At 44.9% G+C, this 288,358-nt stretch overlaps 3 protein-coding genes across 7 annotated transcripts in view; 2 read left to right on the top strand and 1 right to left on the bottom strand.

The window, feature by feature from the left end:
* Positions 1–14,636, top strand: part of ABRAXAS2 (abraxas 2, BRISC complex subunit) — a 17,549-nt gene extending 2,913 nt beyond the window's left edge. The window contains exons 3-9 of the mRNA XM_027705645.1: positions 1,646–1,682; positions 3,858–3,924; positions 5,274–5,464; positions 6,012–6,131; positions 6,791–6,875; positions 8,945–9,059; positions 12,416–14,636. Coding sequence (XP_027561446.1) covers positions 1,646–1,682; positions 3,858–3,924; positions 5,274–5,464; positions 6,012–6,131; positions 6,791–6,875; positions 8,945–9,059; positions 12,416–12,882 — 1,082 coding nt within the window. The 3' untranslated portion in view covers positions 12,883–14,636. The remainder of the gene's footprint in view (positions 1–1,645; positions 1,683–3,857; positions 3,925–5,273; positions 5,465–6,011; positions 6,132–6,790; positions 6,876–8,944; positions 9,060–12,415) is intronic.
* Positions 14,637–47,554: 32,918 nt separating this feature from the next.
* ZRANB1 (zinc finger RANBP2-type containing 1) lies at positions 47,555–89,589 on the top strand. 3 transcript variants are annotated; one of them, XM_027705730.1, is made up of 12 exons: positions 47,555–47,753; positions 48,842–48,959; positions 58,890–58,987; positions 59,697–60,547; positions 70,758–70,945; positions 72,469–72,622; positions 74,995–75,066; positions 75,900–76,098; positions 79,652–79,772; positions 80,626–80,755; positions 85,179–85,408; positions 86,709–89,589. In XM_027705730.1, exons 4-12 carry the CDS (start codon positions 59,734–59,736, stop codon positions 86,925–86,927), a joined length of 2,127 nt encoding a protein of 708 aa, XP_027561531.1. In that variant the 5' UTR covers positions 47,555–47,753; positions 48,842–48,959; positions 58,890–58,987; positions 59,697–59,733; the 3' UTR covers positions 86,928–89,589. The 3 variants fall into 3 exon arrangements, with proteins under 3 accessions (XP_027561531.1, XP_027561530.1, XP_027561532.1); XM_027705729.1 differs by lacking the exon at positions 48,842–48,959; XM_027705731.1 differs by lacking the exons at positions 47,555–47,753; positions 48,842–48,959 and adding an exon at positions 58,210–58,230.
* Positions 89,590–91,362: 1,773 nt separating this feature from the next.
* On the bottom strand, positions 91,363–230,184 carry CTBP2 (C-terminal binding protein 2). 3 transcript variants are annotated; one of them, XM_027705727.1, is made up of 10 exons: positions 230,070–230,184; positions 150,439–150,598; positions 103,575–103,729; positions 101,833–101,977; positions 98,154–98,360; positions 96,712–96,926; positions 96,183–96,313; positions 95,350–95,477; positions 94,481–94,598; positions 91,363–92,920 (listed from the first exon to the last, which is right to left on the bottom strand). In XM_027705727.1, the coding sequence occupies exons 2-10, from the start codon at positions 150,494–150,496 to the stop codon at positions 92,740–92,742; spliced, it is 1,338 nt and encodes a 445-aa protein (XP_027561528.1). In that variant the 5' UTR covers positions 150,497–150,598; positions 230,070–230,184; the 3' UTR covers positions 91,363–92,739. The 3 variants fall into 3 exon arrangements, with proteins under 3 accessions (XP_027561528.1, XP_027561529.1, XP_027561527.1); XM_027705728.1 differs by lacking the exon at positions 230,070–230,184 and adding an exon at positions 162,031–162,053; XM_027705726.1 differs by lacking the exons at positions 150,439–150,598; positions 230,070–230,184 and adding an exon at positions 133,703–135,722.
* Positions 230,185–288,358: the final 58,174 nt, after the last annotated feature.

The following is a 288,358-nucleotide window of genomic DNA, read 5'->3' as shown; positions in this document are numbered from 1 at the left end:
ATGAAAATGGAAATTCCCCACCCCTTAGGTCCTCCTGGATATTTTTTTTTGTGTACCAGACTTTTACTTCAATATTTATTCGTGAACATTAACTCTTGAACTCCCAGTTCAGCTCAGGAGACTGACAGTTTTGTGGCACTGTTGTCACAGATGAGTTTTAACTTCCTTTTATCTGTAAGATCAATGGTGATGTTTGAGTATATATATGTGTATATACAGTATGCATACTATATCTATAAATAAGCCAATGTGTAAGCCTTAAATTTAGAATGTTGGCTGCTTCATGTGGTCTGAGCAGGAGGCTTGTTGCTTCCTGTTTTTCAAAACACGAGGTCTGTGGGGCAATATCATAACCCAAGGATCAAGTATGTTGTTGCAGTCAATATATTTCCTGGAAAACACTGGTCTAAGCTGCAATAATTGCACTTACTGGCTTTGTTAGCAGATTGTTTCCTGCACGATGGTGCGAAAATACTGGAGCTGATACAATTCTATAAAATTCCTAAGCAAGCAGCTCTCACAGCAGCATCCTTAGGAGTTCTTGCTAGTGAGGATGTACAGTTTCTTGGGCAGTGGGCCTGGAATGGATGCTCTGGGCCTTGTTTTGATAGACACTAAATATGCTGGGATGTTAATGTGTGCAGTCTGCTGTTCCTGGGAATTGTGATCCCAGTGTGACTCTGCTGAGATGGCAGCCCTGAGCAGCAGGTGGTGTGTCACCCTCCAGGAAGGAAGAGGCTGAACAAAGTTGTTGCTAAACACTCCGGTGGGGTTCTGCTGTGGGAGCTGGAAATATTAGTGCTACATCATCATAGAATCACAGAATCATGGAATGGTTTGGTTTGGAAGGGACCTTAAAGCCCATCTCATTCCAACCCCCTGCCATGGGCAGGGACACCTTCCACTAGCCCAGGTTACTCCAAGCACCTGAAAAAATAAGTCATGTTTGGTGTTGGAGAGATAATGGGGATTGGATTTTTACTCTTTTCTTACTCATCTCTGAGATTACTGCCATATTACAAGTTTTGCTCCTTAAATAAGCACATTAGCATTTATTGCAACCTTTTCAGTGAAAAAATGCTGCTCTGAGTTTTTAATATCTCATAGAACAGAATTATAATTTGCAGCTAAGTGTTTTGAAATGGTATTGAACCCCTTTTCTCATTATAGACTGTTTGCCTTGCCTCTTGAAACACTCCTGTGTATAACATTACAGCGATTGCCTTCCCCACCCCTTTTTTTTCTTCATTGCTGCTGTAACAAAGTGTCTGTGAATGCAAGTAAACTGTTGTGGAAAGGGATATCCAAGAGAAAAAATGCTTTTGTGAGGAGGTTACAGCTATAGTATTAAAAATTTAATTGTGTGTATTCGAGGCTCCTATATCTCTGTGTATCTGAGCAAGTGTATGTCTTATTAAAATATTTCCCTCTGTAAAATGTCAAATTATAAAGAGAAGCCAGTTTTCTGGGTATGGTGCTGTGTCATCAAGTGTTGCTGAGACATTAAGGGCAGTGTGTGGTCTGACACAAATGTTTATTTGCTCAGTAGCTGTGATGTGGAAAGTTCATGCAAGATATGCCACTGTAATTTCCCTTTGCCTTGAGCAGTTGGACATATGTCTCTTTTTTTTCTTTGTTGTTGCAGAAATCCATAACCATGAGCCTTGTTCAAAACTCTTTAGGTAAGCTTTTTTTGTTGTCTTCCTGTGTTGGATGCAGAATATAAAAATAGGGAGCTCACTGCAATGTATTAGCATTTCAAATGTCCCAGTGTTTGCTCATCTGATGGTATTACAGAAATCCATGGAAATGGCACCAACCATGACAATGAAATCATGAGATCACAGTTTTAGTAGCACTTACCTTAGGTTGGACGGGGCTTATTTCTCTATCTCCTTGAATTTCCATCTTGGGTAGCTGCTGGAGGTAGAATAGGAGTCAGTTCAAATCCTACCACTCTGATAATGAGGATGGATGTCAAAATCAATTGAAATTATTGCAGCTTTAGGTTGGCTCTGCCTGGGCCTGGTGGGTCACAGCACACCCTGGTGCCCTAACCCTTGTACCTTTTGGGGTTACCAAGTTGTTTTGTGGTTAGTTGTACTGACCTGCACCAACTAATTATTGTGAATCTTTCAGCTTTCTGGTGATTTTTGCCTTCTGATCTTCTGAACTCCAGAATTTAAATTAAATATGGGGCTAATGTATTCTATTTAACAGCTTCCATCTATTTACATGTAGATTTTCTCTGTAGTCTTCACTTGTTAAGACAGTGATGGCTTCTAAAGCGCTGTCTAGAATTCCTTTTTAGCAGGAATTCCCAATTAATCTCCTCCTGTCTTTATTTGGAGATTTCCAGCCAATTAAGAAGACACAGTAGCTTAGATATTATGATTGACAGTGGTTGCATTAAGAGAAAAGCTGCAGTCAGTCACTTGCTGGTTGATAATTACAGAGAGGGTACTCTGAAGGCAGTGATTTAAATGCTGCAGACTCCACACAGGGAGATAATATCCCAGTGTCTGGGAGGCTCTTCCTGGATCCCAGGGATGCTTTGTGCATCTCATATCCAAACGGATCACGTTCCCTGCTTCCCCCCAGCCAAGGAATGGGTTGTTAGTGCCTGAGCTGATGGAGGGAGGGGAGAAGTATCCCCTGTGTGCTGCTGCACAGGAAAAGGGTGAATCCATTCACTGCAGAGCACGAGGGAAGCTCTCACAGCTCATGCACTTTTTATCAGTACCAGAGTGTGCTGTTGGTTGTTCTGCTCCACTGACTGTAGCAGATGCTGATTTGGGCTTTTTCTGCCTTGTCCTTTTGACTTAATTGTAGCCAACGTGAGGCCTGTTGCTCATCCACTGTGTTCTTGTAAGCTGGCACTGCTGATGTTGGGTATGACAGGCTTGGTTCCAGTGCTGTTTTCTGAATGAGAAGCAAGGATTTTCAAAAGACTGATTTCTCTGTCTGTGGAGTTTTCAGATGGATGTCTTTCATTACATACTAGTTGCTCATCCTATAAAAAAATTGCTCTTATAAAGCACAGAAAGAGAAAGAATTGGATAGCTGCTACTTACCAGAATGCATAAATAAATACTGTGAACATGAATTGAAAAGATTATGCAAATAATACGTATCTCAAATTAGTAATTAGTTGTAGTCTGAATTTTCACTACAACTTGCATCTTGAAGCAAATGGTATTTCCACCCTTATTTACCAGCCAAGTACAGAGCTCAGGATTTTCTCTTGTGTTTTTTACCCCCCACATAAGAGCTGAGATCACACACCTCTAAACCAGAGTGTTTTCCTGCACTGCTTGAGGTGTTAGTGATACCAGCTCTTGGAAGAGACCAAGGACTTGGCAGGTAAGGCAGGGAGCAATCTATTTTCAAATGTTTCTCCTTTTATGATGCAGTGTGATCTGCTTAAATTTCTAAACCTGTGTGTATAGGTAGGTGTATAAATGCTTAAATCCGTTGTGCCCTCAAAATAACGACATGTCAGGGTTTGGGCCTCGGTTCTGGAAGCAGAGCCATATGGAAAGACCACAATACTTTGGATTATTGTGGCCTCTTTTGACTTCAAGGGTCCAACCACGTGAGTCTAATTGTAGGACTGGAGCTCAAGAAACTGGTTTGAAGTTGCATGTAAAATAACCCTGCTTCCCTTTCTTTTAGGCAGGGTTTTAACAATTAAAACAGTGCATTTATGTCGATAAAGGTAAAACTCTGGAAATTGCTTCATATTGTATAGAATGCCACCTATTTGAAGAATGTTCAAAGTGTAAATGATTTACTTTATGTGTAATATATGTGTCTAAACTGTGTATCTGCCTTTCTCTCTTCCTGTTTGGTTCCAGCTTTTATGATTATGCAGGCAAGGTTAACGAGGAGAGTTTGGACAGGATCCTTAAAGACCGAAGAAAAGTAAGTTGTCTCTCTTTTCCTCCTGTTCTGGTCATTAGAAAGAGTGGGTTTGGAAAACAAATGAACAGAAAAAGGTAATTAACTAGGAGAAATATTTTCTTTCATAAATCTGATGGTTTGTTTTGATCCAGGGCTTATCCTGCACAGAAGTTGGTGGATTTGTGGTGCTTAGGTTAAACCGGGGGCAATGTCTAATTTCCCTGAAGAAATGTGAAGGATTTAAGAGTAGGTCTCCAAAAGTGAAAGGCTGTATTAACCCACTCAGATTTCTGAGCTAAAAATGTGGCATAATGATTGTGTACTTTGCTGCTGAACCCACCAAAAATGCAGTTGATCTGAAAATCTGTGTGAAAGAGTTCATTTGAAGGTATTGTAATGATTTAGCCTTGTAATTGCAATCTTTGCACTGTCAATTTTAAACTGCAAAAACTCTTTCATCAGTTATGTCACAGCTTATAGATGTTTAAAGATATTGTCACAGCTTTGCATCATGGTTGTTAGTAGCACAACCAGTATTAAGAAAATTAAATTTATTAGTCCTTTGGAGAAGACTCACTCAAACCTTTTCTAATTATCCAGGAGTTATTTCAGAGGTTCTCATGAACTGATACATCACAGAGCAGAGCTGAAGGTGTGGTCCCTTATGTAGTGAAGTGGTGGAGTGAGTTTCCAGTATTGAATCCTGAATTCTGTGACCCTATAACTCTTCTCTAAAACATTACAGAGGATACTAAGTTCCCCCTCAGGAAATGAGGCAAAAAACATAATTTAAAAATGTTTGTCTCCCACTAGTTTTCACTGGAATGTTCTTTTTTTAGGATCTGCCTTACAGGGAGACTGGCAAGGTGCATAATCTGTGGGGGAAAAGTAGGCAAAACCAGAGAAAATAAAACTTGAAGTGTCATGTGACTACAGCATCACAGATTTAATGACATTAATTGTCATAATGTCAAAAAAGAAAGAAATACTGCTGTCTGGGAATAAAGACAGTCTTTTATTCTCTTTTATTAGCAAACTAAGCAGGCTTTATTACATTCAGGCTAAATAATTTAATATTTAATATTAAAAAAATTAAAAACAAAGCTTCCTGTTCTTTTATTTAACATGGGAGTTATATTGTTTTGTAGTTGATAGTCGTGTTGTAACAGGATGCTACACTTTTTGTGGTGCAAAGGTGCAAATCTCTAGGAATTCTGTTCTTTTAATAGGTGCAAATCTCTAGGAATTCAGTTTGTTTTGTTGTAATAAAGCTTTTGGCTAATTGTGATACCACAATTTTAGCAACTTTATTCTCAGAAGGTAAACCTGTATCTCTGAGTTAACACTTTTCTGATGTACTTTGATTGCAGAACGTTATTGGATGGTACAGATTTAGGAGAAACACGCAGCAGCAAATGTCATATAGAGAGCACATCATTCATAAACAGCTGACACACATCCTTGGAGTGCCTGATCTTGTCTTCCTTCTCTTCAGCTTCATTTCCACTGCAAATAACTCAACACATGCTTTAGAATATGTGCTTTTTAGACCAAACAGAAGGTGAGCCATCTCTTTATATGAGCCAAGCCTCATTTTTTGCTTCTTACTGCTATTCTTCAAGCTATTTAAAAGTTTGTACAATTATATCTAAATTATATGTTTGTCTAATAATATCTTGGGGTACACTTGTTAGTGTAACAAGCCACCACTTGTTAGTGATGGCAGCTTTTTTCCCTGTGCAAATAATTTATGAGTTAAAGTTGGGGTGAGCAAAAATTCTTTTCAGACTTTAAATCATCAAACAAACAAAAAATATATTTTAAGAGATATCAGATGTCAGTACCATGTTTCTTATAGTGGACCTGAATGTGTCTGTGGTAGTTCAAGTGCACATTTCAAAGGTTCTAAGAGGTGTGGAGGTAGGAATTTTTGATCCTGCATTTACTTTGAACACAACCTGTAATATTTAGCAGCCTTTATAACAAACCTAATGCAGAAGCTTTAAAATGAGAAGAGTTGTGATCATCAGAGAGCTGGGATAATATAAGGCTATTGTAAGGGATCTTTTGCAAATGAATTAAGAAGTCTTTCTAAACTCTCTCTACAGGTATAATCAAAGGGTGTCGCTTACTATTCCTAATCTAGGCAACACTAGTCAACAGGAATACAAAGTTTCTTCAGTGCCAAATACTTCTCAGAATTATGCCAAAGTTATCAAGGAACACGGGTAAGGATTTTTCCTTTAAAATGAATTCGTCATCCAGCTCCACATCCTGTACCTCCCAAAGAATACTACAAGGAAAAAACTAGTTCAGGAGAAGAATGCTCAGTTCCTACTGTGCTTTTTTCCTGCTTAAAACTGAATCTTTCAGGGAACTCGGTGCCCTCCTCAGAAAAGCAGAATTGGTGTGGCCAGTCCATGCTCTGGGCCTTCTGGCTGGAAACTTCTGGTTTGATTTCCACCCACCATCCACCTCCCCAAGGAATTCTGTGTGCAAGCTGAATTTAAAACTTGAACTCTGACTCGGAAGTCTTGTTGTTTTTCTTAAGAATTTTTACTTACATGCTGTAAATGCCAAGTAGCTTTTCTGGCTGTTAACAGTGAAATTATACAAGCTTAAAGATTTCTGCATAAGTTTAATCTCATTCAATGAGACTTTGTTGTTTCAGAAGTAATTTTGTTATTGAATATGCTGCTGTCCAACTGATCTTGACAGTATTGTACGTTTTTAGCAATATACTATTGCTAAAATAGCATATTTAGCAATAAAATACATTTTAGAAATACAGTGAAAGGCTGCTTAACAGCAATTCAAAGACAGCATGAGCTAGGAACCTGTGTTGTCTTTTCTAACTAATGATTTCTGCTTTGCTTGCTTTTTTTAGTACTGATTTTTTTGACAAAGATGGAGTGATGAAGGACATCAGGGCTATCTATCAGGTTTATAATGCACTTCAGGAAAAAGTACAGGTAACATCCTTTACTTCATATTGGTCAATATGTCTGTGGCATCTTTTATTCATCCTTTGGTTAAACCAGGAGTGGAGGGGATGGAGATTTTTAGAGCTCATAAAGAATTATCATGAACTGTAGGAAAATCAGTCTGATTTTAATAATGAAATATGTCCATTTCTATTTAATGTGTGCACTTCCAGTCTGTAAAAGTGGTTGGTATGAATATCATCAATTCTTTCTCTTTTTCAAGTAAATGATTCAATACTTAGGGATTTCTGGAAGGTGTTAGTTATTTTTAAGAGTATGCATTGAAGAGAAGCCTTGCTGAATGCTGTAGGGATTTGCAGAGGTTTAAAAATGACTTCTGGGTATGAAACATCAGCAGAGCTCCATCTGTTAGTTAAAACTTGTGTGGAGCATGAGTGAATCCTGCTCCAAATGTGCCAAAGCATCTGAAAGTGCCTGGAGTGTCAGATCTACTCAATGTGTGCCTGTCAGTTCACAGCTTGTCCTGTGTGAAGAGCAGCGTGGCTGTGCTGCCCCAGGAGCTCACACAGCTGCTAATTGTGCTGCAGTCACAGCTTGTTCCCAGGCTTTCCCTCTGCATCTGCCCTGGGGGGATTTGTGTCTCTGCTCCAGCTCAGCTCTGCTGGTCTGCTCATGGAGCAGGGAACGAGGCAGCAATCCCTGCAACCATCCCCTGGCCCTGCCTGCACAGGGGAGCTGCTCTTTCTCAGTGGGAAGTTGCTGCTTCCCAGCCTGCCTTGTGAGGTGGGTAAGGCACACACAGGGAAACTTCAGAGGATAGAAAAATTTATCTTCAGAGCTCTATTTCATTAGCTCCTGGCATTATTTGTAACACTGCTTATGCCAAGAGCGCGTATATCCTTTATGCTCCTGCTGTTGTTTGAATTACTGGGTCTGGAAATGGAAATGGAAATGGGGTTGTTTAGCCTGGAGAAAAAGAGGCTCAGGGGGACCTTATTGCTCTCTACAACCACCTGAAAGGAGATTGGAGCCAGGTGGGGGTTGGGCTCTGCTCCCAGGGAACAAGGGACATGACAAGAGGAAAGTGCTTCGAGCTGCACCAGGAGATGTTCAGACAGGGTATTAGAAAGTGGTTTTTCACAGGAGTGTGTTGGCACAAGCTGTCCAGGGAAGTGGTGAAATCTCCATCCCTGGAAGTGTTCAAAAACACGTGGATGCCCTTGGTTTAGAGGTGAACATGGTGGTGGTGCTGGGTTGATGGTCTCAATGATCTTAAATGTCTTTTCCAACCATAACAATTTCACAATTCTCTGATCACCAGGGAGTTGTTTTCCTACCTTTTAGAATTTTAACTGTTGTATGTCACTGTGTAAATCATGTACAAGGTTTAGAGAGCTTAAAACTAATTTTGGCACTGGCTGACTTGAGGAACTTTTACCTTTGAAGTGACTGTCTCACAGAGAATGTTACAGGACTGGAAATCATTTTTCTGGTTAAGCAGCTTAGACATATATTTGCATTATTCCCCAATTAAACTTCTAAAAATTAGATACAGAATGGAAAGCATAGTTCATGTTTTTCAGTTCTGCAGGTAAGGCCACTAAGAGTCACCTTTTGAAGAAGAAACAGCTTTTAGGGTTGTGTACTCTTCAAAACTGATCGTGGTTAATGATAATGACCAATACATTGAATCACAGAATGGTTTGGGTTGGAAGAGACCTTCATGATCATCTTGTTCCACCCCCTGCCATGGTCAGGGACACCTTCCACTAGCCCAGGTTGCTCCAAGCCCCATCCAGCCTGGCCTTGAACACTTCCAGGATGGGACACTTACTAACTTTAGACCTTATTACAAATCCTCTGTAATGATGAATTATTTGGAAATGCTTTTCCTGTAATGCAGCAGTTGGGAATTGGCAACAGCCAGTAAAGAAAACGATCTTGAGCTTAAATATCACACTCTGATACAGTGAAGTCCTGCTTTTAGTTTTGTGCTTTTAGTGGCTTCCTGTCTAGTAGGAGCTTTATTAATGTTCTCATGAAAGTATTTCCTATATTTTTGCACAGTCGTAGCATATCTTATGTTTTTCTCCCAGGCAGTATGTATAGATGTAGAAAAAAGTGAACGAGTTGTTGAATCTTTTCAAGCTGATGTAAACAAGTTAAAAAGGCAAATCGCACAGAAGAAGAATGAAAAAGAACAAGAAATAAGTAAGTTGCCTTTAAATTACTTTTTTTTTTTCAGAAGCAGATGCTGTAAGTACAAAAGGTTTTGTAGAGTTAAAATATTTCTTTTTATTCCTGATAACTCATGGGAAAAAAGTCCCATTGGGAAGTGTATATGATGGCATTACGTTGCATGACACCTGAACTGTGAAAGTGAAATACTGCAGGTATTTCTGTGGAGTCATCCAGTGCTAGCAAGCTTAAAATATAGGAGAGAGACAACACCGTAGAGAAAGAATGAGAAAGTCATTTCTGGAAATAACACAGGAAAAGAACAGCTGTAGGAAAGGAAAAGTGGAAAAAACAAATCTAAACACTGGAGAGACTCCTGTTGCAGGAAAGAAACAGGGTAATGTGTTTACAGAACAGGAGCTATCCATGGTTTTACAAAATCTTCATTCCCTTTCCCACTCTTCATTCCCACTCCCATTTGCTGTCTTAGTGGTGAACATGTTTAGCATTGAAATACCACTTTTCAGTGTTGAACTAAATCTTTTTAGGTGTTTGTTCATCTCTTTCTGCTGCTCCATAATTTCCTGAATCAGTAAGACTTGTGTGAGCATATTTGCCTGGTTGCCACACTGTTCCTCCTGCCTAAAAATTGAGTGTCACCTCAGCAGACTTTTGTTTAGGAGTAGATAAGTTTTGTGGAGAGCTCGGACCTTTCCAAGGAGACATTGCTGATCCAACTTAATTTGTGAGTGCAAGGGAAGACCGAAGGTAGAGAGTAGAAGCAGAGAGAATAGCCAAATGGGAAGTAAGATTAAAACCCAAGTAATTAATAAGCAAATTACGTATTTCAGCTACCACTGCCTCTTTTTTCTTTTTGAAGAGATAAGCAAATAACCAAATTTCATCATTTTAGCTACAAGATGGCTTTTATTACTTGTGTGTCCTGTTACCTAAAGCTGTGTCTGACACTGAAAGATGGTTTAGGTGGGTGAACACCCTAAACTCTGCAGTGGCCCTGCTGCTGCCATGAGTGGATATTTTTTATTTTCTCCAAACAGCAAGGTACTGTTATCACATGAGCATTTCAGAGCATGGTTTGATCTGTCAGCCCAGGTTCTCCTTCCTCTGAACCCCAGAGATAAGGTAAAAGATCCAGAATTAGCTCCAGACCATTTAAAAGATGGAAGTGCATGAGTCACTGCTGTTTCCTGCTTGGCTGTAGATGAAGCAAGCAGGGAACTGCTACTATGGAGAAGTAGAGGTGGGTATTTAGTGTGCCTGGAGCTGATCCAGTTATGTGGAAAAGCTGGGGGAGGAGGAGGAGGAAGAGCAGTCTGTGCTTGCCTCTAGGTACTACCAGTGAGATGCAAATGCTGGACTGAGAATTCACCCAGAGCAGATAATCATGTGAGAGGGCTGAAACAAGAAAACATGGAGCTTGTAACTCTGCAATATTTTTGGATGTGAGTAGTTAAATGCTGAATCTGGCCTTGTGTTCTCTCCCTTGCTCAATATCGGGAGAATTTCCTTGGTTTCACTGAGTTAAATATTCCAGTTAATCATTCTCCGGGCTGGAGGAAGAGGGAGCATTTGATTCCAATTCCTGCAGTAGTGTTGTGTGAAAGCTTGTTATTCTTACAAACTTTTGTTTAACAGGCTGTGACTTTACACTCCAGCATAAAAGTCAGTTGAGACTTTATTTGCCAGATCAGTGAAGTAGTTCTGTACACGTGACGTGTTCCAGGGTATGGTGAGTGCTGTGCACTTCCCAGGTGCCAGGAAATCTCCCACTGCAGTTCTCACATTGTGGCCCAAAAATGGAATGCTGTTACACAGCCACTGGAGGGAATATGCACCTTTTATTCCTAAGGGACATCTCATTGACTTGATGAAAGGAACTCTTCACCCTTCATTTGTGTTCTTTCCAGAAATGTGGTGTTACAGTAAGTAGAGCTGATCCTATTTTGGCTGTCACTTTACCTATCCCAGTGTCAGTTCTGACAGGTGTCTGGAGGTTAATAACCACTTAGAAACCAGTCAAAAACTTCAGTCTCTCCCAGTGCTTAACAACACTTCCTGCCAGGAAGTTTTTCCTTGTGTCTAATGTACATAACTTACCTTTCCACAGCAGCCTCTTAGGCACGTTTGAAGAGTGAAACTGTTTCCTCAAGTCTTCCCTTCTGATCCCTGTGATTGCAGCCTTTCCTCTTAGGTCATGATTTTTAGATCTCTAATGAGTCCTTTCCTTGGAGTCTCCAGTTTTTCCCTATTTTTTAAACTGTGGTGTTCAAAATTAGGTATATTCCAGTTGTATTCTTGGCCACTGCAGTGAAATAATACATACCTGTATCTCAACAGCTGAACACACTTCATGCATGTTGATATTTATAGTTTACTTAGATCAAGTGTTTCTTTTCTGCAGAGGGATGCAACTGTTCCTCATTTTGTATGGTTTTGCAGTTCATTATTCCTGTGCACATCTTCCTTAAAATATTTGCCAAATGATCTCATTTAAGATGACCTTTACATTCCTGTTCTGATAACCCTGTCACACCTGCAGCTATAATTCCATCACTCAGGTTTTTAATGAGAGTACGGTTTTTAAAATAATAATTTGAGGGAAGAAAACAAGGTAATTTCTTTGCAGGTGTTCATGAGATTGTCCCCAAGCACAAGGGGCATTGGAAGAGAAAGTAGAAAGTGATATTTTTAAGATGGAACATCAGAAATCAGTTATCACAGATGAAAAGTGAGTCGAGCTTTGAGTACTGAGTAAGACACAGGTGGAGAGGAGCAGCCACGATGAGCCCTAACTGAGGTTACTGTGCTCTTGGATGTGAGAAGGAACAAAAATGCAGAGGAAAGATGAGGTGGAAACAGCAACAGGCTGTGGAAACATCCCGTAGCTGTGCTTTTTGGGAGCTTAAACTGGAGGAAATGAACTGTACAGGATGACTGTGCACATGAAAATGTAGCACGCCTGCACTTGGGTAGTTTATTTGCTTTCTGACACATTTTGTTTTTGAAATAGGATCACTGGGATAATTGGACTGTGCTGATACTGATGAGTTCCATGGCTGCACTGCTAAATTTAGGGCAGTTTGTCACGCTCCAAGAGTAGGATATAGCAATAAGCAGGATTTGATGTGATGGTCAGGGATAGTGTACTGATGACTATATAAGACAAAAATCAGAATTAGGAAAGATGAGTAATGGAGACTGAGAGGACAAAATCAAGTGCTGGAGTTGGAAAGCAATGCCAGGGATGAACATTTAATAGCAACCAGAAAGAAAGCAGAGAGGACAGTGCTGTGTGGTGATCACAACTCGGGTACCTGAAGCACATTGCCAAGAAAGCATTAAGTACCCCCGTGTTCTTTGTTTTGTAGGAATGCAGCAAGCAATTTTAAGCAGGCAAATGCCAACAGATAACTTGGAACCCATGTTTGTTCCCCGAATGTCCTACACTGGGTTTGCTGTGGAAGGCTGCACACTGGAAGATTCGGATGTCTCCGATCCTCCCCCTCCCTACTCCGATTTCAACGCAACCAGCCAGGACAGCGCTGCCGGCCCCGGGCTCCTGGACAGCAGTGTCTTCATGCCTCGGCCTCAAGCAGTAGGTTCTTCCAGTTATGTGTCCACAAATGCAGGATTGAAATATTCTGGTAATGGAGCATCCATGCCATCTTCCCAAAGAGCGGTCGGTGACAATGTTGACGAATCAGAAGACAGTGATTATGAGAATTTGCTTGAACCCACAGAGTCCTCTGACAGTGAATACTCACAGACAAGGGATTCACGGCCTCCAGCACATCCCGATGGTGATTCCAGGAACACTCAAACTTCTCAGATTTGATGGGGGGGAAAAACAAATGAATCCACCTGACACTGTTTTTTCATAATTGTTACCGAGAGACTTTGGGGATTTAACCTGGAGGAGATGAACTACACAGGATTACTGTGCACACAAAATGTAGAAGACTTGCACTAGATGGTTTATTCACCTTGTGATACATTTTGCAAGTTTTATAATGGAATCATTAGGATAATCAAGTTGTACTAATACTGATGAGGTTCATGGATGTACTGGTAAATTTAGGCAAAATGAAATTTATAGAGATCTTGTAGCTTTTGTTGCCATATTTTCTTTAAGACAATAAATTGGGATGTAGTAACTAAGCACAGTTAGTCTACAGATAATGTTCTCAAATCAAAACTTACCTCTTGCACTATCATGCCTTGAATTTTAATTTTTGAAAGGGAATAAATATATCAGCCGCCTTCAAAATAGCTTTCGATGGTAAGCCAAATTGGCCTTTGCAAGCAGAGAAATTTTGATAATTCTGAGAAGCCTGATTGGAAAAGATGTGGTCAACCTTCTTCTGTGGGCATGCTCTTATCAGAGGAGGGCTTTGGTTCGACCTTTTTTACAAGCAGAATGTGTCTCACTTCAACTGATGGTTGCCTTTTTTTCTGTAAAGGTTGTGGGGGGGGGGGAGTTGGGATGCCTGGTAAATCATCCAAATGAATGTCATAAATATAATTATTCTGGTCTCACTGGGTTTACAATGACTTTACGCCACACTGGCCTCATTTATTGTCTCATTGGTTATTTTAGTATAAATACAAAGTGCACATGCAGGAGTAAATGACCGACAGAAGTAGTAAATTCCATCATGATTGGACTTTGGAGTCTGCAAATTGCAAACATCAGAGACTGCTTCTTGCATTTTATTTGCATCTGAGTATTGGATTTACGCTTCTAGATGAGTTTTTTATGTATTAAATAGGGGGATAGGGTAGAAGATTGTTTGGAGAGTCCCCTGGGTTTATTACCTCTTTTCCTCTGGGTGAAACGTGTAAATGATTATTTTAAATTGAATTACAGCTCTTGTCAGAAAACTGCCGTTTGGGATAAATGAAGTGTGGTATATTTAGAGAATTTCATGTTTGGATGCACTTACTTTTATTTAAATACTGCTTGTATGCTAACGTTGCCCAAAATATGTGAAATTGTGCCACTAAGAAGTTTGTATTATTGGACTTTATCCCTGATGTGTAAATGAGAAAATACACATTTTAAGATGAGGTTATCTGCAGCATTTATCACTTGAGGTGTCAGTAACCACTTCCTTGGTTTACACCCAGAACAGCAAAGCAGTCGCTTAAAAATTTCAAATCTATCAGGTTTAGACACTGAAATTTTAGTCCTTTGGATCGTATCTGTAGGCAAAAGTCTGTTCATTGCCTTCTCCTGACCTGTACTAAATTAAGCAAAATAACTTTGGGGAAAAACGAGATGTTAAAATTGCCACTCTTCCACCGAGTGTTTCCACCTTTAAACATCCAGTGCTCTGGTTTTAACTATTTTACATTATTCTCATTAGCCTTAACTTGATGGATTTTGCTTTGGAGTGTTGCAGTCCATGGCACAGAGACCTTGCTCTGGAGTTTATACCTCTGGCTCAGGTATAAACGTGTCGCTGTTGGAATCAGAATTGACAGGTTGGCAGCCACCGTCTTTTACTTTTATTCCGTACAGAAACCTGCAAAATGTACATCTCTGACAAAGCAGTTAAATGTGACAATAAAATCTTATTTAATCCTGTAGCATAGATTTTAATACTTGTCCAGTTCCACTTTAGTGAAAGAACTCACTGGGCTACAGACATGCAGCTCAAAAGTGGGGGTTTGTTAAGGCTGCTCTGTCTGGGGGACTGAGGGGGAGAGGGCAGCACTATGCCATGTGTGTTCCATGTTTATGTTGATACCAGATCCTTGAATTCTGGGGGTTTTATACCAAAAACTGCCTTGGTTTTACATACAACATGTAGGTGATCTGTGGTGGAACATGTGTGTCATCCAGCCCTGTAGCCAGTGCCCATCTGCAGGTATTTTCATTTACTCATAAAAACAAAGGGTATGGGTTTATTTATATATATTTTTTTTTTAAATTCAGGTAATATCCTGGCAGAAGTACACGTGAGTGGACTTTGCAGTTTTCATTACAGTCCTGCTAAATATAACAGTGTGGGGTTGTGATCTGCCTGAAGGCAACAGGGAGCAGCTTTAGTCATAAAACTGGAGCTTCACACCCGTGAAAAACAGTTTTCCACATGTGACTCATGGACAGTCTCTCCTGGTGATTCCCAGGAGCACAAAGCCCAGCAGCAGGGCCTGCAGCCGTGTCCTCTCACTAACAGGGAGGCAGCACTGAGGAAAAGCTACTGAAAACTGGCATCTGGGCCCTTCAGTTCCTAGTCCTGGAGTTTTCCTGGTGCAGCGAAATATTTTTCGTTTTAGTGCTGTGAGAAACCTGGAATTGCTGTTTATTTCCAAATTTACTTTGATTCCCCCTCTGATTGTTTATAGTAGAAGAAGAGGAATGTACCATATGGAGAGACTCAGTGAGTTAGAGCTCTCACATATGCTTACAAAAGGAAGCATCACCAAATATTTCTGAAATTAGCTTGGATTGACACCACAGGAGCCTCCAAGTCCCCTCTTTGCTTAGGGAGTGGTGTGTGTTGGCAGAAAGACACGTGAGCATCGTTAATTTTGACATGTTCATGACTCTGCAGGTTTTGAGTTCGTGTCTCACATCTCCTGACAGCTCGGGATCATTTCAGTGCCTCTGACATGGCCTGAGTTAAAATTTAAAGGGAAGCTGTCACTGTTTAATGTAGCAGCAAAGTAAAATAAACAAACTGATAAGATTTCCTGTTAAGTGGGAAGATGCTTCAGACTATACTGAACTTAGCTAGAATCACACTGAAACTTGGCTTTTTTTGGTGCTGCAAGGTTTATTTTAAGCTTTTTGATAACAGACTTGCTTTGCTTGTTTCTGCCGTGGTTCTGCCTCTGAGCAGTCCGTGGATCAGCTTGAAAGGTGTTGGCTTTGAGGAGAATCTTCCCCCAGCTTTCTCTTGGTGTGTAAAATTACACCGGTTTCAGACACACATTTCTCTGTCAGATTTGTGTGGGGGTATTTGCATCTATGTGGAAAACCTTTATACTGCTCGCTTTTGCAGACCTGGGAAGAAAACAGAAGTTCCATTAGAGTTTCATTAGCAAATTGGTAAGAACTTGGACACCCTCCAGTGCCTAAAGGGGCTTCAGGAGAGCTGGAGAGGGGCTTTGGACAAGGGCCTGCAGGGACAGGACAAGGGGGAATGGCTTCCCACTGCCAGAGGGCAGGGTTGGATAGGATATTGGGAAGAAATTGTTCCCTGTGAGGGTGGTGAGGCCCTGGCACAGGTTGCCCAGAGAAACTGTGGCTGCCCCATCCCTGGAAGTGTCCAAGGCCAGGTTGGACGGGGCTTGGAGCAACCTGGGCTAGTGGAAGGTGTCCCTGCCCATGGCAGGGGGTGGAACAAGATGATTATGAAGGTCCCTTCCAACCCAAACCATTCCATGGTTCTATGACCTGTCCCAGGCTGTGGTCAGAACAATGACAGGAACATCACATGGCTCAGGTGTTCATTTGTCCCCCTCAGGGGGCTCCTGCAGAGCTCTCACGTGCTCTGTTTCACACCTTGTGTAGCCAAGTGTAAGGATGTTTCTTCAAGTTCTTGACTCTTGTGTTTTCTTTTTTTCTCTTTTAACAATAAATAACCTTTTATAGCGTTGCAGCATCTCAGCCGAAGTTCCTAAGAGGAGGAAAAAGGAGATTCCCTTGCTGTGAAGAAAAATACCTGTGGATTCCCCTCTGGCAGTATTATTCCCACTGGTGGAAGCAGAGAGGGCTGTCTCTTTTACTTACTAACTTCCATCAAAATTGGATGGGGAGATGATCATTGTTCACGAGGGACAGAAGGGCTGGAACAGGTGAAAAATCATGGTGTTACTTGGAAACCCTCCTCCAAAGGGAGCAAATCCTGCACTCCACAGGTTTGTAAGGCAGGGAGGGCAGAGGGTTGGGAAAGCTCAGTTTACACGAGCTCCAGGCTCAGTGAAGTGAGCAGTGGGAGATTGTTCTCCTTACTTTGAGAGAATTTCAGGTTCAGCTTCCCAGGGCAAGTCCTGCAAGTGAAGATGGATGTCAGAGCAGGTCAGCTGGATCCAGTAAAAGAGCTGCCCTCAGGAAAGAAGGGATCACCACAATCGCATTGGCTTCGGCGTGGGTGGGTCAGGATTAAATCCAGGAGTGGGCTGTGTGCCAGTGGAAATCTAGGAGGTTTTTCCACCTAGGAAAGGAGATTTTTTTCTTGTCTCTGACCTTTAAACAAGATACTAACTTGGAGCTCTTTGTCTTTTCTCTAGGCATCGTCCAGGGAAAACAAAACATTATTGCCTTTTCCAGGCTTATTAGGGAAAGGTGCCTGCTGAGCTCTGCAGAAGGAGCTTGGGGATACCAAGGCTGGGAAAGCTGCTGCTCTGCAGCACTCCAGGTCGCTGCAGGGTTTTGCATTAATTATTTCCATCTCTCCTGGGATCCTGTGGTGCCAAGCCATGCTGGGGGCTCTGCTGGCACCAGGAATCTTGGTACTCACCTGTACCAAAGAGAAGAGTTGGTTGTTTCCCTTATGTGGATTTGTGTACCTTGCATTTATTTCCTTTGGCTTTATTGGAGAAGGTGTTAGGAAGGGTAGACCTGAAAACCCCCAAGAGACAAGTCATTAGAATAAACTTACAGGTGTTTTGAAATTCTTCCATTATAAGCAATATGATTTATTTTTTTTTAAACACTTCCACCAGAGTTATTTTCCTGCTCAACATTTTGCTTTGGGCAAATGTGGCTTTTTTTTCCAAAGGAGGAAAACCAGTACTGCTAAGAGTTTTCCCTTCAGAAGGCCCATTTCCACCACGGGGATTGTTCCTACAAATTTTTTTTTGTGCCAGTTTGTGATTTCTGGCACATTTAAAAGAGCAAGAGGCTGCTGTAGGTGTCATCTTGGAGGTGTGAGCAGAGATCATGGGTGATCTGGAGCACTATAAAGGAATTACTAATTTTAGCCATAAATGGAGTAATCTTAAATAAAATGTTCCCAGGACTTATGGGAAAAGTTGATTAAACAGAGTGATGGCACTGAAATACTGTGGCTGCAACTTTCTGGTCTGAGCAGCTGGAGTTCCCAGCTGAAAGGCAGCATGGAAGGCACTGTTTGCTATTCCACAGGTTTTTATCTTTAAGCCTGTGGAGAGGTTTGAATCATGGAAGGGTTGGAGGGGACCTTAAAGATCGTTGTCAGTGCAATAATCCAAGGCTTTGGCTTGCAGGAAGATTAATGCTTTGCTGACTTTGGGTATATGAAATGAGCTGTCACCTGCTAATAATAACTCTTAACGAGCTGATGTTAAATTTAACACAGCCTGAACACTTGAAAGAACAGAAAGCTGAGCTTTCCAGGAGTGTGCATCAGCCATGCAGTGAAGTGGAAGTCTGGATTCCCACTGAAATGAAACCTTTGTTTCATTAAGTGCCATTGTGCAAGTCCCTCCTTTCCCTCTGATATCAGAAATGCTCAGTTGCACATTGAATCCATGATGGATCTTTTGCACTCTCAGAAAGCATGAGAAATGCAATATCCCTGCTCCCAAGGGCAGTTGGGTAATGCAAGGATCCCAGGGAAACCACAGGGAGTTATTTTAACAAGGAACACAGTATGGAATAGGAGACAACTGCACCAACACAGCATCACAGCTGCAAAACGGGAACTGCCGCCTCTGCCAGCAGGATTATCAGAATGTAGAGAGAGGATGGAGAACACTCCTACTCACTTCAGCAAGGAAGACCTCTGGCTCTTTTAATCCTAGATCCTGCCTTGAATTTTGAAGGGCCATACAAAAAAATCCCTGAATAGCAAATGAAAAGATAGTTTGAGCAGAGAGACCAAGGGACTGAGCTCCCATGGGGTCCCCACCTCCTGCACCTCCACAGCCCTCACATTCCTCATCCTCTTGGAGAAGTGATGGTAAAGTGGGGTGAGGGATGTGCCAGTTATCCTTATAAATGCTTATTCCAGGCATCTCTGTGGAATGAAGGTTGTTATTTTAGCTGCAGGTTTCTCACTGACTCCCACCCCTGGTCGATCCCTTGGCTGGGTGGAGGTGACTGGGGTGGGGTTGGCTCTTGCTCTGACGTTTATATGTGGCTGTGAATAGTCCAAATCCAGATGAGGTGTTGGCTTTGGCACGTTTAAGGGATCTTAACCCAGGGAGACCAACCACAGTGCCTTTCCCTAGGAAATAAAAATGGACATGTTATGATGGATGTATGAAACTCAGTGCTGCTCTTCTCATTTTTAGCTGCTCTCCCAGAGCTTGCTAAGCAGAGAAATGTTTGCTTGCCGAGCTGATGATTTCAGACTAAAACCCTTAAATCAAGCTTTTATTCCCAAGTTCAAACTCTGCCTGTTGAGCCCATCTCCAAAAACCTGCCTGTGCCTTGCTGCTGGGAGAGCAGGGAGCCTGCGAGGTAAAGGAGCAGGTTCCCCTGCGCGGCAGAGCAGGAAAAGGCGCTGAGGCTTTAGCAGGGATTCAGTGAGCACTGCCGAGAAAAATCACCCTGTGATTCCGGCACTTCACTCCGAGCCGCTCACCCGTGGAGTGGAGGAGCCGGGGAACTTCTCAGTTCATTTATCAAAGCACTTGCAATTCAAAGCAGGTGAAGCACTGAAAAAAATATCGAGCAGTGAGAGATCACTTCTGTGGCGCGTGTAGATGCTTTGTGTACGATCGATGGGGACAGGGGATGGGACTTATCCTGGGCATTACTCCTGTGCTGACCTTCCGGGGAAGGTGATTGATTTTTGCCAGGCTTAGAAAACAGCCTTGGCTTTCAGCGTTGTGGGAAGGGTCACTTCAGTAACAAAAGGTGTTAATGGTGTGGAATTAACCCCCAGGTTTTCCACGGGCTTGCCTCCTTCAAACAGTGGTTTCCAGACACCAGGAGCTCCCCGTGCCAGACCCAATCATGCAGTAAGTCCCTCTGTAACTGGAGTGACCACGGTGGATGAGGCAGAGCCGTAGGACTCCTTTGATCTTAGGCTTAAGCTGACACGGGTTCCAGCCTGTATCAGCGGAAATCCACCTTTGTAATACCCAGCATTGCATGGAAAGCTGAGTGATTCCCTTTATCTGGTTGTCCCAGAAACTCCACCATGGCTTATTTCATCCTTTGCTCTTGGGAATCACAGCTGAGAAGTCCCTCCTCAGCAAGGGAAATGGGTCAGAAATGGTCGCTTATAACTTTTCTACTTGGCTTGAATATTATTTTCCCTCTTTCATTGTTCATGTCTTTGTCATTAAGTACAACTCTTTTGGTTTTATTTTGCCATTTCATGGTTGGATTTGATCTGTGGTGGGCACTACAAAATTAGAAGGGATGGGATGCTGAATGCAGGACAAGGGCTCTTCCTCCCTCCACCCCTGCCCTGCTTTGTGTGTGAGACTTTGCTGTCCCTTCATCCCTATTTTGTTTGAGTGGTCCGTGCTTTGAAGAGCAAAAAATCTGTCTTTGTGAGACCTTGAATTGGGCAGGCCCTTCCTCTCTATTGTAATGCATATAATAAATGTCAGGCTTTCACTTTCAGTGTTAATGCAACTGTAATGGGATTGCAGCAGCAAGAATGGGGAGTTCTCTTGGTTGTAAAGTGAGGGAAGGTTTTATTCCCAGCAGAGTACAGTGGCTGTGAAGAAGCAGCTCTCTGAAGCTGTTTTAACAAAGTAAATGCAAATGAAGACAGAACAATTGTACTTGAGCAACCACTGAGTGCAACTTTCATCAAGATCACAGGATCACAGAATGGTTTGGGTCAGAAGGGACCTTCATGATCATCTCATTCCACCCCCTGCCATGGGCAGGGACACCTTCCACTAGCCCAGGTTGCTCCAAGCCCCATCCAACCTGGCCTTGGACACTTCCAGGGATGGGGCAGCCACAGCTTCTCTGGGCAACCTGGGCCAGGGGCTCCCCACTCTCACAGGGGAGAATTCCATCTCAATATTCCATCTAACCCTGCCCTCTGGCAGTGGGAAGCCATTCCCCCTTGTCCTATCTCTCCAGACCCTTGTCCAAAACCCCTCTCCAGGTCTCTTGGATCCCCTTTAGGCACTGGAAGGGGCTCTTAGGTCTCCCTGGAACCTTCTCTTTTCCAGGCTGAACACCCTCAGCTCTTCCCATGAGCCTCTGGCTCTTGCCCTGCCCGCAGCCACTGGACCAGGCTGTGGACACTGCACAGGGATCTGTTACCAGCTCTCTGTAGTTTGAAGCTAAAAAACAAGCTGCTGAATCAAACTAAATGTGTTTTTCAAGCTTAACCTAATCCTTTTTAAAGCTTTATTAGCACAAATTAAATTCAAGTCTATCTGTTCATTTTTATTTCCTCTTAGGCTTTATTTCTCATTTCTTTGAAAGAGCGAGTGAGTCTTTTAGGACTCCTGATACCTTGGTTCCCTTTTAGAAAGCAACAAATCTTAGAGTTTTCCAACCTATCTTTTTTCAAACCTGTGAGTTTTCATTCCTTTTTCATTTAAAATACTTTCACAATTTAATTTTAAATGGTCTGTAACAAACCCCAGTAGCATTTCCAGTTGGAAAGAAATATGTTATGTGTAACTCAGAAGGGGAATTCTGCTTGCAAAGTGATGGTTTTTCACCAAGGTGGATCAAGTAGGAGCTCAGCAGGATGCTGGTGCTGAAGCACTTTGCTCATTCTTTGAACTGTCAGACAACTGAAGGCAACAGCCTGAGCTTATAGTGGCAGGAAGAAGGGATTTCCTTCTAGTTTTCCTCTGAAAACTGTCACTCATGCAGTATTTTCCAGCCTCACATAGTCTGACTTGTATCTGCTCCAAAACTTGGTTGTCTCCTGCTTGTCTCCTGCTTTTAGCACAGTTGATAGAGGGGGAGCTGTCACCAAGGGCCTCACGGTGACAAAATCCACCGTGAGGGACCGGGAAAGCCAGAGGTTTTTCCCTTGCTCTGTGCAGTTGTGTTTCTAATTTTAATTCAGCTAATTGCTTCCTAATCCTGGGAGGTGCCAGGGGGAGGCCCAAGGGGGCACAAGGACAAACTTTATAGCAGGGCCTGTTGTGATAAGAAAAGGGGTGATGGTTTTAAACTGATGGAGGGTTGATTTAGATTAGATATAAGGAAGAAGTTTTTTACCATGAGGGTGGCAGAACATTGGCACAGGTTGCCCAGAGAAGCATCTTGCTGGGAACATTCAAGGCCAGGTTGGATGGGGCTTGAAGCAACCTGGGATAGTTGAAGATGTCCGTGCTCATTGCAGGGGAATTGGAACTAAATGGGCTTTAAAGTCCCTTCCAACCCAAACCATTCTGTGATTCTATGAGGCAGTGGGATGCCCTTCCTCACACCTGAGGCTTTTGGAGCCTTTTTCCCACTGTGGGGCTGTCTGAGGCCACCAACAGCTGCTCTCAAGCCAGTTTTCTGCACAGGAACCCCCCATCAACAGCCTTGTGTTCCCACATGATGAGGGAAGGAGGGAAGGCTGCTCCTCCCCAAGCAATGATCCTGGATGTGTGCCACGTGTCGGGGGGAGCAGGTGTGATATTTGGCACAAGAGGCTCAAAGTGTCCTCTTTTCCAGCATCAAGCACAGAGCAGTCCAGCCTCCCTCCTCCATCCCCATGGAGGACTAAGAGGGGACGTGCCAGGTCTGCTGAGAACTTGGCCATCATCCCTGACTGTGGCCATGGCACTGCTGGGCAGGAGCAGTGCCCGCTGTGCTGTGAGGGATTAGCTTTTCTGTGGGATTAGCATCTCCTGGACACATTGTCCTGCTGATCGTGTCCCAGCTCCTGCTTCCCAGCACAGCCACAGCGTCACAGAGCGGGGAAGGTTGGAAGGGACCACTGGAGGTCACCTCATCCAACCTCCCCGCTCCAGCAGGGAGCACCTTACTCAGGAATGTGTCCAGATGGATTTTGAACATCTTCAGGGAAGAGAAGACTCCACAGCCTGTTCTACCTTTACATACTAAAGGTGTTCTTCCTTGTGTTCAGGTGGAACTTCATCCCAATGGCACCGACACACAAAGTCAGCCTCAAACACTGAAACTCAGCTGTTTAAAAGAAAAAAAGAAGAAAAAAAAAGATCCTTTTCTTTAAAATTCTTCCTTCAGGATTTGTGGCAGCACCTGTGTGGAAGTGGAGCAGACCCTGATTTTCCAAGAAATCCACTCCTGCTGATGGGGGAACCTGTGTATTTGCTGGAATGTGATTTTTAAAAATCCTTGTTTTGAGTGCACACAACAGGAACAACCAAAACTGCCCCTGGAAGAGCTCCCAGGGGTGTTTGGGGGCCCCAGACACTTCTGCAAGGATGGCCCCAGGTTTTCCAGAGACATCCTGGCAGTGACTGAGACTCATTCTTGGGGAAACGCCCCCACCAGAGAAGGAGAAATGGTGGTTGGGGTGTGAAGTAAGAAATGTGTCAGTGTGCCTGTCTGGTAAACCAGTGTTCCCAGGGATCAGGGCTGCCACTGGGACAGAACCTGGCACCTCCCTTAAGCCTCTCAGCCATCACTCCCCCAAGCCAGGCTGGAAAAGGACCTGGGGGTGCTGGTTGACAGTGGCTGAACATGAGCCCAGGTGTGCCCAGGGGGGCAAGAAGGTATTCAGTGAGGGTGATCTTACTCTCTGCATATGCAGTTTTATTCCAATTGCTTCAGGTCCTTATCGTGCCTTTTTCTTTTTCCTTTAAAATGGGAAATTTCATTTTTCAAAGAAATCCTGTGCAAAAGATTGGACTAGACGATCATTGTAGGTCCCTTCCAACTCTAAGTATTTTATTCTTCAAAAAGGGGGATGTTTTCTCTGATGCACTGACCAGCAGCAGTCAGCACTGCGTTTTGGCAGAGTACTGCCAAGTGAAAAAAGGGATTTAGTTTCTGAAAGAGGAGACAAAAGACCAAGAACACTTGCACATCATCTGAAAAAGAACATATAAACGCTGTAAGTTGAATTCCCAGCAGTGGCAAACTCCAGCCACATTGGCAAGTTCATTAGATGTAGTGTTTCATTGACACAACACACTTACCTGTCAGAGGTGGGTAACTGGTGGCTCGGTCCCTGACCTGACAGAGGGTGCTGGTCTGCCTCACATTTTCCTTATTTCTACTTTTTTTGGCAATGATAATCTTTAATACCTTTGAATAATTCTTAGCTGCAACTGCACAGTCATTGTGGGGGGGAAATGATCATCAAAACGTCTCTGATTCGAACGCCCTGTGCTTTTTCCCTTTTCCAGAAATACTCGTGCAGACTGACACCTGCCATTGTGCTGATGCTCTTTTTGCTTCTTCAAATTTCTCTGGTGATATTTAATCTACTCTTCTTTTTTAGTTGCAGTTACAAAAGGCACTGACTCAAGTCTTTCACAGTTGTCACTTCAAAAATGGATTCAGGATAACAACGAAAAAATGTGGGGTTTTTTTTTGGGGGGGAAGGCGAGAGAACCCGAAAAGTACTAAATAGAATAAAGTTAAGCACAACTTCTTAGCAGGTGCTGGAAGAGCAGATCAGCACATTTATCACCACTTTGGAATCCACATTACAGGATGTTTTATGCAAGGGCGAGACACAGGCAGTGTTTGGGAAGAGCTGGTGTCGACAGAGTGCTGCGCTCCGGCCAAAACCGCGCTTCGGAATGGTCCCATCAATAATGGAATGGCAGTGAGGACGGAGAGCTGGGATAAGCAGGAGAGGTCCCAGAGGAGAAGCAGCGGGTCCTTGCCGGGTGCTGGCTCTGGAGGGTGCACAGAGCCGAGCGTGGCCGTGGCAGGACGTGCCGTGGCACCCTGCCCACCGCTGCCAGCCCATCCCAGCGCCTGCCAGCTCATCTCCCGGTGAAATGTAATGTGCTGTTTGCCATCTGCACAGCATTAAGTGACCTACCCCCTTTTAAATCAGACACTGGCTTGACAACTGCTGTCTGCAGCAAGGCTTTGGCTGGCTCCCCTCCAGGGGAGGCTGGAGCAGAGTGAAGCGTCTTCGTGAGGAAGGTCCACTGGTAAAAATGGATGAGGGTTTTTTAAAATATGTCCAGAACTGTTAACATCATTTATTTGCTAAAAATCCGAACTGCAGTTTTCGTTTTATTTTCTATGTTTTATTAAAAGCTTTGGAAAACACTTAGTGAAAGTGACTGTGAAGTATTTTGAACCCCAGGGAATGAGAAGTGTTTGAAGACACGAGGACTGAAGGTCAGCTGCTGGGACAAGGTAAGGTCCCTACGTCACTTGGCTTGTGTCTCATCAAAGATATGTGCACATTTGTTTTCAGAATGTGACCTGGCAGTCTCTGATTTCATAACTGGAAGGACAAGTGAGCTACTGAGTCCTTGGGCAACTTCATTCAATCTCTTTTTGGAGCTCCTTATTTTTAATAGACTGACCCAAACCATCCCATTGCAGTTGGACTAGATGATGGTTGTATCCTGACATCAGGGGTTTGGCTTTACTGGGGTGCCAAATAAGCACAGTACTTCTATTAAGACAGGCTGAGCACATTGGGGTTGTTCATCCTGGAGAAGAGAAGGCTCCAGGGAGACCTGAGAGCCCCTTCCAGTGCCTAAAGGGGCACCAAGAGAGCTGGAGAGGGACTTTGGACAAGGGCCTGGAGGGACAGGACAAGGGGAATGGCTTCCCACTGCCAGAGGGCAGGGTTAGATGGGACATTGGGAGGAATTGTTCCCTGTGAGTGTGGTGAGGCCCTGGCACAGGTTGCCCAGAACAGCTGTAGCTGCCCCATCCCTGGAAGTGTCCAAGGCCAGGTTGGACGGGGCTTGGAGCGACCTGGGCTAGTGGAAGGTGTCCCTGTCCATGGCAGGGGGTGGAACAAGATGGTCTTGAAGGTCCCTTCCAACCCAAACTGTTCTATGATTCTGTGACTCTATGAAATGCAGTGCCCAGGCATCTTGTACAGGTCCATACCAGCCCCTGTGGCTTCCAGGGAGCTCCAGCCACACACCTGGGGAAAAAAGAAGGACAGATTGTGAAGTCCAGAGCCTTTGCTGAGGTGCCACGTGCAGCGGGATTAGGGCCCAGGAAGCAGCTAAAGCAAAGGGGAGAGAGAGCTTCAAACAGGTGAAAGACTCATTGTTGCTACTGGCAACATCTCTGGATTGCAGAGTGTTTGATAAGACGTGGGAAGTCAGGGAGGAGGTTGCTTCATCCATCTAACGATACTGTAGGATGGGAATGCGTCTACCACCCATTTTAAGCTGAGCTCGTTATAGAATCTAAACTGGCTATTGATCACAAATTCCCTATTTAAACCATTTTGAAAGAAAAGCCTTTTCAGTCCACAGCGAATCTTTCCTGCCATATTTTCAGGTTAATCCACAGTTTTCATCCTTTATGAAAAATCATGAAGCACATTTTCGCTCTCTTAACACAGTTCTCTCTCACTTGGAAACCTTCCCCATCCCTTCTATTTTCCAAAGAAAAATAATTAAAATCAGAGGTTGTTTTGCATCCCAATGCAGCTATTTTTTAATGTTAACTGAAAAAAACGGCACAGATGATTTTACCATGAGAATATTTTAACACACATGCTATTTCTCCCCAACCAGGGTAGACATTACAGTAAAAGCTTTCCTTTCTTCTAATGGGTTTGCTGAGCTTCCCGTGCTCTGGGGTGGTACCATCCCTCTGGATTTTCCCTGGGAGCCAAGCACTGAGCTCAGTACTGCCCCAGCTCCTTGCTCATCATTTCTCCCATCCTGCTTTCCCCTCTCTCGCTGCAGCACCAGCAGCTCATCCCCTCTCCCTGCTGAGTGTTCCCCAGCCCTAGCAAGGGGATAATAATGCTGTGCCCTGCGTAAGGATTAATATTTTAAAGTGGGTTGAGGTTAAAGGGTGTTACGTGGATCTGATCTGTGCTGTTGGAGGTCAGCAGAAGCTTTAGGATAAGGATGGCGTAATAGTACTTTAAAAAATAATTATGGTTTATTCTTTTCAAATCCAATTATTTTCCAGAAGAACAGCGAGTAGTTTTAGTGTAATGGCTGTGGAAGTCAATCACAAGGCATGCAAGCCCTGGTGCCTCACAACACGTGGATGAGCTCTAATGCCTTCTCTCCTCAGCACTGAAATGTCTGCTTGCAGAGTAGTTTATAGTAAGCCCTGCGCTGCATAAATATTAAAACATATAATCAGATGATTTCCCCACACATTATATTTTCCTTTCCAGGGATGATTTTTACTGGCAGCAGTGGCACAGTGTGCCATGCAGCCAAACCCAGCCCACGCAGCCCTGGATTTGTCCCGTGTAACTCGTGTCATGTGCTCCTGTGGCTTGGACATCACCTCCTGCGTGGGCACCTGATTTTTGTTTGCAGATGTATTCCCAGGCACAGACCAAAGCAGCTGCCTCTTTGCTGCTCCCTAAGCCACACAGAGAGATTGCCCATCTGTTGGGTGTCCCCTAAGGTTGGGTGGCAGTAATTTAGTGCCCTTTCTCCTGCTCACTGCTGTCCAGCAGGGATCTGCAGCACTGCCTGTGCGAGGATCGACATCCAGGTCACGCCACACAGCTGCAGGTGGGCACCAGATGCTGCCTGGCTGGAGTTCCAGGTGCTGCACATGTGCACCCCAGAGCACCCTGGTGTGCAAATCCAACTCAGGTTAAGTGGATCCATTCCCGCTTTTATCCTCTGAATGAACAGGCAGCCCTGGCCCTGCTGGTGTTCGGTGTCATTTTGTTGGAACTATCACCTTATGGAATGTGCTGCATTATTCATCAGGGAGATTAAAAACTGGAGGAACCATTGTTGGTCCTGTTTAAACTCTCTGTTCCTGCGACATCGAAAGGAGTGGTCATTACCTGTCTCCTCTTTCAGGGTAGATCCAATTTGCTGGGATGCATATTTCCCAGGAAGCTCCGCAGGACTCCTCAGGGCCAGGATGATTTATTTATAGGAATGACCTCACTGCCACTTTGAAGACTGCCTGCTGACATCTGTGCACTGTAGAGTATTTGTGGCAAGAAATTCCCTGTATTTCGAGTTTCCTTTCCAATTTGAAAAAGTTTTTGCAGTGTGCTGGACTGTTTGTTAAACTTCAGAGTAAAGCACCGGCCGGTCACAGCTGAGATCTGTTCCTGGCCCACTCAGACCACTTGCTTGTTTTCCATGCCCATATTTTCCTGTTCCTTCTCCAGATCCAAAGCCCAGTGCTGCTGACCTGCTGCATGGAGCAGCACTGCTGTGTTTTCCTGTAGGCTGCTGTGGGATGCAGTTCCACAGAATCCCACAAACCCCCAAAACACACACCCCTTGTGCTGCTGCCCGGCTGCATTTGAAGTATTTTCACCAATTAGGCTGGAAATGTCCCCAGTGTCACCCAGCATTACTCAAACCTGCTCTGACTGAGGCACATCACTAAAGTGAAGGCGATCCATGGGCTTGGCCACGCAAACCTCCGGGCAGGAATCTTCTTGATGAGCAGGAATCCCTGTGCTTCCCTGGGCAATGTGACTGTCCCTTTTGTGTCCTGTTTGTAAACAGCCAGGCTGGGCTCGCCCAGAAGGGTTTTGTTTGTACCCGCGGTGCGCCGGGCTGTGAAGGGCTTTAAATAGCTACTGACAATTATTTTAGGATTTTGAACAGAGAAAGAGCTAGTAGATGTCTTTGGGAAAGGTCTGATTGATGCAGAGGGAGAGGAAGGAGGCGTGGATGCAGCGGGATGCACAGCTGCCCGAGAACGGGGGATGTGCAGTGAAATGACTTTTCTGACCGCTACTGTGTATTTGGGAAAGACAAACTTAACGCTGAAGCCGTTGAGCTGTTTCTCCAGTTTGGGATCTGTGTTAGTTATCACATTATGTGGGTAAGAGCAGAGAGAAAAATAAATTACCCTAAACCCCATCACTGAGGTTTTACCACGGCAGGGATTATAATTTGGCAGCCGATGCTCACCTTCCTTCTCGGGAATCTCAGCGGTACCAGAAGTCCCCAGGCATCTGACAGACACGGCACACCTCCCTGAGACCCTGCACTGACCCCTTCTGTCCAGGCTGAGTCTCCCAAATTCCACAGGCAGCCCCTGAACAGTCCTTGCATCAAGCCTGCCCCTCGCTGGGCAGAGCAGAAATCCAGCCCAGTGCTGCTTTAGCAGGGAACCACAACAAAATATTAAAATCCCTCATGGAAGGATGGGAGATCCAAGCAGATGCCATGTTTCAAGCTGCAGTTTGGTGTGGCTGCAGAGAAACACCGAGCACGAGGCAGGGGATGGTGGATCCCGTCGGTTCCATGTGGGAATAAATACACTCCTGCCTGGCACAGCCAACCTCTTAACAAGCTTCTGGCTTCACGCAGGGAAAATGGTGATCTCAGCAAAGCAAAAGCCTTAAAAATGTTCCAGGAAACAACTGTTTGTTATTCATAAGGGGAGAAAATGGGACAGCTGAGGGAGAGCAAAGCAGGAGGATGTTGGGTGGCAGGAAGGCTTTGGGGATGTGATGGCAGGTGGCACGGACACCACATGGAGCTGCAGGGAGGGCTGGAGTCTGACCTGGAAATCATGTGGCCTGTGCTGATGCTGGCAGTCACTTGGGCTGCCAGCCAGAGGAACATGGAGCTCCAGCCTTCGCTGGTTTATGGGGTGTTTATTTACAGCCCTCCTGTGAGCCAGGTTGTTTTCCAGCCTGATTTCCCAAGGAAATCCCGCTGCCTGCGGGTCACTGGGCTCGCTGCTCAGGCTGTTGGGTGTGTTACCCACCTCATGTGGCTGGTGGACAGGCAGATGCTCAAACCACATGCAGTTCCCAGAGGTTTTGTGAACACCAGTGGTGGGTGAAGTGACTGTCTGTCACTGCTCTCCCAGGGATGGATCCATCCCAAGCAGCAGGCTCTCCCAGCTCCAGAGCAGAGCACGTGGAAGAGCAACCAATGGCATCTGTGTGACCACCACCAGCACTGCCTGTAAGCCAAACCCCAGCTGTTGCCCATTTGTGTGAGCACCACTGATGCCTCGAGCACAGACCCCAAAAATCCAGGAGGAACATGGATCTCATCACTGCAGCTGCCTGGTTAGGGGTTAGCAGGTCTGGATCATGCTTACTTGGAAACTGGCTGCTGTCTTGAGGGACAAAATATCTTGCAGCCAGGCCCAAATCTTGTGAAGTGACAAGGACTTGTCCCGGTTTTGTCCCCCATCTCCCCACTCTGTTCCTGCAGGACTGTGTTGGTCACCTGAGCCATTTAATGCTGTTTAATTTGCTTTAGAAGATGGGCTCTGATGAATGCTTCATCCCATCCACAGGTTTCCAAATGATAAAGGATCTGTCTCAGAAAGGTCCCTTTGATTTATTTCCAGGTACTGCACATTCTGCAGCAGAAGCTGAGATGGTCCATGACCTCTAAGACATTTGAGTAAGAAATGACAGCAATGTTCCATTTAGATGAGGCAGATATTGGCAGCTGGGCTGGAAACTTTCTGAGAATGAGGTGAACTAAACAGTTAATAACTTTTAAAGTGTCATAATGATGAAAGGATTATTAAATCCTGAAGAGATGGGACTGGGTCTTGACCCTTATCTTGGGTTAATTGTCTTCTCTGGAGATAGTCCAGGACCTGATGTTTTTCACAGGGCTGTTCAAATGGTTTGTACTTGAGCAAAGAGAGAAAAACTACTGAGTTGCAGTTTGGACCAGGGGTAGGAGTTATCTGACAACCTATAATTTGGAATCTCTGAAGTCTAGGAGAGAGCAGTCCTTTTAAAGTATCAAACTGGTGGCAATTCCAAGCTGGGACATCATGTGCCGTTAGGGAATGGAAATTCAGTCATGCAAAACAGCTAAACATATCAACTGCTAAAAGAGAGCCTGTTTTGTGGAAGAAAATAGGGAGGCCGAGCCTAAAAATGTGTCCTCTCATGGTCTGCATGAAGTTTTGGGAAATTCCCGTTTACACAAAGCAAAGGTTAACCCCTGGTTGGAAGAATCCCTAAAATGCTACCCTGCTCCACGTCTTCCCAATGTGTCAGGGTTAAACCCTGAAACCCTTTGTCAAGTATCTCCTTTAAATCAGGTAAATTGGACTTGGAACCTGCCTTTAAGCTCTTCATCCAGCCTATTTCTGACAATTTATGCTAAAATATGTGACTTAGGAAAATTTTTATTACTAAAAATCTGAAAGCAGATTTTTTTCCCCCAGTTTGATTTACAGAAAATATCCAAGTGTTAAGTGTGGCCTTGACCACACATGTTATCTGATGGGGTAAACAAGGGAAGATTATCTGACTTACCAGGGGTTGTCATGACCTACCACAAGGTTTGTTTGAGCATTTTGCTTTTCACACTTTGTAATTTTGGGTTTTTCCTTGCAAAGCCATATCTGTACTTAAGAAAACAGAAGCACAAAGGCATCCAAACACAAATGTGAGTGTACCACAGAACCCCCCCTCACCAAACCACAGTTCCCAGTTTCACACAGCTTTATAAGCTCTGCTCATTTCAAGTCCTTTGTAGAGTTTCCATAGGGTTTCCCACCTATAGACAGAAGAGAGGGGAATTTTCATCCTTGTAACAAATATTCATTATTTTAGCTTCTAGTCATCACAAACACTTATCTAATATTTTTTAATAAATTGTGATTTTTATTTTTTTTGTGCCAGAATTCATGTTTCTCCCCCTGTGCTGATTTTTCATGCCTATGCATGATTCATTTAATCTTTCCCTAAAGAGTGTGGGGAATTAGATGAACGAGGCAAATTAATAAACTACTGTAGCCATGAGACCTCTTACACTTTACTTACCAAGTACAGCACATCATCCTTAACTCAGATTTTTGTCATTCTCGTTGCTGGGTGGCTACTGCCCACCAGGATGCTGCCAGCTGGAGCAGGGATGGCTGTGAAATGCCACGGGGATTTGGTGAATTTGGAGGCTGTGCCCAGGGTGCTGAGACAGTGGATGGCCACGGGGGTGCTCTGCTATGGCTCAGGCATCGAGGTGTGTCGGCTGCTCTGAATCCCTGCCAGGGAAATGCACTGTAGAGCTGGAGATTTTATCACAGACCATTGTAACTCGACAACAATGAAGCAATTAGAGCTTGGACCTGAGCCCGCAGCTCTTGGAAGTGTGGCTGTGACGGGCCTCACCTTTATGGGGACTAACAGCAAGGTTTGGTTCCTTCTGCTGTGGCTTTATCCATCAGTCTCGAAGTGACTTACCTCCCCACAGACTTGGTGTAAGGTTAGTTTGGGGCTGTGCACCCTTCTCTGAGGTTCTGAGGTCTTTCCCATCCCCAGGCAGATGGAGATCAGAGGATTACTCCACCCATTTCCACCTCGAGGTCAGTAAAAAGCACACCCAGACTTTGCAGAGGGTCAGTTTAGGAGCAGTATTTATGTGTTCTCTCAGCACTTCCAGCCCTTTGGCCGAGGTGAGGTGGAGAGTGACCACCTCAGGATGGTGGGATCTGCCTCCAGGAGATGAGTCCACACCCCTGTGACTGTGCCTGGGCTGTGGTGGGATGGATTCTGTGTGCTCTGGACAAGCTCACACTCCAAGGCAGGGCTGCAGACCACGATTCTGATATCGATCTTTGTTTAATATAATATATTAAAGCAATTTGAACAGCGAGCACCTGGCAGTGCTCTTTGGCAGGCAGCCCGTGCTCTGGGGAGCATCATTTGCTGACTTCTTCTGTGCCCAGCCCCTGCCTGCCCCCCCAGCAGCTTTGGGAGAGGGACAGAAACCAGGAGGGACTGGCAGGGCAGGCAGCAGGGACCCTCTGGCTGAGCCCACCCCCAGACAGGTTTTCTCTGAGCAGGTGGGGACTGGAGATGCCTGTTTTATCAGTACTATTGCCTTTTCTAGTTATCTTTTTCGTCTGTGATGGCCCACAGATGAGTGCAGAGGGAACACCAGGGAAAGCTGTGTTCTGGCAGGCAGCTGCTTTTGCTGTCCAAGGCAAGCAAAGCTAAGAGACAAGGGAGTGCACAAATCCAGATGAGATTTGTCTTTTACTAGTGGCCTCCTTTGTAAGTGCACCTGTGTCTGCCTGGGACAGCTTTAAGAGACACAGTTCTGGGAGCACAGGGAGGTGGGACAGAACAGGGGCTCCCCTCTGCCTCTTTCAGGGTGGTCTCAGAGAACTTGAAGGCTCCTGACCATGGCAGTGATGATGTCCTGACTCCCCCAGTTCTCTGCTGGCACAGGATGTAGAGGTAGGCCCCTCAGAAACCTGGAGATGGCAATGCCATGGAGCATCTGTTGGGAAGTGGTGACCTTGGCTGTGGTTTAGTCAGACCCTAAAGCTTCACCCATCCAGACTGGAGACAGAAGCATTTGTCTCACCAGGGAGAGTAATTTCTGTACATCCTTTAATCTGGGAACCCCACCTTTGTTAGGGAGAATGAATCCAAGCACCTATGAGCATCCTGAAAAGGGAGCAGACTGGATCACTGTCTGGAGCTCTGGCAGGTTTGGGAGTGAATGCCTTCCCAAGTTCCTTTATAAGCAGAATTTTCTAGTTGTTTATGTCAATTTTGCCATGTGTAATCTGTTTGGCTTGCCTGGAGGAGCAGCAGGACACTAATTAATTAATGATCACAGGAATGACTCACTTTCCTTGTGCCCTCCTGTGGCACCTTCTTTGTCACAGTAGGAAGCAGGAGCACAGATCCTGTTCCAGGCTGCTCTGGCCTGTCTCCTAGGGAAGGAGGTCAACAAAATAGGAATTTACAGAGGCCATGCAGCATCTGTCACTTGCCCAGTGTCACCACAGAAGAAGCAGCGTGGTGTGAGTGTGCTGAACACTCAGTGTTCCCGAGGAAAGCTGGGAATGTTGAGGTTTTCATAGCATTGGGACTAATGCTGCCTGTTTAAATGAAGAAGGCAATAGCTCTGTAATTAGTGTGACTTCCTGAAAAAAAGGGAAGCTGGTTGCCCTGGTCCCAGGGCAGGCTGGGCAGTGAGGCTCCTACACCAAGGAGGATCCTACATCACCACTGCTTCCCCCAAAAGTCCTCCAGAAGCTCCACTGCTTGTACAACTCTGCATGCAGGAATCCCTAAGGGTGGGAAATCCTGCCAGGGTTAAAATTCTCCCCCCACCCACAAGCTGTGGTGCAGTGAGAACACAGGACTCACATCTCGTTCAGGACAAAATAAAATTAATCCAGATTTGGCCACCTGGTCTGGAACAGGAGAGAGAAGTGATGCTGGAGAGGGGGGAGAAGCTGCAACATCACCATGCAGGGGTCAGTTTTATTTGCAGATTTGCAACAAGCTATTTGTCGTGGGCAGATCCCTTCCCTCTGAGATTATCCCAGCTGCCTGTCATCAGATGGGGCTGAATTCCCCATTCCCAGACAAGGCTTGGTCATATCCTCTTATGACAGCTTAGAGTCTGTCATTACTGTTCATTACCAGACTGACAGAGGATGGCAGGGCCCGTCCCTGCTGCCCTGCCTGCAGCTGACACAATGGATGATGGATGCAGGAGTCAGGAAACCCTGCTGCCATTAGAAACCATTAGAAATCCTATAGGAAAAAACCCTCTGAACCCCAAATCCACCACCATCACCAATGTCACTGTGCCAAAATAAAACATATATATATGTATATAAATATATTTTTTTTAACTGAAGGGGAAGATTTCCACATAATTTAGCATTCTATTATAAATCTTGCAGGAAAAAAGCCCTCTGAACCCCAAACCCACAACCCCCAATGTCATTGTGCCAAAATAAAGCATATACATATATATTATTTTTTCAAATGTTTTTAATTTTGGTTTGTTTTGGGTTTTTTTATTTAACTGAAGGGGGTGATTTCCATGTTTTAAAGAGAGTCTTACAGGAAAAAAGTCTCTGCGCCCCAAACCCACAACCCATAATGTCACTGTGCCAAAATAAAACATGTATACATACATGCACACATACATATATATATATATACACACACATACACATATATTTTTGACTGAAGGGGAAGATTTTTATTGCAAACAGATCAAGGAGGGGCTGACTGAGCCCCTTAGTGTTCCCCTGTATATTTTTTGTTCATGCTACACTACTCGAATGTAAGATAAAACATCACACAGCTTCCTTTGGCCCCTGGCCAGGCAAAGGTTGGAAAATAATCCCCTTTTTAATGGATGTCTTTACCCATCTAGCATATACAAGTTCAGCCAAGAAGGATGTGAGCACTTCAGGGAAATTGATGTCCAGTAAAAGAAAAGCCCCACTACATCCTCTCTTATTTTCCTAAGGATATTATGGAGAAACTTCAGCTGAACTGGAAGCAGGTAATGCAACACGGATCTCAGCAACACATCGAGGTGAAAGCTAAACTGGATGTTTACTTTCCTCCCACTTCCATCTGTGATCCATAGCTAGGAACAGAGACTCAGTTCCCTATTTATTTAATGGGAGATGATAGAATATCTCAGGATACAGCAGCCTATGTTCTGCCAATTCACAGTATAAACAGACAAAATATTTCCTGGGGCTGATTTGTAAGGAACAGCTGCTCTTTAGGACATTGTAGGTATCTTTCCCTCAAACTAATTCAATCAGGACTTAAAAAGCCCCCTCCACAATGTAAATACTTGAAGGTTCAAGCAGACACTGCAGCTGCTCGGTGAGGAAGGCTTGAGTTATGGAAATAGGGAAATTGCTGCTCCACAGGAAAATGGAGTGAAATATTTCCTCTGGCTTGGGAAGTGTTGTCATGATGGTGGAGGAAAACAGAGCACCCAAGGAAATGGGGACCACAAGGAAGGGCAATTAGTGACTGGCTCTAAGTGCTTGGTATAGAGGCTTAAGGACAATTACACAGGAGCAGGACTCACCTTTTAAAAATATTCTGTATAAGGAGACAGAGAGAATGTGCCTAAACAACAAAACACCTTCCTTTAACATTGCTTTCCCATTTTTTTCCCTTGTCTCCTCTTAGTCATCATTTTTGTGGCAGAATGCTTTAATTTGTCACCAAATGCAGGTTTCCATCCATACCAGGTAACCTCTGTTGTCTTTTCAGTCTTAAAACTACGCAATGTTTTTGTGACCACTTACTTAAAAAGAGCATTTTAAATGAAGGTGGTTCACTGCATGTAACCCCTGAGAGAGCTGTCAGGAGTGCAGCATAAATTACAGCCTCTTCTACTGACCATTTACTGCAAGGAAGATGGAAAAAACCAGCATGCAGATGACGATGAAAGCCAAGAGCATTTTTCAAAACTCAAGGTCTTCACGCTAATAATAAAAAATTCCTTGTCTCTGCTGGGGGTGACCTTGTAAAAACCAGCTTGCCTGTGTATCTCAAAACATCAGGACTAAATTAGGCCTTCATAATGTGAGCGTAGCCTGAAGTAGACTGTTTGTACTCCCTGGAGGGGTCAGTGTGCCTGGGATGTAGCTTGTTTAGCCTAGTTTAGATGCAGTGAAACGTGCTCGGATGTGTTCAAGTGTGGTGAGCTGCACAATGTTGCTTTCTCCTTGCCTTTAGAAGACAGGACAGCTCAGAGCAGCTTGTAGGCAAGTGGCTGAGGGAGAGATGGCTGCTGGATGATGAGGGAAACACTTCCTTTTAGATGGGAGCTGTTGCTCGCAGGGCAGTTTCCAAAAATGCAGATGTTGTGGTAAACAACAGCTGATTTGCACAAGCTCATGAGTTTCAGCATATTTTTGAGCTACACTAAAAGTGCTTCCAAGTTTTCCAGGATGATGAGGAGATGACCTGGACCTGATGGAATGTAAACCCTGTATTATGATGAGGCATCCTCAACTCTTCAAGGTCCATCTCCTGGGCTCCTGGGCTCCCTGGCTTGGACCCTGGTGACCTTAGGAGATCCCACAGAACTTTAGAAAGCAACTTCCAGAGCTTCTGGACGAATTACAAAACCCCCAAATTCTGTGATAATTTTAATTTTTGTCTTAAATAATAGTTTTCTTTTTCTGGCAAGTTTTCAATACTTCTTCTTTCATAGAATTAAGTATTTTAAACTTTGGCAATTGAAGCAGAAAAGAAATAGTGGCCCTTAATCAGCTCTAGTTATAAACTTGGATGAGAAATATCAATTAGATTTTTGTCAAGGCCCTTCCAGTTTTAGGCTGGAAGAAAAGGAAGCCAAAACTGTTCTAGGTTAATGGCTTGTGTTTCTAATCCATAATCTCTTTTATTTCACAAAGGCTCACCAGACTTGGGACTTCATGATCTCTACTCTATTATCTCTCAAGGAAAAACAACTAAATGAAGCTTTATTTGGGTTTACAACACTGAAAAGAGGCAGAGTGTACATGTTTTGGACACAACTAGTGCAAAATTAGACTACTTATTAGAAAAACAATAATCAGTGTCAGTCAGACCCTGGTGTCCATCCTTGGAGGGACTCAGGCTCAAAACTACAAGGCCCTGAGCAATATGATCTGAGCAGGGCTTGTCTAGAATGTGCTTTGGCCAAGAAAGGCTGGACCAGGTGATCCTTGAGGTCACTTCCAACCCGGTATTCTGTGATTCTGTGACATTATCTGATACACATCTAACACCAAGACTGTGTAAATCTGTAGAAAACACCTACAAGTACATAAAAATACTGTAGCCAGAGCTATGGCACAGTCACCTCTGGGATGGGCTGCTGCAGCCATGTATCCAACTGCAAGGCCTGATGGCAGGGAAAGAAAAGGAATATGTAGGTATTCTGCTAGAGGAGAAAATCACCTAAACAGAGCATAACTACCCAACATGTAATCCAGAACACAGATGCCAATATTCCTTATTTTTCCCAGCGTGTTTTAGGAAGACTGTGATTACTACTAGAGGTAAGGACGGTCTGAGTGACCTCCTAGTGAGAGCAAATCTACTCATTCCCCTGTACTAAGCTGGGATATTGATCCAGCACTGGCCCAGAAAGAAGTGCCTTCTGCATTGTGGAACTGGCAGTCAAAAACATCAGGAAAAAATTGTAACCAGTTTGTTTGTTTTTAAATGACAGCTTTTAGAAAACTATATTTGTGGTTAATTTTTTGTCTTTACTTCTAGTTTCCGAACCTTCAGCTTGCACTGAGGTTATATTTAGTCCATATTTTATGCTTTTCTGCGGTGTCTTGAGGATTAGAAATCTACTTTGAAAATAAAACCTCAGAGTCTAACTTAATCACTTGACTCTGGAGGCAGAAGGTCTAAGACTTGAAGCAAATATTCCAAGACAAACATTAAAATACTGACAGCTGACAGAACTGTGATGTAACAGTGTTTAACTGAGAAGATCTAGCAGGACCATATGCTGAGGCAGTCAACAGCTCTAAGGGGAAGTCAAAGTCCAAGGGACTTTTCTCAAGGGGCTCTCAAACTTAAAGAAGACGAAGCTATTTTGATTTTAAACAACACACCAGTGAGGCCTTATTTGCAATATTCTCTGAGGTGAGAGGAAGACGGCCAAGAAATGAACGTGGTTCAGCTTCAGAGCCGTGTGCTCCGAGGGAAGCCCAGCTCCACTTGACCCCTTCCCTGAGTGCCCAAGGACGACGTGAAACCTCTTGAACACCAAATGATCCAGGCGAGACATGCACTTGGAATAAGAAAGTGAAAATTCAAAGCCAGGATGGCAAGATAAGAGAAACAGCAGCAAAGTGAAAGGGCAGAACTTCTGTTTCTTCGGCAGAGTGGTCAGAAAGCGCTAATCCAAACAGACATTTTGCTCCATTTTAAAAATAGTCTTCCTAACATGATGCAAGTGATCAGCCTCATTCATCTGAACAGCCGCCTTCTGCTTCTGGCATGTGTGGCCTGGACTCTTAAATACTTCATATCTACTCATCATACTCTGCTTGAGGCCAGGTCTAATCTACATCATCCAGGCCAGTTTGGACAGAGCTTGGAGCAACCTGGTCTAGCGGAAGGTGTCCCTGCCCATGGAAGATGTTGGAAGGAGATGATTTTTAAGGTCCCTTCCAATCCGAACCTCTCTATGACTACATCATCTGTTGTGTAATAAATATCACTAATACAGTCAGTGTAATGTGATTTTTCTATTCTGATCAAATCTGGCTTGTGGTCAAGGGTCCAAATCTGGACTTTCTCCCTTTAAGGGGCCTTGGGTGTCTGCCCAGGCCCCTGGACTGTAGCAGTTGACTTGGCAAAGGCATGTACTGTGGGAAATCTTGGGGAACTGGGCTATGTGAAAGCCATATCCAGCAAGAAAAGCACATGAATCCTCCCGTGTCAAGGATTTCAAAGGTTCCAACCCCAGCAGGGGAACGTGACCTTTGTGAGACCGAGCAGCTTCACCAACTTCCAATTATTCCAGCAGGAGCTCAACATTTTGCATAATTTTGTAAAATTGGTTTTATTGATTAAGCTGAATTGCATTGGGCAAACATAAGTCAGCGGCTCGCCCTGTCTGCTGCTGTTGTGCTTGGCCAGTAATGAGATGTACAGACAAATGATTACACATGGATCTGGCTGGCTTATGACATCAATCGTTTACTCCTCAGTTAAATACACTTCTGAATTCTCTAATGCTCAGTCCTTACTCTGACCTCTGCAGAAGATCTAATTCCCCGTAACATTTAAGCAATCTCAGCTGTACAAAACCCAAACATACAGTCTAAACTGTCCTTTTATGTTCAAGCCCTGTAAATTCAAAGCTGTCCCTGGACATGGGCAGCTCCAGAGCTGCCTCCCCTATGGAAGTGGAGGCTTTTGAAGCTCGAGCATTTTTCAAAGAGCTTAGGCAAGATGCAGTTGAGACATGTGGTTGGAAAAATGAAGCAACACGTTTCTGTATTTCTCAGGGTGGCAAGGATTATTTGGGAGGCAACAAATGTATTTTTCATATAAAAGCAGAAATGTGAGTTACAAAAAGCCTGTTTATAAGGCTGTTTACCTACCAGGTAGCCACGTCAGAGCTGTCAACGGAGAGAGGACAGACAACAAATTAATGACCTCCTGCTGCTCAATGAATGTCTCAGCTTTGCTTCAGCATCTTTTTGTGCAGTGGGAGGGACACAGTGATCCCAGACAATGTTCTAGTGCAATTATTTTATTCTGCTTCTACCCATCACTTTAACATAACATACAAGAAAGGAGGCACAGCAGCTTTTGTGAGGCCTGACACAAATAAACAATAGTTGCTCAAGGTGCAGTTACTAAATTATTTTCTTTTAATGTTGGAATAAAAGCAATCAAAGAACTGTCCGTACAGAAAAGTAATCTAGTTTGAAAACGATTTATTTTTTCTATTCCCCTCATTGTATCTGTAAATAAGGCAAAGCATTATGAAGTATTCTGCTAGATAGATTTTCGCAAGATTAAAAGTAGATATACGATTGAAAGCTACTTTTTATGCAGTTGTTGAAGCTGCCTACTTATGAAGAGGAATGCTGGGAGAAGGTATAGACTTTTTACAGAACACATCTCTAAAATATATTAAATTATATTAACAATAAATTATTAAATTAAATGATATTAAAGTAAAAAGAATTAATGGCTCAGGCTAGGCCTGAATTAGAATAAAAATCTATTATCTTCCAAAATTCATTACTTCCGAGAAAAACATCCTTTCCACATTTTAATTCCAGACTTGTGTATTCCTTATCTTCTTGAGTTACCATCCGAGGTCTGCACTAATGGCTTTAAACTATCCCTAATATTCTTTCACCGCCCTGCTGAACCAGGACTGTGGCAATTGGCACCACTCCATGGAGTCTCACTCTCACCTGGTTTGTTTTCTGGTTTTTATTTGAGCCGTCTGTGTTTAATCCCAGATTTGCTCATAAAAGGGATAAGTCTCGATGAATAGGTGAAGGGAAAGGCTTCTGAGACACAGAATGAAAATATCCAGAATCCTTAAGCAGTCTGTCGGTGGATTACGTCAACTCGAAGATAGATTTTGCTCCCTCTGGCTCATCAAATAATCAGATTAGCTGGTACTGATTATGCTCTGCACGATGGGCTGTGTTCTGTAAACCAAACACAGAATGTCCCTTCTCTGTTGCCTCGTGTGCTCCTGGGGAGCCTTATTTATAACAAATCCCATTTTCACTTTCGCCTACCACGGATGGCTTTGGCTCAGAGTTGGGGCATATTAATGCCACCTGATAGTGCTGCCTTGCTGCCCCTGAAGCAGAAAAATGCCTGAGTTTTTGCCTCTCAGCTCCACAGCCACCGAGTTCAGCATCTGTGACTTTTATATGATGTTTAGGGAGGGGTGATGCCATCAGGGGGCTCACAAAAGCCAGTAGTCAGAGGAGGGGGCTACCCAACCTTGCATCAAAACCAGTGGCTGTTCAATGTGATATTTTCATCTCTTCCAGCCTCAGCTGGCAGTGTTGGAGCAGTCAGTGCTATGCTGACCCCACACTTTATTTCCCGCTGGCAGAAGCACTTCAGAGAGGTCCTGGGGCTTGGTAGCAGTTAAATCTGTCAGCGTTGAGGACAAGAGAGATGCTGGTCGTTGCATGGAGGAATCCAGCCTCTGCAGGCCTGACATTTCCATAGAGCAAAGAGTTAATGGATTTTACTCCATTTTTGTAATGGATTTTTGTCTCAAGTCCTCAAAAATGTCTCATATGCCCCTGAAGGGACTCAGGCTTCGGCATCCTTTTATAGTTGTGTTGTGACTGTCACTGTCGTCCCTCATGACTTTCTTTAAGAGTGTATTCAAAGACCTCTCTGCATTTTCCCATTTTATTTTTCTTTTCCCTTTGTTTTTAATACCCTGTCTCACATTCTCCTTAGTTCCTTCTCCCTTTTTCTCCTCTCTGTCCTCCCCCCTGCATTCTTTTGCTGTGACAAACCTGCTGATGCATGTTTAGAGCGGCGGCAGCAGCCACGCTGTGCTCACCATCTGGGACAGGCAGATCCTGCAGCCTCATGGAGCCTCCAGATCCATACTGAATGCACATGATGGATTACAGCCACCCCATCTTCTCCCAGTTTCCCGTTTTTCTCCATGTGTGCTGCCTTTCTGTTGGCCACAGACTCCTTCCCCTGCTCAGTGTCTGCTCAGCTGAGGCAAGTTTCTAAGATTCCCTGATCATATGGCTCAAACTCTTCAGCTGGAAAGTCCTACCCTGATGGATTTACTCTGTCATCCCCCTCCTCTGCTCCATGTGGAACCAGAGAGAAAGCAAGAAAAATATGGAGCATGTGGAAGCTTTCAATCCAAGTGCTCCCCACTTAGAACCTTTTTCTTTTTGCTGTTGATGTACATTTCAAAGTGAGGAGATAACAACTCAGAAGAGGCTTTTGGCATGTTTCTGGACAGTTTTTCAGAGCTGTGTTTATCTATTCTCTATCTCTTCTATCTATTTTGTCCCTAAACAATCACACACACAGTATGACTGTTTGGAGAGCTGTGAGGGGACTCTTGCTGGACCCATGCACAGACACAGCACTTTTGCTGTAGAACAACAGAATTGTTTAGGCTGGAAAAGCCCTCTAAAATCATGAAGTTCAACTTGTTCCCCCAGCACTGCCAAGGCCACCACTAACCCATGTCACCAATGCTACATCCACATGGCTTTTAAATCTGTTCAGGAATGTGACTCCACCACTGCCCTGGGCAGCTGTGCCAGGGCTTGACAACCCTTTCCATGTAGAAACTTTTCCTCATATCCAACCTAAACCTCCCCTGGAGCAACTTGAGGCCATTTCCTCTTTTCCTGTCACTTGTTATTTGGAAAAAGGCTGACGCCCATCTGGCTCCAACCTCTTTTCAGGGAGTTGTAGAGAGCGAGAAGGTCCCCCCAAGCCTCCTTTTCTCCAGGCTGAGTCCCCACAGCTGCCCATGTCAGGGGTTGGGAATAGATGGTCTTTCAGGTCCTTTCCAACCCAAATCATTCAGTGGTTCCATGATTATGCCTTCTCTGACCTCATCCTCGCCCAGAGAGAGGGGATAGTGATCTAGCTATAGCTGAATATTTTTTACGTTTCAAACTAAAATGGGAAAAGGAGCCACAAGTATGAGATTCACTGGGTGTGAAGGCTGAGGCTGACTCAGAGAGAGGATGGGAAAATCAGTCAGCCATTTAAAATATCCTGTTCTCAATATCTCCAAAACATGTGCTTCCTTTGGATTTTTGTGCATGTCTATTCCTCACCCTTCATCTCACTTCAGCTGCAAACCTTCCTTGCTCATGAAGAGCCTGAAAACACAGAATAAAGCAGGGTTTGAGGAGGGAGTTCTGCATATTCAAAGTTCAGCTGGTGAGAAATAACCATCTGGTGAGCACGTACATCCCTGCTCCTGGATAAGCTCCTAATGGGAGCCGGCCCTCTGTCTGAGAGCGAGGAGTTACCAGGGTAAAGAGAATTACATAAGAGCGAGATCTGCACTTAGACATCACTAACTAGATGTAATCTTTGCACTCAGGGGCTGAGGTAATTCTGCTGCAGCACAAAAAACACTCCATGCCAGCAGAAAATAATTTGCTGTTTGGCTTTTTTGCTTACCTGAAGCACAATTTCGTTTCACAGAGTCCCCCCAGCTATTGCTCACAAAACGCTCCCGCGAAATGTTTCGACGCCTGCTTTCTAATTATAGCTTTGGGTATCGTTTGCTCGGGTATAACCAGGGTGAATCAGAACAGAAACATCAGGGAGGGTTGAGGGAAAAAGCCTTTTACTAACAGTGAGCAGCAGGACAGAAGAAAACAGGGCGTCTCGTGAGGCAGCGCCGTGCAAAGGGCTCCTGTTTAATAGGAGGCGGTGGCAATTTGCGACCGGATTATTCCGAAAAAATCCTAAACTTATAAATTCTTTGCAGAAAAGGAAGGGAATTTCCCAGCCATCTGCCAGTGAGGCTCACACCTTGGAAGCACAAAGGGTTCCAGCGCTGGTGGGGCAGCTCCAGGCTGACAAGGAGCGGGAACAAGGGGGGTTTCTTAGCTGGGGTCCACGGATATTCCTGCAAAATCACATCGTGTGTGCACGTTGCTTGGTTTTCACCAAACCTGTGAGTTCTGACAGGGAAACTTACTATCAGTTCTTTCTTGTTCTAGAGGAACTAGGAGAAAGGAGATCAGACTCAGGGTGGCTGAGGAAGGTGGGCAGTCAGAGGAACAGGGATTCATGATGTTTGAGAAGCGGGGAAAAAAGAAAGCTGGAACACATGCATGTGCAAATGATATTTTTAGATGTGAGTGAAGGCTCATAGTTCTGCTGTGGGTTTATTCTGAGGTGCACAGGGCAGTTGCACAACTCTGTGTGAAGGCACACGGTCTCCAAGGCCTGAGTGAATCCAGCTCTGCAAAGGAAAAGTTCCCAAAATAACACATTTAGCTGTCAAATGAGTATGACTGTTCCAAATCCCTTACCAGGGAGTTAAAATTTCTCCTGAAACTGGTGGAATGAAAGGAAAATTTTGGGTGGAATATAGGAAATTAGTACTTGCCTACAACTTTTGCTACCTCTAATAAAAATAGAATTATCTTTCTGACATTTAAAAACCAAAAAGATGATCAAACCCCCAGTCTATGGAGAACTTAGTTATCAAGTCATGTAGATTTTGATTTGTCTCCAAATTAGAAGTCTGAAAGCTCTTACTGGACAAAATACAAGTGTAAATATCAATGTTCTAAACCACTGAAAGGTCATTCCTATTGTATTTTATTGTTTAAGTCTAGAACAAATGGCAAACTCCTGCAAGTTAAACCTGGAGGGAGATGCCAGCAGTAGACATAAAATCTTTGGCTTGAAGGAATAAAGTCACCAACATCAAAAAGGCCTGGTAATTTGGAGATGCAGCCCAGCCAGGATTCACTTTTAAAAGTGACAGTGGTAAATATTTTCAAATTCAATTTTACCACATGCTCACCTTTGAATACTATCCAGGGACCTGTTTCACTGCTCTGCTTCTGTTCTTCAGGACAACAATGCAGAGATTAAAATCACTTGGAATCATAGAATTCTCTGAAAATATTTTTTCAGTTGGTGATGTTTTTGTCTTACCTCTACAACAAAAGTCTCTGAAACAATATGAGCTAAGCTTCATTAAAGTTCTTTTCTGTGTTTTGAAGGTACATTACACACTCCTAATGTGCTGCAGTGCACTGTGTTTTGTCTAAAATATGTTTCCATGATCACCAAATGGTTTTCTAGCAGTTCCAGGAAATATTCTGGAAGAATTTGAAGAAATATTTTCCTTCAAATTACATATTCCTGTCCATCTATTTGGAACTAGATGATCTTTAAGGTCCCTTCCAACCCAACCCACTCTGTGAATCCACGATATTCCTTGTATTTTCCTATCTTGTCATGCAGTATAATCTATAACAATTATTTCTGGAAATTTCTCATTGTTGTACAGTTGTGGCAGCATTTAGGATTTATCCCAACAGCTCTTCCATCACCTTGCCTGGCTGCCAAGAGCAAGGGATACATTTTCTGAAAGATTTCTAAGCATAGAGATGGCACAATTCCTTCAGATAAGGAATAATTAATATTTATGGCTTATCCAACTCTATCCAAGAAAAAAAAATAAAGTTGTCTCCCTATTTTCCATAGCTGCATTTTGAGAAATGCTTCAACTTTTTTCAGTGTAGTTGGAAAGCGAATTTAGTAAATAACTAGTCTGGGAGAGACAAATCACATTACCCTCCTCCTGCAAGGGTTCTTGATGTTTATAGGGAACTAATTTAATTGCAAATGAAGACAAATTTCTATTTCAGTCTCCATAAGTAATTACATTTTACTTGTCCTGACTCCAGTTCTAGTTGTTTGTCTGCTGGACAAAGGGATTTTTTTCTAGCACTGCTCTTCTGGAACATCTCAGGTGCTTTTCTTTTATGCTGATTGAGCAAGAAGGCATGGATCCAGCTGGTCCAGGATGAGTTTCCTTGTGCAACACCAAGCCTGAGGCATTAGCTAACATAGTCCTCCCCATCACTACATCTGGGAATGGGGAATGAAAGCATGGAAATAAAAAAGTGCTAAAACATCTGAGAAAGCCTGAAATAAAATATGGGAACTGCAGTGGGGAAAAAAAAATTCAGGTACCACAAGGGAAAAGCAAGGATGTGGGTAAATACACTTTTCCTGTCAGTGAGCCTGCAAGAGCAGCTTGAGGAAGATGCAGACTTGCAGTTTTTTGAGTAGAAAGCAAAAAAAAACCCATAAAATTGCACAGCCATCACGAGGACTGAACCCAAGGGCTGGAGGAGCAGTTCCAGAAGAGGAATGGGCTTGCACTGTGTGGCTGCTGCTTGGATGAGTCCACCAGGCCAAGGTGGACATCCTGAATTTCAGACTCCACACACTCAACACTCAACATGCCAAGTCAGGAACTGACACATAGAGGAAATGTTGGCAGTTTATTTCAAAGAATCACAGAAACAATTCAGTTGGAAAAGACCTCTGAGGTCATTGAATACAACACTAATACATTGAATACAACATGGTCTTGTCAACAAGACCATGGCACTGAGTGTCACATCCAGTCTTTCCTTAAACAGCTCCAGGGATGGTGACTCTACCAGAGCAGCCCCTTCCAGCGTCTAATTACCCTCTCTGTACTCTCTCTGTACCCTACAATTACCCTCTCCTAATGCCCAACCTAAATTGTCCCTGGCACAGCTAAAGACTATGTCCTCTCTTTCTTATCAGTGCTCAGGGAAATATTTTGCTATGGAAGAACTGAAGGAATTAATGGGAATCCAGCAAGGGCTGGGAGATGCACACCCTGGGTGTGAGACCTTCTGTCACGATTTTGGCTTTATTTCTCTTTATTCTCTGTATTTATTGTATGCGGGAAAAGTTTCCCATCGGGACACTGGATCCCAGGCTACAAGATGGGAGGACATTGTCTTAAGCTGTGCCAGGGGAGGTTTAGGTTGGACGTGAGGAGGAATTTCTTCACAGAAAGGGTAATTAGACACTGGAAGGGGCTGTCCATGGAGGTGGTGGAGTCACCGTCCCTGGTGGTGTTTGAGGATTGAAGACTGGACGTGGCATTTGGTGCCATGGAGGTGTTGGGTCACAGGATGGACTCGATGATCTCAGAGGTCTTTTACAATCCAACTGATGCTGTTCTGTGACTAGCTGCCACAAAGCAGTGTTCTCCACGGCTGCCGCCTGGCCGCGTGCCATCACAAGGGGCTTTTTGAGGGATTATTCCCACAGGAAACGTTTATGTCCATATACCACCCACTGTGATGGACGCGGAGCCAAGGGGGAGGGATGCCCTCGTTTCCTCTACTAACACGTTCTGCGCGTTACCGCGCGTGGCCCGGGCACATGTTTGGCTCGGGGAGGGCCGTGTGGTGCCGGGTGGCGCCGAGGGAAGCAGCGGGATGTGCAGGAAGGGATCGGGAATGTCCGGGAACGATCGGACAGGGGCACCGCTGGATCGCCCCCTGAGGATCCCCGAGGGGACCCGCCCTGAGGGGCCGGGGCGGGCGGCGCCCCCTGGCGGCCGCGCCGCGCCCGGCGCCCCGCGGCAGCGATGACCTCACCGCTCTGCGCAAAGAGCCGCCCGCCGGTTGGCGGAGGGCGGGCGCGGCCCGGCCAATGGGCGTTGCGCAGGGCGGCAGGCGGCGCTGACGTGCGGCTCGGCCGTGCGGGGGTTTATTTTGCTTTGGGCCGCTCCGGCCGCCGCCATTAGAGCAGCGCGGGCACGGCCTCCCCCCCCCCCGCCGCGCCGAGTGGGAGCGCCCGCGGCCGCGGCAGCCGCGGCGCCTCGGGAGAGACCATGTCGTGAGCGGGGGGGAAGCGGGGGGAGGGGGGGGGGCGGCGCGGGGCGCAGGCGGCTCCCAGCGCTGCGAGCGTGTTCCTGAGGGACTGAGGAACGGATCCAGCCGGAGAGGTAAAGCCCCTGTGCACGCTCTGCCTTCCTCGGGGAGCGCTGCGGGGCGAGGGGGCGCGGGGGGGACGGGGGCGAGCGGAGCCGGCCCCGGCGGGGACCCCCAGGGGAGGCGGTGGGGAGGCGGCCCCGCATCCCGCTGGGATCCGTGTCCCGCCTGGAAGGGCTTGTGAGGGAGGGCTGCCCGCGGTACGAAGGCAGGAAACTCGGATTTTCTCCCCGTGGCCGGTGCTCCAGACCCCGGGCAGCGGAGCCTCGGGGTGCCCGGTGAGATCATGCCTGTGCTGCCGCTCTCCCGCTGCCTCCCGCCCCCCTCCTGGCTGGCTTTTATTCCTTTCGGGATGTGCCCGTGTGGATCTGCACGCGCCGTGGCGGAGTAAGTGGTGGGAGCGATGGGTTTGTGGATTTTGGCCGGCAGAACTTCCATGGTATTGCTTGTCCCTGGAAGTGTCCAAGGCCAGGTTGGAGCAACCTGGTCTAGTGGAAGGTGTCCCTGCCCATGGCAGGGGTGGGACTGGATGGGCTTTAAGGTCCCTTTCAACCCAAACCAATCCGTGATTCATTCTGTGGTTCTGCGATCGCGTATTGTCGAGGCTTTTATCGGGAGTAAAGAACGGTGCGGGAAGTATTTCAGAATTTAGCTTGTCTTTGTGAACCGAAGTTAAAACAAAAATCGGAAAAGTTGGATTAAGGAGCGAGGCAAAGCTCGGTAATCCGTGCTCCCAGCGCCTTTCCGTCTGCCCTCACAGCCCCAGCCCGCAGCAGCTTCCCGGCAGGAGGAGATAAACTTGTCTGCGGAGGTCAGGGAAGTGTCTGTGAGCCCTCTGGATGTGTCTGCGAATCCTTCCTCGGCAGTGACAGGGGTCATTCCTCCCAGCCCTCGGTCACCCGTCCCCACAGCAGACACCGCTCCCTCGGGAGCAGCGGGTGGCAGAAGGGATGGGATACGATCCATCCCGGTGTCCTGCATGGCCGGCTCAGCCCGGCTGCTGAGAACTTTCTGCTGCCACGGGACTTTCAGTCACGGCGATAATGACAACTTTTTCTGGAATTCTTGGAGGTTGGTGTAGTAAACAAACGTTGTTTTTTAGCCGGGCTTTGTGCTGTGCCTGAACAGTCTCTGCTCACCAGCTGCTGCTGTGTCACAAGTGGTGGGGCTGCCATGTGAGTCCAGGGCATTGATACCTTTGTTGATGCAAAAATTGAAAGGTGAGATGTCTTCTGTGTGGTAACTCCCTCCTTTCTCTTCTTAAAGCTCATTCTGATATAAGCAGAACCTTTTAGCAGTAGTTCAGGAGAGATCTGTTGTACTTAGTTTTGTTTTTCCTTCTGCTTGTCTGGTCTTTGGTGGCTGCAGAAGAGCTTTGTGAAGCTCATTTCTTCCCTCCCCCATCCCTTTTTTCAGTGGTTACTCAGAGAGGGTGAAACAGGTGAGAGCAGCAGGAGGTGTTCTGGAACTCTTTTATTGACCTCCTTCCAAAGGCCAGGCTGAGTTGGTGTCTCAGCATGTGGAGTCTGGCATGGCACATATAAAAGATCACCTCTGGTTTAAGTCTGTCACAGCATTAAAAGGCAATAGAGCTTTTAGATGCATTGTGTTTCATGGGATTTGTGAAACTCTAATTATGTGGTGTAATTCTCTTGAAGGAAAAAAAATGACTACCTTTACTTTTCCTTACGCTCCTTAAGCAAGGACAGGCAGGTGGAGGTGACCAGTGAGGCCATAATCTGATTTTGTGGAGTTGTGTCCATTTGCATTTTCTCAGAAGTATAATTACAAATATTAATTTAATTGGAATGCTGAGTGGCATAAAAGCATGAGCGGGATTCATCACAGAAGCATGACTTATATTGCAGACTAGTTAGAGTGCAGAATTGGTCAAGGGAATGTTTTCAGTCTTATTTAGCCTTGTGTATGACCACTAATTCGTGTTGTTGGACATATGAATTCCTCAGGGATGGGAATTCCCACCCATCTTTGGCGCCCTTTGGAAGAAGGACCTGTAAATAAGTAGGAAATACTTTACTGATTGAATGGTTGGTTATTTTTAATACAGTCAATCAAATAATCAAATGTTCTCTGAGGCATTTTAAAGTGAGATTTACTGGCTCCTTCATGTGGTATTAACTCGGTGTCAACGTTTCTCTTTCCAGCTTCTCTTTGCCTTATCAGTTCTGCAGTCAGACTGTGCACAACTCCAGATCAATACATTCTTTATAATAATGTGCTCTCTACTAATCACAGCAAAGCATTTAAACTGCTGCTGCCAGTTCTCTTAGTAATCTCATTCCCCTTCCTCCCCCCAAAATTTGAAGAGTGGATTATTTTGGGCTGTTCAAAATTGATGTCAACAAGTAATCCTCATTTTAACTGCATGAGTTATGATCCACAGTCTCCTGGTACTAAAATGGAACTAAACTTTAGTTTGGCAGCTGAAAATGGCTGGCTTAGCTGTAACAGAGTTCTTAATTTTTTGTTGGTTTTGTGTTTTTTTTTCAAGTAGTACTGCAAATGAAGGGGGAAACGGTGCAAAATTGGAAAGAGAATTTTCTTTCAACACACCTGACGAAGAGTTCGTCACTTGTCAAATGGCAGAACTTGGTAAAATCAGTGAAATAACAGAGATAATTATAACTTTGTAATGTCAATTGACTGGAAGTTGTTATACCTTAAAAAGGAAACGTCTGTCTTCAAATTAAGATCTCAAACATTCAGAATTCAGACACTTTTCTGGTACCTTTTTGTAGCATTTCTGTCATAGCTGCCATTTTTCATCTTGCACAGAGTTGTGACTGTGCTCATTTTTGCACCATCAGTGGCTGAGACGCAGCTTCTCACACCTCTGTAGTTATTTCTTTTGGGATTTTCTTGACATGCAAGATTAATAATTATCTCTGTAGGGTTTACCAGTTAATATACTTTAGAAGAAGAGCTGTAGCACTTCAGTAACAATTTTGAGAACACATTAATCTATAACAAGACGGATGATTTTGTATTTCCTTCTTCCCTGGGATGGGCAAGTGTTCAGAAGCTCTGTGGTCAAACTGAGGTTGTATCCACCTAGTGTTTTTAAAAACAACTTTTTTTCTGTGCCTCTGTACTATTTATGCAGAAACTCATTTTGCTGAAGAGTAGAGAAAGAAAGTGTGGAGGGAGTGGAGCAGGGAATGAGCAAAGTGATGTTTGAAGAGGAAACTGTCTTCAAGAGGAGGCTGACATGGAGACTTTGGTTCAATAAAGAAGAAAAAGTAGATTTTTAAAAGGAACATGTGAGGCAAATGTATTGGAAAGAGTGGTAGTGGCTGGTATGTGCAGAACATCTTGCCTATGAAGCAGCCAAATTTGCAACCCTTTTGCATTTTCCACTATACAGGAGATATAATTAAGTTGGCATTTTTCCCTTTGGTTATTTGAATTTGTCCTGATATAATCTGTTCTGCTTGTTCTTAAAACAAGGATACTACTGCATGGTTTGGGGTTTTTTTTGTTATTTCTAATAAGTGATGTTTTATTTGGGTTATGTTTGCCTTCTGTAATCAAATGTTAAGGTTTAAAAATCCTCCCTGTAATTCTTTGATTTGACTCAGCATCTAGTTCTGAGTAGTTGTTTTTGATAAAACAGAAAAAGTTGTGGGTTACTGAGGAGTTTACAGGCACTAAGAAACTTCTGTAAGTTATGATAATGTCTAGATATTGAGGAGTTGGTTTTCCTGAACTGAAGAAAACTCAGAACCATGATTTATGTGACCCTGGAAAGAAAAATAAATTTGAGTGGTCTGGTTTGGTGTGTTGTTTTTTTTTTTAGTGGATTAGAACTATTTTGGTCAAGTAATCTTTTAGTGGGTTTAAAGTTGCACGCACTCCTTTGAAAACTGTGTGACTCTTGGTGCAGAGGCAGGTGAATATCTGGGAAGAAAAACAACTGTCATAAATCTCTCAAATGTGTATAATTTCAGCAAAAAAGTAGGGAATTTGCTTTGTGATGGTGATTGTTGGTTTATGAGAGAATCCTGGTTCTTGTGGCAGTGAGGACTGTGAGTGCATTGTGTGAGCCCTGACTTGCACTTCTCTCAGGCTAATGGGCTTGAAAGTATTCCTTGTGTCCCCATTCATCTTCCCAGTATCTAAGCAGGGATTGAGTAGAGACAGCTGGCATATTTATTCCTTGCTTTATCTGAATAGTCCCCTGGAACAGCTTCACTCTACAGGTCTTAGCTTCAAGAAGTGTCGAGTATATACTCATGTTTTTTTAATAGTTCAACTGCCCTTGTAAGTCAGGAATACTTTGAATTGTCATTTACACCTTCTGTCAGATGGGCCTGTGGTTTAGCTTTTACCTGCAAAGGCTTCCCCTTACTGGGTGCCTGTTGAGAGGCTCATTTTTATCTTACTGAAGGGCTGGGATGGTCTGCTGGACTATTTGCTTTTATTTTTGACCTCTTCATTACTGTTTAGCTTGGCAGGGACAAAAATAATTGTCACCTCCTGGCTTTTAAAGGGTTTATTTAAAGAAGGTTGTTCAGTGTTGCCTCTAGTAGAAAGTTACTCCCACCCCCAGAAACTATTTTTACTGCTTTACTCTGAAACTTTCTAGCAGTGCAGAGTATCTTGCAGTGGTTAACTTAGGGTTGTTGAATATGTATTATGAACAAAATAGAAATTACTAATCATAAGGTTTAAAAAAAAGTGATTTAAAAAAAAAGGACTGATATCGCTCCGTCTCTAGAAGGAGTTTGAATTTGTTTTTCTTGTGGTATTTGACACTAGTTCTTTGCACTGTGTTAAGCAGCAATGTAGACAGTAGTGGATTTTCTGTGCTGTAATAATAGCATTTTTACTCCTCTTTTTAACTTTTCCCCTCTTTTTGGTATCTTATCTGGTAGCCAGCATCTTAGGAAGAGCTGGATAAAATGAGTGTGGCTTGTTCTGCTCACTGGAACTGGAATTAGTCTTTTAAGTGTATGCCAAATGCATGTACCAAAGACAGTCCTTCACTGTACCTGAACGTGGCTTGCCATTAATTAGGAGTAAACTCCCCAACAGTGGATGCTGAGTGTGTGTTTCCACGTTTCCTTTGGAGGCAGGTGGTTTTCCTCCACCAAATGGTGACTCTGTGTGTGTTGTAGCCATGCTCTAATTTATGGTCAGCCAGCACTGAGGAGGTCCAGGGGATAATTACTGGAAAATGGACAAGTCTCAGTGTAATGTTCCTGTTGTTGGACAGGTTTAAGTGTTTTAAAGTTTTGATGTCTGACTCCACAGTGTGGTTCCAGTCACAGTGTGACATCTGGTTTTCCTCCCCTCGTGTGTGAGGACGGCTGAGAGCTAAGCAAAAACGGGTCTCGTGTTTTAGGCATAGTCTAAACACAGATAAACTGTTTTTGTGTTTGACCTCACTTTTTATAAAGAAACATCTTGTTCACCTTCTATACTTTGTCCAAGGCTAATGTCTTTCTAAAAATGAAGTTTTAACAGTTCTGTTGTGTTTTATTATGTGTTTGTTACTGTAGATCTTGAGTCAGTATTCATCTGTTGCTGACTGTTCATGGTCAGATTCATTAAATGCTGCTGGCTGTAGTTATGCAAATGTTCTATCATAGCTCATTATTTTAAGTCACTTTGCCTGGTTTTTGATTAGTATTGTGTGGGAGATGTTGTGTATTATGTAACTGTTGATCTGCTTACCCGTGTTTGCCCAAATGGTATTGGTTTCTAAGCAGTCAGTCGTATTTAGTCTGTCCTAATGTGTAGTAACATATTATCTGGATAGTTATTCACTTCTAATTGAGTTTAAAACAAAAAAAACAACCCTGAAAAAGGGAGAAGACTGAACTGCAAACTGCTGCTGCTGAGTTTTTATAGGCTGTTTTCAGCAGTTAAGATTTTCGTAGGTTTTAGTCGCAAATTTTATAGAGCTGTATGGGGTTTGACCCATTGGAGATGAGTAACAGATAAAATGGAAACGTGTACTTTGCAGTTTACACAACAGGGTTAACTCTAGTGGGTAAGAGCACAAAAATGCTTCAAGGGGTAAACATTAAAATAAAAAAAGACAGCAGAAAGAGGGAATGTTTACTGCTCTCAAATATCTCTTAATTCTGGGTTGTGTTTTCAGCTTTTACCGAAGAGTCTGTTTACATTAAATTTCAGACTGAATTGTAAAATTCATTGTCAGTCTTGTATTTCAGATGTCTCCAAAGATCTGTAGCCTCCTGACTGTTTGGCTTCTTTCTGCATAGAACATTTACAAAATTGGGCATCCTCTTGCATTAAAACTGCAGATAAATTCTCTTGCTTATGAAAAGTCAGCAGTTGAATTGGAAGTGTGAGGAGAATATTGAAAAGAAAGCTGATGCCAAATCAGCGTAATTTTTCTGAATGCCCTAAATACCTAATAAAGTAGACTTAAGATGCTTTGAAATGAGATATGACTCCATAAATCAAAATGAAAGCAATCTGTTATTAATTGTATGTAAATGAAGCTTGTCGGAATTCACCCAATGAACAGACTTCTGAATGTTTTCAAAAGTTAATACTTACTGTGTTGTGATTTACATGGCAACGGTTTGGTCTTTAAGAGAATTGAGAACTGGATGATGCTTCTCTCAAGACAGCAGCATTCTTCCTGTTATCCCTGCTAGTAGGAGTGGAGGAACAGCTCTAGTGCTCAGAGGAGCAGAGGTGATCCCTGTGTGTTTGGAGCAGTGCAGTTGCTGGGATGAGGATGGGCAGGATAATGAAGTTTGACAGAAGCCTCCATCTCCCATCATAGCTCTTGTGTCTGTGTTTGGTAGCAAAGGGGTTTTCTGCATTTTGTGACTGCTGCAGTCTGAGAGCAGTTCCTCTGCCTGCTCTGCAAACAGCCAGCTGGTGTTCTGTGGAGAAAAGCAAAATTTCCCAAGCAAAAACCCCACCTCGTAGAGCAGCTTGCAGAAAATTACTTAAGTGCTCTTTTCCTGAGATAACAGAGTGTTTTCTCCTTTTTGCTGATCTGTTTGGGGCAGAATCCTTTCATTTTTGAAGAACTTCCCTAATAAGCAAAGCTAACTATGCTTGCTTGTTAAATTCCTTGCTTTGGTCTATTCAGGCTAATACAGGAAATGCTTCTACATTTATTACTTTGCAGTAATCTTTCCAGTCTTTGTTATAATATATAGATATTGCCCCTACTGCAAAGCTTCCAGACTCAGTGCTGATCTGATTTGGTTGTCCCATTGACAAGGTCAGTGTTCTTAATTTTATTAAAATTAATTTGCAGAGATGACAATGGAGCTTATTGTTAGTTCCCTTCAAATTATAGAAGCCCAGGCTCAAGTTTTCTGTTTTTAATATAGTGATCTGTTGAGGCTTATACTGAATTCTGGAGAAAGCCATCATCCAAGAAGAGGGAGTGGTTGAAGGAAGAGTAACTAAGTTTAGTGAGTTAAGAGAACAAAAGGTAAAATTCCACCTTGGAAAATTAGGCAGAGATGTGAGAAAGGTGTTACTCTCATGCTTATGAACTGATGAGTTAATTGATTCTGCATTTGGTTATAGAGATCTCTTACTCTCAGAACAAGATGCTTCTGCTTATTTTGTTCCTCTGAAAAGTTGCTTCACTGTTTTTAAAATAAATAAGCCAACCTGGCTTTCTTTTTGGAGCAGCCTAAGAGAGGCAGCTGCATGTGGGGAAGGAGGATGGATCTTCTTGTCTTTCAAGTGTTGCTGAAGGCTGAAGTTGGCACCTGAGCTTCCTTTTCCCTGTAAATACAGAAGCGTTAGCTTTGGTCCAGAATTTGTACACGTGAACAAAAGGAGTTTAAGGTGGGAACACTGATTTGATGGGTGTAATTACATAAGGTTTCAGCCAGCACAGATGCCAGCACCATCCCAGCAAAAAATCCGTAGTGTAGACCAGTCTAAATCAGCATCTGGCTTGTTTACAGGGAAGAGTTTGATCATTTAATGAAGTGGAGCTCCATATTGTTCCTTGTTGGAGCCAAAGGAAAACATTTTCTGGACACAGTGAATAATTAAATTCAGGGGAGTGTAAAATATCCTGTCATAAAAGTGATATTTGAGAACTTTGTTATTTCTTCCCGATTTCTGTGAGCCCTTTTGCATTTTCCCATGCACCTACAAAGAAGAATAGTCTTAAAAGTTGAAACAAAGCAAAAGACAAATTTCTACTCGTTCTAGGTGACCTTTGCTCACTTACTTTATTTAGTAAAAGGGTGGCCTGATAAGGTTTTGATTTTTTTTGTTTGTTTGTTCCTCATTTATCAGAACTTAACATATTTGTCTCTTCAGTGTAGTGAGTTATCATACTAGTCTGTCCAGAAGGTATTTAGTGCACTGTCTAAACTGATCAACTGGAACTTTTTTGAAGTTCTGTGGGTTTTAATTTCTTGTCAGCTCATGCTTTTTGGACTTTAAAACATGCACCTGCACTTCACAGTCACTGTGTTGCTATTTCTTTGTCAGAGAGGTTACTCCATGATTCAGCTTCTCCTCTGTGAAGAATCTAAAATAACAAGTTAACTTGAAAACAGAGTCAAAGAAGTAATTGGGAAAAAATGCAATAAGCTTCAAACTGCTCAGTGGCTGGGTGGTGGTGCTGTATCAGCTGGAAATCATAGGATTGTAAAATCACAGAATGTTTTGGGTTGGAAGGGACCTTAAAGCTCATCTTGTTCCACCCCCTGCCATGGGCAGGGACACCTTCCACTATCCCAGGTTGCTCCAAGCCCCGTCCAACCTGGCCTTGGACACTTCCAGGGTTGGGGCAGCCACAGCTTCTCTGGGCAACGTGTGCCAGGGCCTCACCACCCTCACAGGGAAGAATTCCTTCCTAACATCTAATCTACAAATGTGAAGCCATTTTGCCGTGTCCTGTCACTACAGTTCCTGATGAAAACAAATTTGGTTGGGTCTGTGGGATGCAGTTGGGGGATCAGACTGAGACCTAACAGTAAAAAAAAAACCCCAAAAAACCAATACAGGAAAGTGCTGAATTTCCTTGCCATAGTGGGTGTTGGCAGAGCTGTCAAGGAAGAGAAATTGCATTGCTCCATTGAGCCTTTTTATATTCTTTACTTCATAATAACCCGAGGCCTTCTGTTAGGAGGTGGTGAGCTCATATCTCAGAGGCTTTCAAAGCTGCAGAGACTCAGCCTCTCTAAGAATTACATCTGAAAGCATCTGCTCTTTAAGGGGCACAGAGGATAATTGCAGCTAAAAACCTAATCTTGTGATATATATGAAAGCTTTTCGGTAGCGCGGGATGTCCTGAGCTATTTAGTTTCCTAAGTGCTATCCCAGTACTTGTTTAGATTGTTTTTGTAGCCAGCTGCTTTCCAACTTGAGCTGCAGTCTCCTTTCTCAGTCTTAATATCACTTAAACAGATGATGCCTCGTTTTCTTACCCCATCCCAAATGTGTGTTGGGATTTGTCTGAAATGGGAGCTATTTAAGACTTCACAAACTAGGGCAGGTAAGAGGCTGCATTTACAGTTACAGGTACCCGTCACACGTTGCATACGGGTCTCTTTGGAAGCATCACCTGCTCAAACCATACCAGCTTCGGTAGGAATTATTCTCAAGCATTGGAATTTTGGGACAGCCACTTTCTGGTGGTCCTCAGTGGCATAATTTTTGCTGGCAGTGGGCAGGTGCACGGGCAGTGTGTTCTGCCTTGTCTTTAATGGAAAGCATGTTCAACTCCCTTACATTTCTAACTAGAAAACTTTTAATTCCTCAGAAAGCTCTACTCTTTCTAGAGAGAATAAGCTTATTTAGAAAGTAATTAAAAACCTTGAGAGTTGGGGGAAAAAACCTTCACCAAATTGAATAGATAAACCTAGTGTCTACTATACTCATATAGGAGGTGTTTTGGTAAAGCTTTAGTTTACCTATGGAGTAGAGAAACCTTTTTTCCTTGAAGTTCCTGAAAAGCCTTCTTTATGAAGTCACCTTTAGTAAAATCAAGTTGACTTTGTATTCTCCTGTATATATGTATGTATTTTTCCCTTACTTTATTAAAGATACAGGGATCCTTGTATGATCCTGCTCCTTTTTCTCATGCTACTTGGGCATGGACATCTCTGAGGCACGGTGGAGGGGAAGCAGTAGGAACTGTAATTGCCTTCTCAGCACATTCCTCAGCCTGGCACACTTTCATAACGTATAGGTGGGAGTGAAGTGCTCTGCAGGCTGTTCAAACAAGTGATGTTGGAACCCGAGCTTTATGGGAAAGCTTTCTGTGTTCCTGATTGCTCATCTTCATGGAGCATAAATATGGATCACTCAGAAAAGGATAGTCCTGCCCTGCCCCCTGGTCCGGCCATGCGATAGCCCCTCATTCATGCAGCCACCTGATCTGGTGAATAGATCAGCAGAGCTGCTGGAAAAATCCCGTGTGTGCCTGGAGTCCTCAGAAGGAGACAGTAGGAATAAGGGTGACAAATCAAGTGGACGTTTAGCTATGCCTTGTAGGGCAAGGTGTGTGTGAAGGTATTGCAGTGACGAATGTACTAACTCGTAAAACATTTAATAATCGGGGAACGGGGATAACTAATTTTTAGTTTGATGTGTCCAGTTTTGAACTGAATCCTGTTGTGTAACTCCTGAGTTTTTGTTTATTGGGCTCTCGGTGTTCTGTAGGCAACAGAGAGAGCTGCAATATGATGAATAAGAAATGACAGTCTGATGTGACAAATTAGTATTTTAATCAGTTTTGCATGCTTAAAACAGCACATTGTTGAGCCTTATATGTTGGGTAACTAATCTGTGGTAAGGGAGGAAATACTGTATGCATTTGCCTATTTGTCCATTATCTACCTGCCTCACCCTTTCCCTCTATTCTACTCTCTACACAAAGCTTTTTTTGGCTTCCTCATCCTAAGTTGCAGATTGCAGTTGTGAACTTGATGTTGCTTCGATGTACTTCTTTTACTTCAGCAGATTGGTCACTTGTGTGGCAACCGGTTCTTTATAAATACTGGTTTATTTTAACCAATCTCTCTTAGTCTCAGCAGGTCATGACTGGGTTTAACCAACTAAATTGGGATCAGAATAGGTGTGGCATTTAATAATTAACTTTCTGGTTGCTCAGGTCCAGTAGGAAACCTATAATGAGTCTGTTTTTATTTTGTTTACAGGAATACTTATCTGCTTAGTCTCATCCTTCGTATTTGGCAATCTAAGGAAAAGGTCTGAGCCAGCATGAAGACAGAATCCCCTCTTCAGTAGAGAAAAAGTGAGTTGGATTTGGATTGAAATCTGAATTTGTAGAATAAAAATACCATGTTAGCCTGCCAACACACACAGTTTGTGCTTGCTTTCAAGTGGTATTTTCACTTCCTCACACTACTGTTATAGGTGATGTCCAGTCAAGGCCTAATCTTGGTTAAGTACGTGTGAAATTTTCAAATACATGCATTTTATGTGAATTCCTACACTCTCCTTTTCCAAAAGAACTGATATGCCCATCTGATACTCTCCTTCCTTCCAGATCTAGTGAGGTCTATTACAAGACCTTACAGGATCTCTAAACTTTGTGTTCCTTTTCTTGTACCGCTGTATTCATACTGAGTTTGATTTTTAATAATTTAATATTTATGGCTTGTTTCTGTAGCTGTACTGGTCTCTTCTCCAGTGTTCTCAGTGCTTAATGCGTATCAGTTTTCTGAATTTGTTTGGAACCCTCTGTGCAAATTTGAAGAATCCCACAAATGCAAGAAAGGGTTTTTTCTCATTTCTGCACTAGGAAATCCTGAATTCTCCATGCAAAATGCTGTTAATTCAAGTTTTACCCTTTTCACAGTGGTTGTAATAGTATCAATAACAAAGATTGCCTGTTTACCCAGCCTGATTTTTGTATCAGCTGGGTTAAATCTCATTTATTTTTGGTTTGAAGCAGCTCCTGTGCAGGCACAGTGTACTAACGGTGTGTTGTGACTCCCCAGCTTTCTGCCCGACGCAGCTCATTTCAAGAAGTGCACGATGACAGAGCGTGGAATTAAATGGGCTTGTGAGTATTGTACATATGAAAACTGGCCCTCTGCAATCAAATGCACCATGTGTCGTGCTCAGAGGCCCAGTGGAACAATTATCACGGAAGATCCGTTCAAAAGTGGTTCCAGTGACATCGGCAGAGACTGGGATCCCACGAGCACCGAAGGAGGGAGCAGTCCTTTGATATGCCCGGATTCTAGTGCAAGACCAAGGGTTAAATCATCCTACAGCATGGAAAGCGCAAATAAATGGTCGTGCCACATGTGCACGTACTTGAACTGGCCCAGGGCCATCAGGTGCACTCAGTGCTTGTCTCAGCGTAGGACCAGGAGCCCCACAGAGTCCCCTCAGTCTTCGGGCTCTGGGTCCCGGCCGGTCCCCTTTGCCGTTGATCCGTGCGAGGAGTACAATGACAGAAATAAACTGAACACAAGGGCTCAGCACTGGACTTGTTCTGTTTGTACATACGAAAACTGGGCGAAGGCCAGGAAATGTGTTGTGTGTGACCACCCCAGGCCCAACAACATCGAAGCAATAGAACTGGCAGACACAGAAGAGGCTTCTTCCATCATAAACGAGCAGGACAGGGCTCGGTGGAGGGGGAGCTGTAGTAGTGGAAATAGCCAAAGAAGATCTCCACCCACAACCAAACGTGAATCCGATGTGAAAATGGACTTCCAAAGAATTGAGTTGGCTGGAGCTGTTGGCAGCAAGGAGGAACTTGAAGTCGACTTCAAAAAACTAAAGCAAATAAAAAATAGAATGAAAAAGACTGACTGGCTGTTCCTAAATGCGTGTGTCGGTAAGTTGTTTTCCTGCTGCCTTCTACTGTTATGCCTGTGGTTAAGTATTTTGGGAGAATGAAGAATTAAAACAGTAGCTTGGCATTTGATTTCAAACCAGGTTTTTTTTATCTCTGCATTTCCATTTTAAAAAGTAAGCCAAATGTAGAAGTTCCTGAAATAGCACCTGCTGAGAGAGGCTGTGGAGTTCATCCATAATCTGAACGGGGTTACACGTGTTTCCCAAGTGTGCTTGAACTTTTTTGACCTTTCATAGAAATGGATATCCTTGTAACCAAATGCTGGTTTTCCATGTAATCATTAAAAGGTGGAAAAATTACAAAGGCCAGTCTACAGAACACTGATGTATATAGTACTGTAAAAAATGCCATTACTGGGTAATTAAAATAGCTCTTCTTTTTGCTATGGCAAGCTATGCTTGTAGAGTCAGCAGCTGCAGCTTGGGAGTATTTGTAAACAGTGTAGAGCTCGCAACAGTACAAGATGCTCTGTCAGATGTTAAAAATAACACCAAAATATGTAGCTCCAAGAAACTGCATGTGTAATACTGACCTTGAAAGTAATAATGTTGTATTAATACAGCTACTGCGTTGTAAATGTTTACAGGCTTTCTGAAAGTATTTCAGCAGTCAACTGCTTCAAAAACATTCAAACACCAGTTTTGTTCTGTATTTTAGTGCTTTCCTAAGGAAATTCTGGGTTATTCTCCCAGTGCTGTTAGAGAACAGAGACCTTGTGAGTTAACTTTTGTGCTGTAGCTTCCCAGAAGCAGATATCCTGTGCCCCAGCACACGAGCAGGTTCAACACTTGAAATACTCAACTATTTTTAGAGTAAAACACTTCATATGAAACTATGGCTCCACTAGTATGTCTCATGCTGTTCCTTAATGTTTCACAAAGTCACTGCATGGTGGTTGTAATTGAAAAGCTAATTCGTGGAGCTGCTTTACTTAATATCTTAGATCAGGTCTAAATGTTTTTATGGGTATCTCGTGTTTGGTTTCTCTGAGATTATAAACCAGTTTATTTTTGTGTTGTGTGAATAGTTAGACAAGAACATTTCCTTTTGAAAATAGATGTCTCAGTATCTCCTGGTATCTTTAAATCCTTATATGCTTTTTTTTTTCTTCTGAAATAAAGCAGTTGAAATTCTCTGTGGTATTTTGTAAGTTATAAAATGCCAAGGATCAGTCGTTGTAGGTCATTCCTGTGCCTGACAATAGTCTATATCTTGCATTCTGATACCTATTGTAATAAATATTAGGGGATTTTTTCCTCTGATTTTTGAGAAGTGATTTCTTTTTTCACTATTGCAGTGTTACTTAAAATATTTCACGCTTCCAGGTTTAATCTGTGGGAAGGGTTGTGTTTATATTTAAGAACATGGTTTTGTGAGTATTTAACATTGCTTGTGACTGTGTAGTCACACGTGAAACTCAAAACTATGCTCATCAAGTTTTGTAAGGTAATAATGGTTTGGCTCTTGGAAAAGAGTTTAAAGGGATCTTGGTGAGAAAGCCAGAATGCAGGTGGAGTTGTGTGCTGATTGTTGCTGTTCTGCTGAAAGGTTTCATGGATTCCTTTCTCTATCTTAAACAGAGAGGGTAAAAAAAACAGCAGCTAAAGCTGTTAATTCTGAAATGAAAGGTGGGTAATTTCATTTGGTATATCCCAGATGTCATGTTTTTCCAAATACCCCTTGTAATAGGAATAACCTTAGGAAGATTGATGGAAGCTCCACAGACTCTTTTGTGGTTTTATCTGGTTGTTTTGCAGAATATATTGGAAAGGGATACCAATTTAAACAGTAACTTTTAAAGAAATAAGCCAAATTTATGTTGGTGGCCTTACTGTGACATACTTAAAACAATTTAACTGTCAGTTGGACAATTTTGCCCAAAGTATCTGTTCTTACCATTGAACTCAGCTGCATTATTGTGACTCAGTGAGTTCTGTTCTGTTTGTTTGCCAGCTGGAGCTCTTGGGAACTTTTAGCTTGAACACTTGTCAGTCCTTAGCCAAGCAAAACTATAAAATAGGACAAGTTCGTGTTAAATGTCAAGTCAGTTTGTGAACATTGATGACCAAGAGTTTGTGTGTTACCCTACTCCAGCTGACAGATTGTGCCTTGTTAGGATTTGGGAACTTCAGACCACTTCAGTTTGAGCTGAGTCAGTTGTGGAGGGTCTGTTTGCTTTGAGTCTGTCTCGTGTAGGAGAGATGTTAACTTTTTAACTTTTAAAGTTAACCCTGAAGTTAAAAATAAAGATTGGAGGAGCAGGAGTAGGAGGAATTCTTGGCAGAGTGGTTATTTTCTTTTCTCTTAGAAGATATTATCTGTCAGAAGATACAAGGAAAATGTCTGATACTTTAGGACAGCTGTTGGGTTGAACTCCTTTTTTTTTTTTTCACATCTTGACTGTAGTACAAATTCTTTTTACTAGATTTTATATTTAATGTCAGGTTTCATTAGAAACACATATCAGACTGCTCTTTTCCACATCTGTTCTTTTTAGCTGAAACATGGGGATAGATGTGTATCCTTTGTAGGTTTAAGAAGGTGCCTATGTGTGTGTTTGTATTTTATTTTTTGTTCTGTTGAAGACACCCATTATTGCTTTACCCACCTCAGTAAATAAACATGTCATCAAGGCTTCTATTTGTTGCAAATCCAGGCTGTACAAAATATGATGAGTGCAACTCAGCATGAATAGTTTCCTTGATGGTCAGTTTTCTTTCCAAATCAGAAGGATTAGTGGCATTCCCCCATTCAAACTCTGCCAGTAAATGTACTTGAACTTGGCTTTTTTTTGATTGACTTGTCTTTGGAGCAGTGGATGTATCTGTTGAGTGATTCTTTATCAAAAGAATGAGATTTTGAACTGATTCATTTGGTTAAAATTTATTAAAATCCATGCAGAACAAGTAGGTACTAAGTGGTGCTGCTGGATAACAGGGCCTCCTGCAAATGCCAGTTTGAATTACAGTGAGGAATTACAAGTGGTTTCTACAGGAACACCAATGTTTTCTACCAGAGTGGCCTAGAACAAGGTTAACATGAAGTCCAAGGTGACTGATTTCTTGGGGAAGGGGGTAACTAATGTATATTTAAAATTAAACTCTGTTGTCTTTTGACTGTCAGAGTCCTGGTGGCCTGTGGGGCTTAAGGGAATGTGATGTGCAAGAACCAAGTGTTGCTGTGGGCCTGGTGAAGCTGCTTCCAGCTGGCTGTGGATTTGAGGAGTACAAGTGGATGAGGATGATTGTCACTATGAAACCTGTCTAGCAGAGTTGGTTCACTTGGGGCTTACACTTCAGAACTTGCTGGAGCTTCCACTCTCCTGGCACTCAGGGCTGTGTTTTACAGTGGTGCTGGCAGAGTGTGTTTGCTGCAGGGCACTGCTGGGGATTCTTGGGTTCTGAGTTCAACTGCTGTGCTTGAACTGTAGCCCAGAGATGAAAAGTAAACAGCATTTCTTCTCCTTTTCCTTTTTCCTTCACCTGTTTATTGCCTGATACAAGAAGAGTGTGCTCTTCTCCTTCAGGTTAGCAAGGTGGGTTCTGCTGTCACAGGCCAGGCTTCCCTGTGGGGATGGTGCCTCCCAAATCAAGTAGGCACACATTCTTCTTAGCTCTGTGAAAGAAACAACTGTGTGTTTCTTAAACAAATCCAAAGTATTTAGAGCAATCTGTAATGAATCTTGTTCCACAGTACATCCTTAAAAGGACTGTTGGTTCATTCCTAGTATTCCTACATATGTCTGCTTAGTTTTTCCTTTGTCAACTACTTTATCTCTCTCACAGAGTTTCTTTTTTCCCCATCAGTTCTCTGAAATTGTGCCAGATGTGTTACCCACACCTTCAGAAACCCTGCCCTGTCCAGACATAGGTATGGAGTTGGCTGGGAAGTGTCTGGGAGAGGTGGAGACACCTCCTGCTCTGTCTCTTCACTGCCTGTGACTCCTCACTGAGTATTATTGATAAAGGCAGCCTGAAGGGAGTGACATAATCAAGGTGTTTTCAGCAGGCACTGCCACCTGAAGTTGTCCTAGATGCCCATTTCTGTCCTGCTGGGATGTTGGAAAGTGAAGCTTGATTAGGGGATGTTTTTGTGGGGGCCGAGGGGGTTTCGTTTGTTGGTTTTGCTGGTTTAGTCAGCCCAGACTGGCTTCCTCATCACATCTTCCTCATCAGGAGATAAAGCCTGATGGGGCTGTTTATGCTGTGATAACGGAGTGGGAAGTGTTAGGGGTGGGAACAAGGTGCTGGAGGAGGGGAAGGGTCATGCACATTTCCTTGCTGGTGTCAGTCTAGGCTTGAAGTGTTTGGGGAAGTACAGCATGAATTACTCACTGAGAGGTGATGAACTGCCAGGCTGGCCTTGGCTGGATATGGCAGACAGGACCTGTTGGGATGGTTTAGAGTGGAAGGGTCCCTGCTGTGAGCTGTACAGCCTGGTCTCCTTCCCCTATTCCTTTCACCTGGGTGAGAAATCTTGTTGTGTATGTCATCTGTGCCTTATAAATCTGTTCTGTCACAAATGCTCAACATCTGTGTGTGTATGTATCTTTCAGAGCAGGTAAAACTCTGCATGCCTTACTCCTTGGCAGAAAATCTTAATTCCTGAACCACACTTTATTTTGGTCTCTTGACTACTTTTTTTAAACACTCTGTGGTATTTTATGCTAAACATAATTGACTAAATGATAAAGTTAGAACCAGTTGTTTAAATTTGTCTTAGAAGCACTGATGGTTAACTTTAATAATGACATGATTTTCCCCTGTCCAGCCTTTCTTCAGGGTGTAACCCTGCAAGCAGCAAGGGGTGTGGGTACCTTTGACAGATTGGAGAGGAGATAAGGACATCTTTAAACAGTTGTTCTTACATATGGGCTGCTTTGTCTTGTAATGATACATTCAAAACATACTGCATGGACTGTATGTAAGAGCTGTTTGCATGGAAAAAATAATAGGCAGTAGTCATCCTCTGCATTGGATGGCTTCAGGTTTAAGGTGCATGTCTCCTTGTAAGTATTTGCTTCTTTTTTTAAGGGGATGCAAGTTGCTGAGCATGAAGAATTATCTTAATCTAGTACAGAGGAGGTTCTGTCTCACAGTGTCATTACCTGAAGAGTGATCTGCTGTTGATTGTGTGCTGGTACTGACAAGGGAGGCCCTGGAAATGAGGAAAGAGAAGGAACAGAAGGGTGTGGTTGGAGGCCCATAAAGGTTTTTCTGACAACCTCTCTCTTTTGACTTGATGTGTCATATTTTCTTGCAAAGCAGTTCCTCCTCCAGGAGGAGAAATTCTTTTCAGGCTGAAATTGTGGGGCACTTATTATCAGTAAAACTTTCTTTATGGCCACCTGATGTGCCCCTGGTGAAGAGCTGGAAGAGACTGAGGGCTGACTCAGCTCCAGAGAATGCTACAGCTGGTGTGCTCAAAGCACAGCTCCTCTCTATTCTGCATTTAAAGGAGCACTAAGATTCTCAGCAGGTGTCAGAATTGTGTTTTAGTGGGTCAGTTGATCAACCTCTCACTTTCTGGTGCTTAAACCAATCTCAGGATCAGTCTGTAGAGGAGTAAATCAGAGCGTATATAGGATACAGATCACTTGCAATTGTATCTGTAGCAGAAGAGAAGCAGCACAGGCCTCTGTTTCTGCACTGGTCTATGTGACAGAGGGATCTATCTGGATTTCTGACTTCTGAAATGCATCATTTGGTTGTTTGAGAGATTTGCCTTCTAGTACCAAGCAGCTCAAGGAATTGTCCCACATAGAGGCACAATGACCTCCTTAAGATGAAGTGTTTCCTTTTGCAGTCTACTCAGATGTGAGAACACGTGTTTTACTGTGGCAATGCTGCCTCCTCAAATCAGAGAAATCCCTGATCCAGGAGGTTGTTCTTCAGATAGGCAGAACTGCATCAGTCTGCTTGAAAGAATTTCCCTGCTTCATTTGCAGGTTGTGCCAGCCAGTGCTCCAGAACTATCAGAAAGATAGTGAAGTAAATAAAGGCTGCTGCTGTAGTATTTTCCTTGGAAACTTTTATATCTGACTGTTCTGAAGTCACTGGGGCTGTGTGATTAGGGCACATGGGAATTGGTTTTCTAGATATGCTTGTAAGCTGCATATTTTCCAAGTTTGTTTAACTGCATTAAACCCTCTAAATATTTACATGTTCTAAAGAATAAACTTAATAGCACCTTAAGCTGAATTCTGGGCTTATTTAATATGAGCAAAGGTAATATTGGTAAATAAAGAAGGTAGTTTAACAGATTTAGTAGGAATAAGATGGCACAAGTAGTTGTTCTTGGGTGATTTAATATTTTTAAAATTTAGTCTTTTTAAATTGTCTTCTTAATCTCTATCATCATCTAATCTATACTGAGATTGCAAGTTCCTGGTCTGTGCTATTTGTAAGTGTCAGGGCTTTACTAGAAGAAGAAAAAACCTCAGCTACTGGTGCTGTGGAAGTTTTCCAATAAGAGGAAATGCCTGGATTGCAAAATGGGAACACAGTTGAACCTGTAGATGCAGAATTCTGACTTGCAGTTGTATTTTCTCATGACTTGGGTGCAGCACTTGGCATTCTGTCCTCTCCCTTGGGATACCAGACTATAGTCATAGTTTTTGCATTAAGCCAGACAAAATTTCTGGGGGAGTGCAGGGGGGGCACACAAAGGCTGGTGCATCTTCAGATACAACACCAAAGGAACGTTTCTGGAGTCCACTTTAAAGGAAAGCTGTGGCTGCTGTGGATCGGGAGCAGGCACTGAGTCATCAGATGTGTTTGCATTTGTGTAACTCTTGTAGCTGCCCAGAGCTGTGCCCTCACAAGGCTTGAGCTGCTGGAAGCTCCTGGGTGCTCTGGGAACAATCTTGAGGCAAATGCCACTCTTCCTTTTGACATTTTAACAGTCTGGGGAATGCAGTGGGTGTCGGGGGGAATAATCCAGCTGGCACAGCACTGGATCAGAGGCTGCTTGTGAAAGTAATCAGGCACTTCTGCGTTGGGAAATGTAGTGAATTATAACATCAGTAAATGTTTCCGTAATATTTCTTGTAAATAGTGTTTTGTTAAGCCCTGTTTAAATAGACTTAATGAATTGGAGGCTCTCACTCATCCCACAGAAATCAAAGCCTTTGTAGGAATGTGCCTCCTGCTGTCAATAAATGCATATTCAGGTCTCATTTTGGAGTGGTGGTACTGAAGTTAGGAATTACAGGCAGTTCTTAGGAGTATTTTATGTATGCAAGTTTACTCCGTAGTTTTGGGGCAATATTTGTGTTTTCTAGTTCAGATTTCTGACAATCTGCCTGTTATTGGTGTATTTTGTGTTCAGTGCAGCCTTGGATTGTAGGGACTGGCACTCCAAGCAGGGTGGCACTGATCAGCTGTCAGGAATTTTCCCTGTTCTTTTGAAGTGGCTACAAATGAAATAGATATTTGGTGGAACACATGAAGAGAAATGTTGAATTTTTTTGCTGTGGCTCAGAGGGTCCAGAGAGGTTTGTAATGCCCACAGAATATCAGCCCTGCAGCAGTGATGCTCTGGGTGCTTGGGTCAGTGTTTCAGTGCAGGGAAGTACCAGACATCAGCACCATACATTTATTATCTCCTTTTTTTAAATAAGGCCTAGAAAACATACACAGTTTGGATGTAATAATTGATCTTTAGCTTAAACTTCATTGGCAGAGTTTAGAAATTTACTTTTAAACTCACAGCTTGTATAACAATTTTAGTAATTAATTCTAGGACAACATGAGGTTTTTAGGAATGTCAAATATTGCAAGACGTGGGAATAAACTTCGAGAACTGGCAGTGCTGCACAGAGCACACGGCTCTGATTTGGATCCTTGTTGCAGCTCATAGTAGTTGGTGCTTGACAGAGCCAAACCTCACATGACCACCTCTGCATCAGCCTTAGACCTCAGTTGTTGCTGAGATTTGATCAAGAGTGGGATGATAATAAGCAGCTGAGGGTGGAAGACTGGAAGAATAATTACAATTATGAATTTCTCAGGCACTGACTTAAGGCTGTAGTAGCAGGTCCTACAGTGTAGTGTGTACTTGGCCTGCTGGCTGGAACTGTTATGATTTGGGTCATTAAAAGATCATTTGGGGGATATTTGTTTGAATTTTTAAATCAGTTGGGGATATTTAGATTCTTAGAGTGGCCACCTACGAGTCTTGGGTGGTCTTTGGTGTGTTTTATTGAGTGGTGTGGTGGAAGATGCAGATGTGGTCACAGGAATCTCTCCTGTGTCAACAGAAGTGGTTAAAATACGAAAGGGTTTGAAGTGGCTATTAGTCTTTAACAAGATGTCTTTCCTAAATTAATACAATTAAAAAAGATTAAGAGTATCACAGGACAGCAGAGAATCTGTTCTTCTTTCAAGATTCTTCCTTCCCTGTGCATTCCTGGGTTTGCCAGAGCTGTAGTATAACTTGTTTTAAGAGGGCAGGTCCCTTTGTTGTCTGTGTACACATACATATCTGCACACACACAAAAAGCCAGTTTGCAGCATTTGGTTGGAATGAAACATTGCAACAGCCATGGAATTGCTTTATCGGTGGAAAAAATGCGATTGCATGGAAATAAAGTTCTAATAAAGTTCCACTTGGCACTTCTAACTCTTGGAGAACAAGAACTAAAATAGGACAGACATAACTCATCTGGGGGGAATACAGGGGCAGGCACTTACAGGATGACACAGTAGTGCTGGAGTGGGACAGGAATGTCTTCCTTACAGGAGACAGAAACATGCATAAGAAAACTAAGAAATTGTATTGTTTTCCTTCTGCCCTGGCCTGTTTGGACTTTGGGGTCCTTGGTGAATGGGCAGATCTTGTATGACTGAAATTTGCAGTTGAATTGTTATTCAGGAACTTCTCTGCTTTAGACCACTGTTGAATGAACAATCTACCTTTTTATCTGAGCCTTTCTGAGCACAGCTAATAACTTCATAGAGAAATGCCTTGCACTGAAAATCCATTTCCCTCCCCCCACGTTTCTTCTGAAAGCTTTATAATCTCAGCATTCAAAATGATAGACTTTTTTGGCTGAGCTAAGAATGATTTTCTAAATCCTGGATTAACCAGCAATCCAGCAGTTTGTGTGCTTCTCTGGTAGTAGGTACTTCAGTTTGTTGGTTTTGGGTTTTGCTGGTTTGGGGTTTTTGTGTTCTGTTTGTTTGTTTTGTGGGGTTTTTTGTTTGTTTTTTGATCTCTTTTTTAGTCCTGAGTTGAGAGTGAGTCCCCTGACTGAGACAACTCCTTCCCTTCTGATCAATTTTTGAGTCTTGGTGGGCAAATATGGTGAAGGAAGACTTGGGTCTCAATTTCCAGCCTTATGACCTGCACTCAGCTGCTAACTGTTTGGAGCTGGGAGGGAGGTTTAGCTGGAGGAAACGGGGGAGAGGGTTTTCTCCTTTGCCAACTGTGCTCTTACTATGCTGTTCTTGAGCTGCTCCAACATTCAGCATGAGTGGTCTTGATACCAAGCATGGTACGGAAGCCAGAGATTCCCAGGGACTCTAGAAGACATTAGGGTCATTCTTTGTGTGTGTGTGTGTCCCATCTTTATTTAGAAAGTACACACAGTGTGTTTAATATCTCTTTAATTCAGTTTTAGTAGACTACCCTGAGTGATAACTGTAAGTTCTATTAGTGGCAGAGATGATGAGCTGAAAAGCTTGTGCTCTGTACCCTCTTTCAGCACTGTTTTAAACCATATTTGGAAAAAAACAAGACTTTTATTCCAGAAAACTGTTAACAGGTCTGTTTATTAAATCCAGTAGTTTGTTTTTAAAATAAAATGGAAGATAAAGTAATCAAACTAATCTCTTGTGCTGTGAAGGAATGACTTTCCCTCAGTACTGCTGCTCAGAGTAAATGCTAGTGAGTATATTATTGCTTGTGTTTCATCCTGGGTTATCAGCACCACTTCTGGGCTGGCTTTTGATTTGCTATATCTTCCAGCTAGTAAGAATAATAGAAATAATCTAGGAGATGAGGTGAGTATAAATATTTTGTAGCTGTCTGCTTAAATTAAATAAAAAGTGGCAAGTTTCTTGGTACACAGTTGATGTTCGCCTGTAACAGAACAGGTAGAGGTAAAACGTGTTAAATGAGGTAGCTTGATGCAGATTGGCTCAGTCACCAGCTAAAACGAATTGTGTTTTGTTTTGTGTGCCCTCAGGAGTTGTGGAAGGTGATTTAGCTGCTGTGGAAGCCTACAAGTCCTCAGGGGGGGATATTGCCCGGCAGCTCTCGGCGGATGAGGTGCGGCTGCTGAACCGCCCGTCTGCCTTCGACGTGGGATACACGCTGGTCCACCTGGCCATCCGCTTCCAGAGGCAGGACATGCTGGCCATCCTCCTCACAGAGGTGAGTCCCTTCGGCCCCTGAACACCTGGAACAGGCACTTTGTAACTCCACCTTTGTGTGCAGCCAGTGACATGTAGCTTTTATTTGTGATACTGTTAAAATACACAAGTTACTGCTCTGGGGCTTGGATTTCTCCTTAAGAAACGAGTTTACTTGAAGGCTGTGTGTTGTGGTGGTGTTGAGGATGTTCACTGTGCTCATTAATGAGCAATCTTGGCACAGGTTCTGACCTTATTGGCAGTGGAAGTGAGCTATTGTGAGGCTTCCTGAGCTCTGGGTGGGGGAGAGGAAATGCTGGGAAAGCAAAACATTGACATCAATGACAGTGTAGTTTTTCTGAGTTTGTTAATGAGTAAGTCTACCTGGTCTCCCTTTCCTGGTTTTCATGGGACCTTCTCTTCCAGAGAAAGGCAAATTTCTTGCTTTGCAAAATTGCTGCATTTTTTTGCATTTTTTCCCATTCTTTGCCTGTTTCATAGGCAGTTTGGTTCCTCCCTGTGGTCTTGCTCTTTGTGAATTTTTGTACAATCCACCTCACAGTGATCTCTGCCCTCCTCCATCTTTGCCCTCTTAGTTGGCCTCTAAATAATTATCTTTTATGGTCTGTTTTCTTCAACTCAGACTTTTGGTTCCTCACCTGATCATAGCCAGATTTTTATTCTGCCTCTTTTCCTGATGCTTAATGCAGTTCTGAAAGCTGATGTTACTGAGAAAAGTAGCGTGCCCACTTAAAGATGATGGAATGCTCAGCACTGAGTAATTAAAAAGAGCAGATGAAGCAAGACAAATGTAGCTAAAGCCTTGAGTGTATATTTATATACAGCTAATATCAGTGGTTTTGTGCTGCTTACATAACTCTGTATGGATGGAGTTATATGTTTAAAACCAAATTAATTTGCTGAAACACTGTCTTACAGATTTTTCTGTTTGGTTTTGTTTCAGTGCCTAGACATACTGACTCAAAATACCGTTTGTGAGAACGCTTAGTAGACTTTGAGCCCCAGGGATACTTCCCTTTGCTAGGATATGAACGAGTGAAAATGGGGGTCTTAGAGGTGGTTTTTTAATATGCATCTGGTAGCATCTCTGTATCACTTGCCCTGTATCATTGAATGAGTTTCTGCTGCTAGTGGTAACTAGAATCTGGAGAAATGTAACTGTCTTAACTTGATAGTTTTTGGGAAGATTCTTTGTAGGAAACTCTCTTCTGCTGTGGTGGTGAAGTTCTTTGTTAAATGTAGACAGGGCTCATGCATGAGATTTGAGATTTATGTTATTATGAGCTCTGGAAGGTCACCTCTTAATTCACTTCTTTGATTTAAAGATGTTTTTAACCAGCTTTATGTTATCAGCTACATGACAAACGAGACATTTCATTAAGAACCACTAAACTTTTAATCCTTCAGGATACCAATGTTTATACTTCTCTTGCATTCCTTGCTGACCAAACACTGTCTGCTGGTGCAAAGTCTTCATATTTACCTGGAGATAATCCTGAGTGCAGTAACTGTGTTGCTTTACAGGTATCCCAACATGCAGCCAAGTGCATTCCTGCCATGGTGTGTCCAGAGGTGACGGAACAAATCCGCCGTGAAATTGCTGCATCTCTTCATCAGCGAAAGGGAGACTTTGCTTGCTATTTTCTGACTGACCTCGTGACGTTTACGTTACCTGCAGGTACTTACAAAATTCCTCTTCCTGGTGGGATGTTACTGCTTTGTCACCTGGTTGAGAATTGCTCGTTCTGGATGTATATTCTGACTTTTTGGTGGTGGGGAGTGTGTGTTTTATTCACTAAGTTTTAATAGCTTAGGTCAGATTTAGTGGTTGAATTTGCTTATTCGGTATTTGCACACTTCAATCCATACATTGTTCCTGTGAACTGAGCATCTGTTGTCCTATTTAGACATGAGGAAATGGAAAGAAAGCCGTGTATTCTGAGGAAAGGCTGTCTTTAAAGTGAAGATTGGAGCCCAGACATTTCTGGTCCCTAATACAACTTTTCCCATAGCTATTTTAGCTTTCAGTCCTTTCTCTTGAGGCCCAGAGCTATTCTTTGTATTTGTACTTGGTTGTAGCAGTACTACTTTTTGAATACTTTTGAGATATTCTACACTCAAGAGAATGTTTGTGTATTAACAAAAAGCTTTTAGAAAACTTTTAATCTTCAGTAGCTGTTTCCTTTAATAGAAATGCTACCAGCAGTAAGAAAACGTGCAGGTGGAAACTGCTAATCAGCAGATTTGTTTGTCTTTTTTATAAAGCATTTTAAGGATTGTATTTGGAACCTCCTAGGTTGAGTGTTACTTCATCTCCTCTTCAAAAAGTCTGGATAGTATTTACCACTTGTGTACCAACTACCTGTTTGAGGTGCTGTATTCAGCTATACTCTCTGAGTCACCTGTGAGAGGAAGATGGTGTGTGTATTAAGTGTCTGGAGACTAAACTTTCATTACAGTTTAGGAGAGAGAAGGAAAAGGGGCAACAGAATGATTTTGTAAAACATGAGAAATATTGTTCTTGCCAGAACTTAGGAATTTGCTCAGTATTTTCGAGAGACCCATCTTAAAGCTCTGTGCAGCTTTTTGACATGTGTAATAGCCATTAAATAATTAAGGAATAAGAATGTAAAAAATCTTTTGTACATCAGGACTGTCAGTGTATTTCCACCTTCATCACACTTTTTCAACTGAAGATCTTCTGTGGTCAGCAGTTGGGCTCAAGACAGCACTTCCAAGGGGGGAGGGATAAATCACACAAGTTTAGGAGCTGGTTTCCACTTGACCTTTCAGATAAACAGAGCAGATCCTCCCAAAAAGCCAGTGCATGGATGTTAAAGTGCAAAGCTTTTAAATGGATTGTTGTCCACTGTAAGGCAGTTTTAGTTTAAAAAGCCCCAATCAATCATACAAAAAAAAAAGACCACCCCAAATCACCCTGCCTGCACCAAACAATAATGTGCTTTGGTAGCAACTCATGTGCCTAAATGTGGACTTTCAGAAGCCCTGGGGTATTGGACATCTGAGCAGGACTGGCAAATACCACACTGCAATTGAGAGATCTTCATGCCCTTGACGTACCACTTAGGTCCCAGTCCTTATCCCCTAGAGTGCCTGAAGGGATGCTAGATGTTCCTGTTTGACTGTTTTATTTACTTTCTTAACTTTCATGTATTTCAGTTGCATGATTATGCTGAAGCCAGCAAAGTTTCTTTAGTTGCTGCTCTGCCTGCCACCCCTTTACTGCTTATCCTTACTCAGGCCAGGAGCAAATCTTTATGATGTAGCATATGTTTGAGTTTTAGAGTGTGTGACAGTGTTTGTTTTAAAGGATACAGAAGTCACAAGAGAGTTTTGCCTATTATACAATTTTTTACCCCTTTTTTCCCCCTGTTGTTTTTTAAGAAGTAGATCCATAGTTGCAGATTGTGCCTGTAAAGCTCTTGTAAGAGTTGTCAGTACTGGCATTTTCCATGTCATAGCTCAGTAGTTTTCCCACTTCTTGTTTTCTGGCTTGCAAACTGTGACCTGCAGACCATTGGGGTTCTCTGAACTATTTGATTGAAGTCTGCATGAAATGACTAAGGAGGTGGATGTTCTGGACAAGAACAAGTCTCTTGGCAAACTGTACCTGGGATAGACTGAAGCCATTCAGATGAGTGGAAAGCTATTGCTTAGGATTGAAGCTGTGCTAAATACAGTAAGGGTTGAAAATAGAAGTAACTCTTTTCTTTAATTTCTCACGTCAAAGTGATTGTAGTCTTCCTCTTCAGAGAAATCCATTCTTACCCTACGTGTGCTGGGATGATCCTTTCTGCATCAAAGGTATGACAGGGAGGCTGAGATGAAAACCTGCCTCAGCAGCTCTGGGAAACCTTCGGTCAGAAATGACAGATCTGAAAGGAGCAGCAGCTTCTCAGAGGAGATGTCAGGGCTGATAGGGGGAAAGCTGTTGTGTGAGTTGTGTAAGTTCTCCTGAGCAGCAGCCGGTGTTGTGTCTCTTTTACAGTAACATCAAGTGACTCTGCTGTTTGCTTTCTGTTTTTCCAGATATTGAAGACTTACCACCTACAGTCCAGGAGAAGTTATTTGATGAAGTACTTGACAGAGATGTTCAGAAAGGTAAACGCGCCAAGAATGACTGGAATCTCTCCTTGCTTTTCATTAGGGAATGTTTCTGTTATTAAAAATAAAGTACATCTGTGTGTATATGTGACTTTATCCATCAATGTGTTTTAAATATAGGTTAGATGCTTTCAAATTAATCTTCACCCTGGAATTCATAGAATCACAGAATGGTTTGTTGAAAGAGACCTTAAAGATCATCTCATCCATGGACAGGGAAACATTCCACTATCCCAGGTTGCTCCAAGCCCTATCCAACCTGGCCTTGGACACTTCAGGGATGGGGCAGCCACAGCTTCTCTGGGCAACCTGTGCCAGGGCCTCCCCACCCTCACAGGGAAGAATTTCTTCCCAGTATCCCATCTAACCCTGCCCTCTGCCAGTGGGAAGCCATTCCCCCTTTTCCTGTCACTGCATGCCCATGTGAAAGTAATTTAAATTTAACATTTCCAGTCTATTTATGAGGCAGAGGGAGAATGGAGTCTGTAGAAATCATGTTTGTAGTGTATCTTTGTAGAGCTTTAAAAAAATGTAAAATTCAGTGTTAAGTCACAAGCTTTTTAAAGAAAACTGAACAAATCTTTCCATTTCAATAACAATCCTCAGCCAGATGATGTGGTGATTTGTGTAAGGCTGTGGTCTGGTTTGGGTTTTTTTCTTGACACTATTTCTCTTCATCCAGCGTAGTTCACCTGTTTATTGTAGTGTGAAGGAAACCTGAGTTTTATTCATGCAAATGGATAAATTACTGAGTCTATGCCATTACTGTGCTGTTGGTATACTCCGGGACATCCAGTTAAAGGTTTTAAGAGCTGACTGTCGTGTTGCAGAGCTGGAAGAGGAGTCTCCCATCATTAACTGGTCCCTGGAGCTGGGCACGCGCTTGGACAGCCGGTTATACGCACTTTGGAATCGCACTGCCGGGGATTGCCTGCTCGACTCGGTGCTCCAGGCCACCTGGGGCATCTATGACAAGGACTCTGTGCTGCGCAAGGCTCTGCACGACAGTTTGCACGACTGCTCCCACTGGTGAGTTGGTTTGATGGCAGCTTTTTTTTTTTTCCATCTTTTTTCCCATTTTTTAAAAAGCAGCACAACCGCCGCTCCCCGATTCCGGTTCCCTTTTGTACCTCAAAGACGTCAAGTCACTGGGAGTCCAGTTCTACTCCAGATCTCGTATCTTAAATAAGAGCACTGGGAACTGGGACATTCTGAACTCGGTGATGGTATGTGATAGTCAGCAAGTGGCATTTAGAGCAATAAAATATTTTATACTGTCAGGAGTGCGCTGACCACAGTTATTACAGCTGGAATTTCTGTGTACTTGCAATGTAAATCATGCACATGCCATGCCTGGCTGCTTGGTGGGAGCTTTGCAGAAGATTGTTAGTAGAAGATAGCCTTTTATTCCTTGTAAACTTTGCAGTATTTTCATTCCATCTGCTTAGTTACAGCTTGATTTGGGATTGTTCTTTTTGTCCCTGTTCTGTCTGCTAAAATTGTGGCAGTAAAGCACACAGTGTTGAAAATTTAACTAGGGCTGTCACTTGGCCATAAAATTTCATTTATCATTCTGTAAAACAACTTTTGTTGGTTTATTTTACCCTGGCAGCCTTCTTTAGTCTGATGTAGTTTGCCTCTCCTAGAGGGAAAATCCTTCCACTTGGACACCCGGTGGTGTGTCATGGACTGAGGGAAGAGCTGATAGAGACTGATAGTCCCAGTCACAGGCAGTCATTTCTTTTATGTTCTTGTAGTCAAAGACAAGACAAACTGTCAGCACGTGCCAGAGAAAGAGCTTGGCCCTTCCTCTATGTGCTGTACAGGAAGTCAACAACAAAGGTTAATTTTAGTGGTACCTATAAGTAGCTTTTGTGATCACTGTCCCCAGCTGCTGTTTGGAGAAAACTCCCCAAATTAGCATCCAGAGCTGGATTCAGTAAAGTCGTGCTTCAGTAGCAATTCTCCCAAGAACCTGCCTCTGAAAGGATCTGTCACTGCTTTAGAGTTGTTTATAGTGGACTCTGCATCTCGACCATGCAGGAATGTCCCTGGCATCGCAAACAGTTCCCCTGAGGCCAGAACAGAAATTTATGATACATCAGGTTTTGTTCTTTATGGTAACAAAACCAGGCATGGTATCCAGAAACGTGCTGCAAACTACTGAGCTTCGAACCAGATCTCTCACAGTTGGTGCTAACTGTGGCTGACTTACTGCTGTATCTGACATAACACTCATTATTTAGGGGCTGCTAAATCTTGCTAAGCTTTTTAGTTTATGTTCTAGACAGAATTTGCATTTTACTCTGAATTTACTTAATCTTCATCCTTATTAGAAGCATATTTTTAAACTGATTCACGTGTTCCTTAATAGGAACAAGTCTTTTGACTTTAAGGAACAAATCTTTAAAGAACAGGTCGTGTTCCTTTATAGGAACAGGTCTTTAGAACAAGTGTCTCAGCCAAATTCTGTTGTAAATTGATTATCCTGTGCATCCTATACTTGCTGTATAGATTCTGTGTGTGGAGGTACAAATAGGAAGTAAAGTCATCACTGGCTTTAATGAGAGTTGCTGAAGGAATAGGCTCTTAAATGCAATCCCTGCTTAAACTTTTATCTAGTGGAATTATTCTTCAAAGCCTTCACAAAGACACTTTAAAATGGGTATTTTTATAGTCAGACACAGAACACTCATGTAACTCATTTGGCCTCGTTTTGTTATGTTTGTTTAGATGCTGAACAAAGAAGAATCTATTTACCAGAGACACTCTTGTGTCTGGTACTCAGAAGCAGCTCAGTAGTGAAGTTCCCAGAGGCTCTGGCCTGTGGAATCTTTTCCACTCACCTTTAAGTAACTACACTTTTAGTCAACACAAAAGTGTGTTCTGATGTGTCCCTTTTTGTACTCCACCATTAGCTTTTGTTGGAGAGTGGGCACATGCCCTAAGTTGGCTTTCAGATTTTTATTTTAATGGATGCATTTAGTTCTCTTCTGTTAACCTGAAAAGTTTGTTGAAATGAGTTCAAAGTGTTGTCTATGTCTGACTAGCTCAGGGAAGAAACTTCTTCAGGAAAACACTTTCACAGTCAATCTTTTAGGGAGTAATTTGTTTTTTTTCTTTTTTTCCCCCTTCTGTTTTTTTCTTTTTTCCCTTCTATTTTCTGGGGTTTCTCTCTCACTGTGGTGGGAGTGGGTTTTGTTTGGGATTTTTTTTGTATGTTTGTTTGTTGTTCATATGTGTGTTTTGGTTTTTTATTTGGTTTTTTGTTTTGTTTTCTTTCCCTCAAAATCAGATTTAATTTCTTTCAGGGACCCTGGCAATTAATTCATTCAGCACAAAGTGCTCTGTTAGAGATTTCTGGGAGGAAACACAGAATACCTTATCAGCTGCAGAGATGGAAGCAGTTGGTGCATTTGGATAGAAACGGGAATGTAGATCCAGAAGATTCCTTGTAGATATATTCCTGTGAATTAGCACAGACCTATCCAAATATCTTACTGATATCCAAATATCTTACAAATATATTACTGATAGGAATTTTAAGCCATGTAAAGGTTTTAGCTGGACTCAGGAAAGCCTGGCTGGTGACTGTTCTACACACCAAGGTTTTAGGATGGTCACAGCTTCACTGAAGGCATAGGGGAGGTTTGATCCACACACACTCACTGTCTGTTAATTTTCTCAGATTTTAATTAAATGAGTTCATTTCAATGACTTTTTTAATAAGCTGAACTTCAGAATGGTTTCTTTGTCTTCACAGTAAAGGCCATTGTTTAAAAGTTGGCTTAGCACTCTTCCCTAAACCTCTGTCCCTAATGTGAGGTTGTGGCTTTGCCATAGTACTGTGATGGGACTGAGTTTAAAGTTTGAGAAAGCCAACATCTGCTTTTTAATGTGTGGGTCATTTTTCACTGCAGATGATTAAGAAGGATAAAATATTGTGACTTAACTACCAAACAAAAAAATAGAAATACTGTGACTTAAAACTTTCAGTGTAAATCATATTAATCCCACTTTCTACGTTTGATTCTTATCCACACTGCTTTGTAACTCCATATAATGTGAAATTACCATAACCTTTGCTCCAAAAACTGGTAGAAAACAGATTCTGCATTTTAACCATGGTCTATTTGAAATTGATACAGGATTACTTTGTAGTTAATTGGCTTGTGGTATGGTTAAAAATAGAGAATACCTATATTTTCTGTGTGAGAAGAATGAGCAACTCCTCCTTTATGAAGTGGAATGTCTTAATTATGTCCCCTGTACATCAGCACCAATAAGACTTTAAGAACAAACTATTCCAAGAAGTATCAGACTATCCAGGAGCCTGGTAGGAACTTGGATCATGTTTGGCTGCAGGCATTGCAATGCCAAGTGATTTCCTAAATGAGGATTTCCAAATGGAGTCTCCCAAAGATTAAAAATAAAACCAGTTTTCTTGACCTATGCTCTCTTTCTTCCCCCTTCTCGGACTCGGGATAAAGGATTACAAGGGCTAAATATTGCTGTCAGGATTATGGTGGTTGAGTAAATAGTTTTGCCTTTACCACTCTTTCTCTCTGTCTTAACATTGTAGGTTCTACACACGCTGGAAAGAGTGGGAATCGTGGTATTCCCAAAGCTTTGGTTTACATTTCTCCTTGAGGGAGGAGCAGTGGCAGGAGGATTGGGCATTCATACTCTCCCTTGCCAGCCAGGTAAGAAAACTCCAGTAAAAGAGGACTGACAGAAGGGATATTTTAATTTCTGAAAAGCAATTTCATGAAATATAGGTGTTTTTCGGGAATTAAAAATATTAATATATGAAGGAAAACATTGCTCTTAAGGCAGCGATCTCCAAGTATTACTGGGTAAACTCTTCTGCCAATATGCAAAGATTCATTTCAAATTATAATTTTTGAGCTTGCTCTTAAGCAATACAAAAAAAAGTCTTGTGGTGTCAGAGTGAAGTCTGTGGAATAAACTAATACACAACCGTCTGCCTAATGTCCTCCTCCAGCTCCTGCAGCACTTTTACCTCCCAAAACACACCTACAAATCTGTCATCTTACACTTCTGAAACTTCAGCAAGCTGTTATTTTATAACTCCCCTCCAAAATGAGATTTACATTCCTATAAGCTTCCAGCTGTAGGAATATTTTTAGCTCCTCTTTTAAAGTATAAACATGATTTTGATGCTAATTTCTTGAGCTTTGTTTTGGATGTGCCCTTTTCCTATCATCAAAAGGTATTGGCCTTAACCTGCCCCCAGATGAGTGAATTATTTTTAGACTAAATATTATGTAGAGTTTCATTTCTGACTGGGGAATGAAGTAAGTTGGATTGCATCTGGGCAACAGGACAAAGAATTATTACTGACATACTAAGTTCTTGTGCAAGCTGAAGTGTTTTTGCTTATTTCCAAAAGTCTACCAGTCTTTGTTTTTCCTGTCCAAGCTGTATCACTCCTAAAAACACTTTCTATCTCAATTTGGAGACTGTTTTTCAAATTTCCAAGTATGGAATGATAAGTTTTGTTTCAAGTGATGTCTTTCTTTGTGTTTGGTTCAGCCTGGAGCAAGTTTGGAGCAGACACACATTTTTGTACTTGCACATATTCTTAGAAGACCAATTATAGTTTATGGAGTAAAATATTACAAGAGTTTTCGAGGAGAAACATTAGGATATACCCGCTTTCAAGGTAAGCCTTTAGTTTTTCAAATTCAGTTTTAAAAAAGGTTCAGCACTTAAAGGGAGAGTGACATTAAGTTACTATCTGGGAGAGGATGGAATTCTGTTCTGGGTGAATTTTCATTTGCTATTAAAAGGAAGAAAACAATCCCCTCGAAACTTGTGGTTTTTTATTTTATAGTGGGCGTGGTGCCTGTGACCACAGTAAAAATGTATTCTGAGCTCCACTCAACATACCTGTAGTCTGCAATTTATATGAAATATTCTGATTGTGAAAATTTATCAAAGGGTTTGTACTTCTGCAAGACACAAGAGGTTTAACAAATGGAATTTGAAATGTGGCTGTAAATATTCATTTTAGAAACTGCAGAATTTAGCATTTCCTGGAGGAGGCAGGAATGCCTGGGAGGGCATTTCTGGAGCAACCCTTAAGAGCAGTGACAAGTAGCCACCCCTAGAGCAAGGGGCAAGGGCATTCAGAGACAGGAAGAGAGATTAAAGTAGTGGGGAGATGATACAGCTGAGCTTTTCATTTTAGTTGATTTAAAATAAAACAAGTGGCAACTTGAATGTAGAGGCCAAAAGGGAGGAATTCTGTTCATAAATGCTCTACCAGCTGTTACTGTGTGAGGTATAAGGTTAGGTAACTTAGTTACACTTATAAAATATTGGTCAACCAATAATGTAAATCTCACTTTCTGCAAAAGTGAATTCCATGATGTGCTTTAAAGGAAGTTTTAAAAGTTTATCATTGCTTCAGTAATTCACACTTTACAGCAAGTGTGATGTAAATACTGACCTATTTCTCATTAGTACTACAATTTTCCATAGCTTGATCAGGTTCTTTCTGACTTTTTCCTCTTCCTAATCTGACTTTTTCTCCTCCTTGTCTTCTGGGCAAACAGCCTGACTGTCCTTAAGATAAATAAGATGTTCAGCTGACTCAGTCCAGCTTTGCTTAGACATACATCTGGAAATTTCTAAAGATGTGTTTTCTGTTTTGCAGCCAAATCTGTGTTAGGGCAACTTTCCTCTCTACTACATGCCTAAAAAATTTTATTATTCCAAGAATAAAACTTCAGAGGGGATTGGGAGCATCTGCACAGGCTCAACAGTAAACAAAACCCATGTGGAAAGAACTCTGTGTGTTACAGGGGGTTGGGCATTTGTTTTGCCCACGGTTCATCTTCCTGGGCTCGAGTATATCTGCTTGATGATGACCCACTATTTATTTATAACTTAGTGGAGGACTTCCCAAAGCATCTCTTTTTGTGATTAAAAAAAAATATGATAACTTTGGAAGGAGGCAAACCCATAATGTGTAGAAACCCCCAAGCTGTGGAGTTAGTGTTAATCTGTAACTCTTTAGAGTGTTTAGGAAACCTGAGGAGCTGTTTTGCTTCTGTTTGGGGCAGTAACACAACTTTATGTAGGGAAATGAAATACTTTTTTGAAGAGTCTAAAAGTTTGGAGGTCTTTGTAGTTACATGTTATCTTTTATTTGAGATGATGGAAGGCTGGGAAAGAACAGTTTTTCATGTCACATAGATCTGACATTTTGACTCCAAGGCTCTGTGGTTTGTAAATATTTTTATTTCCAAGATTGGGCATTGAGGCAGACAAGTGTTACACAGCCTAAATGTGCTGAAATTGTTTTCTTGCTCTGTGAACCAGAAAGTATCTGGGTGTCTGGGACTACCTTTTACTAGAGAGGGGTTTCCAGGAATTTAGGCAGCCAGATATTTGTGAGTTGATTTGTTTTCCATACATGGAAACACACAGGACTGTGAACAGGTGAACTTGGGAGTCCTGTGTCAGATTACCTGGAATTACTTCTACCCCTGTCCAGCCACATTTTTGTGGTTCATGTGTGCTAATTAAAAGTCAGCACAGCTGAGACCCAACAGCCGTCAGACTCAGAGCAGCATCGGCTGCCAAGAGGAATCTCCTGGAAATGGTACAGGACTGCTCTGGGTTTGTGGGGGAGTTGTGGGGATCACTGGGGTGTCCCTGCCTTGCTGGGTAGCTCCCTGCCTGTGTTTAACATCACATCCACCAAAAAAAGAAAGAGGAAAGAAAGATGGTGGTGCAGAAGTGATTGATGCGCCCTCCCTGGAAGGGTTCAAGTGTTGGACGGGGCTGGGAGCAACCTGGTCTAGTGGAAGGTTTCCCTGCCCATGGCAGGGGGTGGAACGAGATGGTCTTTAAGGTCCCTTCCAACCCAAACAATTCCATGATTGTAGGTTATAATAGAAATGGGGAATTGGATTTTTTTTAATACTTGCTTAACATCATGGTTCAGTTCGTAGCTCCTGGGAAGGTATTACAACCTTCTTACCATCCCCAAAATACTCTCCCTGATAGGAATTTTTTCTCCAAGGATTCCTTGTTTCAACTTGTCACTCTTGCTGTAACTGCTGTGAATCCCATAAGTGACAATCTCCTTGTTTCCCAGGTTGCAATTGACTGTTAATGCTTCTTTAAATATTAAGGCTTTGACAGTAAAAGATTCATTTACAGCTCAGCCCTAAGTGTGCTCCTGGTCTGGCTGCATGTATTTAGTGGCATGAATATACAGCTTTTAAAATTGATCAGGAAAAGAGGTGACTGAGTGATCATCAGATCAGGTTGGAGAAACTAAATCCTATGTGGGTGGCTCCCAGGATAGGTGTTAGCCCCTACTCTTTATTTTCCATGCCTTGTGCTCATGTCAACTGTTGTTACACAACCTTCTCACTTTATATCAGAGTGACTTTTATAACTCTTGAAAGCACTAGATATTCTCCCTGGTAATGCTTGAAATTCCTTTCTTGTGGAGCTCATCACATAATGTTGAGGAGGAATGGAAAGTGTAGCACAGCCTTCTGTCGTGGGGAAATGATTGGTGGGGTATTTTTAATAAGACAAAACAATGGTGAAAAAAAACATTCCAAAAAGTTGCTGAATTTTAGTGTAGGGGATTATGTTGAGGCAAACAGATGAATTTCGGTCCTGAAAGGTCACATAGCCGTGCTAGGTGTGCATGAGGAACTAATTCCCAGGAATTGAGGGACTGTTTCCCTTACTTTTGACTGTGAGTATGTTATTTTCAACGTAACTTTGAATTTTGACCACGTGTTTGGTTCCTTCCCTAAATGGAAAGGCTTGAAACTTTATGGGTAACGCTTATCCCTTGTTCTGCACCTTTAGCTGTTGCATTAGAGTGAGATTTAATAATGGGGACAGGAGGAAGAGAGTGCTAAGAAGGTATTAAAAGGATTTGTCCTTAAATCAAGGTGTAAAAACTTGTGTGAATCTTAATCTGAAAGAAATGGAAAGACATTCAGGTAGCTCTTGATTGCTAATTCAAAAACGGGGGGGAAAGGGACAATTATTTACTGGTAACCCCCACTAATTTTTACTGCAGCAAAAAAGGTGAGTTCTAAACTTAACTAAAACTTCCAAACCCACCCCCTGCCTCAGATTCCCGTTTTAGCATTCCCTCTCCATGGATGTTGGAGGAGAAGTGCCTTGTTTTGCTGCAGCAGCTGTACTAGGAGGGGTTGCTATGCTACATGTGCACTTGAGTTTATGTGGGGCTATTTTTAACCTGTCACAAGGTGAGCTGTGCTTTTGCTGAAGTTGTCTTGCAGCAGTGCACACCAGGAATTATTTATGTTCCTGGAAGAAAGGGGTTCCAGCTTTATTTTGAGACCTCGAGCAAATTGCTGTATTTACTGCTAAAAATGATTGGGGAGAAAAAGTGCAGTTCCTTCAAAATCTGTGACATCAGGAGTTTACTGTAGCTGAGCAAAATAGTATCAGCTTTTTGGTGGGTTTTTGGGGTTGTTTTCCTCTATTGAGGCTAGATATGAATAATTGATGTGGGTTAATTTAATCTCTGACTACTGTGTATGAGCAGTCCCATTCTCTCTGGGATGGGTTACATTGGTACTGAATAACATTCAGTGCAGTAAGTTCTCTTAATAATAACTTTGGTGAGCAGATGGTGGAGTTTTTGATCTGGTAAAAATAGACATCTGACTGTAGATTTTATTTCTGTGATCCAGAATCTGATTTTTTTTTTCCTCTTCACGTGTTTTTTTATTTTAAGAAGAGTTACCAAACATAAGACTGCTTTTTTAATCTTGGTTTTGTTCATCACTGCACTACAGACTGTAGATTTTAGGGGTAGAGTAGTGTGGTGTTGGTTGTGATTGTAATAGCTTTTATGTCTAAACTTGTAGAGTTGCAAAGATACCTGACTTATGTTAACTAATAATAATTAGCTGTACTGAAAACTGTGACCTGTGTCAGTGTAGACCAAACCGTATGTTTTAAATACTTGTGATGTGCTGCTGTTACTGTTTAGCCAAAGCCAAAAGGTTTGTATCAAAATCCTTCCTTGTGGAACACTAATTCCGAGTCTTACCCTCTGTTTCAATTTCCCACAGGTGTGTATTTGCCTTTGTTATGGGAACAGAGTTTTTGTTGGAAAAGTCCTATAGCTCTGGGCTACACGAGGGGCCATTTCTCCGCCCTGGTTGCCATGGAGAACGATGGCTATGGCAATCGAGGGGCTGGTGCTAACTTGAACACTGACGATGATGTTACTGTTACTTTTCTACCCTTGGTGGACAGCGAGAGGAAACTATTGCACATTCACTTCCTTTCTGCTCAAGAGGTAAGAAGGAACCTGTGTGTGGCTGGTCCCCTTTGTCACAGCTCCTTGTTGAAGCTCTGTAGCCTTGGCACTTACAGCTGTGTTTCTGCTGCTCAAAGAATTACAGGGAGTGTGCTGTTCTGTTTAATTACTACTGCTCCCTTCCCTGTCATTTGAGGTGATTCTGAAAGGTATTTTCCCACAAATTTCACACTGATTTGTAGCTCTGTAACTTCATTTGTCTGTTGTGAATCACAGGACATTAGAATAGAATCACAGAATATCCTGAGTTGGAAGGGACCCACAAGGATCCTTGAGTCCAACTCCTGCCTCTGTACATGACCCCTCCAAAATCCCACCATGTACCCGAGAGTGTCAAATATAAGCACATGTAGAACAGGACCCAGAAATAAGGATTCTGTCACTAATGCAAGACTGAAATCTGCCTTTTGTTGTTTTTTTTTTTCCCCCAAAGAATGCAGTACAAATATTGGCCCATAGTTACAGCACATTCTACCTTTTAATCTAATGAAACTCAACTTGATTTTTCTTTAATAACTGTGGTAAAGACAGAACCACTTAAGGCTGTTCGTGGGGGAAGGGAGGGTGGGAACACCTGAAGTAATTGCAAAAAGTGGGCATCCTGTATATACAGGAGAAAAAATGGACGTTAAGTCTAGAGAGAGGTGTTTCTTCAGCATGCCACAAAAGAGGAAATGTTTCATGTCAAGCAATTTTTAAGACTCCTAAAAATGTCTTTGTAAAGCCAGAAGACTCTTTTAGGAAACGAGGTTGTAACCAGGCGGGGGTTGGACATCAGGAAGAAGTTCTTCACAGAGACAGTGATTGGGCATTGGAAGGGGCTGCCCAGGGAGGTGGGGGAGTCACCATCCCTGGAGGTGTTTAAGAAGAGAATGAATGTGGCACTCAGTGCCATGGTCTGGGTGACAAGGTGGTGTTGGGTCATGGGTTGGACTCGATGATCTCAGAGGTCTTTTCCAACCTAGTTGATTCTGTGATTCTGTGCCTTACTCTCCTTATATATGGTGCCTACAATAACTAACCTGCTGCTCACAAATAACTGAAATATAGGAAGGCTGAATTGGAAATACAGATGTGAAAAATTGGGAAGGGAAGAACAGCTGGAGAGTACTTCCAGAGCCTTCAAACTTTGGCTGTGGGCATCAGTTTGGCTTTTGGAGAGGCGGGGGTGCAGCGGTGTCCTTTGAGCGGGATTTTGGAATATCACAGGGGGGCTTCCTGAAAGTGCTGGTGGTGTGTGAAGGCTCATCCTGGGTGTTTCCTCTCTCCCCCCCTCCAGATCGGCAATGAGGAGCAGCAGGAGAAGCTGCTCCGGGAGTGGCTGGACTGCTGCGTGACGGAAGGGGGGGTCCTGGTGGCCATGCAGAAAAGCTCCCGCCGGCGCAACCACCCGCTGGTCACACAGATGGTGGAGAAGTGGCTCGACCGCTACCGGCAGATCCGGCCCTGCACGTCCCTGTCCGACGGCGAGGAAGACGAGGATGACGACGACGAATGATGGTGATGAATAAAGTGAAAATGAGCCGCGCAGAGTGTCTGACCCGCAGTTGTGCTGTGGCAGTGGGGTGCGGAACCACCCGGGTCTGGGGGATACATGCTGGGGAAGGATTCTCTGACAGCACGGGGAGAGGATAGAAGCTCATCCTGCTGCCTGGAGAGAGCGAAATGGGCTGGACTCCAGTTTGTATAAAAACACGAAAAAGAAACAAAAAACAGCTAATTTTATTATCAAGACGGGAAAAAAACAAAACCAACCCCATTTTTCTTTCTGACTGACTGTAAATCTGTCTATAAATGTACCGCATGTGGTTGTGTAAGAGGTTGTGTAATAGGAAACGTATACCAGCATCTTAATTATTGCAGAGAAATTTTTCAACTAAGGGCACTTCTGAAAGCACACGTTAGCTGGATGTCTCCTCCCTCTGAGATTCTTTTACAGTAGGACTTGGTCTTCTCCATCACCTTTTAGATACTCTGACACATTTCCCTGAAAGGCCCTTTTCTGTGAAATCTCACTAGTGCCCAGGTCAGATTGTGAGAGGTTTTTTTTTCTTTGTTTTGTTTTTGTTTTTTTTTTTTTTTGTTTGCACAAAATACCCAGAGAAAGTCATAAACAAAAGTACCTTCATTATTTTACTAATATTTTAGTTATTGCTGTGCCCATATAATAAAATCTAAACTCTACGGAACAAACTGGAAGAGAAGCTAAATTTTTCATTGAGTGAAATGATTTGTTTCCTGAAAAAGCTTTTGGGTTTTTTTTTTCTTTTTTTTGCTTTTATTTTTTTTTCTTCTAATAGTTAGTAGATTCCTTTCAGTGTAGGTAAGAATATTTATTCAGAGAAGTGACCTAAAAGGTAGGGATTTTATTCCAGTGAGGATACACTAAACAAAACTGTGTGAAATCTGAGAACTCAAACACAGTTGAGAATTTCTTCGTCAGAACTCCCATCTTGCTGTGATACAAGTTATGTATACCATTTTATCATTTATTCTTTGATCACTCAAACATTGCTGCAAATGAAAAAACACCTTTTTAAAGGGTTCCTCCTTGGTCACTAAATCTAGTGAGAATCCACTTGGCAGTTCTAATTAAAAAGAAGAATCTATGCTCAAATTGTTTAAAATTACTGTTATATATTTCTCAGTATGTAAACCTGGGAATTTCTTGCATGTTGATTGATGTGGCCATACTTAAACTTATGTAAGTTCCTAAGATTGTAAGTTCAGAGTATATTCTCCAGTAGAAATTTTATTATATTTGATAACTTTAGCCATGTAACCTGTAATGGATAAAGTTTATCTAAAAATCTCACTGAAACACTAAAGGTTAATGCCAGTTTCTACATATACAGTGCAATTCAGGTTGTCTTGAAAAGCACTTTTGATGGTGTGGTGGTTGAATAAGAAATTTTGCAGTAGATGAAATTGTTTTAATTAGAATTTGGAAAGAAGCCCCATAGCACATATTTTTATGTATTTCAGAGCTATGGAAACCCTGAGGAACTTGCTGCTTTTTCTTCCAAATGCTGCTTAGATGGTGTTGAAACGTGCACAACTCCTACAGAAACTTGGTGACGACACCGAAAGTATAGAAATAATGAAGTACTGTATTAACTTAGCAATTATCCCGTCCCAGATTCCACTGAGGTTTATTATGTCTTCACCTTTTTTTGGCCATTAGATCTCTGGTTGGTGCATGCCCAAATTTCCAGGTGAAGGGATGCTTCTCTGCCATGACCGTGTGGGTGACCTGAACTCACGTGGCAAAATGATGATACGACAGAGGTTCTTCACGAGCATATGGTTCAAGTTTCCTTTCTAAATGGGGATTTTTTTTTGGGTCCTTTTTCTTACCTTGCAGTGAAATCCTTTTATACCTTGTCTAGCTGAGGCCATAAAGCTTTTGTGTCAGGGGAGCTGAATGCAGGGCAAGCTGGGATGAGGATTTCCGTGCCCTGAGCTGGTCTGCATCCTGTGGTGACATGGTTTGTGTTGTGGTGTGGCCATGGATGTCCTAATTCAGGACTGAGCATGCATGCCAGCTTTAGAAGACCAGCTCCTCTAAATTCAGATCCCAGCCTGCTCAGGACCAGCTGCCCTGTGCAGCCCACCATATAATGGACAAAAGGATAAGCTCCTGACTCTGTGGGCTGCTCTGAGGATGCTGTGCTGTTTTCACCTCCCCCTCCCTGCTTTTGGCAGTGCTGTTCCATTTAGGGAAGTGGAGCTTCCATGTCACAGGGGGAGAATAACCAATGTGAAAAATCTACCTTGAGCCAAACTGGCCGAGCACTCCTGCCCTCCTCTCCTGTTGCTGTCCATGGGCTGTGGCCTGATGATCCCTGTCCCCCAGCACTTCCCCACATCCAGTGGAATTCCCTGTTCAGTCAGTTCAGCTGTTCCTCAAACGCATGCACCGATATTTATCAAGTCCTGGCCTGAGAGGACGGTCCTGGTACTTTGAAGCCCTTGGCTTCCTTGATCATTATTGTTTGTTCTGATGTGCTGTACAATGCTATGTTCAGGTTCACGTGCTTCACAGGCCGTTTGGGAACTGGTGAAGTGTTTTTTTTTTTTTTTCCAGAATCAAAGTAATCCAAACCTCATGTACCTGTAGATTAAAAGAGCTGCAACCCCCTGCTTGTGCTCGCACCGCAGTCAGTGTGTCAGTGGCTCCTCCAATCACACACTTCAAAGTTTACAGACACTGAGGTCAATCTGCAAACGCTCCCCTGCAGCTTGTTGGCAAGTTCTGCTCTCTCAGCCAAGTACATACATAAAATATTGGGTTTCTCAGTGTTACTTTCCTCATACTAAGGCTCTCAGCAGCAGCACACGCTTTCCTAGCACAGAACTTGGCTTCTCCTTGCTACCTCCTTTACAGCTGGTTGGGGTTTTGGTTTTTTTTTTTTCTGGTTTTATTTATGAATTCCTCAGTGAAAATCCCTGTATTTCTTTTGTTTTTAATATATTAAAATTTAGTAATTCTGGATTCTTCCAAAGTTCTGCTGCATGGCTTATGGCAAATACTCCCAGTTGTTTATCCTCCATTAACCACGTCAGTTTGTGTGTGTTTGGAGACCCTTGTTTAATTTCTGCTTTCCCCTTCACCCCCTCCCCCCATACAGTAACTTCCTTTATCCCCCCATTTTTTTTTTTTTAGGTTTTAGTGTTTGACACCTTCAAGCTGCTTGTTTTACACTGCTCTGACATCCATAGAGTTCTCCCTGGAGAAGGAGGGGATTCTCCCAGGAGAGTCTCCCTTCCCTGTGAGCAGGTTAACAGCAAAGCAACAGCACAAATCTTCAGCAGTAACTGTTTATCTCCCTTTTCTCTGCCCAATAATTTTCCTTTGGAGAGTTGCAGTTTCCTGGTGCTTTGGCATATCCCAATTGTGACAATACTCTTCCCTTTCCAGTTCCATGGATCTGATTTCTGTGCATTTTCCCGGTGTTCTTGCTGCAGGCACTTGTAACCCTTGGGATCACTTAATCTCTGCTCCTCTTGAGCTCGTAGCACTTTCATCCTTGGTTTTGGTTGAGAGGGAAGTCTGGGTGTTGGATGAAAATTCCAGCATTTTCTGAGCTCAGCCTCTCGCTGTCCCTTTGCAGAGTCCACTCCTGGCACACGAATTCCTGTGGTGCAGGGAAGTACAGGCACCACCTGGGATGTGGCTCTTATTGAAAATAAAGTACCACAGCTCATTTATTTTTAAAACAACTCTAAACCTTAACATCAATTCATTGTTTTCCTCTTGGTTTTGATGGTCATTTCAGTGCTTCCCAAATACCTCCCTCTACCTGACCTGTTTTATCTTGGTTTCTCATGGAGGTCATGGATAATTCACTGCTGGGCCATGTTGAGCACTGACAGAGAGCAGTCACTCCTCTACAACAGGTGACCTCTTTTTTTAGACTGTTTGAAGATGGTAATTAGTTTTCAGTTTAATTTAAAGCAAACAGAATACAGAGTTTTTTAACTTAAGACACTCTTGATTTCAGCTTTTTTAGTCCCTTTCCAGACCAAACTCTTTGCCCCATTTAACTCCATGTGGGCAGAACTCAGACACAAGGGGAAAAAGAAGGGGTGGAAACAAGAACAGGCCTTTTGCCCAGTGAGGCTCAAAGCCACCAGCACCTCTCAAGCATGTTTTTGGAGTTTATTCTCTAGTGGTTTGTTAATGCTTCAGTTCTTGAATACGTACAAAAGATGTTTGAGGTGTAGCTGCCTTTGTAGTTGAGTGGAAACCACAGTGATACTTTTCTACGGAGGTTGCCTGTTACCATAAAGAGTCTGAGGTGGGAAGGACCTTCCCTTCCCATTGGTTTTAAATACTCACAAAGTGTGACCAGACTTACATTTCTGTACCTTTGGGCACTCTCAGTGTCTTCAAGCCCCAGGTTGCAGCGAGAGCTCTTGCCTTCCAGAAATTATAGAAATTTTATCACTTTTTATTGAAAACTGCACTGAACGCTAAATGTCCACCTTTACAATAAACAAATACAGTAACGGTAACACACTAAAACAAAACATACTGATAGCCATTGGTTTCTTTTTTGTCTGTTTGGGACAGCTCAAGATTTCTTTTTTTTCTTTTTTTTTTTTTGTCACAGAAACAGGAATGTACCCATACAAAGGCTCAAAACAGGCCATCTTTAAAAACAAAAAGGCGATGATTCACAAAAGACTATGAATATAACATGTAACTAGTTGATACAAATCTAATAGGATTTGTTAAAATCAGTCACATCTAATAACACATCTTGAAGTGTTCTTGTATAAAATATCACGTGAAGAAAAGAAGACTTTTATCAATGTCTAAAAAAGTGGATTTTGTTCATAGACAGTCTGACAAGTTACCATAAAAAGTGTTTCCTGAGACATAAGGAAATGCAACATTATTCTTGAACCCTTTCCAGCTCAAGACTTTTTCCACTTGATAAAATAGCTGCAGATTTAAAACTGAGAAAATATATTTGAGTACAAATAGTGTGTGAAACTTAATACTTTCTTCTTTTTTTTTTCTTTATTTTTTCTTTTTTTTTTCTTTTATTTTTCTTGCATCATTGCAGGGCGTAGGTGGATGCACAGCTACTTTATTCAGTGTATTGGGCAGAGAAGAGACTGGCAGTTTGGTTTTTCCTTAGCCTGGGAGGGCAGTGGCTGTTGCCAGGAGCCCTTTCTGCCCTCCCCATCCCACGGATCCCGGCTGGAATGGCTAGAACTTAAACCTGGCAGGAGAACTTCTGTTACACGGCACTGGCCCTGTGAGACTGCAAAAAAAAAGGAATAGTAGTAGTATTATTTTTCTTTTTTTTTCTTCCACTTCTAAGCCAGGACTGCTGCCTCCTGTTAGGAGAGGTACCAGACACAAGAGTAAGGAAAGGGCTGAAGCCACATAATGGTTTCCTCTTACATTAACTCTGTAAAGATGGCTTAATTCAATGGTCTGAGCACAGTGCAGGAGCCCTGTCCTTCCCAAGGAATTGAGGGGGGGAAAAAAAAATCTATTTTTATTCATGTGATTGATGCACAGATGAAGGAAACTCAACACACAATAACAGAAGTTGCTCATTAATGTATCACATCCTAGTTTTCAGCGCTGCAGTAAGAGGTGACTTCTCCAGGGCTTCTCCCCAGTCTTGGCTGCTGTCGCTTTGTCGGGAACACTGGAACACCAATGATGCGTCTGTCCAAAATCAACATTACAAATTTCGTATCAAATTCTTTTTTTTTTAGTTCATGTATAACTTCTTTTCCAATGTCTCTTGGTCCTAAGTTTTTTTGAATGGTTTTTAAATTATCTGCTATTGCTCGTTGGGATGTTCCCTGTTGTCCCCGTGTTTTGTGGGCTGGTTGGGGGATGGAGCTTGGGACGGATGTGCCACTGTGGGAAGGTTGTGAGTGACGGGGATGCCTCCGGGGATGATGCCCTCCATAGCTGCCGGTATTCCTCCCGGTGCGACGCTGACCATCCCGGGGGGGTACCTGGGACAAGGGACAGAGAGAGGCAGGAGTGTCACGGCAGAGCTCGGCACACGCGGATCACCCGACGCCCAGCGCGGAGACCACGGAGACAACGAGCGGCAAAGAGATCCCACTTCCCTTCTAGAACCACCTTGGGTTTTCCTTTAAGTTACAAGGGGGGGCTCAGGGTTACACTTAACCAGGGGTGCGGTGCCTTGGGTAAGTGTCCTCTGCTACGACAGCAGTGCTGTGGCTTGTTCTGTACCTTCCAACGGCTGCTGAACCACAGGGAGACCTTTCTCCCTTGAAAAATCGGGTAAGGAACCATCTGCAGTGCTCTTTGCTGACTCAGTTATCCCTGTGTGGGAATGCCCTTGAACACCTACACCTGTGTTGTGTGGAAGGTGAACTGCATCTTCTTCATGTAACAGGAAGCACAGCTGAAAGCTGGGGTCAGATCTAGTCCATCTTCCTTTCCAGGAGTAGGAGGAGTTACACGTATTCCAAGAAACAATACTGAGCTGGAGAACGGAGAACAACCATTTCTTGAGCTGCCCAAGATAAGACATGATATGGGGGCGAGGAGGCAAAAACCCTCTGGAGCTTTGTGGACACAGGGGGCCTGAGAGGCCCCCACCACAGCACTTCCCTGCTACTCGTGTTGCCTTAGGCAAAGGTGGAACAGGAAGCTAGGAGAGGAAGGGAGGTTTTACCTGCCGGTGAAGGTAAAGCTTACAGGGGAGCTGTGGATCCTGAGCAGCTTAGCCAGGATGAAGCTCCCTGCAGAGACTGAGGTTAAGCTGGGAAGCCAAGGCTTGTGCTCAGGTAATGGCACTGCCCTTGTGTTTCGGAGCAGGCAGCAGCAGGACCAGGGGGACACTCTATCCAGGTCTGGATGTTCTGCTGGTCGGAGTGAGCGCTCACTGCCTGTGGGCTGAATGGCACAGGAGTTGCTTGGGGCCTTGGGGCTCTGCTGCAGGATTAACTCCTGCCTGACTGCCTGTGACATGACCTGATGTGCCCCATGGGGGTTTTTTTGTATCTCAGAGTATTTTTGGCAATGGCTGCCCATGCTCCAGCTCAGTCCTTATGCCTGATGTCTCCTACCAGCACGCTTGGAGCCATCTGAAACAGAGCAGTAAGTAACCCTTAATCTCGGATTTAGGTGGAAATTAGGTCACCTGACTAGGGCCCTATATTTGGAGCTTTTTTCCTGGCTCATTAACCCATAAGTTGGGCCAGGCTCACAGCAGCTGGTGCATGGACAGGAGCACAGAGCACATCTGCAGTTGGCTCTGCAGTTCAGAAGCCACGTCCAGCTTGGGGAGGGGTCGGGGGGGGGTCCTCCCACTTCCAGAGAACTGTGCAATGACTCCTGGCCCACCGGGATGCAGGCTCTGGAACAGGGAGGCTTTATACACCCATGGTTGCATCAGGCAGCATCCCCAGCAGTGTGAGAGCTGGTTCTCAAGGGGGAGGTCACAGCAGCAGGTGTCACCCGGGATTCTTCCGTCGCTGTACAGCTGGGATCCCAAATTTGCTGCTGCCAGCGGCGCCGGGTGCTCCTGTTCTCCCACTCACCTGTACGTGGCACCATTGAGCTCGGGATGAATCGCCTGCTGGTCTATTACTGACCATGGAGCCGTTGTGACAAAGAATTCCTTATTCACACAGTTCCTTAGGCTTTCTGGGATGCGCCCTGGAGTTGGGGATAAAGGTAGGTCTGTGTCAGGCTTATCACTTTCTAATAAACTATAATTTTTATAATTTCTCTATATTTCTTAGCATAAGGATGGGTGGGAAAAAAATCTCATCTCCCTTGTTTCAGGAGGATGTTTTGGCTGTCCTGAGGTGCAAAGTTGGATACCAGTTTCCCATCCTTAATCCCAACTCTGTGCTTTCAGGAAAGCTGTTCCCTTGAGCCCACTGCTTTGGAAGCAGACAGGAAGCTGTGCCTTCCACCTTCACAAGGAGGCCAACTTTTAGGACAAGATAACCACCCATTTGCTGGAGTATTGTACCCACCACCTTGGAGCAAGCTCAGTTACAGCAAGAGTTGGGCACAGGTGCTTTCATTGCCTTGGAATTTGGTTTTGGAATGCAGTGGCTGTGGTCTGCACCACTCTGTGGGTTAGCACCAGAACTGAGCAGATTCCCTGCTTCCCAGTCCCTTTCTCTCCAGTCACAGATACCAGTCCTTGTCCCATTCACTAAAAATAAACAAACCTCAAAACCCCACCAAAAACCCTCACCCAACCACGAACATCCCCAAATGACAGGAAAGTAAAGTTTGCTTTCTCAGCTCTTTTGCAGCGAAGTAAATCGGGGTCAGATCCCTTTCCCAGTCCCCTGCTGGGACACAGGCAGGGTGAAGCCCTGTCTCTTCCCCTCCCAGCTCCCGTTCCAGGCACACACAGGAGCCAAGCCCAGCATCCCTCTGTGCCGGGTACCTGTGATCGCGCGCCGGATTTCGGTAGCAGCAGCTTCTCTCATCTCTAGTGACGCCTGCTCGCTGTACCAGGCCGTGTGGGGGGTACAGATGAGATTGGGAGCATCTTTCAACGGGCCTTGAGCAAAACTGGGAGCAGGGGGAAAGAGAGAAAAGAATAATCAATGTTTGAAGAGAGAATAAAAGATGTTATGAACAGCAAAAGGCTCGTGGCCTGCCCCCTGCAGATGCAACGCTCCTTCCAAGGCCAGGCTGGATGGGGCTTGGAGCAACCTGGTCTGATGGGAGGTGTCCCTGCCTGTGGCAAAAGGGTTGGAACTGGATTATCTTTAAGGTCCCTTCCATCCCAAATCATTCCATGATTCCCTGGCCCCTCACCTGCAGCACCCAGGCGAGAGGAGCCTGACAGGGTTGTGCCAGCCATGTGCCAAATGGCCATGGATGCACCAGGGAAGGACGACAGCTCCTGTTAAGGGCTCAAACTGAAAACGCACCAGAAGAAAGCCAACGGGGATCAAAAATCAACCCATGGGGAGGTTGGTTTTCATGCTCCAACACAGTAAATGCCTGGGGGTGTCTGCAGCAGTGTGGGGACACAGCCGTGGGTCACCCAGCCCAGGGTGGGAGGGGGCGGACAAGGGGTTCCCCCTGTGGAGGAGCACACTTTCTGTACTTAATGTTTTTCTGTGGTGGGAGAAGCTGCACTCCCAGTTACAACCAACCCCTGGGGCTGTGTGCAAAGGGGCTGTGACACACGGTGGGTGCTGGGTACCCCGTCCATGCCACGACAGTGACCCCATCCCAAGGGCAGGCACAGTAAAGCCAGAGCTTTACCTGAAGGGTTCGGACTCGTGCACGTCGAGCGCAGCCCCTCGTATCCGTCCCTCCTTCAGGGCTTGAGTTAAGGCCTTCTCGTCCACCAGCCCCCCGCGCGCCGTGTTCACCAGGAACGCTCCCTGCCTCATCTGCCGGGAGAGACGGAGTGAGCTGGGAGCAGTGACCCCATCCTAACCCCTGGGGTGCTGTCTCCAGCTAGGACAGCATCCTGTTTTTCGTGCCAAGTGACTGTGTTCCAGCCTCAGGGCAACCCCCATCCCAGTGCACATGGGTTTTCTATGGGAAGTCCATCTTGTGTTGGCAAACAAACCCCACTGTTGCCATCACCTCCACACCATGGGCATAGGGCTCACCCCTCCCAAACATCGTGTGGAGGCAGAGCTGGGTGCCAACAGCTATTTTGGAGGTGCCCACAGGCACTGAGGTGCTGGCTCACTCTGGGAGCAGAGGAATCCATGGCCAGCACGGGCACTCAGGCTGTGCCCACCACAGAGCTCCCTGTGGCCGTGCACACGGGGTGAGTTACCTGCTTGATCGTGAAGTCGTTGATAAGGTGGTGGTTGTGTTCATTAAGGTTACAGTGCAAGGAGACACAGTCGCTCTGGTAGAGCAGGTCCTGGAGGGTGTAGACCCGCTGGACCCCCAGGGACCGCTCGATCCCGTCCTGCAGGTACGGGTCGTAGAAGATCACGTTGAAGCCGAAGGCTTTGGCCCGGACCGCGACCGCCTGCGCAGTGCGACCTGTGGGCAGAGCAAAGACAGCGTGACTTACCTGAGTCCCAGCTTCCCTCCAGCCTCCAGCAGGACTGTCATCAGGGTCCCCTGGGACCACCTGGACTCCCCAGACAGCCCCTGGATGGATGTTGGCTGGAGGGCAAAGCCATGCCCTTTGCACAGGGAGGGCTGTGCTCGGCTCTAGCAAATGTGAGATGCTTCTATTAAAATTTTTAGGGCCATCAGAGCCCTGCCAGCTCATGGCCATTCCAACATTGGGCACCATCCATGGACATGGCAGGGCTGGTGGGGAAAACCCACTGTGCAGCTCTGGACATCCAGTCCTCTGCTGGGTTGTGTCTACCAAAAAAAGCCTGAAAAGGAAAGGAAAAAAGTGCATCCTTTTTTAGGCAACTTGTCTCTGGTAGGGCTGTCAGCCCCTTGTGAAGGGCTGGTTGATTGGGCATAACTGTCATGGCTTGCAAGTGAAGGACTACTATGCCTGCTGTGCTGAGGAGAGATGTCTGCAGCATTGCTGGAGACTTTCCTGCCTGCTCCCACCAGGAGCTCCGTGTGCCCAGTGTGCCAAGCCTCCATTATTTCTGTATCTGTTCGTTTTTCCAGGTAGGAGCAGTGTGGAACCCAGCCCATGCCCAGTCAGTGGTGCACAGCACCATCCCCCCATGTTTGCACACACCTGAATCCATCCCAGTGCCCTGGAGATCTGTGGTTGACCAGGGGACATCACCTGGATGTCTGGATGGACATCCAGCTGGGAGCACACAGCCCTGCCAGACAGACCTGTGCTAACCTGGATCTCCTGCTCTAACCTCACCCACCCTGCCTCAGCTTCCCCAGTTAAACATGCTCATATGAGCTTTTTGCATTAATTAGCTGATGCTGAAACTCTACAGCTATGGGTGAACTTAAGAAAACCTGTTTTACACAGCCCTGCCACCGTGCAGGGCAGAGTGGCTCGGGAAGGGCTGGGTTGGTGCAGCTGTGGCTCAGGGATGGGGTTTTTTGGGGAAGAGAACAGCAGCACTACCAGGTGTGGTCCCAGGGTTTCACCAGCGCTCCTCCAAAGATCCAAACACAGCTCACAAACAGCTCCCATGCCAAAAAACCAGTGTGGGATGTTCCCCCTACTTCACACCGATCCACTGTGGTGGTTCTGGTTTTGGAAATGCCCATCTTGAGTCCCTCCCAGGGCGGTGATCCACACCCCACTCACGCAGCCCCTCGCCCACCTACCGAAGCCGATGAGGCCGAGCGTCTCCCCCCGGATGCGGGCGGCGCCCGAGGCCACCTCCCGGATCTGCTCCACGCTCTGCACCCGCGTCCCCTCCCGCAGCGCCTGGTACAGCCACGTGTTCCGGCGGTACAGGTTGAGCACGTGGCACACGGTGGAGTCGGCCGTCTCCTCCACGGCCGCCGACGGGATGTTGCAGACGGCGATTCCTGGGGAAGCAGGAATTACAAATTACAACCGCGGCCCGGCGAGGCAGGGAGAGGGCTCCTGGCTTCACCCCCACACCGCCCAACCAGCCCATTCTTCTGAGCATTTGGAGTAATGTTTTCCAAGGACGTGTGTGGTTCAGGTGTAGCAGCCTGAAATCTCTGCAAAAACCACCAGTGATGCTCCCCCCCCCGTGTATGTCTAGAGTAAGGAGTCTCAGTTACTCAGGATTAACTCCAGCAGCAAAGGTTTGTGTTGCACCATAAAGTCTTATTCTTGTTAACTTCCATCTACCTTCAAGGTGACTTAAATCATGCTGGCATGATTTAGAGGGCAATAACTTGGTGCCCTGGAGCTGGATGGTGCCCAGCTTGGTGTGGCAGGACCAGCTTTCCCTTCCACCAACACCCACCAAACAGTGGCCTTGAAACACCTCCTGGCAAGACCTGAGGTGACACCACCACCATGGCACCACCAGCCTCTGCCCGACCCAAACACCCACCCATGCTCCTGCAGGAGGAACTGATTGCTCCTGCCACGAAATCTGGAGACTTTCCCAAAATTTGGGAAGCACAGGAAGCACAGTCACGCTGGAACAGCTCTCCCAACCCAGCACTGCCACTGCACACAGCCACTGCCTTGGCCTCAAGGACAGACCTATTCTTCCTTTGTCACAAAAGGTTTATGTTAAGCCACCATGTCCCACTCGGAGCTAAGAGGATGAAGTTCCCTGAAAATGCCTCCCTGGTCATTGCCCTGGCTCAGTAAGGGGTGCAAGGCTGTGCTTAATTTCACACCTATTTAGCAGAGCAGTTAAGCACATGCTTATACCTGGCCAGATTCCACATGATTTAAACACACCTTAAAGATGCATGTGTATTTAAGTGCTTTACTGGGGCCTTTGGGTAGAAACCATGAAAAAATAGGAGATAAAGACAGAGTAAGATATTCAGAAAATCCTCTTCCACTGTGAGGAGCACTAATTCAAAATCCAAAATCTGTTTCTCATCCCCATATCCCTGCTCCCAGGAGCTGCTTTTCTGTTTCTGAACCTGCTTTCCACCCTGTGGCTGTTTGGAAGACCTGTGGAAACTGGGAGAAAAACTGACTGACTCTACAGGGTGAAAAAACCCCAGTGATCAATCCCTGAAATCACTGTCTGCCTCCTCTGCCCTTCAGGTGACAGGACAGGATGCTCTGGACACCATGAGCTCGTAAAGCTGTCTCATTTTACATTCCCATGTCTTCCAAGAAGGGAACATTTGATTTGTGTCAGGGAGTGAGTGCAGCCCAGAAGCCACACTGCCCACCTGCCTGAGTCCCTAATGGAGGGGGAAGGAGGGTTTCCCAAGAAAATCACACATCTGAGTACCACCTGAACTGCTCCTGTCTGCAGGCAGAGGCTGTGGTTGCTCCCGGAGGGAGAGAAGAGAGAAGGTGGCTGGAGGGTGATGGGCAGTTTGGGCAGGGCTCCCTGTCAGCCACAGGTCCCTCCACCAGCCCTGCCAGCACTCAGAATCATAGAATCACAGAATGGTTTGGGTTGGAAGGGACCTCAAACACCATCTTATTCCACCCCCTGCCACGGTCATGAAGACTTTCCATGGGACCAGGTTGCCCCAAGTCCTGTCCAACTGGCCTGGAACACTTTCAGGGATGGGGCTTCCTGTGCAAGGGGCAACCTGTGCCATGGCCTCACCACTCTCACAGAGAAGATTTTTTCCTACTGTCTCATCTAAACCTACTGTCTTTCAGTTTGAAGCCCTTGCCCCTTGTCCTGTCACTCCACACCCTTGTAAATAGTCTCTCTCCATCTTTCCAGAAGGCTCCCTTCAGGTACTGGAAGGCCACAGTTAGGTCAGCCCAAAGCCTGCACTTCTCCAGGCTGAACAAACCCAATTCTCTCAGCCTTTCCTCATAGCAGAGGTGCTCCAGCCCTTTCAGCACCTTGGTGGCCTCCTCTGGACTCGTTCCAACAGCTCCAAATCCTTCCTGTGCTGGAGACCTCAGAGCTGGAGGCCAAGTCCAGCCCTGTCCCCTTGTGAGGGACCAGCACTCACAGAGCTGGAGGACATTGTGCTGCCTTTCCCACAAGCTCCTTACACTGGTATTTGCTCTTGTGCCCCATAAACACCCACAGAGGGTGGTTCAACCCCAGACTCTTGTTCTGGGGGTGTGTTTTAAGGGGTCCAGACCGACCCCCAGCCCCGGCAGTGCGGTGGCCGCTGGCACCGTGTTTAGACTCCGGTCATTTATTGACTGTGCAGCTTAAAATCCACCTTATGGAAAGCAATACCAATTAAACTTTACGCTACATTTGTGGGGAGTCATTACATTTTCTACTTGAAGCCACATCATTTGGCCACCCAATTTGCCAAGTATAAAAAGAAGGATTATGCTGCAGTATCCCATTACTTTATTCTTTATATCTTTCTTTTCCTGATGTTCAAAGCCTCAGAACATTGCTATAATGGATAATAACAATAAGAGTTAAAAACATGAAGAAACCATTACACTGGGAAGACACTGTTCTCCTCTTGAAAAAAAGAAAACAATTCACTATATTGAGAATTGCTTTTTTAGGAATGACTATTTGAGACTCTCTTATCGCAATTATCTCTGGAAAACGGCTCAGGTGAAATAGCTGTTATTCTTCACTTCCCCAGAGATAACCTTTAATACAACATATCCCAAACACGATTGCAGGGCTGCTTGATAGACTGAATCTTGGAATCAGATGATCAAAACCCATTGTAACTTAGCTGCTAAAATCAAGGATACACTTTAGCTCCGTGCAGCTGGTTTGGAAATTGAATGGCCCTGTCTGACAATGTGACCCTCCATATTTTGGCAGTCCATGCAACATGGACCCACATAAAATGCCTTTTTCAAGTTCCAGAGGCACCACTGATGAGATGGCAAAGGAGGCAGCAACAACCCTACACACAATTCCTGCTCCACCATCTGACACAGCACCTTCCCAGCGGAGTGGGCATGACTCAGAGACCAGATCAAGAGGCTAATCTTGCTTAACAAAATATAATAAAACACCCTTCCTCCAATTTTTCTAAGGCTGTATCAACTCTCCTGTGCCAGAAATAGAACTGCCATACAAATATCTGTTGGTAGAAGGGGGCACCTGGAACCAAGGACAGAGTAGGAACGAGGGACTTGGATGGGGCCATTTTAAACACGGCATGAGCCTAAAAGCTGCCTTCTAAAGCTGCACCACTTTGTTTACTTCATGGTCAAGTTTTCTTGTTATAACATTCTCTAGGTTCAAAAAAATTTAAGCTGCACTTGTAATTTTAGAGGCTGAATCAACCCCTTTTGCGGGGGTTGAACAACCTCTGGGAGGCCCTGCCTTGAACTCCGCTGTGCCAGCACAGTCCCACGGGAGCAGCAGGTGCTTGTGCTGATTTTGAAGACCTGGAAGGACATGAGAAGGAAGGAGGGTGCAGAACTGAGACCTACCGAGCTCCCCTGCAGCCTTGATGTCGATGTTGTCGTAGCCGCTGCCTATTCGAACAATGACCCGTAAGGCCTTGAACTTCTCCAGATCCTCCCGGGTCAGAGTGATGGTGTGGTACATCATCGCCCCCACAGCCTCGTTTAATACCTGCAACACAACAGAGAGGTCAGGAGCCACCAGAACACGCCTGGCAGGGGCACCTGCAGCCCCTGGAATCAGGAATATGACACAGGGAATTGTACATCTTTACTGCTGACCTACTGTCAGACTCCAGCCAGCACTTCCCACTGTCACCAAAACCGTCAGAGGTGTGACCCACCAACACCGAGGCCCTTCCCGTTGGGAATGGGAATTGATGAATATCTGAAAATTATGACGCTACATCTGAGTAGAGCAGGCAGAGGAACACCGAGCCTGCTCTGCTGCTCACCTGGACCCTTTTCCATGTGGTTATCTGCTGGTCCCTCTGCTTCCAACCAGCTGTAATTCTGCTTTGAACAAAGAATCAGGTTTTGCAGCAGTGTCTGTTGGTTGAACATGACTGTGTGTCACTCACCACACCTCAACCTCCTTTTGCATGTCAGCAGTTCAGACACCCATCACTGTTCACATCAACCTTTCCTGTCTGTTTTCAAAAGGACCTGAAAAGCTCTGTGTGAGGCTGCACAGTCACACAGGGCTGTGCTTTGTCCTCTTCAGTGAAGATTCAGACCTTAATTGATGCTCACCATAAGTTACCTCAGTGCTCTGGAAACCCAAGACTTAACCAAACCCTCCAAGACTGGCTCCCCTATCAATGTCTCACAGAAGCCTCCATCCTCCTTCTCCCACATTTAATATCTGCAAAATCAGCACTGATTCTATTTGTATCCCTCTTTTCCAGATCATGGAAGTGATCTCTGATCACTTCAAATCTCATTTGAGTTATCTAAATGTGCATGAAGAATACTTTTAAGAGAAGTATTTACAGGTAGTTGAGGTTCCAAGAAGGAACACTCATCCACACAGCACAGGTCTTCCTGAATGATGATCAAACCTCCCCCACTCCCTGCTGGGGAGGGATGAGCTGCTGCAGGTGCACCCAGCACCTGAAGAGACCCACCAGCTGCAGGTGGGATGGTGTCACCAAAGCCACAGCAACAGCACCACAGACTTCAATAAGCATGAGAAATGTTAATAATATTGATCTAAAAAACCTGATGCAAAGAGATAAGGTGACTTTTTTTTTTCCCAAAATAACATCTGGCTTCTAAAACAGCCTCAATGAATTTTAATCTGCAGCGGCTTCTGTTGATGTTTTCTGTTCATCGACTCCAAGTGCAGCTTTGTGCACTTTCTTCTCAAAAACAGTAGAACCACAGAACGGTTTCGGTCGGAAGGGACCTCAAAGATCATCCAGTTCCACCCACTGCCACAGGCAGGGACACCTTCCACTATCCCAGGTTGCTCCAAGCCCTGTCCAACCTGGTCTTGGACACTTCCAGGGATGGGGCAGCCACAGCTTCTCTTGGCAACCTGTGCCAGGGCCTCACCACCCTCACAGCCAAGAATTCCTTCCCAATATCCCATCTAACCCTGCCCTCTGTCAGTTTGAAGCCATTCCCCTTTTCCTGTCCCTCCAGGCCCTTGTTCAAAGTCACTCTCCAGCTCTCTTTGAGACTCTTTAGGCACTGGATGGTGCTTTAAAGAAGAACTGGAAGAGGAATCCCAGATCCCACCGCTCCCTCCCCACATCTCCAGGTACCTTCTCGTGAATCTCCTGAGTTGATTGTGCGTCACAGAACGCGACCGTCGCCAGGTCCTTCAGGATGGGCATCTCCACGGTGCAGTCCCTGCCATCCAGCAGTGCCACCAGGGGCCGGGGGTGCATGGGGCCGTTCATGATCTGCGGGCGGATACCTGTGAGCAGAAGGAGTGGGGAGTTTACACCAGAGGCACAGGGAAGGTGCCCCGGCAGCAGCGGCAGCAGCGGCACCCGCGCGTGCATCCTGTGTCAGATGAGGGGCTTCAGAATCTTCTGAGTTGGAAGGGACCTACAAAGGTCATTGAGTCCAACTCTTCAATGAATGGCCCACACAGGGATCAAACCCATGGCCTTGGCATTACTAGCACCATGTTCCTGTACAAGTTTCGGGGGATGATGGCGATGCCGTGTGAAGTTTCGCACAAGGCCCAGATTTCTCTCTGGGAACACAGCTGCGGTTTTGCCCCCATTGGAGAGGACACCCCGTGGGGCTCGCTCCCAGGACAGGGGTGGACAGCCCTCTTTCAGCCACCTGTGACTTCCTGAGGATGTATCTCCACTGTGCCGACCGTGACACAGGCCATGTCTCAAACAAACTGCTCACACCAGAGCTGCTGGACTATTCACCCGGGATATTCGGCACCTCAGGAGTGAAACCCAAGCCAACAGTCATTTTTTCCCTGACTGCAGGAGGGCCGGGGTTTCGTTACACAGACACATGCTGGCACTTTATCTGTTTTTTTAAGGAATGACTTTACCATTTTGACTACTTCAGAAAGACAAGCACAAACAGAGAACTACTTAAAAAGGGATTACTGGAAAATCATGGGAAGAGCAAGACGCTGAAGACCCCTTTAGCATAGAGGGTTATACTCTGATATATTACCAACTACCAAAAGTTCCATGGTGGAAACGGCAAAGGAGCTCAGCTTACTTTGTATACCCATCATTCTCCAGGTTGAGGTGAGGAAAGAATTGATCACCACTAAGGGCTGCAGAGGTTCCATTTTCAAATCCTTTTTATTGCTCTGCTGGGAATTAACTGGTTCATTTTTGGACACGTCACTTAGAAATTCTTAGGCCTCCTTTTACCACTCAGTAAGGGTGTTTACTACTTTAGGACTCATCAAAGTATCTCAGATATCTCTTTTGTCTGCCCAGGCAGTTTCTGTGAAGAGTACAGGTGAGGGGAGCAGGTGTTCTGGGTATAATGTGGTGTTTTATTTCTGCTGCTGCACCATGAGATGGCTGGGGCTGGAGGATCTGGGCTTGAGTTTTCAAAAAGCCTCTGTCCTTACCAAACCCTCCTTCTGCACAAGAACCTGCCAGGGCTACCAGCCAACATCTGTCTGGCCTTTAAGCGCAGTGGTTGTGCTGATGCTGGTAAGCTGGACACGCACAGGGCTTGGCTGAGGGAACTCCATGGGGCTGTTTGGGTGTATTTTGAAAAGAGCAACACACTGATTTCATTTTTTAAGGCAAAACTAAATGTGCCTTTTTGTCCAGATTGCTGTTGGGTGAGGCATTAAGCAGGATCTCCCCCAGCTGATGCAGATGTGACAGACACAGGTGCTATGGGACACAGCCATGAATCCCAGCCCTGCTGGCACCAGGAGCATCATCCAGAGGAGGGACCCCGCACTGCTTTGTATGAAATGTGGGACAGCACGTAGCCACACTGATTTTACATGGAAAAAATAACTCCATGGAAACAGGCAGGTTTAATGGAGTGGGTTCAGTGGCTTTCTGTTCCTTTTCCATTCAGTATGCTTAAAGAAATGAAGAACAAACCAACCCAGCAGACCTCACCAAAGGTTTTCAGCGGTACACATGAGCACCTTTGGAATAGGTCCTTCACTCCCTCTTTCCTACTCCATTACTGGAAGTAATACATTATATTTGCATGCATTTCATCCAGATGGGAGTGCAACTGTGTCAGTAGGCAGGGTAGAGAGCCGAGACGATTTGGATAACTGAAAGAAGCTTGCGATAAGCAGATAAGCAAGAATAAAAACATGCACAAATCTCCGAGTACTTACACAATCCCCCTGGGCAGCACTATACCCCAGCTAGATTATTTTCTCAGGTTAACAAGCGAGTGAATTATAACACTGACTTAAATGCTTACTAATGTGTATGATCTCCAAGGCTTAGAGCATCACCTACCAGCCTCACACCACAACTGTAAATACTGATGCAGAGGCAAGGTGGCCGTGGTGGTCCCAGCCCCGCTGGGTACAATTCAGTCGCCAACCTCAGTGCCCACCAGGACCATCCTCAGGCAGAGCAGCAGGCACACAGAGGCTGGGGATGGTTTCCTGTGAGTGTGGCACGTGGAAGACGAAACCACGGGTTATCTGAAACTCTGACATTTAATCCGAGTCCCGAAATAAGGGTTTTATTATGCTGCCATTACATAAGCTTCTCTGAAAGTCAAACGAAACACAGGGGGTTTTTTTGTCTTTTTTTTTTTTTTTTTTTAAACAGCATCTGTGTATTTCCTTGGGATTAGGTATGTAATTGTGCATGGTGACACAGGCTTCTTAGGCACGTCACCCTCGCCTGCACCCACAAGTGCAGTCGCTGAGGATGGACGTGGCTAGAACCTGCAAGGTACTCACAGGAATGATTCTCGTTTCTCCTACTCCAGTGAGGGAATTTACTTCAGTTTGACAAGCAAAGTTCTGAAGCAATTCAATACGAGATGGAGTGCATAATGTATGGAAATTACGTTTTAATAGAAACCATTGGCAGGTTTGCAACTTCAACCATGGTCTGTTTTCCTCGCCTGCCTCTCCCGTTGCCTCTCCACCACACTGGATCCATTCCTCACTGTCCTGGTTCCCACCTCCTGCACCAACACACTCAAATAAGACACTTGGGCTGACAAAGCCGAGCTACACTCAGCCTGCTCTCTCTTTTACCTTGGCTCATACAGCACGTTTGTTCTGCATGCAACTGCTTCGTTAAGAAGGAGGTATGCTATGGATCAGAAAGTAATTAAACAGCCAGCCACGCCCCCCGAAATTCTGATCAAACATCGCAGCCATTAACCCTTTCGCTCTGCCACACATTGGGTCCACTCCACTGAGGGTACAACGCTGTGTAAACCACGAGCATCACCACCTCCATGCAGGCAGGGAACCAGCTCTCCTTGGGGCTGGGGTGGGATCAGCTCTCCCTCCCAAGAGCCTCCCAAATGCGGTGGCTCCCATGCCATCTGAAGCTGATTTTTGCTGAGAAACCCCCCAAGCCGTTCTTGCAAAGTTGGGGCAAGTATTGTTCAACACATATTTTCTTTAGGCGTTTTCAGCCACCCGCGGACCCTGGTCAGCAGAGCGGGGAGAGCTTGCTAAGAAAGAGGGAGAGAAGGAAGGGTTCATGGAAAAAAAAAAAAACAACAAAAAAAGCAAGGTTTTTGCAGTCACAGAGAACTCCAACTCCACCCCGGCTCACAGGCAGCGCTGCTTGTTGCGCGCAGCCCCGCGTATAAAGTGCTTTTGTTTCATTTTTAATACACAAAGCCTGCTTGTCCTTTCCTGCCGCTCCTCCCCTTTGCCACCCACTTGTATCCGATCCCAATGGCACCCCTGCCAAGAGAATTAGGGAGTGCTCCCTGCTAAATGGCAGCCTTTGTGTGACCGCAAGACGGCTGGTACTATCTCACCGAAACAAAAGCAGAAGCCATTTGCCTAATTCTTATTAATCTCAGTTGCCTACGCCACGCAGCATTAAAATAAAAAAAAAAAAAAAGGGAAAAAAAGGAGAAAAGAGGCTTTAAACATGTTCCCTTGCAGTATATAAAAGTGCATCAAGAAGCGATCCTGACACTCGCCTGAATTACCCGCTCGCAACCAAGTAGCTACAGTTTTACAGTCAACTACACACTTTATTAAACAAACAGAAAAGAAACAGGAAATTTCCCCTTGCCTGGAAAATGTTGCCTCCACATTCTTCTTCTTATTAAAAACCACACATGGCAGTGGAGGAGGAGGGAGGGAGGAGGAAGGGGGGGAACCCACACACGATAAAATACTACCACTTTTCAGTGCGTTGCCTCTCCTTTCGTCTACGAGGGGATATCTTCAAACAAGCGATCCCGTGGCCCACAGCTGCAACATCTCAAGACAAATGTCTCTTTGAACACGGAGGGAAAAGAAAAGGCTTTTGTCCTGAGCCCCAGAAGAATGGTCTGAAATTGCGAGAGGAGTTACAGTCACCTCTGCGCGGCTCCCAACTCTTCAGAGCACTCCCTCCAGACTTTGCCGAAGCTTTTAACTAATCGTAGTTCTTTCCCAGCCCTTGAATAAAATCATGTGAGTGCCAGCCAAAAAATCTTATGCTATGCACACTAAAGGGTTTGTATATGTCACAGTTGCTTTTCCCCCTTCCACTCCCCTCCTCCTATTGACTTGCACATACGGCGGGGTTTTTTTTCAAGTTGTCTCAAATGGATTTAATCTGTGCCACGCTGCGTTTTATGTTTGTTTGGTTTTTTTTGTGTGTTGTTTTTTTTTTTTTTTTAACTTAAAAATGAAACATGCCTTTCCACGTAGAGCATGTTGAAGGAGGCTCCAGAAACAGGCTGATAGCCTTGAGCAGCAGCACCACAAAAACAAACACAAAGCACTGGGGAAAGCAGGTCTGCGCTGATCTCAGCTGCACCCAGAAACCAGGGACCAAATTCTTTCTTGATGTGTGAATCGATTGGTTTTGAGCATCAGAAACGACACTTGATTGCTGGTAGGATTCACGTCTTCCTGGAGACTTTTATCTCCTGCTCCTGCCCAGTTTGTCCCAAATAGGTAAAAGCAGCCCCACGTCACCGCCCAAGGGAAGGGCTAGAGTTGTGTCAGGGGAGGTTTAGGTTGTATACTAGGGAAGGTTCTTCCCCCAGAGGGTGGTTGGGCACTGGAACAGTCTCCCCATGGCAGTGGTCACGGCCCTAACCCTGACAGAGCTCAAGAAGTTGTTTGTACAATGCTCTCAGGGACAGGGTGGGATTCTTACAGCAGGGCCAGGAGTTGGACTTGATCCTATTGAGTCCCTTCCAACTCAGGCTATTCTATGATTCTATGATTGTCACCCCAATCCCACACTCATTCAGGATGTAGGGCAGTGCTGCTGTGGGACATGGTGAAGGAGGGCAGGCTGTACCTGTGCAATGCCCCATCTCCAGAGCATGGAGTGGTTCATGGCTTGGAGCAGTTGTTGGAGCAGTTGTTTTTCCCTCTTTCCAGTTGCCATTGTCATTGCCAGAGGCAGCAACAGCTACAGACAACACTCATCCAAGAAATAAGAAAAAAACCTGCACCCTACTCCCATTTAATACCCTCAGTGCTGCATCTCCATGGTGTTACTCCATCACTGTTTTATCCCTGTCCCACTGGTTCCAACAGCATCATCCCTCCTCTCTGCAGACTGCAGGGTGTGAACCACTAGGGCTGATCCAAGGAAAACACCCAGGAGAAATGGGCAGCAATCCATTGGTATACGTGGTCCACTAGCAGACAAGGGTCCTGCTGACCCTGTTGGGTGTTTCTGGATGCCCAGGAGCATCCTGGAACTGGAGGATGGGGCAGGAACAAGGAGAACATAGTTTTATTACCTGAACCTGGTACTGATTTGTAACACTGATGCATAAGGACCTGTCAGTCTCCATAAAATCCAGTCTCACAGTACAGGACAAGGAGATTTAGGCACATCTTTCTCTGGAAAGCACAATGCCATTGCTTGAGCACTTCAAATTTCCCACAGATTTGCTTTCCCAGACATCACCACTGCTTTACAAGCTGGAAAGCAGGGGTCCCAAAGTGCCTTTCCAAGGTGGCCCAGGGGTCCCCACTCCCTGGTGGCCCAGGGCCACCCTCTCCATGGCAGGCTGATCCTGTCTCAAGAGTACATGGAGGGGAAACCTCTGGGTTTCCCCCCTGAAGTCATAGATAACACAAGGGGGTGGAGGGGTCGAGCTGCATCACCTGCCAGCAGAAAGGTGAGTGGCAAAGGTGCCAATGAAGGTTTCTGTGAGGACAGGGATGTTTTGGGAAGGCACTGGGATGGTCCCAGAGGACCATCCTCCTCAACCACAGCGTGCTTACTAGTGATGCTCTTCCTTTCACTTCACTTTTCCAGTTAAGAAATGCTTCTCATAATAAATGCATACGTAAAAATGAACTAAGACACAAATCTTATCTCACACTTAGGGGGAAAAAAACCCCAGCAAACAGATATTTACTGTTTTTTCTAATTGCAAATACTCTGGAGGCACTTGGTACTGTGCAGACAGAAGCCACACAAATTCACGGTAAGTTTAGAAAGTGACATCAGATTTTTTTTTTCTTTTCTTTTCTTTTCTTTTTTTTTTTTTAAGCAAAGCATCTTGGAGACTGCCAGGACCCTACCAGGGGAAGACTGTAAAATCTTCTGCTTCAGAGGAGACCTGGATGTTTGAACTGACGCAAAGCAAAGCCCTGACCTCTCCAGCACATTTCCTCCCATCAGCACACAGGAGCTGGACTTTGGCCAGTTCCCTTTTCAGTAACTTTTCAGGGCTTCCTTCAAGAAAGTATTTTTAAAAATTCATGGGAAATTCCCGTATAAAACAATATCCTCATTAGCTGATAGAAGCACCGTGGGTACAGTTCCCAGCTGAACTACAGACACAGCAGCAACAAAGAAGTGCTCAGTTAAAATATATATATATATATATATATATATGCAAGGTACTTTCTCACTCTTATTTGAATTCCTGTAGACACACACACCAGAAACACCACCTTTTGTGTACCCTGTTAAAGCACTGGGATAAGTGTTACCCACTGCTGACGCCACAGGGATGCAATTCTGGGGCACAAAAGCCAGGCACAAGCTTTCCAAAACTCTGGAGCACTTTTCTGTGGAGTAAACTCTAGGATGAACTAAATCTCATCCAGATACAGCTGCAAGGATATAAACTGGTATTAATGCAATAAAAGAGTAATGGAATAATAACACGTGGCCTGTGCTACATAACAAACTGTGGGTGTTTTGGTTATTCCCAGATTGTCAGGTCAGTAAATCCGTGTCTACGAACACCAACCTCCCCAGGCCACAGGTGAGTTAAGGAGTGACTTCAAGAGGAGCTAAGCAAGGTCTAAGGTGGAACTCCTCATGGCCATACAAGGTGATGGGACACAGGGGTGCCTGAGGGATGCACTGGGCCCCAGGGCCTCCAGGGACCCTGAGGAGCAGGAGTGCAGAGGAGGGAATAGATGGATGGATGGGATGGCAAAACCAGGGAGGCAGTGGGAGCTGCCAGGGCACGGGAGAGAGACAGCAGAGCAGATGGAGAGGCCATATGGGGTGGTGAGGGATGCTACCAAGAAAGCTAAAAGAAGCACCTGGGAGAGAAACTGCTTGTTCAGAAGAGCTTGGTTTCTTGTGTTCTTTTTTTGTAAGAGAAGGATGGGGAAAAAAGGGGAAAAATCCAGTTAGGGTCTGTGTGATGGTTATGATTCAGACACCATGCAGGCACTCAGACTGTCCCACTGCCCAGGACTGAGCTTTGCAGCTCCTATTAAAAAATATGAAGAAGGTAGCAAAAATCCCAACAAATTCTCCTTGAATGTGCTCCATTACCAAGCCCAGTGTTGGAAACAAATTCCTGGTGCTCAGTGGACAGCTTTCCTGATATTATCCAGTACTCTCTCCCATGCTGCCACTTGAGCTGCAGTATATCTCCTTTATTTTTCATGGGTGTGATGTTCACCTCTGAGCCACACATTCCAGCCATGTGGCATCATGCAGGAGGGACGACATCCCGCGCCAGCTCTCCTAAAGGTCCCTCCCTATCCTCTTTATCCAGTTATCTTTTCCCTTCTATCCAAATGGAAACAAAGTACAGCAGTAAAAAAAACAATTGAGCTGCTCCAGGAAATGGACAGCTTTCATTGTTTTGGATTTTGGTTGGGTTTTTTTGGTTTTTTTTTTTAAAGATAAAATAAATAAACCCAAGGAGAAGGATTCTGCTGCCAGGGGAGAGTTGCTGAGATTGGCCATCTGGGCAGGAGGCTGCTCGGACTTCAAACTGCCCTGAGGGATTCAGAGGCTGTAAAGATGTTTTGGAATATGACATAGAGAAATCAAGGCTACAGACGAGCCTGTCAACCGGCAGTGACAGCGCTGGCATGGAGACAGCCTGGAATTCTGCTGCCTGAGACCCCCACCAGACCAGAAGCAGGGCTGTCCACAACGTACCAGCACTGTGGGGTGCAAACTTGGCTTTATCACACAGACAGACCACTGACAGCCCCATGGTTTAGACTGGGAATTTCCCTCAAATTGAAAAAAGAAAAGGTAAACTATCAAAACAAGCACTTGGATACAGTTTTGGGAAGTGAGAAGGATTCAATCACACCAGCTGTCCATGTGCCACCAGCACCTTTGGAAGTTGTGTTTGCACATTGATAATGAGAGATTCTGAGTGGAAAACAAAGAAAATGCCACGTTGGGAGATACTTGTAGGAATAAAATTATGCTGTTAACCACTGACATTAGTCCTACACATTAAGCTGGACAGAAAGTGCTCTTAATCTTTTAAGCAACATATACACAGGGCTTCCTATGTGCTGCTCTGCTTTGCTCCTGGAATTCCTGAGATCTGCTGGAGGTTCAGACCTCACAGGAGGGTCGAGACAGTGTCGGAGGAGATTTTGTCTCTGGAGAGACAGGACCTAGTTGCTGGGGTGGGAGCCTGGGCAGCCTTTTGGAAGATAAATCCTCATTTCCATGTCCACCTGTAGCTGTTGTCATCTAAAATCACTCTTTTACAGCCAGAAGGGACAACAACCCACCGAGGATCCATCCCAGGCTTTACCTCATGCTCTTTCCATGAGGGCAGTGTGGGAGCCTTCAGTGAGAGCCCAGCTTGACTGTAGGAGCCTCCCCAAAGCAACCTTTGGCCAAGCACAGAGTGCCAAGAAGGGCTGGCAGCTGCCTCAGCTCCTCCTGCACACAGTGCAGATGGGCCAGGGAGCAGCCGAAGCCCTGGCCTGGGGCAAGGGATGGCTCCAATCCTTCAAATCCACCCGGACATCTCCAGCGCCTTCATTCAAAGTGATAAAAGGCACAGGAGTTTCCAGCCAGGAGCAGTGAGTGATGTGCTCTGGCAGACAGAGCAGCACATGGGCTGTCCCTGGGTTGTCCCTGAGCCCTGTGAGCCACACCATGTGTGTTCCCGGGGGCTCTTCCACAGCTTGCATGATGCTCGCTCGCTACGAGAGGAAAAACGGTGAGCTCACTCCAAACCCACAGGTCTTGCCAAGGCCTCGTCCCTTCTAAGACCTATTAAAATAGCTCCTGGGCCCTTGCCAAGCTCACAGGCCCAGCTGGAACCGTCTGTTCAGCGACCCCACTGCAAGGTCATCCCTTCTGGAGACCGGAACAGCCACCGCTCAGCCTACGGACGGGAACATTTCTGCTGAGGGCACGGGACCTTTGATAACTTTCTCCTCTCTCACATCCCCACCCCACTTCCACAGCGAAGATTAAATGAAGGAAATCTCAGCATAGAGAGGAAGATCAAGAACTGCCATGGTTCCCAGCTTTTCTCCAGCCCAAAAAAGGCTCCTGCTTTTGTTGTCCTAGTTTCTCACCACTTTTCCCCCATTTCTTTCCCCTTCCCAGTCTGTACCTGGTGCTCCTCTGTGCTCTCCTATCACTCTTGGAGGAATCTGAGACCAATTTCTCTTAGTGCAGAAAGGATGGCAAAATGGAAGTACACAAGTGAGGGGATAACCTGGGAAAGTCCTGGGAGGTGATGAATGCCTGCAAATCCCACTCATTTCCCTAAGATAAACACCCTCACTTCCCTGTAGCACTGGATTATAACCAAGTGAGAAAAAAACCCCCAAATACTAACATTTGAAAGCACTTAACTACAACCTACTTGCTATTAAAGTTGATTTGCTTTTACAACTAATGCTTTACAAGTCTATCGTAGGATTTTATCATGGTTACACTTTAAAAAACCAAACAGGGCACACATTATATCCCTGTTGACACTTAAAGCAGCGCAGAACCATAAAAACAGGGCAAACAAAACTCCAGGCTTGGCAGTGACCACCAAACCCCACCTGCTCTCCAAGGGTTAGCAAACAAAATCTGTGCTCCACCACCTCTGCATCCTGAGCGTGGCCTCAGCCTGGGTGGGAAGTCCCCGGAGGCAGAATGCCCATCCCGGAACTCCCCAGCTCCTGGCCCTTCTCCTCTCAGCCAGGGAAGTCACTGAGGTCACCAGGAAACCCACCATGGAGGAGGACAATGCTCAAGCACATGCTCCAGCTCATCCCATGTTTCAGCTTGCGCTGTCCGTAACAGCAACAGCTCCCTGGATGGGGCTGATATTCCCTCCAGGCACATTATCCAGGATGTGCCAGACAGGAAGGTGCACTGTCATGGGAGATAAAGGAGATAATTGCACCACACAGCACTGGAAAGAGGTACAGAAGAATTGATTTTGTCCTTTGAGGAACAGTTTACAGAGGGAGGTTTTTCACCCTGTGGGGCTCTGAGCAACCTGGTCTGGCTGAAGATGTCCCTGCTCATGCAGGGGACTGGACTCGATGACCTTAAAAGGTCCCTTCCAACCCAAACCATTCAATCATTCTATGGATCCCAGTAGTTTCTGGGTTTTTTTGAGAAAGACTGGTTGTACCTCAGGCAGTATTTCCCAGTCATGACCACATTAAGAAGACAGAGCTCTATGTGTAACATCCTAGGAAAAACATCGAAGAGAAACTCACTCCTGCTTCAACCCATGTTCCCTAACCAATATATTTGATTATTTTCAACATTGCTGTAAAGCTGTCTTCCCAGATACATCAGTAAAATGAAGAAGGATCCCACACTGTGTTTGCAGCCACCTTCCCAGAGGAGCTGGAAAGCTCAAGGAATGGGGTGATGTGGGGTCCAGCAGCATCTCCTGCCCTGACATCTTTCTGAGCCACCTGCAAGCCTGCTCACTCAGCTGGGAAAAAAAACCCATCACAACCCATAACCCCCCCCCCAAGAAACCTCAATCTCTTTATCCAACTTCTCTGAAAAAAGATTTTAGAGATGCCACACAATACAGCCCTTTTTAGCTATTTGTGCCCTCGAGCAATGCATTAATACAGCTGAGACTAAGCTGGATTGAGGGAATTTTAAATTGGTGTACTGGATGATGTAGAAGGCTATTAAAAAAAAAAAAAAGGAAAAATAATAAGAAAAAAGCACTCAGAAAAGAAAAAAGGAAACACTCAACAAAAAACCAGATTGCAGGCTGAAGATTTCATGAGGTCAGGGTGAACACACAAAACCTCTCACTGGAAATGTTATTAATAATAACATCTTATTCCCCGGAACAGAGAAATTATCTTGATTAATAACAACACACTCATTATTTACAAACTTCCACATCATAGAATATGATCATTTAATCACATTTTTTTTTACACTGAGGGCAAAAATAGTGGTGGTCAGAGCAAAGAACTCTGTATATTAAACTCAACCTCCTTAACACTTCTGACTTTGCAGCTCTGTAGAGTCTCACTGGCTGCTCACCAATAACTCCTGGTTCTTGAGAGCATCTTGAAGTTGGCAAAAGGGCCTTGTAGGTATTTCAGCAAGAAATAAGAGCACGACCATAAGGATTTTCAGGTGCACAAAAGAACACACTTTTGAGGCTGAATGGAGAAATTTTGACTTCTTAGAATCATAGAGTCCTTTAAGCTGAAAAATCCTTGAAGATCATCAAATCCAACCATTCCCCCAGTGCTACCAAGGCCACCACTAACCCATGTCCTCAAGTGCCACATCTATACAGCTTTTAAATCCCTCCTGGGATGGGGACTCCACCTCTGCCCTGGGCAGCTGTGCCAGGGCTGGACAGCCCTTTGGTACACAGATGTCAGGTTTCTATGAGTAAACTTCAAGCCAGAAAAAAAATCTTTTGTAATTCAGGGGTATTTAATCTTTCTTAAAACGTCCAAATCAAATTTAACCAAGTGTGATATTTTTTTGCAACTTGCTTTTGAATTCAATTCTTTCAAATATCCTCTGAACCTTTCGAAAATTTAATGAATTTTATTTTTAATGCATTGTGCACTTGCAGAGATCTGAAGAAAAGCACATGGTCCCAGAAGCACATGTGTTTTTTTCTAACCATACAAGCTGGTCTAATAAAAGATATTATCTGTCCCTGCAAACCTTGTCTGGCTTCAGTTTTCCAGGCTGAATAAAGATAACCAAAAGTTTAATGATTAACTTTCCCATTCTTTATCAGGCTTTTCCTGGCCTCTAGCATTCCTGCCTGGCTGCAAAATACGGGCTGCAGGTCTGGACAACAGCCTCTGAACCTAAACATGGCCAGAACAGCCCAGAACTCTTCCAAAAAGATCTCAGCATCACAGATGTGATTTCTTTTGGTACAATGGAAGAAAGCTCCAAGTAAGGACCAGGGAGGAAGCTGTGGTGCCTCCAGCTCACTTCACCTTCCCCATCCTCTCTAAGCTTTGGAGGCTGAAGTAAACCCTTCCAGATCTTTCCATCCAGGTTGTTCTTGGGCCCTGGATGAAGAACGTGCACCAGGAATGGGTGAGAACATACCAAACATTTTTTCTCATCCCAGACCCTAAAAACATTCCGTGGATTAGTGATAATCCTCAGCCACATATTTCACATCTTAAATTAAGACAGGGGGTCAGGCAATGCCAACTGAACACCACCACCAAATTTTTGATACCGAAAGCACCCATTCACCCTGGGACCCTCCATCTGTCAGCACAAGTGATGATCACCCCAGCAAGGGTTTCCACATGAGTTTTTCCTGTGCATTCAGGGTGGGCTCAAGTCAAAGCAGCGTTAAAGCCCCATCATTTTGCAAATACCACCCCTGCAGCTGCTCCATCTCCACCTCTCTCACACCAGCTGAAGGGCACTAAGCCCTGTCAGCCCTCTGGTTTATGGAAACCATGTTCAATGTCCAAATATTACACAGTTCCTTGGGTAATAGAGCTTGTAACCTCCCTAATTTATCATCAGTGTTTAAAATAGTATCACTAACAAGTAATGACAGATGAAACATCTTAAACCAGAGCTATTTAAGATAAAATAATCTAGAAAAATCTTTGCTAATCTGCTCCATTTCTGAGTAAAAGAAATACACACTCCCTGGGTTTTGTACTAAAACAAAAATGAACATTGGTAGAGCAAGTGAAATCATCTACAAACACAAATCAACCTTTTCTCCTTGTGAGCCAGAGTAGCCCAAGGGATAACGGCACGATCACGCTTCTGATGTATTTATACAGCACATTTCATCTTCATTAATCCAGATAACACACTGGCAGATCCTTATTTTTCAATTCCAAGAACCATGAGCTATTCCTGTGCTACGGCAGTTCGACACCCACCTCCCCCCCTGACCATGTGGGGCCCCACAGAGGTCTGACCACCACTCTGGGGCACCATGGATGACTCGCTGATTCCTACCCTCCCATTCCCTTGGGAAGCGGCTTGTCCCAGCTCCAGGCTGTGCTCCAGGAGCCCTCAAAATCCACCACACACCCCTTTGGCCACAGAGTGGGGCGTGAGGACCTCACCAAAGCACAGGGCAGCCCTGTTCTTGCCCCCCATGGGGGGGCAACCTCAGCAATGCAACAAGAGCTGAAGGGAGGAGATCAGGATGCCGGAACAAAGAATTCCTGCCCGGATTCATATTATCTCTCTGTTTTTCCTGAGCTGGTGTTTTGGTCAATAAGGTGTCTTATTTTCTTGTGCATGCAAAGTATTTGCTACAGTGCAACTCCCACGGCTGCTGGGAGGCATTTCCTACAGGCATCCTCAGCACATTAAGACACAAATAAAATCCAGACTGTAGAGAAACTGACTGCTCTTGAAACCACGTTAACTCTAATGGGCTGAAAATATCTTCATTTTTATGTCTCTTCACTATCACAGAGAAGAAAGTCGGTGCTGATGTAGGTAAGCTCAGGATATAGGTTTATCTAATAATGTATACTCGAGATAGTGAAAAATATTTCACATTTGCCTACAGTTATAAAACTGTAAATCACACTGAACGATATCACTGCAGTAAGCTATTTTCCTCTAACTGTTTTCACTATTTTATTGGTTCAATAAAACCCATCACCTATCAACCCAAGAGCTGTAGTTATACACATATGGTTATTCTCAATTAATCGTTTGGTGTTTGGGTTTTTGTTTTTTTTTTTAAGTTTCAAAATTGTGCCCTAAACCCACCAAAGTGAAGTATGGCAAAATGAACCAATCAGGTTTCATTTCTTTGTTGGGAACAAAGTGGGGAAAGAGAAGGAAAGGGAGAGTTTCAGAAAGTTGACAAAGTTTCCTGCCTTGCGGTAGGAAGTAGTTGGCAAAGGAGGGTGCTGATGCATCACACCCCTCTCTACATGTTCATACACTTGACTAGATCATGCAGATTACAAAACATACCAAATGAACTGGGTGAGCTGAGAGAGCTCCCTGTGGTCTTGAAAAAGAAGTTCCTGCAGCAACAGTGATCCTACATGGTGCCTGGGTCCTGGGGATCCCAAATCCCCTTGCACAAGAGCTGCCACTGACATGAAACCACCCCACTGGCTGTGACCAAGAGGCACAGGCTACTGGGAAAGAGATGAAGACAGACACGGTACTCATCAGGACAACCAGCTACAGGAGCACTGCACAGTGTCACACACAAATATGCCCCTGTTTTCAGCATTCATTCCAGCATTCATTCATTCTCCACACCCGAGAGATAAGTGTTCAGTACTCAGTGTAATCTATTCCTCTAATTAAAAGCTTTGATAATAAAATTTGAAAAATCCAATATAGCGCCAAAAAATCTGTAGCACTTGGTCAGCTGACTTTCTTAAGAATACAACGATGGCTTTGCAATTACCACCAATTCCCCTTCCATTCAGTGGCATTACTTTCAGCAAGAGTTTTCCCAAATCTCTCCCTGGCTCTCAGCCCAACAAATGGGTCACTTTCCTTGACCTGTTGTCCTCTCTCTGTGAGCAGACAACTTCTGTGCCCATTTGTCTCTCTGAAGGCCTCTTCCTTCAGAAGGAAAAAGGAAGGTGATTCTTCTGTAGAAACTTGGTAGAAGTTGCTCTCAACACTAAAAATTATAGAATTCTAAAATGGTTTGGGTTGGAAGAGACCTCAAAGACCATCCAGTTCCACCCCCTGTCAAGGCTGCTAAACCAGATTGTTTCAAACCTCGTCCAACCCAGCCTTGGACACTTCCAGGAATGGGGCAGCCACAGCTTCTCTGGGCAACTTGTGCCAGGGTCTTGTCATCCTCACAGGGAAGAGTTTCTTCCTGATATCTAATCTAAATCAATTCTCCTTCATCTTAAAAGCCAACAGAGAAATCCCTAGAAGAAGAGATGCAGATTTGTCACAGGGTCTGGAAATGATTCCCTGAGTTTACCAAAACAAGCTATTTTGTTGCTTCTCAGAAAAAGCAGAACTTGAGAGGTGCCAATCCCTCTCAGTGCCAGGTCTGAGGTCTTACCAACTGACATGGATGGGTTTTGTGACTTTTTGTGTTGCTTTGTACATAATCCAAGGGTCACAACTCTTGTGAAGGACTCGTCTTCCAGCTCTCAGTGAATGAACACGATGGATCTGTACCAAATGCAGCCATGCTGTTGTGCTCTCTGGGGGCCCTGCAGGAGGTGTTGGTGAGAATATAGCACAGACACCCATGACAACGAAACATCTCACCCTCTCTTGACTCCTGTCTTTGGACTGTCTGCTATGTGAGGTACAGAGTGTGCACGGGAACTCCTCCTGGCATGTGCCTGGATTCAAGCAACCAGCTTGAGACTGCTCCACTGTTTCTGCCCCTGTCGGGCACACAAACAAAAAACCAGTTGCTACTTCCTTGTGAATCACATGAGGAGTGCCTGGAGTCAATGGGTTCAGTGTGGGGATCATTCAAACCAGCTGCGGCCACTAAAAGAATCCATTCTTCATTCCTGTGACCAGGCTTGCTAGAAAGTAGGGAGCAAATGTTCCACCCTAAATAGTTTTGGTCTGAGCACAAGAGAAGCTATTGGCAACAACAATGTTGAGAGAAAGAATGTCTTAGCATCAGGCTCAGATGCCTTGCAAATGTATTTTGTATTCTCTACCCCAAACTGTATTTCTTTCTGCCTGTAACAGACTACATGCTTTAACTGGCTCTGGCAGATTGCTGAGTGTCTTTATTTTGGCTAGTAGAGAGCCCCCTTCCATATGGGATCTATCTAGGATGGAAAGCAGATCGACTGGGATGGAGAGCCCAACCCCAGCTGAGCACCAGGCCCCTGTGGCTCTCCACAGTGAAGCCAAGTTGTGCAGGAGTAATGGAATCATCGAATCACAGAATGGTTTGGGTTGGAAGAGACCTCAAAGATCATCCAGTTCCAATCCCCCACCATGGGCAGGGACACCTTCCACTAAACCAGGTTGCTCCAAGACCCATTCAAACTGGTCTTGAACACTTCCAGGGATGGGGCAGCCACAGCTTCTCTGGGCAACCTGTGCCAGGGCCTCGCCACCCTCACAGTAATTAGGGTCTTCCTTATATCTAATCTAACCCCACTGCCTTTCAGTTTAAGAGTTTCTACTGGGTGACTGACCAGGCCTGATCTGAGCATTTTCTCTGGACTGACTTGCAAGAGCATCCCTGACGTGGTGCATATGTTCTGAATTTTATGTACTTCACAAACAAAACGAGAAAAAATGTTATTGTGCTTTGCTGTGAAATACCAAAAGCACCGAACTGTGCTGCATTAACATGGCTTTTTCTCCAGGACTCTTGCCCAGCTCCAGGCTGACAGGAGGAGCTGGTACACCCTAAGAAGTGCCCATATCCTTTCCTCACACACCCAGGTACTTCTGCATGGCACAATAGCAATCGTGTCTCCTTCCTCCCTATCCAGTTGTAAGCGCAGCCTGAACTAAGGACAGCGCTCATTAACAAAAGATACAAGAGAGGATAACTACTAAAAGATAAAGATTTGCATTTATTAATGCCATAATATAAAGGAAATGATAAACCCCTGCAAGCCGAGTTTCTAATTTGGTTTTAATCTCAGTGGGCGTAGCTGCGCAAGCCCTGGCTGCCTCTCCGTCTCCTTTCCATCGGTCAGGACAAGCCTTTTCCCAAATCCCAACAGCTGGCTGGAGCAACCCCCCATCTCCTCTTTCTCACTACGACTTTCCCTCAGAGCATGATGACTTTTAAATCCTTTTAGGCTCAAAGCCCAGTAAGCAGTAAAGCCCAGCACAAAGCGATATTTATTTCTCATAGCTATTTTTTTTATATAAGAATCCAATAGAAAAATAACCTCAGCAGTACTTGTCATAGCCAGAGGTGGATTTGAAGCTCTTATGAAGTGAATGTGCTGCCCAGTGCCTGCTTCTTAACAGAGTTAGAGAAAGAACTTGCCCTGAGCCCAAGTTCCTGTCCTCCTCCAGCTGGAGTAAGGACTGACTTCAAATCTTTTGGGGAGCTGGAAACTTAAGGACAAAGAACTTAAATGAACAGCCACAATGGCTGCAGAGTGGTTTCCTTAATTAGAAAATTGGCTGTGTTCCTAAGGAGGAGGAAAACAATGCTAGAGACTGCCAAGGCAAAGAGCAAGTAAAAACTGTAGCACATGTAGCTCTGGAGGAAACACAAACCAGCTCTATCAGCCCCCCAGATCCTCCAAAACCACTTGTAATTATCAGGCTGAAAACCAAGCATGGTCCTGCTGCTGAATCAGAGCAGCACAAGCTTGTGAATATGACTTGGCCTTAATTAATTCATTTTGACAAGGCTCAAAACACTCTCCAGGCGATTTAAGACACCGTAAAAAATAAGGAACTGACAGTTTTCGACCCCAAGATGTCAAATAGAGAACTGCTGTCTAGTTTTGATGAGCTGTCACTCTATCCCCTGGACATCCCTACTGTAGCTAAGCATTTCACATTGTGGGCTGCAACCACACATGGTCCATGAGACAACTGGCATGTTCTCAGAGCATCAGTCAACCCAGCTGCAACAGCATCCCAGAATCCCTGTTGGCACAGCAGCAGTGGGTGGGTGGTCTTCAGAGATGGAAAATATTAACCAGGAAGGCTGTGTTGCTTTTTTAAACAGCAGACCAGATCCCCAGCACAACAAATTCTCCAAGAAAACACATCTCAGAGTGTGCACATCTCTCAAACCACCACAGGGACAGAGACGAAGAAAACCACAGATAAAGAAACTGCAGCTTTTCCCAGTGCTGGTCACCTGTGAATCTGTCAATCCAACCAGCATCTGACACCTGTGATCAGAAAGAAGCTGATACCTGTCATGCTGAGACAACTGAACATCCTGCTATGGACATTCAAATGTTCAGTGCCAAAACAGCGCTGCCGGGGAAGCAGCAGTGTCTGGGGAGACTGGGAAGGAAAAAGGACAAAACACTCTGGCTGCAGCAGAAAACCAACATGCTGATGCCTCTCCTAAAGCACAGGACTCTGGCCAAGCAGAAACATGGGTCATGGACTGTTTCCAGGGGTGCACTTGAGACGCTCTCACTGTAATTGAAGATGAAGCTGTGGCCTCCCGGGGCTGCGCACGCTCCTCGCTGCAGGGGGAGCCTCCCTGGCTGACTGAGCACAGTTTGGGGTTTGGGTTTCCTGCTTCAAACTAGAATGAAATGAAACACAGGTGTCTGACGTGAGGGATGCTGAGGAGCACGGCTGTGGGCTGCAGACAGGTGACTGGAGAGCAGTGGTGGCAGGAAGGTTGAGTTTTTGGAGTGTGGCTCCGAAAAGAAAATCTCAGAGGACACCCTCGAGATCCTCTTCCGTGCAGGAGATAGAAAAGGACCGCTGTAAAGATGACAGGAGAACATGGACATCTCTCCAGGAGATCTTCAAAATTACCTTACACTGACAGCCAGGAGCTCCATGTGGCTTGATACAAAGCAGCAAAGCACAGGTTACACAGTGTTTATGAGAAAATTATAGTGAAATCTTGGAATAGAGCTTTGGTTTTTTAAAAAAAAAAAAACCACACAATTTTAACTTGATGTTTTGCCAAATTCTGATTGGAAACCTTTGCTCAAACCCCAAGGGCTCATGACCCACTGACCAACACTGCTGAATTTGGATGGACTCGAGTCAGGGTACTTCTAACTCCATGAAGGGCAGGAGTTAGAGGCAAACAAACAAAGCATGTAACTGCGCCAACTTGAAAGGAGGAACGCACAGAAAACTTGGAACACAAACATTCTGTGACTGCTACCAGCACTGTTCTTACCAAGCATGGAATACTTTCCTAGAAACTGGCTACCTTGAGGGAACCCTCTGTCCCCTGCAATATTTTGGTTGGCTTACTGTTGCTGATTCCAGTATTTTCCCCTTTCTTCTGCTCTCCTACCTTCTTCCTTCCTCTCCCACTTCTCCAGATGTGTTTGCGCTGGAAGAAAGCTGCTCCCTTTGACTCTGTGGGGCAGTTTCCAGCCTTGCCTACACCCAGTGGTGTGTGCAGCCTGGCTGCTGCCTGGGCCATCCAGCATCTCTTAGTATATGTTTCTTCTTCAAAGTACTGTTTTTCTCTAAGTGCCTTATGAACAGATTAAAAAAACAAATAGGTAAGAGGCATATTAACTCAGTGTGTCTAATAATATCCCAGAGTGGGAGTAAAGGAAATTGGAGATTTCCCAGGAAACTGTCCAGAGTACAGCCAGATTCTTCCCATTACAGGGGGCATCAGAGGGAAGCACCTGGTGCAGGGAATCCACAACCAAACCATAAAACTACCAAAAGCTGGGTGGGAACTCCATTGCAAACTCTTCTCGAGTCCAGCTGCAGCTCTGGAGCCTGAGGGCTCTGGGATGGGCGGGAGAGGCTTTGCAGAAGGAAGTTAGAGCAGCAGCACTCTTCCTTACTGGCATCTAACACCTCTTCCTTCCTGGAGCAAAAGCAGCTTGTTGTCCCCCTGGGAGAATGGTGGAGCATCTCCTTTGGCTCTCACCAAGTGCTCCACAACTTCCCTTACCAAAAACTGCTTGCACAGCGTGAATCTGCACAGTGCAAAACCTCTTGAGTGCTGAGCCTTGTGGGAGCCAACATTGTTTCTCCCAATCCTTCTGTGAGATCTGCTTTCCGTGTGTCCCTCTGCTCAAGCAGTCCCACTGCTGTACCGGAGACAGAGACCGTGGTAGGATGGGACTTCCCAAAGCATTTCCCAGGACAAAGCTCATCTACTACCACGAAACAACTACCAAGAGAGAAAAACCCAGTTTCAGAGCTAAGCACAAGTTACAAGCCACATTTACTAGATCAGTACATTTAGTAGATATGGTGCTTGGGGACATCCATGGTTTAGTGGTGGACCCAGCTGTGCTGGGTTAATGGTTGGATTGCTGATCTTAGAGGTCTTTCCCAACCTTAATGATTCTATGATTCTACTACCAACTTCCCAAACCTCCTCTTTTCCATGTGTCACCTCAGAAGGACAAGCCTTTCAAATGGATCTGCTCTGGATTTCTCTCATGAATGCCTAACAGCTGCAAATCAAGTATCACAAAGTGATTTTTACCTAGCAAAGCACCCATTTTTTCACCCTGAGCACTACCTCCCCTCTGACAAATATCTTTGTTTACAGTCTGGAACTCTGTCATATCGAGCCATGACTAGATTCACTATCTGCACACACTCCTGTTGTGTCAATATTACATGATTCCCATTTCTCTTTCTCCTCCTCAACTGCTGCCACGATTCTCAGTGCCATCAGCTCTCACAAGTGACCTCCTTTGCTTTATGGTAGCCCATAGTGTCACTAATCCTAAAATTATCCCAAAATACAGATAGACAGGCCAGTTCTGACATATTCAGCTATTTCTGAGATCTTCTTCAAACCCTTCTGCAAAGCAGCCAGCTCTGCCCTTCCCCAGGATTCCATCTTTCCTTCTCCAGGGAAGAGCCACTGGTCCCTGCCCTCTATTCATGCTTTTGTGGTGGAACAGCCACCTTTCAGCTCTCTGGACACTTTTGGATTTCCACAGTAATGCTCCAGGCTTGGTGTCATTCAGTCAAGTTTCATGTCTCACCTTCTGCTCTTTCCCAGCTCCCACTCAGCTGTGCCTGGTGAAGCATTTGTGGCAACCCAGCCACCTAGAATGGTCAAAAAGCCACAATAATTCATCAATTAATTTTGCACCCTCTCTACAGCAGAGCACAGTGGGTCCATTTCTATGAATAATTTTAATTGTCTAAGTTATTTTTCAGACTAGATCATGAGTAGGAGCAGAAGCCAGTCTGACACACTGCAGTTTTAGGCTGAGCAAACCAAAAATGTAGTAAGTTGCCTAATCAGAGTGAGACCAGGAATATGATGATTTCAATGTAAAAATATCAGAAATTAGGAAAAAAGAAACATTCAACCGTATGCACAACTTAAACTCTTTCAAATGGCAAATGTCCAAAGCAGAATGATAGTTTTTAACACACAACCACTGCTGCATCTCAAAGACCATGCAAAAATAACCCAAAACCGAATAGTCAACAGCAAACTACATAAGTCAACATCAGTGCTGATTGGTACCATACTTAAAAGCAATTTGAGCTTTAATAATTTAACATGATTTAATTTGCTGGTAGTAGGAAAGGTGGAATTTGTTTTTATTCCAAAGGATGACGTGGATGGATATCCTATCTCTGAAAGGTACACCCCAATTTGTGGTAAGTGCTGGGCTTGAATCCAAACACACACACAGAACACACACACAGAGAAAAGCCTTGATGTTGTCCAGATCAGGCCCACAAACCACAGAAACATCCTCTCACATATTTAACATGTAACATTTGAAAATGAGCAACATCACTGATATTTATTTTACCTCTAAACCCTCTATTAGAATTTTGTTTCAGAAATTTTCAAACTTTCAAGTGTTTGGTGGAATTTCCTTTCCTGCCTTACTTCAGCCTGTTAATAACAATCCCAGTGCTAATGACCCAACTCGTGAGTGTACAGAGGGAAAACAGCTTCATGAAATATTGATACACACTTGGAAATTTGACAATTATCTCCAGAGCTCCTTGGTAAAACCTGAAAGCAAACAAATAGCAAACATTTCCACTACTCATTAAAACACTGAAAAACAGAGAAAGGAACCTACTCATTACCCATTTGATAAATCTATCCTATTATTTTTAATAATGCACAGGCATTCAATGCATGAAATGTGCAGTTCCTCTTCCTTAAAGAAACTGTTGGATTTGTAGATCTAATTTTAAGAAATGCAATAAAAATCAGTGATGTAGATCTGGTTCCTTTTGCAGGAGAAGGTAAAATCCTTCTATTGAAATCAATGACAAAATCACCATTTCTCAGGTGGAAGCAAAACTTCACTCACTGCCCTATTTTGGAAGCTGCCTGTCCGGAAAAATATTCTACAAAAATCAGAAATATTAAGGTTTTTTTTGGCCTTTCTCATGGAAGCTTCAGAAACAGAAAACTGATGTAAAAAAGAGCTGATGAGCCTCACCATGGGGCTGCTGGTCATTGAGATATATCTCTGCATCTTGCTTATCCTACACCAGGGAGATAAGCCAGCTCACCCTCTGGCCAGAGTACAGAGCCCATGCTTTTAGGATCAATGGGAAATCCAGAGAAAACCTTCCCTGCTGAATAAATATGAACCCTAAGGGGAAAAATTCCAATGCAGAGCATGACAGGTTGCTCAGCATTGCATTGGTGTCATCAGTTATTAGTAATTCTGGTTTCTGGACCTTTTAGCCCTGACTGTGGATGAAACAGAACCACAAATGCTGCAGACAAGAATGAAATGGAAATTTAAGATTCTTAAGCCAAATGTTTCAGCTGCTAAGATAACTCCCACTCTCATGCAGGTCCACTCAACATGAATTCAAAGCCAGAAAAAGCTCAATAGGAAAGATAATAGGAATTGCTGGCCAGGTGGGATAACTAAAGCTGCATTTCAGCATTCCTGATTACTTCAGGGTCCCAACAGGACAGTCTAGATACTGACAAGCTCTCTGCTGTCCACACTGAATACTCTCTTTTATCTTTCATAATATTAATCAAGTTTCCTTTCATCAACAAAGCAAAATACATGCACTTGCATGAACCACTGTACTTTTTGAACATTCATTTAAACCTTTCTAACAAAGCATTCAGAGGAAGGCAGAGAATACAACAAATGACTGTGTGTGACATCTCCATTTCTTTTTTTTTTTTTTCCACTCAGTGGGTAACAGTGAGAGATTCCATTAAGAGACTGGGCCATCCTAAGAAAAGGCTGATAATCTATAGGGTCACTAAGGGAGTGTGTGGGAGGCAGCTTGAAATCTCTCAGGGATTTGCAGTGTTAGAACAAGCGTCAGGAAAAGTGTTAAGGTTAAGAAGACCAGCAAGGAAGGCAGGGGGGCACCACCAGGTTCTTGCATCCCACCACCCTCTGACTCCCAGTGCTCCCAGGCATGGAGGTAACACACCTGGAGATGCCACTGCAACATCTGGAAAGTGCATGCCAAATGTTTCAACGAGTCCTCAGTTCTGATCCGCTTTTTCTGACTCTTTTCACAAAAAGCATACCCTAAATTATTTCTTATCACTGTGTTTGCTGTCTAAGCAAAGTCTCGTCTGCTTATTTGCTTGCCAAGCCAGTGTGACAAGCTAGGAAATAATAAATTGCTCGATAACCAAAACAAGTCACTTCTGGCAAAAAATGAAGGCTGAAGAAGCACTGATCCAAATGGATAACGACTGAGACACTGATTATATTTTTAAGAGTTTTTCTCCCCATTTTCATGTGTATACATATTTGCATATATAAATAAAACATGAGAATGCCATCTTGGCTGTTCATACCAGCATTTACCAAGGATCTCCACCAGCTCCAACCATTCAGTAAGCCCTGCTGGTTTCCTTCTTACGATCACAACCTGCTTGTCTCTCAGATACAGAGCCTAAACCACCCTCTTCCCAGGATCTGTAAGATGCTTTTGGGAGCTGCAGGAACAGCACTGTACTGTCACTCTTCTCTCAGCCCCTCCTTGCCTGCCTCTGCTTTCATTTACAAGACAAGGCAAGAGGTCATTGCCCTTGACCACCCAACATTTGCTGGTTGAAGTGCACCCCAAGGCCTGGGGTGCTCCCAGGAGGGAATCACAGAGGGAATGCCACAGGAGGGATGGGAACACAAGCCTCCACCACTGGCAGCACCAGCAACGGCTGTTCAAACGTGGAACACGCTGCTCATGCATCTGGTGGTCATGGTGCAGGCACTCCCTGCAAATAAAAAAATGGAATTTATGCCTGGCAAATCAGGGTAGGTCAAGGGCTTCCAAAACTACCCAAGACCTGGAGCCATCACGCTGGAGAATGAACTGTGCCAGCCCTGCAGCTGGAAGCTTTCCACAGTCCAGGGGCAGAGGGTGGCCCTGCTTGGGCAGGGCCAGGGCCGTGTTCTGCTGGGCCATGGGACACTCGATTAAGCCGATTGTTGGCCCCGACACGCTCTGCACCGGGGGAGAGGGCGGGGGAAGGAGAGCCGGGCACTAATCCTCTCCATCTGCTCTGAAGCAGCTAATTGGATTGGGAGTGCAGAAGGCAAGGCCCCCGGACACTGGCCAGGCCAGGCATGGGCACTCTGAAACCTCCCGTTTCCCTAAACAAAGCTGCTTTGGCACAGAGGGTCCCACTCTGCCAAACACCTCTGTCCAAACCCCTCCTAAGGCTGCACTCAGCCAGGGCACCCCTGGCTCAGCACCTCTCTGCTGGAGAGGTCAGACTAAATACTGAAAAAACAACACCCATCAATCCCACCCCCAGAAGTAACATTTCATCTTTAACAAAACACTACAAACAGCAGAAAAAGAGATTAAAAATTAGTTTTCTTTACCAAAAGCCAGTGGAACACTGGTAATGTCAGGTTTTATTTAGGTGCAAAAGTCAAAAACTCGACTGCCAGTTGCCATCTATAAACCTTACCAATATCAGTTCTACATCTGCAACATTTATTCTACATCAGGGGCTTAGTGATGCTGGTCTTCTGCTTTTCAAAGATTCAGCTCAGCTCCTACTTTGCTTTTAAAATAACAGGCTATTCAGTTGTGCAGCATTTTCATTAAACTGGGCTGTAGTGTGATGCTATGAGAATGACAAGAAGAAGAAATATAAAAAATGTTTAATACAGTAATGATCAGAAACATTTAAAATTTTTTTTTCCCCTCTGTGAACACGAAGTTTGTAGCTATGGAAACTACTTATGAGAAAGCTAAAAAAAAATGTCAGCAAATATAGTCAGAGAATGATCTGGATATATGAAAGTCCTAACAATGCTAGAGAACTAGAGACACAGGGTGAAAGAAAAGTGTAAATTGAAGATGACAACACTTGAGCATCTGACAACACATTCTCCTCTGACAGGCCAAATTCATTTTCATTGCCACGGCACTAAAGTCAATGAATTGCAACTGGAATGAGTTTGACACTTTATATTGCTTTTGATAAAACCATTATAAAAAGCGTATTTCAACCTTTAAAAAAGTATTTTAAAAGCGTATTCTCTGCAATCAGTGAACTGTATGTGCATATTGGCAGAGATAGTCAGTGTTATATCAAGGTAGCACATCTCTCACACATTCTGTTCTTCAGCCATTCACCGAACCAAGGTGGGCAGTTCTGGTGACTTCAATTTTATCCCAATCTGTATTTTTGTGTGGAAGTTATTATCCCAGTTAAAATGATTACTCCATGGTTTTTTCAGTGAACGCAGTGCTCACTAACTCTACCTGGAGTAACACACTAGCTGGATATGGCTCCAAGGACATGCTATGGTCTGTCAGGTCAATGTGCAAATTAAATCAGATTTATTCAGTACACGGAGCTTCCTTTGGTGCTGTTTCAGTCTGTATTGTTAATTGAGCTGCCTTACATGTACACATTGTGATTACATGCTGCAGTCTGTAATCAGAAAACACAGGGAAGAAAACCTGAAGTTGATTTCTGAACATCCGCTGTACTGTGCAAAGAATAAACCAACATGAACACATGCCCAGGGAATTTATATTGTGTATGAAATATCTTGCTAAACTCTGCCCAGAGAAAGCTTGGCAATTTAGCTTAAATTAATTAGCTTAAAAGAATTAATAGCTTAAAAGAATGGGCAAATGTTGCCCTTTTAGCCATCCTTGATAGGCTCTTTTAACCACCCTTGGACAACCATCAAGGCTCTTGCTCCTGACTATGCCCTTTCCTCTTTGGGGGTTGCCCACATGAAGAGTTTCAGCCCACAACTGATGTGTGGTTAACGCAGTTTTTATCTGTCGCAGGGTGGAAAATACCAATAAAAGGCATCACAATGAAGTGTTAAAGAGTATGGGCAGAGCTGAGCTAATCACAGTGAAAGGCATTTCTAGCTGGACTCTAAGCTGATGAAAGAGAGGATGAATCCCCTTCATGCTGGAGAGAACCACTTGTCCAAGGAGGGCAGTTGCCCTCGGCCTGGCTTTCCTAGCTCAGGAGGTCAGGCTTTCCACCCAATTTTACAGCCAAGTAATTTTGCTCCTCCTTCCTGATGATACCTACACAACTTCTATGGGGCAGCCCTGCTCCTCATCCCCACGGGAAGCATCTTCACCTCTGTGATCACTCACTTTCACATCTTCATGCGTAAACTAGAGCTTGAAAAACCATCCAAGACACGTATTTGCAATGAATCACCATTCCCTAAGTCCAGCATTAGACACAGAAATCTGGACCAGCCCCTGTCTGGGAGAAGTCCAGGCTAGCTACAAGAAAAACACAAGACTTCTTATCTCCCAACTGCTTTAAAACTAAAACATTGGATTAAATAAATGTAAATTAAGTCATGTATTAAAAATACTAGCAAACATAATAAACTGAAGATGCAACATTTTGGAGGCGGAGCTCCAGCAATCTGATCAGTGACCGTGAGACACAGTTTGCCCTCATCAGCTTTGCTGACCTGGACTATTTATTTCTCTGCCTTCCCTCCCACCCCAGCACAAGGCTGTCACAGACAGCTCTGGCAGCAGCCACCCGCTGACACGTGTTTGTCACTCAGACCTTGCAGGGCTTTCTTGTGCTTGCCACCGAGATGACTTAGTGTGTTCACTACCGGTGATGCAGGAGCAGCCAGCTCCCAGGACGTTTCTCCCTGGGGAAGCCATTCCTGACAGCTTCGTAGACAAGGTCTCAATGACGCAGAGAGCGGCGGCTTTGCCAGAGCTGTGGCTGGGGAGTTCCTGGGATGGGAAGCCGGATCATCTCCGGAGACGTCATTCCAACACCACAGCAACGGGTTTAGGGTGCTCATTCACCACCTCCTGCTCATACAACTCTGCAATTCCCAGGAAGGACAATTTATCTACCTTCTTAATAATTATTTTATGAAATGCAAAGCAGTTGCAGCAATAAATCTTGTTTCTGATTTCCCCTTATCTGACCATAAGCATCCATCGTGTTTCTGTATTCCTGCCCAGGATCCTGCCTCTACCATCAGAAACACCAGGTAGGAGAAGACACCCTCCTGCAAGCCCTCTGCCCAAACTTCAAAGTGAACAGCAGCTCTGCAGAATGCACAGCGAGTGTCAAAGCTCAGCACAAAATGACAAATTGGATATACAGGAACAAAGATTACAACACACATTTCAACAAGACTTAAAAAAACCCTGAAAATGATCTATATTTAAGCCTTATCCATACAACAAGCTTCAAAACATGACTGGACTGTAATGGGCACTTTATAATCCTCTGCTGCCTGAGAAGACGTTAACCTACACCGATAGAAAATATTTGCAGCCATTTAGAGACAGAGTTTAATACTGAACTTGCTTTCACCTTGTGACTCAAATATCCACAGCTAAAGCTACAGCTAGGAGAAGGCTCGTCACTCCTAAAAACACATCCAGTCTCTTCCTGCTGGCAAATAAGATTTTTCAGGATTTAGCCAAGTTTCTGCCATCCACTCAATGCTTTAAAACATCTTAACATACTTGTAACCTCAGCTTATCCCCTCGTGGGTAAACGTGAACACTCCTCCTCAGCACAGCTCAAACATCTACAAACTGCCACACCTTCCATTTTTAATCCGTATCCTTCCACGTGTCTTACCTTGGCTTCTACTTTTAAAATACAGTTTAACAGGAAGAAAACCTCTCAGGCTACTGGGAAAAGAAAAAGGGGAAATAAATTAAAAAAGAAGACAATTTTACAGGTCCTACTCCAGCTAAACCTTTCAGGGCCTTCAATGAGAAGATAATCTTTCTGTGATTATGGCCAAACCCTCTCGTTGCTTGGCAACACATAATTAAGGAATATGTTTTCAGATCCGCTTTGCAAGCTGGCCATTATCAGATGAAATTACTGGAGCAACAAATGTCATCCTCATGCAAATGAGCTGGTAGTGGGCAAAAAAAAAGAGAGGGTTGTGTAGCAAGAAAGAGCTCAACAGCACAGAAACGCTGCTGGCTTCATCTTGCTGCTCATCGGTAAATCTGGTAAAGGGAAGGGACGATTTGAGATTTTTAGAGAACAGGGTTTGCAGTTTACATACAGGACACAGGAATGGAAGGATCTGTTTCTTGTGGTGGAGGAGATTGCTCCCAAGCCCTGTGCTGTGGAGGTCCTTCACCCCAGAGCTTTCACTGCATCGGTATCGACCTCTCAATCAGACGCACCGCAAATAAATGAACATATTTGTGTTCCCCACATTATGCCAGTTTGCCTTTTTTTCTGCATTTATTTAAAAAATACTGCCTGGATGTACTGCTTTCCCATCTGATCCATGTCAACACAGAACATGTTGCCTAATATTGAAGCATTTTTTAGAAATCAATACATTACACCCGCTACATAAAGGATGCGTGAAAGAACCGGCACCTACTTCCTAACTGTGTAATTATGGTGCGGCAGGGAAAGGGGTGCGCCAAGTGTCTGCATTTTGACAACTTTATCATTTCCACTCACAAAATCATTCTTTATTTAGATTCCTGTGGAATGGCATCATCAGTTTGGCACTGTCTTGATGCCTATAAATGGTATCCTCTTATTAAAGCTTTGTGTGTGTGTGTGCTGGTAGGGCACATTGTTCGGGGCTTGTTTGCATGGGGGTTCAGCTGGGCTGCACAGGGAGAAAATTCCCTGCTCACGGAGTCACTACCAGGAAAAACGTTTCAAGGGATTTCTTTCCACCTTTTTTTCAAACAAGTCAAGCCACAAATGAGTGGATTTGCTGAATTTCCTTATACTTAGCAGGGTGGTTTTGGGGGTTAGTTTCTGTCAGGCTCTGAGTGTTATCATCAATGTACATCTCCAAAACGGAGGAGCGGACCCTGCTCGGATTATCCAGCTTTCCATCTGAGCAGCCAAGAGCCTGAACGCTTCTACGAGGGGAAGGGAGCCACCATTCATTTTTATTGTTCCAGTGCTTAACGACAGGCTTTTAGTTTTAAGCACAGCCCTATTACTTTAACAGCTCTATCGCTTCACTTACAGGCATCTCGAGAAGGAAATCAAGGGGTTTATTTTGTATGCCTGATAAAACAGCAAATTAATAATAAGAAGAAAAGCCTTAGGTAATGGCCAAAGGTAAGTCGATTCTCAAATAACACCATTAGCTATCTGATGAATTTAGTCAAAACAATGCCAACCATTTCCTCGGAGGAACACATTTGCACCTGATAACAGCAGTAAAAAGTCAATCTGCAGCAAACCCTGTAGTCCTAATTGCTCAGCCAGCACACTATCTAATCTCCTGTTCTCTACAAACAACGGGAACGGCAAGATTAACCCTGGAAGCATTATCTGAGATACCGCTCAGGTTTAACTGAAGTTGGCTAAACAAATAAAATATTTGGAATTTAACCACAGAGTGAGAACCAGCATCTTTAGCTCTGCAAGGCCAGCACAGAAATCCCCTTCACCTCCTTCTCTAAGCAGGAAAGGGTGTAATATTTAGGCGTGAAACGCCAAGATATCTGACTGTGGGTTTTTTGAGGGATAAACTAAGCAACAACAAGGTGGTTGTAAACTACTACATGGACTAAGACCCTTCAGTAATTACTTGGTTCAGGCGATGCCATGGTGGAGACGATGACGGGGGGCCCCGTGCGCCTGCTGAGCTTCGGGTACGGGGAGACCTGGGCAGGGAAGGTGGGTCCGGTGGGTGCCAGGCCGCCATCCCCCGGTGCTCCCGGCCGACGGAGGAGCTGGGGGCTGCTGTGAGGGCTGGGTGCCGGTGATGCCGCCGCCACTGTCCGCTCCCTCTTCATCAGCTCCATGGGCACGGTGTAGGTGGTGGGATACGCCGTTTTGGGGCTGGGGTGCGGGTTGGCCGTGGTCATGGCCATGCCGGCTGGAGCAGAGTAGGCAGAGGCCGGACGCGTGCTGCAAGGCAGGGGCGTGTTGTATCCCGAACCAGGGAGGAAGTGTGGCCCCGGAGGAGCCCCCACGGGGGCCGGGTAGGTGGTGGTCTCCAGCAGGTGCTGGGTCGGGGCGCTGGACGGCCGGCGGTGCATCTCGACACCTCTCGGGGAGAGCGGCTGCAGGGGGGGTGGGTGCTGAGAGGCAGCGGGGCCGTCCGTGGTGGGCCCCGCCATGAGGGGTGCCCCGTAGTCCCCTGGGAGCTCGCTGCGGTGGCTGAAGCTGTTGGAGCGGGTCCTGGGGCGCAGCGTCCCGGCCCTCCGCTCCTGCCTCTGCAGCTGCATCTCTGCCTTGTAGTTGTGGGCGATGCGGGACAGCACCCGGGCCTGGCCCAGGTTCGGCGCCACCGACTTGATGTCGTTCTCCTCCATCATGGCCAGCAGGTTCGGGGAGTCGAAGCCCTGCTGCAGCAGGGCAGCAAAGGTGCTCTCCGAGACGCCCTCCGCCCGCAGCAGCGCCACAAACTCGGGGTCAAAGCTCCTCTTGCCCTCCGGCCCAGGGAAGGTGGGGGGCACCGGTGGGTGGGAAGGCGTCGCCACTGCCGCTTCGTAGCCGTCGTAGGGACCCTTGGTGCCCGCGCTCTCTCTGCCTGGCCCGTAGCTGCTGCCAGTGGTGCTGGTGGGATCCACCACCAGGCAGGTGGGGGCAGCTTGCCTGGCCCCAGGTGCCTCAGGGGGCCGCTCTGCCCCATCAGTGTAGCCCGGCCTGCCGGAAAAGGCGGGCGGCTCCGCCGCGTAGCGCGGGCCGGGGGGCTCCGTGCCGTACCACGCTGGGGACACTTCCCTGCCGCGCATCCGCTGCCCATCCAGGGCCAGCTTGGGGTCCCTGTAGAGGCGGGTGGTGTCCGGTGGGGCTGGCGGGCGCGTCAGGGTCTGGTCCCAGGACAACCTGCTGCCGGGAGCCCCGTAGCTCGCCAGCGGCCTGCCCGCCACATGGTCGCGGTAGCACCGGGGGTCCTTGGGTGACCTCGCCGACAGCGACGGGTCGCTGTAGTAATCCTGGGGCGGCAGAGAGCCCCGGCCCGCCATGGGCGCCGGCCGGTCGCAGTAGGTGAAGTCGGGCACGGAGCCTTTCCTCAGCGGCCCCGGGGCGAAGGTGGCATCCTGGTACGGGTACGCCTCCTGCTTCAGCTCCGCGCCGCCCTGCAAGATGATCTCGTTGGCCCGGGGTGGCTCGTACCATCCGCCCTCGCCACCATAGGTCAGGGAGCTCCTCCGGCCCGGCAGCCTTTGGTACTCAAAGGCGTTCTCGCTCTCCCAGTTCCCCTCATACCAGCCAGCAGCGTCCCAGCTCTGCGAGCGGCCGATGTTGGGGTGCTTGCTGGGGATGGGCATCGTCACGAGGCCGCTCGCTCCTGGTGACACGGAGAAGAGGAGGTGCCTTCCTTCCCAGTGCTTCTCCGGCACGCATCAACACCAGACCGTGCTCCGCCTGAGCCCTCCCGGGACTTCACAAACCACCGGCGGGTGGTTTTGCCTTTCAGAGTGTTGTCTGAATTATTAATCCCTGGTAACCTTAGGAGGCAGAGCATGCGGCTGGGCCCCTTCCCGTGCGGTGCAGCCACGGAGGAGAGCGGCCGCGCTCAGCCCAGATGCTTTATCCTCTGCCGCTGGGGACGGCGTGCACATGGACAACTGGCCGAGCAGTGTGTGGGGATTAGGAGCTAAATAAAACCTCTAAAGCCCTCGCTCCATGTGACATCATTTTAGCCCGATGAAATCTCACGCACTGACCCAGCCAGCAACCTCAATGCAATTTTTCCCCAGGGAATGATTTTTTTTTTTAACTGTTGTTTTTTTTAACACGTGTCACATGTGTTTCAGTTGTCTCCTTCCCAACGTGCTCAGGGGAGTCTACACCAGCTCCCACCAGGAATCGGCGGTGGGATAACGGAACGTGCCCATTTCCACTCATCCCCACACACACACACGCATGTAAAAATAAAAAAGAAAGCTTCAGTGTCAGCTCAATCTTAATCCAGCCTGATGAAATGCTAATCCACTGCACACAGCTAAGGACAAATTAAATGGGAGCCAGCAGACAGGCCTAAAAAAAGGCCAATGCAAGATATTCAAGACTACAAGAGCAGTTAGAAATTAGTTAGGTGTCTGTTTAGCACTTTATGAATATTGTAATTTGCGCTGGAAATTACGTTTTTTGTTGTAGTTTCAAATTAGCCACGCTAACCAGGCTCTGAAAGGATTCTTTATATTATTACCATAATACGCAAATCCCTTCATCATCCCAGGACAGAAAATTGTGGAGGTGTAATCTGGAATGTATAATTTTAAGACCCTAGCACAGGTCATGGAAAAGGAGGGGAGGATCAAAGGATCTAAAGCCCGGTCTTACAAAGCAAAAAGGAATAGTAGACTTTTGTCTATTATCTCCAGCTTCCTTTGGAAAAACTACATGTTTATGAGATGGGAAAACACTCTGAAACATCAGACAAAACTCAATTTATATTGAGCAGTATTTCAACATTCATATGGATTAAGCTTTTTTTACACTTAAGAGTAGGCAAAAGGATTTAGATGGAATCACACCAGAGAAAATTGTTATTTGGGAATGTAATAAAAATTTCCATATAGAGTCATTGTTTTCAGAGGAGATATTAAAATGGCTCCCCAAAATATGCAGTCTAAATTATGACATGCTGCTCATGCTCAAATATTCCTTTTCAAAGAAGAATAGGTCAACTGTTCCTTATTTTGCTGACCACTGTTAGGGAGGCAACATTTTCCTTGTTTAATTAAAAAATTCAGATGGAAATGATTTTGCCTTTCTCTGCTACGATCACAAATGTCTTCACCCCCAACACACCCCTTCTAGGAAGAGCCCAGGAAAAGGAGAAACAGTCACCTTCCCTGGTCTGTTTGCAAGACAGCTTGAGCATTTTTCCTGGCTAATCCACAATAAATGTTTAGTGCACAAGCCATCACATGATGGACTATTGTGCTATTATGATAGCTAAATCACTAATACAGTCTAATGCTTCTACTTGCCTATCATACTAATACCTCTGGGCTATATTTCTGACCCAAATACTGACAGGATCCTTGAGTAATCCCTAAATTTCTTTATTGCAGTGAATATTACAAATCCTCTTCAAACATTCTCTCCTCCAATTCCATCCTCAAGAACCACAGTTGTGAAAATTTTGTTGGATATTACACAGACATGCAAAACACGGGCCCCAAAAGATTATTTATGCAATTCTCAGAGAATATCTGATTGGCATTACATTGAATTAACTAACAAACTTCAGGCACATCGGAAAATTTCTTCTTCCGTGAGAGTCAAGATGAGAAGACACATTTGTGGCTTACAAATAAAGCAGAGAACATTTTAACCAACAAAACCCCATTTTATTACAACAACATTTTGCTAAAGAATAAAATGTATTCCCAACAGGATACAGTGAGATCTGTGCCATTTGTTTGTTCTGAAGCAGCAGTATAAAGCTACCAAAAATGTATATGACAAAATAATAAAATCCTGGTCTATAATCAAGGGCCTCTTCCACCATTGAAATCACTAATGAACACAGTCACCATGTTAAGCCCTGGTCAACAATGGAAAAAAAACATGCCTTTGAGAAATGACATTTCAAAAATGCTGATCTTGAACAACTGCAAGGGAAGGGAGCTTGGAGAATTCACTGCCTCTGAAAAAACCAAAAGCTTTGATAAGGGTCGCATGGCAGGCACACAACAGAAACCTCACCCAAACCAGCAGATCTGTAACTGGTGGCCATGCCCTGCCCAGTGCACACATGGGGGACAGCAGGACCCGGAGACCTGCCTCCAAACCCCATCCCAAGCACAGGAGCACATCTGGGCTCCGAAATCCACCCTTGTACCAGCCCATCCTTGCACTGGGCAACCTTGCAGCCCTTGGGCAGAAGATGTGCTCCTCTCCCAGCTGCTTCTCAGAAGTCAGGAAACCCTCCAACTGCAGACCTGCTGTTAGAACAATCATGCATACGGATGGTTTATCCCATACGTGCTGACCTCAGTGGAACAAACCAACTATTCCTGTGCTCCTAGACCAGCAGAGGCAAACACCTGCAGCACCAGGGGCTGCAGGATTTATGCATTTCCCAGCAGCCATGGAGCAGATGTCCCTCTTGCTGCTCAAGAGCTGCCACCAACCCCACAGCCAGTGGGGAAGACCTGCCCAGGAGCCGTGGAGCTGGGCAGCCTCCCAAGCCACTACGGCAGCAAAGGAAATGCTACACCCCCACTGAGCCAATAAATGTAACAGAAATTATCAGAATGAAATATTTATGACGGGCGGGAATGGTCTTTTGTCTTTTTTTGGGGGAGTCTTAAAACCAGCATCCAGACAAACTAAAGCAGTGCGAGCAGCAGGTTGAGGGAGGTGATTCTGCCTCTTTGCTCTCCTCAGGTGAGATCCCTGGATTCCTGGAAGTGTTCAAGGCCAGGTTGGGTGGGACTTGGAGCAACCTGGTCTAGTGGAAGGTGTCCCTGACCAGGGCACGGAGTGGAATGAGATGGTCTTTAAGGTTCCTTCCAACCAAACCATTCTATAATTCTATGATTCTATGAATCTCCTGTGGCTCTGTACCTATTTCTGGGTCTGGATTCAGCAATGGCCAAGAGAGGATGCAGAGGCACCAGGGCACAACCTGACATAACTGATCAGTGCTTCCTGGGAGAGGAGGAGGCACTGGCACCCACATCCTAGACATGAGGGGGAGACAAGGACTGTGGAACAGGCAGAAAATTTATTCTCCCTTTGTCTTTTAATTCTAGAGTTATTTGGAAAAAAAAACCAGAAAAAACACCCAAAAGGAAAAAAAAAAGCTGATCAAGAGATTAAATGCTCTGGTATTTCAGATCACGTGAAAATATAGAGTTTTGACTTAATACCCTGCTTTTCAGTCTAGCACTGATCTAACACATGGTAAATTTGGCTATGATACAGTGACCACAGAAGTCTGCTCTGAAAAAAAGGTGACAACAGAGTAAAGAAAGGTGGGCCCATCGTTTAGACAGTGCACTCAAAGCCAACGGCATGAAATCTGACCCTGGAATCCACTCACGTGGATGTGAAACAAGCAGTGCTGGAAGGTGCCATTCTCTTCCCACAAGGAGAGTCTATTTACACACGAGAGCCACGGTAAGAAATCAGGATGGTAAATCTGCAACACAACTGCGTAAACAACATTTTTTGGTGTCTGTAGCACTGAGTCAGGAGAGGCTGGATGCAAAATTTCATTCACGCTGATGTAAAACATTTCATTACCTATTCAGAAAGCAAGTTGCTGGAAAAATTACTCTGTGCAACAAAATAGAACAGACAAATACTCTTCAATTATAAATTTAAATCTTGTTTCTATTGGAAGAAAATATTTTTAATGTAGTAAAATGTTGATGTTTTCTCCCAAGCTATTTTTTTCTGGGAGAGAGTAGAATGGAAAGAATGTGCCAAATGTAATTTCTGGCAAAAACTGTAAGGTGCATCAGCATGGGAAAGATTATTTCTCTTTCAAAGGCAAAGGATCCTGCCCCTGGTAGTGAAAAATCCTCTAGAGAACAAATACATCTCATGTTAATGGACAGAGCAGGTATCAGGACACCCAGCCTTTATACCTCGCTGTGCCACTGTCAGAGAGTAAATTGCTTAATTCCTTACTCTCCGATTCCCCTTCCATCAAGAGGGATGTAATAATATACACCTATCACAGTCGGGTGGTGTTCAGATTAATCAGTGTTTGTCATGTGTTTTCAGGTGACAAGGCACAAAGCTACCAGGAGGATAAATGCTCCTGCCCTCACTGCCTGGGCTTTCAAGGACCGCGTGTGATTGTGCCTAATGACCCCCAAAGCTTGGGAAGCCTTTCCTAAACATCCTCCTCCCACGTTCAGTTTGCAGGATGCCAGGGAAGTAGAAAAGAGCTCCTGGTGCTAAACTACACTGTGGTATTCCACGGATACTACAGAGAAGAAAAAGAATAGGATGCACTGTGAGTAATGCCCACACATGTGCATGTATAAATATATAATAAAAATATAAAAAAATAAATAAAATAAATAAATAAAATAAATTAAATAAAAAAAAATTGAGGAATTGAGAGAGGAAAAGAAGGAAGAAAATGTTCCAAATTCTTGAAAACTACTGCATTTGCTAAAATTTGGCTCTGCAAAAATCTCCCTCACAGTGGCAATACACATTTGGCCTAGATGGACTTTTTAACAGTCTCCTGAAATTAGGGGAGCACAAAGAGAAAATTAGCAGGATTGTGCTGGAATCATTTTCAATAATCAAAGGAGCAGCACAGCATCTGAAAGCACTCAGCACTTGAAGCCATGCCACATGCCTTTACCAATTTCCAAACCAAAGGCAAAGATGCTTTGTAACTTCAATAAAACGCTCCCAAATACCAACTTGGTGCGTTACAATAAAACACTCTTAAGATCAGCCAGTTATTAACCAATCATTGCCTCATGGAACTCTGCATTTTGATGACTTTAAAGCAAAAAAACAAAAGCTTATGGCTGTTTGTAACCCAAGACCCCAGTGCTGGGATAGAAATGTGCCACGACCGTTGGCGTGACAGGCTCCAGGAATGCACGAGCTGCCTCGAAATGTTCCACACAAACTGGGATCAGTAACTGGCTTCAACTGCCATTCCCACTGGCTACATGCAAATGTATCCATGGAAAATAAAAGGTCAATATGGCACCTAAACAAATGTGGAGGTATGGCAAAGCAAGCAGACATTTCCCCTCCAAACTGGTGACACACTATTGCAGTGTCCTTCTGAGTCATTTCCCAAGAATCCCCTGAAATCCCACAAGCCAACGTGAGGAGAGAGGATGTGAAGCTGTGGAGCTGATCACTTGCCTCTCCACTGCATTTCTGTGCCTCTCCCTCCTTAGAAGAGGCTTGAGGTAGGAGACGTGCTCCTTCCCACCCTCGTGGGAGCCCACGTCTCTCATCACTTCCACACTCCAACAATTCTCTGGAGCCATTTCATCCACCTTTCATTGAAGGGAGCCCTACCCCAATTTCCCCCGTGACCCAAGGAGTCAGGGGAGGGTTAGGCTGGATGTCAGGAACAGGTTCATCCCCGAGAGGGTGGCTGGGCACTGAACAGGCTCCCCAGGGCAGTGGGCACAGCACCAAGGCTGACAGGGTCAAAGAGTGTTTGGACAACAATCTCAAGGATGGGGTGGGATTCTTAGGGCGTCCTGTGCAGGGCCAGGAGTTGGACTCAATGATTCTTGCGGGGTCCTCCCAACTCAGGATATTCTATGCTTCTGTGAATTACCTGCTACTTATTTCAGAATAACGTAAGTGCAAGAAGCACCTCAATTAGCACGTGGTAACTTATCACCTCATGTTATCCTGCTCCTCTGGCAAAGTCCTGGAGGTTGCCCAGAGAAGCTGTGGCTGCCTCATCCCTGGAAATGTTCAAGGCCAGGTTGGACAGGGCTTGGAGCAACCTGGTCTAGTGGAAGGTGTCCCTGACCAAGGCAGAGAGGTGGAACTGGATGAGTTTTAAGGTCCCTTCCAACCCAAATCATTTGTCATCCAGGATGAAATCAAACTGCAGGTAACAAATGCAGGAAGGCAGCAATCATCTAAAACACACTTCAGCTAGAAACGAGAAGCCCAGCTGTAAAACACACTTGGAGCTATTGGAATGAGCCCTACAAGCTCTTGAAACTTCAATCAGAAACAATTTTGCCTTTAAGTACGGGGAGACTCCAATAAAAGTTGGCAGAAACAGCACTGTCACATTCCTGCATCAACGAAGGGATAATAAAAATATCAGATGTATCCTTACACCACACAGCTAACACACTTCAAGGACTACAAAATACAAATCAATCTGGATGCTGCACGGCAGGCGAAAAGCAGCAGACAAGGTTCGTTGGGCACATCCCTCAACCATTCGCAGAGATCTAATCTACGAATGCTCTTAAAAATAATCCTCTAGAAATCACATCAAGCACCTTGTCTCCAAAACTGGGTATTAGACTTTGAGGTCAAATCTCATCATTTTTAATAAGAATTCAGGATCAAGATTTAAACAGCATGTGTAATGAAAAAGCATGGGAATTATATCTGTCCCAGAAAGCAGTCGAGAAATCCACTGTTAAATGAATATATATTGTAATTCTGAACTCTGCCATGCATGCCTGGGCTTTGCATAAAAAATAATTAATTACTAGACTGTAACACGGGCCTGAGGAGATAAACAGGGGTTCAGGGTGTCTCTCTGCCTTTCTTCCCCTGGTGATGTCAGAGCTTGAAATACGTACTTCCCTTGCACACCCGACGCAGATAGATAAAAACCAAAACCAAACAGGAGGAAGTATTATTTTAGCTAAAAAAGAATTTATGCCTTTCTTTTTTAAAAGATTGGTCTTTTGTATTATTGGATTGCAAAGATCAAATCATCAAATGTGAGATATGTCCTACTGTGTTCCCTTGCCATCCATGGGGACGGTTAAGGGGGATGGATGCTCCCAGTGAGAATGACCCCGATTCAATCAAATACCTGTTATCATCAGCAGGCAGCAATACTCTTTTCTCTCAAAAAAAAATGTAAATCTATAACTACAGGTTCTTTTATGAATTGAAGCTGTTTATTACTAAGTTTTGAGGTGCTAGATGGCAGCAGAGAGTGCTATGGTTTAAATAAAAATTAAAACGGCAATCTAAAAAAAAAAAAGACAAAACAAATTAATAGTGTGAAGCTAACAGGCTACATAAAAGTGTCACTAAAAATGATCAATGTCCTTTAAGAAATGCAAAACCAACTCAAAACTTGCTCTTTGAAGAAAGCTCTCAGATAGAAAAGCCATAATGAAAACCTTCACTGTTTTGGCACTTGGATCCATTACATCTGTTTGTGGAGAGCAAAAATTATAAAAGAAAAGTTGTGTAATGTATTTCCCTGCAGCTTTATTTTAGTATAGCCAGATGTCCTTCTCCTGTCAAAATATTTACCAGTAAATATTCAGTAGAATCAGAATAAAATCTAAAGACTGTTCTAGATCCAAACACCGCCAGTCCCTGCAAGAGTGTAACTTAGGAGTTAAATACAAGTTTTTTTTCTGGTATTTTGAAGGAAAATCCATCCTGTTCTCATCTGTCCCCAAGGACTGATCATTCCTCATCACATATTTGGAAGCAGCCAACTTCCACCCCCTGGATGCTGGAGGCAGCTTCTGCAGCGCTCCCACACTCCGGAGCAGGGCTGCCCCCAGGCCGCTGCTCCAACAACCCCTTCACGAGGCTCCTCGTTGCATATTCTGGGAATATTATCACTTTTCTGAATAATCTTTAAATGCAGGGGAGGATTTAAAGTAGGGAGGAAAAAAAAACAGATAGGATGACAACATGTTAATCCCTAAACCAGTTAATTTAAATGGGAAATGTGGTAAGGATGGAAATTAAGTTGATGGTATTGAAGTCATCAGCTGTAATTGTTTCTTAATAAATGACACCAAGTTATAAAGCATGTTACATGGAACCTTGTCTGGGGGCTGGGGGAAATGGAAATATACAAGGCAGAATTAAGAGACACATTAAGTCACCATAAATGTGGGTTTAAACACAAGGAGAACACAACAGAAGTATTTTTCCCTATTTTGGTGCATACAGCACTCGAGTCCAGGGAAAGGGGAGCTCTCCTCCTTGCAATAGCTCGAGCCTATCTATTACAAAAAGTTGCACACCAAATTAATGGAATTTTTGCCTGTAACCTTATCTAAATGTATCTTACTCTTTCCCACATGCCTGGGGGACTTTGTCAGGCTGCCTTCGTATCTGGCTCAAGTCCTACATCTTGTCATGTACATTTCCCCATGGAATGTCACAGGAGAAAGGCTGCATAGGAGTGAATGTACAGGAAAAACATCTACCCAGGACTGAAAGACTGTTGGAGCAGCCTGTGTATCCACCTTGTGAGCACAACAGCACATCTGTAGGTAAGAGCCACAAAGTACCTGAGTCACAAAGCAGAAAAAATCCACTTACAAACACAGAGAGTTCTTGATTCAGCACAGCAAAACAGTTGAAAATAGTGGAATAAGGTCAGTAAGTTTGAATAATGTCTGTAAACCCACTAGGGTTGCCTGAACTTTCTTCACCCATAGGATTATGTCCAAATTTTTTTTTAAATATCTTAAAATTTTAACAGAACCTATTAATGACAAGTAATCCCTAAACCTACTATGCCTCTATCAGTGAAGGGGTAATTAAGAGCATTAATTTCATTGGTAAAAAAAGGTGTAACCCAGCTTTTGTATGAATTTGAAGTGATTTTTTGGAAACTAACACAAAAGCCAAAGAACTTCATTTGGACTCTTGTGAAAGCAAAAACATCAGAAAGAGCCAGAGAGATCTTCAGTTTGCTCAGCACAGGGGCAGAGGATCTGACAAGCCAACACTGCCTTTTCTCTAGGCAAAATGTGTTAAGCAATCCTCCCTTAAAAGCCTGATAGTTTCTGTGCTTCGAGGTAGAAACTTAAAAAAAAAAGTATAAAGAGCTTTATTGTGGGGGGGAAATCCTTGTACTTTGTTTTATATTCATGGAACAAAGAAACCCAAATCCACTAGATAAAAAAAGGTCTATATTTATTCTAAATAAGTCACTTTTACTCAGGACAAGCAGTTTCTTCCGCGCTTGATATCATCTTTAACTCATTGTTTCTCATCAAATGCATAGTGGTGATAAGGATTTCCTGAGATAATAAGATTCTATTTCTAAGCAGTAAAAATAAGTGTTATCAGATGCTACTTGGTGTGCAAATTTGCAAGAATGGAAGAAAATCCCTCCACCCAAATATCAAATGTACTCATTTTGGCTACTGTTAATGTTATACAAAGGAGGAAGAATTGCAGGCAGACGCTTTCCAGAGTTGTAGTTTTAAAGTACGTTTTCCCATCTGCTTCCAGAAGCAAGTTCCTCTAATTTTTAGCAGGAATGGACTGTGATTTTTGAATGAAAATCTATTCCATGGTCTGCTGTTAGTGGTGTGTGAGCCCAGACCTCAAGGACACACTGTTCAAATACTGCTGAAAAGCCAAAACCATTACAAATCTTCAGGGGCACTTTTATTGAGGGTTGGTTTGGGGTTTTTTTAAGGCTATGAAAGTGCAGCACAAGCAATAATTGACAGTGTGATTATTAAGTCCACCTCTATGGCCAAGAGACTGAAATAAACACCAGGTAAAAAGCACCCCAGGTTTGTATTTACCACATTATCTACAATTACACAGTATATTTATTTAAATATTACTGGATATGGTTTTCAGTGACTTCCACCACAGGTGGAAACGTGGAATACAGGATTTCTGTCCACCCTTGAAATGACTCAACCAGCCTCTTGCAGCCACGGTAGAGATAATTTTGTTGATGTTGAAACCATCTATTCCTACCCCAAACTCCCTCCTCCATTTCACAGAATCACGGAATCATTTAGGTTGGAAAAGACCTGTGAGATCACTGAGTCCAACCTTTGACCAATCACCACCTTGTGAACCAGACCAGAGCACTGACTGTGTTTCTTGGACACCTCCAGGGATGGGGACTCCACCATCTCCCTGGGTAGCCCCTTCCAATGCCTGACCACCCTTTCCAGGAAGAAATTCTTCCTGATGATCAACCTGAACCTCCCCTGGTACAGCTTGAGCTTTGTCCTCTCCTTTCATAGACCCCTTCCCACCAAGGTTTGCAAGACAGACTCATCCAAGAAGCTTCAGTAACCACGACGGGCTCCCACACCAAGAAATAAGGGCATGTGGAGAGTCAAGGCCACATTCAGGCACTTCAGTGACTGGAAGGTAAACACATGAGGAATTCCTACAGGAAGTATGAATTACTGGTAGCACCAGAGAAGCCTCATCCTAAGAGGACACAGGGGTGCCACTGAGAATGTGAGTCTGTAAGTTGAAAAGCAGAGAGACGCATGCATGAGGAACTGAAAAGTATTATGTGGCTGTGCTGGCATTTATTGGCCATCAAACATATCAAAGGACATGAAAGAAAACAAAGCACACGAGTGGTTTGTTTGCCCCTGCAAACAGTTCTATTTTGCAAAGTACAGACAACTTTGGTGGCATAAATTGATGTGTTAAGAACATGATTTCCCACTGGATAATGACAAATCCTGAAGCAAAAAACTGTCAGAAAATGTCTGGGCTCGCTTGGCCTTGCAATTATTTTTTCACTTTGCTTCTTGCTCATCTCAAGGCTGCCAGTTTTGGGGCATGTGTTGAAAGCTTAACTGACTCATAAATGTTAGTGCAAACTATAACCTATAAACCCAGGCATTAAAATTCCGTGGCACTGGTGTTGAAGGCAGCAGTGGTACAGAGCAGAGGCAGCACTTGGGATCATCAGAGAAAAATTCAGTGTGTTGGGAAAACCCATGTTTTACTCACAGACAACACACTGTATCCTGGATGTACCAACACTGCTGCCTTGTCCTTGTTAAGTTTCTACATTTCATGAGGAAATGACACACTGCCACAGCACCTTCTCCTCCAACCATTCCCAAAGACACAGCCAGCAACCGCAGAAGGGCTGCTCATCACTCCCTGTCTAGCTCCTGATACTGTTTAATATTTGTTTCACCATATTGACAGAAGCACAGGATAAAGATCAGCTGAGCAAGCAGCAGACTGGGCAGCAGAAGTGATACTTCCACTTATTTCCTTGCACGGGAATGCCTTATGTGAGCGCTGAATCTCACGGGAGTGATGGATGCACCAGGAGTGCCACCACAGTCTTCTGAGTTTGGGGTTTCTTGGGGGCACTGTCAGACACCTTGTTCTGTCAAAGGTAGCACAGAAAACATTACATCTAATCTCTCTGTTGTTGTTTCCTAAATCAAAGGCAGGTGAGTTTCAACCCTGAGGGGTTTTATTGCCATTTTTTTCAAAGGCTGTGAAATTGCACCGAATTCAGGAATGCTCCTGATACACAGCAACTTGGGGCTGTAAAATTCAGTCCCTTTTTATCAGCTAGAGCAGGCGGGTCTGGAAGCTCCACATTGAGCAGGACTGTGGCTCAGCTTTGTTTCAGACACAGCAAAGCCAACATCCCTCCCTCTCCATCTCTCACTCTGACACAGTTCCACAATTTTTGCTGGAACTCTTTTTTTTTTTTTCCATTCACCCCGAGGTAAAAAACTCATCATGGAATGGAAAATTTCAGCTCATACAAATTTAAAATGTGGCAAAATCACAAACTAATGGGAACAGGATCCAAATGAGGGGCGCTGGACACATCTGACTCCACACAGCACCAGCGGCTCCACCTCTAAAGCATATTTTGACCCACTATGGAATAAGACACAATTCCACAAACAAGGATTATGTAAACCACTCTGCATATATTATTTGCAAAAGCCCCAGCTATTCAGTGGGTCCATCTTTCCACTCACATGGAACCAATTACAGAACAGGCACCCAAAGTCTCTGGGACAAGCAGAAGAGAGAGAAACGGGTAAGCCAAGACCACTGTGAGCACACTCCAACTTCTCTTCATTCAGAGGGCACCACCAACCCGCCTAATTGTTAACATGCTACTCCAAATGTCTTTGCTGTAGGCTGTTGCCCTAAAATTCCTTTATCCCCTCAAGTCTGGACCTTTATCCCATCCATATCCTTCTATAGGTCAAGATTGTTATCTGATGCAAAAAGCTCACCTCTTGAAAACAGCCTGCTCAGAGCAAAAAGTAATGCTGTCATACAAAGATGACTTAATTTTATATTAAAGAAACCCAGAGGAGCTGGTCAAGCTGAGTAATGCAATGAGACTGCACAGCTCCTCTCTCTGGAAGACTCATAAACCTGCCTGTAAAGGCTGTGAACTGGCTTTTTAAACAATACCACCTCCTTGTATGGCTTGGATTATATTTCCACGTTTAACAGAGTAATACAAACACTGCAACTTCTTAATATACTCTTTTAATACCACGACGCTTTGTAAGGCATTTCCCTCAACACGTGCCTGGTTATGGTTTTAGTGAGCCCCTAGGAAGGAGAATCCCTCTGGCAGTTTGGGCAGTGATTACAACATGTAGCCCGAGGGTATTCCACCTCCAGACCTGCCACCATCCTGCTTCATGGAGTAAAGCCCATTCCCAGCAAACTCTGCAGGGTTTGTGTTGGGAATAGTAAAAGGGATTGTATACGAACCTTCAGGAAAAGAACAGGAATCCACCTGTGTACAACCAGACATTTAGCCTTTCATCAGGTAAATGCAGCTTTGTATCCCATTCACTTTTTAAAGGGAAAAGTTCCTTAAGTGCTTCCACAGAACAGGAAATCATTAAAAGCAACTTTTTTGGACCACATTGCCCTCAGCTTGATGGAACAGCAGAGATTCCTCTCATTGAACACAATTCTGTTAGCAAAGACTCCTCTCCTGAGTCTGCTGAAGTAGTTCCAAAATTTCTCGTTATCTTTCACTATTATTCCATATCCTCTCAAGACAAACACAAGAGAAATGGTCATTTTTTTCAAAGTGTGCAGCTGGAATTGCCCCCCTTCAGCGCTTTTCTATGCTATAAGCCAAGATTAGGAGCCTATAATAAAAAATAGCCATCAGAGAGGCCAGTGCAATATTCAGCTGTCCTCCAAGTCTAGTTATTTTGGCAAATCCTAAGCTTTTAGCATTTTTCAAGGTAATTTTTACAACACTGCTCACACTCGGTCCTTATCTGGTGCTTTCAAATACAACACAACAGCGTCTTGCAACGGTGACTCCCAACATTTCCATCAAACTACAAACCCAGTAGCAAACGACAAAGTATACTTTAAAAAGTTATGTCTCCTGCACATTTACAGATTAGAAAAGAATATCTTTCGACCGAGAAAGAAGAAAAAAGCTCATATATCAGAGAAAAATAATCTAAACTTCAATCACATCTAAAGCTCCGTTAGCAGGTCTGTCGTATGATCCTTTTGAATTTCTTGTACACTCAGCAACTAGATCTGATGGTAAACATCAAACCGGGAAGGCAGCTTTTGAAAATCCAGGCTCAGCTGATAGAACTCTTTTAAGTCAAGTTCAAAGTAAGTTTTGAAGATGAGATAGCGTGCTACACCTGAGTGTTTATGACATTCAGTAGGAGAAACAGGCAGCTCCACATGGCAGCGTACCCTGGATACTCCCTTCTAACTCATCTCCTCTGCTTTGTCTCCCCCTCTCCAGAATTAACAGAGCAAAATTAACAGAGGTAAGTAATTTATGACAAGTTTAAAGCAGCAGCAATGGAGACTAAACAATATATAACAGAAAAATCAAGGCAAAGCCCACCTTGTCCTGCTGATCAGGGTTTCACACTGACCAGAAACTCCGCAAAGCCCCACATGTTTTGCTCAGACAGACACAGCACAACTCCCCTGTGAGCTCTGTGCTTTCATCCACCAGCAAATCCTATTTCACCTCGTTGGCATTCAAGTAACACTGCAAATTGTTACCCTGCAGGCCACTATCCCTCTCCTTAAGAGCAGATGAACACTGGAACTCCTGAAGAGACATAAGATATTCTTCCTAAAATAAAACTCTGCTCTGCTTTTATTGCTGATGGTAAAACTTGCACGAGCGTTGGAGAGTTATCGGAGTGTGCACCAAAAAGTCAGAGCTTGTTTGCCATCACTTCATTTCTGTCATAAGTAACTTACACCATGTGAGCTGCAATAGAAAAGGTTTCCTAAAAACTTCTGCTGGAAAATTGAAACAGCAAGTAAAAGCCACCTGTCCTGTGACACACCATCAATAAAGAATTCCAGCAAAGCTGCCTGATCACCGTGCACCAGCGAGAGAGAAGCTGTTCCAACAATATGCCCCGAATCACTAAAACAACAACTCTTAAATTTTCCATTTATTTCTTATAGGTTGATAGTCAATATTACAGGAGATGGTCTACTTTCATACCCCTTGAGTGACACTTGTCTTGGACACTGCAACTGGCACTGCTCGGATTAGGAAGGGAAGGAAGAGTTATGGCACCAGTCTCTGAGTCTCAGCTTTTTCTCCAGCCGGAGGAGACCTCCAGAAAGCCTATTTAATAGAGCACAACACTTTTCTAAATACAGTGGAAATTTAAGCTATGTTTCAAATTGGGACTGACCAGATAACTTCCATAGAAATTAGGATAAAAGGAGAAGACCTGGTAATCAAACAAAAATCCTGTTCACAGGACTACACATGACTTCCAAGTGAGTAACCAGACAGTATGAATGTATTTTGAGAAGATAGGGGATCTAGTCCTCTTGGATCTCTTTATGTTTAAGTGCTTTAAAAAAAACAAGGAAAAAACAGATATTCTACCCTAATCATCTCTCAGCTTCCACAGGAAAATGAGAGTGCACTCTTACCTTCACAAATTCTGTCCAGTCGCTGTCGCTTGACTTTGTGTTTATCCACAAGTGCCATTCTTGACGGTATTTTGCAACTTTCTGATTCAAAAAGCAAAGCAGTCCCCCAGGAACTCAGGAGAATTCACAGGAGTCGGCGTGCATACCGCCACTGTGGGTCCTGCAGGGAAAGGAAAGGAGTCATTAGGACTTGTGGGCTCCCCATCCCTGGAAGTGTCCAAGCCCAGGTTGGACGGGGTTTGGAGCAACCTGGTCTAGTGGAAGGTGTCCCTGCCCATGGCAGAGGGGTGGAGTGAGATGAGCTTTAAGGTCCCTTCCAACCCAAACCACTCTGTGATTTCCAGCACACCAGTGAGATCTGCCTGTGCCCAACAGCAGAGCAGGTTCTGAAAGGTCACCTGTGAGTTTAGTGCTTCCAGCCCTAGCGTCCCTCTGGTCACACTTCTCACACCACAAATCAAACTTATGGCCTCTTTATCTTCCCTGTGATCAGAAAAACCAGCCTTGTACACGAGAACTGCCAAAGCACTGCATGGGCTTCCCAGTTTTATTTCTGTCTTAAAAATCTATTCCTAGCAGATACAAACCATTAAGTTGTTTTGTAGGCTCACAGACGCTGAAAGATTCTTCGAGAGCATATAAAAAAGGGGAAGTAGCTTTTGCTCTGCCAGTGCTTTCACACACAAACCACTTTCATGTCTTATTTAAGCCTTGCCCTGTAAAAGTCATCAATGGACCTTGAATTTTCAACAAGACCCTGATATATGTTCCAGCTGTCACCATAGCCTGTCCTTGCCCTCGTGTTTGAAGGGCCAACATTAAACTTTGGGTGCCAGAGAGGCCATTTCTAGTGAACAGGCTTTTAAATGCCAGTGAGATAAAGCAATCCATAAAAGCCACATGTGTGGCTGATTTAAAGGAAATGCTCTCCCACGGGACAACAACTGAAGGTTTTCTGCATTTTGGTGGCACAGAGGAAGACCCCAAATGGATCCTTCTCAGGTCTGATGCTTTTTCCTCCTACAGAGAGCCAGAGCTTTGTTTAATCCCTGAATGCTTCGACCTGAGCTCAGGCTGCAGGCCCTGAACATGCTGCTGTGGCACTTCTACCCAAAGGCCTCTTTGTAAAACCCAGGTTTGAGCTTTTGATGGAAAACCCAGGTACGACTTTTTCAAAGCAAGTTCCACAACTGCATTTTTGAATCAAGCCATAGAGGAAAAGACCTCATGCTGACAACTGAATTCAAACAATTCAACAGTACACACACTAATATTTTATGCTACCACTGATTCAATATCCTCTTTTACACTTTAAGGTGAAGGCAGATGACCCTGATAAAATCTACTAACCTTTCCAAGGAAGGGACCCTGCTCAAGAAAGAGGCCTCTGTCCCTCACCATCCATCCACCACCCACTGAAAGGCACCAAAAGAGCAGAATTAGCATAAATCCATGATTTCTAGAAGCAAAGGAAAACACCAGCACATTTGCAGAGGCCTTGCAAGGAGGGGAGGAGAAGAGGAAGGCAGGAATGAGCACAAGCACAGCAAGAAATCATCTCCTCAACGGCCATCTGTATCACCTGAAAAGTCTCAACCTCTCTGCCCACATAATACTGAAAGGGTTAAAAAAATGAAATAAATTCTGAAAAGTCAGCAGTAACCACAAATTTCAAACTGAACCACTCGTTCAAACTGACCCACAAATAGCTTCTCCCTGGTAGGTGAATGTTCACACTGCACTGTTTGCAAACAACATTTTCAAGAAAACTAAAAAAACACCAGGTTCACGAAATACAGGACACAAGAGAAGACACTGCACCAGGAGAAGTCAGGTTGAAGTCCAAAAGTTGACCTTGGGCAACATCTGTAACCTCGATTTTTTACTTCCCCTTCTCTTCAACGTTTCGGGTTCTGCAGGTCCACTCAGGCATTTCTACTCTGCATTTTACTGCTCTGCACCAGCACATGGCTCTCCTAAAAGCACACCATTAACTTCCCAGAAAAACACAGTTAAACCAACGCAACAGGCTGAGCCCGTGAGGTGGTAAATGCTCTAACAAAGCCGCCGCGCACCGAGATGACAACTTCGTGCAGATTATTGTTATTATTATAAATGGTTATCAATTATGCATCACATTGATAGTCAATTTATAAAAGGGAAGGCCTTGTGTTGGTACAACTGAATTCCGACTAAGGGAAGATCGGCGATTTCCTGGTAGTTAATGGCCAATTTCCCAGCAGCGCCACTGCAGCTTAATCGCTGAGATTTATGGTAATAATTAATTGATTTTTTTTAAACATAGGGATGCTAAAGAGCACGATTCCCACTCATATTAAAAATTAATGCAACATTCTAAAAGAAGCAGAAAACTTCCATTCCAGAGGCAGAAGCTTGGTACAGTCAAAATATTTCATACAACAAAAATTAAGCTGTTAGTGCAGCTAGAGCCTGAGTAGCTAATGGCCTTTCCACCATCAGCATTTACAAGTACAGCCATGAATTTTTACCTCTATTACATCCCACTCCACTTCCAGAAAGAAATACCAAGTTATAAAAAAGTCATGCCAGTAGAGCAAAAGTTATCATTTTGTTCTGAAAACACTCAATTGGTCCATTATGTTGGGGCTGCAACTGTTTTACCCTTTATTTCTCCAAACGAAATCGATATGCAAAGTGTACATAATTTTGACAGAGTGCATTTTCTGATGGACGAATGCATCCATTAAAGTTTTTTTTTCCCCTGCCATCTCAATTCCCTGCATTACTCCCTGGAGGAAAACTTCCCACAAAAGAAACTAATAACAATCAGAGAAATTACTGGCCATATTAGAGTCTCACACAGCTTAATGTAATGGCCATGAATGAACTGCTTCCTAATGATGTTAACTGCTCCATCTTTGTCTGACAGGTGTCCATGACATCAACCAGCAATAAAAGCCCAACTCGGAAGACTTATTAAAAATGTGGCAGGAGCTGCCGAGCAGGATTTGGCAGGGATGGATAAAATGGAGAAAACCAGATGTGAGGGGCACAGAAACAAGCAGATATTCTCCTGCTTCCTCGTGAGGCTGTAATTAAGAAAGCAGTTCTTCCACTTGTGGGATGGAGGACGCAATTAGTTGCGCCCCCAACTATAATCTGTCCTCAGTGATTTCTACAGCCAACCCAATCTCCAAACAATCACAGGGCTAAATGTCCCCCACAATAAAATAAATACAATCAGGCTAGGCAGAAGAAAAATCATGGTCAGCAATTAAATGACAAGAAAACCTCATTGTCTAAGGAAATTTGAGAGGGAGAGGCACACGCACAAAAATTGTACTTCATCTTCAGCAAGATTAGGAAAAAAGTGATTTACATACAGTAATTGCATGACCGTGTTAGCCTCCAACAGTGTCTTTCAAAATGTAAATTTTCTTGAAAACCCTCGGACACGATGATAGCCCAGCAGTTATTTATTTATTTAAAGAAGGAATGTACTTAAATACGATGTTTTAGGAAGAAACCAATCCTGATGTAACACAATTAAATAGCTTGTGAATACTGCCCGTTAAATACCATAGTCCATGAGCCAGAAAATGAGAGCTGTGTTAGGGCTGATTTTCCCCCTTTCGATGGAAAATGGAAAGAAATAAAGTTGATTTTCCAAAATAAGATGCACTGTTAGACAAAATTTGAACGCAAGTTGAGCACAGGTTGCCCAGAGAAGCTGTGGCTGCCCCATCCCTGGAAGTGTCCAAGGCCAGGTTGGACAGAGCTTGGAGCAACCTGGGCTAGTGGGAGGTGTCCCTGCCCATGGCAGGGGGTTGGAACAGGATGAGCTTTAAGGTCCCTTTCAACCCAAACCATTCTATGATTTTATGAATTAAAACAAGAATTCACAGACTCCCAGACCCTTAGTGGAGTCAGAAATCTGTTTCTCACAATTTCTGTCTACATTTTCTATCCTCTATGAAAGATGGCCTCAAGAAAATGGAGATTCACTACTACAGAAAACTCCCAGCTCCATAAACTGCCAAAGCTCCCATTCCCAAACAGCAATGGAAAATTACCATCCTTCCTTACATCACATACACAGCTCCTTACTTGAACAAATCCAGTCTAAATGTTCTGATGGTACTGTCGGACATTCCCTAGGCTCTTGGGAAAGGAGAAGTTTCTGGAGAAGGTTTCATACTCATGATTACTGTTGGATATCAGTCCTCTCAGCTGGAAGCAGAGCAGGATGCCCAAGTGGAACTGTGGAAGTCGGTATCTGCTGATGCCACGGGCAGCTCTCCCTGCATCCTCCTCTGTGTTAAGGTCCAGTTTTCCAAAGCTCAGTCACACTTGAACTGAGATTTGAACGCAAGAACAGCCCTGAGAGCTGTGAACTGTTCCAGCCCTGCATTAGCATCCCCGGGTGTTAACTACCCTGAGCTAGAGGGCCACTGCTGATCGCTTCAGACACCGTGGGGAGGGCAGGAGGGGCTGGGAAGCAGAGTTCGGCATAAGAAAGGAAAGGCAGAGAAAAAAGCAAGCAGGAGACACACAGAGATAATGACAGGGGAGGGAAGCGGACAAAGGAGACGGCACAATGCAGGAGGAACACTCTGGGAACACTCTGTCATCCTTCCTCCCTGTGCCGCCGGCACATCTTTAAGTGTGATGCTCTCTAAAGCCCTGGCACGACGTAGGGGAGGAGGGGAGCGCATGGAAGGGAAGAGACAGACAACACAAACCTTCTGGAGATGTTTTTTTTGGATGTCTTCTTTTAAAGAACAATCAAACAACATGGGAAACTCAGTGTCAAGACATGATTAAGCCAAACAGTCCAGCACAAACCAAAAATGGATTAAACATTTACATAGATAAATGTTTAATAATTTAATAATTAATAAAAACCCCACAGATTTTATTACCTCGAAATAATTTTTTTTATTTTTTTTTTTAATAATGCCTGAAGGATGTAAACCTCCAGACTTGGGAAGAGGAATCACACAGTTCCTGTGTGGCCAGGGTTTAGACTTCTCCCGCTCCATTAAACACGCTCAGCCATTCCATGGGAAATAGGATGCTGGGGGGGGGGAAAAAGGTTTTTTCCCAATTTCTGGGAGAACTACCTTGCCTGTAAATCACATCTTGGTGCCAGGCACTCGATAGAGTTAATTTTCTTCATGGTAGCTGGTGTGGGGCAGTGGTTTGGGCTTGTGCTGGAAACAGGGTTGATAATCCAGGGATGTTTTTGTTATTGCTGAGCACACAGAGCCAAGGCTTTCTCTGCTTCTCATACTGCCCCACCAGCAAGGAAGCACAAGGAGCTGGAAAGGGACACAGCCAGGACAGCTGACCCCAGCTGACCTCAGGGATATCCCAGAGCATATGGTGTCATGCTGAGCATGTGGAGCTGGGGGAAGAGAAAGGATATTCGGAGTGATGGTGCTTGTCTTCCAAAGTCACTGCTATGCATGACACAGCCCTGCTTTTCCGGGGATGGCTGAACTCCTGCCTGCCCATGGCAAGTCAGGAATGAATTCCTTATTTTGCTTTGCCTTGCACGCAGACTTTTTGCTTTTTTTGCTTTACCTATTGAATTGTCTTTATCTCAACCCATGAGTTTTCTCACTCTTACCCTTCCGATTCTCTCTCCGATCCCACAGGAGGGAGGGAGTGAGTGACTGCATGGGACTGATGTGCTGGCTGGCATTAAACCACAGCAGTCTTCCAGCAGCCTTTATCCCTCTCCCAGGACCCTCAGCACCCTCAAAATAGTGAGGGTAGGACTCTAGCTGCAAAACCATTATTAACTAGCTTTAATGTTTTTACAAGTTATTACAATGATTTTGCTGCCATGGAGTGTGCAGCGATGTTTTGCATTAAGGCTTCTCCATGGGAATGCCTGGATGATGCTGTGGGCAGCAATAAGTGTTACTGGTCTGGGTGACTCACTTCTTTTTCTTCCCAGAAACCTAAGAACCAAAGCCTTGCCCCTCCACTGCCTGCCTGGTGCCGTCCCTGGGTGCAGAGAGAGCAGTGAGACAGCAGGTTAAATGTGTTCGTGGAGAGTCAGCACTCCCATGTGAGCACCTGCTGGTGGCACATAAAGAGATCTTCTGCTCCTCACCGTACAGAAAAGGAGAATAACACCCTGAACAAGTCTTGTGATGAAGAACTGGTAGCAATTTTGAGGAACTTGCTATTATATGAGTGAACAAAATGTACCATAACGGCATATGAGCCTGCACATCTGCTGCTAAATTAAACACGGCACATAATGATGCAGACCACATCTTAAAACATTATGCAACGAGATACAGACTGTGCTAAAATAATGAGGCTTCAAAGAAGACACAGAGAGCCTGATCCTGCATTCCTTACAGCCCTTGAAAGTCACGGCGCGGATCCCTCATCAGTTCTACTCCATCAAAGCTACTTGTTGACTCAGGAAAAGAAGAATCACAATTAAGTATAGGTGCCCTTTGAAGGGAAAGAAGACATATGGTTTTGTAGCATTTTCCTTCCTCTCTACCTTAATGATGCATAAAGCACGAGAGAGGTTTTTGTTTGGAAGTGAATTTTTAAAAAAAGTTCCTTTAAGAATTGTATTTCAGGTTACAAATTGCTCTCCAGATTGGGTTCTCAGCAGCCAGACAGATGTTATGAAGATGCACTGAAATGAAAATATTTACGAAGCCACAACAGCCACGGCACAAAAAAAAGGGAGGAGTGAGATACCTCTTTTCTTTTCAGCTTTTTTTAGCAATTTTAATTTCCAACCTTAGTGATTTTCTCTTGACTTTGAGAAAAGTAGATCCAGACATGCTCCCTTGTCAGGCAGTATCAGCCCTCCACAGATCCTCTGTGAGTTTTCAAGCAGAACTAGGAAATACCAGAACTGGCATTCCTTTCATTCCTAAAGCTAAAATACAAACAAACAACCCAAACAGGCAGCAAGAAAATTGCTTTAAAGAAAATAACTGTCATCTCTCTTTCTGGCATCAGAAATGAAGCAGGCCAATGCTCTGCTCACCCTGCACCGACAGCCTTCAGGGGTTGGTGGTGGGCAGAACAATAACCAGGAGCTCAACCCAAATTATCCACTTAGCTTTGAGAGTGCCTAATCCATTTGCTAATTAATCACGGGCCTCCTTCAGCCTCTCTTATCTTGTTTTTTAAAGTATCTGACGCTGATAACATGCACACTGATATTGCCATACACATAACTGACTGAAAAACTACCCTTAACTTTTCAAATGAAACAACAGGAAATGACACATAAATAAGCTTACAGTCCCTGCCATACTGGAAAATAAAATCTCGCTCTACGTTTTACCAGAATTCCTTAAATTACTCATTTTTCATGTGCACTAATCGCAAAGGTTAACGCAGAGTAAGGTGAACCTGCGCCGTCTGCATGTCTGGATAACCAAAAGCCGTTCTCTACTCAAGCCATTAGTTGCTCCTCTACCAAAATCAGCATAGCAGATTAGAAATCCTGAGAAAAATGAGTATTTGCGGTTTGTTGGGTGAGTTATGCAGTTACTTGTCCATTAGAGGGCATTTCATACTGCGGAGTGAAGCACCGGCACAGAGCTTGGGAACAGCATCACTAACCCCATCTGGAGCTGCTGGAGAGTAGTTTCTGTCGACTCTCATTTAGTAATTGCCACTTTGCAACCTTTCCATATGCTGTATATAGATGAGCAAGCAAGAGCAAGGACAAGAGGAAAATAAGATGAAATAGCTATGAAAAAAGTCCTGGTTAAATAAACCCTTTGGTGCACAGCTATTGTTGCTTCCAAGGTTTGGTTTTGTTCAGTTCGCTTTTCACCCCCCAACTCTAACACAGCAAACTTCACCCTTTTTACTCTCAGAAACAGTACTTTACGTTTTAAATTCTGAAAATGATTAAATGAGAAAAACTGCAAATTGTGCCATGACACCGTTACCTGTCTCTGGAACTAGAGGGGAGAGCTCAGCCATCTCCGGAGCTGAACAAAGGCAAATCCAGCTTCCTCAGTGCCAAGAGGTAGGACATGGCCACTTACCTTCAGACATCTCCTTCTAGTTCCTACTAATACTGCTAAATGTGAACTTTAAACTGTTTTCAGCTTCTGCTGGCCAGGAAACCACACAAAGCCACCCACTCCCCTGCTTCAGCGGTTTTCCTCTCTCCATCTAAATGCAAATCAAATTAGGAAAGAGACAGTATCTTGCTATACATCTCCAAATATATGTATGTTTGTAATCAGGGTGGCCAAACTTCCTGAGTACGAGCCACACACCATAATCTTCATGTGGCCAGGAGCCACATCCTCCCAACCTCCATACCCCCTCCCTCCACGTATCCCCCCCGTGTCCCTGTGAAGCCTTGTGCTTCTCCCATTCCCATGACTCTGTGCTGACGATCCCCCAATCCCACTTAGCTCACTGGTTTCAGCGCTGGCAGCACTCAGCACTCCTGCCTTGCAGGATTTATTAAGCAACTGTATGTAGTATGTACTTCCACAGTACTCACAAGTTACTCCTGAATTAACTCTTCAACATAAAGTTCAAAACAGCAAGCGCAGCAATACAAAGACCACCCAAACCACCCCGGGTATCAAGGCTTTCCTTCGGGTGCCCAAGCTAAAGGACCAACAGTACAACCAAGACCACTTGTCTTTGAGACTCTCTTAAGCCCTTGGTTCTGTACTGCTCCTAACTAAAAGAAATAATAAAAGAAGCAACTATATGAGCACATCCTTACAAGCCAAGTCGTGGAATACTCAGGGAATACAGCGTCCCGAGTTGTAACCAGGTGCTGCTGCATCAGCTTGATGGGACAAGAACTTGAGGGCACCCACATTCCGCCAGCACAGCCCACCTACAGACTCACATGTAGTGTCTCCAAGCCTGGAATTCTACCCATCATTCCTAAATTCTTGCATAAGCAGGAGCAGACAATCAAATCTTACATGAACACTCAAGTGGCTCCAGGGATGAGCAGTGATAAAGGATGTTCTCCCTGGGCCCTGTCCCACAGTGACCAAACTACTGCAGGGCAATGGCTGTGTATCATGGGAGGTACCTGGGTGGCCTTAGCCCAATTCCTCATCCCAGGAAAGATCACACCAGTCCCAGTTGAGGGTCTGAGGAGAAACTTTAAGCCCAGCAGGAGATTCCACCATTCAGGTGCTCACCTGAAGAGCAGAGGGGAAGCCCCTCATGCCCCAGTTGCACCATGGTCCAGCAAACCAGGAGACTCAGCCCCCCTCTAGCACACTGAACCCCCGCCTACAGTACAAACTCCTCGTTTCTCATCATATCACAGATATCTCACAATGTTTTCCCAGTCAAATCTCACAGAGCCTGTTCTGGGACCGCTGCCTTGACAGGGAATAGTGAAAAGAGGCAGTGATACTCTTCTGTCTCCAGGAAATCTCTGGAGTTATAGTTTGCCCTTATCTTAGTGCTTATATTTACAAGCCACTCTTACATAAAAAGTCCTCATCTGCATTGACTTATTTAGCAACATGAAATAAAATAGCCTGAAGCTATTCATGTTGCTTAACATACTTTTTTTTTTAATGTAGATGATGCTCTGTGTAAAGGAATATTCAAAGCGGAAAACTCTGTTTTGTTTGTAACACTTATTACTATCACTGAAGAAAATATGTTCTAACAAGTCTCTGAAGGGGGAAACACGTGTAATACCTTTAACAGCTCAGCTAATTCATCTTTTGCTGTCCAACTGCTGGCAAAATCTCAAATGGAAACTCTCAGAATAGAAACGTGGAAAACCCCGTTTCTCTTGGTCCGAGACCTGTTCCCACTATACAATCTCTTTCCATCGGAGTGAGTCCTGTTTGTTTTCAGCACACAGCAGCTTTACTCGACAAAAAAAAAAAGAGAGTTCAAGAGTTCAAGGCTACGTCTCCATTCAGGCGTACACCCACAATGCAAACCGGGCTCTCCGGCCTGTGCTGGAGGCATTCCTCTCCCCTCCACCTACCCACAAAAGGGCCTTGTCTGAGGGAAATGAGAAATGAAGGAAGGGGCAGGATGCTAAGAATGGCAGAGAGGAGAAGAGTCCAGCCAGGTGTTGGGGCATCAAGGACCACGGAGGGCTTGGATCAAGAAACGGGTCGGCGACGAGGATGGAGGGTGGCTTTTGGAGTAATCAAGGGTCTGGGGAGCCCTGGGGGATCCGCCTGCAAAACCCCATGCTACAGACAATACTGAGCTCCATGGGGTCAGGCACAGGCACAGTCAGGATGGAAATGCTGTTTCCATGAAGTCCCGTGGGAAAGAGCTCGTCGGGATGCAGGGTGGCTCCAGGACACCTCTGCCGCGAAACGCTGCCTCCTCCCTGCTCCTCCCATCCCTCCATCCCTGGCTCTCCCTCGCTGCTCTTGCAGCATCGCTCACACAGAGTGAAGGGAGAGGGAAGGATGGAGCCAAGTGAGCGGAGAGAGGTTTAGATAAGAGTAATAAATAAGATAAAATAATTCTCCCACCACTAACCTTTAGTCAGAGAATCCTGTGCAAGCACCCGGTTTGCATAATCTACACATCTTTCTTCCTTGCCAGCTCGCTGTAGCAGGGCAATTTTGGGGCTTTAGCAACACTCAGGTTATTGACCTAAATTTATACAGGCTCATCTGGAGCCATAACGGTCCATTGTGTGCCCAGGCCTGCTCGGGACGCCTTAATACACAGATTATTGATGCAATGAACTGTGACGGCTCCTATAGAGCCGCGATGGTTTATTGTAGCAACACCTACTCGGGGTCCCTTTAATGCGCAGATCGGTGACACAATAGAAAGAAACGGCCACTGCTTCGGGATGCATTATCCCACGGATCACTGACGTGACAGACCGCAGAGGCTTCAGCCTCCTGCCTTCATGCAACCAGCAGCAAACACTTCCCAAATCCTGGGGAAGAGGGGGGTGGATGGCTGTGAGGTGCAGTGTGGGGACGCTGCCCTCCCCTTACCCACCCAAACCTCTACAAGGTGACATTCGCAGGAAGCAATTTTGCTACTGAAAATAAGGATTTATAATGAAAGCACTGGTGGGACCAAACTTTTAGCAAGAACAGCCACAGGCCTGCATTATAGATCAAGGCTAAAATCCTGTATGAGAAATACATGAAAATTAGCCGGAAAAAAAAATTCGGAGGCCAATTTTCAGTATTAAAAAAAAAAAAAGGAAAACATTTTACGTTCCAAGACATTGCGAAGAAGCGAGCGCAATAGGAAAGTGCACAAATATCTCTACTTCTCCCTTCTTTTCCTCTTAAAAACAAAAATAATCTTAGGAGGTTATGAGCTAAGCACGGTTTAAAGGAAGTCACTTGTACAAGGAGACCTCAGGCTGAGAAGAGGAAAATTAAGACATTAACACTAACCAAGTGTTCACAGCCTCCTCACAAACATCAGCGAGCAGTTCAAAAAGCTGCAGCTGGCTTTCCACTATCGCCTGCATCTTCCCCACCATTTACCAGGAGCTTTTTTTAACAACGGTGACACTTCACATTCAAAACTGCGGTTAAAAATAGACCGTTGGCCCTCCCCTTTTAACCCTGCAAATTCCCTCCCCTCCTTTCCGCCTCCCCGCACACTCACTGGTCTCTCCTGCTCCTCCTTGCCCTGTCAGCAGCCACGGGGTGATGGAGGGGTGAGGGGGGGCCTGCCCAGTTGCAAGTCACAGAATCATGGAATCACAGACCAGTTTGGGTTGAAAGGGACCTTAAACACCATCTTGTTCCACCCCCTGCCATGCACAGGGACACCTTCCACTAGACCAGGTTGCTCCGAGCCCTGTCCAACCTGGCCTTGAGCACTTCCAGGGTCCCCCCACTGCTCCCCAGGATGTCAACCAACCCTGGGAGAACTCTCTCTCATTTTATCCCAAAGTTGGCAGCTTTATTTGCAGGAATGAAGACAATGACTCTACTCTGTATCTTGATTTCCCTTCACACCTGCTTTTGTCTACAATGTGAGTCTAAGGCTTTTTTTTTTTTTTTTTAAAAAAAAGCACCCAACACTAATGTTTTCTCTCTGGCCTTAAACCCTGCAATCAACAACTCAACCGTGAGCGTAGAGAAAGAAATTCCTTTGTTATCCCATAGCTACTTAAACACTGAACCTTCAAAACCTCCTCGGGGAAACAGGCCTGGTGCACGGCTGCCACTACTACAAGGAGCCCTGCACAAGAGAGACTCGAAAATCAATATCCTTCACCCAACTTATCAAATTTACCGAGGACATTTATACAGTATAATTAAATAGAAAAGAGATACAAATACAAAAGAGTATTTGCACGGCACTGAATAGCAATTGCATTAACTCTGGGACAGAGGACACTTCGACAAAAAGGAGGGAAAACACCATATATCAACCAAAGAAGCTGCAAGGAGCACGGGGAATGTCTCTGTTCTCATAGCTCATGGGGGATGTTTAGCACTTCAGTAAAGACATCCACAAAATAAACATCAGCACGCACACCTAAGGCATTTCTGCAGGTCCTGGTCTGTCAGCCAAAACGACGCCATCAGAATTACACTGGTGATGGAAATGGTCCAAAACACCCAGTCACCTCTCAGACTCATGTAGGGTCTCCAACACACGTTGGGGCACTTCCCCCTCACTGGTGTGGAAGCAAAGCAGACACTATTATGTTGCTTTTCAGCATACGAATGTACCAAGTAAAATTGATTTTGCCCAGTAATCCACTTGGTAAGTCAGGGATGCTTTCCACAACCAGCAGCCGCCTCTGCAGATTGGCAAGATAAAATCTCTGCAAGGTTAAACCTGGGAAAGGCTGACTGCCAGCGCAGGACAAACTGAAACACCGTGGAAAAGGCAAACTAGATTATGTGGCTATTTGTTAAACAATTCTTCTCACAAGGGTTGTGTTACAAGCTTTTTGTGAGCGCTCCTTGCTTTCAGGTAGAGCCAGAGAAGCTGGCTTCTCGCTCCAAGTCCCTGCAGGCAGCAGGGAATACACACCCACTGCTGCGGATGTTACATCTCTTTTGCAACAGGGACCTTCAAATTGCCCAGAGTGGTGTTGGGCACACGCTTGGGTCTCAGTGCTGGTGAGTAAAAGGCAGGTGTGTTTGCAAAGGCACCCAAATGCAGGTTTGCCTTCACTTCAGGCTCAAAGGTTTAATCTCCAGGGCTGCCTGCAGCAATTAGGCAGTGCCTAATTACGCTGACCAATAAAAACCAATATACAAGATGGGCAGGATCCCTGCACGCTGCTCCCCCACTGCCAGGCCCCCCGAGGGGAATCTCAACCATCCACTTTGCAATATACTCATGGGGAACAGTGGGGATCAGGTTAAAGGCTTCTTTGTTGCCTCTCTTGTGTCCTTATTCGTTAATGTGAATCACACTCCACTCTATTTTGAGCAATCCTTTATTAAAAATGCCTCTGAGTCATTTTCTCTAAACTTGAAACTATAAAAATGGTAATGTTTGGGTAATAGGAATTTTTAAGGTTTTGCATTCTTCTCTTTTTGATGGAACAGGGAAAGGAGGGTAACCTGACTCACAGGAAGAGTTTTTTTTCCCCTTGTGCTGCACAGACATTGCTGCTCTTGGATAGAAATCACAACTCGTGGAGTAAACTTCTGAATATCCTTCACTAAATTAGATGGAGAGTACTAAAAGAACAAACACAAATTATCTCTTTAGGGAAAGGCAAAAAAACCAACAAATGACAACCTGGGAATCTCTATCAATTTATGTTCAGCGTGGTATTAAGAAAGAGCCTATAAAGGTAAATCCATGAACTTTAAATTAACATAAATCCCTTTCCAGATGGCATAATGCAATAACTGAAAATCATACTGGTGATTATTCATATCTCCAATGTCCCCCACCTGAAAGGTAAAGCAGACCAAAAGGATTAGGAAGAAATCCTTCCCTGTGAGGGTGGTGAGGCCCTGGCACAGGTTGCCCAGAGAAGCTGTGGTTGCCCCATCCCTGGAAATGCCCAAGGCCAAGTTGGACAGGGCTTGGAGCAACCTGGGCTAGTGGAAAGTGTCCCTGCCCAAGGTAGGAGGTTTGGACTAGATGGTCTTTAATGTCTCTTGCAACCTAAACCCTTCTGGGATTCTAGGATTTACCCTATGAACTGGATGCCACTAACCCAGGAACACAAGCACAGCACAGCGAATAAACTGACCCACAAGCACCACAGTGGGGCTTTTTTCATCCCAGACATGGAGACATCTCACCCTGCCTGATGACATCAGATGAGACACTACTGCCATGTCAACTTTGCAAAAAGACCTTTCACCAACAGTGAAAGGTCTCCAGCAAATTGATGGCACACACACACACCAGTCAGCTCCATCCCCACAGTGCAGAGCTTGTTCCCATGGTCTCCAGGCAGGACTGCCAGAAGAACACAGGCTCTGCCCAGGAGACCCAGCACAGAAACCACCTTTAGTTGTCTCCTGGATGCACTTGGCATCTCTGATATTCTTGGACGCGCAAGTCATGGTCAGACTTGCAGGTCCCTTGGCCCAAAGCAAATTAGAAGCACCACAAACAGGGGCAAGGGTGATGGACTTACTGCTCCAGCTGTGGGGTTGCAGGTTCAACCTGTGTGAGGATTGCCAGGGAAAATATTATAAAGGGAAACTCACTTCCCCCGGCTGCCTGATAGAGCCCATCAGAGGAAACATCTGCCATCCTCCACAGAGGACAAAAATGAGGAGGAAGTGGTTGGTCCATCCAGAGAAAAAAAAGTCAGAAACATTAAAGGCACACGGGTCCCGACCAAGGCAGGAGACCCACTTCTGCAGGCAGGTCTCAGCAAAACCGGTTAAAAAAGCAGTTTTATAGAGTGCCGAGTATGAAAACGGCAGCAGCCCACTTGATGAGGTCAGGGACTGAGGTGGCCTATGGTACTTGTAAGAGAAAACATCTGTTGGTGTTAAAAGGTCAGCAGGAAATGAACACTATTTACTCTGTCCTTACTGGTTGGGCCACCGCTCCTCGAAAGAGAACCACACAAGGCTCAGGTCAGCAGCGTCCCCGTGGCAGCCGCCCCACTGACTGCCCACCTTCATGCCCCCCTGGTGCACCCGGGAAACCCTCCAAGCAACCCTTGGGAGGAGGATCAGGATGGTCCTCCCCTTAGCAGACCCCGGGGGGCCTCCCTCCCCTCCCTCCCTCCCTCCTCGTGGGCCACCACCCCGCACGCTTCGGGGAGGGAAAAGTCCTTCGCGCCGGCTCGGGAACAAGCCGTTAAAATAAATCTGTCAACATAAAAGCGAAAAAACAAGAAGTTTCTTCTGAAAAACAGGAAGTGTTAGGTACAGAGCGGCTCAAAATAGCGCCGGCTCCGTTTGTTGACAAAACACGGGTCCCAAGGGGTCGCGCCTTTCTGTAATTTTTTTTGTTTTTCCTGCCAGGGGCAGCCAGGCTCACCTCCACGGCTGCCCGGGGGCTCTCCTACCCTCTGCCACGGGCTGGCACTGCTTCCCACTGTCCGCCGGAATGGGCCATGGAGGGCGATGGCCACGGGCCTGGCCACGCTTCCTGTGCGCCGCACGGGGCTCCCACAGGAAACCCTGATGGAAAACAGCCCCCGGCGTGAATCAAGGCTCGCTCCAATACACAGAGGGAATATTTAAGGCTGGCACCCCCTCGTTAAAACTCAGACTGAAGTTTTAAGTGTGTAGGAAACCGGTTTCAAACTTTCCCTCACTGGCTCTTCACGTGTAGGAAAGCACAGTGTTGGCCAGGCAGGAGGAGCCACTGACACCTAAGGACAAGCTTGAAATGATAAGGCTCTGATCCCAAGCCCTATGCCAAAAAAAAATTCACAACCAAGAAATTACAGGATGACATCTTCTGCAGAACAGAGGAGGGAGGAAATTTTACACTCTAGCTTTCTGTCAAGGCTGTGTGACATTTTCCCATTGCTCTGTAACTTCCCAGTTCAGGCTCTGCCTCTTCTTCCCCACAATCACAGAATCACAGAGTGGTTTGAGCTGGAAGGGACCTTAAAGCTCATCTTGTTCCACCCCTCTGCCATGGGCAGGGACGCCTTCCACTAGACCAGGTTGCTCCAAGCCCCATCCAACCTGGCCTTGGACACTTCTAGGGATGGGGCAGCCACAGTTTCTCTGGGTAACCTGTGCCAGGGCCTCCCCACCCTCACAGGGAAGAATTTCTTCCTAACATCAATATAATCCTGCTCTCTGTTAGTTTGAAGCTATTGCCCCTCATCCTACCACGATCTGCCTTGTCCTCCTGATTTAGTCTGCAGAGGTAGAAAGCAGCACTATCTTTTTGGTCTTAATTTAAAAAAACCCAACAGAATAACACTCTCAGATGATCTAACATAGACTAAAATGACTGTACGGAAAAGCAGGACGAGATACTATCCCTTTTCACATCCCCTGGTCTACAGACCAAGCCTGCCCCCGAGCCCTGCCTGCCTTCTCCTCACACACCACACCAGACACGAAGGGGCCCCTATCATGAATAGCTAATTATTGGGCCACATTAAATTATTACTCAAATTAAGATTTGTGGGTTTTCCCCTCGCCTAACAATACGCCTTTGAGAGCAGCACTGTAAATATACTGGAGCAGGAGCAGCAGTCTAGCTCCATGTGCAATTAGGCCAGCATGTGGATCTTATTGCTCCTAAGGACTCTTATTTGATTTCCCGCACCACCAACTGGTGAGAAGTTTTCAAGTCTATATAGAGAAGAATTAGATCACTCTTTGGGGTGGTCGCATCTGGGGTTGGAAAACCAGATGGAGAGCGTTTTTCCGAGTGCTTTGTAATTGAAGCAGCCACCAAGTTGCTAAGGAGCAGGCAAATACAATCACTGCTCTGGGGCACCCGCAGCAGCGCCGGGGCCGTGTCTGCCAACACTCGTACACACCATCTCCGGTGCCAGCAGGGAAGAATGGTCACACAGGATGGGGTTTATGGAATATCGTCGTGAGCGGGGACCTACTGCCGGCGTGCAGGAGCTCTGTGACTTCTGAACGTAAACATCTGCATGGTACCACCTAAGGAACCCGGGAGGCGGATTTCTTCAGCTCCCTAAAAATGCAAAGCTCACAAGAGTAGGCTGTGAAAATGGGGAATGAAGGGGAGGGAGAGGGAGAGCGAGCGGGAGCAATAAGGAAACTTCAGCATTTCAAAGCACAGAGAACCAAGCAAATAGAGAGATGGCCACCATGTGTGACACCGTGTCTTGCAGGTTGATGGACTCTGTGATGGGATAAGCCATCTCTGGAATGGCCAGGCAGGGCTTTGAGAGTGATTCGTGCTGGCAACTCGGTCCTGGCTCTGCACCAGCATCAGACATACCCATGGATCATTCCCTCCCTGAGTAAGGACTGAACTAGGAATGCTGCCCTTCCTGGGGTTCAGGAAGGTGCATCTCAGAGAGCACAGGATGGTCATAAGTCTTTCCTAATCAAAACATGTTTTGTAGACTGACGTGAGAGAGGGACGAAGCGGTTTTAATCAAAGCCTGGCCAGCAGCATTTCATATGCACACAGAGATCTACAGCCTAATCACAGAATGGTCTGGGTTGGAAGGGAAACTCTTCTCATTCCAACTCCCTGACATGACCAGGAACACCTTCCACCAAACCAGGTTGCTCCAAGTCCCATCCAACCTGGCCTTGGACACTTCCAGAGACGGAGTAGCCACAGCTTCTCTGGGCAAACTTGTGCCAAGGCCTCCCCACCCTCACAGGGAAGAATTTCTTCCTAATATCGAATCTTATCCTGCCCTGTCAGTCTGAACTCATTCCTCACTGTCCTGTCACTCTGTGCCCTTCTCCAATGTTCCTTTCCAGCTCTCTTGCAGACCCTCAAGCTACTGGAAGGGGGTTCCACAGTCTCCTCAGAGCTTTCTCCTCACCCAGGCTGAACAATCCCAGCTCTCCCAGCTTGTCTCCATAGCAGAGGTGCTCCCGTGGCACAGGCTTTGCCAGGGAATTCCTGCTTTAGAGACAGAAAAGGCATCTATTTTCCCTGGTGCTTAACCATGTGCCAGGTTTTAAAACCTGTGGGTTTACAACCTCCTTATCAGCAGCTAACACGGAGCACGGCTCCCCAAGATGCAGGAAGCATACGGAAACCCTACTTTCCTTTCCTTTCCTGCTATTTATTTTCCTCCTTGGAACTCAGAACATGCAACAATAAAGTCACAAGTCAAACCATAAAAATGAGACGAAGAGAAATTTCTCCTTCGAATGCTGAGTTTGCAACTGGAGGAACTGCAGCTCTCCACGTGGCATCCCCAGGGCACGGGTTGTGAGGGAGGGATGTACCTGCTCCTCCCACCAAATATCCCCAAAGCACAGCAATTTGAAAACTAATCAGCAATTCCAGCCTGAGCAGGAACACCTTTAAATATTTGTTCGGGATTTTTGCAGAAGGAAGCAACAAGTAGAAAAACAAATATACGTCCAGAGTCAGCACTTCACGACTCAAAAGAATACATAAATGACTCATTCTCATGCACATGGCCTGCATATAAACATTCACCTTGAAAATAATCCTGTGTGCAACACCAAACCAGGAGAGCAGCAGGATGGTAGGGAGATCAGAGAGTTTATATTAGAAAGAAGAGGCAATGGGTGATGAGGGAACTATCAGGGAAGGAGGCCCTACAGAGAAATCCCCCTTGAAAAGCACATGCAAGCACCTGGTTCTGCTGTTCTATCAGATTTTTGTTTTCAGGCTTTGTGCATGAAAATACAGATTTCTTTCTGCAAATTGCAAATTACTGGCATTTTGAATTGGTGTTTGAGGTGAACTTGGCTTTTTAAAGGGTATTACTTTATAGGCATTTTAATCTTAGAAAAATTAAGAGATTATTTTCCTTTGAAGACACAAAGCTGGCACCTTCAGTATCACATTTTCCACATCCAATTCCACATAGGTTAGATTTTTTCCTTCCCAAACCAATTTTAGCCTGGCCAACCTTCCTTTCTGCATCCGCATTTCTGCTGTCTAAACACCTGAGTGTATAACACAAGCCACACAAACTACACCACACCAACTTTTCCAGCTGCGACTACAGTGAACTCCTGCGTGGCCCTGGAGCAGCTGGAGCCACTGGGACTTTTGAAATAACATGATGAAATATCTGGGTGACTACACAGCCAACTTTCAGCAGCCAATTTGAAATTTCTGGTTGGTAGCGCACCACGGGAGCGCAAAGGTTCAAGTGCCGGCCTTCACACAAAGTGTTTCACAATGAATTCCCACAGCTTTTCTAACTCAGCTGCCTTGTTTAAAACCCAATGCAACCCTCTAAGGTATACAAATAATTAATTTCAACCCAAACTCTGAAGCAGCAGCTCCCAAACTTTCTTTCCCGGCTGCGACCTCATTTTACAGACCAGTAGCTCCGTGCAACCCCAAACAGCAGAATAAATATGGAACAAAATGAAATTTCCGTCAGGCTCACGACCTTGCTCATAACTTCCCCGAACCTCATTTTGGAGCCATCACTCCACTTTGGGAACTGACACAGTTGTAACACAAATGATGTAGAAACACAGACCCACCTACAGGCACAAACCAGTGGTGCCCACAGAGCCACCAGTGGCTCCACAGTCATGGATGGGAAACCAACACCCTAAATACAAGGCTCAGGATCTACAGGCACCTTTGTGGTCCTGGGATTACCTTACAGACCCCTGTGCTGCCACAGCAATGACAAGGAGAATGCCTCAAAAAAAAGTCCAAGGCCAGGTTGGATGGTGCTTGGAACAACCTGGTCTTGTGGAACGTCCTGCCCGTGCCGGGCGTTGGAATGAAATAATCTTTAAGGTCCCTTCCATCCCAAATCGTTGCATGATTCTATGATAAAATCCTTTTTTACCCCATTGGTTCAATGATGGCTGTGGGGTTTTGCCCAGCAATGCCCCCAGCTTCATCCCAAACAGCAAAATCCAAAATGTGGATGTTACTTAACAGCATCATAAATAAATCCCCTTCAAATTACTCCCTCAGCATTTTTTGTTGCTACAAGACAAATTTAAGCTTTAGGGGAACTCCAGTGCTTTTTGCACACTGCTGAGGGTGCAGTCAGTGTCACAGACATAAATTATCAAGTCAAATGTCCTGCTCCATTATGTAAACCTGGTAGCAGGAGCCAAGATTGGAATTAAGGCATTTTTGGTTCCCAGATCAGACCCTACACAATTACAGCTCTGCAGCCAACAGGACAAACGGGGTGTTTCTAGGCTGGATATCAGAGATCAGAAAAGGGAAAACAAACAACCGGAATCACCTCAGAAAAACTTGATCTCCTGCTCTCTGACTCCACGTTCATGATTTTGGCATCACCTTGATGGTGGTGACTTACACAATAAAAAAGGCAACCAGCAAGTTCATGCAGCAGAGGGGGTAAAACAACACAGATTTTGGGGATGGATGGTTTTTGCCATCTGCCATCTTTCTGACATACATTTTAAAAGAGGAGAAACTCCTAAAAAGGTTTAACTGGAGGGTTGGATTGTGAGCTAGATCAGCACAGCCATAATGCCTGGAAAGCTACATTCCACCTCTGCACACACACTGTGTCCCAGGGCTGCAACCTGAACTGTAAACACGAGGATGTTCCCATAGATGTGCAGAAAACCAAGGATAAAAATTCAGTCCTTCGGCTCCCTATTGCCGTTAAAATTAATTGCCACATAAAATTGCTGATTCCTAGCAAATGAAGCTACACAATTTATCAACTCAAGGATAGAGCAAACTCACTCGTGGTTTAAATACGTTATCTGAGTTATTACAGAATCCTGCAGCAGCGACAGTTTTATGGATAATGTAGGTTTTGTAAATTCATTAGTACCGGACGAACTTTCAAAGCAAACAAAGACATTAAACAAACATCACAATACTTTATTTACACACAGAATAGATTTCCCTTCTCTTTCCAAAGCCATGCTGGGATACTTGGAGGAAAAATAGGAAAGCAGTTCTGCTGTAACACTTCGTGAAGGGAAAACGTGGCTGTTCCTTCGGACCCGAGTCAGGAGGGCTGAGTTCAAACCTGCATTTCTCGACCTAATACATGAGAGGTCACTTGTTGGCTTCTGATTCAGCCCCTCCAAGTTCTTAAATTGCTGAAGAATCATTTCTATACCACAAAAGGAGACTGGAGCTGCTCCAGAGCCCTTTGCAGTCCATGGCATATTTCCACTGATTTCAGCAGGCTTTAAATCAGCGGCACCATATCACCTAATTAAAGGGACAATGTCATCTGGAATCTACTCCATTTCAACCAAAGTTAAAAGCACTTTCAGACCTATGCCTGGGTGAATCCTCCTGCCCTTTTCTCGTTGATTAAATGCTTTCCCTCCCAGCTGATATAGGAAATAGCTGCCAAGCTGACACAGGACCTGGACACGTGGGAGAAAGAGAAAAATTGCATTCTCTATGACTTGCTGTCAAACCAAAGGAGACACTCAGAAAAAAGACGAAAAACATTTTTTGGACTTTTCTACGACAAGAGATGTTAAAAACAATTTCTGAAGGAAGTACAGATTTTCAGCTGATACTGCTTCTCCTGAGAGAAATCTCATGATGGAAATTGTTTTAACCTATACTTGCTGGAAGAAATGACTAACATTGCTATTAAAAAACAAAAAAGAGATTGTAGAAAAAAAAAAAAGCTGTTTTTCTCCACTTTTCCATTCTGTTTACTCTGTGCATTTATCACCAGCATGTGTAGAAGCAGCCTCACTCTTTCCCCTGTGCAGGCAGTGAGTTAGTCACACTTTCCCCTGTTGTGTAGCTCCTTTAGTCAGCAGCAGGGAAGTGATAAAGATGAAAAAAAAACTAAACAAAAACAGGAAAACGCAATTGTGAAAAACACAGAAATTAGCAGGAGGTCCTTGTAGGCAAATGTAATATTCAAATCGATTTTGCCTGCTTTAATTTAGGAGACTGCAATCTGGAAAGGAGCTCTGTGCCTCTCCACGCAGCCTCTCCTCTGGAGGAAGTGCACGTAGGGTACAGGAGAGGGAGGGTAAGGAGAGAGAAGAGGCAGCAGAGCTACAGGAACCCCCGGTGCAGAAGTCCAGGGCACGGTAAAAACATTTCAGAAACTGAGAGAGAAACTGCTACCAGAGAACAGATGTAAAACAAGCCCCAGCTCCCAAGCCTAGCGGGGCACTCAGGCTCACCAGGTGTTAAATAATCAGCCTGCAGCAGGAACAGCTCAAGTTTTGTGACCAGTGTAATGTAATTATGCACCACTGCTTCATTCTTGGGGGGTCTACTTATTTAAAATGCATTAAAGAAATAAATCACTGTTGACTGTGTCATCCCCCTTCCCTTTTAAGCTGGGCTGGGGCAATAAATCTGTAAAAAGAGGGACTCCTGGTTTAAATAAAACCAACAAAAGCAGTAACAATGGGAGGCTCCTACACTTCACTTCTAGTTTCCATTAAATTATTTGCTACAATAGGTACATGAAGTGGCAAGGATACCAAATCACCTGAATATACCTGAATATACAAAATTATCATCCTAAACCTTCTGGAATCACAGTGTTCTGGGAGTTGAACAGTTTTCCAGTCTCAGGACTTACCCTTGACTATAAAAACCATGGATTGGTCACAGGTAGAGCAGGGGGAGGCTGAGACTTTACATTTATTAGGCACAAATCTGCACTGACCTGCTTTCACACAGTGTAAAAGGTAGGATCCTGCCTCCAAGACTTTCAGGTCCAAGTCCCACAGACACCTGCTGTGCATGGCCAGACCTGGCTCCATCACTGCAGAGAGGGGCATGGGATGGGCACCAGCCAGTTCAACTAAAATCCAGGGAAGAAAGGCTCATTTCCAAGTGCCATCAGCTGAACCCATCAGTGTTATCACTGTTTCACCATCATGTGCATGTGTGCAGGTACATCCACGGTTAGGCCTCTAAATGATGGGAATGATGTTTCAAGGTGTTCAGGAGATGGGGTAAAAAGAGGGCACGAGGTTGTTCTGCCCTCACTGCACCTCATTTCTGGGAGCAGCACAGGGTGCGAGTCCCATACTCTGATCCAAGGCTGCCCACACCACCCTTGTCACCCATTTCAAAACATGCTAGTGGAAAGCATCCTCCTGGCTCTGTGAGGGCAAGGATTTGGCTTAAATTAGCACTGAATGATATCACACTTCCACATAAAATCAGCAAAGCCAAATCTGAGATGCTCCCGATGCAGAACCCAGTCAGCAGGGGTTTGGAAATGGTTCAGCTCACACACAGCTGCATATTCCCAGCACTTCCCCGACCTGCAACCTGGTCTAGTGGAAGGTGTCCCTGCCCATGGCAGGGGGTGGAAATGGATTGTCTTTAAGGTCCCTTCCAACCCAAACCATTCTGTGATTCTGTGACATCCTCCTAGGAAATCCCTAAGTCACCAGCAAGACAATCTGGAATAAAACCACTTAAGGTTTGTACAGAAAAACACTTCTCAGACTCTTTTTTCCCCCTCTCTAGTGTTAGTCATCAACCTCCACAAGTACAGAGACCCACTGAATTTAGCCTGGCCAGGCACTTCCATCAAATATTTAAAGCAAAAATGACCAGCAAGAGGCTGTGCAATCTCATGTGAGCATTTCTGTCCCTGAAACAAATCTTAATTCTCTAAGGATCGTCTCACATGCCAATGGGAAGCTCAGTAAGGGATGAGATATTTAATCTAATCTGCTTTCAAAATAATTTTGTTGGCATTGATTGTACTGTATTGTATCTATGGGAAAGAATTTAAAGTAAGAGCAAATGCGTACATATATGACCCAGACAAGTAAATGTCTGTTACCATTACTGCTGGCTGATAATAACAAAGAACAATAACCTCAATATTAATGTAAAGGTAAAGCTATCTGGTCTCAGGAGCCAGCACACAGCTGTGTTTTTAAAAATTATTTCAACTTATGTGACATTATAAAAAATTCTCAAAAATGGCCTATATTTAAAATTCTTTTGCTTGACTCTACCCCTGTTCCTCCAGAAAACCACCCCTAAAATCTCAGCTGTCTGCAAGCCCAGCTGTTTCCTGGCTTTTCCATGCAAATTGTTCTCCGTGGATTTTATTGTGTGCATGTATATGTCTCTTAAAACGCACTCAAGTTTGAATTAGGGGCCCTACTTCCATCAAAGGGTATTCTTGTAAAATAAGCTTCATTCTCCCAGTATCTGACACGGAATTATTATCCCATAACTCACGGGTGTCCAAGCAGTTCTGTATTAAACACAGCTCCGGAAAAGTCCCAGAGGGAAAAGCACATGAAGGGACATGGAAAGTCACTCGAATGTAAACCTGTAAAACCAGGAATTTCACATCTCCCTGCCAACCCACAAAGCCCACACATGTGCTGGGTGAGGATCTGTCTCCTGCCTTACTGCTGAATTTTTACCTTTCAGGATTTAACTAAACACTGATTACGTTATTGTGTAATTAGGTTAAATTAAAACTTAGCTTAAAGCAGTGAACACTTCCTTTTCAATTCCAATCAAAACCGTTTACTTAATTCTCAGTTTGATATTGGCATCTCCCTCCAGCATGACAAATTTAAAATTATTACTGTATGACAGCAGGGAAACCAGAAAGTGAAAGTTACTGTGGGAGCTGGTCTGAAAGCTCACAATTACGTGGAGATTTCTGCTGCTGCTTTTCACACATGTTCTTTCCTCAGTTTCTCACTGGCTTTCAGGGTTCCTTGCATCGCATTGAACACAAAAAAGAAACTCAAATGGTAAGAAGTTGCCCAAGTTATCCCCCCCTCCCCAAAAAAATCTGTTATTAAACTGCTTTTGCTGAATTCTGTACCATCCACTCTGGGGCTTGTTCCTGACTGTCCGTCCTCACTGACCTTTGTTTGGAATTTGCTTGATTTTAGTTTCCAGAAGAAATCATAGAATGGCAGAATGGTTTGGGTTGGAAGGGACCTTAAAGATCATCTGGTTCCAACTCCCCTGCCATGGGCAGGGACACCACCCACTAGACCAGGTTGCTCAGAAATGTAGGCACGTTGCACAGCAAACACCTGCAGAAACTCAGAACCTGGGAATACCTACAACACTTGAATGTTTCTTTAAAACAGCAGAGATTCTTTAACCCACTGTACCTATTGAGCTCACCCTACAAACCAGCACTTTCTATCCACTCCTCTTTGGACAGCCAAGGCTGCAGTGTATTTCAAAAGAATATATCAAAACTGTGTCACCAGCACTGAAATGGTCTAATTCATCTTATTTATCAAATTCCAGCCTTAGGCCAAAGTGTTTTTAGATCAAACCCAAAATACCATTAGATCCTCAACAACTGCTGCCCTAAAATGCACCGTGACGGTGCCAGCCTGGAGTTTCCTTACGTGGGTCTTGAATATTTTATGTGCAGACTTTGCAGTGTGTGACCCAAATACCATCCTCAACCATGGAAATGAACTTGTGGGATATCCATGGAGTGACAAATGTGGACACCATCTGAGAGCAGGATCTGTCCCGCGCTGTTTAGAAATTAAATGATAGTCTGCGGTAATAAAATATTTATTATGCTCTACAATGCTGCAACTGCCTGGCTGTACTTCCTCCCCTCTCCATCAGAGAACACTGGAGCCCTCTGCAACTTCTGCTCAAGAGTTCTCAGATTACACATCTTTATTTTTCTTACAGATTCTCCTACAGGATTGTGTCTCTGCAAGGAACCATTTGGCACTTAAGGCAGTTTACCCAGAAACCCTCAATACTGTTTGGTTTTTTTCTCCCTCTTGCCTCAATTTCTCTGGAACGACGTCCCTGGCAGAGTATCCAGAATCAATTTCCTAAATACAAATATAAACCCACAAAATACACTGAACAGAGCAAAAAGCCAAATCATCCTTTGTTACCTGGCGCTATACCAGTCTCCAAAGGAATCCATCGTGTGGCAGGAGAGGAAAATAATGCAAACTCTGTGTTAGGATTGCTTAATCCTGCTCCCAGTGCAGACCACTGACATGTGATGTTGGGAGGAAATTCTTCCCTGTGAGGGTGGTGAGGCCCTGGCACAGGTTGCCCAGAGAAGCTGGGGCTGCCCCTGGATCCCTGGAAGTGTCCAAGGCCAGGTTGGATGGGGCTTGGAGCAACCTGGGCTAGTGGAATGTGTCCCTGCCCATGGCAGGTGGATGGAATGAGATGAGCTTTAAGGTCCCTTCCAACCCAAACGATTCTATGATTCCGTGATATTCCCGTTTCAGTGCTCTCAGAAACAGCCCAATAAACTGGGAGCCCACTTTAAACAGCCATAATTCCCATAATTCCTGCCAACACTCATAAGACAAGGCCAAGCAATAAAGAGACAGCACCAGGGAGATCCTTAGTTTGGATCCCCAAAGGGATGTGCACCAGAGAGCTCCCAGTCCTCGCAGAAAACCTGCATCACAGAGGGCGGATGGGGCTGCTGGGAGGTGCAGGATCACACCCTGCCCTCCCTCACTGGGTATGTTGCTGTTGGCACCAAAACAGAGAGACCTGCAGGGGATGTAAGGAATTGAAATGGAAAAACCAGGAAATAAAATGCAAAAAGTGTATTGTGAGCAAGTGATTGAAGGAAGTAGCAGAGCCCTTAACAAATTGGTTATTTGTCTGGTTAGCTTGATGCAGAAGTGGAACAGGAAATTAATTCAATATGCCCCAGACTTACATTCCACCATTATTTTCTGATTTTTTTCTTCCTTTTTTTTCACATATAAACATAAAGCACAGAGTAAAGTATTTCTAGACAAGCTAGTGTTTGATGCTGATGAGACTTCAATCAAAAAGATCTAATCATTATCAGAGCTATCCTACAGACAGGCTTGGCAATAAAAGAATAAAATAAGACCAGTTGAGGAGAAAAGACCCTCTTCAGAACCCACCTGGCTGCCAGCAGTTCTTGATTTGTTGAAAAATGTCCCAAACCAATAGGTACAAGTCACACTCACATAAACCTTTATGAACAAGTGCCTCACAGGATATGGCAGCCTGCCAGTAATTTTGCTTTAAATATGAAAATGGATATCAAATCCAACTTTCTAGATGTAATAATGGCACGGGAGATTGATGGCATCGCTGTGCTGCACAATGACTATTTAAAACACTTTTGGCTGCAGTTACAAAGCTCCAGTGACCTCCAGAACTAGAGAAACTCTAGGCAGCGTTAGGAGGAAATAAAATTAGTGATTCACAATGAAGAAATAAAGCAATTCAGTGCTTATCCAAGAGGTACTGACTGCAGTTAACACCTCTGCAATGACACCAGCACAAAGAATCCTGCTTAGAGAAGGAAGGAAGAAAGAAACAATCCAGATTTCAATAAATGAGATGTCCACTGCCGAGATGGCACTAATGGTACTGGGCATGCCAGGGAATTCTAGGGGAATGGAAACAGGGGTTTTGTTATCAGAAGATTCAAGTTCTCCTAAGCACTGTGGGGAACATCACACCCCCACTACATGGTCACGTCACACGAGTGGGCAGTAAGAAGATGGCAAAAGGCAGAAAAGAAAGACAAAAGGGAATGAAACTGGAGGAAGAAAACAGAAGGAGAAATGAGAAGCTGAAACTAAAGCTGAAGGCAGCGTGGATGGAGTAAGAAATGCCAGAGAAAGACAACAAAGCAGAGGAGGCTCCCCCATCACACCTACTGCTGACTCACACATTTGGGGTTACTTGCATTATTTCTCTGTACTCCGGCAGCATCTGGCATCTGCTGCTGAGATCAGAGCCTGGTGTGCCAAGCATGAATCAAGACCTTTCTGCTCATCAGCTGAAAATCCAAACAGACAAAAGGGAAAACATAGCCAGGGACTTCACCAGTCCTGCCTGGAGTAACCAGGAGCTGCAGCAGCAACAGAGCCCATCCAAAACCAGCAATCAGCTACAACCCACTTAGTGCTGCCATCAGGAACCAAGTAGGTTCTTCCAAGCATCCAGTACAGTCCACGGCCAACAACCAAGCTCATTTGACACCAATCAGGCTACAATAATCATAAGACTGAAGCTCCCAGCCTCGCCCTTGGACTGCCTTGCACCCTCCAGGCTCTGTAGTTTCAATTTACTCGTGGCTTTCAAAAGTCAGGAGAGTATTCCTCTTGTATTGTGCTGTGGAGCTCTGCAGAACTAATTATTGTGCAAATAGAGCTCTAAATCATTAACAAAAAAATGTTGATTATAGCATCTGCAATCATTACTTGGCCCATTACTTAAAAAGCTGGATGCAATAAATAGGATGGGGAATAGCTGGTATTACGCTTCCAGAGCTCAAGAATCCGGGACGTCAAAAATGAGCCCTGCCCGTAACAGTTACACTTGGGCTCTGTGAGTACTCTGTAATCAGACCAATACAATAAGCCCTTCATCCCCAAGCACTTAAAAAAACCATCAGATATCATTAAAAGAATGAAAACACTGTGGTATTTTCTCCCAGGCCTTTTGTCTTTTCATCCTATTCTTTGGAACACTAACAAACTTACATTTTTACATTTCCCCATTAGATTTCTTAGATAAATATTTTAACTAAGTCAAAATACCGCAACTTGAAGAGTGGGGATGGCTTTTCTTTATTTGCTTTCTTCCGTGCTGGCTGCCAGCTCTGGGAGATGTTCCTTCCAGCGGCAGCAGCTGCCGCAAAACACACGGTGGGAGCACAAGTGCCCCCAACTTTACTGCTGTCCCCTTCCACGGGCACACAGCTGAATCCCACCACCACTGCAGTCCCCACAGGAGGTATTTAAAACAGGATACCCTTTCCCTTGTAGCTGCCTCCGTGCCAGTTCTGGCTGCCCCATCCCTGGAAGTGTCCAAGGCCAGGTTGGACGGGACTTGGAGCAACCTGGGCTAGTGGAAGGTGTCCCTGCCCATGGCAGGGGGTGGAACGAGATGAGCTTTTAGGTCCCTTCCAACACAAACCATTCTGCGCTTCCAAGATCTCCAGTGGCACCAGAGTGCAAAGTCAGGCTTGGAAAACACCTTCCAAGGGGAACCTCATTGTGCTGCCCATACGACAACCAAGCAGAGCACTCCTTGTGCAGTTTTGCTGTTATCAGAACCCAGTGCCCAGATTCTCATCATTCATCCAGGAAAAACACGGGCATCTCTCAGGCTTTGGCAGGAACTTTGATCCAAAGCCTATCTGGAGCAGCCATGTGCAGAACCAGCCGTCAGGAGCTGCCACCCTCGCTGGCACACGATGACAGGGGCAGTTTATCCCTGGCTACTTCCTGCACGGCTACAGGCTGGCTCTGCAGCACACACAGATGTGCTCCACCAAGGCCAACAGGATAATCCAGAGCTCCAGCACACAGACACTGGGTTTACAGCTAAAACATTAAAAAGGTCCTGCTCCCCCAAGGCAAATTCCCAACAGGAACCCAGGGGTCCGTGGCTGGAAGGGACCTCACCAGTCGACACCTTTGGGCCATGAAGTTTGAGAAACTTTTCTATTCAGTTAACATAAGCTTTCTTTTAAATTCAGTCTAAATTTACCAGTGTTGTGGTCACCAGCACAGGCAGCACCCTTAGTAGGGTCTCCCAACACATTCCATGGAGACATTCCTAACACCCCTCTCTGCCGAGTCCCACCTGACATGCACACCTTTCCTTCCTGGCTTGCTAACCAACACCCTTTCATTAAACATTTCTCATTTGCCTCCCTGCCTCAATTAATTCTTCCTCTCAGAGCTTCTCTCCAGCCTCACGTCCTCGCCATGGCCACGTTATCCCTCCCCCTCTTGCCTGATCAGGGGTTCTGTGCTGGCTCCTCTCCAACTCTGCTCTTCAATGCAATCATTTCACTTAAGAGCCTGGCAAGCTGGTTTATTTTTTTTCCCCCCTGTCTGTTCTACACAGTTTCAAAGCAACGAGGGGGGGGAAAAAAAAGAAGACATATTTTCCAGTATGATGAATAACAATCTTATGTTGCAGCAGCTCAGATTGCCCATAAACAGGATAGTTTTTTGAGATAATGAACAGAATAGCTGGTATGGTAAAACAGTGCACAGTGGAGGTGTATGGAAAGAACAGAGAATGGAAGTACAGCTTCCTCACCTGCCTCTGAAGAAAGGTGACAAATGAGTCAAAAGGAAGCAGAAAGAATGAACTTTTCTGAACTTCTCTTTGAATTTTGATGCAGAATCACAAATTAATTGAATCTCCTCTCTCTGATTTTAAACCTTTATCTTCACTATGGAAAAAGAAAAGGAGGAAGGTAAATGGAGTACAACATACAAACAGGAGCAGGCAGTGCTAACTGGAGCTTTGTGCTGTTAGTTTGCAGTACTGGATACGCTGGTCATCTCCGGGGATGTGTCCTCAAGCAAAACAAACAAACAAAAAAGACTAAAAGAGGCCATCTTTGTGCTAATTAAACCATTCTACAGAAAATGACCAGATCTGCCTGCAGTTGCAAAGCTCAGAGGCTCATCTCTGATTGAGCACCGGGATGTGCCCACGGGTGTCACGAGGTCCCTGTGGCCTAACTGGCCACTGCCACCCCCTGCCTGGTGCCACCAGTCCTGAGCTGTGACTCAGCTCCCCCAGCAGCTCCTCTCCTCCTACCGCTGGCGTAGCCATTAGGAGGGTTTTTTCCTGCGGTTAGTTTATATGCTGCAGCTCATTAACATCTCCTAATACCAGAACTTGAGGCTAATTAGGCATGGCAATCCTGAGGAACATATTCTCCGTTCATCTTCCCAAAGCAGGATGCGCCTTGGCGGCCCAGCTGTAGCTCCACATGCTACCATGAGGGTATCACCCTGGAAATAAAAATATTCCAGGATCCCACACATTACACAGCAGGGATCCCGTACTTGTTAGCTGATGGCACAGTTTACAGGCTGTTTTGCTTAAAAATTGGAAGCCTCTCTGTCATCAAGGCAGATTCCTGCTCAGCAGCCTCAGGGAATTTCCCCAATAGTTATCAATACACCAGGGCTTTTGCAATTAAAACCACTGACTTGAAAATGAGGGGGCAAAGTGGTTAGAAAACTTCGGAGACTTAAATAAAAAGCATTTGACAGAACAATGCTAATGGGAATTTTCTCCCCGTGGCTCCAAATGCGCAGGAGCAAACAGGCTGTGGGGTCTGAGGCAGGCTTCATGCACAGGAACTGCTTCTAAGAGCAGGCTATCCACCTGCACATCACCCAGGAGTAACACCCACTGCAGCAACAGGTACCTGAGAAACACCAACAGATGTACTATGGGAGCTGTGATCAACACCAACCACTTCTTTAAGCACAGGAGCTCCTGAAACCTGGTTTCCCACATGTCTTTTGGACTACACAAAATTTGGCAAAGCTTGTCCAGAACTGGGACTTTTTAAAGCTCCCTTTGTCCACTGGATGACTATCTGGTAGTTTTTTCTTCGGTGCAAACGTTTTCTTCTGTCTGTTTTCAAAGATCATCACCTCCAGGTCTGCTAGGTGATGCAGACCTTCACCTCAGGTCTGCTAAAAATTACTCTTAAGGGTTTACCAGTTGTGAAGGAAGGAGGCACTGGCTAAATCTGTCTGGTATCCCCTTCAAATTCCCATGATTTCCTTTCAACATCTGCTTTTTGTAACTAAAGGCAGCAAAACTTAAAAAGCATCTTTTAAATAACAACAGTAAAAGGTACAAAAGGTACATACAGGTACTGTATTTTCATTTCCTAGAGGAGCCCAAGAACGCACACAGAACCCTTCCCTTGGTCCTTTTCCTTCAATCACTGGAGAACAGGGAACTCTGAGGATTCAAAATGCAACAACAGACAGCAGGAAGGATGACTTCATGCTTCCCACTCTTGAAAAAACGTAGTATCTTTACAGATGATGAGAAGAGCAAAGGGAAGGGCTGTGTCCATGGGTGAGGATACAGCCACCCAGAGAGGGGAGTGACAGAAAGGATGGAACAGCAGCAATCCCCTCTGAATCACCTGCAGCAATTCCTCTGGTTTGGGTTTTTTCTCCTCCTTTTCAAATCCTTCCTCTGGGAACTGAGTGACCCTCAACATTGGAAATGTGAGCCAAATTCACTTGGTGAGGCAGCAGAGACCTGCCTTCATCTCCCCTCTGACTTTCTTTTCAGAACAGATTCATTTTCAGAGGCTCCTACAAACCTGGTCCACAGATTACAAGTTGGAAATGTGAAAAAATCCTGGGCAGAGATGAAGAATTCACCAAACTCTCAATCTGAAGGCAGTCTATATGCAAACTTTCCCTCATTAGACACTTCAACAGCAATATGTTTACCCACTCTTCCTCTGGAGTTCTTTCACATCACCAACGCGCTGCTCCAGCCAACTACAGAGCTTCACGTGGGGACAATGTGCCCAAAACTCCCAGAGGAAAAACAAAACAAGGATTTTCATTTTGGGCCAGCTCAATCCAAACTGGAATTTTGTTTGTTTTGAGCTGTCCAAGCTGTTGACGTGTTGGAGTCCAGCGCAGCATTAACCCGTTTTACTAAGCAAGCAACGCATCCACCCTCTGGACACAAAAGCACCGGGTTTGGCACCAAAATGAAGGCTGGGGCTCTGAAGTTTGGCTCTACACACGTACCAGGAGCTATGAGTGGGTCCCTACACTTCCACAGGCTCGCCAGCCCGCTCCCGAGGAGAGGCAGCGCTTTCAAAGGAGCACAAAGCAAAGCAGGCTGGCATCTGCAGAGGTGCCAGGGTTTTGTTTACCTCTGAGCAAACCTGGCAGCCTGGGCCAAAGCCACACTTCTGTGCTCTGTGTTGTGGTGTATGATCCTTGGCAAAGGAGCTATGCCTGGAGTGCAAGCCGTGAAAAATATAGCGGGAATTCTGCAGCGACACGGGGTTAATACTGATTTCCCCATGCCCAAGGAGTAGCTGTTTTGTTCCCGTGCTCTTGCAGGGGATTAGCTGTTGGCAGAGCGGTGATGCCGGCAGGAGATCCACCATCCGAGCTGTTTCCTGGCACTGGGATGGTTTGGCTGGAGTTGCTTCTGACTCTTTGCAGAAGTAGGGTTTTTTAAAACATTCCTGAATCCTTGCAATGGCTTCGGCAATGGGCAGCAGCCCTTGTGCCCCAAAAGCCCTCCACCATCTTTCCCTGCCGGGCACAAGCCACAGAGCAGGACCCAACATGACTCATTAACATGCAATTAGTGCTCAGCAGGATGGGGACCCTCCCTTTCATCTCCTGGCCAGATGTGCCCTCGCTAGACCAGACTGTAGTGAAGAGGTGACACGTGTATTGGGCCATGAGACGTGACCCACCTGGGATAACTCTTACCCCTGCTCCATCCCCAAACGAAGCCCAACAGGGAGCTCTGCTTTCACAGGTTTTATACAGATTAGATGACTTTAATTAATCTTTTATGGTGGATGCCTAGCCCTTAAAGTGTTCAAGGCCAAGTTGGATGGGTCTCAGCGCAAATTGGTCCAGTGGAAAGTGTCCCTGCCCATGGCAGGAGGTTGGAACAAGATGGTCTTTAAGGTCCCTTCCAACCCAAACCAATCTATGATTCTATGACTCTAAAACACAGCCACTGAAGCTGTCTCTGCAGAGAAAGTCACTTTTTGAGGGAGCACACCCCACAGGTAAATGGCTTCTTGCTGCCACCACCATGCTCAGCTTTGGGGCAGCATTACCAGGGCTTTAACTGAGCAGGGATTTCTCTCCATCTTCACTTCAAACAATATTGTGCTGTTCCAGTATTGTACCAGTGAACTCACAGCGACCCTGTCAAATAAATACTTTTTCCGAGTAACACCGTTTTAAATATATCCATTTAGTATCCTTATTTGAAAACACTGGACAAATTAAATGCCCGTAAAATTTGACTTTCCAGTATTTTGTGTTCAGATAAACTCCTACAACACCCTCTTCCATGGCAGCCAGCCCATATTTCCAAGTAACTACAATTTTAAAAAGCCAACTATGCTTTTCAGTATCTATGCATTAATCATCCCTTCCAGTTTTTTCGAGTTCAAAGAAAAAAGAATGAGGAAGAGGAATGTGTGTGCAACATACTCCCCTCCAAAAAAAGCTGCAGTCTAACCATCCCCTATCCCAGCTCTTACCACGTCCCCATCTGCAACCAGGGACCCCCATCAGCTCTATGAGGTTTCCTTATCACTTCCATCCAGACTGGACTGCAAGAAGCAATTCTGTGTAACAAAGGAACGGTGAAGCTGGTGAAAACACCGCTGAGAGAAGCCCTGTGCTCCTGAAGAAGTCACGTTAATTGAATGTGACTTCAAAATATTTCAGATTCTCAGCAAGGATTTGGTAGCAGAGGAGAACACGCTGTGACGGACCGTATTTCTGACACAGTATGAAAAGCAGTTTCAGTACAGGCTGCCAAAAAGTGTCAAATGGGCTAAAATATGCTTGTTGATAGAGGAACAGACGATTCTTCCCAAAGCAGGAGCAGGGAGGAGGGCGCAGGTCAGGACTGGGCCAGCTGAGGCCACAGTGAAGTGCAGGGCTGTCCAACATTCCCAGTGTTCCCGCGAGCACCCAGGGCAAACACTGCCTTGTGGAGTGCCCGATGCACGCCCCTGGTTTTATTGGATTTTCCTTTGCTCTCGTATTTTGAGAAAGGTTAAATATGTCAAACATTAGTTTACAAAACCTCTCACACAAATCCTCTTACTCACATGATCTTTCTAAACAGCCCCAATCTCTTCAACCACGCAGATGTGGCTACAAGCTGTGACCATTGATAGGACAAGAGAAACTCAAAGAGGGTGAGAAGAAATTCTTCCTTTGAGGATGGCGAGGCCCTGGCACAGGTTGCTCAGAGAAGCTGTGGCTGCCCCATCCCTGGAAGTGTTCAGAGCTGGGCTGGATGGGGCTTGAAGCAACCTGGTCTAATGGAAGGTGTCCCTGCCCATGGCAGGGGGGTTGGAATTAGATGGTCTATAAGGTGCCTTCCAACCCAAACCACTGGACTATTCTATTTCAACCACCACCATCACAAACTTCCCAGGCTGCAGCAGCGAGGGGCAACCTCCCCCACCTCGGGACACGGTGGACACAACAGCATTATCGTATTTTCCATATTTTCTCACCCACTCTCCCCATGTTCTAGGCTCTTGTTTGATCCTTTGTGGCTGCATATTGAGCAGATGTCTTCATCGAGCTGTCCGCAGACCCTCGGGTTTTTTTCCCCATTGGTTCCAGTTCATTTAAAGTGCAGCAATGTGTGCAAGGGGCTGGGAATGCTCCTTCCCCAGCATGTAACCTTGCATTTGGCAGTGGTGACTTTCATCTGACCGTGTGGTCCTCCTTAATTCCACCTCTGTCTTACCCTTCTGCACAAGACTACCTCCCACCAGTGATGCCGTGGCATCCCCCGCTGCCTCGGTGGAGCCAACTCCCCATATACCTTTTTTTTCCAGATTATTGATTAACATATTCAGACACACAGTCATGAAGCAGATACTTAGAGCAAGCCAGTATCAACTTATGCTCTGAAAAAAGCTGATGCTTTACTTGTTTTCTGTCCTAATCTAGAGCAAGACACTTGTTTAAACAGAGGCTCTTTGAAAATCACAGGTTGGCTTTCCGAGATCCACCACTCTGCTGATGTACTATTTAAAATAGTACACAATCCCAGATATGCGATTTTTGTTTTTCTCTTATCTCATCTTTGTCGTGTAGATATCTTTAACTGTGGTTTTTTTGGAGGAGTTAGTACTCAGATGAAACACAATTGTCCTTCTCTCCTTTTTTCTGTAAAAAACTCCAAGCAGGTGAATCCTGTGGAGCTACACACATTGTGCAGATCCAGGCAGGCAAAACCCTGGTTAGTTGTACGTACTGGAGGCAGAAGAAATAAGAAAAGGAGATCATAGGAATCACAGAATGGTTTGGGTTGGAAGGGGACCTTGAAGGTCATCTAGTTCCAACCCCCAAGTCAGCATGACCCTGAAACTCAACACAGCAAGGGGGTTTCTCCAATGGAGCTCCTGCATATCCAGAAGTCCTGTTGTGTCCAGAGCAGGACCCACATGGGTGGAAAAGGACAGAGCTACACCAGAGGTACCCTGAGGGCACCTCCCATGCCCACGAAATGCAAAAACTAAAGATTTGTTCCTTTTTTAAACTGTAGCACGTTATTTTAAAGATTTAGCACATTTCTGGATGGGTTTCTGGAGAAGGTTTATGAACGTGCCATGGTCTCCACAGGTTTCTGTCCCCCAGGACCAGGACAACAGCACCTCACCACAGAACATGCTGAGCCACGGAGATGCCATGAAGTGCCCCGTGCCTGTCACTCCTCATTGGCGCGTGCCCACCGCCCACGTCCTGCGTGCTCATCTCCCACACCAACGTGTGAAGGAGCTGAGCTGCTCTGGGTATTAACTGGGTCTGGCCTGTGGAAAATGCTGACACAGAAACTTCACGTCTTGTCTCCTCCATCTCCAGCCTCACTCACGGCTGCCTGTTAACCACCCGGGTCCATCCGAGCGAACGCTCTCCCGGCTGCTTTGCCGCTCACGGGTTTTCCTTCATTTTTTCCCCACATCTTCCTACAAATCCTCTTCCATCGCATCCTTATCCTTCTGATTTCACAGCAGGTTTTACCAGCCCACCTCCTGCCTGCAGCTGGGCCAGTTTCCATTTTCTGGAGACTAGAGCTCTTGGTTTTACCAATTATCGCTGGTTTTACTTGCCCATGGGCAGTGCCAACCTTCCCTCCCCAGCACCTCCCAACCCATCCCGTTATGGCCAGCAAAGCAACACCCAAGCTGAGCAAGAGCAGGAAACGCCCTGGTGCTACGATCTACTTAATAAGTTGTCAGCCAGGTCCCGTGTATCTATTCTTGAGGGCATAAAGATCTCTGTCAGCAGTCAAAACACGGATTTACACCCCCAGCACAATTCCTAGCAGCATTTAAAGATTTTTAACGACCATCCCTTTGTCCCAGGGAGTTAAGTGCTGATCGAATGTCACAACGTGACACATGAATGCACAACACTACGGAGGTTTGACAGGCAGCAACATTGTAATATGATAATTCCTCTTTGTCCCTTAATCGCCTCTGTTTTTTGCAGACTTGATTCACTTACCAACATGTGATCAATCACTGCCTTTTTCAGTGAGATAATTTTTTGCCTTCTATCTAAATGGCTCCTGTCAAAGGGAATCCAGTACTAAATTAAAGCTGATGTGCCTGTCTCTGCCCTTTTGTTTGTTGACTTCTTCTCGCACACAATTGATTTTAAATAGATTTTTTTTATGGGTTCCATCACCATTTAAGTATATGTATTTTTAAAAATCTGGCTCCTTGAAATTAACATTGGATACATAACATTTAAAAATGGTCTGGAGCATATAATTTAATGGAGAGGAATAAATACAAGGGTACATGCTGGCACGGGTATCAAGTCCCCACTAGATATGGAGTAAGTTGCCTGTTTGGATCTTCCCACGTGCTCTATTTAAAATGCTAAGACAACAATCAAGTCTTTAGATTTGTGGCTATAACAAAAAGAGGATGGTGTGGTTCAACAAGAAAGGAAGCAATGCTGAGATCACCACTTGTTCTGAGCCTGTAAGAAATCAGGATTTAGCTGAAGATCACCCAGAACTTCTCACATATGTCTCACTGGAGTTTGCACACCCTGAAGAGCATCTCCTGAATGGCAGGTAAGAGGTCTCGAGTGGCACAAGCACTGAGGAAATGAGAATCTACCTTTCTGCATAAAGCAGAGGGGTGTTTTTGCAGCTCTCAGGTGACCATCAGACACTCCCAAAACAGCTCTGCACTGCCTGGTGCAGCCACAGCTGCAACAGCCCAAGCCCCTTCAAGCAGAGTCACACACATGCAAACCATCCAAACCTCTGCTTGCTGGCTCTCCCCTCAATTCCCTCAAACACATTCACACCGCATTCGAAACCTCAAAATTCCACATTCTGCCCCCTCCCTCCAGCTCCTCGTTCTTACATCAGCCTCTTCTAAGTTAGGGCTTCTATACCTTGCCCTGATGCAAAACCTCAGCCTGGTGCTGAAGCCAACAGCACAACACCCATGGACCCAACAAAAGTGGGAATCTGCTCTCAGCTTGTCGTGGCTCCTCTGCCCACATCTGCCCGGCAATGGCTACCGGGCAAGGAAACTGCAGAAATCCCCAGGGGCACCTTCATCCCTCCTATCCCAACCTGTTGCAGCACCTCCCAGCTGCCATCCTTCCTTACCACTGCACATGGAATTTGTTGGTAATGAAACGGGTGATTTCAAAGCTGGGTAAGACGACGCTTTTTAAACTCACCGATGGAATGACAGTAGATTTTTGGCTGTGACGAGCATTATAAATTATTCTACATGGTTTCAGCACTTGTCCTGGTTAGGCACAGAAGGCACTTAAGACTTTGCCAAGATATCTGCTGGATACATCGCAATCAGCCCCACAATATAAAGAATCACCCCTTTTAATACATATTTTTCCTTCTTTCTCGAGACAAACACCTCAACAAAATGCTGGACTTCCAGCTCTTTCAGAAGTGGGACGGTTTCCCTGAAGGAAAAAAACCCCATAAATTGCTGTTTTCATCTTGTGGTTCTATCAGCTTTTTTCTTCCTTTTTCTGTGCAGAGGAAAAAAGGGAAAGAAAACAGCTCTGCAATGGAGGCATCACCCCTGGGCGAGCGGCATTCCAGCAAGGACGCGTCCATCCACAAAGGGCAGCGGGAGCCAAGGCATTAAAAACATACCGATAAATGAGGCAGGGGGAGGACTGGCTCAGGGGAAAAAAAAACAACAAAAAAAGCTCATTTTTCAAAACACGTTATTATCTCACAAAACGTATTTTAATGCATTTTCACCACGGCATCGAGTCCCCCCAGTATCCGCTTTGTGTCTCTTGGCAGTCCAAGAATGCCAACGCGCCCCGTCCTCGGGGTGCCAGAACCAATCTGTTGCCAAGAGACACAAAACTGATATCACGGGTGTATAAAGCCGTCTTTGGAAACGTATGAAGCAGCCAACGACCTCATGTTCGGGGTTTGACTTAGTCAGCAAGACGTCAAGGAAGAAAAATTAACCTTTTGTTATAAGGTTTGGAGCTGACCATTCGTATCCTCCTCCCAGGGAGAATCAGCCTTCCCAAAGCAGAAACGCGCCCGTGGCTGGTACTGCATTGCATTCAAACATTATGGGTTTGGGGTTTTTTTCAGGTTTGCTTTTCTTTTGTGAGGAAAAACATAAAAATCCTGAGAGCTGGGGCACTTGGGGGAGCGAGGAGGTTGGGACTTGGGGTGGCCGGGCAGGTGACGCATCTTCAGAGGAAGTCCAAATGCTGAAGCTGAACCTTCCCAACAGCCCTTAATCATAGAATCACAGAATGGATTGGGTTGTAAGGGACCTGAAAGACCATCCAGTTCCTCCCCCTGCCATGGGCAGGAACACCTTCCACTAGAGCAGGCTGCTCCAAGGCACATCCAACCTGCTCTTGAGGGCTGCCAGATGTTGAGTGCACCCACTCAGGTGGGTACACGATGACGTTACTACCTGAGAAGGATTTTAAGGCTCCAACTGTAAACATCCGAAAGGTTTTAGCATTTAAAAATCTAGTCACCAGCAAGTTCTTCAAATATTTATTACTGCAACTGATGAGTAACCTACTGGAGATGCTGCAGGTTCACCCTCCGCAAACATCCCCCTGCTTTTGGTTCTGGCACATCTCTCCCTCCTCCAACCTGCAAACTGGATGCAAATCCTTTCAAAAGGAGTCATTTTTTCCCCCAGAATTTTCCTGTCACAGTTACAACATCACATCGCTGCCCTTCCCAGTCACAGAAATAAAATTCAATGCCTTCAGGATTCCTTCAAAATACAAAAATATAAAGACAACACAACTGCTTCTTTCCGATGGGCTCTCTGTGGATTGCTGCTTTTCAGTTTGTTTCACTGAAGTTAAATAGTTGGAAATTAAGAATCTAATTAAGAAATACAGTAATTAACTGTAATTAAGAGTTACTGCAAGATTTGGGGTTTTTTTCACTAATGCGGAGCATAAATTTTTACATGTTAAATTAAAAACTCCATTTAGAAACCAAAACATTAGAAGGTTGTGAAGCAACTAGATATTAGTTTGATATTATCCAGGAAAGGTCAAATTTAAATTACAGAACATGTTTAAAACATTAAGTTGTTGGTGTAGCTTGCAGCTTTTGCATTTCCAACTAATATATAGATATAAAAGCATATAGATATATAGATACCTCTGTATCCATGTCACAGATACCTCTGTATCCATATCACAGGTGTTCACTATCAAACTACCTTCAGAGACAGAAAATGCAGCATCTCACATTACATAATTAGGATTTCCAGGTGTTTTTTATCCCAAGAACTCAGAAGCACAATGCCAGGACTGAAGAGCAAGGAATCTTGAGAGATGGGAGCCTTAGTACAAATAACCAAAAGTCAGTTGATAGAGACAGGTTGTGGGTTTTGGAGGGGATTTTTTTGGACTAGCAATAAAATGTCTTGATATTAAAACAAGAGAAAAATATCCTTTTGTGTTATGAGCCCCCAGTTGTGGGAGGAGAGCCGAGTGGTACCACACCAGCATGTGGGCAGAGAGAGACGGGGGGTTGCGGGGGGTGAGGAGAGCTAATAAAATTCCTACCAGAAAACAGAAAATGAGATTAAAGGAGACATTTTGGCCATGAGGCCTTCTTTCGGCTGGAGAAGGCCTCAAAGCCAAAGTGTCTCTTCTAATCCTATTTTCTATTTTGAGAGTGCATTTTAATAACCCCTTTGTATATGGTACAATGACTTTAGCAAGTCCTATTTTAAGCAGATTTTCCACACTAGAAGGCGAAATGGGTTAAAATAATCGTACCGTACACCTCACACGCGTGACACTTTGTTTAATCCAGTGTCAGACACCGGGGCCACACAATACGGAACAAGGTCCCTGGATAAAGGTGCCTTTCAGGACCAGCAGCCCAAGGCATGGGATGGGGGAAACCAGGCTGAGGAGCACGGCTCCATCCCACCAGCAGCTGGGTCCTTGCCTTCCCACCTGGATGGGGGCTTGGCTGATGTGTCCCGGCCCCAAAATTCCTCCTTCTTCAGGCAACAGGGTGGCACAGGCCACTTTCCACCAGGGTTTGGAGATTGCTACCAAGACAGTGCAGGAGAGGAGAGTTGGCATGAGCCAACTGGGCTCTAAGGGAGAGCTCAGCTGCAGCTCCACAGGGGTGTCCCCACAGCCACCGACTCACTGGCCAAGCTCAACTTTGCCTTGCTAAATTTACAAAACCCCACATTGGGATGTTGTTCCTTTCACCTCCACGCACACAAAACCCCCATGAAATTGTATGTCTAGAGAGTAGGGTCAGAAATTTCTCTTGTGTGCACAAAACTCAGCCTTTTTTGAATGTAAAAGGTGAAAACCTGTTCTCAAGAAGCACAGGTGAACAACCCAAGGGAATGTCACCCATGCTGGGCAGTCCATGTCTCTCCCACCCTGCCACAGGTCATGGTGTGGGAGCTGGAGCTCCTCCATCAGCAGCCCTGGCTCTCCATCTCCCTGCTCTCTTGCAGTGTGAGTGGTGGAATTACCATCCCCGGAAGTGTTAAAAAATGTCTACGTGAGGCAGGTGGGACATAGTTTAGTTGTGAACAGGCAAGAGCAGGAGCATGAATCCTGTGAGCCCATGGAAAAGGCCATTTCCATGCCTAGGAGAACCCTAACAGAACCCATGGTTTCTGCTAGCTGAGGGTGTTTGATGAGGTTCCCGAGTAAAGGTCATAGAGCCATAGAATCATTTGGGTTGGAAATGCCCTCTAAGACCATCGAGTCCAACTGCTAATCCAACACTGCCATTTCCACTAAACAACATTCCTAAGAGTCTCACCTTGACATTTTTTGAACACTTCCAGAGATGGTGACTCCACCAGTGCCCTGGGCAGATGTTGAAGAACATCAGAAACATAAAACCATAAAACTGCAAGCAGCAAATTGTCAGAAGGTGAACGGACAAGCACATTCAACAGCAAGTGGGACGGCACCGAACCCAAGGGAAAAGCAAGGCTGCTGCAAGGACTGCTCATCTGTGATGATGAAAACTGAACTGAAACAAGGGAAGCAAATGCAAGTTAGCAGAGAAACTCCTGAAACAAAGAATATGCAAAAGAAAAAACCCGTTTTGTCCTCTCTGTGCAACATCAGTGAGCAGTACCCAACCTCTAGGCAGCACGCCGAGGACCAGCAGTCAAAATGAATTAAGGAGGAGGTCTAAGCATGGTGGGCAGACACTACCAACCACCCAGCAGCTCCCTGTGCTCCTCAGATGAAGCCCACTGGCTATGCCTGGAGGGCAAAGGCAGCAAAGAACTTAAAACCATATCCAGGTGGACCACGAGTATCAACTGGGAAATCCAGGGGAAAACACCAACAGGCCTAAACACTGGGTGTCTTGCAGAAAATAATTAATTATAATAATGACAGGTTAAGTACAACTGAAATTTTTATGCATCCCAGTGGGGCTTCATGGTAGCCAATGCTCATGGCCAAGGGAATAAAATAAAGCAGGTGAGAAATACAAAAATCTATGTAGCATGAAATATCTCTAAGAGACTTGTTTAGCAAAATTAACTAGTAGTTTAATAGAAAAAAGCTTGATGTATGAGAGTGCTCCAATTTCTTCATAGAAATTAACATTTCAATCCTGTTTTTATCTAGAAGTCATTAAACTGTGCAACATGAATTATTGGAACTGTAGCAGAGAATTAACTCTATTCATCAAGTAAGTCCAAACAGTTTAGAGTGCATCTGTAATGAAAAAATAGCTCCACATTTCTATCTCTTCTCATTAAAGTAAACCAGTTTTCCCTCTCTCAGTATATAAAACTGTCTTCTCCTCATGTAATTTATATTACCATAAGCCAGCTCACATTCTAAACTATTACACGCCTCCAATTAATTTTTGCAGCTTTTGCCTGAAAATTTAATGAGATAGTAGTGTATGAACCTGCTGACTCCAGATTACGTGTGTGCTTCCAATATTAATGTTGGCATAAAATAATCTGATACATACTTGATGAGAGCTTTTCACTATTGTGAGAGTAGTTAAGGCAATATGTAAACCAATTCTACTGATTTTCTTTCTCCTCCCACCACGTTTGGAATAAAAAATACCCCCAAAACCAGCTGAACTTATCAATCTGAAATTGCAGAGTCCCAAGTTAAGTGCTCACCAGACAGGGAACATCACCAGTGCTTCCCTGGATGTTTTAAATCAGTCTATTACTCACCTATTAACATTGATTTTAAGGCTACACCCATTTCAAAATGCTTTTATTTTTGAATGCTGAGGAACGAAAGGGACATGGAAGTGTCCAAGGCCAGGTTGGACAGGGCTTGGCACAACCTGGTCTAGTGGAAGGTGTCCCTGCCCATTGCAGGGGGTGGAATGAGATGGACTTTAAGGTCCCTTCCAACCCAAATCATTCTGTGAATCTACGCTGGCATTTGTTTCTCCCGAAAAAGAAGGGTATATTTTAAATCCCCCTCAATGCCACCCTGTGGGTCTGAGTAGTGGATGTGCAAATCAGAGCACCCTCTGTGCTGCCTACCAGGCACTCCAAATCCCACCTGCCACCCCAACATTCATAACACTTGAGAAATTCAGAGTTCTCATTTGTGCTGGAAAACCCAGGTGGGTTTAGAGTCCCAAGTGTTTCCTTGGTTGCTTTCTCTCTACAGCTCATTTTATGGGGATAACTCTTCCTTAATTTTGCAAACTGTTCTCCAGCACATTAGACAAATAACCTTTTCTTCAGAAGGATACATTCTTTGAGACTAAAATTAAAGGGGAAAAATTGCAATATTGCTTTCCCTAGCGACTTCAATTTTACAGTCTCATATTGGGCATAATATGATTTTAATATCTATGTGCCTGAGAGAAAAATTGGCAAATGCGATGCCCTCCAAGATCAAATAATTTTATATATAGCCTTAAAAATACACATTTGGCACTATTTGGTACAGCCCTGAATTTATATTTACAGGAAACTATAAACTGGTCGTGGTGAATCATGCAGCCCCTGAAAACATGGATTTTGCACCCGACTCAGAGGAGCAGTGAAGCTGTGCCCAGGGAGCTGGCACAGCCTGGAGAGGCAGCAGAGGGGGGAACCCAGTGGTTTTTGAACTCAACCCCATTGCAGCCCAGCACCCTTCCAAGACTACAGGAATAACCTTCATTGCCTACCCCAACTACACCATTAAACACCCATATTATCTCTGTGCAACAATAAAGGGAGGATGCAGGGAGAAATTCTGGCTCTGGGAGATGACAATCTGGGATGGGGCCACAGCACATCACTGACAAAGCCAGAATGTTCCAGGCTTGTCAGGAGAAGCAGCATCGCACCTTATGTGTGACTCTGAGATGCATGGAGCCCCAGAGCCCAGGTCTGTTGGAGATGGGAGCAACAAACCAGTCAGATAAAAGGGAGAAGGGATGGACGGAAGCGGATGGCAGGAGAAATAATATACAGCAAGTGCGGAGGCCAACGACTGCACACTTTAACGGCTCCCAGTGGCTTCAAATCAATTTACATTTAAAATAAATGAATTAAATCTTATAATCTCTGATACCACTCAACCTATTTGCTCCAGGGCACTGAAATTCAAATATTCTTGAGTTCTGAAAATAGGCTTTCACCCGCGTGCTGAACAAATGAAGACAAAGAGCACCAACCCCAAACGCCACCTCCCCAGTTTTCAAACGGTCAAATGGCAAAAATTGCTTCCATGGTGTTCAAAGCATTTTGCTACTATGACTTTTGCCCCTTGCAGTCAACCTCCTGCGCTTCTAAGGTAGTTCTAAAATGAAACATTTTTGTTTTCATTCCAGAAAACCACGTCCATTGGGATGACACCAAATCAACAGAACAAGGGGCATCCACCCCTGGGTTGTGAGAACCCCTCCACCTGCATCCTGCTGCCACGCTGGATGGGGCCACACCAGAAACCAGATTATTGCACTGAGCTTGTCTAAAAATAATCTTTCTGGTTTAGCAGGCAGCTATTTTGAACTGGGATCTGATTTTCAGCAGTGCTGTCCTCACACAGTCACAGTGCTGGGCTGTTCGGCATGAGGGATGAAGGGGCCTGTAACACACACGTGGTGATGGATATAAACATATTTACATCCACAAGATCTCTCCAGATTCTCTGTCGAGGGTAAGATTCCCTCTTCTTTTTACAGATTTCCCAAAATCAACCATGCACTTTTTCTTTTTTTTTTTTTTTTTCACACATACATGCCCTTACACTTAAGAACTGCTCGTACCTTTGCACGTCAAAAGAAACATGTAATTAAATTAAGAGATGCATACACTCTTCCTTTTCTCCTGTCTCTTCTCCTTGAGTGCCATGCCAGATAGCAAATCAAAATCTGCATTTAAATAGAATATTTTTAATGTATGAAAGTGGGCGGCCTGAGGGTAAAGAGGTATTGCATTCACTCACCATATGCACAAAATTGCATTTAAAATGTGATACTATGTTTTAAAAATTTATTGAATTTTTTTTCTCATTCCAGTACCTTTGTTTTATTATAACAAAATCTTCTGCTCCACGGAGATTTTTGTATCAAAGCCTGCTAATAAAAATAATGTGATATTACATCATTTGATCAATTTAATCTCGAGAAAAGGATGATATTCAATCACATCTCATAAGTCACTATCTCTGGTAATTCCGGCCATTATTCAGTGCGAAATTCAAGCAGTCGGAATTCATTAACACAGGGCTGCTACAAATCTGCATTTTTTAGACTTTGTCAGAAAACGCAGCAGCCCGAACTCAGTGACCTGGATCTAACAGCCTTTCAGCCGAAACGGCCTCGCTCCCCAATCCCGGCTCCCTTCCTGCGCCGGGACAAAGCCGCGCTGCCGCCGACCAGGTCACGGCCGCAGAGCCAGAGCCGGGGTGGGCTCCGGCAAACCCTCCCCACCGAGCTGCATCCAGGGGGTGCAGCCGGTGCTCCCGAGGTCGGGGCTGGGTCCCCGCAAAGCGAGGAGCTCTCCGTGCGAGCAGCCAGGGAGTGACATATGTTAGGGACGAAGTGTCACATCCCATCGGACAGGCCGCGGGGTGACGGGGGCCAAGCAGTGTTGACGCTGCGTTATCAGGTCGGCACCTTCGGGAAAAGGGAAAGGATTTTTTTAAATGGTGGATTTTGAGATAACTGGAAGGAGAGGCTGCTAAAAATCACGGGGAGGTTCATGGGCCTGGCGGAACCCCAACCTTGCGCCGCAGAAGCCAACAGCAAAACCCTGCCAAAGTCATCGGCAGCAAAATCCAGCCATGGTTTAGCAAAGCCCTTGGTGTGATGTGCTCAGTGTGCCGCTCCGCCACGGGTTTCCATACCCTGCCCACCTCCCTGAGCCCCTTTTGTGTTGCTCATCATCCTTTGTTGCCCACACAGCCCTTCTGCTGGCCACTCAGCAGCTTTTCTGCCCGGCCAGGAGCAGCATCCCACCAAAACACTCCCAAGCCCAGGACCATGAGACATCCCAGTCAGGAACATGCACTTTTCTAGTACTTTCCATCGATCCCATCCATAAAATCATTATAAAAATAACAATTTGTTTCTAATTAGAGCACATTTTGCTGATCAATAACTCACTTCTTCATTGTACAGGCACTCTGAGAAAAGTTAATACCATAGTGCTTGTGCTTATTGCTGTACAAGGGGTACAGTCACTGTACAGGAACAGTATCCAGGCCAACCTCAGTGGCATCTGTCCTGGTTATCAGGGAAGATCTCGTCCATGCTACCACATTCCTCAGTAGCTGTAAAAATCACAGTGATATCTATCCCATAGCTCCAGAGGGATGGTGAGTTTGAAGTAACTCCAGTGCTTTTAGGTCCAGAGGTACCTTCAACAGGCCACAGATCAGAGACTCACACAATGGGCTGGGTTGGAAGTGACCTTTAAAGATTGTCTAATTCAACCCTTGAGGCTGCAGAGAGTTTCCACCACCCACGTACTTCACACTCCAGATATATTGGCAGGTCCTACTCTACTCTCAACAAAGTCTGTAGCACTAAAAAATCACTTTGGTTTGGTAAATTTACATTTGTTTCCCCTTAAAAAAAAAAAAGATATATCAGCACAGAATCCTAGAATGGTTTGGGTTGGAAAGGACCTTAAAAACCATTTAGTTCCAACCTTTTGCTGTGGGCAGGGACACCTTCCACTAGCCCAGGTTGCTCCAAGCCCCGTCCAACCTGGTCTGGAACAATTCCAGGGATGGGGTAGCCACAGCTTCTCTGGGCAACTTTTGCCAGGGCCTCACCACCCTCTCACAGGGAAGAATTTCTTCCCAATATCCCATCTAAATCTACCCTCCTTCAGCTTAAAGCCATTCCCCTTATCCTGTCACTACATGTCCTTGTCAGAAGTCCTTCAATGACTGTATCTACTATGGAGCTTCTGCTACTGAAAACAGGATGAAGGGAAATTAACTGCACCCAGTGAACACTTCTGTACCAGCATCAATTTTTGGAGAATCGGCTTTTTCTGCCCAATTCTCACTTCAAACTGAGATCCTTTTCCATTTCCTTCATCCTTTGGCAGACACCAGTAAAACATCCAGCACTGACAACAGCCACACTGCAATACCCCAATGCAAGTCAGATTTGTACTCCTCAAGGCTGTGCCTAAGAGAAAAACCATCTCCTAAGACAGCAGCTTAAGCCCACAGAGCAGTAAAACCCCACCCACATCCACACCGATGGACTCCTGCTCGTTTGAAAGATATTACAGTGCACTGACAGTCACACAGATGCAAATCTTCAGCAAAACTCCAAGCCCAGAAAGGTGAAAGCTATTATATGAGAGAGCAGATGAGGCTGTTGCCATTCCAGAATAAAATGGTAATGTGCTGTTGGTAGCAAGCAGTACATTGTTTTAACGTGTTGTGATATTTATAAATATATGAAGTTTAAATAATCAGATGACAGAGAGTTCCTTTTCATCTCCTGAATGTTTATTATTCTTCACACATTAGCACTTTTTCCCCCAAATGTTATATCTTCTGCCATTTATAATTAATTTTAACAGCTTCTGCAACTTATCCCACAGGTTGTTGCTGTTTCTTTTAAACAGCGTGCTGCTGAGAAATTGATTTGTTTGCTCTGTGTGCCTACAGAAATCACGTTATGAAATATGCATAAATGTCATTTCTTGGGCTGCTTCTGAGGATTAGCGGAGAAGAAAAGCTTGCAGAGGAAAAGGAAGGACAAACAACAACAAAGCCCAACTTAACACTTAAATTCAGCTGCGTGCCCAGCCAAATGAAACTCCCTCACTGCCCCAGTCCTGAAGGGGGGGAAGAGCCAGCAGGAGATCCCAGTGCCACGGGAAGTGCCTCCTCTCCCAGTAAACAAGTCCCTGCCAATGCAGAGAGGAGTTAATGAAACTAATTAATGCACAGTGAAGTGCTCGTGCCCCCTGAAAGCCCCCTCGCAGCCGGAGGTCGGGAGAAGCCCTGGGGTGAGCTGTGGTGGGGCTGACCAGGCTCCACCACCACCCCCAGAAGGTCTCCTCACACCTCCTCATCACACCTCCACGCTGGGCAGCCCAAAGCCCGGGGGGGATGATCAGCCACAGCCACCTCTCATGGGCATGGATGCATTCCTGCTCCTCGGGCTGCTCCCAGTTCCACCCCAACATGGGAACCCCCAACAATTACACCTGGTTTATAGTTCTGACTCTGTTACATTTTGATACAAATGCATTATTTGGAGGTTTTTCCAACAGTCATCATTTCATACACGTGCATGGGTCACTTATTTTATCAGAGCAGATTCTATCACCAGCCATTGCCCATTCACAGCCTGTAAACAGGTCCTGCACGTCCTTGCTTTCCAGCACAAGTAACCCCAGCTCCAGAACCCCATCATCCAAGGGGTAGCACAGTGCTCACAGATATCACCTAAGACAATCAGGCTTTCAAGAGGAGTTTTATTAAAAAAAAAAAAGAAAAAAGAAAAAAAAGGCATCACAACCATGCAATCCAATATCACAGAATCACAGAATAACCTGAGTTGGAAGAGATCCACAAGGATCATCCAGTCCAACTCCTGACCCCACACAGGATAACCCCAAGAATCCCACCATGCCACAAGATATGCTGTGATCCTGGCCTAAGAAAAAAAAATACATGGATTCAGATAAAACCAACTTTCCTTTAAAGGCTGGACCCTACTCTCTGGGACCAGCACAGGACCTTGTCCCCCCCTGCCCACTGAGGCAGTGGCAGCCCCCACACGAGCCACAGGATGCGACGGCAGCCCGAGATGGAAGGCAGCTTTCCCATGCTATCTCCCACTGCAAAACATATTGAATGACAAGTTCTGAAATGCAAACCAGATATTTTTCTCGGAGACTTCGTTAGACACATCACTCTCCTATATTATTACAGAGGGCTGTCAAAACAGCCTGGTGGGAAAGCTCTTCCCCAGACATGCACAAGTATAAATTGTCATAGTATAAAGTAAATTCCATTAACAGCTACATAGTCATTATTTTGCATAATAAAAGTAAAGGCTCTTTGCTTGTGATCTATGTATTTACGACCATCGAACCAACAAGCACTTTCTCTTTTCTGATGCCTTTGTTAAAATTACAAGATAATTGGTTGCTGTTGCAGATATTAATGTCTGATAACAAAGTGCCTAAGGCAGGAAAGCTGAAGTGGTGGTGAAACAGCACCAGTGACAAAGCTCAAACTCCTGTTCTTTGAGGAGGAACCAAACCAAGCCAAAGAAAATAATATTTTTTAATTTGTAGCATCACAGACGTTATTTGAATGAAACATGTTGCAAATTCTGGGCAGCACTTTTTAAAAATACACTTTGAAAACACACTTGTCTTAATTCTAGTTATGAAAAAAAAAACCAACTGAGATAATTCAAGCCCTTTTCAATGTGCAGAATATCCCAGTATTCTCAAGGATATCCAAGAATCAGTGACAAGTCCTGAGATAACCTGGGTAACTTCTGTGCTCCAGAAACAAATGCATTCCCATCCATAAGGAAAAAACTACCTTTGAGATAATGTGAGTTCTCAATGATTAGTGCCAATGCATTCCCAGAAGCCCTGCTCTTAGAGAGCATGTCCATTCTGGTTGGAAGGACGAACGATGATACACACAAACACTCTGCTCTCCCCAAGTTTACACACAGTTGTGTTCATGAACAAAATTGCAGCTTCAAGCCTCAACTATGATGAGCAATTGGGAACCTCGCTGTTATAAATACCATGCCAATTGCAGCAAGCTGGGTTGGGGACAGTGTATATTATTTATTACAATTCAGTCTGTCATGGAATTAGGCACATTGAGCCAATTTCAATATGAGCACTGAGGGAAGAAGAGATTACATTTGAATTAATAAAGTTGCTTTGAAAGCAAAACAATGTCATCTGGTAGGGCTTTTTCACGAACTGGCTCACTGATAGGAAAAAAAACCCTGCAGTCACCCACCCTGCACCTTCTCAGTCCTCTCTGCCCTCCTGCTGGGAAATCCTGGACATTTCTGGCATTGCCTCTGAGAAACATGATGGCAATCACTCAAAAGCTCAAAGACCCCAAGGTGTAAATAAAAAGCAGACACAAACATCTGTATCTGTTACAAAAGATTCCTCTCTGTGGTCATTCACTTTTAGGTTTTTAATTATTCTTCTGTGATGGACACGATACCATTAATTTAATTTCCACTTGCATTTCCTATTAGTATAATCTACCCAGCTATCTCTACAGCAGGAGCAAAATCACTTTACGGTGAGCTATATCACTTCAGAGTTAATTACATGTATTTTGGGTTTGATAAATGAAAATAGGGGCCATGATTAATTGAAGGACAATCAATATGATCCAGCTATTAGACAGCTTGATGAGGTATCCAGAGTATGAATATAATCTATAGTAATCAGCTAATTGAGGACTGCGGACTAAAAAGATTTTAGGAAATCCCAGTTTCAAATTGAAAAATATGCCAATAAAATAGATGAAGGAAGGATGTTCACAAAACTAGGAAGGTTAAAGGCCTGTTTCTATTTTGGTTGGTTTTGAACAAAAAAAAAAATATTGCTTCACTGGCTTAACAAATGTTTACAGTGATAAAATATGGAAAACAAGATGAATTTGGTAACTGAATCCTAAACTGCATTTCTTATTTACATCCCCCCAAACTCCTTTAATCGTATTTTACTCATTTCTGAAGCTGCCAGAGATTGTTAAATAGTTTCATTAAAACCACTCTATATGTCTTGGTTTAGCCACATCCCAGATCAAATTAACCAGCCAAACAGCTGAACAAATGAACCTTTTCCATCTCTTTTGACACGAAACCGAGTGTGCAAACCAGCCACACATCAATGTGGGTCAGGCTGGTGATTCCAAAGGAGAGCTCAAGAAGGGAGAAAGGAATCCATAGGAGCAAAGCTGGAGTGCTACACATGTTTAGAAAAATATGGAAGCGGCGAGTGCCATCCGTAGGCCCGTGGTGTGTAAGTACTATTAGCATAAATGCTGACAACTGTTAATCTACTGTAGCCCTGATTAATGGTTGCAGTTGTCCATTAATACCAGGCATTTTAACTTACTACTAAAATTGATTAGTCAGTTAAGAATTCAATCCTAATGCTCAATGAAATTGCACTTTCTCTGCAAGTGCGATATGGAGCGAGGTGGTGCATCCAGCAGCACTCACGCGCATTAGGAGGGGGCAGAGGAGAGGAGCACAGTGCCATTCCTGGCTGGCATGGCCAGTGCATCCATCTCCACCCTTCCCACATGCCTCCTGAATTCGTGTGAGAGGTGGAGATATGCACGAGTTCAGTAGTTTTGGGGAAACCCACCTGGGCACGGCCAGGAGCAGCACCTTGGACTGGGATGTGACACTGGGAAGGGCACTGCAGACGGAGTCTCCTTTGACAGATGGGTCTGGTGCGATCTTACCAACTGCTCCTCTTCTCCCTAATCACCACGGTGTGTTTTTCTACCTTTTCCAATCCATAATTTCCATTATTATTGCTATTTTCCTACCCCATTTGCCTTTGCAGCACACCAGTCGCGGTCCAGCACCAGGGGGGAAACGTCAGTTTGCTACAACACTTGTTTTTTTCTAAAATGTAACACGGGGGTACAGGATTTCACACCTCATTACTGCACTGTGCTGCCTGCAATGCCACGGCTACAGATTTCTCCCAGCTCCTGCTGCAAATCTTTCCTTCCAGGGGGGTCTTTGCCATGGATACTTCAAGTACCTGACGCAAGGATTTCTGCAGCCAAAAATCAGGTCCTGGGCTGCACCTGAAGCGTGGCAGCTATCAGGGATGCTGGAGAAGGAAACTAAGAAGGCAGCATCACTGTGGAGGAGATAAACACTCACTGCCAAAAAACAACTTGTCATGAGAGAAATACCTTTTAAAAGCTGTCTTCAAATTCATGCTAGACAAAGGAGTTATTTTCTGAACAGGTGAAGCCAAGTCAGTTATTCTGAGGTTCTTTTTGCCGAGGGACAGGTGTTTTGGAACCAAAATCACAGTACCTTTCCTGGAGTACCAGGTCACCCTAAAAATCCTAGAATCACAGAATTACAGAATGGTTTGGGTTAGAAGGGACGTTAAAGCTCATCTTGACACCTTCCACTAGCCCAGGTTGCTCCAAGCCCCGTCCAACCTGGCCTTGAACACTTCCAGGGACGGGGCAGCCACAGCTTCTCTGGGCAACCTGTGCCAGGGCCTCACCACCCTCACAGGGAGGAACTCCTGTACATCTAATCTAAAACAACCCTCCTTCAGTTTAAGGCCGTTCTCCCTTGTCCTATCACCACACGCCCTTGTGGAAAGTCCCTGATGACAGGGATAAATGACTGAAAAATAACCCTGAAAGCAGCAGGAAGAATATGCTTTCAGCACTGCCAGCACCAACTCTCAGCTGGGGATCCAGAGATCCCAGTTCGACCTTTGCACAGGATTATGGAGTCGTATTACTGGAAAGGCTCTCTAAGCACACCCTCCTCCAGCATCCCTGTACAACCAGAAGCCCCTGGAGACAGGAGCAGTAATTTGGAGCGCTCAGGGAGTACAGAAGTGGAGCCTGGGGTAAGATGCACACAGATGCTGTTTTCAATTAACATTTTCTAAGTGCTGTTAAAAGCAGACTGAAGAGGTGCTGGGCTGACCAAGTCATGGTCCTGTTCCAGACACATTCAGCCAAAGTCTTCTGAAGCTGACTCCAGGGAGGTAGGAACAGTGTCAAGGTTGCAGTTAGGTGAAGTCAGGATTCCTGTCCATGAAGACTTCCAAGGAAGTTCAAGTTCCAGTGCCACAAGAGCTCCCACTAAGAGAAGGAATTAGACCACCACCATCTCACCCACAGCGAACCCCACAGTGGTCCCAGCACCCTGCAGGCTGCAGCCCAGCTCTCCCATGGATTCATTGCCCACCAGTTTGCTTCCTAACTTTCCCAAATGTCCCCTATACACAGGCCCAGAATGGTTAAGGGCACTGAGTATATTCAGATCCTACTGCACCCTCCTGTATCCAGCCACACATCACAGCTAACAGGAGGGCCAGCAGCCTCTGGAGAGGGTCCAGGACTGGATACGCTGCTCACTGCCCATGTTACGTTAAACATTTCATAGGGACAGTAAAACTCATTAACATACTGTCAGAGAAAAAAGACACAGGAGAAAAAGGAAACTCCAGCACAACAAAATACCTGGAAGCCACCAAGGACTTCAGAAAAAATCCACAGCTGATTCATAAGGACAAACCAGGATGCAGCCCAGATTTTTTCATTATTTACCTGACCAGCAGCCTGGAAAACAGCACTTCTGCAATGGCAGCACCCGAGGACATGATCTGATTTTTTGTGATCTGCAAGACCAGATGCTGTGGCTGTTTCTTCCTGAGAACATTCAAGGTCAGGCTGGACAGGGCTCTGAGCAACCTGGTCCAGTGGAAGGTGTCCCTGCTCCCAGCAGGGAGGTTAAACTACATGACATTTAAAGGTTCCCTCCAACCCAAACCATTCTGTGATTCCCTTCTCTGGTACTGTGGGCCTCGGTGCAGGAGGGTCCACCAGGAAAAATCCCAAGATTGGTCCTGGCATGAGAACAGAACCAATGGCCACACAAACAGTTCCTCCTGGTCTCAACTAAGATTGCTTAATGCTACAGAACCAGCCACTTGGAAAATTAAGTTTGAAGTGGGGTTGGCACAACAGAGCCTGGGATGGGTGATGAAGGAGCAGGATGGACCACAACAGGCAACCAATGTGGCTACACCCATCCCAGTCCAGGGGCTTTCCAGCTCCAGCTTGTGCCCTTCAAACCAAGGAAAGGAGCACTGGGAGCCCCCACTAGCCCATCACCCATCACCCTGTAATGCTGCAAGGAGAAGAGAAGGCTCCAGGGACATCTTAGAGCCCCTTGCAGCGCCTAAAGGGGCTCCAAGAGAGCTGGAGAGGGACTTTGCACAAGGGTCTGGAGGGACAGGATAAGGGGGAATGGCTTCCCACTGCCAGAGGGCAGGGTTAGATGGGATATTGGGAAGAAATCCTTCCCTGTGAGGGTGGTGAGGCCCTGGCACAGGTTGCCCAGAGAAGCTGTCATTGCCCCATCCCTGGAAGTGTCCAAGGCCAGGTTGGACAGGGCTTGGAGCAACCTGGGCTAGTGGAGGGTGTCCCTGCCCATGCCAGGGGCATTGTAAGTAAATGATCTTTAAGGTCCCTTCCAACCCAAACCATTCTATAATTCTACGAAAGCTGCTGGTGTTCACAACCTGCACATCCCACACAGGTCATAATTACAGCAGCAATAAAGCAACGGCCTCCTCTGCAAAGCCCTTTAATAACATTAATGTCTGTCAGGCCAGGCTTTAAGTATTAACATACGGGGAAAAGCCAAATAACTTAATATTATTGTGTGTGCGTCTGAAATAACACTCTGCAAGGCCTCTTATATCAAACATTAAACCTGCTTAAGAGAAGACATTTGAGCAGAGTCAATTATTTTGCAGTAATTCTTCATACTGAACGAGGCATTTTGAAATTGGAAAGTATAGGTTGTCACAGCACAACTCTTTACATCTTTAAAAGCTCATTTTCCATGAAAGTTAGTTACAAAAACAATAGTATTAATGCGAAATTATCCTTTATTCAGCAAGAGGCTTGAAAATTAATTCTTCCCATGTTTGTAGACAGCCATACTCACAACATTATACCAAAGGTCCTATCAACACTTCATTATAAACTTCTCCCCTTATATTCAGGGAATTAAAAAAATCTCTGCCTAGAGGGGATTGTTTTCATAAACTCACTGCACAGGGGTCTCAGTGCAGGCAGGAATGTTTATGGAAAATCTGAGATTAGAACATTTCAAACTGGCTGGTTTCAAGTTGCACACATGTAAATCTATAAATAGCCCAGAAAACGCGTGTATGAAAAGTGAAGAAATAACACACTGTGCAAAAAAACAAGTTTGTCATTACAATGGAAAATGAACAGGTTTTTTTCTATTTGACTAAAAATCTAATTTACTATGAAGCTATTCCATTTTGCTGCTAGATTGCCACAAGTATTATCTCTAGGAGTTTTTAATAACAGCTCAGACCCAAAGCCCTCGGAGGGGCTCTCCAGGCAGGTTTGGAGCAGGATGGGTTTACCCTCCCAGTGACTTCCCCGGGAGCAGAGCTGGGTCACTGCTTTGGGACAACACCTTGAAATGCAAATAGGAATTCAAACACAACCCAGCAATTTCAAAGCACTTAAAAACCAGCGAGACCCAGCTGCCAAAATGCCTGGATTTGGATGCACTGGGCAGGAACACGACAACACTGGGCTTAATTGACCTCCTCTCAACATCACAAAACCAGGCAGAGGGAGGGGATAACACGCCAGGGATATGCTCACAGGAGGAAATACACAGTGGGATGCACAGGCTGTGGGAAGGAAGGAGCATTGGAAGCTGCCAAAACAATTCTGCTGTCGCAGCTCACGGTCATGTCCTGCCACCACCAGCACTGGAAGCCTGAAGGATCAGACAGTGGTAGGGCAGAAGGCACTTCTATTGGGGTAGTGCACCTTTAGCTGCCAGTTACTCCCTGAGTATTCACTCTTCTAATACAGAATCCCCTTGGAAATAGCAGTGGGGATCTACAGCCCCACAGCTCCCACAGCAGAGGCAGAACTTCCTGACCTGACCTGCCTCTCTGCAGGGTCAGCCAGGTTTGCCCCAGGTACCGTCCTCACTGCCCCTTCATAGAATCCCAGAATGGTTGGGGTTGGAAGGGACCTTAAAGATCATCTCATTCTATCCCCCTAGCACAGGCAGGGACACCTTCCACTAGCCCAGGTTGCTCCAAGCCCTGTCCAACCTGGCCTTGGACACTTCCAGGGATGGGGCAATGACAGCTTCTCTGGGCAACCTGTGCCAGGGCCTCACCACCCTCACATGGAAGGTTTTATCCCTGTTATCTAACCTAATCCTGCCCTCTGTCAGCTTGAATCCATTACCCCTTTGTCCTATTCAATGGCAAACATCGCACTGGAGTGGATGAGGAGCACTCACAACCTCCAAATGTCATCAAATGGCCATGAAATGTTCCATCAAATGGAACATCTGCAACCACAACAGCACAGTCCAGACCATCCTGGACAGCAAACAGCTCAGCATTTACACAGCATCCTCAGAGGTCTGAAAGTGTTCACATACTAAGTACAGAACCCACCAGCAGAGCTTCAGCCAGAGCTGCATTTCAAGCACAAAAAAACCCCCTCTGGAAATGAAAATCTCCCTCCTTCCCACATCTCACACATCTTTATAGTCCAGGCAATGAGGAAAAATAAGCCTGGCTGGGAGAAAAGATGAGTAAAGAGGGATGCATTAGATCATCAAGTCCACTGCCCCCATCCTGCACTTCTTTGCTCTACCATACAGTAGCACAAACATTTATTCTGCATATACTTTGTTGATTTGCACCAAGCATAGCAACTGCCATGTCCTGACAGAGGACAAGGACCACTGATGGAGGGTAGTGGGTCAGCAAGAGCTTTGAAGACAGCAATTAGGTCTGATGGATAAAATATATAATACCTTAAAATTAAATAAAATTAAAAATAAAAATAAAATTAAAAATTATTTTAAATTTGGCTGACTCGGGATAATCCTACACTCTACAACATTAGGGCTTTGGCCAGTGTGGCACTGCAATCTCCTGAAATCTCATTAGCTCAGCTAACTGCACTTTGCCTCCACTTTCTTCTAATTTTAGATTTAAACTCTCTGCAGGGTGAAACCAAATTTTAAACATTACGCTTTGCTGAAACGTAGTGCAGTACATTTTTCCTTTGGAAGAGGTAAGATGTATTATTTTACTTCGAAAATGAAGTTCCCGGGATGTTAATATTCCCGGGCAAGCTCTGCTTTCCCAGTTCAGAGGGAAGGGGACGGGGAGCGGAGGCAGCGCCTGCCTGTCGGTACTACAGGATTCCTCGGAAAATCCTGCTGACACAGCTTCCTCTTCATCTTTGTCTCATATCAAGTTAGTAGTCAATGTGTTATTTTAACAGCATGACAACAACTATACAGGATGTCAAATAGTTACCTTTTATCTGGAATTTTATTCCTGCCATATATTTCAATGGGAATATACAACTTAATGTCGCAACATATTTCACACTGAAATGGGTAATAAAAAAACTATAGACTGTGCATTTCCCCTAAAATATAAAGGAGGAATACACTGAAAAAAAAATCTACTGTTTGCTACTCTTTGTCTTCCAAAATCTCCACACCAATCTACTGTGTGTGAACTGTAAGCATCGCTGGGAATATTTTCAAGGCTTTTCTTTTTTTTTTTAAATGAAATAAAATACAAAAATAAAATATACTCTGAATCCAGAATCTTCTGCCTAGCCTGAATTTCAGTTCCAGCCTGATGTAAGGATGGAGACAGAGGATAAATCCTTCTGACTACACTTTGATCCTGTCACAAGGGAGCTCTTGGAGTCCCTCAGCCTAAAGAAAGGTGTTTTCAATCCCAAAGGAAGGAGAAAGTCAGGATCTGGAAATTTTACATCAGCAGGTGCAAAACAAAATCTGTCTATTGTCTCCTCTACCATTCTCCATACACTGGAGGTGCTCTTAGAACCTTCTGGGGTCTCAAAAAATGCATGTAGAATCACAGAATCATAGAAAGGACCTTCAAAAGGCATCTCGTTCCACCCCCTGTCATGGGCAGGGACACCTTCCTCTATCCCAGGTTGCTCCAAGCCCTGTCCAACCTGGCCTTGAACACTTCCAGGGATGGGCTGTCAAATGCCTCCCTGGTTGTCAAATCCAATGCTTTTAGCAAACTGCAAGTTCCTGTGTATCTTCAGACGGATATATTTTCTCTTCTAAGGAAACTACAAACCAGGCAAGAAATATTCCCTGTCCCTTCCCAGACAGATGACAGCTGGCTAATTAGTGAAATTATAGCTTTGTCAATACCACTTCGCTCACTCAACCCCTCTTGCTGTTAAAAAAGAAAAGAGCTGAAAGACCCAAACTCCTCCAGATATTTGAGTTTACCCCAAAAAAGTCTCCCTCTTCAAGGGAGGCCTGATGGTCAGAGCTGAGACAGTCACAATGTCTACATGGAGTAGTCTCCAGGACTGGTCCAGGATGGGGGTCTTTGCACTGCTCTGGATTGGCCATCTACTACATGAATAATTATATACAAATATACCTGCTGGGAACATGAAGAGGACAGAGAAATTTTAGAAGATGGTGAGAACAGGAGCTACCTTAGATAAAGGATGCCTGACACATTTTCCTGTTAGAGGATGGATTTACCTGAGGACCATCAGGTTTTTGAGTTTTCCTCTCCAGCACCCATGCTGACTCTGCTTGCTCTGTCCTTGCTGTGCACACCTGTGTTCTCCAAAAGGAACCTCTATCTACCAAATAAATGATCAGACTATGCCTTCAGACATATCCCAATCTTTTATGTCAGTCTGGGTCTGCCTTGCAGCAGGACCTGCCTGGCACTGGAGCACACTTTGAGAGCTGCAATTAACTCCCAGTGCTGGAACTTTTTTCTGACCAGTGAGCACTTTAACAAGAATTACTAATTTAGTTCTTGATGAGGTTAAAAAATGGAAAAGGGAGGTATCACTGGAGCTGTACAAACCCAGACAGCACCCCAAGGCCAGCACCTGAGCAAAGTGCTCCACTGTCAGTTCAGGGTTCAGCACAGGAGCCTGCAGGTTCAGCTCTGACCTCCTCCAGAGGAGGTTTCCAGTAACAGGACTATGCTCTGTGCTGCTTCTTGGCTTTTAGAACCTGAACAACATCCTCCAGCCTGATGGAGCTCACCCAGAGGCTGCCTGGTCACCCTGAGACATGGGTGCAAGACAACGGGGTACTTCAAAGCTTTGCCAAGCCCTTCTCTATCCATAGCAGGGCAGGTACAACCTGACAGTTCTGACCCTTTTTGGGCCAGGAACGAGTTCAGCATCTGTATTTGCCCAGCAAATCCATGCAGTTTGCAGACATCACAACAGAAAAAAAGCCAAATAGCTGAATTCCCTGGTTCTGTTTTTTGACATTGATTCCACTTCCATTGCTTCCTTTCTCAGCAAGAAAGCTCAAGCCCCTGGATGCCCATCCATCCTGAGACAGGTGACACCACCTGATGACACACAGCTGGTGACAGCAGGCTTTAGCCCGGGGGGCTTGCCCAGGATCACTGCTCACTCTCCTTCCCTGACAAGCAGCCTGTCCTGGAAGGCAGTCGGTGCTGCTGGAAGGCTCGGCCGCTGCAGCTCCAGCCTGGGAGTTTCTGCTGGCAGAGGCAGGGAAGAGCAGGTAGCTGCTCCAGCGAGTGCCTGCACAGCAGCACAGCAAGGACAGCACCCCTGCCAGGAGCCAAAGCTCCTTATCTGCTGGAGACCTGCTGGGCTGCTTCCGATATCTGCCCTTGATGCAAATGCCATGAAAGCTGGAGTACAGAGCACCAAATCCAACGGCTTTTCCTCTCCCCTAGGAGAGGTTTCAAAGCTTTAGCCCAGCAGCTTCATCACAGTGACTTTGGTTCTCCATGAGATCCAAGAAGATACAAGTCCACCATCACCCCAACCACCCCGGTTCCTCCATGGGAGTTGCTCTCTTCACCCCAGCAAGACCTGGCCAACCCTTTGACTCTGTTAATGAAACAAGAATGGCAGCCCAAGGTGGAACACAAATACCTGGAATTGGGGAGAGCCAACAACAAGCTGATGGCTATTTTGGAAGGATCTGAGTGGTGATTTATTCAAGAGATTTATCAGTTCACCAACTTTGCGAGGCTTCGGAGATGGTAAAAATGTAACAAGTGAGTCTCTTGCATGAATAAAAAATTACATTTTACATAAATTAAATATATAATTTGATTAAACATGTTTATGTCTCTGCAGTGACATTTAGAATAGGAAGTATTCATTTTCTGTTTTGAAAGGAAAAAACTCTTTCAAATGTAATTTGAAGCTGTCAAACCAATCTTCTTTACAGATCTTTTAAATGTCACATACCTTCGAAAGGGGATGGCAGATTCCTTTTAAATATGCAATTGCAAACAGTCCAAGCAAAATCAAGAATTTATTAAAATATGCTACTGACATTTATACTGATTAAGTATAGCCCTTTCCACACTCCCTTTCGATAGACTACCCTACAAAAGATGTGTCACAACAGCTCCTATTAACTCTGAGCTTGCTCTAATTCCCCAACACACAACCAGCCCTTCCCCAGCCGGCAAAATCCAGCTGTGGGAAAGAACCTCTTGTTCTGTACGGGGACTAATTTGAATTTGTGGTTCCTTTCCATGAGGAATTGTACTTTCTGATGATTTCTTACCAGCATGCCTGAAATTTATAACCAAAAATATTAACTGCACTTACTTTAAATCAAGTGCAGCACTGCACCTAATGGCTTTAAATGGAAGAGCGTGTTAATCATACGCTTAAAGAAAACCCACTGCAACTCATTTCTGACAACTTTACATGAGCAACCTGTATGTTTTGTTTTATAATCACAATATCTATCCTCAGATTATTATTTTTCCCACTTAGAGTGTGTTTCTGGATTGGTTTTCCTTTCCCTTTCCTACCAGTGAATGATCAAGTGCAGCAACGATGGCAGCTCCTGTTCTCAGCTGCTCCCCGCTGACACACTGGACATTTTAGGGTCATTTTATTTTCTTTAGAAGACAAAGAATTTAATGATTATTTCTCCTCCTCTGTCACCAGGTCAGTGAAGTGCATGGGCATAACTCTCATTAGCATTAATGGAAATCCCCACTGTAAATTCTCCCCTGTGAAGCAACATTAAGAGCAAGGCCATCCTGAGCAAGCACACTCAAATTGGAAAATAAAATATACCTCCCATTTCTCGCTACCACCACAGGGAAAACGTAATGAAGTGCAGGAGATTAAGCTACAATTCCTGTATCAAGTCTTCCTTGTACTCTCTAATTACTCAACACAACGTATACAATGGTTACTCCTTGATGATGAGAATTTGTTGCACGTTATTGAAAGACTTTATCCTAATGCTCTCAACTTTCTGGTGCATAACACAACCAATTACAGCACAGCCATCGTGACATAAATCACGGTCACCACCAAATCTGGCTTACTTAAAGCTTACACTGAGTATTTAAAAATCAGAGAATTACTAAAGGGACTCTTAGTACTGCAGAAAGCTCATCAGTGCCAGGCCACAGGGACCCAAAGCAGCCCACTGGCAGTACCACACTGTGGGAAGCAACCAAAGCAGCCTTGCCCCAAAATAGCCAGGACCACAATCAGCATTTTCTAGAAGGATTCACGCATGACATTCATCATCACACCATAAATGAATTTAATGTAGTTAAGGGCAGAGAGGAACTTTGCATTCGGCTCCAATGCCCAACCTCCCACCCCTGCCCGTGACAATCGATGCTCTCCCCAAGGTCCTTCCCCATCTAATCCCTGCCCATCCAGCATGGAAAAAACACACTGGTGGGCTCAGTTTGTGAGGGGTGACAAAGTGATTGGCTCCCAATCCCCTTCCTTTCTTCCATCACCATTGTAAAAAGCATCCAAGATTTCTGGGGACGCCCAAAGACCCTCTTTGGAACAATAAATATCAGTACACAATCCCTCGGTGAACAGCTGCTCTCCAGTTTATGGATCTGTCAATACCTTCTGCTGACATGACACCGATGATCAGTGTCATAAACATTGTTTAAATCCACCTGGTGAAGTTTAACACTGTAGGCAAGCACATCACCTTTGATGGGTTTCTCAAGTATGTGCAATAAGTCACTGCTCCACCCCCCTTTGCTCCCCTAAATCACACCTTCTGCAGGACTCTCGTGAGCTGGGCCACAGAGGAGATCCTGTCTGACATTCACCACACCTGGACAAACTCCCCCAACAAGGGGAAGCTCATTTCCTCATACAGCCTCCTGAATGACACAGCAAACATCATCTTCCTAGGTGAGGGCACTCAGCACCAACAGCACAGCACCTTCTCTATCCCATCCAAACCATTTTTCCAGCTCCCACAAAAACAATCTTTTTTCTAGCAGAGGCACTGTTATTCCCATTCCTTGCACTTGGAAAGTGCTCCTTGACCAAGACTCATCTACAGGGTGGGAGTAGCAAGGAATCTGTGTTCTCTCTCTGCTTCTCAGCTTACCCAGTTGCTTTTATACATGGTAGCACACAAACACAGGAGCAACCAAATACCGAGATGTAAACGGGACCAGCTCAGCTTTGGTGGTGTCCATCCCCACTGGTTTGTGCAGTTCAGTTCCACCAATCCCTGTGGACTGCTGGGGAGCACAAGAGTTAAGCTTTCTAAATGTTTAAATCAACTTCAGTCAGCCCACGGTACTTTCCAAACCTCTGTAAGGTCTTCTTACAGGTTCTGTCCACAAAAACAAGTGGTCTGGACTTCAAGCAGGACTCCCTTCCCTTTCTGCCTTTCCAAGGAAAGTGTGGAGGAACCAACCACCAAACACTGTACATGCAGCACTTGCAAGTAGGCCATTCCCCCAAGAACACCTTCAATCCCTGGTTTACACTCCTGAAATGCAGCCCTGGGAGATGCCAGCAGGCTCGTTTCTGCCCGGCATTTTTCCCCAGCCACTGCCAACGCAAGAAATGCCACCTGGAAAAGGTAGGAAATCTGCCCAGTGGGCTTCCCAAAAGTGCAGCAAGTCTGATCCACATCTGAGCTATCCTGAAACCCAATTTTGGGCCAGGTCAGCAGCTGGTGTAAATCAGCATCACTAGAGCAGTGCAGCAGAGAGCAGAGCCCGGCCCCCGTCACCACTCCAAGGCACAGGAGCATCCCTGATTTCCTCTGACAGAATCAGCGCACTCGTCACCAACGTTTTTCTGAGCCAGAGCAGGAGGTTTTCCTTTATTTCCACTTTACTGCACCCTGCTGACCCAGGACACGGTTTACAAACACCAAGTATGGAGTGACAAGATTTAATAGCCAAGTGATAACGCACGCTCGGTGCTAAAAGCCTCCTCCGGAAGACTCTGCTGTCGTGCGAGCAGCCCAGGCACACGGACACATCTCAGGAGACCAGCCCACGGATGGGCCATGTCAACCCCATGTCCTCTTTGACAGCAGCAGGAGACACACTAACTCCACTCAGACTGGTTTCTGTTGTGTTTCCAACACGAGCTTTCCGATGATGGTTGCAAAGTCTCCTCCACGGGAGTCAGTCCTGTCAAAGCCTGTCCCCACCTCCAAGGAGCCCCCCCGTCACTTCTTGAGTGTTTCCTAACCCAGCAGACCTATGTTCTCCCTTCATCTCCACCTCACCAAACAGCACCAGCAGCTCCCAACATCAGATGTCCAGCACAGACACCGTTCCTCCCCCCTGGATCATTCTACTTGCTTGATTTGGGGAAGCAGGAACAGGAGAAGCAGCCATGGAAGGAATATTACATCAAGACAGTTACAGAAAAATTATAGAACCATAACACCAGCCTTATACAGAACATGTGAGTACGTAAACATTTCTCCTGGATTACATAATGAATGTAACACACACTGGGATCATGTTCTTCTTCCGATGCAACATGGGCATTATTTTTGTTGATCTGTCTGGTTGGGTTTTTGAAAGCCATCGCTTCCTGCATTCCACAACAGAAACTTTACACCCTCAAAACCTGGTACCATTTTGTTTTATTCTTCCTGTCTTTATTCTATTTATTTATCCAGCCAGCCAATGTGAAAGGCTGTAAATCGCACTGCTACTTAAGTCACAGGGGGAATTCCTTTAAACATAAGTAAAAACTCATAACTTCCTGCAGTCAACAATGCATTCATTTTCTTCTCTGCTTTCCAACTAATCTTCCAGCTAACAAATCAAATCAAGCACCCAAATGTAATTATTCTGTTGTGATAATCATCTTCTTAAACTCAGAGCTTACCTTGGCTTATTTCTTCTCAAATTAAAATTAGCAGAGAGGCTTGGGACAGTGGGGGGGAGAGGAGGAAAGGCTATGAGGGATTGATAAAGCCAAGGTATGACAAGGAAACTCTTCAACTCAACCAAAGTCCTGCATCTTGAGCAGGTTTGCCTTTTCATGTTAAGTTGGTGAAAAAAAGTGATGCCAAACCCGATTTAGACTCACTTTTTATTAGTATGACTCATAGTACAGTTTTCAAGGCAATGAAGCGCATGATATAAAAAAAAATAGATGATTTTAAAACCAGGACAATTCTCCCAAACTTGCTGGAAGCAATGCAGCTACAAATAGAGACAGGAATTAATCTGTGGCAAAGTCAGTAAAAAGGCAAGAAACACTTTGCAAAACACACCCACACAGGACAATGTGGGGCGAACATTTATTTTACCCTCCGCAAAATTTGCTGTTTGTCCTGCAACTAGCCCTCAACACTTCCAAAACTCATCACTTCCAAACCCCTCCTGCCTGCTGCGGGCAGGGACGGAGCTCAGTGGTCATTCCCACCAGCGTGGGCACATCAGGGATGAGCGAGGTAAAATCCCTGGAGGAATAATCCCACCCACAGACACGGGCTCACTGTGTAACACCGCTCCACACCATCGGATCGTGAAGTGATGGCCAGAGCCAACAGCAGGGCCAGGAGCATGAGGCTAAAAATAAACCAAGGGAAATAAACTTGCCACGGCTTCCAGACTCCTGAGGATCCAAAGGCACAGGGCTGGAGGGGAGGAACAACAGCCCTGCAAGTTGTCAGTGTGCATCTAGCACTTGGTGCTGTCGGCACAGCAAAGGGACGGCGTCAGAGGGGAAAGGTAAGAGATCCACCACTGGCACTGGGGAGCAGGACTGGAAATGCAGTGGAGAGTGGGAATGGAACCACGGCAGGTGGGTGGTCGCCTGCCCAAGAGCATTGTTATTCTCCTGAGAAAGGCAGAAGCTGGCACAACCCACATAGGAATGTGATGCTGCGAGCCAGGGTCCAGGGGAACAGAGATGGAGGGCAGTGGGAACCCTACTCTACACCACCCCGATTTTTTTTATTTCACTGCTTTATTTAGTCATCTTCAAACAAAACTCTCCTGGCAAGTTTTTCCACGCAAACACCTTCTATAAAGCCTTTGAAAGCGTGCAGGTTTGTAACACTGAAAAAAACAAATCATGCCAGGCACACTCAGATATTCCCATTTAGAACATGAGTGCTTTGGATGACACACAGCTTATTCCAAAGGCTGCAGGTGTGTTACTCCAGGGTGTTGAGTGGAGCTCCACTCACATAGCTCTGACAGTGCCATCCCTTGCCAGCCCTGTGTCTCACCAATGCAGCCACACAACAAAAGAAAAAAAACACCTGGTGAGCCTGGATTCCTTCTTCATCTGACCTACAGGACTGTTTCTGTATTACACAGAGTTCAGGAAAGGACGGTAGGGCAATTTGGAAAGTGGGGTGTTTTCTAATTAGCTCGCTTGGGAAAGATGCACATCACAGGAGACAAACCGCTCTGGCCAGTTAAACCCCTCAAATAAAATGGAATAGTTATGCTGAAAACACTGATGTATCTTTCAGTGAGGACCACCATCAAATTGCTGACAAATTATTCCCCTACGCAGCACACATGTTAGAACTTGAGGAAACATTTCCAAGCCCAGGCTGCAGCTATGTGTTGGTGCAGGAGGGAGAACAGCCAGATCCCAGAGCCAGACATATCCCATGGCTAACAGCGAGGGAGGGATGGTCACCAGACCACCAGCCACAACACGAGAAGTCTTCTGCAGCACTTCCCTCCCAGCAGACCTGATCCTGAGTTTTCTGAGGGTTGTTTTTTCACCCCAATATATTTGTTTGACACATTTCAAGTGACATATTCTTAATTCTGTATGACAGAAAGTGATTTTTAAAGTAACATTGTGAGTTCCAGATGAAAACGTACATTTAGTGATTTAGAAGAAAAAAGCAGAAGAGGTCTTACACGAGCAGAGGCTCCCAAGAGCTCACAGGGAGCAAGAGCCATAGGGCTCCCCTCGCCCCCTTTCAGACACACAGCACAGAATCACAGAATGGTTTAGGTTGGAAGGGACCCTGAAGATCACCCAGTTCCAACCCCTTTCTATGGACAGGGACACCTTCCACTAGACCAGGTTGCTCAAAGCCCCATCTAGCCTGGCCATGGTCTTCACCAGCTCATTTAAACCACTGATGCTCAGCAAAATGTTTTGAAATCCTCAAAGACCTCACAGTATACTAAAAAATAAAAAAAAACTTGTATCACTTCTATCAGCAACTTAAATTTCCTAACAGTCACTCTGCACTAAGTTTGCCTGTTCAGCCAATATCAGTACCTTGGAAACTTCCTAATGACTTCACAGAGTTCTCTAATTCCCAGGAAGCCCAAACTGGTCACGTGCTGGATACCAGCATTTCTGGGTACACTTCCATGCAAGTTATTTCAGGTTCTCGGGTCTTGGCTTGGGGCACATGAACAGAGCATCACTCACCCAAGACAACATCTGCACAACTCCTCAGAGCAGGTCTAACTGCTGAGGGTACCTGAGATACCAAAGGATAGTCACTGAAACTACAGGCAAACATCAATCTGTGAGTGAAACGCTGACATTTCCCACTCCCAACACTGCAGTGCCACTGCTGCCAGTGAAGGTGAAGAACAGGAAGGCATGAATTTCTGAGAGAGGGTTATTTTGAGGGGTTTCAATCACAAACAAGGCTCAGCACAGTCTCATACCATGAGGTGGTGAGCTACCATGGGGAGTGTGGGGTGAAAGGACAAACTGACTCGGGAGCAACAAGAGCAAAACTGCTTGAAAAAGGAAGAAAGCCAGCCCAAACCCCAAACATTTTTCATAAAACCATAGAATAATTTAGGTTGCAAAAGACTTCTAAGACCATCGAGTCCAACCATTAACCCAGCACTGCCAAGGCCACCACTGAACCATGTCCCCAAGTGCCACATCTACATGTTCCAAGCACTCTTTTCCAGTGCATAGCCAACAGAACAGGACAAAACATACCAGGGAAACTGCCAGAGGGCGGGGTTAGATGGGATATTGGGAAGAAATCCTTCCCTATGAAGGTGGTGAGGCCCTGGCACAGGTTGCCCAGAGAAGCTGTGGCTGTCCCATCCCTGGAAGTGTCCAAGGCCAGGTTGGACGGGGCTTGGAGCAACCTGGGCTAGTGGAGGGTGTCCCTGCTCATGGCAGGGGGTTGGAACAGAACGATCTTTAAGGTCCCTTCCAACCCAAACCATTCCATGGATCTATGATGTTATGGAGCAGGGGCGACTCCGCAGTGGCCACGAGCTGTGGGGCGCTCCCCCTGGGCTTTGGGGTGCACAGATCCAAATGCCCAGCTGGCACCCACAACTTGTCCTACTGTGGGGCAGCAGGACTGGGCAGGAGCTGAAAAGGAATGGGGATGGAGAGCAGGACTCCTGAGCATTTCAGCTTCATGTGGCACGCAGCTATCCCAGGAAGCAACGTCTTTTTTTATGCCTTATTTTTTTTCCTATCTGCTATCTTCCAGTCCAAAAAAAGCTACAGGACACAGAGCATGGTTTATGCACATGGCAACCTGAACACAGCAGGAAATCTTAAAATTTCAGCTGCATACACAAACCCCTCTAACACATGTATATTTTATTTGATTTACTGCGATACTTTTCTTCCATCTCTTGAAAGTAATTTTTCTCTAAAGCGTAACTGCTTAATTGGCAAGTGTACAAAATATAATTACACTGCATACAAGTTACAATATTGCTTATGGGAATATCACTGTTGATGCATTCTGCTTTATTTTATGTTTAATCTCTATTAAGAGATCTGTATGAAAATAGCAAGGTACTCTTGATCTTATAAACATGACACATGGTTCAGTCATTTTCTGCCTTACCAGGGCCCAAATAAATGGAATTGAAAGACAATAGAAAATTCCTAGGGTGGCCTAACATGTCCAGGTTAATGAAATTCTTCCATTCTCCTCTAGAGGAAGTGCAGACCACAGGACACTTAACAAGGAAATATCCAAACTCTCCAGGCCAGGGTTTGTTACATCCATTACACCACCAAAGCGATGGAAGGACAACACACACAGGAATACACAGTTCCAAATGACAGCTTTAGGGGGGTTATTACATTCCCTACAAGGACCTTTGCAATCTCATCTTTTATAGTGGAGGGATACAGAAGTAACAAAGACGTGGATGACTGGTGCCAGGATCCTGAGCAGTGCCCAGCACCTGGCAGCAAAAAACTCGCCCTTCATGCCCCTGTCTCTGCCAGCCAGACCAATGCAATTCCCAAATGGCATGAAGCTGTGTCAGGGCAGGTTTAGAATGGATCTCAGGAAAGGGTTTTCCCCAGAGGGTGGTCAGGCACTGAACAGGCTCCTCGGGGCAGTGGGCACAGCACCAAGGCTGACAGAGCTCAAGGAGTGTTTGGACAACACTCTCACGGACACGGTGGGACTGTCAGGGTGTCTGCAGGGCCAGGACCTGGACCGAATGATCCTTATGGGTCCCTCCCAACTCAGAGGCAGTTGTGGGTCCCTTCCACCAGCCCCCAATTGGCTCCCCCTCCTGTGAGCACTTGCACAGGTGAGTAACATTACACACAGGAGTAGCTGTGCTGTATGGAAATGGGTCTCACTGGTCTGAGAGTTCACCACCATGGGCAGGGTTTAAGTGCCTTAAAGGTTTATTTCACTTGCTTGAGTAATGAGATTAATGCAATGTTTGTTTGTTTAAGCTAAATCATACAAAGCCAAACATCTAAATGTCCTTAATTCACAGCATTAGCCCAAGCTGTGTTACCACGCGAGTCCATCTTACTATCTTCCCCCCCCCTCATTTTTAATTGCACCAACAAATTCCTAGTTTGCTCCAATTTCTCTCCCAGAGATCAGACAGCACACAGAGACCTTGAGTGGCCAAATAAACCACTAAACATCATTAGTTTGATGTTCTCACATATTCCTTGTTTTCTTTACAACTGGGTTTTTAACATATTTGACTTCTAGTCCTAAAAACCTGCAGATATAGACCTCTGTATATATATAGATTTACATTTATATATGTATACCTCTGTGTATAGACATAGAGGTAGATATATACTATATAGGTGTCTGTAGATACAGATGTACACTGTATATACAGAAAGGGGATCTGAAACAATGTTCCTGCCATAACAGCTCCATACTCAAGCACTACATGGAGCTGAGTGATCCCACAAACCTCCTCCATGAACGACAGATGACATGGACAGACCCATCTGCAAACTCACCTAAAAGCAGAGTAAATCTTCAAACATCCAACTGTACGTTCTTACTTCAAAAATAAATGTGCACACAAACAAAATCACTACACCAGCAATGTACAATTGATGTTTAAATCTGGATTTGACCTGGTTTGATCAGTTTTCACTCTTCTGCTCTCAAGTTTCCCACTATGGTAAGAGCTATTTCTGATGTTCTGTGGCCACCGAGAGCTGGCTTGGAGTTTGAATAAATTCTGCGTGATCAGATAAAGCACACAACTATCAAAAAAAGTAATCCTCCCTCATTTCCTTCCTGCACCTAAATTAACTCACACCTGACCCAGGCATTAGACACGATATGGACTAACATGGCCCTTGCAAACTTCTCACCCTGTGCCAAGTACCTGCTGTTGGCACTGAAGTTACTCATCCCTGTGACGGATGGATACAAGGCATTTTTTAGGGAAATGGTGGGGAAATGAAGAACCCACAGGAGTTTTCCTGAGTGCTCAAGGTCCCATCCTGTAATCTCCACCTTCAGACACAGGTCTCCTCTCTGCAAGTCATCTTCTTGAAGAAAATCTGTCATGCTGGTGCTTGGGATCTGCAAACACCTGGATGCTCTCATTTAACTGATAGGTTTTCACAGATTTTGAGGTCAGAAGAGACCACTGTGATTTTTTAGCCTGACACACTGTGCAGTAACTTACCTAAATTAATCACTGCTTGAGCCTCTTTCACTCCAATGAACAAACACCCCTGAATTCAGCATTTCCAAAGGTCGAGAAATCACCAGCACCTTCAGCAGCTTCTTCCACCATCAACAGTGCTGAAACCATGGACCTTCGCCCTGTTCTTTCCCTGGCTTCACCTTCCAGCTTTCAGGTCTTGTTAAAACTCTGCCTGCCAGACCGAAGAGCTCTTTATTATTCAATTTATTTTCCCCATGATAACACTAATTCCCTTAATTTACCTTCCAACACTCTCCTGGATAAGTCAAGCAGATGGAGGTCCTGGACCCTTCTCATGCATCCCTTCCCGACTCCTTCTGCGTTCCCGCAGCCCTCCACAGCCCCTCCTTGCCAGGGAGCAGGGGCAGGGTGGCTGCCACGTCCCTGCTCCAGCCTGGCAGCCACCTGCCAGCACAGACAAGGAGCACACAAGACCTTTGCCCATAATATCATATTAGCGGCGCTGGCTCGTGACTCCCCGCTCCTCCATAAAGACATGATTTCTCCAGACAGCATCCTGGAGCTACGGCCCCTGTTGTTTGCTCTCAGATAGAGAAATTTACAGTTGGCCATCTGAGAAATATTACCTGCTTGTATCCAGGCAATACAAATTGCTTTCACCAGCGGTCACTCCCGTTCGTTATTTACCACTCTCCCAATCTTTGTGACATTTCAAGCTTCAGCTGCAGTGACTCTCTGCCTTATCACGGCTTGCTTACACATTAAGCAGCGTAAGGACAAAAAGGAGCGTTCAGAGAGGCTGCTAGAAGGGGATGTTTGGGAATTATTCTTGATTTTACCACAGGATTTTGAGAGCTGACGCTCTGCTGGGTCTCAGCCACTGGTTTTTTGCACATCCCCAGCCTGAATTTATTGACCAATTCTAAGGAAATACCCCCCCCCTCCAGTCAACTTTATCAATCCAATCGATGAGGGATTCCTGGAAACAGAAAGTTAGTTCTCAAGGATGTGCTGCCCTTAAACCCAAGCCATTGGAGACTGAGTGCATCACCATCCTGCCTCCAACCTTAAATAAATCCCTAGCAGTGACTCGGAGCGTCTGTCCAGGACTCATGTTGAGCTGACAGGTTTGTGATACTCAGCCTGGCCCATTTACTGCTTTTCTAGAATAGTACAAGATAAGCATTGCCACGGTTCACTGGAACTCTCCAGTACTTCAAGACTTACTAAAATACACATTACTGGCTCAGTTTACTCTGTAAACCTTTTTTGATGAGAGACATCGGGGCTAGTCCACAAAGGTCTGACTAAAGAACATTTACTTCTACCACAGTTTTAACAGGGACTAAATACATCTCCCCCCCCCCCCAAAAAAAAAGTGTAATATTTTTGATGTTCTGTTAACCTCATCTAATAACCTAGTTTGATTTCTAGTATTTTGCAGAATTGTTTGTTGTCCTCATCACTACCAGCCACAGCTTCTCTCTGCACCCCTTTCCCTAAGCTCTGATGCCTGTTCTTGGCTATTGATTCCGCTCTCAGGCACATGGATGTGCAGACATCAACCATATCATAAGGGCTGAGCACCCAATTCAGCATCCAGCACCTTAAACAACCCAGAGCCCAGGCTGGAAGGATGATGGCTGAAGGTGGAACAGACAAGCAGAGACACTTGGTTGGATTCTCCCTCCTGACACATCATTCAACAGAAATTTTTTCAGAAACAACCACAACAAAAAAATCAGTGGCTGAAACCCCACTGCCTGTGGCTGGACCACGGTGAGATTTCATACCCCAAGCAAGGCTGGAACCAGTATTTAGTGAAGTTGGGTCACCTCCAAGAAAGCACAGATCCAAGAATTATGTCGAACTTCTGGCTAGACAAAACTAAAGTTGCACTTTTTCCTCCCCAAATCTGTCTAAGCTGATTCTAACTCAAAAAATTTGCTGTCCAGATGCACAGATATAGATATACAGATGGGAAAAATATGTCATTCTGGTGCTTCACCTAGGAGTGATATTACAGCAGATAAAACAATCCTGCTTCCTTCTGGAAACAGAAAATAGGTAGAATAGGTATTTCATCTGAGAAACACTGTTGTTAGTATTTCTTAGCAAAGGGCAAAGCTGAAGTTAGCACAGGTATTCCAGTACTAAACTTTGAGACACCCTAATTCCAGGCTCAAATGTTGCATTGTACCATTTTTTGTACGAAAAGAGGGACCGGCTCAGACCAGTGGCAAACATAAAATCTACACAAGCTTGTGCTGTGGGATCATGAAACATCAGACAACTGAAATCATAAGAGCTGATGAAAAGGATTTTTTTTCCATATATTGAAATTGATTGCATCTACAATTAATCCCAGCAAAACTCAAGTCTCTCAACTCCTAAGTGTAACATCTAGTATTTAGCCTTATTGCTTTGCTTAATATACTGATTCCTTCCAACATTCCTTCTCATGGAAAACCTGGGTTTCAGCATAAAAGTAAAAGAAGTAAACTCTTTATGGGTAGTTCCACAGGTATTAATACAATCTCTTATATTTGGCCTCACGTATTTTTAAAAGGGAATTTATTTGCAGGGTTCAGCTAACATAAACAAAGGACACTCTCCACACAGATATATCATTATAAAACTAAAGGATACTCTGGCAAAACCAGGGAGAGCTGACAAGGAAAGCCAAGATGCAGCTACTCTAAGAAGACTGCAGAAGGACAATTTTTAATTAAAAACTTTATCTGGAATGTAAACTACAAGCTCCCGACGCCCAAAGCGCTCCTTGTGCATCACCCATAGAGGAATAAGGCAGTCAGAGACCCCACACCGTGGGGAAGCCTCAGCCAGGGGTGTCCATGGAGGTAAACACACGTGCTTGGGATGCTGGAAAAGATGCAGGAAAGCTGGGAGCCATCCTGGATGACAGCGCTGCCACCGGCAGGCACCAACGGGGCCAAAAGGGAATTGTTTAGTGAGAAGGGAGGAAACAGGTCATGGCAGCTTCCCCTAAATATTAACAGAAATACCCATAACTGTAGGCTGAGGACCTGCAGAGCTCATTACACCTATCACAGCAACTTCCCTTAAATATAAACAGGAATATCCATCACTGCAGGAGGACTTGCAGAGCTCATCACACGCCATGGTGTGATACCCCCCACCTGCACAGGACCCAGCTATGGGGTTCATTGCTGGGTTTGCTTATTTTCTACCCCAGCAATGATGTACCAGCTCCACCCCTGTGTCAGCCTCTTTTGGGGCTGATACTGCAGTCCTCATACACCTGTCACTCTTCCCAAAGCCCATCATCGTTTCAAAGGGGCTCATCCACACTCCCAGCCAGGGTTGCTCATACCTTGCAGAGCCACACATTATAGTTATTACAGTGATAACCAAAAGCCAGGCTGATTTTGGAATATCCCACAATTTTGTGCCAACCTCCTCAGCACAAAAGCTCCTCTTTTTCCAAAGTGAATGGGTCACTAAAAACAAAAAAAACAAACAAACAAAAAACAAACAAACAAAACAAAACAAAGGAAAAAAGAGATAAGCAGCATCCATTATATATCTGTTATATTTAGCAACAGAGAATCCATCTGCATTACTCCTGGTCTCATTAAAGACTTGGCTCCTTGTAAATATTATGTCTGTAATCCACACATTCTCCCTCTACGCTGTGCTTCAGGGGTCTATTTCAGAAATAATTGGTGTATGCTGCTGCAAGGAAATAGTGGCTGAGTGTTTGACAACATTGCACAAGTTTATGTACATGGAGCAACCACGGCTGACCTGGTGTGAACATCAGCTCAATGAGGTTCCTACCAGCACCTCCTCACAAAACTCACAGCCAAAGGTACCCTGCGCTCTACACCTGTGCCCAAAGAAGGGTGTGAACGGTCAACCTCGAGTTGGCCACCATGGTGGCAAAGATCCTTCCTAATCTCACACTACTCTGACTGCTGGTGGGATCAGGGAGAGGACTTGGGCAAAGCAGAGCCCAAAATTCAACAATCAAACAAGTTGTTTTTAGCCACATAAAATCTACTTCCATCGGGGGGGGGTGGACAAGAGCCCAGTACTTCAGCAGGACCATTGTTTTTTACTGGCTTCAAGGATACACGAAATTACTGTCAGGTAAGGCTGGAGGAGCAAGTCATTAATAATTAAAGTCTACAACTTATGTGTTCAAGTAACTTGGGTTTTATTTGCATTTAACAGTAAAGGCCCAGAACAGATGGGACTTTATAGATGCCTATCAGGATGTCTACTTTGACCCACCCAGAATACCATGTATTTGGAAAACAAGGATGAATTACCCAAAATAACCCTATAACCCTTGAGCACACAGCTCCCAGCTGTGGAGCAGGGGGACCCTGAAAGGTGATGGTCTTCTAGGTGCTGTCCTCCTTTTGCAAAATCATACAAGCTGAGCATCCAGAACCCCCAGAGCATGCTCTGCTCCTGGGTGGGATTTCAGGATGGGCCAAAAACCCCATGAAAACCTCCAAAGTTGGCAACACCACCACACAGCAGCACTGAGGAGCTCCAGGAGGGGTTGATGGGTCTACTGAAGTTGATGCCAACAATGCTGAGTCCCCTCCACAGCTGCTGCAGGGGTCTGATGGCAGCTTCACGTCTACCTTCCAGGACCTACACACATTTCCCCACTGGCCAACACGTATGGGAAACACCAAAACCACAACACCGATGGGAACGAAGGCAGTGACACGTGCATCACTGCAGGGCATCCTCTGCAGCACCACAGCTTGGATGTCTGGGGGAAAACAGTGCCCCTGCTCCTCACCACACTCCTCCTGACACAGGACTCACGATTACAGACCCCAGACCAGCCAAAGCAAATTTCATCCCACCTGCACTGACCATCAGAGCAGGCAGATGCAAACCTCTCCATCAGGCCACGCTGGTTCCACCACATGCTTTTCCCATCCAACTATTCCAGGTGTATTTCTTTTTAATAATCCCACAGAAGTTCCCAATAACACAACCCAGGCATTAAAAAAATCACAACATATTCCAGGAAGTGTTCAAGGCCAGGCTGAGTGAGGCTTTGAGCCACCTAATCGAGTGCAAGGTGTCAGTGCCCATAGCAGGGGGGTTGGAGTTGGATGAACTTTAAGGTCCTTTCCAACCCAAGCCATTCCATAATTCTATGATCACTCTATGAAATCATTACAGAGCAAAAAAACCCCCTAAGCTTTGGCAGCAGGACCACTGTGACCTTCCCACACAGCACCGCTTCACCAGACCACGTACAACAAACCCAACCAACCAAAGCAAATGCCAATGTCCCACCAGCATTACCACCTCAGAGAGGAGAAACAAAAACTAATTAAAAAGCTTCAGATGTTTACTCCTGGTTCTTAAGAAATCACCAGGGCTCACAGTGCAAGAAACAGGAGTACACACTTATAAAGCATCACTGTAGAACTCAATAAATAACAACTGATTTTTCTGTGCTCTGTCACCAAAACTCCTGCTGAGTTCATGCAAAATTTTATGTGATGATTCTTAGTAAAATCCCAAAGATACCAATCTCTACACCATGATGGAGCTGAGCAGAAGGACAAGACATGTGGCATAATAAGAAGATTTGGTTTTCATGCCCTTGCTGGGGCAAAGAACAGTCATGGCATTTTTCATCCTTTTACCTGAATCTTATTTTCTTTGGCAAAGGAGAAGGAGCAAAAAATGAAAAAACAAGCCACAGGAACACAACAGAAGGAATAAGAGCTGGCCCAGGCAAACCTGAACACGACAAACTGCATTTTGAAATTACATCTTCCTACCTGGGTGTGACGAACTGCGTTTTGGAATTACATCTTCCAGCATCACAAACAGCAGTAGAGAAAACACCAATCAATTCCTGGCTAAAACAATTGTTTTATCCCAGCAACCAGAGAGAAACCAGCCGGGACTTGCTAAAACTTCCCCTTCAAAGTTCGAGCGCTCCCTGCAAGAGGGGACCAACAATCACCTTGCACCACCCACACACGGTCTTTTAACTCACCTGTGAGCCCTGATGCCATTTCTCCTGTCAGAGCCTATAATTGAAATATCCTTAACAGCTGGGGTGAGGGAGGCTGAAAAATCCCCAACCTCTAGGGCAGGTGTAAGCAATCAGCCCAGATTTCAGAGCTGCTCACCAGCAGCTCCACTCTCCACTTCTTTAACTTACTACACCGAGAATATAGAGCAAAGGCAGGAATACTCACACTAGATCTGATGTGAGGAGTAAATGTGACACCCATCAGGTTTTATGAGACAGCATCATCCACCAGATCTTAACAAAACACTTGCAAATTGCCAGTGCTGTGTTCCGAGAAGCTTTTCCATTTCTTCCACTTAAACACGAAGCCACTTTCAATTCCCATAGCTAGTAAAAAGCCCCCAAAAAACCCAGGGAAAAATTAACCTACCTTTTCCAAACGGTTGGGCAAACCCAGATTCAGGGTGTTTTTTCATTAGAGCATTTCATTCTTGCCAGAGTCAGCTGAACTGAAGAAGTTTTATTTGAACTGCAGCCAGCCTGATGGATAAATCAACTTTCCCGGCCAAAGGCTTCAGTACACCACTTCCAGCTCGTGCCTGGGACCTCATACTTTGAGGGTGATGTTTTTCCTGATACAAGGAATATTACCACCAGACCCCAGTGACAAATCTCTGCACTGAAACGCCGGCGTTAAAGATGACAGGCTCTGCTACAGTTCTTGCTCTGAGGACATTCCTTTGAATCTAGGAAAAGCAGGAGTGGAAAAGGGCACAACTCTGCCCTTGGAAAAGCAGGGGGGATGAGAGGGAGCTGTCAGCAAAGCGGGCTGTGGGGCAGCAGCTCTGTGGGACGTCTGGAGCTGCCCTGCCAGCCCAGCCCCGGGATCCCACATGGGCTGGCGAGGAGAAAACTACCTTAAAAAGAGGGAAAGCTGATGGCAAGAAAACATCATCTACAATTTGTACGCTATAAAGTTGACAATAAAACTCTGGACCATGGAAGCATCTCAGTCTGAAATTCCAAGAGGAAAAGGAAAAGTCAAACGCTCCTGCAACCGCACTCCAAAATACAGAAGAGTGCCACTGCTCTGACTAAACTACCTTACTTTCTGTTCAGCTTTAGAAATACTTGGTTATGACTTTTAAAGGGAAAGACACTTTGATTGTCCATGACTGGAAAGAGCTTGGATCAAGGGAGTAACGGCCGCAGCCCCCAGATGCGCCCGGGTTTGCAAACGATGAAAGCCAACCTCTGTCCCCGCTAATGGTTAACAGGTGGGCTTCACAAATGCCTCCAAAAATAAAAAGCTCCTTTCTAAAAATACCACCCTTCATTCACCACGCCAGATTTTCCAGAAAAATACTGACGATAGCTGACGTTTCCCAAACAATCGCTTCTACAGGAACTTCGGGCTGCCCCTGCAGCAGAAAGTTTTGTGAGGCAAAGAACACAAATCGAGCCCTGTGGATGGACCCATTCCCTGGGCCAGCTCCAGAGCTCGAGCACAAATCAGCTTTATGGAAATAACAGATTACAGAACACATCGCTACAAATAAATTATTTTTTTTTTTTACTACAGGATGCGTAATTGAAATGTCTGAGATCCAACAATCACCTCTGAATTCATAAATACCTCATAGTATTCCGAACACACTCTCCTATAATGAGACCGTCTTCAATTTTCCTTGGTAAAGAGACCTTTAAAGAATGCTAAAGCAGGTCGGCGCCCTTATGCACTGATGGAAACAGGAACAAAAGCATTTTGCCACCAGGCATCTCGTCTATCATTATTTTCTTCACTCTGCTTAAACAAACTGAAAAGTACGTGCCTTTTTCCCCCCCCTCCTAAATATCTGCAATAACTGCGATTTCATCCCGTCGGAAAGCCACCATCTGTATGAAAACAAGGGACCATTATACCGAACCGTCACCGGCGATCGGTTTTTTCCTGCTTCACTAATGTTTTTTAAAACACGGGATTAAAATGTCATCCCATCCCTCCCGTTCTAGGGAGCCGTGTGTATTCCTCTCCTCTGGTCACGGTATACTTAATCAAGTGTGAATGATTAAAGTACTTCAATTAGAGCTACGTACATTCATTGCAGGCAATTCAAAGGCAGCGGAGAAGTGTAGCTGAAAGAAGAAATTACTTCTACTACTTTGAGATCTCCATCTCCTACTTTCCTCCTCCCCAGCACAGCCAGAGCCCTGGGACCCGGCAAAGTACCAGGCGCTAAGCTCCAGCCAGGATTTACCTTGGGGGCACGTCCCTCGGCAGGACAAAAGGCTATTCTTTCCCCCTCTACAAGCTTTTTTTTTTGGGGGGTGGGGTATTTTTTTGGAGGGGGTGTGAAAAGAACAATCTCAGCGCGTAAATCCATGCACCCCCTCTGATTTTCCATTCTAGTGATATCAGGGAACGGCTTAAAATGTCCAAATCGGGGGGGGGGGGGAGGGGGGGTTTATAATAAATAAATAGTGGGGAAATTATTTTGAGATCTAAGTGGATAAAAGCAGGGGGGAAGGAGCAAGGCGCGGCCCCGCGGGCACCGCGCACCTCCGCGGGTTAAAGCGCGGAGAGTTGCTAAGTGACTGCGGGGCGAGTGCCCTTATTGAGCCGAAATAAAAGAATTTAAAAAAATGAAAATTAAAAAGAATAAAAATTAAATTTTTTTTTTCTAAATAACCTTAAAATTAAGAGTGGGGAAAAAAAAGGGCAATAACTAAACATACTCATCGTCCCGTGTCCCCCCCCCGCCAAAAAAAAAAACCCAGAGCATCGCGGGCGCCGCGGCCGCGGAGCAGCGGCCGCGCCGCACCGCGGGGTTCCCCCCTTCCCCAAACTTTCCTCCCGCCGCCGCCCCGTTAATCCCCCGGCAGATGTTGTCGGCGGCTCTCGGCAGCACTAAGTAAACAATGCGGGGCCCGACACAACAAAAGATTTCCCACTTCACCCGCCGCTCCGCGCCCACCCGCGCAACTTGCGCGGCCGCCTCCCACCACCATCGCATTCCCCCCCCCCCCCCCTTCCTTTTTTTTTTTTTTTTTTTTTTTTTTTTTCCTCCTCCATCCTCATCGCCGGTGAGATTCACTAAAGCAAAGATGTCCTCGCTTCTCCCTTGTCCTCCTCGCCGGGAAGCGCCGCCGTCGCCGCTCCCTTACCTGCTCCCGGCCGCGCCAGCCCCGCGCCGCTCTTAGCGCCGCATCCCTGCCCGCATCCGCCGCCACCGCCGGGCTCTGCACGCCGGAGATCCACCTTAAAAACGCCACCCGCTCGCACACCGCACAAAAAAAAAAAAAAAAATCCTCCCCCCCCCCCCCCCCCTCTCCCCGCTCTCCTGCTCCGCCCGCCGCCGCGCCGGGAGCGGACGGGGGCACCGGAGCCCCGCAGCAGCAGCGGGGAGGATGCTAATTGCAACTTGGGGGGGAGGGCCGCCCTTTTTTTTTCCCCTCTCTTCTCTTTCCTCTTTTTTTTTCCTCTTTTTTTTTTCCTTTTTTTTTGTTTGTGGGTTTGTTGTTTTGTTTTTTTTTTTAAGCCAGAAAGTGCCCGGGCGGCGCTGGGCGGAGCGGCCGCTCCCCCTCGCCACGCTGGGTGAGCGGAGAGCGAGGAGAGGTAGGGGCTCTCACTGCCTCGGTGCTTTTTCTTTTTTTTTTTCTCCTGCTTCTTTTTCTCTTTTTTTTTCCTTTTTTTTTTTTTTTTTTTTTTTTTTTGGGCAATAGGCGGGGTCTCTCCTTGCAAACCAATGACACAAACCCACATGGACCAGCCTCGCCCCCTATAGATACTCTTCACTACAAATAGGCTCTCTCGGGGGATTAGTGGATCAGCTAAAGTACAAACAGACGCAGCGAGGAAGGGGCGGGGGGGCGGCGGGAGGCGCCGGGGGGGGGGACACCGGCACCGGGACCGTGCGGGGAAGGACCGGGGCTCTGCGGGGCTCCGGGGGCGGGGAAGGGGCTCCGCGGGGCGCGGCGCCTGTTGCGCTCGGCGGCGGCCCGGGAGGGGCGGGGGGGGCGCGGGCAGGGGCCGCCGCCGCCGCCTTTGTTCGGCCACCCGCGCTCACCGCGGCCCCCCCGGGGTCCCCATCACCGCGGGCACCGCCACCGGGGGTGGGGGGGACATCCCGCTCAGCCCCCGGGGCCCGCGCCGTTTGTATCGCCGCCCCCCCCTCCTCCCCGTGCGGGGCTCGCATCCCACCCCTGGCTGGAAGGGATGCGGGGAGGCCGGGGAATAAAGGCCACCGGGGATGCGGGGCCCGCGCTGGTGACATCCCCGAGGCGGAGGGGCTGCCGCGACCGTCCCCGCCGAGCGCCCGATTTGATGCGACCATCGTAAAATCGCGGCGGGGCGTTCGGCGGAGTGCGAGATAAGGAGAGCGCGCTCCGATCGCAGCTATTTGTGTTTGTGTTCCGCGTTACCCCCATAGATTTGGGAATTAATGTTTTGACAGACGTTCTTCATCTGCTTATCACAAGAATGTGGGCAGGTGGTGATCCCATCTTTTTGTTGTATAATCATCGAGCCTCCTGCGTTATATATATCCCGTGCTTCTCAATCAGCCTGGGAAACAGCACATTCCTTTTTCTACTCAAACAAAACCCTTGAACCGGCTCAATTGTCCATCAAAATTAATAAGCGAGCTTCAGGTTTTGTGGGTGAAATTACACGGTGAAGGGCCTGAAGATCTTGACTCTTACAAGCACGTTGTAGGTCCTCTCTGGATGTTTATACCATGTCCATCATTTGTCCTCTGAGCACCTGCTGCCGGGGGCTGCTGCCGCTGTCCTGCAGAAGCTGAAGTCTCACGTGGCCTCAGCTCACCAGGATTCCCCGTGGTGCCGGAGCTGAGATGGCCACAGCTGTGGCCACCTCGTGACACCCAGGCTCTGCATGACATGGGTACAACCAGGCACCTCCAAGCAGATTTTAGCAAAATTCAGCAGCGTTCAGCCGGAAGACACATCTAATTCTGCGCGTTTCCCTTTGGCAAAAGTCCCTCCAAAGGGAAAACTCTGCCTTGCCTGCAGGAAACCTCAACATGAAAATCACCATCTCTGTATTACTGGGATTTCTTGGATTTCCATCAGTACCAGCACTGCTAACTGTCCAAATATTGTGGGCAGCTCCTTCACAAATGGAACATGAGCCGCAGTGGACTGACCAAGGCCTTGCCCAGGGCATTGCAGTGTGGAGTTTTTCAAACCACAGCCCCCATTTCTCTTTGCTTTACCCAATTTGCTTTGTTAAATATTATGTACACTATGTATGGGGATGCAGGGCAGGAACACAGCAATTGCTTCTAATAAATAACCTTGAGTTCATGATATAAACAAAGTTAGTTGACATAAGTCGGGGTCAAAGACACAAATAATTATTTCATTACTGGAGCAATTAGGTTACAGGTTCTAAAGGAGAAAGCTCTGAAGCTAAACATCTTTGAGTTTAGCAGGGGGCAATCCTCAGGCATGTGGATTTTTCTTCAAACTATTTGGATTGCGATCGAACATTCATCAAGTGTGAAATAGCCTTTGTAATGAGATGCTCGGGAAGAAGATACACAGTGGGTTCGGTGGGAGGCCTGAAACCATGGGGGTTTAACTTCAAATTGCAGCTTTTAAAACTTCCATTCGGCTGCTGCCCAACCTTGAAGGAGCTTTTGCTCCTCCAGCATCTCACTGGTTTGTGTAAAATTCAGTGTGTGCTGAGAGTGGGGCGTTTTGGCTTCCCAGAGCTTGGGAGCAGAAGCTTTGGGGCAAGGGAAAGATGTCATAGCTGAAGGAAGAGGATGGTTTTGTTGTGTGCAGGCGCAGGCCAGACCTCTCTTTTGGCCTCTTTCCCCCAGATTGTTTCTATATTTTACCCAATTCCTGGACAGATGTTTCAGGCTGCTACCAAAAAGGAAGGTTCCACATTTCCTTCTCTAACTCTATTTTAAAACATTGAGGCACCTATCCTTATGGAGTAATTGGGGGTAGTTGTGCAGATAATCCCTGCTAGGAGAAAAAGAGTTCTGAAAACTTAGTCAGTGAGGGATACCTGTAAAGAAAAAACAATCTGTTCTTCTCCCTCTCCTCTATTTATTCTAATCTATCCATAACTGTACTGACAAGTTCTGGCACCGATTAGGAACCAAGCCCTCCCAGCATCATTTTTTGTGAAATCAAATGAACTAAAAAAAAAGCACTTCTTATGAGTCCTTCCAATACGGGAACGGGGTGTTTGGGTTGCAGGATTTACGTAATGCCCCTTTTCCCTGCCAGCCAGGCCTCACCTCCCATGCTGGAATAATGCTGCTCATCCAGTGCTGCGGCTTAACTATGTACTAAAATATAACAGAAAGTGTGTAGCCCCGTGTTATATTTGATGAATTTGTAATTATTTTTAGCAAGGCATGACATGCTTCCCTCGTGAATAACTTGTTTTCCCCGAGCAGAGGATGCAGGGAGACGGCGGTGTTCAGACATTGTTCCCTGACCCACATGCTGGCTCCGAGCAGCTGAACACCCGTCACACCAGGCGCTCCATCAACCGGGAGCACAATCACACTTCCCCTCTACACTTCACCGACACGTCAGCCTGAGAGCAGCACCTCCTGCTGCACTGGTACTGCTCAAGACCTTGCAAGGAACTAACTAACTAACTAGCTAACTAAAATTTACAGCCCGCTTTTCATAAAGATGTTGATTTGCAGATGCAAATGTGGGCCATGATGCTTGCAAAGACGATGCTCCTGCGTCGCTTTTATGTAGCGCAGGGAGTCAGAGTGACTTCAGCTGGATGACTCTCAGTGCATAAATTTCAGCGCCGGCTTCTCTCTCTGCAGATTTAGAGCGAGTATGTGTTGACTAGAATAGACCAGTTATTTTACTGCTCCAAGTGTTTGTGCAACTTAGTTACCCGGCGCTATGCAGGAACAGGCAGACACAAATCCTGCCCAGATCTTTCTGAGCCACGTCTGATCATTAGAAATGAAATTTGAGTGTGAGTAACACCAAGTGCCCAGCACCAATGTCAATACCCCATTTATTTTTTACCAGTTTTTAAAATGTAACTGGTTTTGAACAGATATGTTGGCTAGTTTATCATGGATAATCATTAAAATAATCATCTGTATTTGAGAAGGTGCTCATGTTTTTTTACAGGTGGATGGCAGCAAACATTTGTTTTCTGCCAGTTCTGTTCTAGAAACATAAGTGTAGAGTTTGGTTTACACGTCTGTAATAAAAGTGCAATAAACAGGAATAGGAATCCAGTACAGAATTTTCCTTAAAGGTTTTTGTGGGTGTAAATTTGGAGCCTGGAGAAATGGATTGTTTTATTTTCCTGCGTACTCTGGTTTTACTATTAGTACTCCAGTTTAACTTTAAAATGCATTTAATATTAGTACTCTAGCCTAACTCTAAAATGCATTAAATGAAGTACATCCTTCATTCCGCTCCTGTCAGTGATGCAAACCAGGGATGACTTGGTCCAAAATATATTGGGTAAACTTCTCTGGACCAGAGCATTTAGAAGACGGGTTGTTTTTCTTATTGTTTTGATCTCACACCAGACAGACATGGGTATATAAGCACCATCAAGCACAACTACTTCTAGCGGGAAGCCAAAATTCCAACATTTGGTATCAATCCTGTAAAAGTAAGTTCATTAAGAGGGTGGCTCACATCACTTCTTGTATTATTTACTGTAAGGATGTCATCCAGTGTGAAGGATTGCACTGGTAGAAATAAACTGCTACTAAAGGCAGTGTGTGATCTTAGATCAGCAGCTTCTACACAATTTTAGGATAAGTTTTTAGAATTTAATTACTGTAACACTGGTTTTTACACATTTAAAAGGTTTTCAACAGAGATCTGGAGTTTCATGCCCTAACCATAACTTAATGTAAATGGAAAGTACTCAGTCATGCCACAGGCTCAGTGGGAACCCCAAGAAAGCACCGTGGATGCATGTCTTTTTTTTTTTTTCTGGTTTAAAAGCACAACGAATCTTGTCATCATGACAAAGAAACCATGGAGGCAGGCTTCAAGTGTGGATGTTGCCAGGAATAATACTTCTCAGAATTTCATGGAAGTATCTCGAGTGGGTTTCTTACGGGAGATGACCCTCATTTGTTACCTTACACTGGTGCTGCCTTGGTGTTTGAGGTGCTGGATCCCCCAGGCTCTGATCCCACACTGGTGTGGGTGGTCATAAGCGCTCTATAAGGGCCCTGAGACCCCAAATCTTCTTCCCTGGTCCCACCCTACCCACCCTCTGCCTTCAGGAACAGGACTTGCACATCCTGGGCGATGTCCTGCCTCAGGGTCATGCTGGACTTTGAGCTCCTGGTTGGAAAGGTGTAGGTTACTTGCAGTCTGGGCAGAAACTCTCTCAGTTCTTCCTAATTTTGAAAGGAAAACCAGGTCTATTAAAAAAAATAGCCGCTTGTGCTCAGCTGCTGCCGCAAGTGCCTCCAGGAGCAGTTGGCTCCTCTGGGCCCCGGCCACGCGCTCCCAGCCCTCCCTGCTCCTCCCGCTGCCAGCACCAGCATTTGTGCAGCTGCAAGGTGAAGTGGATCAGGGAACGGATCCAGCTGAACACTAATCCTGCTGCGGGGGTGAGGGGGGGGGGATGAAAAAAGCTTATTTTCAGCTGGATCCGTTCCCCAGCCTGGTTGTGCCTTCAGCCCCACAGGCCACGTGCTCGGCGGGGAGAGGCTGAGGCGGGAGGGAAGGAGCAGCCGGGGCAGGGAGCACAGGGCTAGTTTTATGGCAGCGCTGGCTTACACCATCTTAAAAGCATTTGTCAGGCTGCGATCTCTTGTTAATATATTACTGTTCCTGTGCTCTGTGCAGCGGAGGTTACAGAGCTGGGTGTTCGCTCCCGGAACCATGACGCTGCATTTTGCAGGATCTGTGGGAGAAAAGGCTCCAGTGGTGTTCGACGTTTCTCTTTTGAAAACAGGGACGTGGTTGTGTTGGGGAGACAAGTGTGGGGTCGCAGAGGGGCTGTTGGCAAGGAGCAGGGTACCCACCCATATTACCAGAATATATTAATCCCCTACTGGCATCAACTGCAGCAACAAGTGGGCTCTAAGACCAGCAAAACACATGGGATCCTCTGATACAATATATAAAACAATTTAGTGCAGCAGTACATTGATCGTAACAGTAACAGTTGTGTTGTAACTACGGTGTCACTACCATACTTTTCTCACATTAAATTAAATATAGATTTGGACTGATTTTCACAAAGTCGCACAAATTCAGGCACCGGATAATATTTTACATAATATGTTGGTGTTATCCCTTCTTGGCAAATTTATTCCCATTGAGAAAGAAAAAGAGTTCCATGCTGAGAACTCTTGAATTGAATCGATGATTAGAACGAGGCAATACATATTACTTCTGCCCTGCTACAGACACTGAATTCAAATCGGTGGGAAATTCTCAAATCCATTTCCCTTTGCAAACATGAGCAAAAGGGTGCAAACATACAATAAAATTCTCTTTTTTTATAGTCCTGTTGGGGGTTTTTTCCCCCCCTTGCATGTGTGTGAAATCATTATGCAGAACTGTTGGGGCATTTTTATTCCCATTTTATTCGGTTTATATTCTTAAGCAAGGAATTACAAGTGTGGAGAAAAGCCTCACAGAGTGCATGGACATTTGTATCCCCCCTCTATAAAACAACTTAATGTCACCACCGCATGAGCAGAATTGTTCTGCTGATAGAACACATGGCTGATGTTTAATCTTTCCAGGAAAGTTTAATGAAAGGTTCTTGAATCAATCCGTCTGGTTTAAAGTTTGAAGGGCATTTGGATGCACTAATTTGATGTATGTGCCAGGTGTTTCTAAACAAACAGTTATCAGATAAAGACTCTTGAGCCCTTCCCACTCCCTCCCTTATCTGCCATGGGCTTCCTCGACCTTCACCTTTCATAAACTTGAAACAACTTGTTTCAGTGGCCTGTACCTTCAGTAGTGTTCTGTAATATCTTAATGGGGAACACCACCCAGCCTCTAATTTCACATTTGTTATTGTTTTGTAAGCCAGTTATTGGGAGATTTAACGTTATAATTACCACGGAAAAGAGTTTGGTTACAAAATGAAAGGGCAATGTGCTGTCTGCTGGGACGCTGGGAATCACCTTGCTTGGGCACTGCTAGTGTTTGGAATGACACACGTGTGTTTGTGTTCCTCAGACACGACTCACAGTGCCTTATTCTAGCTGTCACTCTCTGTTTGAATTACAGTCGTGCCTGGGGCATCATCCGAGATCTGGCTGGAAAAGATCTGGCCAAAGGGGGTTTGACAGATGTCTGTAAAACCCTCCAGGGTGTGGGAGAGGGAATAGGGAATGAGGATGCAAAAATTCTTTTAACACAAGAATGTATCAAATCACCCTTAGGTATCAGATTTTAAATCTGGAGTCCTTTCTTGTAGTACAAAATTAAATAGTGCAACATCCTGCCACCAAAATACTGCGGAGCCAAATTATATCATAGATTAAACAGGGCTAAAATAAACTCCTGGGACACAGGTCCATCAGTGATTCCTGCACATGCCATCTAGCTGTGGGCTCTGGGTTCAGAAAGTCCTCATGCTGCTGCTTGTTGGAAGCTAGAAGGGATATTTCTGTCTCTCAAAGTTTGCTCTGGGGCATCCATCGTGACCACATTAGAGACAAGGGAGAGGCAGAGCAGAGCTGGCCCAGCCAGTAGCTCTGACCTTCTCCTCCTGGCTCTGAGTGTCCTTGGGAAGATCATCTCAGCCCCAAAGCACCTGCAGGTTAGTGAGGTGGAGAAGATAACCAGGGGAAAAGAGATGAAGAGACTCGTGCTGGGTCCCTCAGCAGGTCTGGAGAAGCTGCTTCCTGCAGTCCCCGGCCAGCAGCCAATTCACCAGAGCACTGGGCTTCAGTCTCCTATGCTAATTAGGAACTTACTGGCATCAAACTGAAGCAGTGCAGCCCTGCATGAGGCCCTCCAAGGATTTAAGTGCCTGGAAGGCATAAGTTGCATTTCATTGATAGTACAATTGTGTCTTAAATCTCTGTGGTCACCAGAGATGTAGCAGGAGTGGTGTCAGCTCGAGAGCCAGCGAGGTAAATGCAGATAAGGCAGCGCCCGTGGATTGCCCGGTGTCGGTACAGTACAAAGGGGCCTGAGCTGGGTGAGCCTGTACCTGCCACTGCAATCTAAACAACCCAGAGCCACCCAACACAGACTCCTGCGATGGGCACAGGAGCCAGGTGGGGCTGCCACCATCCCTACTGGGAATTTTAAAGAAGGAACCTCATCTCCGAGGTCAATCAGGCATTTGGGAGCGATTCCACACATGCACTAGCAGCAAAGCAACCTGCACTCACCCTTCCTCTTCTTGGTTCTGAAGGAAGGGTTTCTTATGGGAAAACAAAGCCCTGTAGCCAAATCTCAGCCAAAAGCTGCTCATTGCCAGAGTGTGAGTTGAAGCAAAGGACGATCCACCTGAAAGCAGGACCACTGTTACAGCAAGTGACAGCTCCAGAGAGGATTGCTGGGTTTGTAAACTGAAACAGTGACACAGTGGAAGTCCTACTGTGATATAATTATCCTGCTGTAAACATGGCCTGTTCCATCTTGCTTATTTTGCTTTCCCAACTGGAATAAGCTGCACTGGGGTCTGCATTTCTTTTAATGATTGAACTGTGTCCCCACAAAGATTTTTGCTGGTGTAACAGAAATGGTATCAAAGCAGCAGAGCTTTGTGGTGAAGACCAGTCCTTAGTTTTTAAGTAAGCACTTTTACCTTTCTGTTGGCAGTACATAAGCTGTAGGAATTCAGAAAAGATAAAAGGCACAGAAAGTCTGGTCTCTTACACTCCTATTTCCTGAACAGACATCAGAAAGGGCAGTCAGGGAAATCATGCAATCATTACAGTTGGAAAAGACCTCTAAAATGCCTTCAGTCTTCACCATTAAATCCCCAGGAAACCTCAATGCCCAGGATCTGGGGTCAGAAACAAATAAATCTCTCAAAAAAAAGACAGAGACAGGATGGATGCTCCTGTTTGTTCCAGCATCTTCCCAAAGACACGTAATGTAACCAGCCTTCTGCTGGGTCCTGCATTTTAGTACATAAGGTCTTCTCCCATGGTTTTAGGGATGATCCAGAAAGAGAAGTTTCTGATCCTGTTCCATGTCACATTTTGACATGGACTATGGATTCAGTGGTGACAGGCAGTTGGAGCCAGCTCCTAAGAAGAGCTGTTTCTCCAGGTACATATCTGGAAAAGGTGATCAAGGATGCCCAGAGTGTTTGCATGGTCACAGCCTTGGTGGCCTTCTAGATTTCAGGGAACACACTTTCTTAGGGGAAAAAGAGCGAGTTTCACTCCCTGCTTCAGTCTAGTGTTTCATCTCAGGTGAGCAAAACCAGACCCAGTACAGCTTTGCCCCTTGGAGGGGGTGGGCAGGAAGCAGAGAGGAGAGGCTGGCAGACAGAGGATGTCTGCTGCCAGTCAACTACTCCTCCTCTGCCATTCCCTTTCATACCTTCTTGGCCAACGTGTTTTTCACGGATTCAGTGTTCTAAGAATTGATCCAGGATGTTTTGAATGTCTCGCTGGCTTACGCATCCTCTGGCACATTGGCAACTTTGCCTGGAGTCCAGCTCAGGTTCAGAGACAGAGAACATGGAGAGACTCAGCACACCCCAAAGTGACTTCTTTGTTTAATAGCGCTGTGATAACCTATCACAGGCATCAACAGTGTGGACTGTGGCCTGGGTTTGGACCCTTCCCTGTCTGTGACACATCTTTCTTTCCTCTTGCACACCTGGATGGCCTCTGCTCAATACTTTGGGATCTCAAAGGTTTTGTAAGTGCACCCACAGTACCCACGATGAAGAGCCCTGGAAGGTGCAGCAGTATTTGAGTGGATATCTGAGGGACAGACAGATCTCCCAAACCAGACTAATGCCCAACCACAGTGCAATCCTCTCTCTAAAGCACGTGTCTTGGAGTGACCACATCCACAAACGTGCAGCAACAGGAACAGGGGCTCTCCTCAGGAAAGCAGGAGGAAGTTTTCAGTAGAAAGGCTCAAAAAACCTGAAATACTTTAACAAGTGAAGAGGGTTTTTCAATTGCTATTAGTGCTGTTTTCTAAAGAAATTTTAATTCATGTAATGAACCACCTTATTTAAAAGTCGGGCACCTAAAGCTATAGGGGCTGAGTCTGGTGTGATTCTGGCTAAGGAAGCTGGTGAGCAGCAGCAATGCACCTGAGCTGGATGGGCTCCCAGCTGCATGAGCAAACAGGAGTTTTAAAAACCTCAAATGCAATGACATATTTCCAGGTGAACTTTTCTCTGTGCCTCTGAGAAGTCTATTGGCTATTGATACTGAGCCAGGCAGCTGCTTGTTACTGGAATTAACTCATCCTCCCTTTAGTTCTGTGGGTTAGCAAGCAAGAGAATAACTCGTGTGAATAACTCAGCCCAAACTAAAACCCTGGGAAATTGTTTTGGGTAGGGCCTAGGTTTTGTTTAAACAAATAAACAAAAAGCACAAAAAGGATAAAACCACTCAGAGCCAACCCCAAAGGGAATGTGTCATGCAAGCCAGCGTTTGCTGTAGGTTTTTATCTAATTTAGATAAATATCTAAATCAAATTTCATTTGCAAAACAAAAAGAGCCACTTAATCTCAAAAATATCAAATTGGGAAACTGGGAAACTTTTTCATTTGGGGCTTTTCTTCTACATGAGGCTATTTCCTGAAATCATGATGAATTTGCAAATAGTTTCAGCTGTCCCAAAATTACACTTTTCAGCAAACAGCTACTTGTCTGATGAAAATCACTCAGCTGTTACCAAGGTCTTGGCTAGCTCTGGCTGTTACATTTCCAATGGGATTTTTCCACAACAGTTAAGCAGCGGCCTGGGAGTTTAAATATGGATAATTCTCTCCATCCTGTTGCAACTTCTGCAGCTTCAGCTTTTCCCTGGCTCTGCATGCTGCAGGCTGGGAATGTGCATAGGGATGGCAGTAAGTGCTGAAGGAGGAGATAAAGACAAGATGGAGCGTTTGGGATAAAGTCTAAAGGAGATATAAAGTGTATTTGGAGATGGAGGGATTGATGGAGAGCCCATGGTAGAACTGGGAGGGTTGGAGGATCTCTATGGGAAGAACAGCATCCTGGCAGCTCCTGTCTGTGAGATATCAAATATAAATGTTATCTAGCAAGGAGAGCTGGGGGGGAAAAAGCCTTTAAAATCCAGTTTTACACACGTTGTGTTTTGAGTAAATATTATTTTAGCTATCTAAAGTATTCAAACTAATCATGGCAGTTTCCTTTAATGCCTGCCATTCCAGACACAAGGTTTATTTACTGTAATGTAATACATCTTGAGGGAATGTCGTATGCAGATATTAGCAATTAACTCATTAATCTAAAAATCACAATTCTTGCAATTAATAGAGCACTGCACAGTCACTCTAATTACAAACTCTGCACAAAAGGCCAGTCTCACAGGGAACATGTAGCCTCCTAATTAGCCAAGATTTCAAAGGCAGACAGAAAATTGAGATGTTGAGGGTCAGGGAGGGAAAAATGTGAATACAGTGCACTGTGAGCATATCTGACAGCAGGGCTGACAAGCAATGCATAGAGAGTTTACCTTGGTGCACTCTGGGGGCAGCACTCACCTACCCAGGGCAGGTGTGCATTGTCTGTCCACGGTGCTGCCACTCATTTTGGGGGAGGCACCAGTGAGACTCGCGAGGTCCTACAGGCAGGAAGTTCCCAAACTTTTGCAAGGCACTCTCAGAGAGAAGCTTAAGGAAGGCACTGCTGTGAGGCATAACCAGCCTCTGGTGATGGAGCTTTATCTGCTGGGAGACCCACAGCCACCTCTGGGGCTCAGGGATGGGGGGCAGCTCCTCGGCAGCATTTGCCCCCCAAGTCCCGCAAGATGCCGATTCCCCTGGCTCCAGTCCAGCAAAGCACTTCTGTGTGTGTTTATCTTTAAGGACAGGAGTAATCCCACTGATTTCGTCAGGGTTACTCACATGCTTAAGGACTTGGTGGATTCAGAAAAAGAGTGCTCAGCATGAAGCAGGACCAAGGCCTCTCCGGCTGGGCGTGGCCTTGGAGTCTTTGAGCATCTTCCGTTTTTCCAGCTATAAATGGGAGCTACAACAGCAGTTTCCCCTCTGTGCCCCTGTGATGGCAGAACCCTGCAGCCAACACATGGAGTCACCCACCTGCCTCTGGGCTCTTCCCTGAGCCATGAGAGCTGGTGTTCTTGCTGCTTGAGCGTTGCAAATCCCAGCAGGAGCATTGGCCCCTGGGCACTGCAGGCATGCCTGCCAGGGCTCCGGAAAACATCCCAAGGGATGCTGTGGGAAGCGTTTCCTCACCCAGGCCTCCACCCAGATGCTATTGTAATCTTTATCTTCAAGCAAGAGACAGAGAGTCTGCCAGCACCCGGCTGGTGTTGGTAGAAACCGTTGTCATGAGCTGCCTTACGTGGAAAAAGGCTGTGTGAGACAATGCCTGTTTGACTCACAGAGGAGGAACACGATGGCAGCACTGATTTCTCTTCCTTTGGATTGTGTCCCTGGGGTACAGCCTCCTGAGGAGTTTAGAAGCTTTTGGTTTTGGCACTGAAGAGACTACTTTTTTTCATCATAGGGTTTTTACTGATCATGTTCCAGAGACCTGTGTGGGCAGCAGTTTTTTTAGGCAGCACCAAATTTTTTAGGGGGCACATCCCGTTAGCCTTGCTTGCTGAAAGAACTCTGTCAGCTCAGAACAAACCATCCCTGGGGGAGCAGCATCTTGTCCAGGAGCTCTGGAGGAAATCACGAAGGTGGAAACATCTCTGTGGGTGGTGGAGGGGACGGACTGTAGAAGCAAAGCCACTGAGTGTTTAAATGGTGGTAAAGAGAGAGATCATCTCAGCAAGAGCCAGAGGGACAGCAATTGAAGCAGGTCTAATGGCTCCTGCGTTTCACAGGGTGTCTGTTCCCACGTGGAGACAAGTCTTCTCAGTGCTGGACCTCTTTGTGCAGACCTTCCTGCTTGTAGACTGAGCCTGGTGGTGCTAACACTGCTTGGAAGACCAATGCTGGCAGCATCTCCATGAGAACAGAGCTGCTCACAGCACGCTGACCGCACAGCTTGGGCTCAGCACAGCTGAGGTTGTGTATTGAGGGTCACTAATTACAACAAAATTCCTGAAAGGCCCAGATTCCAAAAAATCTGAGATCTTTTAGAGACTGAGAATACACTTAAATTGTGTTTGGGAGAGAACTGAGACAGTCCTACAAGAAATCATCCTAGGGAAAACCACTGTTCTCCTACTATTGTATGATAGAACTCCATAGAGGGGTGGGATCTTGGAGGCTGAAGTTGGTCCAACATCCTTAAGAGGGAAGCGGGCTTGGAAGGGAAGATGCTCATGTGAGTGAGCAGTTCAGGAGACCTGAGCCTCATTTTGCAGCCTCCTGCAGCCTGGGCAGGGGAGAAGAACCTTGTCACAGGGACTGCTCAATGGCTGCTGCCCTTCCAGCCCAGTGATGGGCTGGTTATCTCCCATTCTGTAGGATGGGGGGATAACTTTAAACCTCATATTGTTGAGTCAATATTGCTCAAAGACTTGGCAAATGACATTAAGAGTCAACTAGAAAAATACTGAGAATAAAAGTTGATAAAGTACAAGTCAGTTGGGATCCCTGAACCCTGTAGTGCCCAACCTGTGCTCACAGATATTTTTTTTACATATATTGGGCCACACCAGAAGCTGCTGGTGCTGCTGTGGGACAGGGAGAAGACACCACAGTCAGCCCTGGAGTGCACTTGTCGAGTGGTTGGAAAAGTGGTTAGTGTGAGAGGAAATGCTCATTCCTCTGGAAAGGTGGAGAAAATGCTTAAGAAAAAAAAAGTTTTGCTAAAATTACGGTCTCTGGATTATTGTTTGCTGTGAACAGAGTATGAGATTCTGATGTATTTTTTAATAACAAAGATTGCCAGATGTGGGAATAACCAAGAGTTATTAATATATCCCTGCAAGGATGACCTGGCTGGGAGAGCAGCCCAGGGTGAAGCAGCACAGCTCTCCAGGGCTCTTATCTTGTCTCTGCCCTTTCCCTCCCTGTCTTAACCCAATTGTGCCCAACCTGCCCCTGCTGCAGCCGGGACACTCCGACCTGACCTATGGACGGGGCTGTTGGGAAACATTGATCCATTAATGGTTGTAAAACATTTCTGGGTCTTTGCAGGAGAGGCACAATGGATACATAAAGTACCTGGAAGGAGTTGCAATGATGTGATGGTTTTGTACAGATAAACTAAAAAGCCAAGTCTTCTTTTTTAAAATGTTCTTTCTTTTGCATATGAATTTCACAGATGAAATTGCTGTTGTAGAGGGGTTTGGTGCAACCTAAGGACAGTTTTTCAAGGGGCAGAAAATCAATGTAAATCTTAAACCCTCTCCATTGCTGTCACTTAATTAATTTCATGTTTTACCAAGATTATCTCCCCAAATGAATTACGAGAATAATATGTTTTCAATACTGTTCATTCAGTAATTAATCATTGCAGGGAAGAAACTTCATTTCAAGTGCTAGTAAAGTATATGTAAATTATTAATCACAATGTTGAACTAACAACAGATCACTGGATGCCATCCAGGACAGATGAGATTCAACCATTTGCATGCACTTCTTAAAAGCAGGAATTTTATCCAGCCATTTCAAAACTCCTAGGAAAGCCAGTAAGTTACAGATATGCTGAGGGAAGTCATGCTCAGATTTAAGAATACATTTTTCTACTCATTGTAGAAAAGAAATGAAGAAAAATAAAACATAAAATATTTCTTAAAGTTCAAAGGCAGCGGTCTGTCTTGGAAGACAAAAAAAGATGATAAAAAAGGAATTGGTAAGTCCAAGCTGGCAGTTATTAGAATAGCAAAAACATAGTGCTTATGTACATAATGGTTTAACTTAGATTAAAAACCATAACTTATCTGAAAATACTCTTTTTAGTACTTTGGAGGTTAAATATGGTTCATAGCAGCTCTCTCAATTAAATTGTTTCTCCCTTGCTTCAATAAAGTATATTAAAAATCATTTCCTGAAAAGCAACAAAAGATCATTATTTTGTTTGCAAGCTGACACTGTGTTATTCCTTTAAAGAGAAAGCACGTGCAGCACTGGGATCACACCAGAGCCCAGACACAGCCAGGGAACAGCCCTGCCCTCTTCCGGGAAGTGTTTCACAGATTCACGGAATTGTTTAGGTTGGAAAAGCCCTCCAAGACCATCGAGTCCCACCATTCCCCCAGCACTGCCAAGCCCACCACTAACCCGTATCCCCAAGTGCCACATCCACATGGTTTTTAAATCCTTCCAGGGATAAGGACTCCACCACTGCCCTGGCAGCCTGTGTGAGGGTTTGACAACCCATTCCTTGAAGCAATTTTCCCTAATATCCACACTAAACATCCCTTGGTGCAACTTGAAGCCATTTCCCCTTGTCCTGTTCCTTGTTCCCTGGGAGCAGAGCCCTATCCCCACCTGACTCCACCCTCCTGTCAGAGAGTTGGAAAGAGTGAGAAGAACCCCCCTGAGCAGGACCTGAGGTGTGGTTCCATCTGCACCAAAGGGGCTGATTTCTGCTCCAAATCAACATGACATTGTGATGCCACAGCAGAGGAAACCCCCTCAGCTGCATCCCTTTGCTCCCTGCAGCCCATCCAGGGCTGCCCTCATCCCACATCCCAGCACACGGGGAGCTGCTCCAAGGAGCTCAGTTGCACACAGTCCAGAGAGGAGCTTGTTCCAACTCTCTCTGCATTGTGCCAGTGGATGTTTTTGCAGCATTGCTTTGCTTGCACAGTAGAATTTATTTGTTCATGATCGATGGGGAAGTCTGAGGTTTACAGTCACCTCTTCCTTCTGGCTATTTGCATTTCATAGGGGATAGTATTAAAGAAATTTCCAAGGAGAAGAGTAACTAGAATACACAATCCCAACATGACTGGCAGGCTCATGTGCTTGCCACTAGAGCAGCTATAAATGTACCATCAGCCGTAAGACTTGTTTAAAAGTAGGAAAGTGCTTGGGCTTGTCTCCAGCAGGAAGGTGGCTTCCCCAGGCCACATGCTACAACTCATTGCATTGCCCTCCCTCTCTTTACCACCCACCCTCTCCCTCTTCCCAGGACTTCTGTCAGTATTTACCCAGGAATTTCCACCATGGTAGGTAAGGATGATGTTTTGCTTCTCTTAGCGCTGGAGAAGAGTTGCTCTGGAGGGACTGGGCTCTCTCACTCCTCCCCTGACACAGCCACTGGTTTCTGAGACATTCCCTGGCGTGGTGCATTCCACGAGGACACTGACAGCTTTCTGTGGGGTACAGGCACAGCGTGACCCTAAGCAGTGCCAAGAATTCCCATTTCATTCCCCTGCACTGGGATCTGGGTGGCTCCATCGTGGAGGTGATGAGGTTAAAAAAGATGGGGACGAATGGGAATGTCCCACAGGCTTCGTTGTGGATGCAAAGGGCCCTCGAGGGATTAAAATATGAAGATGGAAACTGTCATCTATTTTTGGAAATGTTTTCCTCTCAGGGACAAACTCCAAGGCTATTAATCAGCATAACAAGAAGAGGAAGAGACTCTCAAAGATCAATTGCTCCTCGCTGGAGAAGCAGTTCAAAATAATTGTATATGTGTTGGGGTTCTTTTTGGTGTAATTGAATGGTACCAAAAGAGTCAAGTATATTTAAGGGATAATCTCTCCTGTGCTGTAGTGAACAAAGCAATAAACGCCTGTTGAGATTGATTAATCACTGAGGAGGTGCCAAGGAGTTTAATCCATCCCAGAAGTCTTTTATGACAAGGATCCTGCAAAGTGGTGGGGATTATTATTATGTAAGAAAACTGATAGAAAACAAAAAATTCCTTGTCTTTGAAATACACAAATATTATGTTTCTGCCTCCACCTGCAGGAAACCTCCACCCCAGAGGTCGGGATAAGGATCTGCTGGTAAAACTGCTTGTGGACAGGAAAGGTTCATGCAGAGTAATTCCTAGAAAGCTGTCTCCTCCCTCATTCCCCCTTACTGTGGAGATAAAGAGGGGGAAAGCGTGGAATAAGGTTCTTCTGGTAAAAGAAGAAGCTTCAACAAACAGACCTTTCAGTCTGTACAAAGCAGAAAGACGGTGACTCAAGCACGCAGAGGTCTGCACAGTGCTGCTCCATAAAACAAAACATAGAGGTAACCCGAATAAAAACCTAGGAAAAGTCAGAAAAGGGAAGAAGCCTGGATGTCCAGAGATCCCAGCTTTCCCCTCCTATGGAAAGAGGGGTCTGAGTGCAGCCCATCATCCTTGGGATGGGAGAATTGCATGGTTCTGCTGAGAAGCCCTGACACATCTCTGGCATCATTGGATCTGTGGCGAATTGGTGGGATGAGGCTGCTGAAGGCTCCAGGCAGATCTTCACCTGGCAGCAATGCTGTGCACACCTTCTGGGTTACAAAACCAGTTGGAATTTGACTGGCAACCACACTGAGAGGATTAATGAAGGAGACATGGTCACCAAGGAGATCTGGCTCAGGGTGGTGGGTCAGGGTCACACGGGCGGGATGGGTACAGAGAGAAAAAGTCAAAAGGAACCAGTTCAACCCATTTTGAGCTATAAATTCAAATGAAAAGCAAAACTTATGGCCCTGGTTCAGGAAAGCATCAGTCAGCAGGAAAGCCCTTTAGGATGTGTGCGGGTCATCTTTCCTGATTCGGGGTCTAACATTGCTCAGAAGGGACAAGTAGCTGAGTATTCCACACTGTGTGTAAGCAAAATCCTTTTCCATACAGAGCAGCACACAGTATGTAACTACTTTCTTCTCACTATCATGGTATTTTACTATTTTATGCTCTTAATTTGAACTTCAAAATAAATCCCATTAATTTTTCAGCCTGGTCAGGCTCTTCTGCAAATTCTTGTTGCTCTGGTGTTTCCACGTGTTAGAGCCCCCACTCCAAAGGCCACTTGCTTCCAATCACCTCCTCACACTGACATTTTAAAAACCATTAGAATTCTAGTTCTAATAAAATTACAATTTCTGATGCAAATTTAAGACAAAAGCAAGGCATTAAGTCATCTACCCCCTTGCTTCTGCACATCTCAGTATCCCAAGAACCCAGGCTGTGGCTGGTGGGGTTTTTTGTTCCATCACTCACTTGAATATAAAATTATGAACATAATTAATTATCTACCCACTGCAGCAAAAACATTCAGCTTCTGGATGAGGTACATTCAAATTAAGAATGTGTGGTCTGCCACCAAACTAATTCCCAAATACAAACTGTAAATGCATTAACTCGAGTTCATGGCTGCAATGCAGTGAAGGCAAACTTCTCCACTGTACCCGCACTAAGAGTCAGAAGAGTTTCCCCAGGATCTCTCTGGCTACACCCCAATCACGTACCACCCAGTGGCATAGCCAGGAACTGTCCCATTTATCTGGGAGTACTCTGTGGCTGCAGTAATATATCCCAGAACTATGTTTTGGGAAGGATTTTCTTTCACCCTCCTGTTTCAGCTCAAAATTCCACTAACTCTAATGTGCTTTATGATAAACAGTAGCTCAAAGGCAGCCTTTATGAATTACCATAAAGTCTTGGAGTGAAAGCATGTGCTTCTCCTCACTGAAGTGTAAAGGTGCACTGATCAGGTACAAAGATGAGGCTACAAACACAGCTGGATGTGGCCATCACCGGGTTCAAAAACACGAAGCGCCGTGTGCCAGGAACACATTTTCACTGACATTGTGCAAAATGAAATGAAAGACACAATTAGGATGAAAGCACCTCAGGGCTTGACTGTTGGCCCTTCAATTCAGGGGGAGTTTTGCCATCAGCTTTAAAAAGTGAGGAGTCAGACCCTGAAGGAGACCCATAAACCTGCTCTTACTGTAGCAGGGACTGCTACAGACTCCAGTCTGCTGTGTAGACTCTGCTTGCACAGGGTGTGGCAGGAGTGTTTGCTGGTTAAGGAACGGGATGGGACCCAAGAAATCCCATTTCAGGTTTTATTCTTGCCGTAGACTTCCCATGTGACCTTGGGAAAGTCACTGAGCCGTGGGTGTCCCCAGTCATACACCACCACCTTGTTTCTGGTCCCAAACTGGGCTTCCAGCAAAGGAGGATGGAGGATGTCTGGTTCAGAGTGCCCCCCATACTTTGCACTAGCATTGGCTGACACCTCCACAATACAAAGGTACTGGAATTTCAGAGGAGAAAACATTTTTCACATGGGATAAGATGATTGCATAGTGCTCTGAGCTGCACCTACTCAGAGTGAACTGTCTCTAACTCTTAGGAGAACGTTTCTGTCTTGATTAATCTAATGTGAACAATAAATATTAGTATGAGAAAAGTCTGAAAATTGCTCTTCATCATTACTTGAACGTAATAGATGAGTTTAAAAAAAATTCATATTCCCCTCGCCTTCTCCTGAGCAGTAGCTGGTATTTGATATCAAGAGATTTTTCCTATTAAATTAATCAGAAGTCGTCAAGTTCTAGGTAACGTCAAGGTTTTTTTTCTTTTTTTAGGGCTAACTTCAGAATTAATACCAGTGAGTTTGAAAAGGGTATACATTTTTCATTATGTCAGATGAAAAGAACATCCTTCCTATTTGTATGATAGCGCAATAAAAGACATCACGAGTGACTTCAGCTCCTGGGTAATTTTTTACTTGTCTATCTGGTTCATTTTTCTTTGATCAAACAAAGACTAAAAATACTGTGGCATTTTACCACTTCAAAACTCAGACATACATAGACTTTATCTTTCCAAAGGAATAGTGGAAACTACTGAATATTTGAATTGCCTGAACTCTGTGGTTTTTGGATAAGGACCAATTTCACCAAGCGTAGCAGAGCTGCAGCATCGCCTCTCACAGCGCTGACTGCGATCCCATCCCGATGCTGCCCCTGGCAACAGTGGGGCTGAATGAAGCTGTGACAAGCTGGGGGTAGTTGCAGTGCCCCAATATGATTGCCCAGATATTTGAAAATCATCTTCATTTCTTTTTTTCTCCCACCAGAGGAGAAAAATGACGATGTCAGAAGTGGGTCGGGCTCCTTGGTTGCTTCACCATCCCTTCCAGTTGCCTGATCCTGATTAATTCTTCCTGATTAATTCTTCTGCTGCCCGCTCGCCTTTGTCTTTTGCTTTCTACCTTCTTGCTGTGCTTATCTTTGAGCACTTTCCCTAATCCCACTCACTTCTCTATCATTTATTTTCCTCCTTTGTCACCAAAATCAATGGCAAAGTTCTTAACTCTTGCTGCCTGAACTTCCTTTCCTTTATCTTGCTTCCTCTCCTCTCTGCAGTGTTCCTACTTCTCTCTCCACCACACATTCAGTCACCAGTATCTGCAATGCCTCCTTGTCTTTTCCTCCCTTCTCCATCTCTGGTTCTCCACCTTTCCCTTAGCTCCCCTCAGTCCAGCACCTTTCCCAGCTCACTGTGCTCTCCAGCCCTCTGCTCATCCTTTCCGCTGAGGCTGTTGCTCAATGACAGCCCATGTCCTGAAGGCCCCTTACTCCACATCTGCCCCTCCACACCTCTCTAGCTGTGGAGCCCCTCCACAGTCGTCTCATCAGTCACTTCACCAGCATCACTGCCTGGATTTCTGCTCCCAGCGTGTGCCCACATGTGTATCTGCCCTTTCAAAACACTTTTGCCTCAATCTTCAACTTTTCCACCCTCGCCTTACAAACCTCTTGATTTCCATGATGAAGCTTTCTCTTCTCCCAAAGCCTTCCCTGGAACCCATTCTCTTTCTTCTCACCATTAATAATCCCTGCTCCCTCCCTCATCTAAACTGCTCTCTGTCTCTTGCCTTTTTTAGCCCGTAAGTGCCTTGGGACAGGGGAACATGGATCATCAATGTTTATAAAGTGACTGGTAAATTTTGTGACACTGTATAAATATTTCCTTTATTAATTACAGTCTCCAGCATGAGACCTTTCTTCAAAAAAGGTCTGTAGAAAGGAAATACATATTTTGGCAGGCTCTCATTGAGTATGTTGACCTCAGTGTACAATTTCCCTCCCAGCACAGGAAAGCACAGACCACGGCGATCGCTATCACTGCAGCAGACACGCAGACCTTCCTCCTCATGCACGAGATAAAGACCTATCTGTTAACCTCCTGTTTGTCTCCACATCATCACAGACCGATTACCTGATAAGGTTTTAAGTGAGGGTGACATTTTCTACACCTCAGCTCCTACAATTAGATGTGTCAGAGAACGTCACGTCGGCGCAGGTAAGGAGAAGGGAGGCATTAATCTTCCCCGGCGGCACTGGTGCCAACTGTTTGTCAGGGCTGGAGTTACATTTCACTTCATTCCTTCACTTGACATGAGGCTTTCACGGTGCTCAAACCTTCCCTGTCAGTGCTACTGGATGAGGAGCTCATCATCTCCTCACCTGGCCAACAATTTACTTGTGTGCCTCTCACTCATACGGTGTTACAGGGCTACTGAGTTTGAGAAAAACTCTTTTGGAGTAAGAAGGTGTCTGTGGACTCTCATTTAAACAGAACACATTTTCTCCTTTGAGTCTCAGGAGAAGGTACTCCCATCAGTGCAAACAGGCAGCGTCCCTTCAGCAGGCTCCTGCCACGGAGAGCTCTTGCAACACATCTGGCCTGTGCTCCTGCTTTTTCTCTCTCCCAGCTGGCTCTGCATTTGGGTTTGTATCTACTTTTTGACAACTTGCGTTGCCTTAAAAGCTGTTGTTGCTTTAGTTGTCCCACCTTGGAGGAGCACAGTGGCAGGAGCTGTGTGTGGCAGGCAGAGGGGAGCTGGTGGCCTGTGCCTGGGGTGAGTGTGGAGCACGGATGAACCTTGGCAAGTGTGGGTCCCGTGGTGCGGATTAGCTGTGTGTGATACAGAGAGCAAAGAGATTGGGTATAAGGGAAAATCCAGGTAGGAAATTTATGCTTTTGCCAAAAACACTATAAGTAAACCCTGCCACAGGCAGCACAGCCTGGTCTAGATATTGCCCAGCCTCTTCTTTCAAGCTTTCCCCCTGCTCTGTACAGCTCATCCACACAGATACAGCAAGAGCAATGTCTTTACAGTCCCGTATTTACAGTGAATTTTTATTTTTTTAGGGAAGTAGACTAAATTTTGTCCATAAAAGACACCTTTTATTATTACACCTTATCCTACATTAGGAATTGTACCAGTTATAACTACACCAAGTAGCTAAATATATTTTAAATAATCAGCTGCCATACCAAATAGATGAATATGAAACGTGTGGAGACCTCACTCTAGTCCTTCATCAGCTCTCTCATAAATGAGTTTTAATGAAATATTGACTTAGTGCTGGCACTGTTTCAAGAGATTGCTTGCACCTTACCCTAACCAGTGTAATATCAAAAGCCTAATCAAAGCATAAATCATCACAAACAAACAAACAATCAAACAAACATGTTTGATTGCTTTGCAATATGAGAGTTTAACAAGGCTTTCCCAACTGGGATCCTGGAAGCGAGGTGAGCCCAAATTGACAGCTGCTCAGCTGGAAACTGTAATGATCCGGACCCAGCATGGAAAAAGGACGTGTGAATTGTGATTTTAAAGAGCTGCTGATGCCTCAGTAAAAACTCTCATGTTGGAGTGATTGTTCATTCTGAAAAGCTATTGAGCCCATCAATACCTGTGCTGTAGTGCTGAAGAAACACACAAACTAATTTGACCCCTGTGTTTTATTCACCTCCTTTTACAAGTTTCCTCCAGAAAACAGATGAATAATGAAATGATGATACAAAACGGTGCAAAAGTCAAAGGCAAAGTCATCAAAGAACCGTGGAGGGTCTCATGGTGCCAACTGGCTCTGTGGCAAAACAGCAGATTGAATTAAATTCTGCTAAGCTCAAAGGGAACCCCCGGCCCTCTCTCTGTGTATTCACTGATGAGCTCCTCTTCAGCTCTCACCACTTAGAGAAGAGATCTGAGAGCCACTGCTGATAGTTTGAAGAAACATCAGTCAAAGCTCAAAGGCAGCCAAAAAGGCAACTAGAATATATAGGCATGTGTGCCTGAGAGCTTATTTAATTTTTCCAGCTGTATAGTTGGTGCAATAAAAGGTGTTACATCTGTCTATGAGCTCTGTTCCATCTGTATCTTCCAACCATCACAACTGGAGCAAAGCACCACTAAACCAGACAACATCATTGTGCCACGAGATAAATTCCTGTGTGTTCACCTCTGGAATATTGTGTGTCATTCTCCCATATCCCCCTCAGCTCAGAAAATGAGATGATTGAAGGGGAAATATGATAAAGATCTGTAATAGCCTGAGTGGCGTGGAGGAGGTGTAATGGGAGTGATTATGTAGTACTCAATTTAAGTGTTTGCCACATGAAACTTCTGAGCAGTTAAAGCAAATAGCAGAAACCTCTTTTTTTTCCCCCATAAAACCGAGTTAAATTGTGGAATTCATTTGCCTCAGTGTGTCAACTCTATAAAAAAAATTAATGGATTTTAAAGGGATAAGGCACATTTACAGAGAAAAGGTCCAAAGAATGGATTGTGCCTCTTTCCTCCTTCTCTTACTCATCTCTTTATACTGCACTGAGCTGTACTGACTCAAACCTCCTTCAGTGGTCTCACATCTGCTGATAATTCCATGCTCCTTAATTGCTGTGCAGCTTCTACTTTACCTGGCTTCCTGCTGGTTCTTAAGGAATATGATCAAATATGGAGAATAAAGCACAATATGGCCTTAGCAAGCCTGTAGCTTCTTACAGGGAGCAGGAGTAAGGAAGGGAAAGTATGGATGAGGACACATTTGGTATCACAAAATCACAGTTTTCCTATGATTACACAGAATCACAGAATTATTTAAGATGGAAAAGACCTTCAAGACCATTGAGTCCAACCTTTGACAGATCACCACCTTGTCAATCAGACCAGAGCATGGAATGCCATGTCCAGTCATTCCTTGGACATCTTCAGGGATAGTGATTCCCTGAAAGGAGAGTAGTGGAGTCACCACCTCTTCGTGGTTATGAAGATTAAAGTGGTTGCAAAGACTAAGCCACAAACTAGAACCATCACTACCTGGGAAACAACACTTACCTATTTCTATCTAATGGCTTTAAATTGAAATAAATGGCTTTTTCTATCTAATGGGTTTAACTGGATAGAGTGCAGATTTATGTTGGATATCAGGAAGAAATCCTTCCCTGTGAGGGTGAGGAGGCCCTGGCACAGGTTGCCCAGAGAAGCTGTGGCTGCCCCATCCCTGGAAGTGTCCAAGGCCAGGTTGGACAGGGCTTGGAGCAACCTGGGCTAGTGGAAGGTGTCCCCGCCCATGGCAGGGGATGGAACAAGTTGAGCTTTAAGGTCCCATCCAACCCAGACCACTCTGTGATTCTGTGATTACATCTGTGTTAATTACCCCCCCAGCAAAGCTTTGCCCTGTTTGTTGATCTCACTCATCTGTGGAGCCTTGACTGTCTGGAAGTCGTAGGTGTTGGAAGTGCTGGAGCCAGGGCCCTGGCAGAGCCCCTGCTCACAGGTCAGCAATGGCTTTAGTTAAAGCAAACCTCTGCCTGTGCAGCTTCAGATGAGAAGGAGAGACTGCAGAACACGGGGAGCACAGTCCCTGTGTGCAGCCTCTCCACAACTGCTGCCTTTATCAGTACAATTATGGTTAAGGTTTTGCGTGGGGTGGGATAAGCAGCTTTAAGTCATCTGCATGAAACCACAAACAGGGAGTGTTAAAATCAGGATTAGGATTGGGATCTTCTTGGCTTCACTCCTGTCCTTACTTAGTTCATTAGTATAGAGGGATAGAAATGCTGGCCTTGACCTAGGATTTAGTCCAGAGTCCTGGAGAATGAGATTAGAAATCTCTTCCAAAATTATTCTTCATTAGCCTTCAAAGTTATCCTGAATATTTTCATATCCACAGGTCCCCGTTGACAATCAGTTCAAAGGGCACACATAAACCCACCCTGACCAACCTCCTTCCCTCCTCAGAACAGATTTTCCTCATTTGGGGTTCCTCTGCACAACTCCTGTTCCTGCCAGTGGGAGTTGTGTGTGTGTCTAAGATGAGAATTTGGCTGCGGAACAGTATTTTAACTACTATATTTAACATATTGTATTATGACATTTACAATATTTCCCCCAAAGCTCTTCTCAGATTGAGGAGAAGCGACTCTGCGTTGTGCTGGCCCTTTTTCCCTGCTGATTGACAGTGGAATTAAATCAGTTCATTGCTTGTGTGTTGTACACAACTAATTCTGCTCAGCATGGTTGAGCAATACCTTATTCTATGGACTTCTCCAGAGCCTCTCACTGCAAGGGAGGGCTCCTCCTGAATGAGGATGGGAATCTGCCTCTGCATCTGAATGAAGATCTTTGTCACCAGAGAAAGTTTGGGGTCTGGGGGTTTGTTTCGTTCGGGGGGAGGTTCTCTGGATTCCTCTGGGTGTGTTCATCTATTTGAATGTAGTTCCATAATGCTGGATTGGAATAACGTTTATAGCAAAATCTGTTTCATTTGATGTTAATTATTTAATAAAAATTCAGTTATTATGCCATGCCCCAGTAGCACACAAACTGTTCAGCCATAAACAGATGAAAGACTACTTCAGGGGCAAACCCCTAATGTCTGGAGACACGAGTCAGACAGAGGAGTCTTGGAGAGGAGGAGGAATCTATGTCCAAGAGTAACTGAACACAGCCCTTTTAATCTAGAAATAGGGCTATAACTTCCAGGAGATAAATTAGTCTTCTGAAATGTTTGGTTCTGTGGGCCTCAGAAGAATAAAGCAGTGTGCACAATTTTGTAGGCAAGAAATAGTTCACTGAGACCGAAAAAAAAATTTAACTTCAAAACAAAAGCATTGGAGTTCATTAATTTCCCTGGAGTCCTTTGGAGCAGTTTGGATTGTTTCTTGTGTTATTCATACAGCCTTTTAGAGCAAACCATTACAAGAGGAAACTTCCCTATATCCAAAGCCCAAGTTATGTTTTAAGTGTACAACTAGAGACAGATCAAAATTCAGCAAAGAGCTCTCCAGTGCCTTCAGACAGACACATGATGGTCAGAAGTTCTGCATCTGAAAGCTGCTTCTGTTAGAAATGTGGATTCTAAATCTACACCATTCCTCCTGATCTAGTCAGGTTTTGGCTGGATTTGAGGATTGCACCTCAGATTCACGTTGCTTTGGACCTGGAGGAGGCAACTTCCCCTGTCCCTGCTGCAAAGACCTCTGGATCTGCTGAAAATTCAGACTCAGTGTGGTGTACAATGATGTGATCCCTCAACAGGGTAATATGTAATGGTTTTATCTCCAGGGTCCATAAGGTACTTTGGGATCTACTCCTGAGGATTCTGAGCACCCCCTGCTGAAGCTGAGCATGGATGGTGTCTTAGGAACCCCTCTCCAGTGCAAGGCCACGTAGTGCTGTGACAATACACACTCCAAGTCCATTTTCCAGAAGTCAATCTAGAGAGCTAAGTGCCATTCTGGAAGGTAATTTAAGCTCTTCAGAATGTAAATCTGATTGAAAGTCAGTGACACTGAAGGTGCAATTCATCTTATCTCCTTTAGCTGTCCAAAAGTTGGATGAGGCTTCCTGGGATTCCTCCACAGGCAGTGGAGAGCAATGTTCCCAAGGCTGGTGACAGATGTAGGTGACATGGTCTGTCCTGTGTAGGCACTGAGCTTCCTCCTCTGGCACAGGGAGAGCCCAGGCATCCTGTGGGACCAGATATCAAACTTGTAGGCAATTAGAGATACATAAATTAGGGGTTGAGTATTCTAACATGTAGTGTAGGGTACAGATACTGAAAAAAAAGGTGTTAGATGGTGCTAACTCCCTGCTGATGTGACTTCAGAGTTTTCAGGGTCCAAGAAAAACTCTGCTATAGTCTCCACTGTGCCTATGGCTCAGGTTTCCATGTTATTTCGATGCCACTGTTATGATAATGCCACACTCTGGTACAACTTCTGCAGAATTAGGAATCCAAGTAACTCCAGGAGTTTAACTCCCAAGTCACATTTGATATGGCACAGGGTTGGATTTTTTGATAGATTCCCCTCTATGCCTGGTTTTCCCACCTGCTTAATGGCTCATCCTCCAGAGGTTTAAGGCTAATGTAGCATGTTTTAGGGACAACAGAGACTTTGGGAGCACTGGGACACGTATCCCATGGTGATGGAGGCCAGAGAGGTCTTCGAGGTAGATCCAGCCTTTACTCAAGCCTTTTTGGGAATGCCAACCCCAAAGCCCAACAGACACCTCAAGCACCAGGGAAGTTGTAGGAACTCTTTTAATGTCTGTCCCCGTAGTTGTAACGTCTGTCACTGCACTTCACGAGAGACAACTAATCAATAACCGTGGAACCAAATAGGCAAATAAAAATAAAATCCATTAAGATGGCAGAGGTATTTACTTGTTGTATTTACACCACGGAGAGCTGCACTGTCAGTCAGTGCTTCCCCTTCGCAAGATAGAAGCAATTTGTGCAGACTGATCCCAGTTTTCTCATTAATATGTAAATGAGGCATGCCAGTTGTTAGGTTAGAAGAAAGCTGTCATGTTTATTGTGACAGATTTAATGGATGTGTTTGGATTGTGCATTCAATGTGTTTTCAAGAGCATGTCTTATCTTTGTTTAGGCAGTAAATCAAACATGTAAACAACAATTCATTAGCATCTGTCAGAAGCTCAAAGCTACATTGTTATAGTTGAAAATCTCCCCAGAGGTGAAGAAAAGTATATCTGACTTATTCCAGATTAGTTTGAATATTTTCTTTCTGTTTGCCAACTTGTAAGTAATAATTGAGCCGCCGCATAGGTGCACTCAGGCAGCACTAGGGGTCAGACAGAAACAAACCAAACCCCAGGAAGCCCAAATCCACTGGCCAGAGAGGGGACTGCAGCAACCCACCTCTGCCACCACTGGGCACCCGGCCTCTGCCATGCCCAGGTCTGGAGTGGTGGCTGTAGGACACTAATGCTTTAGAAGGAGAGATTTCCACCTGGGCTGTGCAGCTGCTCGTCACCAGCAGCAGAAGCCCAATGTCACCAAGTAGGAAATCTTGGTGTTGGGTGGATGGGGTACATGGGAAAAACAACTTGGATTTAGAAATCTGGCTACAACTGGCCTCAGAGAGGGTCAAGACTGGATTTTCTGGGGTGGAGAAGGACTGGACCTCGAGTCTCCCGGGTGGTTCCTCCCCCAGCAACACCTCTGTTTCCATCCTGCTGGATCGCCCACATCCTGCTCCTTGGAACAGCCTGAAGGTGAACACGCTGCACAGGATGGAGACATCTCTGTCAGAGATCTCAGTGTGCTTTGCAAACATCACCCAAACCTTATCACAGACCCATGACAGAGGAATTGTTATATCCATTTAAATGATGGCTATGAACAAGGAGAGAGATTAAATAATTTGCCCAAATGATGATGCAGCGGGTAAAGGGGAGCATAAAATCATAGCAGGATTACAGCCCTTATTCTCAGGGGAATTACTGTTTTCAGCTTCTACTAGTTCATACAAGTATGGAATGGTCTGGGTTGTAAGTGACCTTAAAGATCATCTTGTTCAACCTGATTCTGCTTTTTGCAGTGGTCTGTGGGACAGGTAGGTGGGAAGAAACAAAACACAAGTTCGCTAATGACCTTCCACAAACCCAGATCTGCAGTGATGAAATGTTTCTGCATTAACTCACTCTTCCATCCCAAGTTGCTATGCATTTAATAGAAATAATAATAATTTGGGAAATGACACTTAAGAACTAGTAATTACAGTACATCAAATATTTATGATTTGCAATCAGCCTGAAAATGTTCTTATCTACACAGCAAAGTGTGATCTCTTCCAGTGAAGACACAAATTATCCTTCTTAAAGATGCAAGGGGCTTCATGTACTAGCAGGTTCCTTTACACGGTCCAGCTGCACCCGCAATTTGTGGTTTGACTTCTCTGTTGCAGCTGAAACAACTGATGACCCTTAAATATGAGTGACGAGTCTCACTTGGCCATGGTGGTTGAGCAGCTCCACTAAGTCTTAGAATAACAGAATCACAGGTTGATTGGGGTTGGATGGGACCTTTAAAAGTCATCTAGTCCAATATCCCTGCAATGAGCAGGGACATCCCAGAAACATGAAACACCTCACAGGTCAGGTGCTCTTGTTCAGTGGAGCTGTGAAAATCTGGTTGTATTGCAGTCGTGGGAAGTTTTAGACCTTGAACAAGGTCAGGATTTGTGCTCCCTACTTTGGGCAGAAGAGGGGCAGTTTGGCTTGGAAGCAGAGATGGATCTGCACCAAGAGACCTGGGGGTAAGGTGCCTGTGGCTGGAGGTTTTCCCTTCCCGTGTGTGCAGAAGGACAAGGCCCCCTGCATGGTGAGGGCAACACGGAGAAAAGGTGGGGAGCAAACTCCTCAGAGCAAAGGCTGTCTCTGCTCATGACGCAGAGCCTGAGGTGGTCTCATCCTCGGACACGTTCTGCGCTCCGGTGACGGATGATCACCAGCCATGCAGGTGATCCAGCATCTCTTTAAACCCACTGCTTTAAACCCAGTTGGGCTATTAAACACAACCTTCCTGCCCTGCCCTCTCCCATCGGGTTCATGATTGATCTGATCTTCAGAGGCCTTGGGTTGAGGGGGCAGAAGGATCCTGTGAGCCACTGTTGACCCCTTGGCCCCCGTGAGCCCATCAAAGCCCACTGAGCCAGACTGTCATTTATCCAACTTCCTTCCTCCAAAGGAACTTACAATTTAATCAGAACTTCTTAATAGTACATGAATTCTAAATTGCAGTCATTTGTTGCTACTAGCCGCAGGCTTTTCTGTCTGTTAGAAATATCTGTGTTATTTCTTTCTTTTAGAGTTTACGTAAATAAAATAAAATAAACTTTTACAAATAATGTTTGCCACTTAATGATCTCAGCCAAAGTATCTATCTGAGGAAATAGAAATCCTTCCTTACAATTCATCTTAAGGATGTAGTTTCAGTTTCTTATAAAGTAATAATGAATGTACCACAGATAACGTTCCAATAGTGCAAATGAGAGGAGCATATAATCAAAATGATAATAGCAGGTATTGTACGGCTGGTATAATAAAATCTATCCCACTATGAAAATCATATCTCAAGGCAGTGTTCTGGCTGATTTTTGTAATAATTGTACAAGTGAGAACAGGGCACCAGGCAGCCAGAGAAACAAAGGTGTTCCGGTGGTTCATTAACCAGGCACTGCCCCCACAGCCCATCCTGCCTGGTCAAGGGTCTCTGCTGGGCTTTAAGAGAGGAATCAGCTACTGAAAATAGAATAAAAATCCATGCTAGAGCCAGTCCACGCCTCAGACACACTCAGGATGCAGATTAAGCCAGACAGAGGGTGTAGTTGTGTGCTTAACAGCTCCTTGCCTGCACTGACAGCCCTGCTGGGTGGAGGATAGGGGCTTTCCTCCACCAGAGGTGACAAGCCCTTGTAGAATCATAGAATCATGGAATGGTTTGGGTTGGGAGGGGCTTTAAAGACCACCTTGTTTCACCCCCTGCCACAGGCAGGAACACCTTCCACTAGAAGCCTTGTAAAGCTCTGGGGTGGGTCTTGTTCTTTCAACACCACCAGACTCCTCCAAGTAATCTTCCTCATGGCAGGACAACCTGTGGCTCTTCCCCACTCTGAGGTTTCTTGTCTAGACCTTTCCACCCAGGTGAACCTCCTACTCCTTGCTAGTTTATTTAATTCCAATCTTTTCTGCTCAGCGCTCGGGGATGGTGGCCCTTGTGCCTGACTGTTTGGGGCCCATTAGAAACATTTGTGTACATCCATAATTACTGAATTTTAAACCACAAACGGCTGCCTTTGGGGCCAACAGGCACAGCAGATACAATCTGTCATGTCAACTCTCATTCACATCATGGTTATTTTTTCCTTAAAGGAAATTACTGTGCCAAAACTACGCTCGGGGTACCAACAGCATCAAAGCCACCTCTCCAGCCAGCAAAATCAATTCCACAGGAGAGGCAACGCTCCAGGTGGAATGTCCGGAGCCAGACTTTTTTTTCCCCCTGGTCTACTCAGCTTTTCATTATTTGTCATCATCTTTGATGCCTTATTCATTTGCTTGGGTCCTGCCTGGTGTTCCCAGTGTGCTGCTCCATCCCAGTGGGAATGGGGCACAGGGCAGACACCAGGGCAGAGCCAGTCCCCAGCGGGGTGTGGGAGACACCACAGGGAGGACATCATGTGGCTGTCAGATTTCAGCAGCCTGAAGTTATTTGCAAGATTAGGATCTTAATCTGGAAAGTGGATCCCATCTAACCTTCTGTATTACTGCCACCCTGGCTGCCGTGCCCCAGCAACAGGGTTTGGGTTTAAGTGTCACGGATTAGTCAAGTGACACATACATGTATTTACATGTGTGTGCCCTTAAGTGAAGAATCATTTTCATTCTGTTCCCTACACGCTTTTCTCCTCTGTTAAACATGTATTCCTGCTTTCATTACACTCTAGGGTTTGATTGCTGAGCTGTGTTAAAGCATCATTACAATACCTCGCAGCCCTCAGATGGGAAGTATCATTAGCATCTGCTTATGGCACTCTGCACGTGCATGTCCACCTTTCCCAAGCCCTTGGGGCTGGGCTGGAAGGAATTCCCATGCAAGGCAGAGCTGGGACTGCTGCAGGCTGCAGACCATGTGTAGGGTTTCCCTGAGGCAGCTCCAACGTGGCTCTGAACTTAACACTGCCTGTGACCACATGTGGGGCAGAGCAGGAGCATCCAACCTGACATTCCATCTTCTGTGGGGCTGTGTGAGTCAGGAGGCACTTGAAGGCTTTATTTATAACACATGAACTGGAAACAGAGTGCAGTCTTCCAAAACTAAGATGCCACTTCACTGAAAAGGAAGTGCCACTTGGTAGCAACAGCAGCAGTAGGGAGTAAGATCCTGACACAAAGGAAAAGTGAGTGTGGCACTAAAAAGAGCATGGAAATGTGATATTGTTGCTCAAACTCCATGCAAACCTCGATGCATTTGTGATACACACGGGGAAGGGCATCCCATGCACATACAGAGACTGTGCTGGGAGAAAGAACAGCATTGGGCTCATCCATTTGTCTCACACAAAGACAGGAAAGTGTGGAAAGAGCCATTAGAGCTTTTGAAAAGTTCTCACACAGCAAAGTGGCTCATGTGAACCCACTTCAACATTGCATTTGTACATTAGATCCATTAGAAAGACTGGTTTCACAGTCCAGGAAACAACTGTGGGCTAAATCTGTTGGGTGTAAGAGTTTTTTCAGAATAAAAATAACTTATAAAGGGGTTTGCTCAAGTACCTCTTCTTATATGACAGAAAATCCTAATCCCACAACTGCAGGAGAAGGCCTCGCTGACTTAAAGAAACAGAAACAGCTTGATTTGAAAGAGAAAATGAAGGTGTTTCCAAAGCTAAGAGAACATGTATAAGCACCACAGAAGTCAAGTGTTACAAATATAAACGAGAAAGTTGTAATGCCAAGTAAAGCAAAGTAAAAGTTAGAAAAGGTGCAAAAAGAAAATGCTGGCCAGCAGAGCAAGGAAAATGATAATTCTTTTAAAACATATTAGCAAAATAAATTCCTAACAATGGTATTTACCTTGACAAAGGCAAACACTCACCTGTTGGAAGCTAAAGATAACATTGCAATTTATGTTCTTAACCAGCAAATCACCAGCAATGGTGCAGAAAGTGCAAAGGTTTGAATAGATGTTTCAGGTCTGTACTTGGAGAACCATCCAGATGATGAGCTCACAGACAGCACCTGGATGAAACTTTTCTTTCCAACAGCACTCCAGGAGAATATTGAACACTACAAGTAGACAGTGGCATGTTAAATCTGTGAGTTTGCAGTTTGAAACAGCCAGGTAAGGTGTATTCCAGAACGTGATTTTTTTCCCCTGTCAGCTCTTGGCTCCTATCCCTGCCCTCCCTGCAGAGCTCCCCGAAATGGGGGCTTCTCCTGAGTGTCTGCAAAAGAGCAGTGATGAGTTTTGTGCCTTCCCGGTGCTGCTTCTACCCTGTGTTTTCCCAGGGACGCATACACAAACTCCACAGTCCTTCACCTGAGTTACTTAGAGCCTCTTAGGGCTGTTACAGGAATCCCTCTGTTTTCTCACAGCTTTTGGTGATGTTTCCAGAGGTGGTGCTGCTCCATGAGCTCAGCACAGACCCATCCTTCCCAGGACAGCCTGTCTGCACTCACACACCTCACAGCTTGTCTGCCTTCTTGACTTCAGACTTATTCAGAAACAAAAGCTGAATTAGAGTTGGTAAAAAGATGACAAGCAAAATGCTGGCTGCGAAAGCCACAAAATCAGAAATGTAAAAGGAGAATTAGGTTGTTAATCAGATTGAATAATTTCAAAAAGAGTGGAGAGAATTTTCCAATGAAAAAGATGACTCCGGCATATAAATTAATCTTTTGTACAGGAAGAAATGAAAGTCATTAAATGTCATTGTCTTATTTTAAAAGCAGCAATATCCTGTCTGATTGCAAGTACTTAAAGTAGGATGATTAAACAGAAACCTTATCTTCAGTGTTCCAAGGAGAAAATTGGAAAGAAGTTATCCAATTATGGATAGTAAAGAACGAGTAAAATCAGAGCAGAGAGGAGCTTGGTTGGGTAAGTTATGGAGGAACACTGGGCAATCAACATCCCAGGCACAAACAAAGGGGATCTATCCCACTACACACCAAATTTCACTGCTCTGAGGAGCCTTTGAACTGCACACTTGCTTCTGATTTTCCATTTTTGTAAGCCCTCTTCAGACCTGTATAAAACAATAGCCTGAGGCACTTGTAAATACTAATATTCTGTTAAAACATCTGGTTACTGTAAAATGGGATTGTCTTTATTTCCAAACAGGAGTTTACAAGCAGATTATCAGCTGCTGGCTGGCTGTTACTTTATACTCTCCAGCAATCCTCTGTGCACAGGCATCTTGCTCTGCCTGAGTAGCATTTTTCTAGATTGCCAGTGAAATTTTAAGTAGAAACAGTAGTTCACATGGCAGAGGGAATGCTGTGATCAGGGTCTTCTCTTCCTGCTGCAGATATCCATATGTCCACAAGCTCTGGGTGCCTCGTGTCTTTAGTGCCGTTATTCCTGCAGTGTCTGTGTGAGTTTGGCACAGACGACTGTCCCCATTCCCTGCACAGAGGGAATGTGAGCGGGGACAATATAAAACAACCTCTCACAATGTACCACAAACAGTCGAGGTTCAGATCTTTGGCCAAGAATGAAGCTTTGCATTCCTAATTCAAGAGAAAGGTTTCCTTTGCTCTGCCAAGGGAAAGAGCCCTTTGTCTGGACGGGACCTCCCGCTGCGGTTTGGAGAAGGGGGAAGAAAGGAAGAAGCTCTGGCAGGTTTGCAAGCAGAGTGTGGAAAACTATCATGAGCTAAAATTGATTTGCAGGTGGTCTTGATGTTTCTGGGGAGCATGTTTAGGGTGAAAGGAGGTACTGCTGCCTACCAAGGGTCTGCTATCAGAGCCTGTGCAATGTCTGGGTCTGGCTCGTTTCAGACAGCAGCACAAAACCTTTAACCTTTGCACCTTTCTTAATTTAACCTTTAAAAGATGTAATTTCTACTCTTACTTTTTTTGCTTCACTCTCCTTTCACTTTTTGGGCAACTTGGGCTAAATGCAGCACCAGGGGAGACCCTGGGGAGGGAGACCAGCCCCAGCACAGCCCAATGGCACATCCCCTTTCCCATCCCATGGTTCCATGGATTGTGCACAACCACCAGCTGGGAAAAAGAGGAAGATTAATTTGTGTATTTTTATATCTATGTGGCTGGTCTCAGGCTCTGTGTCTGATGCGTTTGGCAAGTAAATAACTAGACCTGAAAGTGGAACAATGTACCTGTCAGGAGGGTTGGTGTCTATGGGAAACTTGCTTTTCAGTTTATAAAGGGAAAATTACTCTTAATGAATTCAAAGATGCTTCAAAACAATCCCCTAAAAAAAGAAATAAGTCTTTAAAGTGCACTTAGTTATGTATAATTGATGTCATTAAAGGGATCTTGCAGAATTTTTATTTATGTAAAGGAATTACCAGCTGTAGGACTTGGCTTTTCTGTCTTTCGAGCCAGTGGTTGGGTAAAAAGTACATTCAAAATTTAAACTTGGAGTCAGAGGCAACCTGGAGCTTAGCTCTGGCAGCCTGACCGTCTGGAGATATTCTGGCTGAGTAGAGAGGATAACACTTCATAATCTGGTATGACTTAAATCTCTTCCATGCCAGATAAGATAGTGAAGGGAGAAAATCAAATCAGGTTTCAGGGAGAGTTATCACACTTCTTTGTACAAATTTGTGTCTAAGTCTGCAAACTGGGGAGTGTGTTTGAAACCACTTAAGAAGGCCACGTGGGAGGAAAGCTGCCTCTCCTGCTCTGTGCCCCACATCAGCCTGACTGCTTGAAACCCACGATCCCACATCATCCCCCGAGCCCCTCCTCGTCTGGCTGCCCACAGCCTCTGATTTTTGTGCCGTTCCCTTCCACATCCACATGTTCCCTTTGGTGGGATCTACCAGCACCACACAGCAGGGGAGAGCTTCTCCCACCCTTCTTTTGCCAACAGACACTTTCATCATGAGGAACCCCTTTTGTTTCCGAGACCAAAAGACATCCCCAATGGATACGATGCACTCACAGACCTTGGGACATCTGTTCCCTAGCCTGCCTTTCCGACTAGTAGGATATGGTTTCATGATGGAAATGTTTCCAGTTTCATTTGCTGGCTGTCATGCTGCAGTGGTGCCGGGCTATTTGCCGGAATAGCACTGCCTTGATTTTTATGATGGAGCGGAAATATCGTACAGGACCATGGATGTATTCCTTCCCCCAACAGCTGAATTGCAAGCTTTCATCTTGAGCCGTCCCTCTCCTCTTCCGGACCCTCATCCGAGACAGTCGCTGCTGAGCTCAAGAACAAACAGATGTTTCTCTTGCTACACAGTATGTTGTTTAATCCCACGTCAGGGAACAGTCTGGTGCGTTCCCGTGCAACTGTCAGCTTTGGAAGGTATTTCGCCCTGGATGTGTAGAGAAATGCAGCTGATAACAATGTTAGGTTTTACAGCGACTCGAACTCAATGGCCTTCAGGGTTGGATTCTGAAATGTCCCATAGGAGAAGAAAAGAAAAATATAGCACCCAAATTTTAGACATACAGCCATGAAAGATGAGGATCTGCTACCAGGTTATGGTTTCAGATGTGTAAATAACCCCATATATTCCTTATGGTGCATGGAACAACTCTGATTTGGACATTGAAGAATTCAGGAACAACTCACACATCTCTGCCTCACGGGAGGATGGCTCGGCTGTTCCTGTGTTGCCTCAGGAGAGGGTGCTGCCCAGAGCTGTCCTCAGGCACAACCAGCCTTGGTGACCACCATGGCCCTAATCATACACCAGCATAGGGAAGGACTGTCACTGGTTCCACACTCAGACCTGGGGGAGACACTGAAGGTTTGCCTGAACACTGTGTCACCACAATAATTTGCTTTTCCTTGAATTTTCCAAAGGAAATTAACATATATAACAAAAGCAGAGCTAGATCATGACAGGAAGTGAAGCCCAGCCCCGTACAGTGTGAGGCACAAGGATGATCTTTGCACAGGGTTTGTAACCCTCCTGCAGCAAAACAAATGATGTGTTCCCTGACAGAACGGGAGGGTCCCTGCAAAGTTCCCAGGGGTGGCTGGGGGGCTGGTGAGGCACCTCCAGGCCTCAGCCCTCCTGTCACTGACTTCCCTGCATAATGTCACTACCTGAGTGATGCTTTCTCCAGTCAACACCCTCCATGTGTGTTCCTTTCCAGACCCTTCCCCCAAACTGGGTCACTTAAAACACCAGCTCTTCTCCCTGCTCATGTTTGCCCTTTTGGGATGGGAGTTAGGATTTAACGATGCAAAGCTGCCTCTCCCTTCTTCCCATCCCTGGATGTTGCTTTGGAAACACCCTCTCTGCCTGCCAACCCTCTGAATGGCAGCCCATAACCCGGAGCCCGGCTGCTCTCTCCTAGCAGCAGGGCCATTAGTATCACACAAACCATTATCAGTAGCCCTACACACGCTGGTCCCACTAAAATCAATTTATCGCCTGGAGTATTTGGCTCATGAAAGGATAGTTTCCTTCTTTTCCCTTTTACCTTCATAACCAAGGTTATCTGCTCAAGAATGTACCGAGTAAATGAGGTGGTTTGGCTTATGGATACAAATAGATCTTGCTTTTTTGACTTGCAAAATGAATTCCTCTGTGACTTCGATAAAACTTAAGTATGCTAATGTTCAGTCAACCAGTTGTCTATTTATTTCTGTTTATGCCAGCATACCCATTAGCAACTTTTTCTTGTTTTCTTTTAGAATATTAAATGGTTCAAACATATTCTAAAAATTAGTTGATTAGCTTGTTAGGGCACATTTCCACTGCTAGTTCCTTCTGTAGCAAAAGAGAAAATGAAGGTAATTTTGTTTGCAAGGAACGTATGATTGGAAGCTGACTGTTGAAAGATGTGCCATGTCAATGTAATGAGGGAGTGTAATATCTTAGTTTGCATCAATATGGAAATAACTGTGCAGTTTGACAGACCTGATGCTAAAGGCAGCACCAGAGCACTCATTATGCATTCAGCCTCTGATTATGAAAAATAGTGTGTTTTCCTTTAAAGAGGAATACACATTATCAATCAAAACCATGCCAATTATTTCCAAAAGGAATCACGGCTAAACAGGCGTGGGGTCTCTTCAAATATAACTGCACCTGAGAAAACAGACAGATATCAAAGTACATGATAGTTTAATTTCCTGACAGTTGAATTAATTAGGCAATATAAATCCTGCTTTCTGATTGGCCCAAGCTTTGCTAGGCATGGCCTGTGAGTTGTGATGACTTTCTTCACTAAGTGAGGAGTTTGGTGTCACCTGGATCCGCTCAAGTGGTCCCAAAAGTGGGAATCAAAATGCAGAAGTCCTCCCCCGACTGAAAGGCTGGAAATCCCGGTGGGTGTTCACATCCCCGGGAGTGACCCACCCCTGCCTTCCTGCTGAGGATTGGGAGCTGCCAAGGAGAAGCTTTGCCCTCTTTAATGGCAGAGAGGGGCTCACAAGAAAGTTTTTCCCCCACAGGGTGGTTGGGCACTGAACAGGCTTCCCAGGGCAGTGATCACAGCACCAAGGCTGACAGAGCTCAAGGAGTGTTGGGACAACACTCTCAGGGACAGGGTGGGATTGTTGGGGTGCCCTGGGCAGGGCCAGGAGTTGGACTTGATGATCCTTGTGGGTCCCTTCCAACTCAGCATGTCCTGTGATTCTGTGGTTCTCCTGATGGCCCAGCCCCTGCCCCACCAGCCAGGGCAGATGCAGCCCAAGCTTGCAGGGAACCACTCGTGTTTATTCTGGTGCAGGTATGAGCTGGCTGGGTGTGTAAGCAGCACACAGCCATAGCTGGGAGGGGATTAAAAAACCCCATCAAACACATAAGAAATAATAAAAAAAAAATAAGCAGTGTAGACAATAAAATGTTTCCTGTATTTTTGACTTGCTCTGTTTGCTGGCCTCAGTAGGAACTGAGGTCACGGAGTCACTTTTTGGGGCAAGACCACTTTTCACTTATTCTGAAACAATTTTTTCTTATTAACCCTTTTTCTCCTGTTCTGTTCGCAGCAATGTTTTGTCTTTTGATCTTCAGACGAGTGTCATGATCTCTTCCCTTCACAGGCAGTTAAAGCCATTGCTCCACTCCTTTTGCCATCACCCAATATCTTGGCCCCCTACACACAACATTTGGGCTCCTTAGTCTGTCTCAGAGCCCAGAGCATTATTTTTCCCCCTGGGCCCACAGTGGTTCCTGGTTGAGCTTGTTTTATTTTCAGCAAATGATTTCTTTAAAATGTTAAATCAAGCTGCATTCAACCACCTTGACAGAATGGTCACGGGGCTGTTCTTACACATAAAAAGAAAGATAAGAGGATAATTGCAAAGTCACCAAACAACATATATGAACACAGATGATTATCTGGAATAAACAGTATGAGCAAGGACTGCAAGGGCTGCTAATGTCTGTTCTTATTTAAACTGTTGTCTCTCTGTGCTTTGTGCAGGGGGAGTTCAGAGGGCAGAGCTCAAGGATGTGCCAATAACACTTACATGAAAATTCTTGCATGGGAGAGGCACAGCCAGACTTCAGAGGGTTCAGCATGGAGCAAGCAGTACCACACGAATAAGAAAGTTCCCTGTCTTTTTTCCCCTATTCCATTTCCGTTCCATCAATTTGTCCCTGAAGAGACGTCTAAATGAAAGCTGTGTTGTTGTAAATAGGGAAAGTCACTTGATCATGTAGGATTTCACTCTGCTTTTGCATTCGAAGGTCTCTAATGTCAAGTTGTCTGTAATTTGTACTGAACCAGAAGCAAAATACTGCTGTGCTGTCACTGGAGTGTCAATGACTTCTCTGCAAAACTGAATCTCTGTGACATTTACACATCCTAAGGACCTGTCTAAGCTTTGCATTCCACTGAGATGATGCAGGAATAACAGTTTCTTCAGGCTTCAAATTGAAGCTCTTCTGGCATTTTGCTGCTATAGCAAGGGGGAAAAAAATGGTAACTTGTAACTGACCTTCTGTTCTGCTTCTTGGGAACAGCACACGCTTCTGAGGGATGTGTGGCACTTAAAGGACTGCAGACCTACTGCAGGTACATAACTTGCTGTATAAAGCCTAGCTGGTTTTGGTGGATGTGTCTTCACCAGTCATTTGAAGAGAATATGGGTGTAGAAATACTAAAGAGGCAAAGCTCAGTGCTAGTTTTCTCAGCCACAGGAAACCAAGCAGATGTATTATTTCTTCACTAGCAAGGTAAAAATAAACAAGAACTTAAGAAATCAGGAATGTAAACCCCGACTCTCCATAGGAAATTTCACCAAGAAATCCCAGTAAAATTGGTTCAGAACTGGACTACACAGATTTGTTTAAAGAAAACAAGAAGACTCCTGGTTTATATTTCTCATAGGAAAGAATACACAAAATAAACAAAAAGGTTCAATAAATACCATTCTCTGATTTTGTTGGCCTGAAAATGAATGTTGTACATTTTTTTGTTGAGAGACTGAACAATTCTTCTCATCATCAATTGTTGTCCATAGATATACCTGGTTTAAGTGTTCCCCCACCACAGTCCATCTTGATCCCTTGCCATTCAACCAAGTTGCAGTCATTTAGAGTACTTATGTATTGCAATAGTTTCTATGACAACAGATGATGATGATGTTAAGAATAAAGAATTTTAAGTTGGGTGTATGAATAGGGAGATAAAGGCACTGAATTACAGAGGGAAAGCTTTGCTTCCAAACATTTAGCTTAAATATCTCCTCTATTAATATTTACCAGCAAATAATGACAATTACATGAAAAGCAAATACACTCAGACTTGAAGTTTTAGGGAAGTAAATGTTTTCCTAAAAATCTTTACTCTGTGGATTTGATTAGTTTCTGTTCTCCAGGTCCGAGCAGACTGGGTTCTTCTGGAACTGGATTCACTCAGGCAGCAACTGGCCCTTTCCATCCCATTGAAAGGAAGGAGTGAATGCTAAAATCCTACAACAGCTCACCCTGCGTGGGACTGAGCAGCTGAGTATTGCTGCCAAACCCTCTCAAACAGAAAAACACTACGCTGCTTTGTGATGATGGCTCCAAAATCTGGGGATTAGAACTCCTTCACTTGCAGAAGAACTTCACCTGGGATGGCAACATTTCTATTCCAGTTCTTCTCCAGTCCCCTGCCATGCAAAACCCACTTGCTCCATGGTTTTAATACGCACACTCCTGCCATTAATTCAGTTTGTATCCTGCCTGTTTTATCTCCACACAGAGCTGCACTGGAGCTTGCCTGGGGTTGGGACAGGCTCTTCAGCTTTGGGCTGTGCTGAGCAGAAAGGAGCTTTGTCCATCAGCTGGGGGCCAGTGTCTGACCACACAACACAAAGAACTCGCCAGGAAAAGTCTTCCCCGGTGGTTAGTAAATGTTAGGATTGCAATCGGATGTCTACTGCACCAGTTTAGGTTGCATAATTAATTCAGTATTATTTGGACACAGATAATAAAACCTGATTACCTACAGTGGTCCAAAAAGGCCATTAGGAAGCCACAGCTAAGAAAGCTTAAAGTTCCTGCCAATCCCAATGGCAGCTGCACGGAGAGAGTGAGGAGCAGATCCCGGTTTCGTGGCCAAATTTGCTGTAATCAGTAACCGGCAACACCACATCCTGCCAGGCCTAATGGACATCCTGGGAGGGCTCAGCTCCCGCGGCCCCAATCCTGCTGGGAGCAGAGGTTGTGCTGAGCTGACACACTGCCCTGGGGGCAGAGGAGCATCCCGGGCAGGGGGATGGGGGTGGGGGACAGCAGGATGACACGGGGAATGACACTGTCCAGGAGAGGGGACCGTGCTTGGCTCCTTGCCCTGAAACATGTTCTCCCTTGGTGTAAAACCGTGAAGCCACCCCAGATTTTGCTATCGAGTTTACAACTGGGTCCAGCCCCACCTCTTTTATGAGTTCTGGGCTGTGTATGACGGAATAAATCCAAACCCTTATTTTGAACAGCTGTCGAGCACCGTTGCTGCTCTGCCTCCTCCTCTGCTCACAAGCAGGACAAAATTTACTGACAGAAGGATTTCTTTGAAAGTATAACTAGACGAGTCCCGTTCTGTTACAGGCTAATCTGGGCAAAAGCATGTGCCAGCCCTTGTAACCTTCTCATGCCTTGCACTTTGTTTTCCACTAAATGTCAGCTCTGATAGACTGGCCTGCTCATCTGAAAGGGCAGGTTTTTGCTTCAATAAAAACAAACCTAGTTAAAAAGATAGACAGTACCTCAATAAAAAAATACCATGGATGCATGAAATGTTCAGGCTTAATTGGTATGGCTGTACTGCACTGTTTCCTTGCTGGCATATGCTAACAGAGAATATTTGTTGTCAGGGGATTTTCAAGGTTATAAAGCATCTTAAAGGTGTTGGGGAGTGTGTAAATTAAGCTGCTACAGGTAGGTAATGTTCCCATGATGTCAGGACTAAATATGCTGGTGCCTCCAGGTAAGAATTTACCACAGTCTGGAGTACACGCTGGGGGCCTGATCCTCAGTGAACGTAAATCCTGTTGGCTCCATTGGCTTTACTACATCGATTTGCACTCACTGCCTTTTGGATTCAGAGATCCAGCCTTGCAATCTAATGTTAGAGTACTCTGAAACACGGGGAGGTTAGAAATTAAAAACCCCACCCTCAGTAGCTGAGCCTTTTGGGTGGATCCTGCCCCTCCGGAGGGACGCGGGGCCTCACCGGGTGCCAGCACATCTCCTTGGAGCTGGGGAGAGAGAGATTTTGGCAGGACACAGCGCCCCAGCACAGCCCCACCTGGGAGCCAGGCAGCCAAATTAACAGCGTTTCTGCTGCAATAAATTGTCATCAAGGGGGAGGTGGACATTTAGTGGCACATTATTTACTGGGCTGGGGAATGAGGAAGCTGGAGGAAAGAGGAGCCTTATTCACTCATTTTGAAAAGGATGAATGAAATGGCAGGAGCCTTCAGATTTTTCGCTGGAGACGTGAAGGAAGCAAAATGCCTCCAGCTCCACACTGCGAGTCCTGTCCTTCCTCCCTGGAAGGGCAGTCTTTGCCCGAGCTCTTTGTCTTGCTGGGGAAGTCTCAAGCATCTGCCTCCTCCCTGTCTCCTCCCCGTCTCCACGTGCGATCCGATGAGCTGATCTGTCACTGCCCACTTGGATCATCCACAGCTGTCTCTGCCACTGCCCCAGAGCAGCCTGTGCTGGAGCACAGGATGCCCACAGCACCCCACCCCACCCAGGTGTGCAGGTGAGTGGATCCAACAAGAGCCTCACTGGGAAGGACACGAGAGGGGTAGCGCTCCTGACTCCAGCTCACTTATTCCCTCTGGACTCTCCTCGTAAGAAGAGCTTCCGGAAAAGTATTTAGGGAAATCTTGTAAGCATTAGCAGCATGATGGAGCTCTGCAGCCTCCGTGTAAATGTTATTCTGGGTTAAAAGCTTTGGACGAGTATGTTATAAACATAAGTACGTCTGTGGGGATTGTTAACTCTCCCTTTGCCAAAGTAACGTCCCTTATTCCTGAGCAAGGGAAAGCTGTGGAAGGAAGTACAGTCAGTTTGGTGTATTGGTACTCTCTGCACTCAGGGTGCCAATTCAAACCATGGGTGAGTGCAGTGTACAGGACTTGGTCGTGTATCTGCTCTTTCCCTAACAATGCAATGGGTGTTACAGCACGATGTTAACCCCAACAGCAGCCCTAGGGAATCCTAGGGGCAGCAGCACCTTGGTGTAGATGTCAGTGCCTGCCAGGGTGCATCCAAACCACCCCAGACAGCCCCTCCAAACCCTTCTGCTGCCCAGTCCATCATGTGTCATGCCATGCTGCCCATCAATGACCAGTGAGCCTCCACTGTGGGGAGGCAGAGGCTCCCTCTGGACCAGGAACTGAGCATCCTGCCTCATGGGCAACCACTGACCCCAGGGCTCGGGACCAGGGACAGTGAGACAAACCAAGGTTTGGCTTTAAACAGCACCAGATCTCACCAGAACAGGGTACACTGTCATTGGAGAGCCAGGCTGAGCCCTGCCCGCTGGTATGCAGGCTGGGAGAGCTGGGGGTGTTTAATCTGGAGAAGAGAAGTCTCCAGGGAAACCTTAGAGCCCCTTCCAGTGCCTAAAGGGGCTCCAGGAGAGCTGGAGAGGGACTTTGGACAAGGGCCTGGAGGGACAGGACAAGGGGGAATGGCTTCCCACTGCCAGAGGACAGGGTTAGATGGGATACTGGGGAGAAATTCTTCCCTGTGAGGGTGGTGAGGCCCTGGCACAGGTTGCCCAGAGAGGTCGTGGATTCCCCATCCCTGGAAGTGTTCAAGGCCAGGTTGGACGGGGCTTCGAGCAACCTGGGCTAGTGGAAGGTGTCCCTGCCCATGGCAGGGGAGTGGAACAAGGTGGCCTTTAAGGTCCCTTCCAACCCAGACCATTCTATGAATCTGTGATACACATCTGTAAATACCAGCACAGGGAGGAAACCCCTTCAGAAATACAAATACCAAAAAAAGTAGAAGATCATCCAAACCCTTCCAGCTCGTACCTGGCTGCTATTCGTGCCCATTAGGAGGCCTTTTCCTGTGGGAAGTTTAGCTCTGAAGGTGGTACAGAGCAGACCTTGAACGCACGTCCAGGGCAGGTGCGATGCAAGGGGCATTGTGATCCCCAGGGCGTGGGCATTGGACTGACTTGGGGCAGGAGGGGACGTAACCCCTCCAGTTCTTTAGGGATGGGGTTCAGGTAAGACTGGCTCACTTGCTCATCTCAGGAGATCTGGAAGGTTCTGAGGAGCACGGATATGAGTCCTCCTCTGGTGTGACAGCACTGGGGAGCCTGGGGCGGGGGACGAGGGTCACCAGCCCATGGCAGGAGAGCAACCCATGGCACAGCAGTGGGGACAGCAGGGACACAGCCTCTGGGGGGTGGGGGATGCCACAGCTCACGTGCTGCCACCACATCTTCTTCCTGCTCGGGGGAACAAATTACCCTCACAGTTCTAACATTAGCAACCATTTCCATAAGCAATTAACCTCTGCTACACCATCAAGCATCTGAAAAAGGTGTTGTGACACAGTTATTAAAGGATGGAAGGGCTTGTTGGCTGCATACATAATAAAGGGCGGCCTTACTTTCCCACTTGGGTTTCTGAGCAGGGGCAGAATGAATGGAAACCTTATAAAACAGAAATGTTTCACACTGGCTTGGGGAGGATTTGTCCGAGGTTCACAATTTAAATTTTGGGTGTTATTCATTTGCTTTTAAAGAGAAACACTTATTTTCCAGCAAAGCAAATGACTACAGAAATTGTTTTCCACATTTGACACCTTCTTTCAAAGAAATTCTGTTGGATTTTTTTTAAACTTTATTTCACCCCCCCTGAAACAGATGAGTCCTGGTTGAGGACCAAACAGCCCTAATCATCAGTCTGGATTTGCTGTTGGGGGCCTCCCTTCTCCTCTCCCTCGCAGGAGCTGCAGTGGATAGTGAACTTCATTCCTGCCAATGGATCCTCTGGGAGCAGGGGCAGGGGCAGGCTGAGGGAGGGTGCTGGGTCCCTCCCCACCAGCGATGTGTGAACCTCACTAAGATTATCAGCCTTGCTAAAACCTCCCTTGGCTGTTCTGCCCTCATAAGGCCTCACAGTGGTGGCATAATGCAGGGGGGGGTTTAAGAGAAGACTACAAGTTAATCACTCTCCTGGTAATATGAGCAAGATGAAACTATTCAGCTGGAAAACAGAAAAAAAATGGCAATTTATTTGTACAGGGCTGTGCAGCTTTCCTTGATGTGCTGGTTTTTGTTCTCAGCCAAGAGGCTTCAGCCCTGCTGGTCTGGGGAGAGCAAGTGAAATCCCCAAACTGTAACAACTTGCCACATGCAGAAAGTGTCCATTCATGTGTATTTCTACAATGTGTATTTTTATAATGCTTAAACACGCTACAGATCCCACAGCTGGAATGACAGAATGGTTTGTGTTGGGAGGGACCTTAAAGCCCATCTCATTCCACTCCCTGCCATGGGCAGGGACACCTTCCACTAGCCCAGGTTGCTCCAAGCCCCATCCAACCTGGCCTTGGACACTTCCAGGGATGGGGCAGGATTTGTGTACCTGCTCAAGAGTCGTCAGGTGAATTTCATTTTTGTACGATTTGCTCTTTCAAAACTCCTTTGCTTTATCCATTCATATATCCATGTATCCAATATCCATATATCCATGCACGTAGGCAAGCATGAAGTTCTCTGTTTAAATCCCTGTCAACCAGAGAGCACCAAGGCTGCCACCATCCAGTCTGCCAAGTGTGGAGTCGATCTGCCCTTGCAGCACCAGTGGGACAGGCTCTATGTGAATCAAAATATTTCACCAGTATCTGATTTTATGGAAAAAAAAACAACAACAAACCCAACATTAGAAATACTCAGCTGGAGCGAATGGTGGAAGAGGGAGCATTTTCCAAATTGCTCTACAGGGTTTTTTTCCCTTCCTAATTTCCCCTTTTATAACACAATAACAGAATCTGTGTGGCTTTATGTCTCATTTTTGCAGTGAGGGGGACTTGACAAGGAAGGGTTAGGCCAACAACAGCCATACCTTTTTTTATTTAGGAAATAACACTGACACTTTTATTTAAAGATCAAAGCAAGGCAAACACCAGGACTCCAAGCCTCTTCTCTTTTTTTATCCATAAAAGAATGCCGTGGAGTTTACTTGTGGTGCTACTAATGAGGTAACTTTAGCCCCAATTTCACATTATTAGCACTCTATCTAGGAGAAGCTGATGATCTTTGGCCACTGTAAAACATGATTCCCAGGCCAGGTGTTGGGCTTTCAGCCAAAATGCTGTGTTTTTCCCAACACTGCACTACAAAGGACCTCAATGATGATAGGAAAGATATACTTCCTTTAGGGATCAGAGATAATTAACTCTTTATAGTTGCTCTTTTATTATTACTGAACCCATGCCAAACTTTTGCATTGCTTTACCTAATAAAAGTACCTCCTGCACTGTTGGTAGTATCCAAATTACTTTTTTCATTTGTTAATAGTCAGGCCTTTAACTGCTTTTTGAACTTCTTTGTTGTAAAAACCTCTCCAAATTAGTCATTCCTGAGCATTTACACTGCACGATTCTTTCTCAGTTTCTTCTCAGTTTTGTAACATAATTGTTCTTACCAAAAGGGAGGAATTTAGAAAATACAAAAAGAAGTCAAAATAAAAACAGCATATGTTTCATACAGCCACCTAAGAACCATATCTAAGGTACTGTGTGCTGTTATGCTGGCACATGTTGAATTAATAGATTTACGGATTCATTAATAACAATAATAATAATAATAATACCAATGCTCCTTTGCTCCCAGAGCAGTATGAGAAAGGGTATCCCAGCCTTGGAGATGGGAAATGAGAGGGAGAAAATGACCATCCTGGTGCTAAAAGAACAGCACTGGAAGGGGCTGCCCAGGGAGGTGGTGGAGTCCCCATCCCTGGAGGTGTCCAAGGAAGGACTGGACCTGGCCCTCAGTGCTCTGGGCTGGGGGACAAGGTGGGGGTCAGGCACAGGGTGGGCTCAGTGATCTCAGAGGTTTTTTCCAACCTGGGATGATCCTGTGATTCTGTGAATTTACTCATCCCCAGAAGTGGGACTGTGCCTCAGAGCCAAGCCCTGGCTAAGATCTGCCGGCTCCACTTGCACAATGTTGCTAAAGACACTGAAATGGCTGCCACCTCCTTTCCCACTCCATGAGGGAGACATTTGGAGGTGGGATACGTAAGGAGAAAGATGCATAAGGTGTCAATTAGTCTGTGAGAGTTCCTGGGGTCCCTCATGCTGAGATGCACTGGAACAGCCATCACCTGGACAACCCCATGGCACCTGGGATGGAGTGCTGGGTTTCCTCCAGCCTTCCAAAGGCAGCACAATTCCCTCACCCCTGCACTGCCTGTGCTGGAGCATCTGCCACCAGGACAGCATCCCTGCTGTTGGAAAGACCTGATCCCCTCAGTAAAAGAAAGTAATGTGTTCTGAGAAACACTGCATGTTGGATCAATACCCATTCTGCTCCTCAAGTTGGTATTTCCAGGGGGTTATTTATCTACAGCCTCTGAGTTTTCAACTGAAGAGCAGATTGCTCATTTTGTACCCCACAACCAGGTGGAATAAAGATTTGCAGATTTGCCACTCAGTCTGAATACAGAAGGAAATGGAGAGAGAGAAAAAAAGATAAGTAATATTCACCGCATTTGGGATTTGCTTTCCTTTTGAAGCTGCATCTGAACACAGACTAAAACCATAATCTTCCCAGATCCAGGCTCCAGGATTTTAATCTGGATTTCTGGCTGATAGCAATTAAAAGCTGACAGCACAGAAGTATTTTATTTAAAAGAATGATTGGCCTAATGATATTCCACTGAAGCATGGCCTCCAGATTGGAGCTGGTCACATGTATAAAGTGTGGGGAATAGCTTAGTTACACAAGATCACAAAGGGAGTTAATAGAACCGGGATCCACATTGAATGTCTTTTTCATTATCAGCTCTTTGTTCTACCCATTAGTATACACTGACTCCCTTTGGTAAGATCCTTTGTATTTCCAACTTATCAGGGTCTCATAAATGAAAGTCATGTGCTTTTATCTGCTCATTCCCTTTAATAAGTGTCACAAACATTCTGTGTGATTGATTAACTGGTAACAAGAAAGAGGCAAAGTAGGAATATGCATATTAGCATATTTTTCTTTGCTCAAAAAAATGCATTTTATACATATGTGGCACTTATAATATATCAAGCTGCCAAAAGTTTTAAACAAAGGAGAAGCTGAATTACAGTACAAAACACAGTGAAAAGGCCAAATTTATCCTTGGTGTAACTCACTGATGTCAGCAAAGTTAAAGCAGAGATAAAACAGGCTCACCACGTGTACATGAAACACCCCAGCAAGCACAGAGGGATATTCAGAGATTTTGCAGCCAGAAGGGCCCATTATGACGGTATCGTCTGACTTCCTGCACAAACAGGGCCAGGAGATCTCACCCATTTCCCCATCACACACACACGGGCGACTGAGAGGTTTTATTCCTCTCCCCTTGGCAGGGGAGCTGCTTTGGTGCTGCTGTGGGAAGATCTGTGTGCACCTCCGAGGTGCTGAGCACCCTCCCCTCGCCCCGGCGGCGGTGGGAGGCTTTGCTCAGGCACTTCATGCTGCATTTGTCTCTACAGGGGCTGGAGGCAGAGGATGAAAGGCCTCATTGCACCCGGTTTGTGAGTGCTTCCACTTCCACAGGCTCTCTGCCTGTGACACAAACAGGCTGTTCCTCTCCATGGGGAGGTGAACACAGGCTGAGGTGGGAAGTAGTGAGAGTCATGCTCAGGATGGGGAGGAGGAATTCACCTGCTCTGGGCTGGCAAGATTCATGGAGTGGTACATAAGGGATCTGGCAGTGATTAGCACTGCCATCCTAAAAAAGACTTGATCCCAAGCAATAATACCTATACAGCAGTCAAGGCACAAGTGTGTATTTCCTAAGACATCAGTAAGAGGACAGGCAGAACAACCACACCACAGAGATCTCTGGGACAGGCACAGTACACCAGGGAGAAACCTCACACCTACCAAAAACACCAAACCAACCCTATCCCTCCTAGGAAACACGCACTATCAGTTTTAATTTACCCAAAGGTGTACCCAGACTTGCTGATGGGAAGGTGCAGAGAAGAGGGATAAGATGGAACTCAAAACTCCCACTTCTCTTGGCATCATCTGAGAACTAACCATGAGTTCTGACACTCGTGTCTCTGTGAGACTTGCTGCACCATTGCTCCATGTGCCAGCTCTGGGGTAGGAAATAAAAAAGGGAAATTCACTTTATTATAAGAATAATTCACTTAATTATAAGAATAAACTCTATTTGACTGCATTCACTGAAATGCCTCCTCTGCACATCCTTGTATGTGCCAGTCTCAAACTGAACCTCAACATTTCTCTAGCATTTCACCATCTGTATAACTCCCTCAGTGTATTAGATGTCTTACTCTGACCACTAAGAGAGCTGCTTGCTCTCCAGACAACCTTTTCCACATCACCAGTGATGTGATTTCTTCACTCTGATGCCCAGTTAGTACATTGCTACAGATCCTTTCATAATACAAGGACCTCACATTTCATATTTATTGTTAAATTAAGTTCTGTAAAAGTCCCGTGAGGTATTATGATCCCTGTATTATGATGGGAAGCTGAGTCATGGAGCAGACTTTGTACTCTTTGCAAAACTAGACCAAGAGCTAGAATCACATCTTGCATCTCTGAAGACTTTGAACCAGAGGATGTCTCCCCCTCCCATACAGTACTACCCTGGATGATTTCCCACTCTGCTGTTTAAATACAGCTGAAGAACAAGCCAGTCTTTCCCCTTATGCTGTAGTTTGTCTTTACAAAGTACTGCACAAGCACAAGTCCATTAGGATTCCTACAGTCTATATATTTCCTGACATATCCTCATATCCTGATCTGCAATCCTAAACCCCTGGCCGTGCTAAGCCTGAGATCTCCAGAATAATCCTGCTATGCACTCCCAGCTCCGGCATCTTCTCTCACACCACTCATTCAGAGGGACATGCACATTTGCAAGATTATCTTTTGGCTCGTGGCAGCAGAAATCAGAACCAGATTATCAGAAATGAGGAGAGCCTACCACTTCAGCTCCAGGCCAGGTGGACACGGATGACCTAGAAGGATAAATTTAGCAGCGAACACTTCAGACCGCAGTGCGTGTGTGTATCCAGTTACTAACTGTTAATCATGTCTCCTTCCCCTAAATTGGCCAACTGAAAGGACACCTGGCAATTCTGGAACATTCCTGTTAGATTACTAATATCAATATTAAGTGAAAGAGCTTGAGGAATGTCACATTAGTTTCTGATGGCTCCCTTCCGCCATACTTCTGGCCAGCAGGCTTTGGCAGATGTGGCTCCATTCTGTCCAAATGCAATTCAGGGTTTAAGAATGTGCTCACTTTCCTGGGACCATCTGTTTGCTTTTCTGCTGAAGGAACTCCAGCCTCTTTGGCAACCTCAGTGTATTGTACTCAATAAATCCTGACATGTAGCAAATTTTTTTTTGGCAGATCTTGAATCTGAATGTCATCCAAATTGTTCATTATTGATATTAAAACCGATTTGTGCATCACCAACCATTAAAGGAATGCACTAAATATCTCCATGAATGAGAAACTGAGCAGTCCATCAGAATACATTTATCAGCAGTAATGTCAAAATGGAAGATGAGTTCTAGGGCTCTTCTTGCTACTGCAAAAGCCCACATCTAAGACCAGTTGCAGGACCCAAAACGTACAAAGCGCCTACATATAAGATAAAAGATCAAAAGAAAGGTATCTGCACCAAGGACTGCCTGCTGTGGTTCAACACATGTTGTTTGGGGCGGGGAGGTAAAGCCCTGCATCTATTCCCAACTCAGCCATGAATCCACTGTCTGGCCACAGCAAGGTCTCTTCATCCCACGTGGGTTTGGCATCCTCTTTGAGCAGTTGTAGGATCTGTGGGATCTTCAAGGCATCCTCAGGCTTGTAAACCCGTGAGTGTGAATTTTTAGTCCTCTAACTACTGTACCCTGATGGGTCCAGGACAGGTGTCCATAGCATGACAAAGTATAATGAAGCTTTCGAAGTACTGGTGAATATCTACAAAAATTAATGATGTGTGCTTTATGTTTGTGTAGAGTGTACACCCACATCATTTTTAATTAAAAATGAAGAATTTTCTAGATAAGGACATTGGTGTAAAATTAAGTTTATCAGACTTATCTTTATGGACCGATTTCCACTGGAGTTTTACATTAGTACTGTGGGATTACTGGGCTCCAGTTTCTTCTGGTATTTCAGTTGTCAGCATTCAGACTCCATATTTCACATGTTTTTTCACAGAAAACTTGCAGAAGCCTTGGAAAAATCTTAACACTTGATCTTCCATAAAGAAATGGACTTATTTTCTTATTAAAAATAATTTAAAAATAAAATGTCTACTTAGAACTAGGATTCTGTTGACATTTCATTATCTTTCCTTACTTCTTTTAGCTATAATAACTTAAAATTCTGACCTGCAGCTTTTGCCTTTTATATATGTTGGACATGGATGACAAAAAATAGAGATGAGACAACTGTTGCAGTGGCACTTGTATTGTACAGTCCCACAGAAGTAGCTGGATCCAAAAACAAAGGTTGGCTTCAGAAGGAGCACCATCATTTTGCAGGAAAGTCTTGTTTCTAAATAAGTTTTCTCCATGAATTTAGGACATTGTAGCGAGGTGGGGATCAGTCTCTTCTCCCACGTAACAAGTGATAGGATGAGAGGAAACAGTCTCAAGCTGCGCCAGGGGAGGTTTAGATTGGATATTAGCAAAAATTTCTTTACCAAAGGGCTGTCCAGCCCTGGAAAAAGCTGCCCAGGGCAGTGGGAGTCCCCATCCCTGGAGGGATTTAAAAGCCATGCGGATGTGGCACTTGGGGACACAGGTTAGTGGTGGCCCTGGCAGTGCTGGGTTAACAGCAGGACTCAATGATCTTAGAGGTCTTTTCCGACCTGAACAATTCCGTGGTTCCCTCTGGCTATGCAGTGAACATGCAGTCTCCACAGCAGGCTAAACTTTTGAACTTTTCCTATATATTCTCCAGACACTTTCGCAGATCCTTCCCCAGTTAATTTAATGCTGGTAAAGGGCTGCAGATTGATGGCTCAGGAGAGCGAAGCCTGTTGTTACAAGCAGGTAATTATTCAGTAGGATAAATGCTTCCTTCCCACAGCCCCATCACGATGCCTCCAGCTCCAGAGCAGCAGCTGAGGGCTGCAATGGGAGCACTGACTCTGCAGCAGCTCCAAAATCAGTCTCCTCATCCAGTTCAGAGCCAGGCACAGGCCTAGCACGGATTTTCAGATGTAGCTATCTCTCTGTGAGAAAATGGAGGGAGGCTGCCAACACTTATAGATCTCTCTATTAACACACTGGCTCCAGTACAAGCAGCACGCTGCAGTTTCAGCGAGGAGCCTTCCAGCCTCAAGTCGGTGCACAAGGGTTTAAGGAAATGTGTTAACAACATCACCCTGTGTGACAGGGGAGATGTACTTTTAATCAGCTCTGCTCCTTCAGGAGATCTCTCTCCCCCATTCCCTCTCTTCCCTGCACAGGCTGTGCAGCAGAGGAGGGGAAAGCACTTCACTGGCTTTGAAGTTTTTTATTTCCTTATCAAGACTGGTGTTTTTTATCATTGCTGTTCTTCTGGTTTGTCTCACTTTCATCAAACTGCTGGGCCTGTTAAATGAGCAGAGGATCACTCCATATATTTCAGCTGGGATTAAAAATCCCTCTCCTCTCTCCTGCCTTTTGCTGTTACAACCTCTTCTCTCCACTTGGCAATATCACCCCGTAGAAGTTGACACTTCGTCAACAGTTCCCGCTTCCCTCTGTATACGAGAACAAAATCTTCCTGTGCCTTGTGTACTTACTGCAATATGAATCCACACAAATCAGTGCAGTGGGAACATGCTGACAATTGGAATTGATCAGTTAATAGCTGAGGAGATAAATGTCTGTCCTTAAGGTGAGGTTTTGCTCCTGGTCGTTCATTGCTGCCTGCAATGTCCTGGCTTCACTGGGGCAGGAATCGTCCAGGGTGGGACACAAAGAGCTGGGTACTCCTTTACACATTTATGGGAATCTTCTACTATATGAACTGGCAACTTTGCCATCCTATTCTGTCACTGTCTCCATTAAATGCTCATTATAACCCAGGGTCATATAACTGGCTGAGAGGACAACCTCATGGATGTCAGGAAATCTGTATTTTATTTCCCATGTGATGTTGGATAATGGATTCTCCATGGCTTTGGCTTTCCATATGTAAATCTGGGATACTAATTCCTAACCTGTTCCTGGAATTTACAAAGCTTAATGGGTGAGAATTTATACCTAAATTAAGTAGAAGTGAGTGGTATGGAAGGAGATAAAAGCCTGGCTCTGACTTGTGCCCTGGTGTTCAGACATGATCTTCACCCCAGCTATTTCTGCTAAAACACCAAAGGTTCCAGCATGGCTGGTAACATCCACAATCCCAGGTATAATATCCTTGCAAGTCACTACATAATGCTGTGGCAGATAATTCTGACAGCTGGCTCCCACAGGAAATAACAGCAATCAGAAACCCGAACACCTTCCAGTGGAAGTACAAGATGTACTCCTGAACTTGCCTTCTCAGTCATCAAGGCTCAGCAGCTCGTACATTAGGAACAGAAACAAACCCTTTCCAAATGAAACACCACTCTGCTGACACAAGGGAGGGCAGGAGGAAGAAAGCATCTGAAAGATGTTAATCATCTCTTTTAATACACTGCTCTGAAGTGCATCAATACACGGTGGTGGGAAGGGTATGAGAAATGACACTGCCTCACGAGTGCAAGCAGGGCTTGGGGCAAATGCTGATGGCTAGCTATGCTCCATTTCTTTGGAAAAATGGAGTCAATAAACACTTGCTCCCCTGCAAAGAGTGCAACTCTCATTTCTTAGGAGCAAAGCTGCGGCTGCAATGTGCACCAGCTGGTAGGAAAAGCACTGCAGTTCAATAGCACCTTCTATCTGCAAGACCCTGCTAAAATAATAATAGTTGCTCTGCTCTCTCTAGTGGAACATAATAATGGAATGGAAAACAGATGATTTTTTTTGCCTGTAGGACATGAAAATAATTGATTTAGGACTATAATTTCTAATAGTAGGGCTGTGGAAGTCCCTAAAATTCCCTAGGAGCTGGGAGCATACTCCAGTGGAAAGATGACTCGGTGTTGCTTGTTCTTACTCTACTTGTTCTTTTTCACTAAACATCCTCTGTTGGCTACTGTTGCAGTGCAGACAAGAGGATATTGGCCTACAGGAATCTTTAGTCTGAAGTGACATGACAAATGTTACCTCTTTATGGTGTAACTCACGTTGGCTTCATTGGGAAACCGATGTGTTGGGAGGAGAACAAGCAGCGGCCTTGTCGTGTAAATGCCCACTGACAAACACAGGAACTATGTCTAAATGACAGCTGGTGGCATTTTCAGAAGGCCTCTCCTCTGCAAGAAGTATTTAAATGTGCCAGGTGAAAGCACTCAGAAGGGTAAAACTATCCTCACGATCAATGCTGGCCACTCCAGCTCTTTTATTTCAAGCGTGTGCATGTTCTTTCCTCCAGCTCTACTGAATTTATAAATATTTGTAGTGGTTCAGATGTTGAAGTGGAACATGATGATCCTACTTTAGAAGTGTTAAATGTATTTCCTCACAAAACAATTGTCACTCTGTGACAACAACATGTGACCTTGTGATGGCTGCAATAACAATTGGAACTAAATGATCTTTAAGGTGCCTTCCAACCCAAACCACCCTGTGATGATTTTATGTCTTGTACACACTCATTGAATATTTGGGCTGAAGTCACACACCTCTACCTCAACAGTCATTTTAGGTGAACAAGCCTTGTAAGGCTGGTTATCAATCCGAAAGAACCACAAACTCTTTTCACCACAGATGTACTGCAAGTGGAAGATTATTTGATCAAACCAAAAATGGCTTTTAATTAATTCAGCAAATACTAAATCCACTAGCCACCGTTAGAAATAAATTCCATAGGGCAGGGAATCTCTCCATTCCAGGGAGAGATGGTGTCTGTGTGTTGGGTATTACACAGAACATATTGTCCACATCAATAGCAAACGGGGATCTAGTTGTCAAACTCAGGTAGAACTCAGCAATTTCTTTTTATCCAAGGATAAAAATCCCACTGTACCAGCTGAATTCAACAGAACCAGTCGCCTGCTCAAATCAAGTGAAGTATTTTGGAAATATATTCAGAAGCTGTTAAAAGTGAGATGTGAGAATCGAACTGCAGCTGAGTGATCCCACTCATATGATCTGGAGAGGGGAAATTTTGATTAGTGTGACAGTTTAATGGTTTACAAGGTGGAGTTCTCATGTGATGACAGGGCAGAAACTCAGTTCTATTGGAGTAGGAAAAATCCATGGGGGGGGTTGGGTATATCCAAGATGTTCTGTAAATTCAAGATATTAATAATATTGTTGTGTGTTAATTTTATCCCACAAATCACAGAATGGCCGGGGTTGGAAGGGACATTAAAAATCACCTTCTTCCACCCCCTGCCATGGGCAGGGACACCTTCCACTAGAGACCAGGTTGCTCCAAGCCCCATCCAACCTGGCCTTGGACACTTCCAGGGATGGGGCAGCCACAACAACTAGTTACAAACTGAATACAAAGTTAAATGTAAATGGGAGCAAGTCCTAATGAATGCTTAAAATATGGAGTTAGTCTCCCGTGGTTTCTTCCTTTTTCTTTTATTAATCCTGAAAATTAATTACTGCACCAGATTTGGTTAGTCAAAATAGAGGAATCAGATTATAAATAGATTTTTTTTCCTTAAACAAGTTACATGAAATCATGATACAAAAGTTCACAATAATTAGCCCCCTACGAATAGTTGAGTAGAAATTAGAGTAAGCCTGCTTTGCTGCTTTTTTTTTTTTAATCAAATGATCTAATTCTCAGATTTCTATCACACTGGACTGGGGAGCCATATGTATAATGCTATCAAAAAATAAAACATCACAAAATATTGACATTTTGGGAGCAGAGACGGAAGAGGGATTTCAACATTTCAACATGAATCACATTTTTCACTGCTACGAAGGAAGTCCAATACTCATTAATAATTGAAAGGCAGGCTGGTGCAGGAATGCTCTCTGGGTGCAGCAATGCTCTCTGGGTGCAGGAATGCTCTCTGGGTGCAGCAATGCTCTCTGGGTGCAGGAATACTCTTTGCCTGCAGGAATGCTTTCCAGGTGCAAACACCACGGCACAGCATCCTGCGTGTGGATGCAGCTACACCTGGAAGGTTCCCCCTGCCCTGTCACAGCAAAACCATCCCCTGCACACCAGCACCAGTCCAGTTCAGGAGTTATGACCGCATTATTGGCACTGCTGATTCTGTCAGGGATAGCACAGCTTCCCAACGTGCAGGCACATCCTGCTCCCAGACAAGGAATTACATGACTTATCTTTCTTTAAAAAGGTTAGTGGGAAACAATGTTGAGGTCTGGTAGCACCAGCCACAGGATTACTATTGCATAAAGCTGGCTGTTTCTGTGCTCCCAGGAGTTCTTACAGCAAAGGAAAACCACGAGTTTCTTTTAAAGTTAAACAGTCCATTACCATTTTACATGTACAGTTTGATGGTTGATTGACACTCAGAAAGAGATGCTGTAAAATCTTCTGGATTAATGGGAGAAGGGGTTTGCAAGACAGAGGAGGTTTTTAGACTAGATTAAATCCTACTAATGCACAAGTTCTGTAGGAAGTGTGTCTGAGGAATACAGGAGGAAGGTGACAGGGAGCTCTCCTTGCTCTCTTGAACAGAGAGTCAAACAGCTGCATCCAGATGCTCTGGCAGAGCACTGTGCCCCCCTTTCACCTGCTAACCCTCCCTTCCCACCCTCCTTGCCCTTCACATGAAGCACAGTGTTATTTCAGAGTCACCCAAAGCACCTTTCTCCCTCCTGAAACCTCCATGAGCACCCAGAACCCCACCACGGGGTCCCAGGGGGTGGCCCTTCAGCTGAGGGACACAGCCCAGGGCAACACGATCCACCCGAACCCAGCGAAACTAAAACAAACTGAAATACCAGGTGACAAACTCCTGGTAGCATCATTTTTTTTCAAAACACCACTCCAGCTGGCAGGTAGGAGAGGGAATAGCATCTCTCAGGAGCTCTGCTTTATGGTGAACAACCGCATTATCCAGGAGGAGAGCTCCTGACAGGGCTGCAGCGCTATCGCTCCTCGCAGGAAATAGCTTAATCCTATCATAATCTCCCTGCAATTTTCCTCTGTATTTTGATGTATATTGTTCCAAAGATACAATTTTATTTGAAACGGAGTTTATTTCAGACTCTGAAGTGTCAAATTTAATTTCAAGAGTTTTTGTTGTAGGGGAAAATCTTTTTTTTTTATTTTTTTGGTGAGAGATGAGAATTGTAGTAAATAACCAGCACAGAGCTTCTGCTCTGCAAATTTGACTGTTTCTAAAGCAGATAGAGATCAAGAATTGACATTTATTCCCCTCACTGTTATCTACACTTTAGATTTTTTCAAATGTGTTTGTCCACTGTTGCCTCTGGACAAGAAACATCAAAACATTGTGTTTGGAAAGATCATTCCTGTGGGGACTCTGCACTGCAGGAGCACGGCTTTTCGTGCTGCCTGTATCGGTTTTGGATGGGAATCTCTGCACTGTCACTTCAGAGAACTCAGTCCAGCAGGTGGTTTATGATGCCGAGAAAGCTGTGCTGGAAAAAAGGAATGTTGGATTCTGTTAGCAGAAACAAAGTTTAGTGTGGATCCGTGCCAAGGAAGATGAGGTTTGCGAGTACAAAACTCCTGGTGCACATGAGACATTATATCAGTGGTGAGAAATTTATTGCAATCATCTTCCTATTTCCATTTCTGCCTTCTTTTTGGTGACATAATAGTGTAAAGAGGAAAGGTCACACCTTGATGCCAAGATGATTCATAACTTTAATACCAGAAGGAACAATTGACCTAAACAATCTTTGGCTAAAGTGTATCTCCAGCAGTGCTTTCAATGTCGGTCTGAAGCCGAACAAATAGAGAAATATCC

The sequence above is a fragment of the Neopelma chrysocephalum genome, unplaced genomic scaffold (assembly GCF_003984885.1).
Source record: "Neopelma chrysocephalum unplaced genomic scaffold, ASM398488v2 Primary Assembly neopelma1_347, whole genome shotgun sequence".
Lineage (NCBI taxonomy): Eukaryota > Metazoa > Chordata > Aves > Passeriformes > Pipridae > Neopelma > Neopelma chrysocephalum.
The sequence above is the reverse complement of the archived record's forward strand: the minus strand, read 5'-3'. Positions and strand labels throughout refer to the sequence as shown.

Coding starts and splice junctions, on each gene's coding strand:
- CTBP2 (XM_027705726.1), bottom strand. CDS start 135,395: ATGCCCATCCCCAGCAAGCACCCCAACATCGGCCGCTCGCAGAGCTGG. Junction 103,730..133,702: donor CATGGCATCGCCTGAACCAA/GTAATTACTGAA, acceptor TTCTGCTCACAG/GTATCCGCCCGCAGATCATG. Junction 94,599..95,349: donor AATCCGGCGCGCGATCACAG/GTACCCGGCACA, acceptor CCCCAACTCCAG/GGCGCATCCCAGAAAGCCTA.
- ZRANB1 (XM_027705729.1), top strand. CDS start 59,734: ATGACAGAGCGTGGAATTAAATGGGCTTGTGAGTATTGTACATATGAA. Junction 60,548..70,757: donor GTTCCTAAATGCGTGTGTCG/GTAAGTTGTTTT, acceptor GTGTGCCCTCAG/GAGTTGTGGAAGGTGATTTA. Junction 85,409..86,708: donor ACTTCCTTTCTGCTCAAGAG/GTAAGAAGGAAC, acceptor CCCCCCCTCCAG/ATCGGCAATGAGGAGCAGCA.